General features: G+C 44.8%; 1 protein-coding gene across 3 annotated transcripts; it reads left to right on the top strand.

Annotated features, from left to right (window-relative positions):
- The first annotated feature begins 59,456 nt into the window (after positions 1 to 59,456).
- On the top strand, positions 59,457 to 211,495 carry npm1b (nucleophosmin 1b). 3 transcript variants are annotated; one of them, XM_069923487.1, is made up of 10 exons: positions 59,457 to 59,559; positions 67,157 to 67,236; positions 84,052 to 84,171; positions 89,307 to 89,400; positions 95,477 to 95,580; positions 102,448 to 102,524; positions 108,570 to 108,744; positions 200,966 to 201,076; positions 203,128 to 203,202; positions 203,793 to 211,495. In XM_069923487.1, exons 1-10 carry the CDS (start codon positions 59,502 to 59,504, stop codon positions 203,841 to 203,843), a joined length of 945 nt encoding a protein of 314 aa, XP_069779588.1. In that variant the 5' UTR covers positions 59,457 to 59,501; the 3' UTR covers positions 203,844 to 211,495. The 3 variants fall into 3 exon arrangements, with proteins under 3 accessions (XP_069779588.1, XP_069779590.1, XP_069779589.1); XM_069923489.1 differs by lacking the exons at positions 200,966 to 201,076; positions 203,128 to 203,202; positions 203,793 to 211,495 and adding an exon at positions 152,855 to 153,237; XM_069923488.1 differs by lacking the exons at positions 200,966 to 201,076; positions 203,128 to 203,202; positions 203,793 to 211,495 and adding an exon at positions 133,887 to 139,903.
- Positions 211,496 to 240,033: the final 28,538 nt, after the last annotated feature.

Here is a 240,033-nt window from a genome sequence, read left to right as displayed (position 1 = left end):
AGCGAAAGAGAGAATCAGGGGTTCAACAGAAATGAGAGAAGTTGATATTAATGCCATCTGTAAAACATGAGAATCTGCAAACACCGTGAGTGAAGTAAAAACACAAAGCTGGAGAAATTCAGCAAGTCAAACAGGGCACTTTATGTAGGAAAGATAAAGGTGCAAAACAAATGTTTTGGGCCTGAGCCCTTCATCAAGGTGTGGGTCTATCCCATTAATGCCGTCTGGTTGGAGAGTGCCCAGATAGATTATTAGATGTTGTTCCTTCAATTTGCTTGAGGCCTTGGTTTGGCAGTGTATGAGAACATGGACAAACATGTTGGTCTAGGAATGGTGTGTGGAATTAAAATGGTTGGCCACTGGGAGGTTATGGGTATAAAGTGAGAGGATAGGATGCTTATTTTACTCAGAGAATGGTGGACGCCTAGGGAACCATTGACTACAGGAGTTGGGATGTTATGGTGAGACAAGACATTGGTGAGGTCAGATTTGGCATATTGTGTGCAGTTCTGGCTGCCAAACTACAAGAAGGATATCAGTAAGATTGAAAGAGTGCAGGGAAGATTTACTAGGATGTTGTCAGCTCTTCAGGAGTTGAGTTATAGGGAAAGATTAAATAGGTTAGGACTTTATTCCTTGGAGTTTAGAAGAATGAGGGGAGATTTGATAAAGATTCACAAAATTCTGAGGGGTATAGACAGAGTATAAGTGAGTAACATAACATAACATAACAATTACAGCACGGAAACAGGCCATTAGGCCCCTCTAGTCCGCACCGAACCAAACACCCCTTTCTCGTCCCACCTCCCTGCACAATGCCCATAACCCTCCATCTTCTTCTCATCCATATACCTGTCCAACCTTTTCTTAAATAATACAATTGACTCCGCCGCCACTATTTCTCCCGGAAGATCATTCCACACGGCTACCACTCTCTGAGTAAAGAAGTTCCCCCTCATGTTACCTCTAAACCTCTGCCCCTAATTCTTAACTCATGTCCTCTTGTTTTAATCTTTCCTCCTCTTAACGGAAATAGTCTATCCACATCCACTCTGTCTATCCCTTTCATAATCTTAAATACTTCTATCAAATCCCCTCTCAACCTTCTACGCTCCAAAGAATAAAGACCTAATCTGTCCAATCTCTCCCTATACTCTAGATGCTTAACCCCAGGTAACATTCTGGTAAACCTTCTCTGCACTCTCTCCACTCTGTTTATATCCTTCCTATAATTAGGCGACCAGAACTGCACACAGACCTCCAAATTAGGCCGCACCAACGTCTTATACAGTCTCAACATCACCTCCCAACTCCTATATTCCATGCAATGATTGATAAAGGCCAGCATACTAAAAGCCTTCTTCACCAACCTATTCACGTGAGTTTCTACCTTCAGGGAACGATGTACCGTTACTCCTAAATCTTTCTGCTCTTTTGTATTCCTCAATGCTCTCCCATTTACCACGTATGTCCTATTCTGATTCTTCTTACCAAAATGAAGCACCTCACACTTATCAGCATTAAATTCCATCTGCCATTTTTCAGCCCACTTTTCTAAGCAGCCCAAATCCCTCTGCAATCCTTGAAAACCTTCTTCATTATCCACTATTCCACCTATCTTAGAATCGTCTGCATATTTACTAATCCAATTTACCACCCCATCATCTAGATCATTAATGTATATAACGAACAACAATGGGCCCAATACAGATCCTTGAGGCACACCACTGGTCACCGGCCTCCAACCTTACAGACAATTATCCACTATCACTCTCTGGCCTCTCCCTTTCAGCCAATGTTCAATCCATTTGACTATCTTAAAATTTATACCTAAAGACTGCACCTTCCTAACTAACCTTCCATGTGGTACCTTATTGAAGGCCTTACTGAAGTCCATATAGACAACATCCACTGCGCTACCCTCATCCACATTCCTAGTCACCTCTTCAAAAAATTCAATCAGATTGGTCAAACATGACCTTCCTCCCACAAATCCATGTTGAGTGCTCCTGATCAGACCCTGTCTATCCAGATGTTTATAAGTACTATCTCTAAGAATTTTCTCCATTAATTTACCTACCACAGACGTCAAACTTACAGGCCGATAGTTTCCAGGCTTCCTCCTTGAACCCTTTTTAAATAACGGAACCACATGCGCAATGCGCCAATCCTCCAGCACTATGCCCATATCTAATGACATTTGGAAAATTACCGCCAGAGCCTCTGCTATTTCCTCCCTCACTTCTTTCAATGTCCTGGGGAAGATCCCGTCTGGTCCCGGAGATTTATCCACCTTTATATTCTTCAAAAGCCTTAAAACTACACCTTTTGTAATCTCTATATTCCCCATATTTACCCAATTTGCTTTTTTTATCTCACATCTCCCAATATCCTTCTCCTTAGTGAACACCGAAGAAAATAAACTGTTCAATATCTCCCCCATTTCTCTAGGCTCCACACACAGTTTTCCGCTCTGATTTTCTAAGGGACCAATTTTGTCTCTAGCTTTCCTCTTACCATTAACATATTTGTAGAACTCTTTTGGATTAGTTTTCACCCTGCTTGCCATAGTTTTCTCGTACCTTCTTTTAGCTTTCCTAATTCCTCTCTTAAGATTCCTCTTACATTCAATGTATCTTTCAAACATCTCCTTAACTCCATGCTTCTTATATCTTCGAACCAAGTTTCCAATATTCCTTGAAAACCACGGCTCTCTCAAACCTTTTGCCCCTCCTTTTAACCTAACAGGAACATAAAGCTTTTGCACTCTCAAAATCTGATCTTTAAAAGACTTCCATCTCTCTACTACATCCTGCCCATAAAACAAATTGTCCCAATGCACACCCTGCAAGTCCTTTCGCATCTCCTCAAATCTAGCTTTTCCCCAATCAAAAACCTCAATCCTTGGCCCTGATTTCTCTCTTTCCATAATGACATTGAAGCTGATGGCATTATGATCACTGGACCCGAAGTGCTCGCCAACACTAACCTCCGTCACTTGACCCATCCCATTTGCCAACAGTAGATCTAACACTGCTCATTCTGTGGTCGGCACCTCTACATATTGTTGTAAAAAATTATCTTGCACACATTTCACAAACTCTAACCCATCCAGTCCTTTAACAGAATGTGTTTCCCAATCTATATGTGGAAAATTAAAATCTCCCATAATTACAACCCTGTGCTTATCACAAATATCTACTATCTCCCTACAGATTTGCTCCTCTAGGTCTCGGTCCCCTCCGGGTGGTCTATAATACACCCCTACAAGTGTAACCTCTCCTTTCCTACTCCTCAGTTCCACCCAAATAGCCTCCGTGGATGTGTCCTCTAATCTATCCTTCCTAGGCACCGCTGTAATATTTTCCCTGACAAGCAATGCAACACCACCTCCTCTTGCCCCTCCGACTCTATCACACCTAAAACAACGAAACCCAGGGATATTCAGTTGCCAATCACATCCCTCCTGCAACCATGTCTCACTAATCGCTACCACATCATACTTCCAAGTATCAATCCACACCTTCAGCTCATCCACCTTTTTTACAATACTCCTGGCATTAAAATATATGAATTTCAGGGATTTCCCAATTTTTAATCCCTGTTTTCCCTCATCTTTAAGAACAACATTATTTACTTTTCCTGCCAATTGCCCTTCATCTTCTTCCAGAGCATTTCCATTCTCTATCACCTGCCCATCCATATTCAAATACTTACTACAAACTTTCTTTGTTTGCATTCTAACCTTCTCCTTACTGCTCTGTACTATTTTGTTCCCTCCCCCCAACCATTCTAGTCTAAAGGATCGTGAGTAGCCCTAGCAAATACCTCTGCCAGGATTCTGGTCCCCCTGGGATTTAAGTGTAACCCGTCCTTACTGTACAGGTCACATCTCCCCCAAAAAAGGTCCCAGTTATCCAGAAACTTAAAACCCTGCCCCTGACTCCACCCCTTCAGCCACGTGTTAATCCTCCACCTCATTCTATTTCTATTCACACTGTCACGTGGCACAGGGAGTAATCCAGAGATTACCCCCTTTGCGGTCCTTCTTTTTAAATCCCTACCTAACTGCCTGTACTCACTTTTTAGGACCTCTTCTCTATTTCTCCTTATGTCATTGGTACCTACATGTACCACGACCTCTGGCTCCTGTCCCTCCCACTTTAGGATATCCGGGACACGAGCAGCAACATCCCGGACCCTGGCACCAGGGAGGCAAACCACCATCCGGTTCTCCTTGCTGCGTCCGCAGAATCCCCTATCTGTCCTCTTAACTATGGAGTCTCCTACCACAATTGCCCTCCTCTTCCTTTCCCTCCCTTTCTGAGCTACATGGGCCGACCTCGTGCCGGAGGCACAGCCACTGTCGCTCCCCCCAACCTTGATGTCCCCCTCAACAGTGCTCAAAGAGGCGTACTTATTGCTGAGGGTTACATTCACAGGGCTCCTCTCTGGCACCTTACGTTCTTTTGTCCCTCTCCTAACAGTTACCCACCTTCCATCCTCCCGTGGCCCTGGCGTGACCACCTGGCTGTAACTCCTGTCTATGACTACCTCTGTTTCCCTAACCAGCCTGAGGTCATCGAGCTGCAGCTCTAGTTCCCTAACACGGTCCCTGACAATCTGCAGCTCGACACACCTAGTGCAGATATGGACATCCGGGAGTCTGGAAGACTCCAGGACCTCCCACATCCGGCACTCCCAACAACACACAGCCTTAACACTCATCCCTTACCCCAATGAAGTAGTAATGAAGACTATCTTAGCTTTCTCTCTGCCTGCTTTCGCCGAAGCCTGATGAGCCAAAGCCTGGAAGTCCCACTCCTTCACTGGGCCACTCACTCGCTGGGCCGCTCGCTGTCCCTCTTATTTATTGGCCTTTTACCAATTAACCCCTACACACTCTCCTGTACGCTCGCTCGACCAATGGCCGCCTCCGACGCTGACTCCTCCCCGCAGATCCTGGTAAGAGACTTTTAAAAAAGTTTTCTTACCTGCCCCGGACTCTTTTCTTTTCTGTCCTTCTCCTCTCTCCTTTTCTCTCCTTTTCTCTCCTCTCCTCTCCTCTCCTCTCCTCTCCTCTCCTCTCCTCTCCTCTCCTCTCCCCTCCTCTCCCTACTGCTAGGCTCTGTCCCCAGTAAGAGTCTTTAAAAAGACCTTACCTTCCCGTCACACTCTCCTGTACGCTCGCTCGACCAATGGCCGCCTCCGACGCCGACTCCTCCCCGCAGACCCTGGTAAGAGACTTTTAAAAAAGTTTTCTTACCTGCCCCGGACTCTTTTCACTTAGATTAGGAGAGATTACGAGGACATGGCTTTAGAGTGAAAGGGGAAAGGTTTAGGGGGAACTTTTTCACTCAGAGAATGGTGGCAGTGTGGAACAAGTTGCCACCTGACTTGATAAACGTGGACTCACTGTTACATTTTAAAAATAAACCGGATAGATACATGGATAGTAGAGATTTGGAGGGTTATGGAATGAGTGCAGGAACTAGAGGAATGATGTTTTTGGCAGAAACTAGAAGGGCCAAATGGCCTGTTTTCTGTGCCATAGTGTTTGAAGGTTCTATGGGTGCCTCGAGCAGGCTCCAGGAGTAGGGGTGACAGCTGATACAATGGTCTAGTGGGAGGCTTTTAGAATGTGTGGGGATTAGAGGAATAAAGGCCCAATGGGAGGAGGGAGGTGTCCGGGGTGTGATGGGTCCTTCTGTTTGTTCCTACAGTGTTAAATGACCTCCCCCAGCCTTATTTGACATTCTCCCACCAGTGCATTTTGACATCTGTCCTCACAGTCCACTCGATGGTCTGGGCCCGAACCCTTCATCAGGAATCACTTGATGCCTCTCCTTCCATGTTTCTGTTTGGTCACTGCCAGCGGGAACTGCAGCCACTGCCAAACAAGGCACTGTTGTCCTGCATAGATCTGACCATATAGACCAATGGTGTTCAAACTGCTCCCCCTAAACTTACATTCCACCTTAAGCGATGCGATTAGTAAGGGATTGCTTAAGATGGTATCTGGGTGGAAAGAAAAAGTTTGAAAGCCACTGTTTTAATTGTACCTAATTGACTCGTTATGTGCACGGTTTCAGAACTCCAATGGACCAATGACAATTTTTCTCAAGCAAAATATTTCAGTAACAATAGGGTCTAGAGCAGTGATTCTCAACCTTCCCTTCCCACTCACATCCCACCTTAAGCAATCCCTTACTAATCACAGAGCACCTATCGCATAGGGAATACTTAAGGTGGGATGTGAGTTCAGGGGAGCAGTTTGAAAACCACTGGTTTAGACCATAACATATATGAGCAGGAAAAGGCTATTCAGCTCATCAAGTCTCCCCCCACCATTCAATCATGAGCTAATCCATTTTCCCACTTAAACCCAATGCCCGACCTTCTCCCCATAACCATTGATGCCCTGGCTAATCTAGTACCTATCAATCTCTTCCTTAAGTGGCCCCAATGACCTGGCCTTCCCAACTGCCTGTGGCAACAAATTCCACCACCCTCTAGCTAAATATATTCCTCCCCATCTCTTTTCTAAGTGGACACCCTTTGATCCTGAACTTCTGCACTCTTCTCCTGGATTCTCCCACCATTGGAAACAATCTTTCTACATCTACTTTGTCCATGCTTTTCAACATTAAAAATGTTTCATTGAGATCCCCGCTCACCTCTCAGTCTCAAAAATTCCAACAAGTGCAGGCCAAGCGTCATCAAATGTTCCTCATATAACCTTTCCAATTCTGGAATCATCTTTGTGAACCACCTCTGAACCCTCTCCTCAAATGAGGAACCCAAAACTGTTCGCTCAACCTGTTAGCTTACCTTCAGCACATCCTGCACGAGGACTCCCAAGTGCCATTGCATATGGGACTCACTATACTGCTCTACTCACTGTATATCCATGACTGTGTGGCCAGGCATAAAACCAATTCTATCTAAACATTTGCTGATGCCATCGTGGTTGACCACAGAATCACAAACGGCAATGAGGAAATGTACAGGAGGGAGATAGATCAGCTCATTGAGTGGTGTCACACCTACAACCTTGCACTGAACGTTAGCAAAACCAAGGAGATGATTGTGGACTTCAGGAGGAAGTCAGGTGAACATGCACCAGTCCTCATTGAGGGCTCAGTAGTGGAGAGGGTCAAGAACTTCAAAATTGCTGTGTGTCTACATCTCTGACGATATGTCCTGGAGCCTCCATGTCAATGCAACAATGAAGAAGGCTCGTCAGCGGCTAAACTTTGTAAGGAGTTTGTGGAGATTCGGTATGTAACGAAAGATGCTTGAAAACCTCTACAGGTGTACCATGGAGAGCCTTCTGTCTGTTTGCATCACTGTCTGGTGCAGAGGTGTTAATGCCCTCTACAAAAAAAAGTTCCAGATGGTTGTTAACTTGGCCTGTGCCATCTTGAGCACCAGACTTCACTCCATCGAGGACATCTACAAGAGGTGATGTCTTAGGAAAGCAGCCTCTATCCTCAAGGACCCCCACCACTCTGACCATGCCCTCTTCACTCTGTTACCATCGGGAAAAAGGTACAGGAGTCTAAAGATGAGCACAAGGACGGCTTCTTCCCCTCTGCCATCAGATTCCTGAATAATCAGTGAACCAAATACACTGCCTGACTTTAATTTTTCGTGCACTTTTTAAATTTGTTTTTTTTGTAAGGAAGTTTATGTGAATGTTTGGACTGTGACGCTGCCGCAAAACAACAAAAATTTGTGACCCGATTCTGATAATAAATTCTGATTCTCTGAATTTTCAATTTTCGCCCCATTCTGAAAATACAGGCAGACTATTCGACCAGAGTGCACTTTGTACACTTTCCGACACTGTATTTCATTTGCTCTTGCTCATGGGTGGAGGTGCCATGAATCAGCCAAGTGAGCCCTGCACCATTTGGGTGTGACGGCTAACGCAACATTATTACAGGACAAGTGACCCAGGGTCAAATCCGGCACTCTCTGTATGGAGTTTGCACGCCCTCCCTGCGTGGGTTTCCTTCGGGAGCTGCAGTTCCCTCCCACCCTTCAAAACAGACGGAAGCACACCTGCTGGATGCATCGCAGCGCAGGGCGGGAGCGGCTCTGCACAAACTGCAGAAGGTGGCGAGTGGAGCTCAGGACATTATGCAAACTCCCCTCCCCACCACTCCCTCCATGGACTCCATTCTTCTACTGGTTGAGCTTTTCTTTAATTACGAAGGCATGGAACAGCACAGGAACGGGGCCTTCTGCTCACAATATCTGTGCTGAACTCAAACTAAAACAAAACTCTGCCACTTGCCCGTGAAACGTCTCTCTGTAAGTAAAACATAGAAATCTGTAGATGTCGTGGTTGAAGCAAAAACACAATGCTATAGAAACTCAGCAGGTCAAACAGTGTCCAAGATAAAAATACATAACCGATGTTTCAGGCCTGAGCCATTCATCAAGATGTGGAAAAATATCAGCAGGCATTCAAACAAAAGAGTGGGGAGGAGGGGTGGTTGCAAAGGCTGGAGGTGATAGGTGGAGAATGGAGGGAGGGGGACAGTGACGATCAAGGGGTGGAGGGATTGTATCAAAAGAAGTTTGTTTAAATTACTTTAGCAAAAGCAAGAAAATGTATTGCTATAGTTTGGAAGTCTGACACGGATCTGGGTATGGAAAGATAGCATGCTGAAGTTCAGAGATGTATAAACCACTTGAGAGATTTACTTACAATTTAAGAAATAAATATATATTTTGGAAGATATGGTGTTGTAGACAGATTATCAAAGCTTACAGGGTGATATAGGACAGTTAGAAGAGTGGGCTGAAAGTTGGCAGATGGAGTTTGCAGTGAACTGGGATTTACTGGTACCTCCACCTCCCAGCTCCACCCCTATCTGCTCACATATAACCTTGGTTTTCCGCCTAAACCCAGTACCCTTCTGAAGACTACTGTTGAACCCTACCCTTAGTTATAAGCTAATAAAAGTGTTTCTTATCCCTCCAGTCGTGAGAGCTTTTATTCGCGCTACAGTTTTATTACCTCATTCCCTAAATGATGGAAGTGCTACTCAAGCCAGGGACCCTCTGTCCCCTGATGCAGCTGAGGAATTCACATACTGGCTAGACTGCTTCCAGGCCTATCTGAATGTGACCAGAGACATCTTCCACGCTGATGAACTTAGGAGGTCCGCACTTGTTTTGAGGTTAGGAACGAAAGGGTATGCAGTCATCAGGGACTGCTCTGCATATGACACTGCTATTGAGGCATTGAGGAGTCGGTACCTGAAGTCCCAGAACGAGGTCCTAGTGAGGCAACGACGCGCTCTACGTCGTCAATGGCCAGGAGAGACCATCGACGATGATCTGCTGGATCTGCGGACACTTGCTAAGAAGTACAGGTACAAAGTACGTGAGGGAGAACAAATCCAGATACTCTAGTCGCAGGGGTCCGCTTGAGATACTTGAGGCAGCGACTACTCGAGTCGGGTAAGAAGGACTTGGCTAGTCACGCTGATCTGGCCAAATAGCTGGAACAGATCAACCTCGAGAACGACGACCTCGAAGCCAGTGAAGCCCTCGAAGCCCCTCCAAAGACTGGCTGCTCCAGTTACTCCTGCCCTAACGGCTGCTCCTTCCCGTGCTAGGGAGTGCTTTTCCTCCGGCAAGAGCTGGGTGAGGGTTTGCCACACGAGGGGAAGCCCGGGGAAGTCCATGGCCTGCACCGCTCCCGGATCCGATTGCAGCCCCAAGCCATCTGCCCCAAATTCACCCGAACCCACTTGCTGCGCAACATGCCAATGGAGAATGGCGGTGAGGAAACGGCGCAAAATGGCTCAGCAGCCATCTTGCCGTAACTTGACTTCAAATTCACCACCCTCATTCATCAGAAGAAGAGTTGAGGGGTCTTGCCTGAGTCAGCTTGCAGCATGGATTGCTCCACAAAGCCCACAAACAGACAGGTGTAACTGGGACTCGTGCAGGTACCATGGCTACACCTTTGATTTGGAGGAAGTGAGATGATTTGAAAGAGAATTTGTTTAAAGTGAGGACACATTCTGCCAGGTGGAGGAAGGTGGTGGTAGGGTGGCTGGTTGGGTCTCTGGTCCAGGAAGAACTATGTCCTATCCCACCAAGACCACCCACAAATTGGAGGAACAACACCTGATTTTCTGTCTAGGGCCTCTCCAGTCAGATGATATTAACATTGACTTTTCAGGTTTCTGCTAACTTGCTCTCCTCTTTCCCCTTTCGCCTTCCAGTTCTCCTCCCGCCTTCCCCCCTCCCTTCACCCAGCCATCCCTCCTCCCCTTGATCACTGCTGTTCCCTCTCTCCCTTCAACACCTATCACCTCCTGCCTTTGCGACCACACCTTCCCCCCTACTCTTTTGTTCGGATGTCTACCGACATTTTACCATGCCTTGATGAAGGGCTCTAACTCAAAATGTCAGTTATGCATTTTTATCTTTGCTGTACAAAAGAGACCTGCTTGACCTGCTGAGTTTCTCCAACATTGTGTTTTTACATGTCCATCCATCCCAAGGCTGTCTAAACTTGCTTAATGCAAGAGCCATATATGATAAACTTCAGATGTTTGAGAGCTGCAAGTAATTGAAAAAATATTACATACACTGTTTTACATACATATTTTGTTTCCAATGTTTTATGCAAATATTAGGAAATACATGTATGTAATAAAATTGTACAAGGCATTGGAGAGGTCAAACCTGGGATTTTGTGTACAGTTTTGGTCTCGAAAGTATTGGAAAGATATCAACAAATTGGAGAGAGAGCAGAGAAGATATACTAGAATGTTGCTGGGTTACAGGGTCAAAGTTATAGGGAAAGGTTAAATAAGTTAGGTCTTTATTCTTTGGAGCATAGAAGATTGAGAGGGGATTTGATTGAGGTATTTAAAATTATTAGGGGTATAGATAGAGTTAATGCAGAAAGGCTTTATCTTTAAGGAAGGGGGAGATATAAACAAGAGGACATGAGTTGAGAGTTATGTGGCAGAAGGAAACATTAGGGGGGACTTCTTTACTCAGTGAGTGGTGGGTGTGTGGAACGAGCTTCCAGACCAAGTGGCGGAGGCAGGCTCTATATTAGCATTTAAGGAGAAATATGGATGGGAAAGGAATGGAGGGTTATGCGTTGAGTGTAGGTCAGTGGGGTTAGGTGGAAGAAAGTGCTTGGCATGAACTAGAAGGGCAAAGTTGGCCTGTTTCTGTGTTGTAATTGTTATATGGTTATATGGCTTTAAACTGATAATTTGTATGTTTTAATAATGAAAAAATTACACATACACATACTAACTATTTTCAAAATCCTGACTGATATTCTGTGGAAATCTCTGCCCAAGGAAGTAGGAGAGGCTGCCTTATTAAATAGATTCAAGGTACAATAAAATATTTTTTTTATTGCATGGAAATTAACAGTTATGGGGGAAAGGCAGAGCTGTGTCCATGGCCACATCACTGAATGTAGGAGCAGGCTCGACGGGCCAGATGGACGACTCCTGCCCCTGTTCCTGATGTGTTCTCTTTGGGAATACTGCTGCCACTGGTCTCGGCAGATACCTGCCCCATTACAGCATCCACAGCTGAGCGCATGATGCGGGAAGTGACCCGATGCAAAGCTGCCTCCTGCAGCAGGGTGAGCACAGGGACCCCACAGCTCTGATCCTCCCCATCCCACCCTCTTCCCAGTTGCTGAAGGGATGAGGGGAGCAACTGCTGGGAACGGAGGCTGGGGTATGGAGCCGTCTAAACTCTGCGCTACCTGGTCCTGACTCTTCATCTGGAATAGTCTTTCCCGGACCTGCCAGTTCCAACTATATCCTGGCTTGGCCCCTGGATGATGTCTTCATTAGGGACCCCCTGCAGACTCTCCACCCCATCTCCATCATTTTTCTTCCCCCTGCCAGTGTGCCTCTGGGGCAGGCCTCACCGGAGATTTCCTGGCCCAACCCCAGCTTCCTGACTCTGTGGCCGCTCCCTTCAGATGACCCTCAGCTTTTCCCTACCCTCCTACTGCACACCCCACGTTGGCGGTGCTCCGCTGTGGTGTGGCCCGGCCTGAGCGAGGAGAATCCGATCCTGGCGTGCGCTACTCATTACGTTGACCGCTACGCTATCCATGCTGCATTGATGTGCAGATGTTGAAGTGAATGCAATTCCACATAATGGGAAAACGTGGGAATTTTTATTGGAGTGGATCTCGATGCTTTAGATCACGTGAGTATACCTGGATTCATTCAAATGAAGTCTGACAAGACTGAAACATTACTTCACCCTACTTGCGAAAGCACCAGCAGGTCGAACATCAAAACATGAACTCAGAGGAATTCAGTGAGCAGGAATCGCTAGTGGGGTGTGGAGGAGATCAAAGAGTGGTGTGAAACAGGAGGAAATGCAGGCTGGAGGCTTCAAACTGGCAAGAGGTGGATCAGTGAGAGGATGTCACTAGACCATGACTATCAGCAACAGGAGGAACTAAACCAAGTAGCCAAACTTTGAGGAAATGTAGGCAAGATTCTTTAAGCATGAAATAATCACTGAGGTGACTGCAGAAACCAGCAGAGCGTGACCAAGGAATGGCAAAGACACTGATGAAAGGTCCTCCTGTCAACATAGCACAAGCCAAACATCTGAATGTTTTGTGAGTGCATTAGAGGGACTCAGCAGTCCAGGCAAAATCCATTTAGAGAAGGGGTGGCCAAAGCTGCTTTATGTAAGATCCTCATAAGATAAACTTCAGATGTTTGAAAGCCGCATCATTATTAAATAATATTAAATTTTTACTCTTACATGCACATTTTGTTACTAACGTTTTATGTAAATATTAAGAACTACATGTACGTAATAATATTTATTCATGAATGTAGTTTTTAAAAACAGCTAATCTGTGTTTCAACAATCAAAAACTGCACATATTGTATATAATAGTTAAAAAAAATAAATTATTTTATTTATGAATTTTAAACCACACTAATAATTGCATTACAATCAAAAGTTATTTCAAAAATTTATAGACGTGGATAATAACCCCACCCCCATCCCACCCTCCTACCTCCTGTCCCCTCATCCCACCCTCTCACCACCCCTTCCCCAGCCCCTAAAGGAGAAAAAAAGAAAGAAAAGAAAAAGAAAAAAAACCAGAAGATGCCAAGAGAATAAAACATTTATACCATGAAGTCTATACTGGAGGTTACCAAGAAGTGAGGTCTTCAGAGAGTCTATTAAACATGCAAAGCCACATTTTGTAAACATAGGCTCAATATTTTCCAAAACACATGATATTTATCTTGCAGATTATAAGTAATTTTCTCTAACGGTATACAACTCCGAAGTTCTGCGTGCCATCTTTCCATACCTAAATCTATTTCTGACCTCCGTGATATTGCTGTACATTTCCTAGCAACTATTAAAGCAATTAACACACATTCAGTTTAGTACATATTTAATTTTAGTTTTAGTCTTATTACCTTAATATTACTCAATAAAAATAACAGCTGATCCTGTGCGAATTTAACCCCTGTAATTTGTTCCAAAAAAATAACTTACCCCTAACCAAAATTGTCTAACTTTAGGACATTGCCAAGTTGAATGCAAAAAAAAGTTCCAATCTCAGATTTACACCCTAAAGATAAATCTGAAACGGCAGGATTAAATCTATTTAATTCTTATGGAGTCAAATATAATTGATTTAAAAAAATTATATTGAACTGGCCTGTACTTATATTGATAGTTTTGGTCATATTGCTCCAACATAACTCTGTCCAATCATTTTCATTTATTTGTGTCCGTAAATCTATTTCCCATCTTAGTCTTGATTTATAAACCCTGATTTTGGAGACTATTGATTGAAGTAAATTATACATTACAAAAATAAATTTATCTACAGTAGTATTACAAATCAGTAATTCCAATTCACTTTGATTAGGTAACATCAAACAGGGACCTATTTTACCGGATAAAAAAGCTTTGACCTGATAATAAAATATTATTTGGTGCATTGAATTTTCCCTTCATTTGTTCAAATGTTATAAATTTCCCATTCTCAAAGCAATCCTTAATACCGACCCATCTCCATTGGTTCAACATTGAAAATAGAATAAGCTTATTTTGACATGGGGGCATTTTCTGAGATATTAAACCTTTCATACCAATTTCATTATCGATATTATTCCACAACTCAATCAAATGTTTCAAAATAAATGATTCCCATCTTCCAACTAACAATTTAGAATTCCATTTGTAAATAAATAATAGTTGAATTTTGTGGACCAATTTTTAAGATAAAATTTAGGAGGTTGACTAATTACACACATGCTACTTTAGACCTGTGTCGTTCTGGGTGACGTGAGCCTAGACGGGTGAATGGGCGGCTGGAACACTGGGAGCTTGGATGGGTGGGTGGCCAGGGCCAAAATTAGGTGGGGGGAGGGCGACTATCACACGCATGCAGTATGTATGGAATACATACCAAATCATTTCAATCCAAAGCCACACCCACGAACCCTACCATTGTAAGTACCAGTTTGTACAGTTCCCGTCCAACATATTTCCGTGAGCTACACATTATTGGTCAAAGAGCTGCACGTGGCTTGGGCGCCATGGTTTCACCACCCCTGTCTTAAAGGAATGAGCAGTCCATGTTTACGGGTCAGGGCCCTTCATCGAGAAAGAAAAGTAGTGCAGGCTTGATAGGCAGCCTGGCGGTTCATAATGAGGTGTGTGAATCATTTGCAACCTGTCTGTGGGAGATGGAGTTAAACAAGAAAGTCCACAGACTATGGAGTCAAGTGCAACAAACAAACGTACTGGAGAAACTCAGCAAGTTATGCAGCATCAATAGGAAGTAAAGGATAACCAGCGTTTCAGCCCTTAGCCCTTGTCAGGAAGAGGAAAAAGAAAGCAGGCACGATTAAAAATGCAGAAGATGGAGGTATTTTTAGTGCAATAATAATATTCCAGGGGTGGAAAATAGAGCTAAAATTCTCCAGGAATTGGTTAAACAGTGAAGGTCGAAAAGAAAACAATATTACGGACAAGAGCTCTCCACCAAATTATATGTCATACTTACTGTAGTGATAGAGTGCTAGTGATACTTCTGAACAGTAGAGGGAGTCAGAGACTAGTTTGTTGCAGCTCAGTTGGATTCAAGATGGATGCATCCACTCGGTCAGGAGTTCTTTAGCTTATAAAGCATATTGTTTTAAAAGAACCCATGTTTTTTTTTATTACATTAAAAAAAATAACATGACATGGTACCAGGGGTGTGCAGTGTGAGAATCAGTAGAGAGTAGCAGAGAAATGGAAAGTGTGAAGGTCCTGATGCTGTAAATTGGACTGGAAATGTTGACCATGAGTGGAGGTTGTTTAAACAAAGATTCATGCTGCCCCTGCATGGACTCAATAGCAAACCTGATGCACAGAGGATTAAACTGGTACTTATCATGGTGGGAACTCAGGCACTAGAAGTTTTCTTTCTAAATATTTTTATTAATTTTTAGATGAGTAAACAGATATATATATATATATCCTCCTTTGAAGAAGACCGCAGAGCCCACCTCACTGACAAAAGGCAAAGGAGGAAAAACCCAACACCCAACCCCAACCAACCAATTTTCCCCTGCAACCGCTGCAACCGTGTCTGCCTGTCCCGCATCGGACTTGTCAGCCACAAACGAGCCTGCAGCTGACGTGGACATTTACCCCCTCCATAAATCTTCGTCCGCGAAGCCAAGCAAAGAGAAGATATATATATATATATATATATATATATAGAGAGAGAGAGAGAGAGAGAGAGAGAGAGAGAGAGAGAGAGAGAAATTTGTAAAATACACAGCTGAGATGTCAAATATAAAGAAGTTGTCTAATTTATAGAGCACATTTATAAGGTAACAGAACATCTTACAATTTTACCCTGTGTTATATTTTCAATTTCTCCCCTCATCTCTTGAGCCCTGTTACCAAGCCGAAGTTCTATAATTAAAGTATACCTTTGTAGCCACTGATGGTGGCTGATGGACGCGAAATAACGACACACACAGTTGCAGGTAAATCACAACTTGCTTACTCAAGTCACGCGCTTATACTTTTAAAACACTGAAACATGCGCGCCACTTCATGATCTTATGACGTCCCATACCAGTTCACTAGACTTCTGGGAATTGTAGTTTATCTGTAGCGCCAATACACAGCCCACCTCCCCCAGAATTGGCACTATCACCTGGTAGTTCTTTGGGAGGTTGATCCCTGGAGCGGACTGCTGGCTGCTGAATAGGGGCAGTTTTGTCAACTTGAGCAGGTTTGAGCCTATCAATTGTGAATGACAGAAGCTGCCCGGCAATGTCCAAGATGCAGGTTGACCTCGTTTGTCCTATCACCCTGTAAGATCCTTCATATGCCACCTGCAAGGGCTGCCCATGTTCCTCTATGTACGAACATGTACTTACAGTCCTTCAGTTCGTGTAGTACAAAAGAAACCTGTTTACCATGTTGTGATGGTGGTACAGGGGATAATTTGCCATCGGTATCCCTTAGTCTGCTCAGCACCTCCTTCGGATCTTCATCTTTACTGGATCTGTGTGGAAGGAATTCCCCTGGGACCACCAAAGACACGCCATATACAAGCTTGGCAGACGAAGACCAACCTCTTTTGGAGTTGTCCTAATGCTGAGAAACATGCACGGTAATTCGTCTGCCCAGTTGGGACTGTCCAAATGGGCCATTAATGCTGATTTAAGGGGACAATCGAATTGTTCAGCCATCCCATTGAACTGTGCGTGTTAGGCATTAACGATGGTCAGCCAGGCCTTTTCCCGAGAATGCACAGTGTGGCAGGCACTGACTCCCCAACGCCGGTGATAAAATCACCAGGTGGAAATTTCGGCAGGCTGTCCACCTGACTTGAGACGTTGCCTCGTTATAGTGCGGACTGCCGTCCAAAGATCTTTCGGTGTGATTTTTTTGCCAGGCACAGGATGTCTGCTTCTGCAGCTACTGCCCTGGGGTCTTTGAAAGAACTCTGCGATAATAAGTGTCTAATGTCTTCGGGTATCCTCTCCAGGAAAAGCTGTTTGCATAACATATCTGGCCGTTGGCCGAATGCCAGGCACAGCATGTTGTCCATTAGTTTGGAAAGGGTGCATTCACCCAACTCCTCCATGTGTAACAGTCTGATGGCCCTCTCTCTGAGGGACATGCTGTAATTTTGCAACAGGAGCACTTTTAGAATGTCATACTTGCACTCTCCAGGCTCTGATGGATCGTGCAGGATGTCACCAGCTTGCTTGGGAGTGGCTTGGTCCAAGGCACTGATGAGGTGATAATTGCGAGTTGCGTCCAACTCGACCTTCCTGAGTTGAAATTGTACCTCAGCCAGTCGAAACCACAGCTCTGGTTCCCCCGTCCAGAAGGGCGGTAGCTTAACAGCAACATTGCAGAATCCATACGGTCCAAATGGTCGTTTTGGACTCGTCGGGTTCACCAATTGTAGCCACTGAAAACGCAGTGGTGGCCGATGAACACACACAGTTGCAGGGAAATCATAACTTGTTTCCTCGAGTCACGCGTGTATTCTTTTAAATCACTGAACCATGCGAGCCACGTCATGACCTTATGATGTCGTCTCGTGCTGGTTCGCTAGACTTCTGGGAGTTGTAGTCTATCTATAGCGCCTCAACACCTTGTACCTGAAGTAATATCATAAAGTGTTGGAAGACAGGTTTTATAGTAGAACTAGAGGTTCTGAAAGTAGTTCAGGAAAGGTCCCCATAAGTTTTGAAAGTTACTAACAGAAGAAATAGCAAACCTTTTCTAGATTTAAACAGGATTTAGCGCCGCCAGTTGCAGATCTAAGGAAAGATAACTGACACTCATTCAAGTAACTGCCAAAAACTGTTTGATCTCGAATTACACAGGGTTTTAAAGTCATTTCTGGTTCGGGCGACCCGAAACCAGAAGTGATGCCATCATGCCACCTGACCTTCCCTGCAGTTAGTAGTCTTTCTCTTAGAGAAGAAGGTGGCCCAGGGGCATCTTTGAGTTGGTCTAAAATGTCCCCAGAGACAAGTGGCAATTCTGTCTTAAACCCCGCCCCCTTCTGCCACTGAACAGGACATAATATTCCTCAGGCATTGAGCATGGGTGGGTGGGGCAGCATCCCTCCATCTTAATAATATCACACATATGGCCAAAAGAGAGGCAAAAGACAGAACCTGAGATTTAACTGGAATCAAACGAACGTCATTGTCTCCAGTGATACCAAAGAGGGCAACCAGAGGGTTAGGTTCAAGATTTAATTACGGATTAAGGATAAGGTTTGGAAAACATTCCTTCAGTATTTTTCAAGGCTAGAACACACCAAAACATATGCATAGGAGAGGCCTCATCTCTCTAATTTATCACACGAGGATTTATATCTGGATAAATATGAGATAATTTAGCTTTGGATGTATGAGCCCTATGCACAACTTTAAATTGTAACAAACAATAATGGGCACAGAGGGATGTGGAGTTAACCAACTTAAAGATTAAATCCAAAACTCATCTGCAAATGGAAGTCTTAAATCCTGTTCCCATTCAGATTTAATTTTATCAAAAGAGGAAGATCTTAAGCCTGTTGTCTTATCATGAATAACAGATATTGAACCTTTAAGAGTGGGTTGTAAATTTAAAAACAAATCAACATTGTTTGTGTCAGGTACATCAGGAAAGTTAGGTATCTGAGAGTGGAGCAAATGTCTGATTTGCAAATATCTGATAAAAATGGGTATTCAGTGGGTTGAATTTTTTAGAAAGTTGTTCAAGTGATGCAAAGCAGTTATCAACAAAAAAAATCTAAGACATTTAATACCCAGAGTCACGTAGGGAAGGTTGGAAGAAATGATTGGATAGAATAGGATTTGAAAGAGAGAAACCATAAAATCCAAAATATTTTCTGAAATAGGCCCACATCTTTACCGTGTACCTAACAAATGGATTATCAATAGATTTATCAAAGGAAAAAGGAAATGAGGAAATGAAGAGATTTCTAACTGTACAAACTCCATTGCAACCCACAACGGGTAGTCAAGTCGTTGATGAAAGTGTATTGTAATGGATAAATATTGGGAGAATTTGGTAAGATTAGAATAGGTTACATACATACACACATTTTAAAACAGATCTTATTTGAAATATTGAAGAATTCATATTCAGTGAACTTTATAGAAACAAGTAGGTGTTAATTGAAATGAATAGACACTGTATGAATTGGAGACAGCCTGGCTTGTTGAGTAACTACAAGGCTTCTGACCTTTTTACAAAGTGCTCGCAGAAAGGTCACTCCTGGATTTTGTTTGATAACAGCTTGACCAAGAAGGAGAACTCCTGTGGTTTGCAGAAGAAGGTGGGGGGTTTTGCAAGTGAGAGAGTCACATGGGCTTTCTAGCAGTTAGCAGTTAAAGAGAGAGAGAGATAGAAAGAGGAGACAAGCTCAACAAGCTCAACAAGCTCTCAGCCAGACTGTGTGTGACACTGAAAGCTGCTGAACAGTACAAGCCAGGAGAAGCTTGTTGGAAACAGAAAGCTCCAGAGTGGCGGATGGCTGGAAGTGCTCTCTGTATGATGTTTCTCTTGGAATAAGGGGAACAGAAAGGAACTCTGTAGTAGCCTGAAAGAAAGAGGTTATCATCTGGAGAACCCTGATGGGGTAAGTTTTATCAGCAAGACATTGAGGTGATTAATGGTGGTACCTCAGTTGTGGAAATTCTGGAACAACAAATCTCTCTCTGCAAACCCTACAAGAACTTTCCTGAATGGTAAACATTTACCTTTTGAGCACCAAACCCTGGTGAACTTTATACATGTTAAATCTGTGCACAGTATAAGAATTGCCTACAACTTGGAAGAATGAGAAGTGAGATTGAATTTGAACCAAATAACTTTTCTTAAATTTACACACACATTATACACGTGCACTTAGAATTAGAAGGGGGTTAATTTGAGTTAGTTAAGTTAATAGAGATATATTAGTTTGATTCTGTTTTCATGTTTAAAGATAATTAAAACCAACTTTTTTTTAAGTAAATACTTGTTTTGGTGAATGTCTATTGCTGCTGGGTTTTGGGGTCCTTTGGGCTCATAACAGTATCCAAAATGTAAAGTTGTGTATATTGGCAAACCAGTTATAAAATTGGAAATTGGGCAGCGCCATACCTCCATTTCTTTTAGATTTCTGAAGGTGAACTTTACTTAATCGCGGTCACTTACTCTTCCATATTCTTTCTTCTTTCTTTGGCTTGGCTTCGGGGATGAAGATTTATGGAGGGGCATGTCCACGTCTGCTGCAGGCTCGTTGGTGACTGACAAGTCCAATGCGGGACAGGCAGGCACGGTTGCAGTGGTTGCAAGGGAAAATTGGTTGGTTGGGGTTGGGTGTTGGGTTTTTCCTCCTTTGTCTTTTGTCAGTGAGGTGGGCTCTGCGGTCTTCTTCAAAGGAGGTTGCTGCCTGCCGAACTGTGAGGCACCAAGATGCACGGTTGGAGGCGAGATCAGCCCACTGGCGGTGGTCAATGTGGCAGGCAACAAGAGATTTCTTTAAGCAGTCCTTGTACCTTTTCTTTGGTGCACCTCTGTCTCAGTGGCCAGTGGAGAGCTCACCATATAACACGATCTTGGGAAGGCGATGGTCCTCCATTCTGGAGACGTGACCCACCCAGCGCAGTTGGGTCTTCAGCAGCGTGGATTAGATGCTTGTGGACTCTGCCAGCTCGAGTACTTCGATGTTGGTGATGAAGTCACTCCAATGAATGTTGAGGATGGAGCGGAGACAGCACTGCTGGAAGCGTTCTAGGAGCCGTAGGTGATGCTGGTAGAGGACCCATGATTTGGAGCTGATCAGGAGCGTGGGTATGACAACGGCTCTGTATACGCTTATCTTTGTGTACTTCTTCAGGTGGTTGTTTTTCCAGACTCTTTTGTGTAGTCTTCCAAAGGCGCTATTTGCCTTGGCGAGTCTGTTGTCTATCTTGTTGTCGATCCTTGCATCAGATGAAATGGTGCAGCCAAGGTAGGTAAACTGGTTGACTGTTTTGAGTTCTGTGTGCCTGATAGAGATGTAGGGGGGCTGGTAGTCATGGTGGGGAGCTGGCTGATGGAGGACCTCAGCTTTCTTTAGGATGACTTCCAGGCCAAACATTTTGGCAGTTTCCGCAAAACAAGACATCATGCGTTGGAGAGCAGAATGGGAAACTAAAGCAGCATCGTCTGCAAAGAGTCTATATATAGGACAATATAATAGAGTCTAATGAGTCAAAAAAAAGTTGGTATTATCTGAAAAAGATATAAGAATTCGGGCAAAATATTCATTTTGATAGAGTTAATTCGGCCCATCAAAGATGTGGACAAGGTGACCACTGAGTTGAACAGTGTTTCACATGTTATAACAGAGTAAGGAAATTTCCTGACAAAAGACAAAGGAGGAAAAACCTAACACCCAACCCCAACCAACCAATTTTCCCTTGCAACCGCTGCAACCGTGTCTGCCTGTCCCGCATCGGACTTGTCAGCCACAAACGAGCCTGCAGCTGACGTGGACATTACCCCTCCATAAATCTTCATCCGCGAAGCCAAGCCAAAGAAGAAAGAAAAAATACCTAAATAAGTAAATTGATCTTTCACAACCTTAAAAGGAATGTTAGTTTACACTGATGCGAGTCTATTCACAGGGAAATGTTCAGTTTTATGCAAATTTATTTTGCGCCTTGAAAACTGACTAAATTAAGTAAGTAACAACAACTTGTTGTAGGAAGGAATTAGGACTTGATATGAAAAGCAAAAGATCATCTGCATAAAGGGAAACTTTATGTTGCACTCCCTTCCTCCAAATCCTTACGATGTCCTCGCAGCTTCAAAATGCAATTTCTAATGGCTCTTCCCTATTTTAATCTTTTTCAATGGTTTTTATAATAAATCCAATACAATGAAGAAAAGGGAACAAAACTGAAAATACCATATCACACATGTATATATAAAAAGATAAAACTTCAAACAGTATGAATTCTGTCCCCCCTTCCCCCTCCAATGCACTGGACATAAAAAATATTATATAAAAAAAAAACACCTAACCTACTCTAATAATAAAAAAACAACTAACCAAAACAAAACCAGATGAGCTGCTTATCTTGAGGGTTACATATATTTTGTAGTTTTAGTTTCCTATCGTAAACCAAAACAAAATGGTAAAACTATATGCAAATGGCTCCATGGCCAAGTCAAAAGATAATGGACTAAGAAGACACCCTTGACAGGTTCCCCGTTGAAGTTTAAAAAGTTGAGATTGTTGAAAGTTTGACAGGCTCAGAGGACACCAAACCCCAGCAGCAATAGAAATTCACCAAGACAAATGGTTACTTAAACAAAAGTCACTTTTAATTTTCTTGAAACATAAAACCAGATGAAACTTTAACTTATAACTATTAACTTAACCCCTTCCAATTCTAAGCACACGTGTGTGTAATGTGTGTATAAGTTCAGAAAAGTTCTTTGATTCACAGTCCAATCTCACTTCTCACTCCTCCAAGTTCACTGGTATCAGGGAATTCTTATAATATGCACAGAATTCAACATTTATGAATCTTCACCAGGCTTTGGTGCTTGAAATGCAAATGGTTACCGCTTAGGAAGGTTCTTGTCGGTTTTCAGAAAGAGATTTGTTGCTCGTTGGACACCCACAACTGATCCCTTCTGATCAGCCATTTCAGTGTCTTGCCGAAGAAACTTGCCCCATCAGGGTTTTCCAGATGATAACCTCATTCCTTCAAGTCACCACAGAGTTCCTTTTTGTTTCCCTTATCTCAGGCAAACTCTCTAACACTCACACAGAGAAAATCACATGACCTTCCTAGAACAGCAAACTGCATGCAGACAGACTGCGGCACTGGGCCCAATTTTCTGAGTCTGTTCATCTGTTCCTTTCCAAAAGAATAATCCATTACTCCACAGCATGTCCAATTAACACCTGTTTGTGAAGTCCTTCAGCAAAGCAGTTTCCATTGTCTTTACAAAGTCACTCAGAGCCTGGACTATCTGTCTTGAACAGAGCTCTGGCATTTTAAATGAGATCTGTTTTGAAGTGTTTGTATTTGTTTGTGACCTACACTAAAAAAAACCCCCACAATTTATCTCCTTTAAAACCTATCTATATACAATATAAAATATAAAATATAAAATAATCTGTCACAGAACTGAAGCAGTACAATAATCTTATTCGGGTAATAAAACTTGGACCAAAATTAAATTTTTCTAAAATCGTACTCCACTCCACACCGTCAAACACTTTCTCCACATCTAAAGAAAGGACCCATTCAGCAACCATAACTGAGGGTGAAAAAAGCAGGTGATCCTGAGGTTCAGAGGTCAATATCCAGAGCACTGGCACAGATCCCCCGAGAGAGGGCATCAGAGGGCTCGTTGACCTCTCTGGGCCGGTACAGTGTGTCATAATTGCAGGTGTTTTTTTTTTCCCGCACTGCTGATTATTAAACATGAAGGTGACCTGCCTGTTGGTCCGTCAGCAGGGTAAAATGCACTCTGGCAAGATAATGTCTCCAGTGCTGTACCACTTGAATGATAGCCTGGTATAATTACAGTGCAATATGATATTCAGAGCGATGTGTCCTGACCAAACAGAGAAACAAGGTGAAATCCTATGGTGTTTTCCAAAAATATAAACAAAACTATTTCACTTGGGATAATGGGAATATCATTCAAAATTGTTTCTGTAAACCTGTGGAAAAGTGGCCACCCATTTCAAATACCCATCCCAGTCCCTTGCGGACACATCTGTCCATGGTGTTGTGCACTGCCAGATTGAGACCAGCCATAAAATGGAGGAACAACACCTCGTCTTCCATCTGGGCATCCTCCAACCGGATGGCATTAACATCAATTTCTCTGGTTTCTGTTGACCCCACCCCACCCCCTTCCTCTTCCTCCTGTCTCCTTTCCCCTACCTTTGACTCTCCCTCTCTTTCCATGTTCCATTGGCTCCCTTCACAGAGCCAAAATCAATTCTCACCTTCCTTCTTATCATATCTAATTAAAACCTTTTGTTGATCTGGACTCCTCATATTGCCAGTCTTCAGTGACACCTTCCTGTTTATTGTTTATACCTTGAGGAAGGCCTCAGGCCTGAAATGTCGGTAATAGAGCTTTCCCTCCTCTGGATGCGGTGAGACCGGCTGAGTTCCTCCAGCATCTCTGTGCTTTTATTCTCTTCTTTGGCTTGGCTTCGCGGACGAAGATTTATGGAGGGGGTAAAAAGTCCACGTCAGCTGCAGGCTCGTTTGTGGCTGACAAGTCCAATGCGGGACAGGCAGACACGATTGCAGCGGTTGCAAGGGAAAATTGGTGGGTTGGGGTTGGGTGTTGGGTTTTTCCTCCTTTGCCTTTTGTCAGTGAGGTGGGCTCTGCGGTCTTCTTCAAAGGAGGTTGCTGCCCGCCAAACTGTGAGGCGCCAAGATGCACGGTTTGAGGCGTTATCAGCCCACTGGCGGTGGTCAATGTGGCAGGCACCAAGAGATTTCTTTAGGCAGTCCTTGTACCTTTTCTTTGGTGCACCTCTGTCACGGTGGCCAGTGGAGAGCTCGCCATATAACACAATCTTGGGAAGGCGATGGTCCTCCATTCTGGAGACGTGACCCATCCAGCGCAGCTGGATCTTCAGCAGCGTGGACTCAATGCTGTCGACCTCTGCCATCTCGAGTACTTCGACGTTAGGGGTGTAAGCGCTCCAATGGATGTTGAGGATGGAGCGGAGACAACGCTGGTGGAAGCGTTCTAGGAGCCGTAGGTGGTGCCGGTAGAGGACCCATGATTCGGAGCCGAACAGGAGTGTGGGTATGACAACGGCTCTGTATACGCTTATCTTTGTGAGGTTTTTCAGTTGGTTGTTTTTCCAGACTCTTTTGTGTAGTCTTCCAAAGGCGCTATTTGCCTTGGCGAGTCTGTTGTCTATCTCATTGTCGATCCTTGCATCTGATGAAATGGTGCAGCCGAGATAGGTAAACTGGTTGACCGTTTTGAGTTTTGTGTGCCCGATGGAGATGTGGGGGGGCTGGTAGTCATGGTGGGGAGCTGGCTGATGGAGGACCTCAGTTTTCTTCAGGCTGACTTCCAGGCTAAACATTTTGGCAGTTTCCGCAAAGCAGGACGTCAAGCGCTGAAGAGCTGGCTCTGAATGGGCAATGTGCTTTTATTACAATCACAGGATCTGCAGATGTTGGTGTTTCACTTTGTGGAAAAGACTGCCATCCCGTGGGAGATAAAAGAAATGGCTGGATTAATATTCAATGGTTCCTTTTTCTGTCACGTAATAATGCATCACAGCCTCAACCCTCCATCACATACACCCTCCCTTCCATCACACACACCCTCCCCTCCATCACACATCCCCTCCTCTCCATCACACACCCCCTCCTCTCCATCACATACCCTCCCTTCCATCACACACCCCCTCCTCTCCATCATAAATGTCCTCCCCTCCATCACACACACACACCCCCACCCTTCCATTACATACACCCCTTCCTTCCATCACACAGCCCCCCTTCCAATACACACACTCCATCCCCTCCATCACACACCCCCTCCCCTCCATCACACACTCCATCCCCTCCATCACATACCCCCTCCCCTCCATTGCACCCTCCCCTTCATCACACACACACCCTCCCCTCCATCACAACCCCCCTTCCATCCATCAACTTCATCAACCATCCCCTCCCATCAATCAGAAACATTTGCTCCCTCAACTTATTAATGTGTTAATAAAATTGATATGCCATAAGCAAGAACCAGATATCATACTATAGGCTTTTATTAACAGAAGAAACCACCTCTACTGACCCGTGGGATAAGTTGCACCATCTGTTCTACCAGTAAGGTGGAGCCAATCTACAGTCATAACCCATAGCAAGCAGTCAGCATAATACATTACATCACTACAACCCTCCACTCCAGCAATTCCCTCACACACCCTCTCCACCTTAATGGACGATCACACAATGTCCTTCACTCTCTAGACTCCATCACAGATGCCACTCCACTCCATCGACTCCATCGACCACCCCATCCTCTCCAATGACTCCATTATGCATGACCTCCCATTCAGTGACTCAATCACAGAACCTCCTCCCCTCCATCAAATATATTACTCATCTGCCTCCCCTCGTTCAACTCAATAGATCATTTGCATCACCTCCCTCAACACCATCATTACCCCATTCTGCCCATCTCATCCATCACCCACCCTCACCCCTCCATCAATTCCATCAAACCTCTCCTCCAATCCATCGACCCCATGATACTCACTCCCTTCCTTCCTTTCCATACTCCCCATTGACTCCATCTCAGAAACCCTCTACTCCATCAAACCTTGCCTGCATCACCCCATGACACATGCCACCCCTCCCTCTACTCCACTACATGGTGTCTCTGCTACATTACACACTGCTCCCTCCCCATTCCTTTGGTTCAATCATACACATGCCTCCCATCCACCCACCTACCCCATCACACACCCCTCTCCCCTCCACCCACCCCATCACACGCTCCTCCCCTAAATCACATACCATTCTCCTCCATGGAGGAACTGACTTTCACTCTCATCCATTCTAACCCATGTTTAACCTTCTCCTGCTCTCTTCCAGCCCAGGGAAGGTGAGGCAGAGGTGCGCAAAGGAACAAAAGCATTTCACAGTTGTAAGTACGATGGAGGCGAGTGGGTGTGTGATGGAGTCAATGGAGGGGAGGGTGTGTGTGATGCAGTCGATGAAGGTGAGGGGGTGCGATCGAGTCGATGGAGGGAGGGGGTGTGTGATGGAGTTGATGGAAGCGAAGGGGTGTGCGATGGAGTCGATGGAGGGCTGGGGTGTGTGATCAAGTCGATGGAGGGGTGGGTGGGTGTGATGGAGTCAATGAAGGGGTGGATGTGTGTGATGGAGTCGATGTGGGGGTGGGTGATGGAGTTGATGGAGGGGAGGGGGTGTGTGATGGAGTCGATGGAGGGGTGGGGGTATGTGATGGAGTGAATGGAGGGGTTGGTGTGTGTGATGGAGTCAATGGAGGGGAGGGGGTTGTGTGATGGAGTCAATGGAGTGTGAGGATATTTGTGATGGAATCGATAGAGGCGTTGGTGCATGTGATGGAGTCGATGGAGGGGAGGGTGCTTGTGATGGAATTGATTGAAGGGACATTGTGTGTGAAAGTGTCGATGGAGGGGAGGTGTGTGTGATGAAATCGATGGAGGGGTGGGAGAGTGTGATGGAGTCAATGGAGCAGTGAATGTGTGTGATGGAGTCAATGGAGGGGAGGGGGTGTGTGATGGAGTCAATGGGGTGTTAGGATATTTGTGATGGAGTCAATGGAGGCGTTGGTGCATGTGATGGAGTCGATGGAGGGGAGAGTGTTTGTGATGGAATCAATGGAGGGGACGTTGTGTGTGAAGGAGTTGATGGAGGGGAGGTGTGTGTGATGAAATCGATGGGGGGGTGGGAGTGTGTGATGGAGTCAATGGAGCGGTGGATGTGTGCGATGGAGTCAATGGAGGGGTAGCAGTGGATGATGGAGTTGATGGAGCGGAGGGGTGTGTGATGGAGTCGATGGAGGGCTGGTGGTGGCATGGTGTTGATGGAGGGGAGGGAGTGTGTGATGGAGTCAATGGGGGGGTAAGGGTATGAGATGGAGTTGATAGAGGAGAGGTGGTGTATGGAGTTGATTGAGTCGTTGGGATATGTGATGGAGTCAAATGAATGGTGGGGGTATGTGATGGAGAGGAAGGTGTGTACGATGGAGAAAATGGAGGGGTGGGGGTGCGTGATGGAGCTGATTGACGGGACGGGGAGTGGGATGGAGTCGATGTAAGGGTTGGTGTATGTGATGGAGTCGATGGAGGGGAGGGGGTGTGTGATGGAGCCGATGGAGTGGTGGGGATGTGTGATGGAGTTGATGGAGGGGTGGGGGTGGGATGGAATCGATGGAAGAGAGGGAGTGTGTCATGGAGTCGATGGAGTGGTAGGATATTTTTGATGGAGTCGATGGAAGGGAGGGTGTGTATGATGGAGTCGGTGAAGGGGTGGGGATGTGTGATGGATGTTGATGGAGGGGTGGGGGTGGGATGGAGTTGATGGAGGGGTTGGGGTATGTGATGGAGTCGATGGAGGGGTTGGTGTGTGTGATGGAGTCGATGGAGGAGAGGGTGTTTGTGATGGAATCAATTGAGGGGTCATTGTGTGTGAAGGAGTTGATGGAGGGGAGATGTGTGTGATGAAATCGATAGAAGGGTGGGAGTGTGTGATGGAGTCAATGGAGCGGTTGATGTGTGTGATTGAGTCAATGGAGGGGTAGCAGTGGATGATGGAGTTGATGGAGGGGAGGGGGTGTGTGATGGAGTCAATGGAGGGGTAAGGGTATGTGATAGAGTTGATAGAGGGGAGGTGGTGTGTGATGGAGTTGATTGAGTCATTTGGATATGTGATGGAGTCGAATGAATGGTGGGGGTGTGCGATGGAGAGGAATGTGTATACGATGGAGAAAATGGAGGGGTGGGGGTGCGTGATGGAGTCGATGGACGGGACCGGGAGTGGGATGGAGTCGATGAAAGGGTTGGTGTATGTGATGCAGTTGATGGAGGGGAGGGTGTGTATGATGGATTTGATGAAGGGGTGGGGATGTGTGATGGAGTTGATGGAGGGGTGGGGGTATGTGATGGAGTCAATGGAGGGGTTGGTGTGTGTGATGGAGTCAATAGAGGGGAGGGGGTTGTGTGATGGAGTCAATGGAGTGTTAGGATATTTGTGATGGAGTTGATAGAGGCGTTGGTGCGTGTGATGGAGTCGATGGAGGGGAGGGTGTTTGTGATGGAATTGATTGAAGGGACGTTGTGTGTGAAGGAGTCGATGGAGGGGAGGTGTGTGTGATGAAATCGATGGAGGGGTGGGAGAGTGTGATGGAGTCAATGGAGCGGTGAATGTGTGTGATGGAGTCAATGGAGGGGTGGCGGTGGGTGATGGAGTTGATGGAGGGGAGGGGTATGTGATGGAGTCGATGGAGGGGTGGGGGTATGGGATGGAGTCAATGGAGGGGTTGGTGTGTGTGATGGAGTCAATAGAGGGGAGGGGGTTGTGTGATGGAGTCAATGGAGTGTTAGGATATTTGTGATGGAGTCGATAGAGGCGTTGGTGCGTGTGATGGAGTCGATGGAGGGGAGGGTGTTTGTGATGGAATTGATTGAAGGGACGTTGTGTGTGAAGGAGTCCATGGAGGGGAGGTGTGTGTGATGAAATCGATGGAGGGGTGGGAGAGTGTGGTGGAGTCAATGGAGCGGTGAATGTGTGTGATGGAGTCAATGGAGGGGTGGCGGTGGGTGATGGAGTTGATGGAGGGGAGGGGTATGTGATGGAGTCGATGGAGGGGTGGGGGTATGGGATGGAGTCAATGGAGGGGTTGGTGTGTGTGATGGAGTCAATAGAGGGGAGGGGGTTGTGTGATGGAGTCAATGGAGGGTTAGGATATTTGTGATGGAGTCGATAGAGGCGTTGGTGCGTGTGATGGAGTCGATGGAGGGGAGGGTGTTTGTGATGGAATTGATTGAAGGGACGTTGTGTGTGAAGGTGTCGATGGAGGGAAGGTGTGTGTGATGAAATCGATGGAGGGGTGGAGAGTGTGATGGAGTCAATGGAGCGGTGAATGTGTGTGATGGAGTCAATGGAGGGGTGGCGGTGGGTGATGGAGTCGATGGAGGGGTGGGGGTATGGGATGGAGTCAATGGAGGGGTTGGTGTGTGTGATGGAGTCAATAAAGGGGAGGGGTTTGTGTGATGGAGTCAATGGAGTGTTAGGATATTTGTGATGGAGTCGATAGAGGCATTGGTGCGTGTGATGGAGTCGATGGAGGGGAGGGTGTTTGTGATGGAATTGATTGAAGGGACGTTGTGTGTGAAGGAGTCGATGGAGGGAAGGTGTGTGTGATGAAATCGATGGAGGGGTGGAGAGTGTGATGGAGTCAATGGAGCGGTGAATGTGTGTGATGGAGTCAATGGAGGGGTGGCGGTGGGTGATGGAGTTGATGGAGGGGAAGGGTATGTGATGGAGTCAATGGAGTGGTGGGGGTATGGGATGGAGTCGATGGAGGGGTTGGTGTGTGTGATAGAGTCAATGGAGGGGAGGGGGTGTGTAATGGAGTCAATGGAGTGTTAGGATATTTGTGATGGAGTCGATGGAGGCGTTGGTGCATGTGATGGAGTCAATGGAGGGGAGAGTGTCTGTGATGGAATCGATTGAGGGGATGTTGTGTGTGAAGGAGTTGATGGAGGGGAGGTGTGTGTGATGAAATCGATGGAGGGGTGGGAGTGTGTGATGGAGTCAATGGAGCGGTGGATGTGTGTGATGGAGTCAATGGAGGGGTAGCAGTGGATGATGGAGTTGATGGAGGGGAGGGGTGTGTGATGGAGTCGATGGAGGGCTGGGAGTGGCATGGAGTTGATGGAGGGGAGGGGTTGTGTGATGGAGTCAATGGAGGGGTAAGGGTATGTGATGGAGTTGATAGAGGGGTGGTGGTATGTGATGGAGTTGATTGAGTCGTTGGGATATGTGATGGAGTCGAATGAATGGTGGAGGTGTGTTATGGAGAGGAAGGTGTGTACGATGGAGAAATTGGAGGGGTGGGGGTGCGTGATGGAGTTGATGGACGGGACGGGGAGTGGGATGGAGTCAATGTAAGGGTTGGTGTATGTGATGGAGTCGATGGAGTGGTGGAGATTTGTGATGGAGTTGATGGAGGGGTGGGGGTAGGATGGAGTTGATGGAGGGGTGGGGGTGGGATGGAGTTGATGGAGGGGTGGGGGTATGTGATGGAGTTGATGGAGGGGTTGGTGTTTGTGATGGAGTCAATGGTGGGGAGAGGGTGTGTGATGGAGTCAATGGAGTGTTAGGATATTTGTAATGGAGTTGATGGAGGTGTTGGTGCATGTGATGGAGTCGATGGAGGGGAGGGTGTTTGTGATGGAATCGATTGAGGGGACATTGTGTATGAAGGAGTTGATGGAGGGGAGGTGTGTGTGATGAAATCGATGGAGGGGTGGGAGTGTGTGATGGAGTCAATGGAGCGGTTGATGTGTGTGATGGAGTCAATGGAGAGGTAACGGTGGATGATGGAGTTGATGGAGGGGAGGGGGTGTGTGATGGAGTCAATGGAGGGGTAAGGGTATGTGATGGAGTTGATAGAGGGGAGGTGGTGTGTGATGGAGTTGATTGATTCGTTGGGATATGTGATGGAGTCGAATGAATGGTGGGGGTGTGTGATGGAGTGGAAGGTGTGTACGATGGAGAAAATGGAGGGGTAGGGATGCGTGATGGAGTCAATGGACGGGACGGGGAGTGGGATGGAGTCGATGTAAGGGTTGGTGTATGTGATGGAGTCGATGGAGGGGAGGGGGTGTATAATGGAGTTGATGAAGGGATGGGGATGTGTGATGGAGTTGATGGAGGGGTGGGGGTGGGATGGAGTTGATGGAGGGGTGGGGGTATGTGATGGAGTCAATGGAGCGGTGGATGTGTGTGATGGAGTTGATGGAGGGGAGGAGGTGTGTGATGGAGTCAATGTAGTGGTAAGGGTATGTGATGGGGTTGATGGAGGGGAGGTGGTGTGTGATTGTGTTGATTGAGTGGTTGAGATATGTGATGGAGTCGAATGAATGGTGGGGGTGTGTGATTGTGGGGAGGGTGTGTGTGATGGAGTCAATGGAGGGGTGGGGTTGTGTGATGGAGTCGATGGGCAGGACAGGGAATGGGATGTAGTTGATGTAGGGGTTGATGTGTGTGTTGGAGTCGATGGAGGGGAGGGGGTGTGTGATGGAGTCGATGGTGTGGGGGTGTGTAATGGAGTTGATGGTGGGGTGGGGGTGGGATGGATTTGATGGAGGGGTAGGAGTGTGTGATGGAGTTAATGAACTGGTTGGGTTGGGATGGAGTTGATGGCGGGGTGGGGTTGTGTGATGGAGTTGATGGAGTGGTAGGATATTTGTGATGGAGTTGATGGAAGGGAGGGTGTGTGTGATGGAGTTGATGGAGGGATGGGTGTGTGTGATGGAGTCAATGGAAGGGTGGGGGTGTGTGATGGAGTCGATGGAGTGGTAGGATATTTGTGATGGAGTTGATGGAAGGGAAGGTGTGTGTGATGGAGTTGATGGAGGGATGGGTGTGTGTGATGGAGTCAATGGAGGGGTGAGGGTGTGTGATGAAATCGATGGAGGGGAGGGGGTGTGTGATGGAGTCGATGGAGTGGTAGGATATTTGTGATGGAGTTGATGGAAGGGAGGGGGTGTGTGATGGAGTCAATGGAGGGGAGGGTGTTTGTTATGGAATCGATTGAGGGGACATTGTGTGTGAAGGAGTTGATGTAGGGGAGGTGTGTGTGATGAAATCGATGGAGGGGTGGGAGTGTGCGATGGAGTCGATGGAGGGGTGGGGATGTCTAATGGAGTTGATGGAAGGGTTGGGGTGGGATGGATTTGATGGAGGGGTAGGAGTGTGTGATGGATTTAATGGACTGGTCAAGGTGGGATGGAATTGATGAAGGGGAGGGGGTGTGTGATGGAGTTGATGGATGAGTGGGGGTGTGGGGTAATGTATGTACTCTGACAATAAATTTGAACTCCCAGCACCATTTGGATTCTTCCTGCAGAGCCAGTTCACTGCGAAGTGGGAATGGGAAGCACGATTAGCAGTGAGAGGGGCATAGCTCCTCCCCCTCCCCCCTCCACTATCTTTCACACACCCCCTACCCCCAAATCCACACCCTCAGTTTGAATGATCAAGAAACAGGACAAGTAGGCATTCCATGCTCTAGAATTTTATTTCAATAGTTGAGCCACAGCATTGCGATTGTGTGCCCTTCATCCAGGGCATGAGCGGGCAGGCTTGAAGCACAACAGCCATCCACTTTGCCTCTGACTTCGAAGCTGCTGTTCTCCAATGGGTGCAGGGAGGACAACCTCTAATTCCAAGCGTGCTGATCATCTTTGAAGGCCATTCCCAACCAGATTGATGTCTTCATAAAGGAGCCACACGTCCTGCTTCTCATTATAGGGGATGGTAATTCTTGGAACCTAGCCATCAGATTTCTCACCACAGCATCGACATTGACCGGTCTGGCCTCACAGTTGGCGTGCTCACAGATACCGATCAGTGGGATTTTTAAATGCTCTGTCACCTGCCTCAGGGAGCAAATCTGCTGATCCATCGTGCCCAGGCTCCCGTGTTTGCTTTCTCCATACACCATGAAATCTCCCTCGAAATTTTCCTTGGCGTAGGCATCCCATTGCTAACCCTGCACCTTCAACGATCGGGCCATAGCACTGAAGGAGGCATCACCGAGGTGCATCATATCATTGGTGAAGTGTGGCGCCTTTATACAGAGTGATTTTCCTCATCTTCATCCAGGGCCATCACTGTCCATAAGACATTCCTCAGCTCTGAGATGCTTAACAAATTGACAGGATAGGTGGGCGCCTTTTATCTATCTTTCAATGCCACAGGCAGGTCAATCATACTGACATATACAATCCACATCATGAAACTGTATCTCAAACCAGAAACCTGGCAGCAGAAAGTGTTGACAAGCATGCCCGACACGCTGCCGCTCCAAGTATTTACTGGCACAGTCACAAATATTCCCCCTGATAAATGACAGCTCGTCACATCTATCAGATCACACACACACATATATATACAAACACATGCACTGACACATATCCGCGTGCACACACGCACACACACACACACACACACACACACACACACACACACACACACACACACACACACACACACACACACACACACACACACACACACACACAGACCCAAACACACATAACAAATAAGCATGCACATGCACATGAACCCACACATGCACACATATATTCCCAAAATCGTACATGCACACATCTAATTTCACACATACCCACAGCAAGCACAGATGCACAAACACACACTCACACACACATGCACATCTGTATACATGCACTCACATGCATCAACTTACTCATAGATTCACACATATGCCTGCTAATGCGCATTCATGTCCACAGACATGTATACTTTCGCACAGACATGCACACATCTATATGCACACATAGTCACTCACCCATGCAAACACAAACACATGTAATCGCATGCACACAAATATATACAAGTAGGCAAAAGTATTGCACAAAAGTCTGCAGACACCGTGTTTGAAGTAAAAACACATTGCTGGAAAACTCAGCAGGTCCAACGTTATCCTTTATATAAAGGCACCTTGATGAAGGGCTCAAGCCCGAAACGCCGATTATGTATCTTTATCTCTGCTCCAAAAAGGACACTGTTGGACCCGCTGAGTTTCTCCAGCATTGTGTTTTTCCTATACACGTATGCACGTAATAACAACGAAAGCAACACATACACACAAACACAAGCATAAACCCTGCTACGTACTAGACCAGCAGCAAGGGAAATTCACCAAAACAATAGCTTCTTTCAAAGCAATAATTTTATTAATAATTATTAATAACATAACAGTACACACTTAACTCTAAACTTAATTCTTACTTAACCCCACTATGCGTGAATACATATATATATGTGTGTGTGTGTGTGTGTGTGTGTGTGTGGCAAAACCAAACCATTACAGTTCAGGCATAATTCTGCAGAGATGTAAAGTTCAGACTGTTTTGTGTTGAAACTCAGATTCTTTAAATTCTTGCTCAACAGCATTTATGGAGTAAGTGTGAGGAATCAGACTTCTCAAAACTCACAAATTTCTTGTAGGGTAGTTTTCAGAGAAATGTTTCTTCATACGAATGATTTCCCTCTCGTGCATGGAGGTTCCACCCCTTGAGTTTTCTTCCACGATGATTTCACCAACTTAGGTATGAGTCTGACAAAGTAAACATTCCAATCGTCACGATTCCGAAACAAGAATGATCTTGCTTTCTTTTGCCCAGAATTGGGTCAGTCACAAGTAGCTATTTAAAATGTCACCACAACACTGGTCTCTCTCTTGGCCAAGAGAAGCAGCAAAGTCGTCATCCCTTCTGGAGCCACTGTCAGTCTGTGCTCCTCACAGAATGTTAAATCGTTTCCATCCTGTGTGGCCTACAGGATGGTTAGGAGTCTCTTGAGTCCGTTTGAAATAAAATCAGAAAGCAGTTTTGAATATTAGGGAATTAAAGTGTCTTTACCACATGACATGGCTTTGTCTTTGATGTTTATCTCTTCCAGAAATGTAAGAGTTTGTTTGCTGGCCAACCAGAAAATGACTTCCTTGTAGACACAGCTGTTTCCCTGAGAACTTCAGTTTTTAATCAACCATTTTTCTGATTCCAAGTCCGGTTTACAGAGTTTTTACTGAACAATACATCAACTTCCAAAATGGTCTGCATCCGTGAGTGTTTCCTGTTGACTCATAAAGCCTTTACTAAGAAATATATATAATAACTAATGATAGCACAATTCCGTCGCCACCTTCATGCACAAACACAAACCACACATGCTCCAACATGCACACATATGCCACATATGATAAACTTCTGATGCTGGAGAGGCACAAGACAGGAACCAATATTACATACATTTTTTTTATCTTTACATGCACATTTTACTGCATAAATTTATGCATTAAGAAATACATGTACATAATAATATTTATTCATGAATGTAGTTTTTTAACTGTTGATTTGTATTAGTTTCAATAATCAAAAAGTACACCTATACATACCAAAAATTTTCAAAATCCTTACTGATGATTGTGAGTCTCCACCTTGGCTGTGAGCCATTAAAAATCGGCTGACGCGTTGTCCAGGCTGTACGAATTAGCTCCGTCGAGTGTTGATTGGGAAGAATTACATGATGCTTCAACATCTTGCCGTGCCACGAGGTCGACACCATCTTACCTATGCAGGGCAACCAAGGACGGTGGGGGCCACTTGAGTGAAGAACATGGAGTCTCCGGGAAACAAGCCACAATGGTCCTAGATCAGGACAGACCTCACCAACTCAACAACTCTATAGTGATTGTAAAGGAAAATGGACATTCCACTAAATGCCTAATTGACACGGGCTCTACTGTTATGTCTCATTCGCATTCTACAACATTGTACAGTATACCTGTCATTTGAAGGGGTGAAATTTTGTTAATTTCACTTGTATATTCTTGATGAATTGTGTGCTACAGTGTTGTTGGGTCTGGACTTCCTGTGTCAACTTAAAAGCATGATCTTGGAGTTTTCTGGTCGCCTCTCCCCTGTAATGGTTTGGAACAGAGGGCCCCTAAAATCAGAACCCACATGCAGCCTCTCCACACTGAATATTGACCCCCCTCCTCTCTTCCCAAATCAGTCCTCAGACTGCAGGCCCATTGCTACTAAGAGTAGAAGGTACAGCTCATCAGACTGAGAGTTTATAAAGTGGAAGACTCAACGTCTGCTCGACGAAGGTATTATCGAACCTAGCACCAGCCCGTGGGGAGTGCAAGTGGTAGTGGTAAAAGGGGAAAACAAGTCCAGGCTAGTAATTGACTATAGCCAAACTATTAATCGGTACACACTCCAGGACGCATACCCCCTCCCTCGAATTTCGGACATGGTGAATTATATCGCACAGTTTTAGATTTATTTGACTATCAATCTGAAAGCTGCTTACCACCAATTGCCAAACCGTTCCAAGGATCGTCCATATATGGCATTTAAGGCTAACGGTCATCTCTATCAATTCCAGAGGGTCCCTTTTGGTAATACTAATGTGGTTTCTATCTTCCAGAGGCAGATGGACGGAATGGTAGACAAATATGGGTTGAAGGCTACCTTCCCCTACCTTGATTACATCACCATCTGTGGCCACACCTTGAAAGACCATGACGCCAACCTCCAGAGCTTTCTCCAAGTGGCAAAAGCCCTGAACCTCACTTATAACTCTGACAAGTGTGTGTTCAGGTCTAAAAGTCTGGCTAACCTTGGCGACCTGGTGGAGAATGGCAACATTGGCCCTGATCCTGATAGGATGCACCCCTGTTGGGGCTCCCCATCCCCAGGACCACAAAGGCTTTGAGGGGATGCCTACGGTTTTACTCATATTACGCCAAGTGAATCCTTCAATATGCTGATAAGGTTCACCCTCTCTTAAAAGCCACTAATTTCCCCCTCTCGATTGAAGCCCAAATGGCTTTTAACTTTCTCCGGAACTGCACTGTGAAAGCCTCCATGGACGTGGTGGACAAGAATGTACCTTTCCAAGTGGAAAGCGATGCTTTGACTGTAGCCCTGGCCGCTACCCTCAACCAGGAATGCAGACCGGTTATATTTTTTTCATGGACATTACTAGGCCATGAGTTCCAGAACCCATCTGAGGAAAAGAAGGCTCAAGCCATTGTAGAAGCCATAAGGCACTGGAGACACTACTTGGCTGGTAGAAGATTTACACTCCTCACTGACCAGCATTCGGTCACATTCATGTTCAATAATGTCAAGAGGGGGAAAATCAAGAATGACAAAATTGCTAGGTGGAGGATCGAACTTTCCACCTAAAATTATGACATCACCTATCAGCCAGGAGCCCTTAATGACCCCCCAGATACCTTATCCAGAGGAAGCTGTGCCTCTGCACACACCGGCCAACTGCGGTCTCTGCATAATGAGCTCTGCCATCCAGGGATTACCCGCATGGCTCATTTTGTCAAAGCGTGCAATCTGTCCTACTCTATAGAAGACATCAGGGAAATGACCAGGTCTACTAGGTTGGCACAGCGTGCAAGCCACATCTATCGCCCCGCAAAAGCACACCTGATCAAGACGGGAACACCTTCTTCCTCTCTGTCATTAACGAGAACTCCTGCTTCCCGTTCGCTATCCCAATTCCAGACACGTCTACTTCATCAGTCATCAAGGCCCTAGATTCCATTTTCACCCTGTTTGGGTATCCCAGCTATATTCATAGCAACCGGGGCTCATCCTTTATGAGTGATGAGCTGCGTCAGTACTTGCTGGTGAGGGGCATCGCGTCCAGCAGGTCTACTAGCTACAACCCCTGGGGGAATGGGCAGGTTTAAAAGGAGAATGCCATGGTCTGGAAGGCTTTCAATCTGGCCCTGAAGACAGAAGGCCTTCCAGACTCACGCTGGCAGGAATTCCTCCCCATGGTTCTCCACTCTATCCGGTCACTACTATGTACTATGACCAATGCTACTCCTCACGAGCTCCTATTCACTTTCGAAAGAAAGTCGGCATCAGGAACTCCCAGTCTGGCTCACCACTCCTGGTCCAGTCCTTCTCAGGAAGCATGTGAGGAGAAGCAAGTCCGACACCCTGGTGAAAAGGGTGAAACTGCTCCATGCCAATGCCATGTATGCCTACGTGGAGTAACTGGATGGCAGGGAGGACACCATCTCCATCAGGGACCTGGCACTCACTGGAACAGAGGGTCCATTGTCTTAAGTGCCCTGTGAGCCATGGAGCTCATTCTCGCCGCCTCCAGTTAGGGCCTCAGGTGGATCTGGTACAGGAGGAAAATGCAGTCCTCTCCATCGTTGAGCTAGAGACGCAGCCCACCTCTCCTCCCTCACAAGGGGACCAGGAAACCCAAGGAGTCCAAGCCCCCCCCCCCAGTGCTAAGACACTCCACCAGGATCTCCAGACCCCTAGTCCACTTAAGTTTGTAAATAACAGTATATATTTTTTAATCACTTGTTTCTGAACCCATGTCCTCTTTTTTTTCAAACTTTATTTAAAATTTTTCAAATTACTTATCAGAAAGTACATAGAATAAAAATCAAAAAAGAACTACAAATATTCGGAACCCACCCACCCCCACCCTCAACAAACCCTACAAGGGGAGCATAAAAAAAATTAAGATATTACTAAACAATCCTCCAACACTTTCATACCTTTAATATGCCATTCCTTTAAAAATATATGATCCAATGTAAAAGGAATCAATTTATTTTGATATAAAGGAGTTTGAATTGATATTTTGCCTTTTGTACCTATAATAAGATTCCTTTTATACCAAATCTCGAACAAATGTTTTAAAATTGGTACATTATATGTCTGTAATAAAATAGGATTCCACTTAAATATAAAATGATGCAAACAAGGCTCTGAAATATTGGCCAATTCAACCCTAGCCCAACTAGGAGGATGCAAAACATCCAGCATACGATTAATAAATTTTAATTGTGCAGCTTCATAATAAGTTTGAAAATGAGGTCATTGTAAACCTCCCAAAGCATATTTCCAAGTCAAGTTATGCAATACTATTCTAGCTAATTTTCCTTTCCATAGAAATTGTCTACTGCTTTATTTAAATCCTGAAAAAAAAAGATTTCGAAAGTAAACAAGGAATCGACTGAAAAATGTATTTGGTACACGGAAAAACATTCATCTTAATACAATTTACTCGACCTATTAAATGACAAAGGAAGATCTTTCCATTTGATCAAGTCAGCCTTCATCTTTCTCATTAACTGTACATAATTTAATTTATACAATGATTGACTTTTTACATCAATCATTATACCCAAATACTTAATTTTGTCAGTCCAATGCAACCTAGTAATTTGCCTAAACTGATTGTAATTTCCATCTGAAATTGGGAATATTTCACTTTTATCCCAATTCATCTTATATCCAGACAGTGCTCCATAATGTTCTAAACAATTTTGCAAATGAATTAAAGATTGTTCCAGATGTGTTAAATATATCAAGACATCTTCTGCAAACAAATTGATCTTATGTTCATCATCTAATATCGTTTATCCTCTAATATTCTCATTCTGCCTTATCACTTGAGCTAAAGGTTCGATGACCAATGAAAATAGAGCTGGCGACAAATGATAACCTTGACGAGTTGAACGCATTAATTTAAATAATAAAGAGGTTTGACCATTTGTCGCCTCCCTAGCAACTGGATTATTATATAATGCCTTAACCCAACCAATAAAGAAAGGTCCAAACTTAAATTCTCCAATAAAGTATTCTCCGATACTTTAAATAAAAATTCCACTCCACCCTATCAAATGCTTTTTCCTCATTGAGTGTGTCTACCCTTGGTAGGTTGGGTGTTGCTGACGAGATACATTGATCAACTAAATCATTCTAAGAATATTATCAGAAGCATATCTATTCTTAATAAAACCCACTTGATCCAAATGTACTAATTGAGGCAAATATTTAGCAAGTCTATTTGCCAATAATTTTGCTATTATTTTATAGTCCACATTCAATAAAGAAATTGGCTGATATGAAGCTACATTCAGAGGATCTCTGTCTTTTTTAATATTACAGTTATTATTGCACTTGAACACAACTCTGGTAAAGCTTGTTCCTGTGTCACTTGTTGAAGAACATCCATAAATATAGGGGACAAATCATCATAAAAAGCTTTATAAAATTCAATAGAAAACCCATCATCACCTGGAGACTTTCCATTCAGCATTTGTTGTATGATATCTTTTATCTCAAAATCAGTGAAAAGAGAATCCAATTTTCTCACATCATCTTTCCCTAATATTGGCAGATTTAAACCAGGTAAAAAAGATTCAATAGAACCATCATCTCGAACCCCCTCAGAAGTATATAATTTCTGATAAAAATTGGTCATTTATTTCATGAGCTTTATAAGTAAAACTGAAGTACTTTTTCTCACGGCATTTTCTCGAAGCTTGTTCTGTTTTCAATTGCCAGGCTAAAACTTTATGAGCTCTATCACCTAACTCATAATAACGTTGTTTGGATCTTTGAGTCAAATGCTCATATTGATATGTTTGAAATGTATTATATCATAATTTTAATTTAGCTAAAGCTGCTTTATTATCTTCCGTACAATTCTTCTGAAATTCTTTTTCCAAATCTGCTATCTGTTTCTCCAACATCCGACTCTCAGCCAAAAATTTCTTTTTTCCTTTCAATCCGTAACTAATAATTTGACCTTGTAAAAAAGTCTTTAAAGCATCCCATAAAATAAATTATTCTGCACTGAGTTCTTATTCAAACTAAAAAAAAAACCAATTTGATCTTTAATAAAACTAACAGCTGGTCGAATTCTAATAATTAATTGTAAATTGTTTGCGGAACCATGGTCTTTGTTAAAAGTGTACGCGCCAAATGTTGAAGATGAACAATTCATGTCTGAAGCTTTTTTAACATTGAGTCAGGCCAAGGAAAACATTTTGGTTGGGGGAGATTTTAATTGTGTATTAAATCCATTATTGGATAATTCTCCGAAGATTTTGAAAAAAATCGAAGGCTTCTGTTCAAATGGCTTCGTTGATGAACGATTTGAACTTGATAGAGGTTTGGAGGAGGTTAAATCCCACCGAGAAAGATTTTTCATTTTATTCTTCGCATCATGATTCATTTTCAAGGATAGATTTTTTTTTTGCTTCAGCACACTTGCAAGCTCGTATTACTCAGGCTGAATATAAGAGTAGAATAGTATCTGATCACTCATTGTTACTTATTTCTTGCGTTGGGCCGAAAGTTATTCAATCAACCTTTCGTTGGAGATTTAATGCAATGTTATTGAAAAAGCTGGAATTTGTTAATTTTATTAAAGATCAATTTGTTTTTTTTTGAACCCATGTTCTCTGTCTTCATTCACAGACCCTAAATTCTACAGTAAGGGATGAATGCAGTGAACTGGGATTTACTGGTAGTGTGTTGTGCTGTGGCTGCCTCCGCCTCCTGGCTCCGCCCCCATCAGCCCACATATAACTATGGTTTCCCGCCTAAACCCAGAACCTTCTGAAAACTATTGTTGAACCCTACCCTCAGTTATCAGCTAATAAAAGTGTTTGTTCTCCCTCCAGTCGTGAGAGCTTTTATTCACACTACAGACATCAGGAACTCATTTATAAAGAAAGGTGAAACAGGTTTGCACTTCATTCCCTGGAGCGAATAAGAAATTTGATAGAGGTATTTAAAATTATGAAGGGTATAGACAGAGTAAATATAGGTAGGCTTTTTGCAGTGATGGTGGGTGAGATATAAACCAGAGGACATGGGTTAAGGGTGAAAGGGAAGTTTCGGGGGAAACTCTTTACACAGAGAGTGGTGAGAGTGTGGAACAAGCTATCAGCGGAAGTGGTGAATGCAGCTTAATGTTAATCTTTAAGAAGAATTTAGACAGGTACATGGATGGGAGGGGTCTGGAGAGCTATGGGTTATGGACTGGATGCAGGTCAGTGAGGCTAGACAGGACATAGTTTGGCACAGACGAGAAGAGCTGAAGGGCCAGGTTTCTGTGCTGCAATGTTCTAGGTCCTGTGGGGCTGAGACAGAGCAGATAAGGGAATAGGGAGAGGGGAGAGAGAGTGGGAGAAAAGGGGGGGGAGAGGGGATAGAGAGAGGGGGAAGAAAGGGAAGGGGAGAAAGAAATGGAAGAGAGAAGGGACAGAAAGAGTGGTGGTGAGAGAGGGGGGAATGTCATTCCCCCATACCCTGATGTCTCTGTTGCACAACACTCTCCACTGCTTACTGTTTCGGTCCCTGTACTCCAGGTCTCTCTGTTCGACGACACACCCCATCATTCACTGTATCATGTCTCCTGAGGTCTCTCTGTTCTAAGATACTCCCCACCGTTCAATGCGTCCGTTCTCCCAAATTGAACAAAAAATCCCCTAGAAACCCTTCCCAGAGATGTCCTAACTCTTCGTAGTGTTGTATGACTTCACAAACCTGTTGTTGTTTGGGATATTTTACAAACCAGGGGTGGTAACTGCCAGCAGAAATTGAACAAAAACAAGAGGGGAGAGAGGAAGGGGTGGAGGGGAGATGAGGTGAGTGGGGGGAGAGAGGGGTGAGAGAGGGCGGGGGAGATTTAAATGTTTAATTTAGACATCTAGCACGGTAATTGGCCATACCAGCCCAAGAGCCCGTGCCATCCAATTTACACCTTATTAACCTACACCGCCAGTACACTTTGAATGGGGAGAAAAAGTGGGGAGAGAGGGGGTAGAGTGTAGTGAGATGGTTGTGTGTGTACAGGCTGGCCCGCCCTCCTGATGACATCCTCTCCTTGACTCCTCCCTGGTCTCCTCCCTTGTGACCCAGGCCATAAAGGTCGAGTCCCCTCTTCCTCTCCTCATTTTCCCTAGCCTTGACCTGGGCCAGCAGTCTCTTGAATAATAAAGCCTATCGTTCCCCTCAGTCTTTGTCCTTGTGTTTATTAGGGCAACTGGTAGCGCCCAACACAGAGTGAGAGTGAATGCAGTGAACTGGAATTCACTGTCTATGTATTGTTCAGGTGGCTGGCTCCTCCCCTGGCTCCACCCTCACCTACCCCAATATAAATCTTGGTTTTCCTGCCTTACCTCAGATTTACCTCAGGACTATTGTATCTACCGGCCATTGATTGTAAGCTATTAAAAGCGCGTTTGTACTTCTCAATTGTCTCTGAGTGCATTCAATTGCATTACAGTGAGAGGGGGAAAGAGAGGTGTGAGAGAGAGGAGAGAAGGGGAGGAGAGTAGAGAGGGGGAGAAAGAGGGTAGGGGGAGAGAGCAGGACAGAGAATGGGGAGAGAGTGGTGAAAGAGAGAAGGGGAGAGAGGTGGGAGAGGGGCAGAGAGGGAGAGAGCAGGTTAGAGAGAGGTGGATGGAGAGAGAGTAGGGGAGGGAGGTGGGTTATGGAAGTATGCAGAGAGGGGATAGAATGAAGGGGACAGGGGGCATGAAGAGGAGGCTAGAGAAAGAGGGGAGATAGGAAGGAGGGGAGAAGATTTGAAGAGGGACAAAGAGATTCGAGGGTGAGAGAGATGGCAAGAGAGAGGGACTAGAGAAGGGTAAGAGAGGGTGTATGTTTGCTTCTTTAAGACTCGGTGTTAGTTATCTGCTTTCATAATTGATGCAGACAAAGTTAAATTTTGTTTTATGTTAATTGTTATAACACATTGAGATGTTTTAGAACATTAACCACTCAAACATGAATTTTATATGATGAAGGTTCAATTTTGACATCTAAGAGACGAATGGATAGGTAGATCACAGGTTCACAAGATTTAAGAGCAGAAGTAGGCCCATCGGTCCATCGAGTCTGCTTTGCGATTTTGTGGTGCGTTGTTAGCCAGAATCATACACACACAAGGTAAAGACTGTACAACAGGCTTGAATCCACAAAGACTTCCACAGGGCCAGGCTGGCTGTAGCTGCAGTAACTCGGAGTGAGGCTTCAGGAGGCTGGCGCAGGCTTATATCCCGGAGGGTGATTGACACCCGACCGGGTGGGGCTTGATCCATTCAGACCGACTGATTGACAGCCAGCCAGGTGTTGTCCTATCCCCTTACACTCCTGCAGGTACAGAGGTTTCCCCCTACCATGTGGACCACCACATTCACCCCCTTCTTTAAAATTGTCCCGAGGGGGGGCAGTAACAAGGAATTGTACCCACTATACACATACAATATTTACAGATTTAGATGATCCGGCGGCCACCGTGCAATTGTATCCTGTAAGAGAGTCGTAGGACTAGCTCCTGGTCACAGGTCGGAGGGGAAGTGGGGTACTGGCGGCAGGGGTCTGTGTGACTGCGCGGAGGGGTGGCCAAGGGGGCCAGGGTCGATTCGTATTGGATGGGTGGGGGGGGCAGGTTTGTCCCCCAGGGCTGAAGTGGGCCTCTGGTGGTCAAGGAGGTCCTGCGTGCCCCATAGCTGCCTGGGGACGGGAATGTATGCCCGGTCGGTGGTGTCCTGGGCTGAAGGATGCCATGGAATGGTGGGTTTGCCTGCTGGTGCTAGGTCCCTGGTTGAGACTGTGTCCTCCCTGCCACTGCCGAACCTAACATAGGCATAGTTGTGGTTCGCGTGTAGGAGGAAGACCTGCTTGACCAGGGGTTTGGTCTTATGTGTCCACATGCGTTTGCACAGAAGCACCAGTCCCGGGGACGTGAGCTATGCTGGGAGGGAAATTCCAGTCGCCGACTTCCTGGGGAATGTGAACAGACATTCATGAGGGGTTTCGTTGGTAGTCATACATAGCAGTGACTAAATGGCATGGAGCACCTCAGGCAGGGCATCCTGCCAGTACTCAATGGCCCACCCTTTCGACTTGAAAGCCAGGAGGTCTGCTTTTCAGACCATCCTGTTTTCGTGTTCCACTTGCCCATTGCCTCTCGGGTTATAACTCGTCGTGTGGCTAGTCGTGATGCCCCTTGCCATCAGGTACTGGTGCAGCTCGTCACTCATGAAACTAGACACCAGGTCGCTGTGGATGAAAGCGGGGTAGCCAAACATGGTGAAGATCTGCCCCAGGGCCCTGATGACGGTGGCCATGGAGGTGTCTGGGCAAGGGACAGCGAAAGGGAAGCATGAGTACTCGTCCACTACCGTGAGGAAGTAGACATTTCGGTTCGTGGAAGGCAGGGGCCCTTTGAAGTCCATGCCGAGATGCTCGAAGGGCCGAGTGGCCTTTACGACATGGGCCTGGGGCGGGCGGAAGAAAAGGTGTTTACACTCCGTGCAGACCCGTCAGGCCTCGGTCATGTCCCTGACGTCCCTGATGGTATACGGCAGGTTCCGGGACTTAATGAAGTGGTACAACCTGGTGACACCCAGATGGTAGAGGGACTCATGCAATGCCTGCAGCCTGTCATCATGCATAGACGCGCAGGTCCAAGAGAGGACATTGGGGGAGTTGTTACTTCCTGGGGTGGTACTGGATGTCGTAGCTGTAGGTTGCCAGCTCGACTCTCCAGTGCAGGATCTTGTCATTCTTGATCTTGCTCTTGTGGGTAGTGTTAAACATGAATATCATGGCCCACTGGTCCATGAGGAGGGTGAATCTCCTGCCGGCCAGGTAGTGGCGCCAATGGCGGACTGCTTCCACAATCGCCTGGGCCTCCTTTTCAATGGTAGAATGCCCTAACTCAGAGTCGAGGAGGGTCCTAGAGAAGAAAGCGATGGCACACCCCCCTTGGTTGAGGGTAGCGGTGAGGGCTACCTCGGATGCATCGCTCTCCACCTGGAAGGGGGAGTCCTCATCCACGGCCTGCATCGTGGCATCCGCGATGTCCTGCCTAATGTGGATGAAGGCTGCCTGAACCTCGGGTGGGAGGGAAAAGTTGTAGCTTGGGCCAGTGGATGGGCCTTGTTCGAGAAGCGAGGGACCCACTGAGAGTAATAGGAGAATAGGCCAAGGCACATGTGGACGGCCTATAGCGTGGGTGGGGGGGTGGGGGAGAGGTAGCTCCATTAATGGGCGCATCCTTTCTGGATGACCCCATGGGACACGATGTACCCCACGATGGCGAGGCGGGTGGTGCTAAACACGCACTTCTCCTTGTTGTAAGTGAGGTTCAGCTCCCCGGCCGCTGGAGCAATTTTTCCAGGTTAGCTTCATGGTCCTGCTGGTCACGGCCACAGATAGTGACGTTATCCAGATACGGGAACGTTGCCTTTAGCTTGTGCCAGACTACCATGCGACCCATTTCCCGCTGGAAGACGGAAACCCCGTTCATGACCCCAAAAGGAACTCGGCGGAACTGGTACAAGTGCCCATCTGCCTCGAAGATGGTGTAGGGCTTGTCTTTCCGGTGGATGGGGATTTGGTGATGCGCCGACTTCAGGTCAATCGTGGAGAAAACCCGGTAGCGGGCTAACTCGTTGACCATGTCGGCGATCCTAGGCAGGGGGTAGGCATCCAGTTGGGTGTACCAGTTAATGGTCTGGCTGTAATCCACAACCATCCTCAGCTTACTTCCCCCTTTGACCACCAGGACTTGGGTTCTCCAAGGGCTGTTACTGGGCTCTATGACACCTTCCGCTAGGAGTCACCGCACCTCTGCCTTGATGAAGTCTCTGTCTGCCCTGCAATAGCACCTACTTCTGGTGGTGATTGGCTTGCAGCCTAGCATAAGATGTGGGAAGAGCGCCAGTGGGGTGATGCGTAGTGTAGAGAGGCTGCAGGTTGGCTGGGGCTGGTAGGTTGGCATGCTGTGTAACGTGAAGGCAAAGGTGACAGTCTGCAGGTGGCACTGGAAATCTAGGCCCAGGAGGACTGGGGCACAGAGTTTGGTCATGACCAGGAGCCTGAACCCCGTGTAAGTCTCCCCTCCCACAGTTATATCGATCGAGCAGCGCCCGAGGATACCAACAGTCTTATCCTTGGTGGCAATGACGATCGAGCAGGTGGTGGGGTGGACTTTTAATCTCAGGGAGTGGGCCACGCTCAGGTGAATGAAGCTCTCGGTGCTGCCACTGTCAAACATGCATTTTGTTACCTGTCTGTTGACTTGCACGTCTATCATAGAGTGTCTGAGGTCGTGAGGGATGTCCCTGGTCAGCATGGTGGCAGCCAGGACCGTTTCGGGGTTGGAGTTATTGCTCTGCAGTTGTGCGTGGTGATTTATGGCATCTGGAGGTGTGGGAAGCATCGGTAGGGCGGCCTGGTTATCGCCTGTGTTGTCCACGTCATCGTCGCTCGTGGTGTGTGGGGTGCGGCAGCCGATGATGTCCGGAGGTGTGGGGAGCGTCGGTAGGGTGGCTTGGTCATCGCCCGTGTTGACCACATTTTTCTCCTCACCGTTGGGGGCCCTCCGTGTAGGCCACTGCCTGGCCCAAGATGGCGGCGGTACGTGAGGGCCCGCTGCATGCTGGCCTCCTTCCCCAGTCGTGTTCATTGCACCGGGGGAAGTGGCATCATCCCAGCCGGCGGCAGTGACGTCATTACGTCTGCCGGAAGGTGACGTCACTGTAGTTCTCGGCGAGCGGCGCTGGCGAGGGCGGGGTCTAGTCTGGGTGCTCAGGGCACATGCTGCGATCGTTGCTGGTGGAGCCGGATGCTGCACTATTGGAGTCGGGTTAGGTGGAAGTTGTAACGGGGACAATGGCGCTGCCCGGAACACTCAAGTGGAGGGTCCACAGGGGAGGTGGGGAGGTCATAGAGGGCCACTGAGCTGTCGGTGGTTTCGATAGGCACACTTTAGCAAAGTGGCCTTTCTTGCCACATCAGGAACAGTACTGGTTTCTAGCCAGGCAGTTTCGGCTCGATCGTCGGTCTGACCCACACCAGGACCCACAGTACTTACAGGGGCGTCGGGCGCCTGCCGCAGCGACGTTCTCCTCCCCAGCTCGGTCTGGGGCTGCAGCTGCAATGTGAGAGGGCCATGAAGGCGCCTGGGGGATCTTGGAATCAAAGGCTTTGATGTGCATGGCTGCAGCTTCCAGGGTTCGGACCACTTGGTCAGGGCGTAGATACTATCTTCCAGCAGCTTCTGCTGGATGGCCCTCGAGCGTAGCCTTCGGACAAAGGTGTCCCGGATCAGCCTCTCAACCTCCTCTGCGCCTACCCCAGGTTCAGCCAGACACGGTCGGGCCAACTCTCGCAGGTGTCCCAGGTAAGACTTAGCCGTCTCCCTGGGTTGCTGGGCTCGGGTGTTGAGGAGGAACCTTGCACAGACCGGATTCTCGAGAGTGTCCATTGTGCTCATGTACTTGGAGCACCCTTTGGTTGCCTGGAAGGCGTGGGGACCCAGCTTTGACCGGAGTAGAGCCAGCCTCTTTCAATCTGAGTCTAGGATGCCGCCTGAGTGCGCCTGGATGATTGCCTCGACCGCGTACTGCCAGATTTTGAAGCGTGATCTGGGCTTCCAAGTGCCGTGGGTCAACTCCGAGGCTCCCTGAGCTCAGAAGATTTTCCATGGCAGCCGTGGGAAAATTTTGTGGATTAAATTGTGGTGCACTGTTAGCCAGAATCAGACACACACAAGGTAAAGACTGTACAACGGGCTTTAATCCACAAAGACTTCCAGAGAGCTAGGATGGCTGGAACTGCAGCAACTTTGAGTGAGGCCTGGGAGGCCAGCACAGGCTTATAACCTGGTGGGCGATTGACACCCGACCGGGTGGGGCTTGATCCATTCAGGCCAACTGATTGACAGCCGGCCAGGTGTTGTCCTGTCCCCTTACACTCCTGCAAGTACAGAGGTTGCCCCCTGCAGTAGGCTGCCACACATTGCATCATGAAGTGATCCATCCTCCCACTCAGCCCCAATCCCTGGCTTTCTCCCCTGACTAATCAAAAACCTGTTAACCTCTGCCTTAAATACACTCAACGACCTCGCTTCCATATCCGCCTGTGGTAATGTTCCATAAACTGATGACTTCTAAAGAAATTTTTACACATTTCTTTTTAAATTGATGCCCTTTTATCCTGAAGTTATTCCCTCTTGTCCTAGAATCCTCTCCCATGGGAAACAACCTTGACATATCTGCTCTGTCTTGGCCTTTCAGCATTCAAAATGTCTCTATGAGGCCTCCCTCATCCTTCTGCACTGCAAACAGATATAGTCCAAGGATCAACAAATGTTCCTGGTGTCATTCTAGTAAATCTTCTTTGAACTCTCTCCGACAGCTACATGGATGGGAAAGGTATGGAAGGCTATTGGCTGGGTTCAGGCCAGGACTAGGCAAAAAAATGGTTCGGCCCAGACGAGAAGCACCTAAGGGGCCTCTTTCTGTGCTGTAGTGTTCTATGGTTCTATCAATCTAAGTACAGTACAAAAACAGTACAGTAGATTGATGGGAGGGTTATGATCAAGGTGCTGGGGATGAGGCAGAGCAAATAGTTCAACATGGGCAAGATGGACTGAAGGGCTTGTTTCTGTCCTATGGTTCTATGTGAAGATTGATCTTGTACTGAGGTTAGCACATCATTGTGGGTTAAAGGGCCTGTTCTGTGCTGTAATGTTCTATATTCTAGGGGCAGGAATAAGCCACAACCTCACCAGCCCACTTAGCTGTTCATTTATATCATGGCTGATTCCTCTCCTTGTCTCTTTCCTGCTCTCAATGTCAGCAAGTCCAACAAGCTGCCTATGGACTTCTGGAGGAGGAGTGAGCTCACTCCTTTCCCTGCATCAATGATGCTGAGGTGGAGATCGGTGTCGGCATTAGGCTCCTCAGTATATGCATCTCCAGTGAGATAGACAACAGACTCGCCAAGGCAAATAGCGCCTTTGGAAGACTACACAAAAGAGTCTGGAGAAACAACCAACTGAAAAACCTCACAAAGATAAGCGTATACAGAGCCGTTGTCATACCCACACTCCTGTTCGGCTCCGAATCATGGGTCCTCTACCGGCACCACCTACGGCTCCTAGAACGCTTCCACCAGCGTTGTCTCCGCTCGATCCTCAACATCCATTGGAGCGCTTTCATCCCTAACGTCGAAGTACTCGAGATGGCAGAGGTCGACAGCATCGAGTCCACGCTGCTGAAGATCCAGCTGCGCTGGATGGGTCATGTCTCCAGAATGGAGGACCATCGCCTTCCCAAGATAATGTTATATGGCGAGCTCTCCACTGGCCACCGTGACAGAGGTGCACCAAAGAAAAGGTACAAGGACTGCCTAAAGAAATCTCTTGTTGCCTGCCACATTGACCACCGCCAGTGGGCTGATATCACCTCAAAGCGTGCATCTTGGCGCCTCACATTTTGGCGAGCAGCAACCTCCTTTGAAGAAGACCGCAGAGCCCACCTCACTGACAAAAGGCAAAGGAGGAAAAACCCAACACCCAACCCCAACCCACCAATTTTCCCCTGCAACCGCTGCAACCGTGTCTGCCTGTCCCGCATCGGACTTGTCAGCCACAAACGAGCCTGCAGCTGACGTGGACTTTTTACCCCCTCCATTAATCTTCGTCCACGAAGCCAAGCCAAAAGAAGAAGTGACCTGTCCTGCTCTTCCATGCCAAAATGATGATGATGAATATAGGCTTGAAACCTGAGGCATGTCACCGGCACCCCTTAACAACTTCTTCAGGTACACCATTGCAAGCACCCGCTCAGGGGTGGACGGGAGCTGCTCCAGCCAATCAAGATTGCAGGGAACTGCAGAGCGTAGTGAATGAGGCTTGGGCCATAACACAACTCACGACCCTCAATCTACTTCATCTATACCTCCTGGTGTCTTGGAAACGATTCATCTCACCCTGCCCATATTCACTTTAGCCCTCCTCCAATCAGGATGAAGATTCCTGCAATGGCAACATTAAGGGTGGTGTCACTCCCTCCACCATGTACCTCCTCCTGTTTCACAAGATCACAAGATAAAGGAACAGAAGCAGGCCACTAGGCCCAGCGAATCTGACTCTACACTTAGTGACTCTACACTAAGCTGAACTACGCTCGAACCTAGTTCCAATTTCCAGCCTTCTGCCCGTATCCCTTGATAGCCGTACTAATTAGATAGTTTGTTTAAATTCTCCCAATGATCTGGCCTCCACTGCTTTGTGCAGCAGCGAGTTCCACAGATCCATGACCGTCTGACTAAAGAAGTTCTTCGTCATCTCTGTTTTAAGTGGATAACTTCTAATTTTCAGACTGTGACCCCTTGTCCTTGATTCACCCACTAAGGGAAACATCTTATCTCCATCCACTCAGACCACACAGAACCCTTAATAATGTTTTTTGATCTAATGTTAACTCATAAATAAAGCAGTGAATGTAATGGCAATAGCAGTGTTATAAACAACTGTAATGGAGGATTTAGACCATGCTTTTACTTATGCAGGCTATCGGAAACCGACTTTGAGAATAATGTGTGAATCAGCAGACATAAGCTAAATTCCACCATGGGACCCAGAGATACAGTTATCTGACAAAAAGACATCTGGTACCAAGAACGTTTAATCTTCCTGCTTGTTAGCTGGTTGCTGAACTTTAAGATTGATGGGATGGTTGGTCGCAGACTGACAGGTGACACCTTGAAGCTAAGTAAATCATTGTTTAAGCTAGAAAGTTGTGGTATTTAATAGAAGCCTAAGCGTGCTCGGTTATCTTTTTTTTTTGCGCAGGGAATAGGTGCTTAAGTAAGCAATTTTTGGGTAATATAAGCCGTGGTCCCGCTGCTGAAGTTTCAGACTCTCCGAGGGGTGGAAACGTCTCTCAGCAAGAAGAAGAACTTCTAGAGTCCAACCAACGTCCCGGTCGGGGGAGGTGGAGAAGCAGCTCCCGGCGCCCCGACAACCTACTGCAAGTGTGTGGTCGTTGCCTCGCTTCGGCAGTTGGGACCAGTCCAGGCGTTGGTAAGTAGAATTGTAGTTTGAAATCAGCTTTAGATTTAGTAATAAAGATTTGTATAAACTGAACTGCTCTCGGCGTGTGTCTCTGTTTTCTTTCGGTAGCTCAAACACTGTGACCAATCTAAAACGAACAAAGTGAGAGGTACAAGTTTACCCAGGACAACAACTAGCAAAATTAAAATTACACCTTTAATTACAATATGATACAACTTCATTCTCAAAAAAGTTATTGATATAGGTTCACAAATACGAATTATCACAATGTGTGTTCAGGTGCCTTGCCCTTGGCATGGGTGATCATATCTCTCCATCCATCACTGTCTCTGACTCTCTGAATTGTAGTTGTTGCCACAATATTGTTGCTAAAACACCAGTAGCAACGAAAATAACAGCACGTGATTCAAAGTGTCCTTGTCATTGGGTAATAATGACAGCTCTGACCACAGCACATTAGAAGATTCAAAAGGTAAATTTGCACAGTTTTAGCCTTGTAGGTATATGGATGTACGTAGGCTGTGTGGTAGTATGACGAGTACTCACAGTTCCCCTTTGCTATCCCGTGTCCCGATGTCACCGCAGCCACAGTAATAAAGTGCCTGCAATCTATATTCAGTTTGTGTGGGTACCCTAGCTATATACACACACGGATAGGGGTGCTGCCTTCATGAGCACCGAGGTCCAACAGGGATAGAGGCATTGCAACCAGTTGCACTACGAGTTATAACCCTAGGGGGGAAAGGGCAGGAAGAAAGGGAGAATGCTACCATCTTCCAGATGGTTCTGCTAACATTCAAAGCAAAGGACCTACCCGTAGTAAGGTGGCAAGATGTGTTACTGGAGGCTCTGCACTCCAAATGCTCTCTATTGTGTACTGTCACTAATGTGACTCCACATGACCGTATCTTTTCTTTCCCGAGGAAAGCCACGACAGGCACCGTGCTGCCTAGATGGATGATGTCGCCGGGACCGGGCCTCCTCCGCAAGCATCGCAGACGCCACAGGACGGACCCGTTGGTGGATCCCGAGGAAGTGAGGCTCGCGAGCCGTCACTACGCTTACTTCGCATTCGAGGATGGACGGGAAGACTCGGTGGCCACCAGGGACCTTGCACTGGCAGGAGATGTGGGCGGCGCAGAAGATCTACAGACCCCTACAGATCGTCAGGATGGGATGGCAGGCGAGGCAGGAGTACCACAGGCTCTGGAGGATCAGCAGGAAGGAACCACGGTTGATGTGGGAGGGTTGCGGACCCCCATGGAGCAGCATGAAGAGCAGCGGATGAACACATACCCATGGGCAGAAAGCCCTGCACCCATACACCATACCCTCACCCAGGGCCAAGACCCCCAGGCCCTGGCACCACCCACCTCCCCCACCCCGGCCCTCCGAAAGTCCAGAAGGAAGAGGAAACCACGTCAAATACTGGACTTATGAAAGGGTGCAAAGAGTCAGAGGGGGTGGGGGGAGGGTCAGTCACAATTTTTTAAGGGGGGGTGAATTTGGTGGTATGTCATGCATTATGGTGACCTTGTATATAAGCCCAGGGTGATCCCTTCCGCCTCATTCTGGCCTAGGCTTGTACAGAGGCAAGACCAAGGCCTCAAAGCCTAGTTGTATCTTTGACTTGGCTTCGCGGATGAAGATTTATGGAGGGGGTAAATGTCCACGTCAGCTGCAGGCTCGTTTGTGGCTGACAAGTCCGATGCGGAACAGGCAGACACGGTTGCAGCGGCTGCAGGGGAAAATTGGTTGGTTGGGGTTGGGTGTTGGGTTTTTCCTCCTTTGTCTTTTGTCAGTGAGGTGGGCTCTGCGGTCTTCTTCAAAGGAGGTTGCTGCCTGCCAAACTGTGAGGCGCCAAGATGCATGGTTTGAGGCGTTATCAGCCCACTGGCGGTGGTCAATGTGGCAGGCACCAAGAGATTTCTTTTGGCAGTCCTTGTACCTTTTCTTTGGTGCACCTCTGTCATGGTGGCCAGTGGAGAGCTCGCCATATAACACGATCTTGGGAAGGCGATGGTCCTCCATTCTGGAGACGTGACCCACCCAGCGCAGCTGGATCTTCAGCAGTGTGGACTCGATGCTGTCGGCCTCTGCCATCTCGAGTACTTCGACGTTAGGGATGAAGGCGCTCCAATGAATGTTGAGGATGGAGCGGAGACAACGCTGGTGGAAGCATTCTAGGAGCCGTAGATGATGCCGGTAGAGGACCCATGATTCGGAGCCGAACAAGAGTGTGGGTATGACAACGGCTCTGTATACGCTTATCTTTGTGAGGTTTTTCAGTTGGTTGTTTTTCCAGACTCTTTTGTGTAGTCTTCCAAAGGCGCTATTTGCCTTGGCAGTCTGTTGTCTATCTCGTTGTCGATCCTTGCATCTGATGAAATGGTGCAGCCGAGATAGGTAAACTGGTTGACCGTTTTGAGTTTTGTGTGCCCGATGGAGATGTGGGGGGGCTGGTAGTCATGGTGGGGAGCTGGCTGATGGAGGACCTCAGTTTTCTTCAGGCTGACTTCCAGGCCAAACATTTTGGCAGTTTCCGCAAAGCAGGACGTCAAGCGCTGAAGAGCTGGCTCTGAATGGGCAACTAAAGCGGCATCGTCTGCAAAGAGTAGTTCACGGACAAGTTTCTCTTGTGTCTTGGTGTGAGCTTGCAGGCGCCTCAGATTGAAGAGACTGCCAGCCGTGCGGTACCGGATGTAAACAGCGTCTTCATTGTTTAGGTCTTTCATGGCTTGGTTCAGCATCATGGTGAAGAAAATTGAAAAGAGGGTTGGTGCGAGAACACAGCCTTGCTTCACGCCATTGTTAATGGAGAAGGGTTCAGAGAACTCATTGCTGTATCTGACCCGACCTTGTTGGTTTTCGTGCAGTTGGATAACCATGTTGAGGAACTTTGGGGGGCATCCGATGCGCTCTAGTATTTGCCAAAGTCCTTTCCTGCTCACGGTGTCGAAGGCTTTGGTGAGGTCAACAAAGGTGATGTAGAGTCCTTTGTTTTGTTCTCTGCACTTTTCTTGGAGTTGTCTGAGGGCAAAGACCATGTCAGTAGTTCCTCTGTTTGCGCGAAAGCCGCACTGTGATTCTGGGAGAACATTCTCGGCGACACTAGGTATTATTCTATTTAGGAGAATCCTAACGAAGATTTTGCCTGCAATGGAGAGCAGCGTGATTCCCCTGTAGTTTGAGCAGTCTGATTTCTCGCATTTGTTTTTGTACATGGTGATGATGATGGCATCACGAAGGTCCTGAGGCAGTTTTCCTTGGTCCCAACAAAGCTTGAAAAACTCATGCAGTTTGACATGCAGAGTTTTGCCGCCAGCCTTCCAGACCTCTGGGGGGATTCCATCCATACCTGCTGCTTTGCCACTTTTCAGTTGTTCAATTGCCTTAAATGTCACATCCTGGATGAGGACCTCATCCAGCTCTAGCCTTAGGGGCTGTTGAGGGAGCTGGAGCAGGGCGGAATCTTGGACTGAGTGGTTGGCACTGAAAAGAGATTGGAAGTGTTCTGACCATCGGTTGAGGATGGAGATCTTGTTGCTGAGGAGGACTTTGCCGTCTGAGCTGCGCAGCGGGCTTTGGACTTGGGGTGAGGGGCCGTACACAGCCTTTAGAGCCTCGTAGAAACCCCTGAAGTCGCCAATGTCTGCGCTGAGCTGGGTTCGCTTTGCGAGGCTCGTCCACCACTCATTTTGGATCTCCCGGAGTTTGCGCTGAAGATGGCTGCATGCGCAATGGAAGGCTTGTTTATTCTCTGGACAGGATGGCTTTGTAAGGTGAGCCTGGTGGGCAGCTCGCTTCTTTGCCAGCAGCTCCTGGATTTCCTGGCTGTTATCATCGAACCAGTTTTTCCTGGAGGAGAAGCCCAGTACCTCTTCGGTGGATTGCAGTATGGTAGTCTTCAGCTGATCCCAGAGGGTTTCAGGGGATGAGTCCGTGAGGCGGATTGCATCGTCGAGCTTTGCTTTGAGGTTTGCCTGGAAGTTTCCTCTCACTTCGTCTGACTGCAGGTTTCCAACATTGAACCTCTTTCTGGGGGCTTTACTGTTCCTGGCCTTTGGCTTGAAGTGAAGGTTGAGCTTGCAGCGAACCAGCCGGTGGTCAGTGTGGCATTCCGCGCTAGGCATGACCCTGGTGTGGAGCACATCTCGTTTGTCTCTTTCTCGCACCAGGACGTAGTCCAGGAGGTGCCAGTGTTTGGATCGGGGATGCATCCAGGTGGTCTTAAGGCTGTCCCTCTGCTGAAAAAGGGTGTTTGTAATGACAAGCCGCTGTTCTGCGCAGAGCTCCAACAGGAGGCGCCCATTGTCGTTGCACTTGCCGACACCATGCTTGCCCAGGGTTCCTGGCCAAGTTTCTGAGTCTTTGCCGACGCGAGCGTTGAAGTCGCCAAGGATGACAACCTTGTCGACTGTAGGGGTGCGTTGAATGAGATTGCGCAGGTCAGTGTAGAACTTGTCCTTTTCTGCTGGTTCCGCCTGGAGGGTTGGAGCATAGACACTGATGAGGGTGATGCGACACTTGTTTTGAAGGGGGAGTCGCATGGACATGATTCGGTCCGAGTGGCCTGTCGGGAGGTTTTCGAGTTTGGAGGCAATGGAGTTCTTGACCATGAAGCCTACACCAGAGAGGCATCGTTCATCCAAAGGCTTGCCAGACCAGTAGAGTGTGTAGCCCGCGCCGCATTCTTGGAGGCTGCCTACATCTGCCAGGCAGACTTCACTGAGAGCGGCTATGTCGATGTCAAGTCTGAGGAGTTCATGTGCAATGAGGGCAGACCGACGTTCAGGTCGGTGGCTGTCAGCCTTGTCTAGCATGGTTCTGATGTTCCAGAATGCTAGCTTGAGTTTGTGAGCATCTTTTGAGGGGGAGGACGTGGAGGGGGAGGACGTGGAGGGGGAGGACGTGGACCTGTCCTTGGGCCTGTGCAAAGGAGCTTTTAGGTGGAGTGCAGTGCGCGCAGTACTGGCCCCACCCTTTACACCCATGGTTCGTGTGCCGTGGCCAAGCAAGCTGGGACGTGGCAGCGAGGTCCTTGGGTCGTAGGTTTTATATCAGAGTGGCCTTCTCCTATGCAGGTTTCTTACCCGGGCTGGAGGGGTCTGCCTCCCCTCCTAGGTCGGTCCATACTGCCCGGACTGGGGCCGGGGCCGCCGCTGCTCTTCCTATGCCCGGACTGGGGCCGCCGCCTCCAACTTTCTGCCTGGACCGGAGCCTCTGCCTGCCTCACTTGACTGAGGCCGGGGCCGCCGCCTCCCCCTTGCTCCTGCCCGGATCGGTGCCGCCGCCGCCTACCCTCTGCCCGGACTGGGGCCGGGGCCACCGCTGCTTTCCCTGTGCCCGGACTGGGGCCGCCGCCTCCTAATTTCTGCCCGGACCGTGGCCTCCGCCCGCCTTACTCGACCGAGGCTGGGGCCGCCGCCTCCTCCTTGCTCCTGCCCGGACCGTGGCCGGGGCCGCCGCTGCTATCCCTGTGTCCGGACTGGGGCCGCCGCCTCCACCTCCCTGCCCAGACCGGGGCCTCCGCCTGCCTCACTTGACCGAGGCCGGGGCCGCCGCCTCCCCCTTGCTCCTGCCCGGATCGGGGCCGCCGCCGCCTACCCTCTGCCCGGACTGGGGCCGGGGCCACCGCTGCTTTCCCTGTGCCCGGACTGGGGCCGCCGCCTCCTAATTTCTGCCCGGACCGTGGCCTCCGCCCGCCTTACTCGACCGAGGCTGGGGCCGCCGCCGCCCCCTTGCTCCTGCCCGGATCGGGGCCGCCGCCGCCTACCCTCTGCCCGGACTGGGGCCGGGGCCGCCGCTGCTCTCCCTGTGCCCGGACTGGGGCCGCCGCCTCCACCTTTTAAAACTAGTGTTTTACCTGCACTCTGCCTCGTGTGGTTTGATGCTAGTAGCCTTCAGGCTGGGCTAACAAAAAAAATGTTTTTGTTGTTATAACTAACTGCAGGGATATTTTTACAAAAATTAATAAATTTCTATGGAGAAAACACTGCACAAAAAATTTATAGGCAGTCATTTTGGTGTCACCCCCTCTGATAGTGTCACCCAGTGTGGTCCGCACCTCAGCAGCCCCCTAGTGACGCCAGTGAATTCACGAGTCTGAGATCATGCCTTTACCAGACTTCTTAATGAACCTCGTAGCATTTCACTAATTTGCCTTTGCTCTGACTCTGCAATTCTGTGCTTTGTCTTTAACTGTTGTACTATGTGGGGCTTGACTAGCGGAGCTGTCACAAAAGGAGGTTTATCGCTGTGCATGTGACAATGAACTTTCAAGGAGAGAATCACATTGGTCATGGTGTAATGAAAGCTGGAGCAGGTGAGGAGGGGAGAATGTTTTAGCTTCGAGACCATCATAGTTTCTGAGTCATGGAGTCCCACCATGCTGACCATTCCCCAGCGCTTGAACCAAATTTTTCCTGAAGGTTGAGATACTTTATAAATACTGTGAGTATCCTTAAGAACCCCAACTACTCTGGTATCATCAGGGAAAAAAGGTACAGGAGCCTGAAGAGGAGCACTCAGTGGCTTCTTCCCCGCTGCCATCAGTTTCCTGAATGATCAATGAACAAATGTGTGGTGCGCTGTTAGCCAGAATCAGTCACACACAAGGTCAAGACTGTACAGCAGGCTTTCATCCACAAAGACTTCCACAGAGCCAGGCTGGCTGTGGCTGTAGCAACTCTGAGTGAGACTTTGGAGGCCGGCGCAGGCTTATATCCCGGAGGGTGATTGACACCCGACCAGGTGGGGCTTGATCCATTCAGGCCGACTGATTGACAACAGGCCAGATGTTGTCCTGTCCCCCTGACTCTCCTGCAGGTACAGAGAATGCCCGCTGCAGTAGGCCGGTGGTGGACCATCACATTAAGACACTTCTTTTCTTTGACTTTTTGTGAACTCTTTTTATATATTTTTGGATGGTGATTTATCTAAATGTTTGGACCGTGATGCTGCGTAAAATAGCGAATTTTGTGATGTGTTCATGGCAATAAATTCTGATTCTGAACCTGAACCCATCCAGATTACGCTGGAGCCAAAGCTGAGATTGGGTGCATTGCATTTGCAGCATTTGGGGATTTTAAAAAAACTTTAAAGAATAAGTGTGTTGCTCCATGAGGCTGGGTACACGCTTTGGAAGCAACACCTGTCAATCAACGTCCGGACTGGCATTTGATTGATAGGGAGGCTTGCACGTTGATTGGACTATAAGCTGGACGGTACGCGCAAACATCTGGGCACAGTCTCTTGTTCCGATTGGTCTATAGGAACGTCCATCAGATCATTACGCCCCTCCCCCCTGCCAGGATTGGAAGGGAGAACTCCTCCTGCGTCAATGATTGGTTAAAAGGATGCGGCCGGAGGGAAGCTGTGATTGGCTGGAGAGTGCGGTGGCGTCGTGAGCGAGGGGGTGTCATGGACGAACGGAGAGAGCGGCCTGTGGCCTCGTTTAACCCGAGCGTGCGGCTCTTCGGTGAGAGGGCAGCGGCGCCCGGTCCCGAGTTGGAGGGAGGGAGGGGTCTCGGGCCCGCGCGGGGGGGGGGGAGGGCTTGGCCTCGAGAGGGGGCGGGGCAGGGGACCTGTGGGGCGGAGGGGGCTGCCCGAGAGGCGGGCGGGTTGGGGGGGTGGCCCTGAGTGGGGGGGGGGTGGAAGGCCCTGAGAGGTGGGGGGGGGGAGGAAGGCCCTGAGAGGTGGGGGGGTGGAAGGCCCTGAGAGGTGGGGGGGTGGAAGGTCCTGAGAGGTGGGGGGGGGAGGGCGGCCCTGAGAGGTGGGGGTGTGGAAGGCCCTGAGAGGTGGGGGGGTGGAAGGCCCTGAGAGGTGGGGGGGGGAGGAAGGCCCTGAGAGGTGGGGGTGTGGAAGGCCCTGAGAGGTGGGGGGGTGGAAGGCCCTGAGAGGTGGGGGGGTGGAAGGCCCTGAGAGGTGGGGGGGTGGAAGGCCCTGAGAGGTGGGGGGGTGGAAGGCCCTGAGAGGTGGGGGGGTGGAAGGCCCTGAGAGGTGGGGGGGTGGAAGGCCCTGAGAGGTGGGGGGGGGGAGGGCGGCCCTGAGAGGTGGGGGTGGGAGGAAGGCCCTGAGAGGTGGGGGGGGGGAGGAAGGCCCTGAGAGGTGGGGGGGGGGGGGAGGAAGGCCCTGAGAGGTGGGGGGGGGAGGAAGGCCCTGAGAGGTGGGGGGGTGGAAGGCCCTGAGAGGTGGGGGGGGGAGGAAGGCCCTGAGAGGTGGGGGTGTGGAAGGCCCTGAGAGGTGGGGGTGTGGAAGGCCCTGAGAGGCGGGGGGGTGGAAGGCCCTGAGAGGTGGGGGGGTGGAAGGCCCTGAGAGGTGGGGGGGTGGAAGGCCCTGAGAGGTGGGGGGGTGGAAGGCCCTGAGAGGTGGGGGGGTGGAAGGCCCTGAGAGGTGGGGGGGTGGAAGGCCCTGAGAGGTGGGGGGGTGGAAGGCCCTGAGAGGTGGGGGGGTGGAAGGCCCTGAGAGGTGGGGGGGGGGAGGGCGGCCCTGAGAGGTGGGGGTGGGAGGAAGGCCCTGAGAGGTGGGGGGGGGGAGGAAGGCCCTGAGAGGTGGGGGGGGGGGAGGAAGGCCCTGAGAGGTGGGGGGGGGGGGGAGGAAGGCCCTGAGAGGTGGGGGGGGGGAGGAAGGCCCTGAGAGGTGGGGGGGGGGGGGAGGAAGGCCCTGAGAGGTGGGGGGGGGGGAGGAAGGCCCTGAGAGGTGGGGGGGGGAGGAAGGCCCTGAGAGGTGGGGGGGGAGGAAGGCCCTGAGAGGTGGGGGGGGGAGGAAGGCCCTGAGAGGTGGGGGGGGGAGGAAGGCCCTGAGAGGTGGGGGGGGGGAGGAAGGCCCTGAGAGGTGGGGGGGGGAGGAAGGCCCTGAGAGGTGGGGGGGTGGGAGGAAGGCCCTGAGAGGTGGGGGGGTGGGAGGAAGGCCCTGAGAGGTGGGGGGGTGGGAGGAAGGCCCTGAGAGGTGGGGGGGGGGAGGAAGGCCCTGAGAGGTGGGGGGGGGAGGAAGGCCCTGAGAGGTGGGGGGGTGGAAGGCCCTGAGAGGTGGGGGGGTGGAAGGCCCTGAGAGGTGGGGGGGTGGAAGGCCCTGAGAGGTGGGGGGGGGGGAGGGCGGCCCTGAGAGGTGGGGGGGGGGGAGGAAGGCCCTGAGAGGTGGGGGGGGGGGGAGGAAGGCCCTGAGAGGTGGGGGGGGGGGAGGAAGGCCCTGAGAGGTGGGGGGGGGGAGGAAGGCCCTGAGAGGTGGGGGGGGGGGGGAGGAAGGCCCTGAGAGGTGGGGGGGGGGGAGGAAGGCCCTGAGAGGTGGGGGGGGGGGAGGAAGGCCCTGAGAGGTGGGGGGGGGAGGAAGGCCCTGAGAGGTGGGGGGGGGAGGAAGGCCCTGAGAGGTGGGGGGGGGAGGAAGGCCCTGAGAGGTGGGGGGGGGAGGAAGGCCCTGAGAGGTGGGGGGGCGGAGGAAGGCCCTGAGAGGTGGGGGGGGGGGGAGGAAGGCCCTGAGAGGTGGGGGGGGGGGAGGAAGGCCCTGAGAGGTGGGGGGGGGAGGAAGGCCCTGAGAGGTGGGGGGGGGGAGGGCGGCCCTGAGAGGTGGGGGGGGGGAGGGCGGCCCTGAGAGGTGGGGGGGGGGAGGAAGGCCCTGAGAGGTGGGGGGGGGGAGGAAGGCCCTGAGAGGTGGGGGGGGGGGGAGGAAGGCCCTGAGAGGTGGGGGGGGGGGAGGAAGGCCCTGAGAGGTGGGGGGGGGAGGAAGGCCCTGAGAGGTGGGGGGGGGGAGGGCGGCCCTGAGAGGTGGGGGGGGGGAGGAAGGCCCTGAGAGGTGGGGGGGGGGGGCGGAAGGCCCTGAGAGGTGGGGGGGTTTGGGGGAGGTTGGCCCTGAGTGGCGGGTGTGTGGGTTTGGGCAGGGGGGGGCTGGCCCCGATGGGCGCTTGGATTTGGGGGCCTGGCCCTGAGGGGCGGGTGGTTGCCATGGCCCTGATCAGCTGGGGGGGGGGGGTGGGTTCAGAGCAGGTGGTTTAGGGATGCTACAAAATCTGCTTCCTGCCGCCCACCTTGATTTATCACGAAGCCCTGACGCCACACACTGCCTGACTCCAACTTAACCCCACTGCCTGGTGAACCCTGCTGCCCTGAGTACCCCCGCCCCCCCCTGCCTACCTCTTCCTGTTGCCCAAGCGACCCCACTTTCCATTTCTCCCTCCTCCCCTGTTTTTGCTTCTACTTGATGAAGGGCTCAGACTTGAAATATTGCTTGCCATAGAACCAACGAATATTACAACAGAGAAACAGGCTCTTTGGCCCTTCTAATCTGTTCTGAACAGTTCCACTGACCTGCACCCAGTCCATCACCCTCCATACCTCTCCAATATACCTGCCCAAATTCTTCCATGTCAAAAACTGAGCCTTCATTCACCACTTCAGCTGGAAGCTTGTTCCATGCCCCCACCACCCTGTGAAGTAGTTTCCCCCTCAACTTTTCCCCTTTCACCCTTAACCCAGGTCCTCTGGTTTGTATCTTACCTAATGTCTGGAATAAAGCCTGCTTTATTTTGAATACCTTTATCAAATCTCCCCTCATCTTCTACGTTCTGGGAATAAAGTCCTAACCTGTTTAACCTTTCTCTATAACTCAGTTCCTGAAGTACAAGCAACATCCCAGTAAATTTTCTCTGTACTCTTCCAAACTTGATATCTTTCCTGTAGTTAGGTGACCAAAATGCACAATGCTCCAAATTTGACCTCCTCTTTCTACCCCCCAATGTCATCCCAACTCCTACACTTAATACTTTGATTTATCAAGGTCAATATGCCAATAGCACTCTTTACAACCCTAGTCACCTATGACACCACTTTCAGTATTCCCAGATCCCTCTGGTCTACTGGGCATCTCAATGGCCGACCATTTACCGTGTTTGTCCTTTCTTGGTTAGTCCTTCCAAAATGCAGCACCTCCTACTTGTCTGCATTAAATTCCATCTGCCATTTTTCAGCTAATTTTTCCAGCTGGTCCACATCCTTCTGCAAGCTTTGAAAGCCCTCCTCACTGTCCACAACACCTCCAATCTTTTGCTTTCTATGGATGCTATGTGACCACCTGATTTTTCTCAGGCACATTTATGTATTTCACTGAACTCTGGCCTACACACATTTTTGCATTGGAACTCCCTTCCTGTCATTCTCCTTCACTCCATGCCTCCCCTCCCCTCCTCCTCGCCGCCCCTCACCTCCCCTCCTCCTCTTCCCCATCCCCCTTCCCCAACAGTCTGGTGCAAGTTGAGGCTATGTTTCACAGTGTAACTTGGTTGTGGGAGACTGATGCATACCACTGCAGAAGCTGTCTTTTAAAACTGCTAACAAATGGGTGACAATAAAGTCTAGTTTAGGGGATTGCTAAATTATAGAGAATTTTGGCAAAAGAAAACAAATTGTTTTGTCAACTTCTCATGTGCTTCTCAACATTTATCCAGGTAAGGCACTTTTCCTGAATACTGGTTCTTTCTATAGATTGAGGTTCCTGGAGGTCTAAAATCAATTATGTGGACAAGTGTGATATCTGGTTAATGTTACAAGAATCTTAGAAAATGAAAAAGGGTGTGTGTGTCACAACACTGCCAGAGATCAGAATTTAAATTTGGCCCTGTCTGTATGGAGTATTCTCCCCGTGTCTGCAAACATTTCATCTGGCTGCTCCAATTTCCTCCCACATGGCAGCATTAGAAGATTAATTGGTGTCATGGGTATATTTGGACAGCATGGGCTTGTCGGTTGGAAGGGCCTGTTACTGTGCTGTGTCTCAAAATTAAATAGAAGCAGGAATAGACTTTGTCTTGACATCAATTCAGTGCAATTCAGTCAAATCACTTATAATTCCTGTGCTCTGACATAAGGCCAAAGCTTGAACTCTCATTTACCATCATTTTGAATACCCTCATTTCCGCATGGACATGTCCTCTGTCTTCTGTTTGCACGGTGCCAAATGTAAACTATTGTGGCCAAAAAATTCCTAAATTGTGTCTATATTGTCAACCCATTTCTCAGATTGTGTTAATTTAGAAGAGGAGAGGGGTAAAGAGGATCCTAAAATATTTAAAATGGATGAATTTTTCGAGTAATTCAATTCCATTTCTACCCAAGAGGGACGGTTCAGTAGTTTATCAAAATGTATCAATAAAAGTAGATTCCATATGTTAACTCCCAAAGAGTAAAATCTAAGATTTGGAAATGATAGTCCCCCGTTCCATTTAGTCTTTTGAAGATGAACTTTATTTATGCACGGTTGTTTTCCTTGCTATATGTATGAGGAAATAAACAATTCCACTAAATCAAAAAAGATTTAGGAATGAAAGTTGGTGAAGCTTGAAAAAGATTTAAAATGAATATTTTTTCTAAATTTTTATTCGATTCGATATATCCAATCATTGTAATAGATAAAGGTGACCATCCCGATAATAATTCTTTAGTCTGATTAAATAATATCAAAATGTTTTCTTTTAATAGATTTTGACCTCTTGTTTTAGATAATTCCCAATTATCTAAATTGGTCTTTCACTATTTTAAATGGGAAATTGAAATATTGTAGCTCATGCTATAGCAGCACTACAGAATAAAGAAGTGCACAGTGTGTGAGGGTGAACCAGTAACTGACTTTATTATTTGAATTCCTCTCCCTATGCGCAGGGGAACACCCACTTCTGGTGACGTATGCACTGGCTTCTGGAAGTCACATCGCGGTGTCATTCCCTGGCCGATGGTGCGCCACCCGGAAGCGAGGAGTTTCCCTGGGCAACACGTGACATCAACCGCGGGCTTCTCGGGAATGAAGGGCGACCTGCGCCATTTTGAGTTGGACAACTGGAGCGGTGATTCTGCCTGTCTAACTGCAGTCGCTCGATCCGCGACAAGATCTTGAAAAAGATCTTTTTTGTGGAATTGGTTCAATCTTGTGTAAATTTAATTTGTAATCCAAAAACTTATTAACTTGGGTAAGCAAAATTAATACATTTAGTATAGAAACCTCAGGATTTGAGATAAAAATCATGTTAGGATACTTTATGTTCAACTCTATTTCTAGTTATTCCTGCAAAATCTCTGGTCTCAACAGCTAAAAGTTCTAGTACCAAATCAAAAAGCAAAGGACTTGGTGGGAAACCTTGCTGAGTTCCCCTATACAGCCTAAAAAGCTTTGATTGTTGTAAATTAGAGCTAATTAAAACTGTAGGATATGAATATAATTTAATCCATTTCATAAAATCTGGTCCAAAATTAAATTTGCAAAAGTGGCAAACAAATATTTCCATTCCACCCTATCAAATGCTTTCTCAACATCTAATGAAAGAACACATTCTATTGCTGTGGTGGAAGGTAAATACAAGATGTTCAATAATCGATATGTTATAATAATGATATTTAATAAAACGAGTTTGGTTGGAATCAATAATTAATGATAGAATATTTTCTAATCTGAACTAGAACTTTAGATAAAATCTTCATATCTACATAAGTAACGGAATAGATATATAAGATGTACATTCTGTTGGCTCTTTCCCTTTTTCAGAATAAGAGATATTCTAGCCTCATTAAAAGATGAAGGAAGCTTCTCATCCTTAAATAAGTCATCATACATGGAGCTTAATTGAGGTACAAGCCATTTGGAGAAAGATTTATAAAATTCAACAGGATATCTGCCTGGCCCTGGAGATTTACCAGACTGTAATGAGGAAATTGTGAAAGATATTTCCTCCTGAGAAATGGGTGCCTCCATTCTTGTATGCTTTTCCTGATAAAACATAGATAAGTTAAGTCGATCTTAAAATAAATCCAGCATTGAAGTGAAATTATTATTCAATTCACATCTATAAAGGTTAGAATAAAATTCTCTAAAAGTCTCATTTATCTTAAAATGATCTGCTGTCATTTTACCATTTCTCATCCAAATCTTGTTGATTTATTTTTTAGCTGTAATTCCCTTCAATTGTCCAGTTAGTAATTTACTAGATTTTTCACAGAGAGCGAGGGTCAAATTTAGTTTTGAGTTCTAGTACAATTCTGGAGTTTTGTCTTGAGCAAATTGTAAATTGATCAATTAATTCCAATCTTTGTTGGTTTTAATATTTGCTGTATAATCGTGATTTGTCCTGTATCCCAAACAATCAAATCAGGTATCAATAGGGAGGAGTTGGTAAACAAAAAACTGTATTTGCTTCTCCAAAAAAAAAGGAATTCTTTGTCTGCAAGTAGAGTGGTATTGAATCTCCGTCGTCTTTTGCAAAAGCAACATCCGAAAAATTCAAAGTCAAAATAACAGGAGTATGATCAGATATTCCTTGATGTTCATGATTTAATTAGAAAATCAATTCTAGAGTAAGAATGTTGTAGATTTTTTTGGGGGGGGGGATTATTCACTGTTATAAAAGTTAACAAATGACAATACTCATAGGCTGGATCTCGACACCGGCTCCTGTACAAAAAGCTGACCTGCCCATCTGGGATGCCAATGGTGTAATGCTGCAGGCCCCGTCTCCTTTTGCAAAGGGATGCTGGGTCCTTGTTGCAGTGACCCAGCTTTTCTTGGTTGAGTGTGAATGACCTGAGCTGGCCAATTAAATCGGATCGCTGTGTAGAAGGGGTACCTGATTCAAGGACAAAAAAGTAAAATTAAGTTGCCTTCACTGCATACCAACTGTTACTGCATTTTGGACCCTGTTTTTATAACTGCACTGTGTATATGTTGTAAGCAAAATAAACTTTATCACTCTTCCTTGGCAACACATGACAATAAATTTGAACTTGCGCTGAAATTTCAGGCAGATGACTTTCAGGGCTGATCTTGATGCTGAGTTGTAGTGGAATTGCTATTGTGCTTGTTACCTTGTGGCTGTGATGGTGCTTTGAAAATACTTAATCTATTCTAATGAACATTAAGGCATGCTAAGGTTTTGAAAGACGTTTGTATAAATATGATACTTGGCTCCCATAATCCACCAATGCAATTCTCAATATGACCATGGAGTTAAAAATGTGCTTTGATTTTCAAATCTGTTGTACATTTTTGCATACATTGCTGGGAGCATTAAGTCTTATTTAGAGTTTTTATTTTTTATTGTTCAGGGTGTGTGTTGGAGGGATCAAAAAAAGAATACAAGCTCAAGGTGGAAGATGATCTGACGCACCAACTTGTTCTAAGGACGGTGAGTGCCCCAAGTTCTGTGCACAGTTGGAAAATCTACCTGTATTTTTGTCTGCTGAATCTGTGGAGTCAATGTGTGCATGTCAAATGGGTCACTGAATTCTGTGCTGCGGACTTTTGTGTTTGACTTGCCTGAAATGTGGTTATGTATCTTCATCTTTGCTATGTTTGATCTACTGAGTTACTTCAATCATGGTGTCTGCAGACTTTTGTATTTTACCCCTGAATTCACTTGCCATGCGTGAGGAGTAAGCTTGTGTTGTTCTTTTGTTTAAGAAGGGCAGCAGGGATAATTTATAAAATTATAAGGTGATGAACCTTGCTTCAGTTTAGGGAAAGCTATATGGAATGGATTCTTTGGGACAGGATTTGCTTACATATGGAAAAAGCATGGTCTTATTCAATATAGTCTGCATAGGCTTGTGCAAGTTGGTCATTTAAAAAAAAAATGTTTTTGGGGATGTCTTGTGAACAGTTGCATTTTTAAAGGGGTGATGAAGATTGGGCAGTGGATGGACTTCATTAATTGATTTGATAAGGTCCCTCTTAGATAGGCTAATCCAGAAGATTGTATGGCATCTGGGATCTGAGGTGACTATTGATTGGATTAAAAATGAGCTTGGCCATAGATAGCAGGGTAATGGAAGGAGAGAATCTATCACTGACTTTGCAGATTAGCATTGGAACCTCGCTTTGTGATATACAAATTATTTGGCAAAAATGTAAACAGGATGGTCAATAAGCTTACTGTCGCTGCACAGGTGGATTTGTGAATCATGAGTTTTTCAAAGGATGCAAAAGAACATAAATCAGAGATGTGGATGGAGAAAAGGCAGTTAAATGTGAGGTGTTGTACTTTTTGAAGTCAAACGCAAGGGTGATGATTATGGTAAATGACAGGACCATTACAAGCAATGATGTGCAGAGACATCTTGGGGTACGTCCATAGATCCCTGAAAATGGTAACAAAGGGTAGTAAAGAAGGCCTGCCTTCGTCACTCATGGCATTTAGTATAAAAGTCGGGAAGTCATGTTATAGCTGTATTAATCCTTGGGCCATATTTGGAATGTTGTGTGCATTTCTGGTTGCTGGATTATAGGAAGGTCATGGAGGCTTTGGAGAGGTTGGGGGAAGTGATTTTCCCCAAGATGTTGCTAGGATTAGAGAGTATCAGAAATAAGGAGAGGTTGGACAGCCTTTTAGATTGTTTTCTCTGTAATTTCAGGGTGTAATAGAATATTTGTAGATGTATTTGGGAGAAATTGGTAAAATTAGAGTAGGCTACATACATGCACACACTTTAAAACAGATCTTATTTGAAATATTGAAGAATTCATATTCAGTGAATTTACAGAAACTATGGAGAATGCTGTGCACAATTCACAAGTAGATGCTAATTTAAATGATGTAATTAAAGCAGAAGCAGGAGACGCTCTGGCTGCTAAAAGCTCTTTTCAAAGGTTTTGACAGAGTGCGCAGAAAGGTCACTCTTGGGATTTGTTTACCTAAAGACAACAGCTTGACCAAGAAGACTAACTCCTATTGTTTGCTGGAGAAGGTCAGGTTAGATGACATTTGCTCATCAAAGATGGAGTTTGGCACCAAATATGTCCCGACACAACCCACGCTCAACTCCTGTCTATCCTGTCGTGTTCCTCTTTATTTCTTTTCTTTGGCTTGGCTTTGCGGACGAAGATTTATGGAGGGGGTAAATGTCCACGTCAGCTGCAGGCTCGTTTGTGGCTGACAAGTCCGATGCCTATACTGGCGCTCATCCAGCATCACGGTGCTTTCATTGGGCCTGGTGGCAGCGGCTCAATGGTCATTGTTGCTACTAGTGCTGGGGAACCGAGAAGGGGGCCGCTCTCCTGGTGCTTGTACAGTGGGGGGTGGGGGGGGGGGGAGGGAGGGGTGGGGTGGGAGAGATGGCAGCGTGATTCAGGTGGGAGGGAGAGAGAGAGACGGCAGCGCCACTCGGGCAGGCGAGGGGAGGAGGAAATGGCAGCGCCACTCGGGCAGGAGGGGGAGAAGGCAGCGCCACTTGAGCAGGCGGGAGGGGTGGAGATGGCAGCGCCACTCAGGCAGGCTGGGGGGGAGGGTGGGTGGAGGAGGCAGTGGGCTGAAAGGGACAGAAATCAAAATGATTCTGAAAGATCCCAAACAATGGCAGGCGTCCGGTCCTGATGATCCTGGATAAAAGGTTAGGCACCTGTGCCATCATTATGTCTGAATTTTGTTTCTATGGTCCAATTGTTGAGATTGCCCTGATGTTCATGCTTTGCTTAGTGCTCTTCAGGCCAACAGGTTTGTATATCCTTCACCTGAAACACTGCACAAGTGATAGTTAATTAGAGGCTTCTGGTCTATTTTCATTCTTTTTGCTGCTTCTTATTCTTTTCACATTTTACCCAGAGGCCTAATGTCATTCTTCTGGCTAAATGTTGATTCTCTTAACTTGTTCCTCTCATTCCAAGACCTTGCATTCGAGGGGCACAGTTTTTGATTTTTCGACAACTTTAAGATCGAGCGAGGTAATATTAGCAAAAGGGAGAGGATAGATTACATAGTGTGATCATTTTCACTTTAAAGGTGATTAAAAAGGGTTTGCTTTGCAGAAGTTCTTTGTGAAACACTGGTGTGCTTTCCTTGGTTCCAAACTAATTTCTGACTCTGCATTTAAGAGCATGCTAAATTGTCAATAAAGCATCCTGAGACTTGGATTATTTTTCTCCATGAGTGACTGTGTCCATCAATCTTCTCTTTGTTCGCTGATAAATAGTGCAGTTTGGTCACAGTGGTAATGAGATTTTTATTATCTGCTACAAGATCTGATTGTCATCAGACTGCATCCAGGAGAGGCATATGCAATAACTTTTTTCTTTGTCAATTTTGTCATCTGATTGTACAAGTACCAACGAAACAACGTTCTCCTATCCGTGGTGCAAAACATGCAACTGGAATTAACATGCATGTAATATGTATGCAGGACATGTATTCATACATACAAACAAATATAGTTTTGAGAATAGGAGAGTCTCAGAGGGTGAGTGTGAGCAGCTCCTTTGACCGTTCAGCCTTCTCACGGCCCATGGGAAGAAGGGCTGAAAAATGGCAGATGGGGGCAGGAGTCACGTGATGGAGTAGTGGCCGGTAGGAGAATACCAGCCCTCTCCAGAAAAGGAAAAAAGTGAGGAAAAAACAAAAACACACAAATCACAACAAATAAAAATAAAGGTGTGGAGGAAATGGCACCAAAGAAAGAAAAGCCAAAAACAACGGGAAGAAAAGAAGAAAGAAAGATACCGGAAGAGAAAAGTGAAAGCCTTACCTGTACGAAAAAGCAGGGACCCGCCATGGAAAGAGGAGCCCACTCCCGGAGGTCAGTGGAAACCCCGCAGGGTCACGACCCATCGAACGCAGGACTGCAAAGATGGCTCATGGAGCCAAACAGAGGTGCACAGCTGCGCATGCACGAGAAATCGCGCATGCACGACAAAGACAACACCGACGGTTGGGGGGGGAGACCAGCTGTGGAGTGGAACTCTACAGCACGAACAGCTGAAAGAGACCCGACAGCAGGGCACCCGGCAGGAAGATACAGAAAATAACGGGAGCGGGAGGGGTGAGAATGAAAAAAGGAAACCAGAGACACAACTGATAACCAGCCCAGAAGAATAGGACCAAAATCAAGACACCATTAAAAAAAAATACCCAACAAACAGACAAACAGCCCAACAAGAAAGTCAGAAGAGATACAGATACAAGGAAGAGAAGTAGAAGAGACAAACCCTCGAGCAGACACAGAAGAAGAAGAAGGAGAACATCAAGCTCTGCACAGAGAAATAGAAGATAAAGTGAATACATAGATTTAAAAAAAAACAAGAATATATGGAAGCATTAAAAGAATGGCTGACACGAGAATTTAGTGAAATAAAAAAGAATGAAAAGTACAGAAGAAAAAGTAAGTAGATTAGAGCTGGTCATAACAGAAATAGAGAAAAGATTAGACAAGGTGGAAGAATGAGAAACAGCCGTAGAAATAGAAGTGGACGACTTAAAAAGAAAATTGAAAAAAACTGATAAAGTTAAAGAAACACAGGAGTTGTTAGCTCAGCAGATAGATATAATGGAAAACTATAGTAGGAGAAACAATATAAAGATAGTGGGTCTTATGGAAGATAAAGAAGGCAAAGGTATGAAAGAATTTAAAAAAAAAATGGATCCCCCAAGGTCCTGAGAATGCTAGAAATGCAGGAAGGAATGGAAATAGAAAGGGCACACAGAACATTAGCCCCGAAACCACAGCCACAATAAAAACCAAGATCCATTTTAGTAAAATTCCTGAGATATACGACAAGAGAAAATATATTGGAGAAGGCAATGAAAAAAATGAGGAAAGACAAAAAAACCACTGGAATACAAAAAATTTTTTCTACCCAGACATAAGTTTTGAGCTCCTGAAGAAGAGGAAGGAGTTTAACGCAGCAAAATCGATCCTATGGAAGAAAGGCTATAAATTTATGTTAAGATATCTAGCGGTGCTTAAAATAGTTATCTCGCGGCAGCAAAGCAGACTGTTCTCGGATCCGGAGAAAGCATGAGAATTTGCAGAACGCCTGCAAAACAGAAAGAGATATGAAGAGATGTAACAAGAATGATGACAAACTTCATATAAAGAAGAAAAATAATGTATAAGTAAGAACTAAGGAGGGGAAGAAAAGGGAAGAAAGGAATTGAGGGGAAATAAAGAGGGTGAGCTTTGTTCTATGTGAAGATAAAAGTCTTCGGTGGGAGAGAATAACAGTCACTGCGAAATCAATTTACGTTTGCGAGCGGGTTCACAATCCAAATGGAGAGCGGAGTTGTGGTTGCCTGGCAAGGGACAAGGGGCAACTCTGCGAGGGGGGGCCATTTGTGGTTAAGGGAATTTTAGATGTGGGAATAGTGGAAAAATTTTGTTTTAGAAGTGTCTTACAGTGTGTTCAGAAAAAGAAAACAGAAATGGATATGGGGGAAAGGTGGTGATGAGGAAGCAGAAATGAGAGGTAAACAAAGTATGAAATGGCCATGTTGAACTATATGACTATAAATATTAACAGAATACATAACCAAATCAAAAGGAAGAGGCTGTTAAATTTACTGAAGAAAGAAAAAATTGATATACCATTCGTGCAGGAAACACATCTAACTGAAGTGGAACATAAGAAATTAAGGGGAGACTGGGTAGGGCACGTAATGGCAGCATCATATAACTCAAAAACCAGAGGAGTAGCTATATTAATCAATGAAAATGTACCAATCAAAATAGAGGAGGAAATAATAGATCCAGCAGGGAGGTATGTATTGATAAAGTGTCAGATATATTCAGAATTTTGGAATTTGCTCAATGTATATGCACCTAATGAAGAGGATCAGAAATTTATGCAAGATATCTTTTTGAAGATTGCGGATATGCAGGGGAATATACTGATAGGAGGGGACTTTAACCTTTGGACTCAAAGATGGATAAAACTGTGGGGGAAAAAAAGACTAGCTGAAAGAACAAAGTAACCAAATTTATGGTTAAATCGATGCAGGAAATGCAACTTTTGGTTATATGGAGGAGACAACACCCAAAGGAGAAGGAATACTCATTATTCGGGTAGACATAAAGCATACTCAAGGATAGACCTGTTCCTGTTGTCAGCCCACATCCAAGGAAGAGTAACGAAAAGTGAATATAAAGCTGGATTGTTATCGGATCACTCACCCATGTTATTAGCAATAGAGCTGGAGGACATCCCACCAAGAATGTACAGATGGAGATTAAACTCCATGCTACTTAAAAGACAGGATTTTAGAGAATTCATTGAGCACCAAATTAAAATGTACTTTGAAATAAATATGGAATCAGTGAAAGATAAATTTATATTATGTGATGCAATGAAAGCCTTCATCAGAGGGTAATAAGTTATGTAACTAAGATGAAGAAGGACTACAATCGGGAAATAAAACAGCTGGAAAGGGAAATAGTAAGTACAGAAAAAGAACTAGCAACAAGGGATGATATAACAAAAAGAAGAGAATTGGCAGACAAAAAAATAAAATACGAAACACTACAAACGTATAAGGTGGAGAAGAATGTAATGAAGACAAAGCAGAAGTATTATGAGCTAGGAGGAAAAAATGCACAAAATACTAGCTTGGCAGCTTAACACAGAACAAACTAAAAGAATGATATTGACATCAAGGAAAAAGGACAAACAAATTACATATAACCCAACAGAGATCAATGAAAACTTCTAAGAATTCTACAAGCAATTATATCGAACTGAGAACGAAGGGAAAGAAGACAAAAGAGATGAATTTCTAGCTAAAATTGAACTACCGAAATTGCAAGGAGTAAAACAAATTAATAAAATAATTTGAAATAGAGTAAATGCAGGATATATTAAAAAAAAACTACCGAACAATAAAATGCTGGGAGAGGGCCGACTCCCAATAGAATTCTATAAAACATTTAAAGACATTAATTCTCCTCTCCTGGAAGTAATGAACCAGATTGAAGAAACACAAAACATGACAGATTCATGCAAAACAGCAATAATTACAGTAATACCAAAAATGGGGAAAGATCCACTAACACCAGCATCGTATAGACCAATATCTCTACTCAACTCAGATTATTAGATAATAGTTAAACTATTAGCAAACAGATTGGCCGACTGTGTACCAAAAATAGTAAAACTAGATCAAACTGGATTTATTAAGAAAAGACCAACAACGGAAAATATCTGTAAGTTCATTAACTTAATCCATGCAGTACAAGGAAACAAGACGCCAACAGTGGCGGTTGGCTTAGACGCAGAGAAAGCCTTTGACAGAGAAGAATGGAATTATTTATTTAAAGTACTACAGAGGTTCAACCTACCAGAGAAATCTTTGGCTTGGCTTCGCGGACGAAGATTTATGGAGGGGGTAAATGTCCACGTCAGCTGCAGGCTCGTTTGTGACTGACAAGTCCGATGAGGGACAGGCAGACACGGTTGCAGGGGAAAATTGGTTGGTTGGGGTTGGGTGTTGGGTTTTTCCTCCTTTGTCTTTTGTCAGTGAGGTGGGCTCTGCGGTCTTCTTCAAAGGAGGTTGCTGCCCGCCAAACTGTGAGGCGCCAAGATGTACGGTTTGAGGTGATATCAGCCCACTGGCGGTGGTCAATGTGGCAAGCACCAAGAGATTTCTTTAGGCAGTCCTTGTACCTCTTCTTTGGTGCACCTCTGTCACAGTGGCCAGTGGAGAGCTCGCCATATAACACGATCTTGGGAAGGTGATGGTCCTCCATTTTGGAGACGTGACCCACCCAGCGCAGCTGGATCTTCAGCAGCGTGGACTCGATGCTGTTGGCCTCTGCCATCTCGAGTACTTCGATGTTAGGGATGAAATCGCTCCAATGAATGTTGAGGATGGAGCGGAGACAACGCTGGTGGAAGCGTTCTAGGAGCCGTAGATGATGCCGGTAGAGGACCCATGATTCGGAGCCGAACAAGAGTGTGGGTATGACAACGGCTCTGTATACGCTTATCTTTGTGAGGTTTTTCAGTTGGTTGTTTTTCCAGACTCTTTTGTGTAGTCTTCCAAAGGCGCTATTTGCCTTGGCAAGTCTGTTGTCTATCTCGTTGTCGATCCTTGTATCTGATGAAATGGTGCAGCCGAGATAGGTAAACTGGTTGACCGTTCTGAGTTTTGTGTGCCCGATGGAGATGTGGGGGGGCTGGTAGTCATGGTGGGGAGCTGGCTGATGGAGGACCTCCGTTTTCTTCAGGCTGACTTCCAGGCCAAACAATTTGGCAGTTTCCGTAAAACAGGACGTCAAGCGCTGAAGAGCTGGCTCTGAATGGGGAACTAAAGCAGCATCGTCTGCAAAGAGTAGTTCACGGACAAGTTTCTCTTGTGTCTTGGTGTGAGCTTGCAGGCGCCTCAGATTGAAGAGACTGCCATCCGTGCGGTACCGGATGTAAACAGCGTCTTCATTGTTGAGGTTTTTCATGGCTTGGTTCAGCATCATGCTGAAGAAGATTGAAAAGAGGGTTGGTGTGAGAACACAGCCTTGCTTCACGCCATTGTTAATGAAGAAGGGTTCAGAGAGCTCATTGCTGTATCTGACCCGACCTTGTTGGTTTTCGTGCAGTTGGATAACCATGTTGAGGAACTTTGGGGGGCATCCGATACGCTCTAGTATTTGCCAAAGCCCTTTCCTGCTCACGGTGTCGAAGGCTTTGGTGAGGTCAACAAAGGTGATGTAGAGTCCTTTGTTTTGTTCTCTGCACTTTTCTTGGAGCTGTCTGAGGGCAAAGACCATGTCAGTAGTTCCTCTGTTTGCGCGAAAGCCGCACTGTGATTCTGGGAGAATATTCTCGGCGACACTAGGTATTAATTGGATTAAAGCATTATGTAAGGGACCATTGGCGAAGGTGACAGTGAATGGATATATATCAAACCAATTTAAATTAAGCAGGTCAACTAGGCAGGGATGTCCACTATCTCCCTTACTGTTCGCGTTAGCAGAACTGATAAGAACATAAAATAAGGGGGATAAAAATAAAAGAGGGAATATAAAATCAGTCTATTTGCAGATGACATCATACTTAACAGAACCAGAATTATCAATAAAAGAATTACATAAGAAATTGAAGGAATATGGAGAAGTATCGGGGTACAAGATCAATGCAAATAAAAGTGAAGTGATGCCAATGAATAATGCGGATTTCACAAAGTTTAAGAAAGAATCACCATTTAAATGGCAAACACAAGCAATCCGATACCTAGATATTCAACCAGATAATAATCTAGGCCATCTATACAAATTAAATTATCAGCCATTAATGAAGAACATAGGAATTCACCAGTACTGCACCATTTGCTCAACATTTGGAAGAAGATTTACGTAGAAAGGAAAAAACAAATTATCAACTACCAAAATTAATATTGACATAAAATCAACTAATCCCTTTCACAATAGATAACCTTTCCTTTAGAGCAGGTGCAGGACCATTTTTAACCAGGAATATATTTATCACTGTGACATGAAACTATTGGAAGATCGTTTTATCCTGAGATTAAAGTTCATAATACTTACTCAGGCCTGTGTGCGGGAGGGCGGGGTTTGCGGGCGATCAGGTTGGACAACAACAGTGCGGGGGCATCGGCTCTCGCTGCAGGGCAGCATCTCGGCAGATCAGCGGCCCCGTCACCGTGAGTCGTGGATCGGCCTGCGGCAGGGAGGGGGAGTGGGCAACTGTCTTGGCGAGGTCAGGCCCGAGGCCTCCGGTTCCGGGCGCTGGGAAGCGGCCTTGGCTTCCCCTGACACCGGCCAGGCCCCAAAACCAGAGTCCACGGTGAGACCCTGCAATGTAAACAGAGGAGGTGGGGGCGATTAGCGGGCTGACGCCAATGCATTCTGGGATTTGTTGTATTACTGTGCATGTGCTATACTGGCGCGGCGGCCAGCGGGCCACCTCCAATACATTTTTGAAATGATCTTGCGGGCCAAATATAATTATATCGCGGGCCAAATTTGGCCCACGGGCCAGAGTTTGACATGTGTGCCCTATGCCATCGGAACTCTGTAATTAGTAAGGGATTGCTTAAGGTGGGATGTGAGTGGGAAGGAAAGGGTGAGAATCACTGCTCTAGACCCAATTGTTACTGAAATATTTTGCTTGAGAAAAATTGTCATTGGCCCATTTCCTTTAGCGTTCTGAAACCTTGCACATGACGAGTCAATGAGGGATGATTAAAGCAGTGGTCTTCAAACTTTTTCTTCCCACCCACAGACCACCTTAAGCAATCCCTTACTAATCACAGAGCACCAATGGCACAGGGATGCGAGTGGAAAGAAAAAGGTTGAGAACTGTTGTATTGTGGTAACTCCACATCTGATTAGGTAAATTGTTAGGCAAGTGGTCAGAGAAGGACCCACCCCCCCCCACCCCAAGAAAGGCTTAAATCACAGGAACAAAATAAGCTTCCGTCTCACTGCTCCCAATCTTACACACAGTCCTGATGTGGAATGTGGGGTCACAGCTCCACGTTCACCCGAGTTCAGGTGCTATCTGTGTGGAGTTTTTACGCTCTCCCCTTGTCTTGGACCAACAGGTCGGTCGCCTGACGAAGGCACCCGAACCCCCCGTTGAAACGCCGGCGTCCGGGGCGGTGGAGGAATTGGCTGAGAAGAGCGCGTTGCTCCCACCCCCTCCCATGGTTGGAGAGGGATTAAACTGCGATCTCATGGCGCCGGGCTCGTTTCCAACAAAAGGAGCTGGAGGCAGGGTCCGCCGCGCACGGAGTGAGGGGGAAGGCATCGCCAACGAGACGTTCGGTGCGGTGTCGCTGCTGAAGCACAGACCCAGTGAGGATGGTCCCCAACTCCAGCCGCGTGTGTGTGTCCTGGAGCCGGGCGGGCTGAGTACGGCGCTCCGATCCCCGGGATTCGGGACTCTGAGATCCCTCCACACCTCCGGCGTCTTCATTTTCACCTTCAGTGTGCATGCGCTATACTGGCGCGGCGGCCAGCGGGCCAACTCTAATATATATTTAATATGATCTTGCGGGCCAAATATAATTATATCGCGGGCCAAATTTGACCCGCGGGCCAGAGTTTGACATGTGTGCCTTAGAGAATGGGAGAGAAAAGGGATCAAAAGAATTGGAAATTGTTTTTCGGGAAATAAATTATCTTTTGAACAAATGAAGGACAAATGTGGTGTAACTCATGGTACAATGTTTGCATCCCACCAACTAAAAACCTACTTGAAGGACAAATTGGGAAGCATACTGAGGTTACCAGAAGGAGGAGTTTTGAAAATGTGATTACGGACACAATGATAATTAAAAGATTTATAACAAGCATGTACATCAAACTGAAAGAGAAAGAGAATGAGGAAATAAGCTGTAAACCCAAACAAAAGTGGGAACAAGATCTAAACATAAAGATAAAGAATGAAACATGGAAAAGCTATGCTCCGGAACGATGAGAATTACAATATACAATATAACTGGATACACAGGCTATACATCACACCCCAAAAGTTAAATAAATGGGACCCAACAGTATCAGACAGATGTTTTCGCTGTAAGAAGGAAACGGGACCAACATACATGCAATTTGGACATGTGAGAAAGTGGAAAAGTTTTGGGAAGATCTAAATCAGGTATTAAATAAAATCACAAAAAGCAACATCCCAAAAAATCCAGAGATCTTTCTTCTAAGTAATATAAGAAGTAAAGAACTTGGACTCGATTTGGATGAAGCCCAAAAAATATTTATTATGATAGCCTTAGCTGTAGCCAAAAAAATGTATTATGTCAACCTGGAAATCAGAAGAGAGCCTGAGAATACAGCAATGGTACATGGAAATGAATAAATGCCCTCCATTGGAAAAAATAACATATAATTTAAGAAATAACATCACAGTATTCGAACAAATTTGGGAACTGTACATGGTACACAACAGAGAAGTCCTACCGCAGACCTCCACCGCCTAATCTGACAGAAGGAGAAGAAGACGAAATGAACTGACCCAGTGGGTAAAAGTAAATGACACAATTTTCTTGTTTATTTTCATTGTGTGATGACCTTGTTTAATGGGTTTAATGTATTGTATATGTTGAACGTTTAGTGGGAGGGAAGGGAGGGGGGGAAATGACACTGTATTCAAGAGGGAAATGTTTATGTGTATTTTGGTCAATATGGTTCATAGTGTGAAAAGTAAAAAAAAATACTTCAATTAATTGTTGCATGCTTTTTGATTTGTACTTTGCAATGGTGTGTATTTCTCATAAATGCAGTTTCATTGCACACTGCAACAGTACCACTGTATATCCCATTGTATAGGACGATCCAAAACTTAAGTTTCACCTTACAAAGGGTCTAAAAATTCTTTCTTTGACACTGAAGTCTTAACACAGTCACCATATTTCTGCTGCTTCTATGCAAATAATGAGGCATGCACGAGATTGCGAAGCCTCAGCGCTCCTTCGAGGAGTCCATCCGTCTGATCTGACTACTACCAACTCTGTACAGGCTTTAAAAAACTTATTTTAAAATATCCACATAAAATTTAAACTGTTAAATGATTATTTTGTTGTTAAAATATTGTGATTTGCTTTTAACCCCAGTGCCAGATTTGGGGGACATCTTAAAACCAACATTTGAGGTGGAAATTCCAAGTTGTGCTATACAATGGCTGGTAATTAGCTGGTAACAATAATTGGAGCTATCCTGTCATTTCCATGGCTGAAACATATATTAATATTCCCCGAAATATTGAGGGGCCAGAGAATGAAGGCAAGTCTTAAATTCCTGTTCTGCAGTACAGAAATAGGACCTTCAGTCCAAATTGTTCATGCTGACCATTTGTATTTCAAGGTGGTAAAAGATGTTTGGAAAATTGGAGAAGGGGAAAGTGGTGAAATTCTTGAGCAAGTTATCAGTAAAAGTGAAATGTTAAAATATTTGTGAGATTAAAGGTCAATACATCCTCTAGGGACTGATGACTTGTATCTCAAGCTGTATAGAAGTTAAGGAAGAAAAGTGTTTCTGCCCTGACAGGTTTTAAATTCTTGTTGGCAGATGAAGATCAGGTTTGCAGTTTAGTATCAGAATATAGATATGTTTTTGGGAGATAAATTGCGGAAGGTTTTATAATATAGATCACATGCAAACACTTTAAAACAGATCTTATTTAAAATACTGGAGCTCTGCTCATGCGAGACATGTCGGGGTCAACAGCCTTTGCAAAAGCTTTGGAGAGTGCCCAAGAGACTTCACTAATAGATTGTTTACAAAAAGGCAACAGTTGACAGAATTTGTCAGAGCTGCAGATTGTCTGGAGGAGAACTTGCTGTTCTAAGAGGGTCATGTGGTTTTGCAAGCAGAGAGAGAAAAACTGACTTTCTCTGTGAGAGACACAAAGAGAGATCAGTTCTACAGTGATGCAGCAGCTGGGACTGGAACAGGATAAGCTGGCAAGCTTGTGGAAAACCCCATTTGGAAGACGGGTTGTGAATGCTTAGTTCAGCATGGTCAAAGCCCTTGTGGTTCATGCAAGAGGAGAGGACTGGCTGTCTAATGTTTTATTTGAAACAAGAGAAACAAAAAGGAACTCTGTGGTGACCTGAAAGAAAGAGTTTATTGTCTGGAAAACCCTGAGGGGGCAGGTTTCGTCAGCAAGACACAGAGGTGACTGATTTAAAAAAGGAATCAGTTGTGGGTATCCAGCAAACAACAAATCTCTCTGGAAACTGACAAAAACCTTCCTGAGCGGTAACCATTTACCTTTCAAGCACAAAAGCCTGGTGAACTTTATAAATGTTAAATTCTGTGCACAGTTTAAGAATTGACTGCAACCAATGAAGTTGGAGGAGTGAGAAGTGAGATTGGACTGTGAACCAAAGAACTTTTTTGAACTTCGACACACATGTGGTTAGAATTAGAAGGGGGTTAAGTCGATAGTGATAAGTTAGTGTGATTCTGTTTTCATATTTAAAGATGATTAAAAGCATCTTTTGTTTAAGTAACCATTTGTCTTGGTGAATATCTATTGTTGCTGGGTTTTGGGGTCCTCTGGGCTCGTAACAGTAAGTCAAACCATGGTAAAAGTTGCACAGTGAATGGCAAGGTCCTGGAGAGTGGCTTAGAATAGAGACCTGGAACCCAGTATAGGTCCTTCAGCCCATGATGTTGTACTGACTTGTATCTACCTTAAAGAAACAAAACTCTCCCTACCTCATAACTCTCTTTCTTTCACATCTGTCTGAGCCTCTTAAATGGCCCCTATTGTTCCAGTCTCCACCACCACCCAGCAATTCATTTCAGGCACCCACAACTAATTTGCTTCTGACATCTTCCCTACACCTTCCTCCCTTCACTTTGTACTGACCTGGGAAGACAGTTGCTTAGTTCCTTGAAAGTGGCAACTCTAGTAGACAAGGTATTGAGTACAAATCTGTAACGTGTGGGCAAAATTGTGAACAGGAAGCATTTGGAAGGATATGGACCAAATGCAGGCAAATGGGACTAGCCAAGCATGCCAGCTAGTCAGCATAAAAATCCTGTACGACTCTTGACAGGTGAACAGCAAATATGGTGCATTTAGTCAAGAAAGGAAGCAGGATAGGACTGAGGTTGAGACCGTGTGATTCAGTTGTACATAGTGCTGGTGAGGCCACACTTAGTACTGGGTAGTTTTGGTAGTCTCCTCTGTTGCTCCTTCTCAGATGGGGGCGAGGAGGCACGATCTCCCTGTTTTTTTAGTGCCTTGCACCTGGAGTCTGCAACCTCTCGTGGCTGCTGTCGATCCTAGGCGCCACCATCTTGGGCACAGACTCCCACGGTTGCGGGATTTTAAAACGACAGTTTGCTCCTTTAACATGCCATTTAAAGCCTGTGCAGAGCTGACGGCAGATGACTGGGTGGTTGGACCCTGCAGGAGTGCTATATCTCCGTTCCTCACTCTCCATGGGTCTGCACCAGTGGCAGGGCTGCCATTTTGAATTTGAACTGTGACAGGTGACTAGCAAATGTGGAACATTTCATTAAAGGCAAGTAATTACAGGCCAGTGACTCAAACATTAGTGATAGGGAAATTATTAGAAACAATTTTGAGGGACAGGATTATTCTATAGTTAGAAAATCAGGGATTAATGGATTTGATGCTAGTAGATCTTGTCTGACCATTTCGATAAAATATTTGAAGCGGTAACAGTGCTACTTTGCAGTAGTTGCTACTTTCTACAACAAGATCTTTGACAATGACTGTCCCCTATGAGAGATGGTTAGAAATCAAATGTAGGAAAGCAGGTAGGCTTGGTAACAGGAAGATGGGAGTTTGTTTGATTAGATGCATCATTTAAGTGCCACCACTGTCCTGTACCTTTTTTCAAGCACACAGTTGATGGTTCAGAACAATAAAGTACAGCTCTGATTCTCAGAAATCCTCATTTATCTGAAATGTTTTACAAATTTCGGATAAATGAGGATATTGGAAACCAATCAGAAATCCTCATTCATCTGAATTTTTTTGGAGCTGAAACTGACTTCACAGGTTGGGAATATTTTTTTCTCACTCGACATGAAATTAGAGTGACAGTTGTCCTTGTTTCCGGTAAATCCCTCCCCCCCCCCCTTTCATTTCTTCTTTACCTACCCCTATTAAATTTCCTCTCCAAACTCTCAAACTGCGTGTCACTGTCTTCCGGTCCATAAGCAGTCAGAAGAATCCCTTGCCCCGGCGTCTAAGGAGTGTGGCCTCCTGGGCAGGAGCATGACCTCAGGCTCCCTCCCTGCTTCTCTTCCTTCCCTCTGTGTGCAGTAGGCCTAGGAGAAGATTTAGAGTCTGGACTCCAGCATCGTAAGCTCCAGTGACCGGGGAGAGAGGAGCCCACCGATTCAACAGTGAGCATTGGGTTTGTCTCGGTGATTGGCAGTGGCTAGCTTTTTTTGGTGATAATTAAACATTAATGCTTAAAAAGCCTTGTTGTTTGTAGTTTAACCATTGATACGAGTGATTTGCTGTTGCTACTGGTCTGTTGTTTAAAAAAAAAAGTTCTCTGAATAAATGTTTATCTAACATAGGCCTGGTCCTGACCATTTTGGATAATAGGAGTTGTACTATATGTGGGAAGGGAGCTTGAATGTACAAGTTCAGATAGGATTGTAGAAAATGCCCTTTTCCAAAAATCTTTATCTCTGTATTCTAACCAGCTAGATCACTACTGTTCAGGCCCTTCAGCCCACAATTTTGTGCCGTCTGCTTATAAATCTACTCAAAAAAGAAAACATTCTTTGTCTCACAACCGTAACCCTCTATTTTATTTTCTTGCGTCCATATGCCTGTCTCTTTTAAATTCCCCTATTGTTCCAGCCTCCAACACCACCCCTGGCAATACATTCCCGGCCAGCCTCACTTGGCACTGATGACTCTCCTGTACTTTCCTCCCCTTGCCTTGAATAGATGTTTTCTGGTGTTTGCCTTAAGGAGAAGGTGCTGGCTGACCACGCTATCTATGCCTCTCATAATCTTGTGGGCCACTATTAAGCATCCTACTTCGATCCAAAGCTCTGTTAACCTTGCCTCATAAGGCACGTTCTCCAATCTGCAACTTTCCGGTAAATCTTTTCTGCGCCCTCTCCATAGCTTTCACATCCTTCCTGTCCTCAGGTGACCAGAACTGAATACAATATTCCAAATGTGGTCTAACCAGACTTTTATAGAGATGCAACATTACCTCATGGTTCTTGAACTTGGTCCCCCGACTAATGAAGGCTGGCATGCCATAAGCCTTCTTAACTACCTTATGAATCTGCGCAGCGATGTTGAGACATGTATGAGTTTGAACCCCAAGGTCCCTCTGTTCTTCCACACTATTGAGGATCCAGCCATCACCCCATGTACTCTGCCTTCAATTAGTCTGACCAGTCAGGATGAACTTCCCAGTTACTATCTTTCTGTAAGTTTACTCGCCACTAGGCAACTGTTGTGAGCTATAATTCAAACTTGAGCTGACTTAATCTTGCAACTGGCTGCATTAATTACTGACATGGTGGAGCAAGTGACGACTTCTCAAGATGATCATTGGTTGCAGGTGGGTGAATTGTTTCTCTTGTGGATGTGGTAACTTGCTGATGCCACCAGATGGCGCCTCAGACAGCAGGTAAGTTTACAAATGTTAATGTAGAGGTTGCCTCATCTTGTCACTGGAGAATTTCACATTTCTTTGGCTCAGTGAAGCCTGAGGAAGGAATTTAATTTTGCATTTGTTTTTTCCTCATTTCTACAGGTATGTGTGGGGCCTGAAACAAAGAATGAATTGCATCTCATTGAGCTGGAGGCCATGAGTGCAAACGGGAATATGATCAAAATGCCCTTGACTTCTCTGAAGCCGTCAGTCCTTACTACTGTAAGTATCCTATGATGTACATGTATAATGATTTGTTTGTGTTTGGAGTTGGTGGAAATTCAGAACATTATTGAGTATGAAAGGGAACATAATTAAACAGAGTTAAACTTGCTCCTTGCTTTAGTTTGGAGGTTAAATTTAGACCTGCAGCACAGTAACAGGCCCTTTCAGTCCACTGGTCTATGCTGTCCACTTGCACCCATTTGATCTCCAGCCCTGGTACAGTTTGAATGGTTGGAGGGAAAACCCATGCAGATACAGGGAGAACAGAGAGCATGGGATTCGAACCCCAGTCCCGATTGCTGGTGCTTTATTAATGTTGTGCCTTCTGCTATGCTAACTGTGCCATCCAAGCACCGGCAATTATGTAACCTGACAATTCTGTATGTTGAAATACTTCACCCAGCCCGAGTAACGATTCGAGAACTAGAAACCGTAGGTTTGTGATGAAAGTGAGAAATTTAGAGGAACCGAGGGTCAGCTTTTGTACTCTGAGGACAGACTATTTCTGGAATGAGTGCCAGAAGGTACAGTTGTGACATTCAAAAGATATTTTGGCAGATGTATGGATAGGAGGCGATTGGAAGGATGAATATGAAATGCAGGCAAATGGGATTAACCCAGAATGCTAACTTGGTCAGCATAGGCAAGTTGGGCTGAAGGGAAGGTCTCTGGCTCTAAAATGGGAGTAAGCTTGAATGAAGCTTAAACATTGACCCCTTTGGGCTAAATGGGCTGAAGGGAAAGTCTCTGGGTCTAAAATGGGAGTAAGCTTGAATGAAGCTTAAACATTGACCCCTTTGGGCTAAATGGTTTGTTTCTTTGCTGTACGTTGTATGTCCAGTTTCCTAATGATTGCTGCTTTGAGAACACAGCCAATAAAACTGGCAGAGTTCAGAGCTCTCTCATCTATTCATTATTAGGTATTGTATACCTGATTCTGTCTGCATTTTCCTTCAAATTTATTTATTCAGTAAGTTCTTGTGATATTAGCTACTTTCACTAAGTCCTAACAAGTTTTTTATCCAGATTATCATCTTCCCTACAAGTTCTCACTGTCCACAAATTTTAATGCAAACAGCAGATGTGCTCATTTCCATAAAGTTCCTTTTGCTAATGTTGCAGAATTGTACACCAATAGCTAAGAGTTGTTCCAGGGAGGCAGCCATTTACAATGGTCACGTAAACAGGAGTACGTGAGCTCAATGACTGGCTACATCAGGAAGTGCATTGAGGACGTCACCGAGATCAAATGCTTCACAACTAGGGCTAACCAGAGGATTCAGAGGTCTGGGCCTTTTCCAGATCTTGTGATGCCACCTTCAGGACAGGGTGTCAGATGGTACCAAGATCAGCCAGGGCTGAACTCTCCCGTGCAATCCGGAAGGCAAAGCGAGGTTACACACAAGATCTTTGTCGCTGTGTGACACTGGCAAAGTGAGGTGCATGTGGCAAGGACTCAAGACTATTATGGATCATAAGTCAACCTTGTGAATTAACGAAAGTGATGCCTCCCTTCTGGACAGACTGAATACCTATTTGATGAGAAGAACAGGATGATGCCAAAGAGAGCTCAGGGTCCCTGATAAACAGGCCCTCTGCATAGCTGCACCTGAGGTGAGGAGAACCCTAGCCAAGGTGACCCCACACAAGGTGGCGGGACCAGACAACATACCTGGTCGGGTACTGAAGGACCGCGCAGGCCAATTGATGGAGGTTATCATAAATATCTTCAACGCCTCACTGCAGCATTCCATAGTTCCTGCAGGGTTCAAGACAGCCACCATTATCCTGGTACCCAAGAGGGTGATGATAACAGGCCTCAATGACACCTGTGGCACTGACTTCCAGTATTATGAAATGTCAAGCTTCTGGTGATGGAACGTGTCAAACCGCACCTTCCAGAGAGGTTGGATCTATTTCGATTTACCTATAGATGGAACAGACGATGCTACGCCTTCTCGCTTCTCCTGTAGAACGACACTTCATTACGTCAGGCTGCTGTTTATTGACTTCTGCTTGGCATTGAATGCGATCATTCCCCTGAGCCTGGTGGAGAAGCTGTCCTCACTGGGACTCAACACCTCTCCCTCTATTTGGATCCTGGACTTCCCAACATTCTGTTCGGGTAAGTAGTAGAATGTTGAGCACTATCATGCTCGGCCCGCTCCTGTTCACGCTACTGTCCCACGACTGCGTCGCCAGATCCAACTCCAACAGTGTCATCAAATTTGGATGACACGAGTAGTTGGCTTTATCAGCAGGTAACGATGAGTCACACTACAGAGAAGAGATGGAAAATCTCATGAAATGCTGGGAGAGTAACTATCTGAGTCTCATCGTGGACAAGACGAAGATGGTTGTGGACTTCAGGAGGATCAGGAATGACCACCCTCCACTGAACATCAACAACTCTGAATGTGGAGAGCACTTGACCTAATGTGGACCCTCAACATCTCCCCATTTGTTAGGAAGGTGCAACAGCGACTGGGCTTCCTGAGAAGATTGAAGCGGGCAAGGCGATCGGCCACATCAACAACTCTGAATGTGGAGAGCACAAAGTGCCTTGGAGATCACTTGACCTATTGTGGACCCTCAACATCTCCCCGCTTGTTAGGAAGGTGCAACAGCGACTGGGCTTCCTGAGAAGATTGAAGCGGGCAAGGCGATCGGCCACATCAACAACTCTGAATGTGGAGAGTACAAAGTTCCTTGGAGATCACTTGACCTATTGTGGACCCTCAACATCTCCCCATTTGTTAGGAAGGTGCAACAGCGACTGGGCTTCCTGAGAAGATTGAAGCGGGCAAGGCGATCGGCCACATCAACAACTCTGAATGTGGAGAGTACAAAGTTCCTTGGAGATCACTTGACCTATTGTGGACCCTCAACATCTCCCCGCTTGTTAGGAAGGTGCAACAGCGACTGGGCTTCCTGAGAAGATTGAAGCGGGCAAGGCGATCGGCCACATCAACAACTCTGAATGTGGAGAGCACAAAGTTCCTTGGAGATCACTTGACCTATTGTGGACCCTCAACATCTCCCCATTTGTTAGGAAGGTGCAACAGCGACTGGGCTTCCTGAGAAGATTGAAGCGGGCAAGGCGATCGGCCACATCAACAACTCTGAATGTGGAGAGTACAAAGTTCCTTGGAGATCACTTGACCTATTGTGGACCCTCAACATCTCCCCGCTTGTTAGGAAGGTGCAACAGCGACTGGACTTCCTGAGAAGACTGAAGCGGGCAAGGCAATCGGCCACCATTGTCAACCTTCTACAGGAGCTCTATCAAAAGCATCCTGGCTGGTTGTGTCACAGTGCGGTGCGGTTGTTGCAGAGAAATGGATCTGAGGTTAATCCATGGACCATGAGAGTGGAAGAGATGAACACTGGTGTCTCCCTCTACCCCACCCACCCACATCATTGTGATCTAATGAGATAATTGACTGAAAAGGGTGCACAAGATCATTGAGGACCCCTTCCACCCTGCACACATCTTTCAGCTGCTCCCATCGGGTAAGAGATACAGGAGGATCAGCCTGTACCACTGGGATGAGGAACAGTTTCTTCCCACAGGCAGTGAGAATGCTGAACGACCAAAGGAACTGATCACGCTAACCATCCGAGACTCATTTGTACAAAACAATATTTATTTTAATAGATAATTAAAATGTCCTGCATATGTATTTGTTTGTATGTGTCTGCATGCTTTATCACCGAGAACAGGAAAACTGTTTCATTGGGTTGTACTTGTACAATCAGATGACCATAATCTTCACAAAGGTCCAGTATCTGTCAGCGTGATTCTCCAATATAGTTTGCAGAAGGTAAATGTATTAAATATTTTGTCACTAAAAAGCACTGCACTGGAGCCATGTTCTCCTTCAATTCTCATTTATGTACCATTTCATTCAGAGCCAGTTTTCCTGGGGAGCCTTGGGTTCCTGTCACTATCTTCAGGCACAATTTAATTGCACTAGCCAACAATTTTTTTCAAAAGGTTTTCTTACTGAAAAAATTGGGGATTACGATAGACAACTTCAAGCTGAACATTTCAGATTTGCTGTATCACGTAGGAAGTTGGAGAAACATTAAGTTAACTTTGATTGTATTTAGCATGTTTAATTGCATAATTACGCTCACACATTGAGTTAGTTCAACTGACCTAAAAATGTTTTTGCTACAGATTTAAATGCATCTTGTGTCAGTGTCAAATAGTCGACCAGCATTGATGGATTTCAGTTGCCCTGATACTGCTTTTGCATGGTCACAATGTCCTGGTGAAACCTTTCACCATGTTAGTCAGCAGGGAAGAAGCCCAAGTGTGAATGCAGAAAATGAATTTTCAACGACATATTGCATTTTATGGTTTTGTCTGCTTGAAGTGGACTTAAAATATGACAGGAAATCACAAAAGATAAAATTTAAAAAGTACATGATAGGAAAATCTTATGCTGATTTTCGTGATCCGCAGCCCAGAATCCCTAAAATACTCCCCAAAGTATTCAGGAAGCAAAATCTTCATTGACCAGTGTTGTGAACAGTTATTAAATACACAAAACAGATGCACCAAGACAGTGGAACACATTGTAACAATGTGCCAAGGATAGATAATTCACAGTTCCCATTTGTGAAAGAAAAATAATGTGTCAATTGTGGACCCAAAGGATCATGGTGAGAAGGGGAGGTTCAAGAGCCTGATGGATGTAAGATAAAATGGTGGAACAGATTTGATTGGCCAAATAGCTTATTTCTGTTCCTATATCTTGTGGTCTGAAAACCGTTGTTGAACATCGAGATGCTGGACTTCGGGCATCTGAACCTTTCGTCTTTCATAACTTTGCACCTATTCTAATTGTGTGTTAGACAGAGTGGTTCTTGTGCAGAACTATTAGCTTGAGAACCTGCTTTTCTTTGCAGAGGAAAACCTCTATGACAAACATGGATTTAAAATACTTCTTACAGAACAATACATTTCAAGGTTTGTATGTATTCATAATGGCAAGCATTTTCAATGGCCCAGGTACCACATTTTTAATGTTTTTAGCACAGAGGATCAACTTTAACTATACTGATGAGGTTTTGCATTCTGTGCTTTATAATGGATATCTTATTAGAATTCGGGTCTTTTCTAGGTCGGTCTAAGTGGATTTCAGGTGTCTCCTCCAGTCTGTTTCCACCTGAAGAATGGTTCAGGTCCTGTCTACATCAGTGGAGAGCACATCGTTGGTAAGTGTTTATAATAGGCCTCCTTTTATTGACTATAACCATTTGACTTTTTTATCCATGTAAAGTTTCTCTCGAGTTAAGTAATTGCATGTCAGATGACCTTGCTCTGGATGAAACTGGTGTAGGAAATGCAGGAAATTATTTCACTTTTTTTTTCTCTGACCATCTCAAATGCCATTTCCATTTCTTGGTTGGGTGGACTGGTGTATGCAGTGAATTTGCACATTGGCCTTTTACCCCTGGAACATGTTTAAGATTCCAGCTCAGACTGATTTGGGATGAAAGTCTTCTCGTTCGACCTCCAGGCTTGAAAAAACGATGTAGGACCAAGATCCCTTGACCCACAACATCTGTGTTCAAAGAGGACGTCATATTGCAGAGGCGCTGGAGGGAAATGGTTCCTGGGATATTGATCCTATCGGGGATAATCTTGGTGAGTGCAATCGTGTGTATTTGTGTAGCTATGACATTGATATTACATGAAGTAAGCGTACAATGTTAAACCCGTGTATTTTCCTGAGTGTGACTGTCAGTGTTGTACCAGATTCTTCCTATTTATGACTCTTGTTTTCTGGTTACAGGTTGGCCTGGAAGTGATGCAACCACAACTTAAGGAACCGTTGGTCCCAATGTATTCACCACTTCTCGCCTCTTTGTTGTAGAACTTTGAACCTGTCTGATCCACTTTGTAAATGTGGGTGTGTCATGCCCAATAGAAAGACTATTCAGAGCAGCATCTTTTTTAGGGGATTGGAAGGATATTTGCACTGATGAGTGATGAGGAAGCTTCAATGAAGTATTGATTGGAACTAGATGCAAGCTTGAGAGAGAGTAATGGACTTGGCACCAAAGTACAGGAAGAGGAGATTTTAAATATCATATCATCTTTGTAGAACTTTTCTGCTTCCATAATTGTTTGGCTCATTTCTGGGAATAGCTTGGACTCTCTAGTGTGGAGTTATTGCTCAGGTTTATTTCAGACAGCTGGGTTCTCACTTCAAGGAAGGGATTGAGCTATCTCTATACCACATGATGTCTTGTGTTAATAGGAGGGAGAGTGTCCCAGCATCTGGAATATTAGCTGTTGATGGATGTCCTTTTTCTCTCGTGTCACCTTCCAATGTTACTGGGACGGTTATTGAAATATTATGACTGAAGGATATGATACCTTTAAAATGGAAGTATTGAACATGTCACAAATAAATGCAATTACATTTGTATATTCTGGTGGTCTCATTATTTTGTGGAACTGTTTCAATATATAATGGTTTTTTTTGTGCTCGAGGTTGACTGCTTTTAATCTGGGCTCTCCTTGGATGCAAGGTTCAGTGTGTTAAAATTGACTAAAGCCAAAGTTTCTGCCAAAGTCCCTGCAATCACAGTTGCATGGCGTATCACTGTGGTGACTTTCTTCTGAGGTGAAATTAGTTGTCAGAACCTTTTTCTCCCCCCCAGGATTTAGAGACTGAATTACTCTACATTGAAAAGTGTTGTTTTGTGAGCCTTGCAGGCAGCTTGCAAAATGTTATCATGCCTGTTCCATTTTGGATTTACAAAAAGTTCACAGCCCTGAGGTGTGCACATCAAGGCGAAGAACAGGCAGTACATTGGCGTTTGCGGCATTCTCTGGGTAAAATAGAAAGGGCCTCCAGAGGAGGGGGTTTAATGAAAATAAAAATCACTACAGATGCTGGAAACCTAAAATGAAAACAAAATGTTGGCAAATCTCAGCAGATTAGGCAGCTTTTGTGGGAAGAGAAATGGAGCTAAGGTTTTGGGTAGGAGGCAGGAGCTTTGGTCTGGCTTTGACTCTTGCAATTAGGATTCATGGTTGAGGTGGTGGAGGTCAGATTATTGGTTGGGGGCAGATGGGATGGTGCAGTAAAGTATTTCTTCAATGGTTATGGGCGAGATACAAGCATAAGATGAAATCTTGGCTAAACTGAATCTAATAATTTGGACCATGTGAGAGACTGCAGAAGGCTGGAATTTTGACGAAGATGAAGTCTTGAATAGCTTCAGCTTGAAACTTCAACCATTGTTTTACTCCCACAGATGCTGCTTGACTCAGTTAATTCCTGGTACTATTTCTCACCATTTAAAAGATATTAGTATTTCAAAGATTTCATTCTCGTGTTACTAAAAGGGTAATTGGCCTATTTGCCTTTAAATGTTGAAAGACTAAGTGGTATGTATATGAACACTTTTGGTTTTGCTTTCTGTTTTTAATGCAGAAAATGGAATGTAAAAATATCTCGGTCAGATCCCAATGTTAAGTTGCTAGCCAATGAAGATACAGTATGTATCTTGATTATAAAGTGATCCTGTACTTTACACATCATCACTGCTGTGTATTCTCTGGATTCTACTTGTCATTCATGTTATCATTTACTTCTCTCTTGTGTAATTAGTTGGACTGAATGCTGTGAGGCTTTAAAATGAATTTACAAAACCCAATGCTTGCATTTAACTTCTGCATTGCTGAATTGGATATTATTATGTGCAGTTTCCGTTTCAAAGATTGTATTTGTTTTGTGTCATTCTTGAATTAGATTTTCCTATTGAGGAGCTGTTTTACTGATAGACTTACAAATAGAGTTTTGGCACACTTTTCATAGCTAGATTTTGAACACCTTTCACGGTCATTGGAAAACGATACAAAAAAATGTTATACTGTACTTGGAATGAACAAACTTCACTTGCATCCATGGATAAATCTTAAAGCATTTTACTTTATTTTCAGTCACATTCTTTGAAAGCATTAAACTGTCGCTGCATCTGTAGGTTCCTCCCCATCCACGCAGTCACCTGATACACAAACAATAACATTATAGACAATTAACCCCCACCCACAGGTTTACAGATAAAGCCTCTGACCAGGCAACTTACTAAGCAGGGATAAGGAGACTGTTTTAGAGAGACACCCCAAATGGTGAGCAGCATCAACTGACTCTTCATCCTGGGCGACGCCACTTTTGTTTCACACTACTCAAACAGCTGCTATGAACAAAGCATGACCAAGGCACTCCACTGGTTGAATATTTGCTCCCATCTTCACTAAATGTTTGTGTGTTACTTCAGAGAACACTTACTTTTACAATTTTAAGCTTGTATTTTTACCTGTTATTCTCATTTATTTTAATTTAATTTATTTTCCTTTTGCTAGTTGCTTGAATTCAGGATACCTGAGGTTTTACTGTACATTCTTTTTGTTTTGGTTCTGTCTGCCCCTGCAATCAAATCAAGGGTTGTGTTAATTTTGCAGGAGAAGATGGGCAAGACTTTTGGTGGGGGGGAGGTGGGGGTGCGGAAGAGAATAGAGAGAGCTCAGGGGAGGAGTGCAAGACAAAATGATGCATGTCTTAAGATTGTACAGTATGAAGTCCCATAACTGGAATTTTGTGGAAATTCTGCAGTCTCTTTGGCTAGTGAATCTTCTCAGATGTTCACCCTGACTCATCCCACCCCTTTCCCTACATCTGAGGAAGGAGTTATTTGAACATTGGGGCAAGCCAGTTAAACAAAGTGAGCAAACTATGGGGGGGGGGGGGGGGGGGGGGGGAAGGACAATATCATTTGACAGATAGAAAGGTTAAAGTAGTCATATATGAAATCCTGAGAGACCACAAGACAGGAGCCAAAATAGGCTATTCCGCCCATCAATTCTAACTTGTCAGACCTAGGAATACAGGTACAGTTCTCTAAAAATGGCATCACAGAGTGCTGTAAAGAGCTTTTTGACAAATTGGCCTTAACTCAAAGTATTGAGCATAGGAGTTGGGATTTTTATTGTAAAGTTGTAGGTCAAATTTGCAGTTTTAGTCACATAACTACAGAAAAGACATCCATAAGATTAAGAGTGCAGAGAAGATTTATTCGGATGCAGCTTCAACTTCAGGAATTGGATTACAGGGAGAGGTTAAATCGGTTAGGTACACCCCCCACGCCCCCCCCCCCCCCACAACCCCAGCCCGGGAATGTAGAAGAATGAGGGGAGATTTGATTGAGGCATTTAAATTTGAGGGGTTTTGACAAAGGTTAGGTGAGATACAGACCAGAGGACATAGGTTAAGCGAGAAAGGGACAATTTTTAGGGGGAGCATTAAGATAGACTTCACACAGAGTGGTGGGTGTGTGGAACGAGGTGCCAACTGAAGTGAATGTGGGCTCAATTTTAACATTTAAGAATTTAGATGGGTTCATGGATGGGAGTGGTATGGAGGGCTATGAATTGGGTGCAGATCAGTGGGACAATGCAGAAAAATAGTTTGGCACAGACTAGAAGGGCCAGGGCCTGTTGCTTTGCTGTCATCTATTTAATCGTGAGCTGATCTGTTCTCCCACTCAGCCCCACTACCTGGCATTGCCTCACCTTTGAGCCCTGGATAATCAAGAACCTATCAATCTCTCCCTTTAAATACACCCAATGATTGGGCCTCCACAACCGCCTATAGCAACAAATTACACAGATTTAAACCCCCCTTCTCACAACCCCCCCCCGACCCTGGTTGAAGAAATTCCTTCACATCTCTGTTCTAAGAAGACATCCTTTAATCCTGAAGTTGTGCCCTCTTTTCGTAGACTCTCCCACAAGAAACAACCATGGAGCATGCTCTACAAGTATGACATTAAAACTTGCAAGTCAGGAAAGGCAGCTCGGTCCAGTTTGTGGCTGTCATGGTCCATCGAACACTCTTCCCACCCTTCTCTCTTCAGCATCGCATTCTTGTGTCTTTCAGACTTTTTTCTTCAATACAATGATTCTCTTGCTGACCATTCCTTGCATAAGTAATGGCAGAGTCAAAAACTAGCTGCTGGAGAGGCTCTGGGTCACACAACATTAGTGGGAGGAAAAGAACAATTGTTTGTTTGACCCAGATTTCACCATCTGTAGTCTCCTGGGTGCCTTATGAGAGGATAGATATAAAGAGGGTTTCTTCTAGCTTGAGAGTTTAGATCCAAGCAAGACAGAATCAGGATAAAGGATCAGCCATTTTGAACTGGTGAGAATTTTGATTTCTTCCAGGATGGAGCATATTTGGTTTTTAACCCAACATTTTTTTTTAAATGTTGGAAGGACTCAGCAGGTCAGATTTGGTGGAAAGAAAAAAAAGGTTTTTTTTAAAAGTAGACCTGCTTTACGAAAACTCAAATTACAAAAATTTGCTTTTTACGAAAGATTTTCGCTTTTACAAAAATAGCCTCCCTATAGTAGTGCTATACGCCATTTTGGATTACGAAAGGTTTTCTAGGAACTCTCTAGTTTCGTAAAGTGGGTATATCTGTGTCCCTTCAGCTTCCCAGCAAGTGCACTATTTAATTTTTATTTACCTTGAATACTTGGTCATTAAGGCTAAGCTACATTTTGAAAACTATGGAAATTGAGGATTAGATCAGGAAGGAGATTTGAGGTTGACAAGCAGCCTTGATCTCGTTTAGAAGAAATAGTAAAGGCAGGTTTAATTGTAATACTTAAAAGACATTTAGATGGCTCCGTTGGATAGGAAAGGCTTTGAGGGATGTCGTGCAAATGATGCCAGCTTAGCTAAATATTAGTACAGTCGTTGTGGACGAGTTGGGCCAAAGGGCATGCTTCCGTGCTGTAGAACTCTATGGCAGAGCAGCTTGAAGTAGCTCAAAGTTCAGATGTGTTTTCAGAATGCATGATGTCACATACAACCCTGAGATTTTTTTTCCTGCGGGTCAGGCAAAATTTCTTCTCGTAGAGTAAAGTGTACTGAGAAAGATGTTATACCAAATAGAAATGTAAGCAAACGACAATGCAGAGAATAAATATTCACTAAATAATGTCTAGTATTTTGTCTTTTTAAAAATTCTTTATTGGACTTTTTAGTATTACACATGTGACTCAAGTTCAGGAAATCAGTGGAAATGGTTTCTTTAAAGCTGCAAGTGTTTAAGTTTTCAAGTCATTCCTCAACTGTCCCTTCCTGCTCCAGATATGCACCTGCTACTCAATCTTTGATGGTTGTAACCCATCATTTCTTGTATTATCCTTGTGCCTTAATTTCAAATGTATTTGAGAATTAAATAGCTTTCTTTTTGAAATCTGCAGGTGTTCCCAACTCAGATTCTGAATCCGAAGATCATGCAGAAGCATCTGTCAAGAAGGAGCCAGTTAAGCGCGGGTCATCTTCCACCGTAGGGCATCCTCCATCGGTACGGAAGGATAAAACAATTGCTCTGCAGCCTCGCTCTGTTAGCTCATAATAAGTTGCACTTTTATCCGTTTACCAGTTCTGTGAAGTCCGGAGTGAAAATCGGCTCGCCAACTTCAAGTTGTAAATTAAATTTTTTTAAAAATTTACAACATGGGTATAAAACCAATTCTGTCCATTTAAATCCATGCTGCCCAATTAACCAACAACCCCATACGATCTGGAGGGTGATAGGAAATCTGCGAGAACTCATGCAGACATGGGGAGACGATACAAGTTCCTTGCAGACAGAACTGGATTCAAACCTGGGTCGCTGGTGCTGTAATGGTGTTGCACTAACCTTGCCAAAAAGTTCTCTTTCATTCCTTATTTTCAAGGGAATTGCCTGAACCCAGCTGTCTGACTTGCCTAACCTTGAATATCCCTCCCGATCCTGGGTTCTGGAACCCTGAGATTCCTGCCCTTCTCTTGAACAGGATCATTCCATCCTTGAATCTTCCTTATCACTTTCAAAAGCTTTCCACTTGCCAGCTATCCATTTAAATGAAAGCTTCCTCTTTCAGAGTTCATATTTGATACTATCAAATTAGTTTGCTTCCCCCTCCTTTTTAAAATTTAGGAGAATTAAATCGAAGAACTGTCCTGTCATTTTTCATTACTAATTTAAAACTAATAGCATTATGGTCACTTGCGCTCCCCCCCCCCCCAAAAAAAATTGCTCCCCTGCTGACATCTCAGTCAGTTGCCCTGGTCCATTTCCCATTAAGATGTCCAGTGTGGCCCCTCTCTGATAGAGCCCTCCAGAAATTGTTCAAGTAAACTTTCCTGGAGATACATTCTTCCTCATCCAAACCCTTTTCACCATGTCCAGAAACAGACTGGATTAGTCCCACTTAAAGTTTAGATTTGTGATGCTTCCAATGTACGTTGAATTGGTTCTGATGAGTTTTTAGAATTTGGGAGTTCTTCAGATTAGCTGTCCATGTTTAATGATGCATTTCTGATCATTTTCACTAATTGCTCGTCCTTTTTCTCCGTGTTGCTGAGCTTTGTCCAAAAGTGTTTGATTAGGTTAGCTAGTTGTCTTGAGTGGTGGAAAACTGCCCCTTGTTGGGGGATGCCCTGAAGTACCTGCTTTGAGACTCGTGGGGAAAGGGTGGAAGGTCTGTTGTAACATCACTGGTGTGTGGTCCATTCACAATACTGGGAAGTGGATGCAGTGATTCCTCCTGCAAGAACGTAAATTAGAGCCAGAGTGGAGCTATCCTGGCCCCTCTACCTCATTTCCACATTCCTATGACTTCTCATTTCCTTAAGAAGCTGCCTCCTGTTGCTGGAAGATGTTCAACAATTGATTTTGCTGCCCTTTCAAAAGAATACCAAAAGCTCCTACTTCTAAGATAAAAGTGATTATTTAACCTCTCAAATGGATGAGCCTTCATTATGAAATAGTGATTGATCCTGAGTCCTGGTTTCTCCCACAAGAAGAAACAGCGTATCGACATCACTCTGACCCCCTGAAGTGCTTGTGTTTCAATTAAGGTCTTGCTTCAATTCCAAACCGCTCCGGCTCAAGTTGAAAGGCTTGTATAGTGGTACAAGGACATCAAGCTGAGTTTTTGTCAATGTGGACAAGACAAAGGAGATTATTGTGGACTTCAGGAGGATGAAGGACGGCTCCCCACTACATATCAATGGTTTATAGAGCGAGAGGGGAGCACAAAGTTCCTTGGCATCCATTTAAAGGATGACCTATCCTGCACCCACACAATAGAATGGCCTGTATTTCCTAAGGAGGTTGAGAAGGGCAAGGCTACTGACCACCATCCTAATAGCGTTTTTCAGGACCACAGTAGCGAGTGCCCTGGCTGGCTGCATCTTAATGTGATATGGTAGCTGCAAAGCATCATATCAGAGGTCAGTGATTTTAAAACTGCTGAGAAGATCACTGGGTCTCCCCTCTGTTGGCGATATCTACAGGGAGCAATGCTGAAGGAGGGCCTGCAGTATCTTTGAGACACTACCTTCAAGGAAGAGGTACAGGAGTATAAAAGCCAGAACTGCCAGGCTGGGAAACTGCTTCTTCCCTCAGGTAGTGAGACTGTTGAATAATCGTAAAAGCTCTGAAATTTTTAGTGTGTGTGATTTATTTAGGGCCACAATGTCTATATATATCATTTGTACGTACAGTGCGCTATAGTCTAGAGATGAACTGTTTCGTCATATATGCATAATTAGATGACAATAACTTGAACTTTGTCTCTCCAACCATTCATCACCTGGATGTTCCAGTTCCATAGAGTAGTAGGTGCCTGGAGTCATTTTGAGTGGTGGAAGCAGATACAAAAGTATTGATTAAGAGGGTTCAGGGTAGATGCATGAATGTGCAGGAAATAAAGGTATCTGTATCACATGCAAATAGAAAAATTGTTTAATTTGGCATGTGTTAGAAGCAGACATTTTGGTCTGAATGGCCTGCTGTACTGTACGGTTCTGTGTTTTAGAGCATATAATATTGGAGACACATGGCCATAGCTCATAGATATTACTGCAGAAGATTATTAGGGAATGAAGAGTGGTGCAAGGCTTGGATTATTGTCAAGAGTACATGCATACAACCCTGAGATTCTTTTTCTGTGGACCAGGCAGAAGTTCTAATGGCCAGTAGCTGTGAATCAGACTTGAGAAGAAAGAAATGTAAACAAACTGTGTAAACATCTCACTCCAGTAAGGGATGGTGCCCACCTGTTTCAAACGGGCGTCAATTGTAGTGATGCCCAAGGAGAGTGGTACCTGCCAAAATGACTTATCGACCAGTGGCACTCACATCAACAGTGAAGTGTTTTGAAAGGCTGGGGTTGAAGCAGATTAGCTCCTCTTTGAGCGGCAACATGGATCTGTTCCAATTTGCCTATTGTAGCAACAGCTTGTTTTAAAATATTTATTGGTAGAGAAATATTGCATGTATATATTTAGATATTATATAGCTTTTATATAATACAATACAGAATGAGTCATATAAATAATATATTATATAATTCTCAAAGTGAAAAATCTTTGAGAATTTCACCTCTTCTAATACTGAGATATACATTGTGATGATTTTTTTTAGATAATCTCTTCTAGTTGTAGGAAAAAAGAAAAATATGAACTAGAGAAAAAAAGAAAAAAACCCATACTTGTCTAACCCCTCCCACTAATCGTGATCAACACCAAATAAAATTGTAAAGAATAGAGTTTTGGCCCTAGCAACAGCTCTATGGTGGATGCCATCTCATTGGCTCTAAACAAAGCCCTAGAACACCTGGACACCAAAGATGCTTTTTATCAACTGCATCATGTCCTGGCTTCGTAAATGAAGATTTAGGAAAGGAGCTGTCTACCTTTGCTGTAGGCTCGCTGGTGGCTGACGAGGCCAATGCAGGACAGATGCGCCCAGCTGCAAGGAAAATTCTGCTCTGGGTTTTGTGCTGCTCTTTCATGATTCTTCCTCCCATCTCCTATTATCCTCAAAGCCAGCCATCCGTGCATTCTAGAAGGAGGAGACAGGTGAAGGGTGTCACCAGGCCATGCGATCAGAGGCTGTAGCAAACCATTGGTGATGGTCAATGTGGCAGGCACCAAGAGATTTCTTCTGAGTCCTTGTACTTTTTTGGTGCCCCTCTGTCATGGTGGCCAGTGGAGAGTTTGCTTTACAACACAATCTTGCATATATCGACTACAGTTTGGCATTTAATACCATCACCCTCTCAAAATCGATTAGCAAATTGCAAGACCTGAAACTCAACACCTAACTGCAACTGGATCCTGGATTTCCCCCTTCTCCAGACCACTAAGGATTGGTAAGAACATCTCACCCACAGTCCCACAAGGTTGTGTTCTTAGCCTCCTGCTCTAATTCTATGTCTGTGTGGCTCGATATGACAACTCAGTCTACAAATCCGCTAACGATACCACATAGTGGGCTGTATAAAAAGGGACGATGACTCCGCATGCAGGAGGGAGATTGAGTGTAAGGTTGTTGTGCCATTCAGCCAAGCTTTCAATGTCACCAAAACCAAGGAGCTGATTGGTGACTTTTGGAAGGGAAAACCAGAGGTGTACTACTCTTTGCAGATGATGCCGCTTTAGTTGCCCATTCAGAGCCAGCTCTTCAGCGCTTGACGTACTGCTTTGCGGAAACTGCCAAAATGTTTGGCCTGGAAGTCAGCCTGAAGAAAACTGAGGTCCTCCATCAGCCAGCTCCCCACCATGACTACCAGCCCCCCCACATCTCCATCGGGCACACAAAACTCAAAACGGTCAACCAGTTTACCTATCTCGGCTGCACCATTTCATCAGATGCAAGGATCGACAATGAGATAGACAACAGACTCGCCAAGGCAAATAGCGCCTTTGGAAGACTACACAAAAGAGTCTGGAAAAACAACCAACTGAAAAACCTCATAAAGATAAGCGTATACAGAGCCGTTGTCATACCCACACTCCTGTTCGGCTCCGAATCATGGGTCCTCTACCGGCACCACCTACGGCTCCTAGAACGCTTCCACCAGCGTTGTCTCCGCTCCATCCTCAACATCCATTGGAGCGCTCACACCCCTAACGTCGAGGTACTCGAGATGGCAGAGGTCGACAGCATCGAGTCCACGCTGCTGAAGATCCAGCTGCGCTGGATGGGTCACGTCTCCAGAATGGAGGACCATCGCCTTCCCAAGATCGTATTATATGGCGAGCTCTCCACTGGCCACCGTGACAGAGGTGCACCAAAGAAAAGGTACAAGGACTGCCTAAAGAAATCTCTTGGTGCCTGCCACATTGACCACCGCCAGTGGGCTGATAACGCCTCAAACCGTGCATCTTGGCGCCTCACAGTTTGGCGGGCAGCAGCCTCCTTTGAAGAAGACCGCAGAGCCCACCTCACTGACAAAAGGCAAAGGAGGAAAAACCCAACACCCAACCCCAACCAACCAATTTTCCCTTGCAACCGCTGCAATCGTGTCTGCCTGTCCCGCATCGGACTGGTCAGCCACAAACGAGCCTGCAGCTGACGTGGACTTTTTACCCCCTCCATAAATCTTCGTCCGCGAAGCCAAGCCAAAGAGAAACAATCCAGTTATTTATTGGGGGATCAGAGGTGGAGAGAGTGAGCAAATTTAAGTTCTTGGGAGTCACTAGCTTGGAGGATCTTTCTTGGACCCAATACAATAATGACATTGTGAATAAAGCACATAGGCACCTCTACTTTCTCAGGACTTTGCAGATGTTTGGTATGTCTTTGGAAACCCTGGCAAATTTCTACAGCTGATAGGTGGAAAGTGTGCTGACCAGCTGCATCATGCTCTGGTATGAGAACACCAATACCCCATGAAAAAGGAAGTGAAATCACCCCAGGACATCACGGACAAAGCCCTCTCCGCCATTGAGAACATCTACAGGGAACGCTGCCGTCGGAGAGCAGCAGCAATCATCAATGATCCACATCACCCAGCACACACTCTGATCTCGCTGCTGGCATCAGGAAAGAGGTATAGGTGCCATAAGACTCGCACCACTAGATTCAGGAACTGGCTATCCCTCCATCAGACTCCTCGGCAACAAACTTATTTAAGAACTTTTTGCAATCTTGATTTTATTTTTTCTCTCTGTATTGCACAGTTTGGTCACATTTGTTTCCATTCAGTACAGTATTTTTGCACTGCCAATTCTGCCTCACCTGCAGGAGAAAGAATCTCAGTGATATATGTGATGCCATGTACAGGCAATAAATCTGAATCGAAATATAGAAACTAAACATCCAGTAATAATAATGAGTAAAGTAAGAGACCTTCAATAAGTCTCAGTCTATTGTTAAGTGAGCTGATTGTTGAAGGGTGGCAACAGTTCCTGAATCTGAAGGTACGAGTCTTGTCACACCTGTACCTCTCTGACAGCAGCAAGAAGAGAGCACGACCTGGGTGGTGTGGATCCTTGACGATTGCTGCTGCTTTCTGATGGCAATGTTACTTGTAGATGTTCTGAACAATGGAGAGAGTTTTGCCTGTGATGTACTGGACTGTGTCCACTATCATCTGCAGGGGATTCTGCTCAGACATATTGGTGCCACCAAGCAAGGCTGTGATGCAGTCACTCAGCACATTTTCCACTACACATCTGTTGAAGGTTTCCGATGTCATTCCAGACCTCTGCAAACTCTTGAGGAAATAGAGGCACTGATATGCTTTCTTTGTGATGAAGTTAGTACAATGGGTCCAGCAAAGATCCTCCAAGATGGTGACTCCTAGGAATTTAAACTTGCTCAACCTCTTTACCTCTGATTCTCCAATGAGCACTCGATCATACAGTTCTGCTTTTCCTTTCAAGTCTGCAATCAGTTCCTTGGTCTTGGTGATATTAAGTGGGAGTACACCATTAGTTTTCAATTTCCCTCCTGTTCGCTGACTCATTGCTTCTTTTTACACAGTCTGCTATGGTGTTTATCCTTAGGAATTTTGTATATGGTGGTGTTGATGTGCCAAGCCGCAGTTATGGCTGTATAGAGAGCAGAGCAGGGAGCTGTGATTCTCCATTGCGGATGAAGATTGTGGAGGAGATTTCCTTGCCAATCCATATTGGATCTGGGTGTGAGGAAATCCAGGATCCAATTGCATGGTGGGGTATTGAGGCCCAGGTCTTGGGTGATTTGTTTTGAGGCAATGATGGTGTTGAATACCGACCTGTGAATGCCATCTGCGAAGTATTGCCCGCTTTAAGGACATTTGTATTGATGTAATGTTCTTAGGCTGCGAGCCCAAATGAACCTGTTTTCAATACAGATGTTCTCCGTTGAATAGTTCAGGAATTTGCTGACCTGATCATCTTTTTTTCATAGAAAAATGCAAAGTTAGAGAAGTCGATGAAAGCTAAAAGCGAAGAAGGTGATGAAGCTGATGATGAAGAGGATGAAGAGTGAGTTGTTCTCCCCTCCCCTAGCCTAAGAGTGAGTTGTTCTTCCCCCCTTCCCTAAGAGTGAGTTGTTCTTCCCCCTTCCCTAAGAGTGAGTTGTTCTTCCCCCCTTCCCTAAGAGTGAGTTGTTCTTCCCCCCTTCCCTAAGAGTGAGTTGTTCTTCCCCCCTTCCCTAAGAGTGAGTTGTTCTTCCCCCCTTCCCTAAGAGTGAGTTGTTCTTCCCCCCTTCCCTAAGAGTGAGTTGTTCTTCCCCCCTTCCCTAAGAGTGAGTTGTTCTTCCCCCCTTCCCTAAGAGTGAGTTGTTCTTCCCCCCTTCCCTAAGAGTGAGTTGTTCTTCCCCCCTTCCCTAAGAGTGAGTTGTTCTTCCCCCCTTCCCTAAGAGTGAGTTGTTCTTCCCCCCTTCCCTAAGAGTGAGTTGTTCTTCCCCCCTTCCCTAAGAGTGAGTTGTTCTTCCCCCCCTTCCCTAAGAGTGAGTTGTTCTTCCCCCCGCCCCCTTCCCTAAGAGTGAAAGTTGTTCTTTCCCCCCCACCCCTTCCCTTTTCACCAGTCGGACTGAAGTGTAAATACCTTCAGGATAGCACTATTTCAAACACTCGATTTAAAAAATATTGCAATCCAAGGCTAGGAGAAACATGAATGTGTCAAACTTGTTTCATCCTGTGGATATCATGTATTGTCCACCCATAATTGTTCCTTGAATGCTAAAAGGACGGAACGGTTAATGTAATAGTTAATGCAATGCTGTTTTTGCACCAGTGACTGGATGGTATCTATAAGGAGTTTGCATGTTTTGTGGGTTTCCTCTGGGTGCTCAGGTTTCCTCCTGCTGTTCAAAACATACTGGGGTTTAGGTTAATTGGGCGGCATGGGCTTGCGGGCTGAAAGGGCCTGTTACTCTGTCTAAATTTTTTTTAAAATTTAAACATTCCTTAAAATGGACAACAAATGTCCAGCCACGTGGCATGGACTAGATTGAACACCTTGATTAGTGAAAATTATTTAATTTAATTGAGACATTAAGCATCGAAACAAGCTATTCTGACCCATGAGCCCATGCTTCCCCAAATACACCAATTAACCAACAACCCTTCAACATTTTGAAAGGTGGGAGGAAACCTGCACAGACACAGAAAGAGTGTGCAAGCTCCTTTCTACCGGTGCCGGATTTGAACTTGGGTCACTGGTGTTGTAATAGCATTGTGCTATTGCTATGCTAACCATGCCGCCTTGGTAACAGCATATAGTTTCTTGGTCATCTTTACTGGTGCCAGTTTTATAATCCAGATTTCATGAATTGACTACACTGTGATATTAAAATTCATGTCCAGAGCTCTGGATTCCAGTACAATGACTGAGTGCATTTATTGCTAAATTATTAAAAGATGGCAGCTGGACAAACAAGTGGTTCCTTTCATTCAGTAACAGTTCCTTGTTTCCCCAAAATTTGCTGGGCTGCAGGGCATTCAGTAACAGTTCCTTGTTTCCCCAAAATTTGCTGGGCTGCAGGGGTCTTTGATTACCCTCTCCAGGATGGATGAGGCATCATAGCTCGACATTCTACAGTCCTGAAATCTCAAAGGCAAAAAAAATGCAGTAATTAAAAAAAAAATAATACCTCCGACTAGTGAGAAAAAGAAATGACAAATTCCCTAGTGATCCCTTGAGGAAATCAAAGGTAGACCTGGACATCAAATGAGCCAAGAGTTAACCACTAAAGACATTGTCCTTCTATGGAACGGATTGCACTTTATCTGCCTTGCCCCTCGTACTGCCTTCAGGGTTTTGGCAGCCCCACTAACTAGACGGTCTCATTCCTTGAAAGCATCTATGAGATCAGCCATTCTCAACAGTTTTCAGCTCTGCCTCCCTCTCCCCAGGACTCTGATCAAGGTATATGGATCCCCCCTTTCCTGTGAAACAGGAAAATGTACATCTCTACATTAAAAAAAAATCAAAAGAAAATATTTGTTTAACAAGGTGGAAAAAAACACGTCTTTTCAATGTGCTGTGAAACCCCCCCCCCCCTCCCCTCTACTAAAGGGGGCCACCATTGAGAATGGCTGCTCTAGATTTCACTGATTATATTCATCCTGTGCTCTGCAGTGGGTCCCACTCAAGAAGCAGCAAGTCCTGAGGACCACTATTGAACTGCCCTCATGGCCTATTGACAGTTCACTGTCGTCAAAACCTTTTCTTTCTTTCTTTGGCTTGGCTTCGCGGACGAAGATTTATGGAGGGGGTAAAAAGTCCACGATCCTCAGAAGCGTTGAAAAACAATGCAATGGGAATTTAAAATTATAAGGGATAAAATATCAAAATATATATTTAAAAAATATAATTTAATTAAATGCAAAGATTGAGCAAAATTAAGGACCTATTTTTACTCTAGGTTGCAATTTACCTGTGGAGCAGGGTGGTTACTGTTGTACCTCCTGTGGAGGGAGGGAAAATAAATGGAAATATTTCAAGTATTTTATCAGGGCATATTATCAAGGTAAGTCTTAAATGGGGAAAAGCAAAACATGAAGGCTTCTCGAAGCCTGAAATAAAGGATTAAAAAGCAAGAAACATTTGGGGAAAGTGCAGCATTTATTTTTTTGAAAATTTTATTCAACAGATTTATAAAATATACAAAAAAAATAGAATATACAGATAGAAAAAAAAGTATAATACCCCACTACCCCCCTCCCCTCTACTAAACTATATTACCCCACCCCCAACCCTCGGAGCCTTAAAAAAAATATTTGAGCATTTAAAGTTAATTGATCCACGTGCCAACTCTGTACCTATCATTTACTTAGGATCTATACCCATACATTCCAAATATAAACTCCACATTTTAACAAAAAAGAATAATTATTTCATAAGTTATAGGTTATTTTTTCCAAGTATAAACACGATTGTAATTCACTGTGCCATCTTTGTATATTCAAGTCTACATCATTTTTCCAAGAAACAGCTATAGATTTTCTTGCTACTGCTAACCCTAACCGCACAAATGCCAGTTGTGATTTGTCAGCCAACCCCGGAATAATTGCATTCCTATAACCCAATAAACACATCATTGGATCCAATTGCAAATCAATTTTGAATAAATCTCTCAAAAATTTGATAACTTTTTCCCAAAAAGATTTAACTTCCTTACATATCCAAACAGAATGCATAAAAGTACCTATCTTTTCCCCACATCTAAAACACAAATCTGATGAACTAAATCCATATTTCTTCAACTTCTCAGGAGTCGAATACAATTGATGAATGAAATTATAATTAACCTCCCTCCACAGGAGGTACAACAGTAACCACCCTGCTCCTCAGGTAAATTGCAACCTAGAGTAAAAATAGGTCCTTAATTTTGCTCAATCTTTGCTTTTAATTAAATTACATTTTTTAATATATATTTTGATATTTTACCCTTATAATTTTACCCTTATAATTAACCATATTATATCTCACATTAATTAGTTTTGTAACACTATCAGTACACCTATTTGACCATTCAATATCAAAATCTTTCTCCCATTTCTCTTTTATCCTATATACACCAACTTTGTCCTTTTTTTCTTGCAGCAACCTATACATATCTGATATAAACCCTTTCGTTTCCTTATCAACCATTAGAAGCTCAAACTTTGTTTGACTTGGTAAAATTAAATCCCTACCAAATTGCGTTTGCAGAAAATCTCGGACTTGATGATGAGCCAAAATAGAATTTGCAGAAATACCATATTTCTCTTGCAATCTATTGAATGTAGAAAATTTACCTGCCTCTAAACAGTCTTGTATAATACTTATTCCTTTCATTTCCCAATTTTTCAAATAGGGATTATTTAAAGAAAACAGAATTAATTTATTCTGATACAGAGATGATCTTATTTGAGATTTTTTCTTTAGATCCTATAAGTTGATCTCGCTTATACCAAATGTATATGTCTTAATACTGGTAATTTATATTTTTGTAGCAATAAAGGATTCCATTTATAAATAAAATGACTAGTTTCTTTTTCAAAAATTTGACCCAGTTCAACTTTTGCCCACACAGGTGGTTGTTGAATATCGAACAACCTATTAATAAATTTCAGTTGCGCCGCTTCATAATCATTTTGAAAGTGCGGTAATTGAAGTCCACCCCATTCATATCGCCGTTAATTTTTGCATAGAAACCCTCGATATTTTATCTTTCCACGAAAATAATTGAATTACTTCAATTAATTCCTTAAAAAAATTTCTTATTTATCAAAATAGCTACTCCTCTGGCTTTAGAATTAAAGGATGAAGCAATCACATGTGCGACCCAGTTTCTTTTCAATTTCAAATGTTCCTTCTCTGTCAGATTAGTTTCTTGCAAAAATGCAATGTCCACCCTCAGCTTTTTAATATAATCCAGTATATGTTTCTGTTTTATCGGATGATTTAACTCCTTAACATTAAAAGTCGCAAAATTCAAATTATTCATTATCTCCTATAGAGTGGCAATTAACAGTCGGCTCTTATACTAAAAGTCGGCTCTCCCTCTAAATCTACTAAAACAAAAAACTCCCCTCACACAAAAAAAGCAAAGGAAAAGCCCCCCCTTCCTTTCATAGCAGCAATTTCTCCACACACATCAGATATTTTGCCTTTCAACAAGTTGTTCATCAATATTATGAAAGCCAGTAGTTATATAGGTCATAATATTTTCATTCTGCTTTGTTAACTCTTCAAACATCAGGTCCAGGTGAAAGATTTGTTGAAGTAGGTGAAATAGCAGATTTAAAAGGAGAAGCCATTTTTGTAGTTCTGGGGCTACCTTCCATTGCTTCAGCTGCCATCAGTAACAATTCCTGGTCATCTTCGTCCAAATATTCAACTTGCTCATCCTCTTCATTTTCTGGTATTAAAACCTCCTCTCTGGCCACCATGCTGCGGATCTGGACCCCAGTCCATGTTGGGCTGACCCCCCTCAGCCCGATGTGGAACAGGTTCCCCCTGCAGCACAGAAACGGTCCAACACTGCGGAAACGCGACGTTGCGCACATGCCCCTAGAGCCTGTTGTGGTAATGTGCACTTGCTGGCACATCGGTGCGCGTCAGGACACTGCCGGCAGTGCTGTTCTGCCTGTACCCCTGCACTGCCCCGCTCAACTCGCCACCCCTGGCCACTCCAAACACGTCGCACCCGTGGACGTCCTGACCGTCGGTGCCATCTTTCGTCGACTGGATCCTCGGAGAGGTCGATCTTCTTCCAAGTTCCTCCGGAGATGTCCTCTGAGGTTTAGGTTCCATACTTAATTGATCCTGGTGCTCCTTCTGTTCAGTAGGCCCAGATTTTTCACATTTTCCCACAACTTTAATAACTAATTTTTTTTGCTTCTGACCTCTTCCTTTCTTCATTTCTTGCAATCCCTACACTTAATACTTCATCTAACAGACATTTTAACTTTTAAACTGTCTTTACAATTTGGACATTAATAAGTCTTGCCAGGGAGAAATAGATCCAACATCTTTGTTCTATGCCATCTTGCCATGCCCCTCAAAGTGCAGCATTTCTAAACGAGGCAAGATCTGTTTGGAACATCTATTGAAGTGGTTCTCAACCTTTTTTTCCCACTCGCATGCATGCTAAGTAATCCCTTACTAACCACAGAGCATTGTCAATAGGTGCTGGAGTAGGCCAATTGGCCCTTTGAGCCAGCACTGCCATTTATCTGATCATGGCTGATCTTTCCCTTTCAATCACCAATCCCAGCCTTATCCCCATAACCTTTAACTCCTCTGCCCACAAGAGCCTTATCCAACTCTCTTAAATCTATCCAACGAATCCGCCTCCACTACACTTTGTGGCAATAAGATGCCATAGGTGCTCTAGGTTTAGTAAAGGATTAATGAAGGTGGTATGTGCGTGGGGGGGCAAAAAGTTGAGGATTACTGATTTGTGTCTGGTTGTATAGATGCTACCAAGTGCAAGTTGCAAAGTCATTTTAGTTTTTAAGCTCTATTAAAAATGAAAATCACTAGCAATGTTATATATTGATTTGTTTTCCCTGAATTTCCCATGTTGCATTGCAGTGAAGATGAGGAGGACGATGAGGAAGAGGGGGACGATGAGGAAGAGGGGGACGATGAGGAAGAGGGGGACGATGAGGAAGAGGGGGACGATGAGGAAGAGGAGGACGATGAGGAAGAGGAGGACGACGAAGAAGAGGATGAGGCGGAGAAGACTCCTCCAATAAAACCAATCAGTGTGAGTTACTATAACTCTAAATAACTTTCCATACTCTCGTTGTTATTGAATAGGTTTTCCAAATCTTGGTACAGTAAAACCCCCAGTATCCGGCACCTATGGGGATTGCTTGATGCCAGATCAGTGAATTTTCCATATGCTTGCTATTACGTGTTGCATGATTGGCGAATAAAGGGGAGGCCTGCCAACATTAAACTTCCGTATTTTTATATCTATTTATTTTCTATGATTTCTTTTAGCTGGTTGCTTGAGGTTGCCGGATGCTTGAATTCCGGATAACGGGAGTTTTACTGTAATTAGATCTTACAATGAAGTAAGTGATCAAAGGAGATGATTAAAGCTTTATGTCCCAGCTGGGTGTCAGAGATAGTTAACACCAACCTTTTCAGATTGGTCCAAGGCATGGCTCCAGAAAATTGAATTCTGTGCCATTACTTGATTAATTCTGGGAAGAAGAGAAGGGGACATTGGATTTCTCCAGATTCTGAAGGGGAATTTAATAGTTAGTTCAGACATTTTGTGTCACAGTGGCTAACAAGCTTTGAGTTTATAAAAGAAAGGGAAGTGGGCACTTGTGTTAAGAGAATTGTGCCCATCAAGGTGAAAGGATGGAGATGGAATCCCATCTAAAAAGACATGTGAGTGGGTGACGATGCCTTGAGTTTTTTGCGCTGATTATTTTTTTACTGTGAATTATGTTGAAATTCTCTTGAAAGATTTTGATATGTCCATAATAAACTTTGTATGTTTATTGTAGATTCCCATTTAGATGCATTGTTTGTGGTTTCACTTTTGACAAATGAAGTACTTCTTTTAACTCTTGGGTTATGAAAGGTTGTGTAAATGGTCATCAGTGAGACATTTGGTGTTGTATTATCCCCTGCTGGAGTGTATGCATGGCAGATATTTTTGGTGCTTCATCAAGGAAAGTGTCTTGTGTTTCATTGTATATTTCCTATTTCCTATTGATGACATGAGTAAAGGAACAAAAATCATACTGCAGAAATCGTTAATATTGTGCCTTTAATATATCTTTGACATGTACTTTTGTGGTGTCATCAAACAAAAATAGAAACCAATCAAGAAGAGGTTGATCAAGCAGGGAAGTATAAAGGGAATTTGAGAGCATTGAAGAGGTGGCTACCAATGGTGAACTTGAAGCTGGCAAGAGGAGTGAACATGTCTTGCTGTGAATAGATAGCAGACATTGTCAGATGAGAGACCATGGAAGGAATAGAGGCATTACTTCACTGAGAAGCTTTTAAACTAGAAAGTCTGCAATGCTGGGTCAAGTGCAATACACAAATGTGCTGGAAAAATTCAACAGATCACAGCATTCAAAGGGAAACCAATGTGGTGAACCTCTGGAATTTTCTCCCAGGTTGTTGGGTGTATACGAGGCTGAGATTGATGGGTATCTGAATAGTCAGTGCATCAAAGGTTATGGGGAGAAGGCAGGGGAGTGGGGCCGAGTGGGAGAATGAATCAGCTCATGATGGAATAGTGGAGAAGGCTCAATGGGCCAAATGGCCTACTATTCTAATATCTTGTAGTCTTGTGGTTTCAGGACTGAGCCCTTCAACAATGTTAAGGAAGGTCTCAGACCTGAAACATTGGATATCCTTTGCTTCCTTTAGCTGCTGGGTGAATTTCTGAATACTATATCTCCAGCACATTTGTGTACTGAGAACTGCCAGCAGGGAGATTATTTTAAATTTAAATTTAAATTAGACATACACAGTGTAACAAGCAAATTTGGCTGTGCTGCCCCAATTACACCCCATTAACCTATACCCTGGTATGTTTTTGAAGGGTGAGAGGAAACTGGAACCCTCGGGGAAAACCCACACTGACATGGAGAACATACAAACTCCTTACAGATAGATTAGAACCCAGGTCCAGTCCTAATCACTGGCGTTAAGGATGTGACGCTAAGTGTTGCGCCAACTGTGCTGCTTGTTTATGTGGGAACAAGATTTGGTGCAAGCAGGTAACAAAGGCATGGTTGAGGATTTCAGTAGCAGGGTGAGATACAAAGTCAGGCAGTAATAAGGAGGTAGATATAGTATACCTTAGCAATAGCACCAGTGTGAGACCTGACATTCAGCATGTTGGACTTCCACAGAAGCAACAGTAGGGATTACTTTATCCAAGTGAAACATGATAAGATGCAAATGCTGTGATTGTATTATATGGCGAGCTCTCCACTGGCCACCGTGACAGAGGTGCACCAAAGAAAAGGTACAAGGACTGCCTAAAGAAATCTCTTGGTGCCTGCCACATTGACCACCGCCAGTGGGCTGATAACGCCTCAAACCGTGCATCTTGGCGCCTCACAGTTTGGCGGGCAGCAGCCTCCTTTGAAGAAGACCGCAGAGCCCACCTCACTGACAAAAGGCAAAGGAGGAAAAACCCAACACCCAACCCCAACCAACCAATTTTCCCTTGCAACCGCTGCAACCGTGTCTGCCTGTCCCGCATCGGACTGGTCAGCCACAAACGAGCCTGCAGCTGACGTGGACTTTTTACCCCCTCCATAAATCTTCGTCCGCGAAGCCAAGCCAAAGAAAAGTAAACACAGAAATACTGCAGGAACTTGGCCGGTCTTTTCATCATCAAAAGGAGACTGATATATTGCTGATGTTTCTGGCCTGAACCCTTCTTCAAGGAGAATTTATCATGCCTGTGCAAAAGGAGATGGAATGGAGAGAAGACAGAGGAAGAAAACATGATAAATTCTCACTTAGTCCCTTCTCGTATTCAATTAACACCTTTTGTTGGTCTTGATTCCTCCCCCATTGATTGAATTTTGAGACTTGCTGATATATCCTGCTTCTCCCTTTTCAGATTTTTTTTTTTCCTTCTCCCCACCCCCACCACCGCTTGAAGAAGGGCTCAGGCCCGAAATTTCGGCAATATATCTTTGTATCCTTGAGTTGCTGAAAAGACCAGCTGAGTTCCTCCAGCGTTCCAGTGTGTTTACTACAATCCCAGCTCCTGCAGCCAATTGTGTTTCACTCCGTTCAGTTGATCCACTGTGAAGTCTCTTCAAGGGCTGCCTGCCCTGAAGATGTTCTCTTCCTCTCTTCAAAGAGAGTTCTGTGAGAGTTTCTCTCACTGCTCCCCATCTGCACTGCCTGCTGTTCTCAAGCTCTACAACCATGTTCTCACCCAGACTTGCTTCCACAGCCATGTCTTTCCTGGCTACTTGCCTCCACTTCCATCTGGTGCCGCGTGGATTCCAACTCCGGTTCCAAGCCTTCCAGTTTGGCCCACACAGGTATCTCGGGTACCTGCGCTGCATTGACTCCTACTCTCTTCACTTCTCCTTCTGTATCCTACAGACTATCTTCAGTTCGACGCACAGGGGCCAGCAGATCCTTGCTCTCTTGCCACTAAATCTCCACATCTCACTCGCCATGATCTGCCATGAACCTCTCCTACACTTCATCCTCTGCCAGATCCATGCATTCAACCACTGATTCTATGTACTGTGACAGAGTATATAGAGGTATTTGGGAGATAAATTGGGAAAGGTTTGTTAGAGCAGGTTACATACAAACACTTTAAAACACAGAATTTTTGCAGGAATGCTCAGAGACTCATGATGGACTGTTATTTGCAAAGGCAACAAATGTAACATGCAGTGGCAGCTTTGTCTGGGAAAACAGAATTTACTGTCTGGAAGGTCAAGTGATCTTTGCCGACAGAGGAGAAAAAAAACACTTTGCTCTGAGTTGGAGAGAGTGAGAGAGAGAAAGGACATTGGTTCCAGAGGTACAAGCTGGCAAGCTTTGGAAGATGGCCTGGTCAAAGGAGAGGACTGGCTGTCCGGTGTTTCCCTTGGAATAGGAGAAACAGAAAGGGGCTCTGTGGTGACCTGAAAGAAAGAGGTTATCATCTGGAGAACCCTGAAGGGGGAAGTTTCGTCAGCGAGACACTGGAATGGCTGATTAAAAAGGAATCAGTTGTGGATGTCCTGGAACAAGAAAAACTCTCTCTGAGAATCAACAATAACCCTTCAGAGTGGTAACCATCTACCTGTTAAGCACCAAAGCCTGGTGAACTTTATTAATGTTAACTTCTGTGCACAGTATAAGCATTGCCTGCAACCAGTGAGGTTGGACTGTGAACCAAAGAACTTTGCTGAACTTGCACACACATTACACACAAGTGCGCTTCGAATTAGAAGGGGGTTAAGTGAGTCAATAGAGATAAGTTAAAGTTTGATTCTATTTTCATGTTCAAAGATGATTAAAAACAACTTTTGTTTAAGTTATCCTTTGTTGTGGTGCACATCTATTGCTGCTGGGTTTTGGGGTCCTCTGGACTTGTAACAGTACACCTGGTGTCCATCAAGGAGTGGAAATGCGTCCCTGGAGACTGCCATCTCGGGGACCCCCCACATGGGTCTCCACTTTGGCCCTGCTGGTTTACAGGACTGAGGTTCTGACAAGGGACTCTAACTTAGTCCAGTGACCTATAGGATCAAGTTTCTGTCATGTACTTCCACCCTGAACTTGATGACCTACAGAACGAAGCTTCAGATGTGGGTTCCACCTTGCCCCTTGTGACCTACAGGACTGAGCTTCTATCACGAACTCACACCCTGGCTCTCTGAACTTCCCAGTCCTCCTCATCCTCCTTTGGACTCTTCGAGGCCTCTGCCCCATTGAGGCCTCCGACCCCCCCCCCCCCCCAGCCCCCCACCAACCTCGGACTGGTCTTCACCATCCCCTTCATCCCCCTTTACCCATACCTTAACGAGTTCTGCCCACATCATGATTTTTAAAAAATTCATAATTTAAAACCACAAAAAATTCACGTTACAATAATACGCCCATTTCAAATACATGTGGTGGATATATGCACAAAAAAGAAAAGAATGAGAGGGAAAGAATCCACCTATAAACCTCCCATCCCCCTCCCCCCTCTAAACTCCTACAAAGCAAAAGAAAGACAGATCTTCAACAGGAGCGCTCCTTACTATAAGGATTTTTCTAATATACAGAGATCTTGAGGAGAAAGGGAACGTCTGAGATTAATTTAAATATTCATACCCACGGTTTGTAAATATGGGTACCATATTTTCCAAAATATGATATTTCTCTTAAATTATAAGTAATTTTCTCAAGTGGTATTCAATTCTGAACTTTCACATGCCATCTCTCCATAGCAATACATTTTATAGCTATTGGTAAAGCAATTTGAACAAACTTCACTTGATACGTATTCAATTTTAATTTAGGTGTAACCCATCTAATATCACCCAGTAAAAATAACTTTGGATCCTATGGGAATTTAACCCCCATTATTTGTTCTGGCCATAATTTTGAACTCTTCTGTCAGTTCTCTCTCCATGCTTACTTCAACAACTACGATTCTCCACCCCCCACTACAGATCTCTTCTCCCACTTTAAAATATTTTCCTCCTCCTGGACAACTTTGCTGGTCTTCTCTCTGCTCTGGACCTTTATTTCCAACTGCCACCGTGACATCAACCGTATCGACTTCACTACTCCCCTCACTCATTCCAATCTCACCCCCTTGAAATGCCTGACTTTTCACTCGCTCCACACCAATCAGAACCTCACTATCAAACCCGCAGACAAGGGTGGCACTGTTGTCGTCTGCCACACTGACATGTATCTGGCTGAAGCTAAATGAGAATGCTCAGACACCTCCTCTTACATACCCCTCCAACAGGACCCCACCAGAACTCATCAAACCACTGTATCACGCACCATCTCTGAACTCATCACTTATGGTCACCTCCCTGGCATGGCCTTCCACCTCATTGTTTCCCAACCCCACAGCACCCTGTTCTACATCCTACCCAAGATCCACAAACTCAATTGTCCTGGCAGACTCATTGTATCCCTGTGCTGCCCCACTGAATTTGTCTCTGCTTAACTCTGTCCCCTGTCCAGTCCCTCCCTACCTACATTAAGGACACTTCACACACCCTCCATTACTTCAACAGCTTCCAGTTCTCTGAACTCGAACACCTCACCTCATATTTACCATGGATACACCTCCATTCCCCATACTGAAGGTCTCAAAGCTCATTGTTTCTTTATGGACAATAGAACAACCAGTTCCCCTCCACCACCATCCTCCTTTGGCTGGCAGAACTTGTCCTCACCCTCAATTTCTCTTTTGGCTCATCCCACTTTCTCCAGGTGAAAGGGGTAGCCATAGGTACCTGGATGGGCCCCAGGTATGCTTGCCTTTTTTGTTGGCTACGTGGAGCAATCTCTGCCACAAGCCTATGTAGGAAAGGCCCCTCATCTTTTCCTCTGCTACATCGATGACTACTTTGGAGCTGCCTCATGTACCCATGATGATCTCGTTGAACTTCATCCACTTTCCTGCCAATTTCCACCCTGACCTCAAATTCACTTGGTCATCCCTAGCAAGACTCTCCCTTTCCTCGATCTGATTCCATCTCAGGAGACAAAATCTCGACAGACAACTTCTATAAATCCACCAACTCCCACAGCTACCTCAACTAAACCTCTTCCCACCCTGTCCCCTGGAAGGATTCCATTCCATTCTCTCATTTCCTCAGTCTCTAGTGCATCTGCACCCAAGATGAGGACTTTCATGCTAGATCATTAGAGAGATGTCCTCCTCCAAACAACATGGCTTTCCCTCTACAACCATCAACTCGGCATTCACCTGCATATTCTCCATTGCCCACATATTTGCCTTGTGTGTAACAAGGACAGGATTTCCCTTGTCCTCATTACACCTAATACATGATCCCACCACTAGACACATTCCCCTCTCTGCCTTCTGCAGGGGTCCTCTACTGCATCCAGTGCCCTTCTAGACGCGGACTGTTAGATCGGTTTGTTGAGCACCTCAGCTCTGTTTGCTGCAATAACATGGATCTCCCATTGGCCACCCATTTCAATTCTCCATCCCCTTCCCTTGCTGACATGTCTGTCAATAGTCTCATGCATTGCCAGACTGAGACCACCTGTCTGTATATTGGAGGAACAACACCTCATTCTCCAACTGGACATCCTCCAGCTGGATGCCATTAATATTGACTTATCTGGCTTTTGTTAAACATCCCCCCCCCCCCCCACCCCACTTCTTCCCCTGGTGTCTTTCCATTCCCTGTCTCCTTTTGCACAGACATGATAAATTCTCATGTAGTCCCTTGTATTCAATTTACACTTTTGTTGGTCTGGATTCCTCCCCCATTGTTTGATTCTGAATCTTTCTGATATATCATGTTTCTGCCTTTTCTAATTTTTCCTTGAAGGGCTCAGGCCTGAAATGTTGGTGATATATCCTTGTCTCCTATAGATGCTTTATCAAAGTCTTGTGATCTGCCCTGTCGAGTGAAACTTCATTGTCAGGTCAGCTGAGTGACTGCACAGACACACAAATGCATGTTGGCATCGAGGCCATTAGATGTTGATGAAAAGCAGTTCCAGTGTCTTTGATGCAGCCTCAATATTTACCTCCCCTTTTCCCAATGAGCAGCTGTCCACTCAGTTCAGACAAGCAAGTTCTTGGCTCTAATAAGTGATGAAAAGGCAGAACCTCATTTGATCTTTCAGTATGAAACAATTTCAGAAGACACTGGTCTTCCGATTGATTATTAAACTGAAGGTTCATGTACTTGGAGAATGAATATTTATTTCAGAAAGCATTATTTGTACCTTGACAAATGCATGAAAAACAGGATAATTAACAGTTCTTGACATCAAAATGTTACAGAAATACAATGTTAAGTGTATGCATCATAAATAGGCATTTTTACATTACGGCACAGTACAAGCCCTTCAGCCCACAATGTTGTGTCAACTGATATAAACCTCCTCAATAAATTAAACCTTCCCGACCTACCTCATCACCCTCTATTTTTCTTTCATCCTTGCGCTGACTGAGTCTTTTGTATGTTTCTATTGTACTGGCCTCATTTAAAAAAAAACATTGGGGCACTGCTTCACAGCCCATATGTGCTTTTGTTTTGCTCAGCTTTAAATTAGCATGTGGGAAGTCCATTCCATTTCAGACTCGTCTCCCAAAGTTGGCATGAATTCCCAAGCATCATTACAAAGAACCTTAATATTTCAGAGGTCTGGCATCTGAGAGCGATCAGGTTACAAATAAGAGGAAGGGGAATGTGACTTACTGGATTGCACTGCTTGGAATACAGTTACCTTATGGGCCGAGTCGGCTCTTTCTTTGTAATAAGTATTTCATAGGGCAGAAAGATATTGAGAACACTTGCTGGAAAGTGAGAAACAGGTTCTCCTGTGAGAATGGGAAGCACTTCAAAGCCATTAAGAAAAGGTGAAGGTTGGTTATGGGAATAATTATTTTGTTCTTTCAGTGACAACGTGAGGAATGGAGTGATTGTGCTTTATAATTCCAACGAGAAAATAGCAAAATACTCATCCCACTCTGGAATCTCACCTCTCCGGATTTGGGCCGAAGGCACATGATTTTAAATTGCGTATCTTCACATTCACGGAGTTTCTTGCTGTTATCAGGCTCTTGAACAGGCCTTCCATTTATAAAAGATGATGCCTTGTACATAATACCGTTCACTTTTTAAAATTGCAATGCTTGCACAAGTACATCAAACTACATTTTGACTTTATCAAGATGCAAAAAGGACACAGCAAAATAAACACTTTTTATCAGAACAGCCAAAAGTTTGTTAGACAACGATTATCTCAGGTGTCTTAAGTAACATAAACAATCTAAACATATCGAAAAGATGGTGAAAAACTGTTTTGTGTGATATCCAAGTGCTGAACAGTAATTATATATCAGCTTCATGAATGATGTGCTATCAAGTTACCCCTGTGTTCAGCAAAGTGGAGAAATGGGTTTCTTCCTTCACTGACCTTAATTTGAAGGTTTTTGAACTGTACATCTTTATTTATGATAAAGATACTGTATAAAAACAAATTGATTCCCACGTTTGGAAAAAAAGCTGTTTCTACATATTTCTGCAGAGATGTCAATTGTTGCCATGTTCACAAAGAATCTGAGATGCTAAAATACAACAAAAGGTGCAAAAATATTGACAGGTAATTTCATTCTAAGTCAGATTATTCTTGTACGTAGAAGCTATTTTTCTTTCCAGTTGAGAAACTCATACATAGAGCAGCAGTAAAAAACCACACTGCGCAAGAGAGCAAAGGAAATATTTTACAAGTCTGAGATTCATTCCGGGGTCAGACTAAGTTGTGTTAGAGATCAAAATTGGGATGGTGACAGATATGCACCGAATTACATCTTCATTGGTCCTGCACTCATACCCTCCAATGTAAAGTTCTACAGCTCAGAATCAGGCCCTTCAGTCCAATATATCCATGCAGACCAAGTCTACCCAAGCCTGCATTTTCCCCACATCCCAAAACCTTTTCTGTCCAGTTGTCTTCCAAATATTGTAATTATACCTGCCTCTACCAACATGTCTGGCAATTTGTACTTACCGCTCTCTGTGGGGGGAGGGTGGGGAACCTGCTTCTTCCCCTATCACTGGATGCAGCTGGGAGATCGCTTCGCTGAGCATCTTCGCTCTATCTGCTTCAATGACAGGATCTCCCAGTCGCCAACCATTTCAATTCTGCATCCCACTCCAATGCTAATATGTCTGTCTGTCCATGGCCTTGTACACTGTCAAACTAAGGCCTTCTGTAAATTGGAGGAGCCAATTCCGTCTCGGCACTCTCCAGCTGGATGGTATTAACATCGACTTCTCCGATTTTTGCTAGCTTGCTCTGCTTTCTCCCTTCACCATCCATCAGTCTTTTTTTTCTCCGGCTCTCCCTCTCCTTTTATAAAGCCGACCTCCTCTCCATGTCTGCTGGTGTGCCTTCCCTCCCTTATCCATCTTCTGCCTATGGGACTGTGCTCCTCCCCTTGCCCCTCTCCACACCATATTGTGTGGGCACCTGCCTACATTGTGCTCGTATCTTGATGAAGGGGTCAATCCTGAAATGTTGGTTATTTATCTTTTCTACATCAAGGACATTGTTTGATCTGCTCAGCTTCTCCAGCATTGTTTTTACTTCAGTCACGGTGTTCGTGTTTTGCACCTTGAATCTTTGCCTGCTTTAGACAACTACAGTATATGCTGTGAAAAAGATTACTCTATCCCCCTCAAAATTAGTAAACCTACAAAGTCACCCCTCTGCCCCCTATATTAAGGGGGAAACCACTCCTTAGCCTTTGGTACATGAGAGACTGCAGATGCTACATTCCGGAGTCATAAAGCAAAACACTGGAGATATTTAGTGGGCCAAGAAACATCAATTGGAGAAAAAGAGTTTTTTTTTTCCACTGAGTTCCTTCAGAAGGTTGCCTTTTGGTCTAGATTCCAGGATTTGCCATCTGTGGATGAAGGGTATTCACACAAAATGTCGATCCTTTTACTGCCCCCCTGATGGTACTTGACCCGCTGAATGCCACCAGCAGATTTTTTTTGCCACTTAGCTTTCTTCTTGATTCAGGGGCAATTGAGGATAAATGGTGTATTGCCAAGATGTCCACATCCCATAAATGAACAATTCAGATTTGGTCTTAAGTGAAGGAAAAGGTTGCTTTGGGATACCTGGGTGCAATGAGGATGAATGCGGTGTCCTGCACCACACAGCCACTAGGTTGTGCAGTTGACTCTATAAACCACATTTGCATCTCTGGTCTGGAAATCAGTGCTTAAATGAAAGAACTTTCAGTGAAAAGACTTTCATTAAAAATCAGATCGAGGGATGCATTTTCTTTTAAGGTCCACGCCATCCTATTGGAGTCATGTTAACGATTGCAAGATTGGGCAGGGCAATGCAGGTTAAGTCACATAGGAGACCACAGACACTGGAATCCAGAGCGAAAGAAAACAAATCTGCCGGAGGAACTGGGCAACATCAGTGGGAGATAAAGAATGGTCGACGTTTCAGGTCACAGCTGAAGAGCTTCTGCTTGAAATGTTGACTGTAATTTTTCTCCCTCAGATGCTGATCAACTGCTGAGTTCCACCAGCAGATTGGTTCTTTTAATTCCCGATGATATCTGCTTCATTGTGTCCAATATTTTGCCAGCATTGGACTTGCAGCAAAGTGAAACAAGTGCACATTTCATTTCCTTTCAATGGAACCTAAAATGTTATTGAACAATGGTATAAAGCACCAAAGAACACAATGCATTACTTTGTCTCGGAGCAGTTTTAAGGGGAACTTTGCTAACATCAGAACACTTTTAGGAGGCATTTCAAACCTTACTTGAGACTGTTCACACATATTTCAAAGTTCTGTACCTATATACATGTATACAGTCAGTCAAAACAGGGTTTCTATGGACCGTGGTGCATCTGCACACAAACTGCACAGCACATAAAAATCATGTATATACGTGTATATATTTTAAAATTGTATTTCCATATTTACTCAGCTCATCAATCTCACAGCCTACAGGGTAACAAAACAAAAGAAGCTGCAGTGACATTAGGCCTTTTCACACTGCAGTGTAAAATAAAGATTCCTTGGAAATTTTCCCAGGAATCCTCCCATGAACTTACAGTGTGAAAATGGAACAGTATTTTCCCAGGAATTTAAAATCGGTCCACAGACCTACTGTGGCCCCAGGAAATCTTCCTGGACTGCCCTCTCCCTGCAATGTGAAAAGGCAACTGGCTAAGCAGGGGAAACCTCGTGATGTCAGCACTTGCATGCTGTGTCACATAGGCAATTAAAGTTAAAAGATACATACCTCCTGAAAACAGCAGGGTGCATCGGTACATCACGACAGCAGCACAATGTGGGATGAATGGCCGTCCTTGTTTACCACAATCCCTCACAAAACTGGATTTCCCAGATCGGTTCCAGCTGCATGAGGGATTATGGGAAACTAAGTTGGCCTTTCATCCCGCGTTGTGTTGCCATCGTGACAAGCCAAAGCGCACGGGGGGGTGGGGGTGAGAGGGAGTGGGTCAGCGACCGACGGACGGGGTGGGGGGGGGGGTGAATTTACTCTTACTTAAAGGAGTGCGTAACATGTCATCGGTTGGGGACAGGGCCCCCTAAATTGCCAGGGAGGGCATTTGGACCACAATGTAAAAGTAGGGTCACTGTGAAAACTGCTATTGTCTTTCTCCCACTGTGACCCATTCTCAGCATGCCTTTTGAATGGAAACCAATTTAGGGCTGTTGCATGCTTCCCGTTAACCAATTTTGTAAACTTGTCGTGACACCTGATTAAGTGCCTGCACTTCAGGCTACAGAGTTTAGCACACAAAGAAATATGCAATCTGATTACAAGGCAAGTGAAGATGTGGTCAGTTGTGCAGTCGGTCTTAAATACAACTTGATTAAACTGGAGCATGGAGTGTAATATGAGCAGGATGGTACTTTCTAGGCATTTGGCATGAAGATATTGAGGATATCCACAGAGGAGAGAAGAAATTGGAATGTCTCGTAAAGAGGCAACTTAAAATTAATCAGTTGCAGATAGGGGCAGACAAATGGCAAATGGAGTTTAATCCAGGCAAGTGTGAGGTGTGGAACATTGGGGTGGAGGTTTGGGGGGGGGGGGCGGGGTTCAAATGCATTTAAAGACCGGATTCTCAAAACAAAATTGTGTGCAGAGGGATCTGGGAATTAAGATTGAAAGTTTTTAAAGTGACACAAGAAGTCAAGACCCAGAAAACTGGAGTGCATAAATTTTTAAGTACGTACAGGTTGAACTTTCTAGGACTCCGGAGACGCCATCGTTCCCCTCGCTGGAGTCGCTCCCCCAATTTGGATCCTCTGTGGCTGCGCCCTCCTCCTTCTACTGTTGCAGATGGCATGGAATTCGAACGCCGACAAGATGGTGGAGACTACGTACTTCAACAAGATGGCCGTGCTCCTTCCTCGTCGGATGAAGATGGTGCCAGTTTTGAAATGTGGTAGAATTGCTGCATGGTTTTCCTGCATCACTGCTCTTGCTGTGCAGTCCCGCAGGAAGGCCATGGTCTGACACCGGGAGGCCGGGGATTTGGGTTTCGGGCTCGCCTCAGTCGGCCTGTCAGCGCTCCCCCTTGCCCTGCAGACTTTCACCCAGTGCCCCTTCTTACCACAACGGGAGCAGATGGAGTCTTTAGCTGGACGTTGAGCTCTTCGGTGCTGTGGAAGACCGCAGAAGAAGCATCCCTTAGTGCCCGAGGCCACCACCGTCAGAGTCGATGCAGAGTGTGGCGTTGCTCCGGGACCCTGGTACTCATGAAGGGTGCTGCCACCTTCCAAATTGTCAGTCCCCAGTTGGGCCATCTCTAGCGACCTGGCCAGTTGTATGTTGTCAGGCAGCGCCGTGCTGCCGAATGTATTTGGACCGCATCCCAGCGTCCAGGATCTGATCATCCTCCCATTCAGAGGGTCTGTTCCTGTGCTGGACTGTTCTATGTAATTAGTTGCTCATTTTAACCAGTTGGGAGGCAAGAATGACTTTTGGTGAAAGTCACTGGACCACAAAGATTTTTTTTCATGAACTCTTTTGGGTGTATTTTATGGAAATCACCTTAAATTTTTCCTATCACATACCGTTTTTTAGATATAACCTACTTTTGTGATTTCCTGTCATATTTTAAGTCGACCTCAAGCATCTAAAACCATGAAGTGCAACATGTCATTGAAAATTCATTTTCTGCATTTGAACTTGGTCTCCTTCCTGCTGATCTTGGTGCAGTGACAAATATTGTGAAAGGTTTCACCAGGAGGTTGCGACCATGGAAAAGCAGTATCAAGGCAACTGGAATGCATCAATGCTGGCCGACTATTGTTGGACACTGACATGAGAGGCATCAGATGTAGAGTACAAAACAAAAATCAGTGGCAATCAGTGAACCGGTGCGGACTCGAAAGGCCAACATGGCCTGTTTCCGCTCCGTTAATGGTTATATGGTTAAAGCATTTTTAGGTCAGTTGAACTATAACTATGTGTCAGCATCATTTTATGTTTTTAAATGTGTTAAATTCAATAAAAGATGATGTTTCTCCAACTTCCTACGTGATACAGCAAATCTGAAATTACGGTTGTATTCATCTTAAAGTTATCTATCCTAATCCTCATTTTTATTTCAGGAAGCAAACCCTTTGGGGGGGGGGGGGGGGGGGGGGAAATAAAATCTGTTGTCTTGTGTTATTACTGATATTTTATTCTAATAATTGAAATGATTTATAAACCATCTCAGTGGAATCAGAGCTTTTGATAACATGAAAATATGCATTTTGTCTAAAAAAAGTCCCAAAATCAATTACAGTAATACGTTTATTTGCCAAGGATCTATCTCCTATAATTTTAATCCTGACCCTTTGGACTGGGGGTCTCAATCCCATGCATATGAGACAGATATTTCATCCATGAAGTTGATCAAAGATGATGTTGTTTCAATCTCCCTGCTGTGGCTAAGGCTGTGTGGGTGGACCTGTAGACAACGGAAGCAGGAGAACTCAGGTGAGCGGAGGTAGCTATTGTATTGGTCAGGGAGGTGAGAAAAGCTTTATCTCTCATCTCCACTAACCCTGCTGTTCCTCTGAGGGATACATCAAGAGCTCAGTTCTCAGGCTGAAACACGATTCCTGAAATTTCCAGGTTGATCACATAATGAATAAGCGTCATGCTTGTGTTTGCAGCTTCTGTTTCCCTCCCTTTCTCTCCCCCCCCCCTCCACCCCCCCCCCCCCACCCCCACCTTCTCATCCACAGAATCCCACACGGAAAACAAGCAGGGTGGTGGAGAGGGCTTTGATCTAAGATTGGCTCTGTTGCAATAGAGATTGCCTCTCCTCCTCCTCCCCCGTCCTTCCCCCTCTACGACATTCGTGCGTTAATCTCTTGAGTTGAAAATAAAAAGCCCAGGTGCACAGTGAGACCAACAAAAGCACAGGTTGGAAGTGAATGTAGCCATATCATCAGCTGGGGAAAAAGAAAAGAAAACATCCTTTGTTCACTTGGCCTTTTTTTTCTTGGCATCGAGAACTACTGAGGAATTGCTGACTGAAAGCGAAGGAGAGATTACAAAGCTGGGCCCATATGATTAAATTCAAAACCATATATTTCAACAGGTTGGGAGCTTGTCTCAAGTTAAATGATTGAAACATACAATTTTAGACTGCAGGACATGGCTATTACCTTAAAAAACACTCTAATAGTCATTTTGGCGCTGTTTATCATTTTCTTCAGACAACTTTTATTGAATTCCATTGATAATGTTTTGAATTTGTATTTGATTGTGTGGAAAAAAAAAGTAAGTGAGTTTGCTTTTGTATTGTGAGTTCAGTGTATCCTAATGAAGCAGTTGGTGTAAGTCATTTAATGTGGGATAAGTGGTAGTATTTGTGGAGATGCAAGTTCCCAAGATTTAAGATTCCCTTTATGGTTTGCCCTGTGAAACCACACACAAGGGCACCATTAGTTAACACTTTCAAATGAGAAAGTGCAGAAAAAGAGTCCCTTCAGGGTCGCAGTGTCTGTGGATCCCAACACATCCGATGCCGTCCCCTCCTATGCCCCAACAACCTTAGTAGCCGCAAGGCCTCCAGCGGTGACCCTGAGCTCCAGACATCCAAGTTACCACTGGTTCTGAAACCCTGAAGCAGTTAAGAAGTTATCAGCTCCTGAGGTCCTTCAGGCTGCTCGCCATCAGCACCCTCTTGGATCTCCGTCCCGATATCTGATTCCCACAATCCAGTCGCCTGTGACTTTGTCCACCGAGCCTCAGGCTGATCTGCTGTTGTGGCTCCCTATTTGAGGGATACTCCCCTAGGCTTCTCAATCTTGGCAGAAGGGCAGTATTCTCTCCCTCTGTTGCCACTGCTGCCCCAGAGCCCATAGCCACGTTCTACAGTTTAAACCTGCGAAGGAGCACTGATGGACTCTACTCCTCCAGGGTCTGTGGCAGTACAGCTATGGCTGCAGTTGTATCACCGTCTTTTTTTTAACATTTTAGTCAGTAACAACATATTCAGTAATAATATATGCACAGTGACATTTTCCCCCTTTCCTCCACCCTCCCCACCCCTTATAAGTAGGAAATAAAAAGAAAAGAAGAAGAATAAATAAATGATATGCTCTAATGTTCTGGAGGTAGTTTGCACCCATCTGAGAAGCAGAGGGAGGCTTAATCCAAAACTCAAAGGTAGCCCCCATAACGCTGCAATTGAAATATATTTTGAGCTCAGGAATCTATCTTGAACTCAGTTTGCCAACTGATGTATGTTTGTTCCCTTGCTACATCAGCGATTGAGAATCTGGTTTATTGTCGTGAATGTATCACACAATATTTGTGGTTTTTGTGGCTGCATTATTGGGTAAAAATTGCTATAAAGTACATTCCCTTAAATATACTATAAAATAAAAATGAATTAGTGCAAAAGTAAAAGAAAGTGAGGTGGTGTGTGTGGTTCATTTTCCATTCAAAATCTGAGGGCGGAGGGGAAGAAGCTATCTTTGTAATGTTGTATGTTTGTCTTTGGGCTCCTGCACCTTCTCCCTGATAGTAGCAGAGAGGATCCTTGATAGAGGTTGCTTTCTTGAGACAGCCTCTTATAAATATCTTTAACAGAGCGAAGACCGATGCCCATAATGGTGCTGGCAGAGTTCATAACTCTGTGGTCTTTTTCTCTCCTGTGCATTGGCACCTCCATACCAGACAGTGATGCAACCATACAACAATTACAGCACAGAAATACACCATTTTGTCCCTTCTAGTCAGCACCAAACTAAGTACTCTCCTCTAGTCCCACCTACCTACACTCTGCCCATAGCCCTCCATTCCCCTCCCATCCATATACCTATTCAATTTTTCCGTCAATGACAAAATTGACCCTGCCGCCAGAAAGCTCTCCACAGTACATCTGTTAGAAATTTGCAAGTCTTTGTGAGACATTGCAATGTCCAAATTGGCTGCAGTATTTCCTGCATATCAGTGGCACTAAATGGCTGAACTTCATGCTGAGACTAATTCTTCCCAGTAACGAATCACAGAGCAGTTGCAGCATAGATGAAGATCATTCAACTCCATTGCATGCAAATAGACCTTGTGCAAAAGTAAACTCTGCCTTCTCTACATCTTTGTAAAAATTCTTGATGAAAATTTCCGACCCAAAATGTTGGCTAATTTCCTCTGATGCTGCTTGACACTGAGCTCCACTGGCAGATTTTTTGTTTTGCTCCAGATTCCAACATTTGAACTCTCTCTTGATTCTTACAAATATTTATCCAGCTCTTTTCTGTGCTATAATTGAATCTGCCTTCATTACCAACTCCATATTATAATCATTCATTGTGTGGAGGAAAAATTGTTCAATTCATTTTGAATCTTTGTTCCCTAGTTATAAAGATTTGGCATCACTTTTATCTGGACACTGACACGAGAGGCATCAGATGTAGAGTAGGTGATTTGTACTTTGTACTTTGTGTTATAGCCAAGGTTTGAAATATAGCTGTAACCACTTTCTCAACCTCTTCTCCCACTTTCAACAGACTGTACATGTGTATCTCAACTCTCGTAGATCTTGTACCTCATTCCCGCTAACTTTTTATTTTCCTGTTAGCATGGAGCACATCAAGTTTCTCAGTATTCATTTGCATCCTCCACCTTTACAGTTTGCGGAGGTTTGATGTGACACCAGAAATCCTGGCAAATTTCTGCGGATGTATGGTGGAGAGTGTGCTGTCCATTGTGGTCTGGTATGGGGACACCAATACCCCTGATCTCCCTCCAAAAGGTAATGGGCACAGCTCAGTACATCAAAGGCAAAACCCTCCCCACTATCCAGAACATCTACAGGGAATGCTGCTGTCAGAGAGCAACAGTAATCATCAAGGATCCACACCATCCAGCACACGCTCTGTTCTCACTGCTGCCATCAGGAAAGAGGTGTAGGGGCCACAAGGCTCGCACAACCAGGTTCAGGAACAGCTGCTCCCCCTCCACCATTAGACTCCTCAGGCACAAACTCAATCAGGGGCTCATTTAAGGGCTCTGACTTTTGCAATTTGTTTTTGTTCTCTCTCTCTGGATTGCACAGTCAATTTGTTAACATTCATTATTTGTCAAGTGTATATGCTGTATAAGAGAATCTCAGGGTTGTATGCAATGTCATCCATGCATTCCCAATTTCAAAGTTTTGCCTCACCTATAGATTTGGAAACTTCACTTGTCAAGGACAAGAGGGCACAGCTTCAGGATTGAAAGGTGCCCATTTAAACGAAGCAAAGGAATTTCTTCATCCAGAGAGTGGTGAACCTCTGGTTTTTGCCACCATGGGTGGCTGTGTAGACCAGTTGTTGGGTATATTTAAGGCAGAGATTGGTAGGTCAGAATCAGAATTCATTGTCACGAGAGATTTGTATGTAAACATTCATGTATACATATAAATTATCTTACAACAATAAAAAATATACTGCACGGAAAGTAAGGCAATGTCATTGGTTCATTGATTATTCAGGAATCTGATGGGAGCGGGGAAGAAGCTGACCTTGTGCCTCTGAGTGCTTGTCTGTAGGCTCCTGTACTTTTTTTCCTGATGGCAGCAGAATGAAGAAGGCATGACCTGGGTGGTGCGGGGCTTCAAGGATAGAGGCTGTTTTTTTAAAGACACTGCCTCTTGTAGATGTCCTCGATGGTACCTGTGATGTCACAGGCCGAGTTAACAACCCTCTGGAGTTTTTTCTTGTCCTGAGAGTTGGCACCTCCATACCAGAGATCCGAATAGTCGGGCTATCAAAGATTATAGGGAGAAGGCAGGGGAGTGGGGCCAATGGGTGAATGCATCAACTTATCCTGGAATAGTGGAGTGGACGTTACAGACCGAATTGTCTACTTCTGCCCCTATATCTTACGGTGATCTAATACAAACTTATTAATATATTGAGAAAAGCACTAGTCCTCGTCCGAACCCTTGCTAAACTCCTTTGTGCAGATCCTTCCAGTTTAGAAAATTATCTTTTCTGTATTCAGCTTTCTGATACTTTGCCAATTTTTCAACAAACGTATTTATGGAAATCCATATACACCACATCAAGTACAGTTCCCTTAATAACACTTTCAATTACTTTGAAGATGATGGGCTAATGGTTTATTCTTGCACCTTTAACGAGGTGATATTTGCATTTTTCTAGTCTACAGGTACCATGTCTAAACCATTGGTGTTTAGAAGATTATAGCGAGGAACTCTATAATTTCAAGTTAAGTCAAGTTTATTTATCATCTGATTGCACAAGTAGAACCCGACAAAACAGCATTCTCCTGTCCTCTGTGCAAAGCATGCAGACACACACATACATACGCAGAACAAGTCTTCACATATACAAATAAATAAATATTGTGCGTCACGGCAGAGCAGTTAGTGCAACGTCTTTACAGTGCCAGTTATCTGGATGGGGATTCGAACCCCTGCTGTTTGTAAGAAGTTTGTACGTTCTCCCCGTGCCTGCGGAGGTTTTCCCCGGGGGCTCCGGATTCCTCTCACCATTCAAAACGTACCGGGGTATAGGTTAATTGGGTGTAAATTGGGCAGAATGGACTGTGGGCTGAAATGGCCTGTTACCGTGCTGTACGCCAATATGTCTTGGATGATTAGTGTGAGCAGTCGTCGGTCAGTCTTTAGCTGTTCAGCAAACTATGATGCAACAATCCAGAGGAATCATGGAAGAGGTCCTGTAGAAGGTTGATATAATGGTGGCTGGTTGTGTTGCCGCTTCAGTCTTTTCAGGAAACGCACCTTCCTGACAAGTGAGGAGATGTTGAGTGTCCATGATACGTCACCAGTTAAGGAACTTGGTGCTCTCCACTCTCTACCTCAGGGTTGTTGATGTGTAGTGGAGGGTGGTCATTCCTGGTCCTCCTGAAGTCCACGATCATCTCTTTCATCTTGTCCACTTGAGACTCTGGTTGTTCCTCTCGCACCATCTCACGAGACTTTCCACCTCTTCTTTGTAGAGTGACTCATCGTTGTTGCTGATGAGACCGACTGCAGTTGTCACTGGTGTACATGATGACCCTGTTGGAGCTGGATCTGGTGATGCAGTCATCAGTCAATAGTGTGAACTGGATCAGGCTGAGCACATTATGCTCTACTAATGATCCAGACAGACTGTTCTTTCCATTGGGAAGTCCAGTTCCACTTACAGAATGGGGTATTGAGTCCCAGTGAGGACAGGTTCTCCGCCAGCCTCTGGAGAATGATCGTATTAAACTGCACTGAGCTGAAGTTGGTGAACCGCAGCCTGGCGTCATTCTCCAGGTAGGTCAGGATGGAGTGAAAGAACAAGGTTGTAGCATCATCAGTGGAATTTCCTCCCTTATTGAAACCTAGCTTATATTCCATATGGACCACATGATTTATCCATATTGTATTGGTCTAGACTCTACAGGACAGTGACCATGGCGACGAACCAGTGTGGGGCTCAGCGGTTGAGGCACCCACCCAGACTGTTGGGGGGTGGGGGGGGGGGGACCTGCACGTGCTGCGGGCTACCAGAAACTGGCTCAGGGGACTAGGTTTCGGAGCTTGGATGTTGAGGACAAGAAGGGCTCCCATTGGGCCTCTGGTGCTAAAGGCTTCCTGATGGTGTTAAAGGTTTGGGTTCCTGATGGAGAGAACATGAGTGTGCATCCGCAGAGGCAGCAGGAGCGCTGGACACGAGCCCGTGGACACATAGTGTCTCTGAAGGGACTCTCTTGCTTCTTTCTCTCTTACTCTAAGGGGCGCTAGATGACACCAATAGTGACTCTTTGCCTTATAGCAGGCAGAAGGCAATTTTGTGTAATATTACACGTTCTATACTATTACATGACAATGGAATTGAATCTCGAACATGGAATTCAATGGCTGAGTCATCAGTTCCCATAATGATATGGGTGCACTCTGATTGGCATAGATGTTGTGGGCTTTTCCTTGCTATATAACTGCAGTCTCTTCAATCTGAGGCGCCTGCAAGCTCACACCAAGACACAAGAGAAACTTGTCCGTGACCTACTCTTTGCAGACGATGCCGCTTTAGTTGCCCATTCAGAGCCAGCTCTTCAGCGCTTGACGTCCTGTTTTGCGGAAACTGCCAAAATGTTTGGCCTGGAAGTCAGCCTGTAGAAAATGGAGGTCCTCCATCAGCCAGCTCCCCACCATGACTACCAGCCCCACCACATCTCCATCGGGCACACAAAACTCAAAACGGTCAACCAGTTTACCTATCTCGGCTGCACCATTTCATCAGATGCAAGGATCGACAACGAGATAGACAACAGACTCGCCAAGGCAAATAGCGCCTTTGGAAGACTACACAAAAGAGTCTGGAAAAACAACCAACTGAAAAACCTCACAAAGATAAGAGTATACAGAGCCGTTGTCATACCCACACTCCTGTTCGACTCCGAATCATGGGTCCTCTACCGGCATCACCTACGGCTCCTAGGACGCTTCCACCAGCGTTGTCTCCGCTCCATCCTCAACATTCATTGGAGCGACTTCATCCCTAACATCGAAGTACTCGAGATGGCAGAGGCCGACAGCATCGAGTCCACGCTGCTGAAGATCCAGCTGCGATGGGTGGGTCACGTCTCCAGAATGGAGGACCATCGCCTTCCCAAGATTGTGTTATATGGCGAGCTCTGCACTGGCCACCGTGATAGAGGTGCACCAAAGAAGAGGTACAAGGACTGCCTAAAGAAAGCTCTTGGTGCCTGCCACATTGACCACCGCCAGTGGGCTGATATCGCCTCAAACCGTACATCTTGGCGCCTCAAAGTTCGGCGGGCAGCAACCTCCTTTGAAGAAGACCGCAGAGCCCATCTCACTGACAAAAGACAAAGGAGGAAAAACCCAACACCCAACCCCAACCCACCAATTTTCCACTGCAACCGCTGCAACCGTGCCTGCCTGTCCCGCATCGGACTTGTCAGCCACAAACGAGCTTGCAGCTGACGTGGACATTTACCCCCTCCATAAATCTTCGTCCGCGAAGCCAAGCCAAAGAGAAAGAAGAACTGCATGGTTATGCAACGCTTGACTGCACACTGGTTTGCAGGGGCATTGTAGGCTAAATGGCTTATTTCCTTGTATATATGATTGTACAGCACACTGTGTGGTTGCACACTGGATGTAGCATGCCTATGTCCTTACCGTATGACTGAGTACAGAAAAGCACTGTACACAATAGAAGGAGCACCTGCCCTCTTGAGTTAACCCCACTCATACCTCAGTGGACAACTTTTTTGTTGTCCATGAAAGAGAAATTAGGGTGGAAGCAAATCATTCTAGATCCACAGGGATTGCTGACAACAGAGAAAAATTCCCACGAGGGAGGATTATCTATTTTGACCACCTAAGGATGCTGCGAGACCGGCTGAGTTCCTCCAGCATTTTTGTGTTTTTTAATTTAATTAACTTTTATTTTTATCTTGGACTGATCCATATCCTTTTTCACAGCTAATTTGAACATATTAAGATTGCTTCCCATTCATATAGTCTCCACTTTGTCTGCATGATCCTTTTTGTCCGGTGCAAGGGTCTGAACATTAATCACACTCCTCAGTTTCACCAATACCAGTAGCAGATGACTCAGCAGCTTCTTGCTTTGTCTGCCTAAGTCATTCAGGTCCAGAATCCCTCAGATAGTGAGTAGAATCATTGCCCTTGGATGAGACAAGGAAAGAATGGTTCCTTGGTTTGATCATTCCTCAATGATGCCAAAAGTTTGTGGACTTGAGAGTTGACAGACATAGCTCAAATGTTCAAGTTAAAGTTCAGATTCTTGTCAGAGTCCGTACTTGACAACACATGCAATCCTGAGCTTTTTCCTGTTGCCGAGGCAGAATTTACCACTTATTGGTAGTGTAAAAACCTATACTCAACATACATGTAAACAAATAAAAGAAATGTAACCCAACAGTGCAATACAGAGAGGAAAAAAAATCAATAAAGTGCAAAAGTAAAAGTCCTTAAATGATTGAGTTTGTTGTTGAGGATCCTGATGGTGGAGGGGTAGCAGCTGTTCCTGAACCTGGTGGTACAAGTCTTGTGCTCCCTCTTTCCTGATGGTAGCTGGGAGAATAGAGCGTGGGCTGGCTGGTGTGGATCCTTGCTAATTGCTGCTGCTCTGATGACAGCGTTGTCTGTTGATGTTTTTGATGGTGAGGAGGGTTATCCCTGTGATGTCCTGGGCTGTGTCCATTACCTTTTGGAGGGAGCTCAGGGCTATTGGTGTCCCCTCACCAGACCCTAATGCAACCGGTCAGAACACTTCCCACCACACATCTGTAAAAATTTGCCAGGGTTTCTGATGTCATTCCAAACCTCCACAAACTCTTGAAGTAGAGGTGCTGGTGTGCTTTCTTCATGATGCCTTTATATGTTGGGTTTGGTGTGGTACTGCAAGCTTGTTCTGCTAATGTCAACGTGTTGAGGTGAGGCAGAAGTGGGGGACGTCACTATTATCCTCCGTGCGATTGCCTCACCCTTTGTAGCCCCCTCCAGTGATAAACCTTCAATGACCTCTGTCTTCCAACTGGAATCAATTGTGAATCTGTGATTTCCTTTGCTCTTGTATCAGTGGCCATATCCATCAGCTGCAGAGGGTTGTCATTCTCTCCCTCCTCAACACCCCCTCCCGCACAACTCTTCTTCCTCTTTGAAAGAAAAATGCATCTCCCACAAGGCACTCCTTTATTTTAGTGTTACAGCTAAAGATGTTGATCTAATTATGAAATGTCATTGTATTATAAAAAGAGGCTTGCATTTTTAATTTTTAAATTTTATTTACAGCATGGTAGAACTGATTCTGGCTATTTAAACCCGTTCCACCCAAATTAATCTGCAACTCTGTACGTTTTGAAGGGTGGGTGGAAACTGGAGCATTCAGGGAAAACCTCTGCAGACATGGGGATAACTCCTTACAGACAACACCAGATTCGAATTCAGGTCTCTGGCACTGTAACTTTTACATTCTCACTAATGCATCTATTGAGGCCACAGGCTCATGCTGGTTCGCAACACATACATCTCACCAGCCCCATTCCCCTCTATCTCTTGAAATATACTCCCTCTCAAATGTCTATCAGTTTCTACCCCCGCCACCCTGCCCCCCAAATTTTTTAACCAACCTCCTCAGGGTGAATTTACAGTGGTTCAATTTACCTACTCTCACTCAGGAGGAAGCGGGTGACTGGCAGAAACCCACACAGCCACGGGTGATTGTGGAAACTCCTCACAGCTCACCTCCAGGGAGAATTGGATCACTGGAGGTGTAAGGCAGCAGACTAGCTGCTAACCTGCTATGCCACCCTGAGGATAATCCAGTCTGCTATATTATCAATAAAGCCCTTCTGAAGTGTTAACCCTCCTGTAATGTGATTTGTCACATTTCTAGATGTGGTTCCTTAGGACAGATACAACTAGCAAGGATCCTTGGATCTTTATCTTTGTTTATTCACAGGGTAAATAAACATTACAATTGACAATACATTTGAACTTTGAACAAGGCCTTGAGGAGACCCAAGTATTGCATATAATTATGATGCCCTTATTTAAAAGAAGATAGAGAGGGAATACAGCTAGGATTCATTAGTCTAGGGACACACAAAAGAACTACAGATACTGGAATCCAGGCGATAAAGCAATCTGCTGGAGGAACTCGGTGTTTCGTGTGGCGTAAGTAGAAGAAAAAGACTGATTGATGCTTTGGGTCCAGATGAAGGGTTCTTACCCAAAACATTGTACATTCTTTTTCTCCCACTAATACTGCTTGACCTGCTGAGTTTCTCCAGTCTGGGCACCTTCCAAGCGGACGGCATTAACATCGACTTTTACAGTTTCTATTTAAATAAACCCAACATCCCCACCCCACCCCCATCTGCTTCCCCATCTTCTTTTCCCTAGCTCTGTCTCTCTCCCTCTCTTCCCTTTCCCCTCTGAATCCTTTCACAGAGACAAAATCAATTCTCACTTCTCATATCCCATTAACACATTTTGTCTGTTGGTCTGGGCTCGCCCCCCCCCCACCCACCCCCCTCCTGTTCTTCCCCCCTTTCCTTTCTTCCCCCAACCTTTAATTCAGACACCTGTCTTTTTTCCTTCATATCTCGAGGAAGGATTTGAGTCCGAAATGTTTGTAAAATATCTTTTCCTTCTACAGATGCTGCATGACCGACTGAGTTTCCCCAGCATTTCGACTACAGTCACAACAACTGCAGACTTTCTCCAGCAGATTGTTTTATGCAATAAGGCGTGGAAATTTGTTTGTCGTTGAAGATTGACCATGTTGAATGGCAGACTGACTTAAAGAGCTAAATGCCTTGCTGTACCTATTAGCTTGTGTTATCTGATTGCTGCCCAATGGTAACATTTATCACCAACTTATCCTGAATTGCCGCTCGACTGTGGCAGGTAGGGGAGATTTGATTGGTCAGATAGGTATGGGTATTGAGGTGCATTGAAGCCAGAGTGCGAAAATTCCTTCCTGGAAAAGCATTTGGCCATAAATGGCGATCATACGCACGTTTGCTGTTACAGTAAAATCCCTCATATCTGGAACCTATAGGGATTGGTAGACGCCAGATGTGAATTTTCCGGTTGCTTGAGATTGCGTGTTGAGTGACTGGTGAACTCACGATGAGGCACGCCAATTTAAAATGCCGTTTTTTTAAAAATCTATTTATTTTCCACGATTTTTCTGCCAGTTGCTTGAATTCTGGATAACAAGGGTTTTACTGTATTTTTATTCCCAAATTCTTTAATCAAATTTAAATGCCTGCATGCCTTATTGGGATTTTGAACCCTTGTTTCTGGCTCACTGCCCTGGGTGCCTCCATTTCACTTCAAGAGGTGTGAAAGATGTGCACATAATTCAGAGGAGATTGGGGAAGGCAGGCTTCTGTTCTGAAAGTTTTAAATGTTAACGCTTACCTCGAAGCTCTGCTGAATGTTTTAAAAAAATCCTTTGAGCCTCATGAAATGTACAGTCTGGTACTAGATATCGGATCCCTTTCGTGTGGCTACTCTGACAAACCCATTCTATTCATTTCAGATTACGGCACAGGTAAATGAGAAAGGAGGATTTATGGACACATTTGTGTGCTTCATTAAAGTATTTAAAAAATATCGAGTTATAAAGTTAATCCTCACACAAGTGTTGGTGGTAATCCACCTTTCTCTCCATCACCCCTTCCCCCTCCATACATAACAAAATAGGTGTTTTTGATCTTTTATTTTATTTTAATCTTTCTTTTCAAATCAAATCTTTCTAAGTGGAGATACCAGCAAAGGTCAAATCCAAGCTTAAGCTTGACGTGAAACTGAATAGTACACCTGGGAAGCAGACACGCCCTGTGCCAAAGGACAGCGCTAGGTAAATGCAGTAGGATTCTTTCCGTCTCATCCTTTCTCTTTGACATTTTTTTGTGCTTTCATCCAGATAAGTGTGAGGTGATGCATTTTGGAAGGTCAAACCTGAAGACTGAGTACATGGTTAATGGTTGGGTACTTAATAGTGCAGAGGAACAGAGGGTTCTTGGGGTCCAAATCCATACGTCTCTCATGGCTGCCGTGCAGGTTGATAGGATAGTTAAGAAGGCCTATGGGATGCTGGGATTCATTAATAAGATGATTGAGTTCAAGAGTTGAGAGGTCAAGTTGCAACTCCTCAAATCTCTGGTGAGTCTAGAATTGGAGTATTGTGTTCAGTTCTGGTCTCCTCATTACAGGAAGGATGTGGAAGCTATGGAGAGGGTGCAGAGGAGATTTACCAGCTGCAACCGTGTCTGCCTGTCCCGCATCGGACTTGTCAGCCACAAATGAGCCTGCAGCTGACGTGGACTTTTACCCCCTCCATAAATCTTCGTCCGCGAAGCCAAGCCAAAGAAAGAAAGAAGACCTGGATTGCAAAACAAGTCTTATGAGGCAAGGCTAACAGAGCTGGGACTTTTCTCTTTGGAATGTAGAAGGATACGAGAAGACTTGATCGAGGTCTATCAGATTCTGAGAGGCATAGATAAGGTGGGCGGCCAATGCCTTTTTCCCAGGGCAGAAGTAGCAAACACCAGAGGAGATCTGTACAAACTGAAGGGAGGAAAGTTTCGGGGAGACATTCCTGGTAATTATTTTGCAGAGTTGTGGGTGCCTGGACCGCCTTGCCAGTGTTGGTGGTGGAGGCGGAAACATTAGGGGCTGTTAAGAGATTTTTAGACAGGCACATGGATGAAAGAAAAATTGATGGTTATGGGGTAGGAAGGGTTTAGTTTTTTTTTTGTAGGATTATATAGATCAGCACAACATCGAGGACTGAAAGGCCTGTACTCTGCTCTAATGTTCTTAGTTCTATCCCTCTCTCTGTATCACAACCAGTTTCTTGATCCATTTTCCATGGAAACAAAGCAATTTTTTTATAGTTTTGCTCAGTTTATAGAAGCTGGAGCCTAGATTAGATGGTCAGCACGTTGCCCAAGAGGGAAGCTGGTAGATATTTTTTAGACGTGGTGAGGCCGAGAAGGAGACACTGGTAGGTGATAGTTTCCTATGGACCATGAATGCATTTCCTTCTTTTACAGACGTGAGCATTGCTGCCAAGGTCATTGCTTCTTCGATCTCTTCAATGTCCCTGAATTGAATGATCATAGGGCCCTTCAGCCACTGTGCCATCCACCAAAAACTCATTAGCCGAGAAGCATCAGAGGTCAATTAAGAAGCTAGTATGTTTATAGACATACAGCATGGTAACAAGCCTACAAACCCGCATCGCCCAATTATATCCAACTGTATGTTTTGAACGGTGGGAGGAAGCCGAGTCCCCTAGGGAAAATTCATGCAGTCAAGGGAGAATGTGAGCACTCCTTACAGACAGCGCTGGATTCAAACTTTGGTCGCAGTCGCTGTAACAGCTTTGTGTTGACCCTATGTTAATCTGGAATTGTGCAGGGCAGACCAGATCTTTAGCAAAACAGGTGAATCTTTGTGACAATGAATCTTTATCACAATTATCATTATTGATAATATACTCATATTCCAGAATAATTTAAAATCAGACCAAGGTATGGGAGCAGGATTTGGCCATTTGCCCCATTGAGTCCACTCCACTATTCTACCTGGAGCTGACCCATTCTTCCACTCCCCTGCCTTCTCTCCATAATCTTTGATACCCTGTTAGAATCAGGATTTATTCTAATGAAATTTGGTGTTTGCAGCAGCAAAACATTTGGATTATAATCATCTTACAACATTACTATAAATAAAACAATGATATCAATAATTGTGCATGAAAAGTCAGGCCATGTCTTTGGTTCATTGATCATTCAGGAATCTGACGGCAGCGGGGAAGAAGCTGTCCTTGTGCTGCGGATGGCTCGTCTTCAGGCTCCTGTACCTTTTCCCCGATGGTAGCAGGGTGAAGAGGGCATGGCCTGGGTGGTGGGGGTCTTTGAGGACAGAGGTTGCTGTTTTAAGACATGTAGATGTCCTCAATGGAGTGAAGTCTGGAGCCTGTGATGTCGCAGGCTAAGTTAACAATCCTTGTCCTGAGACTTTGAGCCTCCGTACCAGGCAGTGATGCAACCAGCCAGAATGCTCTCCACAGTACACCTGTAGAAGTTGACGAGAGTCTTTGGTGACACGTCACAAAATATAGCTGCTGACAAACCTTCTTTGTGATTGAATCAACACTGAGGCTGCAGGACAACGCCTCGGGAGACGTTGACACCCAGGAATTTGAAGTTCTTGACCCTCTCCGCTACTGAGCCTTGGATGAGGACTGGGTCGTGTTTCCCTGGCTTCGTCTTGAATTCCACAATCATCTTGGTTTTGCTGACGTTGAGCGTAAGGTTGTTGTCCTTACACCATTTAATGAGCTGATCTGTCTCCCTCCTGGACGCTTCCTCATTGCCATTTGTGATTCTGTCAACAATTGCGGAGTCATTGGCAAACTTGTAGATGGCATTGGAATTGTGCCTGGCCACACAGTCGTGCGTGTAGAACAAATGAGCAGTGGGCTAAGCACGCATCCTTGGGGTGTGCCTGTGTTGATGGATCAGTGAGGAAGAGACATTGTTTCCAATCCGTACTGACTGATCTTCCAATGAGAAAGTTAAGGATCCAGTTGAGAGTGGGGTACGGAGGCCTAGAGTTTGTAGCTTCTTGACCAACACTGAGGGAATAATTATGTTGAAGACCAAGCTATTGTCTATGAAGAGCAGCCATATGTATGAATTGTTGTTTTCAAGGTGATCTCGAGCTGATAGGTGTGTATTCAGATACCTATCGATCTCTGACATATCTGACTTAAATGATCTGGCCTTCTCAGTTGATCTTATTCTATTGAACCATCCCTTCACTCATCCCTTATTGCCATGTTGGAGACTTAGGGTGGGCCTGGTCTAGAATCACCTGTAGAACAGCCAAGGTATGGGTAATTAGTTTTCCTTTTCTTATTTTTGCAACACAGTCATCATTACAAGAAAAAGTCTTTTTCTAAATTTATCTACCTACTTGAATGCAATTCCCCAGTTTCTTTGGTAGGATATTAATTTCTGAGTTTGGATCAGTCGTTCAGGTCTCAGGATATTAAAGCAGAAATCTGACCTCCATGCCACCATATCCATTGTTTTTATGCAGGAAATGGAACAGCAATTTTCACAGTGATTCGCCAGATAATCCATTTTGGCACTCTTGCATAGAATGTAGAAGCACATAACAGCACAGGAGCAGGCTCTTTGGCCCATCATGTCAACTTTGACCCATCATGTCTGCATTGACCCATCATGTCTGAATTGACCCATCATGTCTGCATTGACCCATCATGTCTGCATTGACCCATCATGTCTGCATTGACCCATCATGTCTGCATTGATCATGATGAACATCTAAACGATCTGACCAACCTTTGCATGATCTTTATCCCTTCATTTCAAATTTATGGATGACACCACGGCTGTAGGCAGGATCTCCAACAACAAGCTCAAGTACAGAAGAGAGACAGAGGGACTAGTGGCCAGGACATCACCTCTCCCTCAGTGTTAGCAAGCTGGTTACAGACTTCTGAAAGAGGGGCAAAGTTCAATCACCAGTCTGCATCACATAAGAAATAGGAGCAGGAGTCGGCCATCTGGGCTGTCAAGCCTGCTCTGCTATTCAATGAGATCATGGCTGATCTGATGATGGGCTCATCTCCACCTACTTGCCTTTTTTCCAGATCCCTTAATTCGCCTACTATCTAACCTTGTCTTAAACATATTTACTTAGGTAGCTTCCACGGCTTCAGTGGGATGTGAATTCCATTGATTCATGAGCGGTTCCACCTCATCTGCATCCTAAATCTACCACCCTAAATTTTGATGCCATGTCCTTAAATTTAGACATAGACAGACATACAGCATGGTAACAGGCCGATTCAGCCCTCGAGCTTGTGCTGTCCAATTTACATCTAATTGACGCACAACCCTGGTACGTTTTGAATGGTGGGAGGAAACCGGAGCACCTGGGTAAAACTCGCGCAGACACAGGGAAAATACATGGTTGGCAATGGTGGTTAGCACCACACCTTTATGCAATGGTGGCACTGTTGGTGTAGCAGTTAGCACAGAGCCTTTACAATGCCAGCAATCGAGACTGGGGTTTGAATCCCGCGATGTCTGCAAGGAGTTTTTGCCCACCCTCCCTAGAGTTGGTGCTCTTTAATACATGCAATGCTCTGGTGAATATCCTCTGCATCCTCTCCAAAGCCTGCACATTATCTATTGTAGCATGGTGACCAGAACTTGACACAGTACTCCAATTGTGACCGAACCAAAGTTTTATGCAACCGTAATGTAACTTTGCAATTTTTATGCTCAATGCCTCATTTGATGGATGCGAGCATGTTGTACATCTTCATTACCATCTTAAGCACTTCAGGAAAATGTGGATGCTTACAAGATCCCTCTATATATCAATTCCCACAAGGGTCCAGCCATATGAAAATAACATGCACTGTTAGAAGTCAACAGGTTGTATGTGATGGAAGTTTTCTAAAGTTCATCTATTTCAATGCAAGGGGTATCGTCAGAAAGGCTGATGGGCTTAGAGTGTGGATTGGCCCATGGAACTATGACATTGTGGTCATTAGTGAAACTTGGTTGCAGGAGGGGCAGGACTGGCAGCTCAGTGTTCTGGGCTTCCGTTGATTTAGATGCGATAGAATGGGGGGGGGGGGGGGGACGGAGATGAAAGGGGGAGGAGTGGCATTGCTTGTCAGTGAAAATATCACAGCTGTGGTCAGGCAGGACAGACCAGAGGACTCCTCTACTGAGGCCGAAGAATTGGAAAGGTATGACCATACTCATAGGATTGTATTATAGACCGCCCAATAGTCAACGAGAATTGGAGGAACAAATCTGTAGAGAGATAGCAGACAGCTGCAGAAAATAGGGTTGTGATAGTAGATTTATATTGACTGGGACTCCCATACTGTAAAAGGGCTGGTTGGCTTGCAGTTTGTCAAATGTGTTCAGGAAAGTTTTGTAAATCAATGTATAGAGGTACCAACTAGAGAGAGTCCAATACTGGATCTCCTATTAGGGAATGAGATAGGACAGATGACAGAAATACATGTAGGGGAACATTTTGGGTTATAATGCCATTAGTTTCAAGTTAATTATGGAGAATGATAGGTCTGGCTCTTGGGTTGAGATTCTAAATTGGAGAAAGCAAATTTTGAGGAAATGAGAAAGGATCTAGAATGCGTGGATTGGGATAAGTTGTTTTCGGGCAAGGATGTGTGAGGTTAGTGGATGACCTTCAAAGGTGAAAATTTGAGATGTTCCTGTCAGGATTAAAGGCAAGGTTAGCAGGCATAGGAACCTTGGTTTTTGAGAGATATTGGGAATATGGTTTGGAAGAAGAGAGAAGTATGTAACAGGTTATAGGTAACATGGAGCAAATGAGGGACTTGATGAGTATTTAAAAAAATGCAAAAAAAACCTTAAGAAAGAAATCAGGAAGGGCTGCTTTGGCAGACAATGTGAAGAAAAATTGTCAGGGTTTTTATAGGTATATTAAGAGCAAAAAGGATATTAAGGCACAAAATTGGTCCCCTTAAAGATCAAATTGGTCGGCTTTGTATGGAGCCAAAAGAGATGGGGAAGTTCTTAAATGATTTTTTTTCCCATCAGTATTCACTCAGGAAAAAGGTACAAAGTCAGGGGAAAACAAGCATTGAGGTCATGGAACCTATACAGATTAAAGAGGAGGAAGTGCTTGCTGTCTTAAAGTATATAAGGGTGGATGAATCCCCAGGGCCTGACAAGATATTCCCTCTGACCTTGAGGAGGCTAGTGTAGAAAGTGCAGAGGCTCTGGCAGAAATATTTAAAATGTTCTTAGTTGCAGGTGTGGTGCCTGATGATTGGAGCACAGCTTATATTGTTCCATTGTTTAAAAAGAACTCCAAAAGCAACCCTGGAAATTATAGGAGGTGAGCCTGATGTCATCAGTAAGTAAATTATTGAAAGGTGTTCTAAGAGATCGGATATACAATTATTTGAATAGGCAGGAACTGATTAGGGTGGCACAGATGACATAGCATTGCATTTTGAAAGGACAAACCAAGAAAGGACATACATGGTGAATGGTAGGGCATTGAGGAGTGCGGTAGAACAGAGGGACCTGGGAATACAGATACGTAATTCCCTGAAAGTTGTGTCACAGGTGGATAGGCTTGCAAAGAGATCTTTTGGCACATTGGCCTTCATAAATCAAAGTGTTGAGTATAGGAGTTGGGAAGTTATTGTAAAGTTGTATAAGACATTGATGAGGTCACATTTGTAGGATTGTGTGCAGTTTTGTTCACCAAACAGCAGGAAAGATATCAATAAAATTGAAAGAGTGTAGAGAATATTTAATAGGATGTTCCCTGATCTTCAGGAACTGAGTTACAGGGTAAGCTTAAAAATACAAAATGCTCGTGCACTCATCCCTCCCCAACTATCCCCGCACTGGAACCTTCCCCTGTGGCTGCAGAAGGTGCAAGTGCCCCTCACCTCCCTCACTACGTTCTGGAACCCCAAACAGGCATTTCAAGTGAAGCAGCACTCTGACAGGACTCATTTACTGCACCTGGTGCTTCCTTTGTGGCTTTCTCTACATCGAGAGACTGGTCACGGGTTGGAAGATCATTTCACTGAGCACCTCCTCTCAGTCGTAACCAGTAGCCAACCATTTCAATTCTGAGTCACACTCCCAGACTCATGTCTGTCCATGGCCTTTTGCATTATCCTACCATGACCACCCGCAGATTAGAGAAACAACCCCTTATCTTCTGGCTGGGCACTCTCAAGCCAAATGGCATGAACATTGCTTTCTCTGTTCTGTTAAACTTGCTCACCTTTTCTTTCCCCACCCCCTTTCCAGTTCTTCCAGTTCTCCCGTCCCTTTCCCCTTCCCCACCCAGCCATCCCTCCTCCCCCTCATTGCTGCTCTCCCCTCATCCACCTATCATCTCCTGCCTTTGCCACTCCCCTCCCCTCCCACCCTTTTGTTCGGATGCCTGCCGGCATTTTCTCATACCTTGATGAAGGGCTCAAGCCCGAAACGTTGGTTATCTATTTCTACATTTGCTACATAAAAGACACTGTTTGATCTGCTGGGCTTCTCCAGCATCTTAGTGTTTTTTACTTCAACCACGGTGTCTACAGTTTTTCATGATTTACTACAGGGAAAGGTTAAACGGGTTAGAACTTTATTCTGGAGCATAGAAGAAGGAGGGGAGTTTTGAGAGGGGTATACAAAATTCTGATGAGTATGGATAGAGTAAATGCAAGTAGTCTTTTTCCACTGAGGTTTGGTGTGATACAAAGCAGAGGAAGAAAACTGCTGATCTTGGTGCAGTGACAAATATTGTGAAAGGTTTCACCAGGAGGTTGCGACCATGGAAAAGCAGTATCAAGGCAACTGGAATGCCTCAATGCTGACCGACTATTGTTGGACACTGACACGAGAGGCATCAGATGTAGAGTACAAAACAAAAATCAGTGGCAATCGGTGAACCGGTGCGGACTCGAAAGGCCAACATGGCCTGTTTCCGTTCTGTTAATGGTTATATGGTTAAAAGGGAGAGGTTGGAGTATGAAACAAACTGCCAGCTGAAGAGGTGAATGTAGGCTAATTTTTTTGAAATATTCGGACAGGTACATGGAAGGAAGGATACTCAATAGGTGCTGGTCAGTGGGACGAGCCAGAATAATAGTTCAGCACAGACTAGAAGGGCCTGTTTTCTGCACTGGTATGTCCTATGATAACATCATTAATATTTAACTTCTCATTTTGTGATAGCCTGTAAATGTCAGTAATGTGCATGGCCCATTGACAAAATAGTAAATAATAACGGTGGTGAAACTTGAAGCAAGCGCCTAATTGGGTAAGAAATCTAAAGTTGTGGATGCATTGCCTAAATGCAGCCAGTCTTTAATTTATTTTCATTCGGCATTAATGTCTGCAGTGGCCATGCAGTGCACCAGTGAGTACCAACAAAAGGTTTTGCAAGTTTGTGAATATCATCCAATGCTTAATCCAGGTAGAGAGGTGTTTTTCATTGTGTGTGTGAGAAGTTGTGGGGAACTGGCTGGAGGCTAAACCACGTGTTGACTGTTCTAAAATCCCTTTAAGCCACATGAAAGCCACGGAGGAAACAACCAATTACCTTGGAAGATCAGTATGAAACCCAAAATCTACTTTTCCAAAGAAAATAAATTGGTGGCCTGTTTATTCTGAGGTATTCCCTTATTGCCCTTTTTTGAAGTGGATAGATGTACAGGCTAAAGAAAAGGGCATCAAAATTGCTCCCATTCGTTTGCACATATATTAAATCATTGATTCTGAATGGGGGAGAAAACTTCAGCAATGCCCTCAGCTGCGTAAATGAGAACTCCGTATAAATGAGCTGAGAGCAGTTTGGGTCACCACAACCGGAACACCTTTAATGGAAAATACACACAGAAATGCTGGAGGAACTCAGCCGGTCTTGCGGCGTCAATAGGAGGTAAAGATATATTGCTGATGTTTCGGGCCGGAGCCCTTCAAGGTATAAGCAAAGAAAAACAGGAAGGCATCTGAATAAAGAAAAGAGTAAAAAATGGAAGGAGTCCAGACCAATAGACAAAAGATGTTAATTGGATACGATAAGAAGAAAGGTGAGAATTGAGTTTTGGCTCTGTGAAAGGAGACAGGGAAAAGGGGTGAGAGAGAGAGAGACAGAGCTGGGGGGAAAGGTGGCAGGATAAAGAAGTAGTTGAGGCGGGGTTAACAGAAATCAGAGAAATCGATGTTAATGCCATCCGGTTGGAGGGTACCCAGATGGAAGATGAGGTGTTGTTCCTCCGATTTGTAGGTGGTCTGAGCCTGGCCGTGCACGAGACCATGGACGGATATGTCAGCAAGGGAAGTGGGCTGAGGAATTGAAATGGGATGCTACTGGGAGATCCACATTATTGTGGCAGATAGAGCCAATGGACACGTCTCTAATGGAGATCAGGGACTGCAGATGCTGGAATTTTGGAGCAATAAATAAACACATAATGTGGGGTCTTGACCTTCCTTTGGCTCTACAGGTGCTGCTTGACCTGCCAGAGTTTTTTTTTTGCTGCCCAGTGCAGCTCATTCTTCATTCGGTCACAGAGGTCCAGTCACATTTATCAACTTAACATAAAAGTCCTGTATTTCACCTTATCCAACCTTAGGATATTGCAAAATATTTACATTTTAAATTCCAGCATAGAGCGTAGAAACAGGTCCTTCCAACCCTCGTGCCCATGCTACCTAAAAGGACCAATTAACCAACAACCCGAATTCACTTTGAAGGGTGGGAGAAAACCAAAGCGGCTGGAGAAACCCATACAGACCGGGGGTGAACCTACAAATTCCTTGCAGGCAGCGCTGGATATGACCCCAGGTTTCTGGCATTGTAATAGCATTGAGCTAACCAGTATGCTAATTCTGCTGTCTTAGGACCAATTAAATATTTCTGTTTTGAAGTTTAGTCACTACTTTAATTTAGGAAGTACGTTATTTTTCACAAAAGGGATCACCTAAGAACTTTTCACTGAGTGTTGTTTAGGATTATGGTAACTCAGCCACTGACTCATAGCTGGATCTTGATGTAATTGTCAAAATCTGTTCTGTTTGCAACCTCTTCGATAATGTAACAAGACCTGACCATAGAACATCACAGCTTAATACAGTCTCTTCAAGCCTACAATGTTGTGCTGACCTATGTAAATCGACTCCAAAACAATCCAACTCTTCTCTACCTCACACCCTTGAAGTGTCGGTTGGTTGGTCATTCATCACAGTTCCGCTACCTCTGACCTGCCCTTGTAGCCATGAGATTTATCAGGTTGACCGCAGGATGCTGATGCTGGGGCCTTGACCTGGTAATTCATCGTTGAACAGTGGCAATGCTCTGAGTGAGCAGGATTCCTGAAGGAAGTGCTTCCGCTTTCTGCATTGCGTCATGCACTCAGCGTGCAGTAGGTTAACCTTGAGATGTGCTTCCCTGACCCCCATTAACCTTTTGATTAAAAAATTGCTGGGTATTTATGACTTCTGCAGAGCTTGATGTCATGGCTGAGGTTGTGGTGACCTGCAATCACTCACCGCTCACTGGTACGCAGCTCTCATTGACAAAGATGGGGGTGATCAGCTCAGTTGGGATCTGCCCTATTGAATGCCTCCCATTCCTCAAGTGCACCCAGTCATGGTTATTCCTGCCCAGTCACAAGCAGTAAAGTGTTGCTACTGATGGATACCTTAATAAGACCGATTCTGCACAGTTGCCTCTCTGTTGTGCTGTCATAGATATCACTACACAGAAGGAATCCACTTATGCCAACTGTATGACAATTTCTATAGATCTGTGGTGGGAAGTGTGGTGACTGGCTTCATCACGGTCTGGCATGGGTACACCAATACTCCTAAGCAGAAAGCCCTGCAAAAGATCGTGGGCACAGCTCAGGACATCACAGACAAAACCCTCCCCACCTTTGAGAACATCTACAGGGAACGCTGCTATCATGGAGCAGCAGGAATCATCAAGGATACACATCACCCAGCACACGCTCTGTTCTCACTGCTACCACCAGGAAAGAGGTCTTCGTGCCACAAGACTTGTATCGCGCGGTTCAGAAACAGCTGGTCCCCCTCCACCATCAGACTCCTCAACAACACTCAATCAGGGACTCATTTAAGGACTTAATTTTGCACTTTATTGATTTTTGTTATCTCTCTATGTATTGTATAGTCAGGTTGTTTACATTTCTTTATTTGTTTGCATGATATATATATTTTTGAGTACAGTTTTTTTGCATTATCAATAAGTGGCAATTCTGCCTGGCCTGCAGGCAAAAGAATCTCAGGTTTGTATGTGATATCAAGTATGTACGCACGCTGACAATAAATCTGAACTTTGAACCTGTGCAAGTTCATTGAACAAGCAGCCTGGTCTTATAACCTTTGTCGAGTGCCTGCGCTCTGTCCTCATGCATCAGCTGGAGGTCCCGGTTATAAATCATTTTAATTTCACAGTCCATTCGCATGCAGATCTTTCTGTCCTCGTCTGTTGCCATGGTGAGACCAGACACAAACTTGAAGAACAGCATGTCATATTCAGCTTAGGTGGTCTTCAATGTAGTGGTGCAGCACTGAACCTTCCAGTTTCAGATAGCCCCCATCCTGATCCAGTTCTTCTGTTTCCATCTGTACTTCACCTGTATCCATTCTCCTAGGCCATTCCAGTACTTGCTTTTCATTCACAACCAGCCCATCTCCCTGACCTTCCTTTAAGTAGTCTTTAACCCTACTCCCCACTATACTTTTCCACCTTCATCTTACTTTGGCCCTTTACCCAGCTTGAATAAAAGGGTGGGGAGAGGGGGAGAAGCACAAGTTGCAAATTGATGGGTGAAAAATGGATGGGGGGGGGGTGGAGAAGGTAGATAGTGAAAGAAATAGAAATGATGCAAAAGGCTGGAAGGGGATAGGAGAGAGTATAAAGAAGTTATGAAGAGAGGACTTGTAGATGAGGTAAAGGAGCTGGGGAGTTAGAGGAATAAAGGAGTGTGTGATGGATTGTTATATTTTATATTGTATATAGATTTGTTTTAAAGGACATAAATTGTGGGTTTTTTTAGTGTAGGTCACAAACACAAATACTTCACAACACAGATCTCATTTAAAATGCCAGAGCTTTGCTCAAGCCAGACAGTCCAGGCTCCAAGTGCCTTTGTAAAGACAATGGAAACTGCTTTGCTGAAGGACTTCACAAGTAGGTGTTAATTGAGCTTGCTGTGGAGTAATGGATTATTGCTTTGAAAAGCATCAGATGAACGGACTAAGAAGATTGAGCAGTTCCGCAGTCTGTCTGAATGCAGTTTGCTTGAGTTCTTAGTTCAGCCTGTTCAAAACCCTTGTGGTCCATCTAAGAGGAGATGGCTGGCTGTATAATATTTTGCCTGAGATAAGGGAAACAGAAAAGGAACTCTGCAGTGACCTGAAAGAAAGAGGTCATCATCTGAAAAACCCTGATGGGGCAAGTTTCTTTGGCAAGACCCTGATGTGGCTGATCAGAAGAAATCAGTTTGTGTCCAACGAACAACACATCTCTCTCTGAAAACTGACAAGAACTTGCCTGAGCAGTAACTATTTACCTTTCAAGCACAAAGCCTGGTGAAGATTCATAAATGTTAAATTCTGGCCACAATATAAGAATTGCCGGATACTGGTGAACTTGGGGGTGTGAGAAGTGAGACTGGACTGTGAATCAAAGAACTTTTCTGAACTTGTAAACACATTACATACATGTGTGTTTCGAATTAGAAGGGGGTTGTTAGGTTAAGTAAGTCAATAATGATAAGTTAAAGTGTGATCCTGTTTTCATGTTTAAAGATAATTAAAAGCAACTTTTGTTTAAGTAACCATTTGTCTTAGTGAATTTCTATTGCTGCTGGGTTTTGGGGTCCTCTGGGTCTGTCACATGGGTGACAGGCAAGTCAAGAGGGTAGGGGAGGTTAAAGAGTAGGAGGAGGAAATGGGCCACAGGGATCGGGAAAAACGAGGGTGGGAAGGTTATGGGATATTTAATTTAAACATACGGTTCAGTAACAGGCTCTTCCGGCCCATCAGATGGTGCTGTTGAAATGCACTGATTGACCTGCAAAGTACATTTTTGGAGGATGGGAGGAAAATAGAGCACCCGGAGGAATCCCATGCAAGTTAAGGAGAGAACATGCAAAGTCCTTGCGCACAGCGCTGGATTCAAACCTGGGTCTCGAGTTTTGTAATAGGGTTGCGCTAACCACTATACTAAGCGTGCCACCCTTTGGAGAAATCTGCACTGATGCTGTCTGTTTGGGGTCTGCCAATAAGGAAAACAATACTTTGTATTCTATCTTTGCAATCTCCGATATCTGGTAGCCTCTTGCTGAATGTGAGTGATTGCATTACAGCAGGATGCCTAATTTTACTTGTATTCGAATGTGATTCCTTCTTCAGAAAGGTCATCTTGTCTTACTGAGTTTCCATAGTACACTGTCGTCTTCTTGGAAGTTCATATCCTTCTCGAGAGTATGTGGCTGACATTTCTGTGCTGCAGTGAAGGAACGTTCATTCCTGTAGTGACATCCTTTGTGCTGAAACCCTCTTGATGTGAAACCTGCGATAGCACTTTTAGTAGATTGGTTGCTGGTCTTTGGAAGGTTCTTAACTTGACTCCTTGCACAACAGGTTAATACCTCCGCTGTGTGAACAATCTTGTGAGAGGTAATCTACCCTAAGTGGACCTGCGGATACTTGACAAATAAACGCAAATACAGCTGCAAAGTGCTCCATTGTTGTTTTGCAAAGCGAGATACCTCCGTTACAGCTAGAGGCACTGCCTCCTGCAGCTAATCTCACCACAAAGGAGTTGCATATTTATACTAATAAACTTCCAGTTTTACAGAACATTTGAAGAGATGTTTCCATAAAAGTACATTTCTTAGGATTCATTATTCTGGGTGGTGCCCTATAGTCTTTCACTGTCTTTGCCAAATATGGAGTTGTTGTTGTTCACCGTTCACTTCAGCCTTGCTGAGTCATCAACATATGGAATGGAATGTGCTCTGCTATTTTCATTGTTTCCTCTTCTTTAAGACTCACATTCTCACTGGAATAACAATTTTTTATGTGACAATATTTTTGTAAAAAGTAACATGTCATGTAAAAGAAATCCAGCTATGAAAAGGCAAAGCAAGGTGTATTATACTCCTCACCATAGACATCAATGTGCGGAAGAGAGCAAGTGGTTGAAGCTCTCAACCTGATATAACCATTTACGGAGCGGAAACAGGCCATGTCGGCCTTTCGAGTCCGCACCGGTTCACTAGAACAACTCCACTAGCTCCAACCTCCCGCTCTCCGCCCACAACCCTCCAACCCCCTCACCTCCAACCTTCTCTTAAATGACAGAAGGGACACTGCCGCAACTATCTCATTCGGAAGATCATTCCATTCTGCCACCACTCGCTGAGTGAAAAAGCCACCTCTAATATTTCTCCTAAAGTTTTGCCCCCCTTACCCTTAACTCGTGGCCTCATGTTCCAACCTCCCCTGCCCTCAGGGGAAAGAGTGTTTATGTCTATCTATTACTTTCATAATTTTAAATACTTCTATCAAATCCCCTCTCAATCATCTACGTTCCAATGAATAAAGTCCCAGTCTCCTTAATCTCTCCCTGTAATCCAGATGCTGTAAGCCAGGCAACATCCTTGTTCTCTGCACCCTCTCCACCTTATCTATATCCTTTCTATAATTTGGAGATGGCTTCCTGTTTCTGGTTTAGAGCAGGGGAATGGGCTCTTTGACACAACGTCCTCACTGAGATTGATGCCAACACTTTCCTCTCCTATCCATGTGCCTGTCTAAACTTCTTTAAAATGTACTTGTATCTGCTTCTACCTCTTCCTCTAACGGCTCGTTCCACATCGACCGTGCTCTCTGTGGAAAAGCATGCCTCTCAGATTGCCTTTAAATTTCACCTCTCTCATCCTAAACCTCTGCCCTCTACTTTTAGTCTCTCTCCCCCCCCCCCCGCCCCCATCCTGGGGGTAAAAAGAACCATCCTCCCTAGCTGTGCCCCTTACAATTTTGTGAAGCTCAATGAGAACTAAAGCCCTCTTTTCCTGGCAGCATTCTAGAGAATCTCTTCTGCACTCATTCTAATGCTAGCATACCATTGTCATAGTGTGGTGTCCAGTACTTCCAAGTTCTCCATTCATTCACATCTAACTAGGGGCTAAGTCACCTGTTTTGAGATGTGATTATACTTGAATTCAGAGAAGATCTCTGCCCCTAAACGACAAGAGAAGTAATGGCAGATTAGCCAACTGTGTTTAAAAATGGGCTTGGTCAAAGGCTTGATAAGCATGTTTATTTTGCTGGAAGTTCACAGGCATCTTCTTCTTGGAGATCTCCTGCACAATATAGAAATGAGACCTCTAGCATATAGTCAGTCTGCTTCCACAAGCCTAAGATCTTTATTGTCATGTAATATTGCACAAAATTCTCTTCAGACAACATTGCCCTGCATAACTCCTTTAAATATTCCCTTTTCACTTATGTGACATTTTATTTGACCTGGAGAAAAAAAATCTGTTTGCCCTCATAATTTTACAAACCCTTGGCCTCCAACGCCCCTGTGTCCTTGGAATTTTTGGAATCAGGAAGATAACAGCCAAAGTTCCTACTGCTGATACCCACCATTGAATTTAGAATACATTTGAATGCAGAGCAAAAGGCATGTCGAACACTTGTCAGCTCTTGGTCTGTACTCATTGGAGCACAGAAGTATGATGGGGCCTTCATAGGGACATTTCAAATGCTGGAAGACCGAGAGAGAGAGAGAGAGAGTAGATTTAACAAGGTTGTTCCCATAGTAGGGAGTCTAGGACATGAGTGCATAACATTAGGGTAAAATTCTTTAGCCAGAGAGTTGTGAGTCTGTGGAACTTGTTACCACAGGCGGTTGTGGTAGCAAAATCATTGGGTGTATTTAAGGCCGAGATTGATAGATATTTGTTTAGTCAGGGCATCAATGGTTACGGGGAGAAAGCCAAGGAGTGGGACTGAGTGGGAGGTTGGAATAGCTCATGATAGGACGGTGGAGCAGACTTGATGGGCCGATTCTGCTCCTATATCTTGTAATCTTGTGAAGTGGGCACTGTCGAGCCTGAACCTGTTGATTATTGCCTGTCTTTACATTTCAAGCATGTCCCCTTAATCAAGGTACCAGAAGTCTCCCTTAAGACCAGCCGCAAAATGTGCAGGAGTCAGTGCCCACCTAAATACCTTCTTCCTTTCTAGCTTTGCCTGAACTGAAATGCAAAGCCAATCTATAGTTTCCTCTCTTTTCATCTTGCAGTCTTCACGATTATTTTGTCTGGTTTCCCCTAATCCCATGTGCTTCCTTGCACTTCTTCTGAATCCGCTGATTAGTGCCTGATCCATCCAAAGTTAGCATGGACTCGAGGATTTAAGTAAAGAATTTTGATGGGCATGGGAACGTTTTGTGCCTTGTCCATTGCATATGTGGAAAAAGGAAAACAAGGCTTTTTCTTAAATGTGTTGCGGCTGCCAGGATATAGAGGTGGGGGGGGGGGGGGGGTGGGGGGAGGGTGTAGGGCCTCCACTCTGATCGGCTGCTGTAGAGAGGAGAGACTTTGCTATGCATCAGGCTGTGAATAATATTATACTGATTGCAAGGGTGAGCCTTGTGGAACTGAAGCATAATGTACTTGTAAGACATACTATAACATAATATAATACTATGTTAGAAGGTTGACTAAAGGCAGCACGGTTAACAAAGTGCTAGTATGGCCGCAGCGACCTGGGTTCAAATCCAGTGCTCTCTGTAGGGAGTTTGTATGTTCTCCCCGTGACTGTGTGGGTTTCCTCTGGGGGCTCCGGTTTCCTTCCTCCCTTCAAAACGTACAGGGGGGGTTTGTAGGTTAATTGGGGTGTGTAGGTGGCATGAGCTCGTAGGCCAGAAGGGCCTGTTCCTGTGCTGTATATTTTTAAAAAAATTAATATGCAATCAGTGCTGCATAAATAAAAGCAGAAGATGCTCAGCAACTCGTTCAACATTTGCTGAATATTTAAAACTTTTTTTTCCTTTCCTATTCCCGCTCTCCTCAATCTTAATATTGCTCAGTTGGAATTTAAGCAATGTTGTTAGGAACTTGCAGCTTACGAAAGGTCACTCATGTTTTCTGTATTGCAATCTCGATTACACCTCAGCAAATGCCTCATTAGCTGGGCAGATGTTTGGTATATACAGTCCTGTGCTGTGAAAGTGATCCAGGTTGGTTTTCCCCTTTAAGGAAGCAATCTTTACAGTGAGTTTTTGATACAGGTCGGCTGCTTTTTGTTTTCACGACTGCAGAAGAAGTTGACTGTGAGAAATCTTTGAGATGCAACAACATCTGATGATGGTTTAAATGCGAGTACCTTTAATTTACCTGGACCAATTCTTCCCGAACAAAGATCCCATCTTGCCCAGCAATCAGCAGCTTTCAAATAAAAGGAGTGAAGGTTAATTTTCAAAGCCCCAGGAATAGAAACCTGCTGTCCCCCAGAGAAGCAGAATGCCTCACTGTACGCACACTGTCCTGTCATTATCTTAAAGCATACACCCATAATCAGTAAACATCTGCTTCCGACTGCAAATCACAAGCGCTCTCTGTGTCTCCGTGAGCGGCTGTTCTTTGAGGGTTCACGCTCCTTCACCACCCCCTCCCGTGCCACATTCAGGATTCAAAACTTGATCAGATAACCACTCAGAGCACTTGAATTGGTAGGTAGTTCAATGCGTGCAGTAGTGTGTCACTAAAAACACAGAAATGTTGGTGGAACTGAGCAGGTCTCGCATCGTCCATAGGAGGTAAATATATATTGCTGACATTTTGGGCCTGAGCCTTTTCTCAAGGTATGATTAAAAAGCAGGCGCACACTTGTATTAAAATGTGCGTCAATACCCGCAGTTGATTAATGGGCAAGAAAGGTGGAAAGCCTGATTTTATCACCTTTGAGTATTTTTGCCTTTTTATGCTTAACTCAGCCAGCAACATCACCGCCACCAGAATTCACTCATCGAGGACATCTACAAGAGGCGGAGTCTTAAGAAAGCAGCCTCTATCCTCAAAGACCCCCACCACCCAGGCCATGCCCTCTTCACACTGCTACCATCGGGAAAAAGGTCCAGGAGCTTAAAGATGAGCACCCAGTGGCACAAGGACAGCTTCTTCCCCGCTGCCATCAGATTTCTGAATGGACAATGAACCACAGACACTGCCTCACTTTCTTCTATTTTCTTGCACAGTTTATTTATGTTTGAAATGTAATTTATTGCACAGTAATGGTCCTGCTAAATAAAGATGTTGTGACATGTTTGTGACAATAAATTCTGATTCTGATAGTTTCTGCAGAATAAATGTTCACTCATATGTGCCCCTTTCCATTGTTGATATATTGATTGGAAATCATAGAAAACTTGAGCTCATTGGGCATGTTTTACTTTTGTTGGCTGTTCAGTTATAAATTGTGAATGGTTCCTGCTTTTGTCCATTATCCTGGAACGCTGCCGTCGGAGAGCCATAGCGTTCATCAGCTATCCATACCATCCAGGACATGCTCTGTTTTCGCTGCTGCCATAAGAATCATACCTCCAGGTTCAGGAAGAGTTGCTACCCCTCCACCATCAGACATCTAAATGACAGACTCAATAAGAAACTCGTTTAAGGACTCTTACTTTGCATGTTATTTATTACTAAATATTATGTTTTTCTGCATTGCACAGTCAGTTTACATTTCTCTCTTTTGTGAACGCATCTTTGCTTGAGTATGCTTTTTTTTTGCACTAGAAGTAATTAATGCCTAGCCTGAAGGAAGAAGAATCTCAGCGCTGCATGTGATGTCATGTATATAGTCTATCACTAAATCTAAACTTTGAACCTTAATTTTGGAAAGGGTGCAGAAAACATTTACCAGGATATTTTGTGGGTGAGAGGGACAAACTTGGGTTGCTTTATTCAAGAGCATCAGAGGGGAGATCTGACAGAAGTTTGTAAAATTATGAGAGGCAAAATATAAGAGTCTTTTTCCGGGGGATGGGGGTGGGGGGGGGAAATTGCTACTTACATGAAAGGAGAGGAGCAGGGCAATTTTTTTCCCCTAGAATTGTAGGTACCTGGTAGAAGTAGTGGTGAAAGAAGATGCAATAATAACATTTAAAAGGCTAGACACATGAAAATTCTCAGGAATAGAGGGATATGTATCATGTGCAAGCAGCAGAGTCTCTATTTAATTTGGGCATCATGTTCAACACAGACTCCTGGGCTTCCTTCTGTCATAGAGCCATGATGTTCCCATGTTTTACGTACTAGTTTATCCATTTCTCCTTCCTTCATTTTGTCACAGATTTCCAGATCACAACAATGAAGTGTCAAAGAAAATCTCTTCCTCTGGGTCGTTGGACTATGATTTTAAAACTCCAATCTCTGGTTTGCAGAACAAATATTGTTTTTCTTATGTAAACCTGTATCTGCAACGAGCTGCCAGAAGCCAAAACACAGAAATGCTGGAGGAACTCAGCCGGTCTCTCAGCATCCATCCAAACTAGATATATTACAGGTCGAGTACCCCTTATCTGAAGTTCTGAATTCCAAAATGCTCCAAAGACTGAAACTTTTTGAGCACCAACACGACACCACAATTGGGTGCCAGTTGGTTGCCAACCATTGTCCTCACTAGAACTATATGCATTACTGTGTTTTTTGCCATCCAGCAGAATTTCTAGTATTTGGTGCTGCATTTATCTTCTTTTGCAAGCAGAGATCAAGTTTTTTTTGACAAGTACAAGACATGGCCATATTATTAAACACGTTATTCCAAAATCTGAAACACTTCTGGGCCCATGCGTTTCAGATAATGGGTACTCGACCTGTACCTATTTTCTGGGTCTGAGTTCATCCAACATTTATGTGTTTTAACTTTTTCTTCTTCCTTTGGCTTGGCTTCACGGACGAAGATTTATGGAGGGGTAATGTCCACGTCAGCTGCAGGCTCGTTTGTGGCTGACAAGTCCGATGCGGGACAGGCAGACACGGTTGCAGCGGTTGCAAGGGAAAATTGGTTGGTTGGGGTTGGGTGTTGGGTTTTTCCTCCTTTGTCTTGTCAGTGAGGTGGGCTCTGCGGTCTTCTTCAAAGGAGGTTGCTGCCTGCCGAACTGTGAGGCGCCAAGATGCACGGTTTGAGGCGATATCAGCCCACTGGCGGTGGTCAATGGGGCAGGCACCAAGAGATTTCTTTAGGCAGTCCTTGTACCTCTTCTTTGGTGCACCTCTGTCTCGGTGGCCAGTGGAGAGCTCGCCATAGAACACGATCTTGGGAAGGCGATGGTCCTCAATTCTGGAGATGTGACCTACCCAGCGCAGTTGGATCTTCAGCAGTGTGGATTCGATGCTGTCGGCCTTTGCCATCTCGAGTACTTCGATTGTTTTAACTACAATCACAGCGCATTTCACTGCCAGAAGCTGCTGCCGAGGCAGGTGTAATTAACAGTGTTCAAAAGATGTTTGGACAGATGAACGGATGGGAATGGTCCAGAAGGATGTGGACCAATTACAGACTAGCTCACAATGCCAACTTGATCAGCAGGCACCAGATGGGCCACTCCTTAACTCTAAAATCTCTTGTCTTGGGGTGCTCTGCCAGGTGATCCTCAGTCTTTCCTTCCAAGAAGAGCAGTTGAAACTGTCATCAATGAAGTCCACCACCCATAGCAACATCCCAATCAGCCTTTTCTTTATTCGTTGCATTACCCTGCTTCCCTCCTGAAAGATGATGCCCATAATCAGCCACTGAAGTTCTAATATAGGCTGTTAGATGGTTTTTAAAGATCTGCTGTGACTTTTTGTTAATATATTCCATTCTATTTAGAAAACAAGTTATCCATATGCGATTTTTTTAAACCATCTAGTCAATTTGGCACACAATATTTAATGATTTCCATGCACAGACACCAAGATGTCTTCTATATCAGTCTACAGCAGTGGTTTGCAAGCTTTTTCTTTCCACTCACATTCACTTTAAGTAATCCCTATGCCATCGATGCTCTGTGATTAGTAAGGGATTATTTAAGGTGGGATGTGAGTGGGAAGGGAAGGTTTAGAACCTCTGCTCTAGACCCAATTGTCACTGAAATATTTTGCTGGAGAAAAATTGTCATTGGCCCATTTCCTTTGGAGTTCTGAAACCGTGCACATAACGAGTCAATGAGGGACGATTAAAACTTGTTCTTTCCATTCACATACCTTACTAATCTCAGAGCTTCTATGGCATAGCAATTATGAGTGGAAAGAACAAGTTTGAAAATGACTGGTCTACAGTTTTCAAAATCATGTATTTTATAACCAAATTAGTCCTCATGAAGAGTGGAACAATGTGAAGTGATACTGTTAGCTCTATTTGCAATGCATCTTCTTGTCATCCTGAGTCCGATAATGGTTTGGTGGTAGGAGGCGTAGGATAGTGGTGGAAGGATACTTTTTTGATGGGAAGTCTGTGACCAGTGAAAAACCATATGGTTTGGTCGTGAGACCTTTGTTGTTTGCGATAATTATTAACAACTTGGATATGAACATAGGAATAAGAAGTGTGGGAAGGATTGAAAATTGGTGTTGCTGTGGACAGCAAGAAAGGTTGTGGAAGATCACAGCGTGAGATTGTACTTGATTCTACCACCATGTCTGGCAGGGTGTTCGAGATATAAAGCACTCTCGGTGTAAAAATGAAACTTTCCCCTCAAATTTCCTTTCAATTCTGTTTTCCTCTCAATTTAAGCCTAAGCTCTCTTTTCGTTCAAGTTTATTAGCCTCCGTACATGTACAATCAGACGAACATCAGATTATGGTGCACACACATAATACATACCATATAATAATCATATACATATATATATATATATACGCAAAAATATAATGCAAAATAAATTGCATGATATTTCAGAATAATTTACTAATTTTATTTATGAGACCCAAGATTACAGGATGCCGCTCATCAATCTCAGAGCCTGCAAGAAGAACCTATTTCCCAGCCTGGCAGACCTGATTTTGATGCTCCTGTACCTCCTTCTTGATGCTAATGGGTCAAAGATCCTGTGTGATGATAGTATATAACCATATAACCATTAACGGAGCGGAAACAGGCCAAGTTGGCCTTTCGAGTCCGCACCGGTTCACCGATTGCCACTGATATTTGTTTTGTACTCTACATCTGATGCCTCTCATGTCAGTGTCCAACAATAGTCGGCCAGCATTGATGCATTCCAGTTGCCTTGATACTGCTTTTCCATGGTCGCAACCTCCTGGTGAAACCTTTCACAATATTTGTCACTGCACCAAGATCAGCAGGAAGGAGACCAAGTTCAAATGCAGAAAATGAATTTTCAATGACATGTTGCACTTCATGGTTTTAGATGCTTGAGGTCGACTTAAAATATGACAGGAAATCACAAAAGTAGGTTATATCTAAAAAACGGTATGTGATAGGAAAAATTTAAGGTGATTTCCATAAAATACACCCAAAAGAGTTCATGAAAAAGAATCTTTGTGGTCCAGTGACTTTTACCAAAAGTCATTCTTGCCTCCCAACTGGTTAAAATGAGCAACTAATTACATAGAACAGTCCAGCACAGGAACAGACCCTCTGAATGGGAGGATGATCAGATCCTGGACGCTGGGATGCGGTCCAAATACATTCGGCAGCACGGCGCTGCCTGACAACATACAACTGGCCAGGTCGCTAGAGATGGCCCAACTGGGGACTGACAATTTGGAAGGTGGCAGCACCCTTCATGAGTACCAGGGTCCCGGAGCAACGCCACACTCTGCATCGGCTCTGACGGTGGCGGCCTCAGGCACTAAGGGATGCTTCTTCTGTGGTCTTCCACAGCACCGAAGAGCTCAACGTCCAGCTAAAGACTCCATCTGCTCCCGTTGTGGTAAGAAGGGGCACTGGGTGAAAGTCTGCAGGGCAAGGGGGAGCGCTGACAGGCCGACTGAGGCGAGCCCGAAACCCAAATCCCCGGCCTCCCGGTGTCAGACCATGGCCTTCCTGCGGGACTGCAATAATCTGTTGAGCCTATTTAATCAACACTTCGGGTGAATGTCACCAACAGAGGGAAAGGAGACCCCAGTGATCTTTTCAGCTGTTTTGATTCCCAATCTGATGCTTTGCAGTTATCATACCACACAATTATGCAGCCAGATAGGACACACTTAATTGTGCTCGAGTAATATCTTGTTCAGCTGTTGCACGTTCCTAACTAAAAAGGTCGAGGATAGGTCGTCGGTTAATCCAGTGAACTTGATGCTTGATGTGTATTGGAGAGTGGTCGACCTTCATCCTCCTGAAGTCCACTCCCATCTCCTTTGTCTTGTCCACGTTGAGACTCAGGTTGTTGTTTTGACACCATTTGATGATCCTCCAAACCTCCTCTCTATAACCTGACTCATATCTACCCTATTTCCTTACTATCTAATTTACTTGTGTGAGGTCACCTCTCAGTCTCCTTTGCTCCGGGGAATGCAAACCCTGCCAATCCCATAACTAAAGTCTTTCAATCCTGGCCACACCCTGGTGAATCATCTGTGCAGATATCTATGTAAGGCACTACCTCAAGAAGGCAGCCAACACTTTAAGGATCCTGCACCAACCTGGTCACACCTTCTTCTCACTGCCAACTATGGACAGAAGGTACAGAAGCCTGAAAACTAGCAGCTCTAGATTCAAAAACTGTTTCAGACCAACATAGAAACATATAGGATTATGAAGGGTATGGATAGGATAGATGTAGGAAGGTTTTTTGAGCTGGCCGGGGAAACTAAAACGAGAGGACACAGTCTCAAGATTCGGGGGAGTAGATTTAGGACAGAGATGAGGAAAAATAGTTTTTCCCAGAAAATAGTGAATGTTTGGAATTCTCTAACCAGGGAAGTGGTTGAGGCTGCCTCATTAAACATATTTAAAATTCGGTTAGATAAATTTTTACATGATAGAGGAATTAGGGGATATGGGGAGAAGGCAGGTAGGTGGAGTTAGGTCATAAATTAGATCATCCATGATCGTATTGAATGGCGGAGCAGACTCGATGGGCCATTTTTGGCCTCCTCCTCTTCCTACTTCCTATGTTCCTATGTTCTATGTAACAGCTTTCAGACTCTTGAACCTCCTCTTGGTTCACTATTCAGGGACTGTTCCGACATCACAAAAGAATTGTTGACACTATTGCAAATCACTTTTATAACTGGATACTGTGAATATCTGTTACCTGCCTTTCTGTTATATTTTTAAATTAAGTTTAGTATTGCAGTTTTTAATAAAGTAGATGTTTGGATTTAGAAAGTCAATAAACTCATGATTACCTTATAGATGGGAGTTTCGGTGGAGCATTGGCAAATAGAATTTATTCCATGGGTTGCACGCAGGCATGGATCATCTTGCTGGACTTCACACAGAACAAACATTCTCTCTGTACCTCAGTACACATGATAACAAACTTGACTTAATCCCAAAAAGTGCAAGGTAATGCATTTTGGGAAGTGAATAGCTGTAGGACAAATACCATAGTTGCCATGGTGCTATAGAATGTTGACGAATAGATAGATCCTGGGGTTCAAGTCTACTATTTCCATAAAAGATAAATAATGAAGAAGATTAAAAACATATTCCAGTTAAAAGCAAGGACAGTAAGGGCGGGGACAGCCAGCCTTGGATAGCTGAGGAAAGAAAGGAAGGCATCAAACAAAAAGCTTGTGCATACTAAGTGACCAAGAGCAGTGGGAAAGGGGGTGTGGCATGATGGCGTAGGGAGAAGACGTGGAAAACGCCTCTCCTGGCAGAATTAATCAGTACCCGACTTTAAAAAAAAACACAAACTGCAAAAAAATCAGCTGTAACTGAAGTTACTTTGATGGAAGAAACTGGGGCGACCTGGAAGACTCAGCCTCCGATTCTGGTTCCTCTCCAGTCCCGACCATCGAAGGCTCCGCGGGTAAGGATTCAGGCTCCAACGCCACCTTCTCGGGGAGCTGGGGAAGATGGCGCTGGAGTATGGAAAAAACTACGGAGGTGATTGTAGAAACATCGAGCATGCACGAAGTTCCAAGCTTACGCGCTACGGAAGTGATTGAGTCAGAGTCTGTGGAATTGACTCCATCAGTGATTGCAGAATAAAACAAGGGCTAAGCAAAAAGCCCACCTTCAGTTTCAGCACCTGGCAACTTCAACAGAGGAGGAAGAAGAAGAAGAACCAGGAGTAGAAGAAGAAACCCTCCTGCCATAATCACAGGGAAAGGAAGAGGGAGGAATATTCAAGGTAAAATGGGTGCATATTATGTTACCCCAAAACCTCTTGACCCACAGATTTTTGATGAATTTTGAAAAAAATGGATTCAATTAGTCAAAAAATGGATGCAAATTTTGCTGAAGTGAAAGCTAATTTTACTAATCAATTGGGAGCCATTAGAGAAGAAAGAACTGTAATGAACACAGATATGGCAAAGTGTAATAAAACTGTTGATCAAATTAAAATTATAGTTCAAAAATTTGTAGAAGATTTCCAGGAATGTTATATGGAGGTAGAAGAATGTAAAGGTACAGTTAATAAGGTAGAAGAATGTAAAGTACAGTTAATAAGGTAGAAGATTCTTGTATGGGATGGGAAATTCAGAAGAAAGATTTATTGCAAAAAGTTGATATGTTGGAAAATCAGAGTCGAAGAAATAATGTGAAAAGTGTTGGTTGCCTGAGGACTTTGAAGGCAATAACCCAGTAAAAAAAAAATAATTCAAAATTGGCTGCCTAAAATTTTGGGACCAGAGAATTTTCCAAATGGTTTGGAACTTGATAGAGCAGATAGAGCTCGAAGGAAAAAACTATCCAGGACAACCGCCATGCTCTATTTTGATTAAATTTCTACATTATCAAGATAGGGAAATAATTTTAAAAATGGCAGTTCAAAAAGCCAAGGAACAACAAAGCCCTTTAATAATTCAAAATAATAGAGTATTTTTAATGCGGATTTGAGTAATGAAATTGACAAAAGAAAATAATTTAATCCAGCAAAATCAGTTTTGTGGAAAAAGGGATATAAATTTGCTTTTCGATACCCAGCAGTCCTTAAAACTTTTTAAGGACAATATCAAGCTTATTTTTTTGCTAATGGGTCTGAAGCTTTGGAATTTCTCTGTTCATTACCTAATATTAAGCAGAATGGAAGGCAGTCTTGTGTATCTCAACAAATTGAAGGTGATCAAGAAAAATTGAAGGAGGGATTTTACCTGGAAGACAACCGACTGAGGCTCAAGTTGAAATCGATGATGATCAAGTTAATAGAGACCTTGAAAAAGCTTATTGTACTTGACCGATTGAAATTAAATTTTGATATTCTGTCTGGGAGAGGCGGATTCTTTCCCCCCACCACCCCCCCCCCCCGCCACTTACTTCTTCCGAGGCCTCATGCCACTAATGGCGAGGGCCATTTCTCGTTATTAAGGGAGTTAGGGCTGACCTAATCAGTGCTTTTGGGGGTTTTTAATTTTATTTTACTTTTGGGGTTTCTTACTTTCTATCTTAGGAGATAGTTGAAAGTTGGCTGTGAAGCTGGGGTGACCAAGGGTGGAGAGGAGAGTTGAATATTTTTAAAATTAAAATATGGTAATACAAAGATTGAATTATGTAACACTGAATGTGAAGGGCTCAATAATCCAATTAAAAGGAAGAGAGTTTTAGCTCATATTTAGGAAGTTGAAAGTAGATATTGCTTTTTTTTTACAGGAAACTCATTTAACAGAGAAAGAACATCAAAAGTTAAAGAGGGAATGGGTTGGTCAAGTTATAGCTTCGTCTTTAATTCTAAAGCACGAGGAGTTAAAAAAAAAAGAGCAGTGGGAAACTATGAGATTGGGAAAACTTCAAAAAGCAACAAAGAACCATAAAATGAGCAATAAAGGAAGGTAGATTATGAAAAAGGATTAGCACAAAATATGAAAACGGACACTAAAGCTTTTCATAATTACATTATGCAGAAAAAGGTAGCTAAAGTCCCTTGGAGGATGAGAAGGGAGAATTGATATTGGATAATAAAGAAATAGCTGAGGCTTTGAATGACTATTTTGTGTTGGTCTTCACGGTGGAATATGCATCTACTACGCCAAAGACAGAGGTTACCGATGCATTGGGAGGTGAGGACCTGGATACTATAGGTATTATTAAAAAGGTAGTACTCAGCAAACTTGTGGGCCGAAAGTTAGACAAGTCCCTTGGTCCTGATTAAATTAATCCCAGGTACTAAAATAAATGGCAGAAGTTATAGCAGAGACTTTGTCAGGGGTGCAGTGCTACAGGACCTCAGTGGAACATCGCTCCAGCACCTCATGGGGCCACTCCAGGCGCCTCATGGGGCAGCTCCAGTACCTCCTTGTCGCTGTGTTTGGTGGGCACCCCTGGATTTTGGTGATAATTTACCAAAATTCTCAGGTCCTTGGGCAGGTCCCAGTGGATGGGAAGACAGTGAATGTCACTCCACTGTTCAGGACAAAATTGTAGGCAGAAGGCAGGGAACTCTAGGCCAGTTAGTTTAACATCTGTAGTTGGGAAAAGGCTTGAAGCTATGATGAAAGGAGAAATAGCGAGGCATTTGGAACAAATTGGATTCATCAGGCAGACACAACATGGATTCAGCAAAGACCAGGTCCTGTTTGACAAACTTACTGGAGTTCTTTGAGGCTATAACGAGTGCGGTAGATAGAGGGGAGCAGATTTTCTTTACTAGGATTTCCAGAAGGGGTTTGACAAGGTGCCGCATAAAAGACTAATCCAAAAAATAAGGATGCGTAGCATGGATAGAGGTTGTTTATCGAATAGATAATCAGGGGTGAACGATGTGCCACAGGGGTCAGTGCTGGGCCTGCAATTGTTCGTGATAGACATTAACTATCTGGAAGAGGGACAGAGTGAAGGGCTGATGACACTAAATTGAGTGGAAAAGCAAATTGTGCAGAGGATATGGAGAGTCTGCAGAGAGATATAGATGTGAGTGACCAAGGGCGTGAAAGATATAGTAGAATGTGGATGGAAGATCAGATTATGATCTTAAAATAGCAAATGACTGCAGGATGTTGATATGCAGATTGACTTGGGAGGGCTTATGCATGAATCGCAAAAGGTTGGTTTGCAGGTGCAGCAGGCTATCAAGAAGGCAAATGGAATGAGGGATCAAATTTAGGAGCAGGGAAGTTATGCTGTAACTGTACAAGGTGCTGGTAAGGCCGCATGTGGAGAACTGCATGCAGTTCTGGTCTCCTTACTTGAGGAAGGATATACTGGCTTTCAAAGCAGTGCAGAGGATGTTCACCAGGTTAATTCCAGTGGGGCTTTGCCTATAAGATGAGATTGAGTCATCTGGAACTGTACTCGCTGGAATTCAGAAGAATGAGAGGATCTTACAGAAATGTATAAAATTATGAAAGCTATAGATAAGATAAAGGTAAGTTTGTTTCCAATTCAGGTGCTCTGAGTGGTTATGTGATCAAGTTTTGAATTAGAATGTGGCACAGGAGGGGGTGGTGTACTAGGGGTCATAGCCTCATGATTCAGGGTAGTAGACTCAGGACGGAGATGAGGAGGAACCTCTTTTCCCAGTGTTCTCTGAACATTGAAGCTACTTCTGTAATCATATTAAAGACTAGGATGGATAGATTTTTACGTAATGGGGGAATGAGTGATATTGGAGAAAGTCAGGTAGCTGTAGGTGGAGATGAGCCTATCATCAATTAGCCATGATCTTATTGAAAGGTGGAGCAAGCTTGATGGGCTGGTTGACCTACTCCTGCTCTTATTTCTTATTCTTGAGGCATATTGCAAAGGAAGTACCCTGATCAAGGTCCTTTTCTCTTGTGAATACTGAAGCAAAGTATTAATTTAGGACCTCCCCAACCTCCTCTGCCTCCAGGCAGATGTTGCCTGCTTTATCCTTTAACGGTTCCACCTTCATTCTTGTCATCCTGTTCATCACATATGCATAGAATGCCTTGGAATTCTCCTTAATCCTACGTCAAGGCCTTCTCATGCCCCCTTCGAGCTCTCCTAAGTCCTTTCTTAAGCTCATTCCAGGCTACCATATATTTCTCATGAGCCCTTCCTTTTTCCTGTTTCCTATATCTAATGTATGTTTCCTTCTTCCTCCTAACAAGTTGCCTCACCCTTCTTCTCTTATCCTTCTACACTCCAAAGTGAAAAGTCCCAGCACTGCTAACCTTGTCTCATAAGACTTGTTTCCCAATCTAGGCAACATCCTGGTAAATCTCTGCACCCTCTCCATAGCTTCCCCATCCTTCCTATAATGAGGTGACCAGAATTGAACACAATACTCTGAGTGTGGTCTTACCAGAGATTTGAAGAGTTGCAACGTGACCTCTCTACTCCTGAATTTAATCCCCCATTAATGAATCGCAGCATCCCATTGGCCTTCTTAACTATCCTATCAACCTGCGCGGCGACCTTGGGGGATGTATGGATTTGGACCCCAAGGTCCCTCCACAAAGTTCATTCACACTCTTAAGAAACTGACCATTAACCCTGTATTCAGCCTTCTGGTTTGTCCTTCCAAAATGCATCACCTCACACTTATCTGGATTGAAATCCATCTGCCACTTTTCCGCCTGTTCATCCTGTCTGTATCCTTTTGTTACCTTCAACAATCTTCAGCTCCATCCGCAACTCCTCCAACCTTCATATCATACGCAAACTTACTGACCCATCCTTCTGCCTCTATCCAGGTCATTTATAAAAATCACAAGGAGCAGGGGTCCCAGAACAGATCTCTGCACTAGTCACCGAGCTCCAGGCAGAATACTTTCCTTCGACTACTATTTTCTGCGTACAAGCCAGTTTTTTAATCTATACAGCTAATTTTCACTGATCCCATTACTCACGGCTTTCTGAATGAGTCTCTCGAGGGCACCTTGTTGAATGCCTTGCTAAAATGCATACAGACCACATCTACTGTTCTACCCTTATCAATTTATTTTGTTACCTCCTCAAAAAACTCAATTAGACTCGTGAGGCACGACCTTCCCTTCAAAAAGCCGTGCTGACTATCTTTGGAGGTCACACATTGTATTTGCATAGCAAAGTTAAAGAGAAGATGTTAGGCTTGAGTCAATCATCAAGGTGTGAAAAAATGTAGGCAGGAGCCCTAACAGAACGGTGCGGGGGGGGGGGGGGGCAGGGGGAGGAGTACGGTCCCAAAGACAGGAGGTAATAGGTGGATAAGGGATGTAGAGCACAACAGCCCAGCAGGGGGAGGAGGGATGCCTCTGTGAATGGTTAGGAAGGGGGTGGAGAGCTGGAGGTGTTTCCTTTAAACCACAAGTAGCAAGGAAGGCATCATGTTTGAGGATGCAAGTCTGAGTGAGGACATGGTAGTAGAGCTTGAGATGGGCAGGAATTGCAGCTGGGGAGCAGCGAGGGAGAACCCTACTGAACTCCCTTGGGAGGGTAAAGGAGAGCTTCTTCGGAGTGATCATCCCTCAAAGAGATTTCGCAGAGTTTTGCTGTGGACAAGAAGTAAAGCACGCAAGCCTGTATGGAAAATGTTTACAGGAGATTTACCAGGGTGCTTCATGGATTGGAAGACTTCATTTAAGGGGTGAAATTGGTTTGGCTGAGTTGATTTCCTTGGAGCTGAGAAGTGACTGAATAGAAGTAAATAGAATTATAGCAGACATGGGGAAGATAGTCAGTGTCTGTTTCCCATAGAAGGGATAGCGAAAATAAGAGAGCATAGGTTTAAGGAAAATAATTTTTAAGTGGAATTTTAGGGAAATTTCTGTTTCAATGCAGAGAGTTGTTGAAATCTGGAATTGGCTGCCAGAGAAGGTGGTGAAATGCGAAACAATCATTGAATTTAAGAGACATTTAGACCGGCACTTGAATAGGCAAAGGGATGGTAGTTTGCGGACCTAAAGGAAGCATATCGGATTAGTGTGAATGGTCATAAAAGTAGGCATGAACACAGAGGGCCCAATTCTGTGCTGTACACTTTAATGCGGGGGGCTGTTGATGCGCTGGAGGTGAATCTATGGACCTCGGTGACTCTGGGGGGGGACTCTCTTTTGCTTCTCTCTCTCTCACACTAAGTCTGACTTTAAGAGACAGTTAGGCAAATTCCTGGCGGTGACGAATCTGTCTGCCTTGCAGCCGGCAAAAAGAAACTATGATAATAAATTGAATCTTGAATGGCCTTCAAATACCACATTTAATTCTCATAATGACTGCATCCTAGGTCACTCAGTGACGTCTTCCTATTCGACTCACTGTCCTGTTCCCCTTTGTCAGTACATCACTTCCTATTCTACATGAAGCTTGAAGGCATTTGCCCTGCAGTAGAAATGCGTGAGGTCAAGGGCATTTCAGCATGTGTGAACAAGAATAAGTCACAACTCCTTGAACCTAACCTACCGTTCATGAATAGCAAAAAAAAATCTGTAGTTACTGCAAATCCAAAGAACACTAAAACCCTTGGTATCCAGCACTTATGGGGATTGGTAGATGTTGTATAAGTGTATTTTCCGGTTGCTTGAGTCTTTTACAATACCTAACTAATACACTTGGATTAAGAATGAACAGTTTTAAAAAAAAAACAAAAAAATATAAATAACACACTGTACTGGCACTGAGCAAACTTCACTTGCATTAATGTAGAAAGCTTAAAGTATTTCATTATATTTTCAGTCATATTCTTTGAAAACATTTAACCATTGCTGCATCTCCCTCCACAGACCCCACCTGAAAGACAAACAATAAAACATTATCCCCCTCCCCCAAGTTTACAGATAAAACCTTTGACCGAGTGACTTACTAAGCAGGGATAAGGAGACACTTTAACCTGCCTTAATGACTATCAACCAGTAGCACTTACATCAACAGTGATGAAATGTTTAGAAAGGCCGGGGATGAAGCAGATCAGCTCCTGCCTGAGCGGTGACATGGATCCATTCCAGTTCGACTATCATAGCACAAGGTCCATCACACTGCCTCCACACAAAGCCCTGGCTCAGGGGTATTGGTGTTCCCATACCAGATCACGATGCAGCCAATCTGCACACTTTCCCCCATACGTTTGTACGGCTGCATCACAATGTAGTATGGCAACACCAATACCCCTGAGGGTAGAGCCCTCCAAATGGTAGTGGACACAGCCCAGGATATCACAGGCAAAACCCTCCCCACTATTGAGTACACCTACAGAAAATGTCATCGGAGAGCAGCCGCAATCATCATAGACCCTCGCCACCCAGCACATGGTCTGTTCTCACGGCTGCCATCAGATTGTACCACCAGGTTCAGGAACAGCTGCTACCCCTCTACCATCAGACTCCTCAACGATAAATTCAATCAAGACTCATTTAAGGACTTTTACTTGTGCACTTTATTGATTTTCTTTTTATACTCTCTATTGCACAGTCAATTTATTTACATTTGTTATCTGTTTACATGTATCCACAGTATACAGTTTATTTTTTGTACTACGAATTAGTGGTAATTCAGCCGCGCCCACAGAAAAAAAAAATCTCCATTCACGTGGTATTTGATGTCATGTATGTACTCTGGAATAAATCTGAAAGGGAGTCATCCCAATAGCGAGTTGTATCAACCAACTCTTCATCCTGGGCGATGTCATTGCTGTTTCACGCAATTTTATTCAAACAGCTGCTACGAGCAAAACACGACCAAGGCTTTCCCGCTGGCCGAATACTTGTTTCCATCTTCACCAAAGGTTCATGTGTTACTTCAGAGAACATTAACTTTTACAATTTTAAATTTAGGTATATTTTACATATTTTTTAAAAACCTATTTTCCTCGTTTTTTTGCCGGTTGTTTGAGGCTGCCAGTTGCTTGAATTTTGGATAACTGTAAAAGCAGAAAATTCTTGAAATAGTCAGCAGGTCAGACAGCATTGTGCGATGAAGAAAGAACTATCACGATAGGTTGATGCCTTTTTTTCCTGAATGGAAACATCTAGAAAGCTCGCATATTTCAAGTTGCAGGAAAGAGGGAAGGGTGAATAATTTCCTTTTTAGTTTCCAGCCTATACCTCATGTTTCTTCTCCCCCATCTCTCCCCTTCCTCTCAATTTAAAACTGGCGTATTTTGTGAATTTATCCTGAACTGTTGACCTGTTTTGCACTTCGCAAATGTTGCCTGACATGCTCTGTATTTGGTTTATATTCTGAACAGGGCTGTTGAAGATGATGAATATGTCAGATATGTTGGAAATTGTTTTACTGTACGTTGAATGGATCTAAAATGAAAGGTTCCAAGAAGATTGTTAATGAACAAATAAGAAATAAAGAGACATTCTCCAGAATGGTTAGCCTGAAAAAAAGATTCTAATTGTTGTGAATTTTGTACACTCTCAGGTCACACCCAAGCGTCTTATGCTCCAGAGAAAACAACCCAAGTTTGTCTGACCACTCCCACTAACTCACCCTCTAAACCAGGCAACATTTGGTAAACCTCCTCCGTGCTCTTTCCAAATCCCTGACATTCTTCCTGAAGTGGAACAACCAGAATTGCATTGGTATTCCAAATGCAACTATACGGTGCTTGTGCATTGCACTCGACCCCTGCATCTGCAGACACTCTTGTTGGAATACTGTGCGGCCTTCGTTGATTACAGCTCAGCCTTCAACACCATATTCCCTCAGTGTTGCTAACAAGCTCCAAACCCTGGGCCTCTGCACCCCCCCTCTGCAACTGGATCCATGACTTCCTCATTGGAAGACCACAGTCAGTGCAAATTGAAATCAACGCCTCCTCCTCACTCTATTTGCTCCACACTCATGACTGAGTGGCCAGGCACAACATAAATTCTGCCTACAAATTTGATGATGACATCACTGTCATCGGCAGAATCAAGATGGCAATGAGGAAGCATACAGGAGGGAGACAGTTCAGCTAGTCGCGTGGTATTACAACAACTTTGCAATTAGCATTAGCAAAACCTAGGGGCTGATTGTGGACTTCACAAGGAAATCAGGAAAACATGAATCAGTCCTCATTGAGGGGTCAGCAGTGGAGAGGGTCAAGAACTTCAAATTCCTCAATGTCAACATCTTCGAGGATCTGTCCTGGAGGTTCTATGTTGATAAAGAAGACTTTCCAACAGCTATACTTTGTAAGGAGTTTGAGGAAATTTGGTATGAAACCGAAGACAGTTTGGTAGGAAACCTCTACAGTTGTACTGTAAAGAGCATTCTGGCTGGTTGCATCACCGACTGGTACAGAGGTACTAACACTCAGGACAAGAAAAAGCACCAGAAGATTATTAACTCGGCCTGAAACATCTCATGCACCAGTCTTCACTCCACTGAGGATGTCTACAGAGGCAGTGTCTTAAGAAATCCACCACAATCCTCAAGGACCTCCACCACCTAGGTAGTCATGCCCTCTTCACTCTGCTACCATTGGGGTGAAGCTGAGCTCTCAGTGGCACATGGACACCTTCTTTCCCTCTGTCATCAGATTCCTGATTGAACAATGAGCCATAGACACTGCCTCACTTTATCTTTTTCTTTTTCTTGCACTATTTTAATTTATTTTGTAAGGTGGTTTCTTTAAATGTTTGCCACAAAACAACAAATTTCATGACATGTTCATGACAATAAATTCTGATTGTGGACTTCTGGTCACTCAGTGATAGGAAAGGTGTCATTAAGTTGCAAATGATGCATTAAAGGCTCATGAGGATGTTACCGGGAGTGTGGGCTTGTGTTGCAAGGAGAGACTCGATAAGGTGCGATATTTCTCTATGATCTTATAAAGGCCAATAAAATCACGGGTGGCGTGGGTAAGGTAAATAGCCATGTTTATAGGAGAGTCTAAAACTCAAGGGCATAGATTTAAGGTGTGAGAAGAAATATTTAAAATGAACCTGAGGTGCACTGGATTTAATTCTGGGATGAATGGATTTTCTTATGAGAAAGAGTGACTGGATTAGGGTTTCTACTATTTGGCATTCAGTAGGTGATATTGAAATGTGAAAGAATTGACAAGGTAGATGCTTTGAGAATATTTCACCAAATGGAGGCACCCAGATTTGGGGTGCAGTTTCAGGATTGGGGCTGACTACCTGAGACTCGAGGTAATTCTTCTCTGGACTTTATGAGGGTGGTTGGTATGTGGAACAAGCTGCCAGAGGAAGTGGTGGAAGCAGATACATCTGGAATGTTGAAGAGACATCCAGACGGGTCCAAGGATAGGAAAGGCTTATGAGCTAAACACAGACAAATGGGACTCTTGGTCGAGTGAGGCTGAAGGATCTATTCCTGTGCTGTGAAATTCTACACCTCTAATTTGATTGGCTTCATCAACCAAGAATAATGAAATAAACTGAGCAGAAGGAACACAGACTTGTAGAAATAGTGAAATAGTCAGAAGTACAGAATATATCCACTTTAGCAAAATGTATGGAAAAGTGCAAGTGATGTTTTTTGCCTATAATTTGGTGATTGATGAGAGTTTATTGGCATACATATGCACAAAATTCTTACTTCCTGAAGCCAGCAGGAATGTGAGATACACCATCAACAAACATATACATTAGTAAAAACACAACGCTGGAGAAACTCTGTAGGTCAAATAGGGTACTTTATATAATAAAGATAAAGGTTCATAACCAACGATTTGGGCTTGAGGCCTTCATCAAGGTAAGGTAAAATGTCTGTAGGTGCCCGAACACAATGATGAGGGGGGAGAGGTGGGGAGAAGAGCACAGACTCAAAGGCAGAAATTAATAGGTGGATAAGGGAGGGAGGGAACACCAGCAAACAAGGGGAGGGGGGATGGCTTTGTGAATGAAGCGGGAAGGGGATGGAGAGCTGGAGGAAAGGAGTCAAATGAAAGGGTAGGAGGGAGAACAGAGAGTTGGCTAGCAGAAACTGGGGAAGTTGACATTAATGCTATCCAGTTGGAGAGTGCCCAGACAGAAAATCAAGTTCGCTTCCTCCAATTTACGAGTTGTTGTGGTGGGATAGTACAAGACCATGGATAGACATGTGAGTATGGGAATAGAACACAAAATTGAAATGGTTAGTTACTGGAAGGTCCCTGTCACTGATGCAGACACCTGGTCCAAAACAACACTCTGCCCTTTCTTGATCTTTCTGTCTCCATCTCATGAGATAAGCTTCCCACAGACTTATTTTACAAACCCACAACTACTTCATCTCCACTTCCTCACACCCTGCAAGGATTCTCTTTTTTTCAATTTCTCTGTGTCCACCGCATATGTTCCCAAGATATGGTCTTCCAGTCGTGGTCATCTGAAATGTCCGCCTTCTTCCACAAACATGGCTTCTCCTCTGCCACCATCCACTTAGCATTCAACCACAACACTTCCATTTCCCAGTTGTCTGGCCTGCCCCCTCTGCCCTCAAAAGTAACAAACACAGGATTCGTCTTGTCCTTAGCTCCACCCCACCAGCATCTACATCCAAAACATAATCCTCCACAATTTTCACCACCGACAACATGATCTCACTACCAGAAACATCTTCCCCTCTCCTTCCCTCTCTGCCTTCTGTAGGGATCGCTTCCTCTGTGACTCTCTCATCCACCCACCCGGCACTTTCCCCTGTGGCCACAGAAAGTGCCACACTTGCTCCCCCACCTCCTCTCTCACCACAGGACCCCAAATAGGCCTTTCAAGTGAAGCAACTCCATTTGTATATCTGCAGGAGTGATCTACTGCATCTGGTACTCCTTTTGTGGCCTTCTTTACATCAGAGAGACTGGACGCAGACTGGGTGATTGCTTCACTATGCACCTTTGCTCTGTTCCCATCAATGACTGGGATCTTCCAGTTCTAGGTCCCACTCCCACTGTCCATGGCCTCATTTGCTATCCCAGCAAGACCTCCAGTAAATTGGAGGAATAACACTTGAATTTCCATCTGGGAACTCTCCAACCAGATTGCAACAACATCAACTTCTGGTTTCTGCTAGCCTACTCTCAGTTCTTCCTCCCTTCCCCTTTCCCTTTGTCTTCTTTCCCTTGGCTCTCCACCCCCTTCCCTCTCTATTCACAGAGACATCCCTCCTCCCCCTGCTTGTTGGTGTGTCCTCCCTCCCTTCTCCACCTATTACCTCCTACCTTTGGGACTGTGCTCCTCCCCCGACATCTACTCCCCATCCCATTTAGTTCAGCGCCTACCAACATTTTTCCATTCCTTGATGAAGTGCTCAAGCCTGAAATATTGGTTATATATCTTTATTTTTGCTACATAAAGTGCAGCATTTTACCTGCTGAGTTTCTCCATTGTGTTTTTACTTCAACTATGGTGTCTGCAGACTTGCGTGTTTTACAGTCATAAATCAAGTTACCACAATATGCTCTGGCAGAAGAAGAATTAATAAATATTAAAGTGTAGTAGCAGCTCCACTGCTACTGCAACCAGACGGGTTGAGCCCAGTGAGCAGAAAACTGGTTTACTGCTGGCTGCTGGGCTGGACTTATACTCCCAGCCCGGACCTGCCTGAGAACTGCGCTGGGGGGCGCCGACATCACTCTGGCGTCACATGGTCCCCCAGCACGGGCTTCTGAGCCCGGTGCTGAGAAGAAGGGGAAACCCCCAACGGCGCCATTTTGGCTGGCTGCCCCGCCACGTCGATCACAAATGGGGCCGGTTCGCCTATCTAGTGGCATGCCGCCACACAGCACCCCCCAGGACCGGCGCAAATGTCCTTTATAGCTGGGTGGCCTCGCTTCTTGGGCTGGGCCACAATCACTGGTTCGATGGGGTCGAGGTGAACTGGCTTCAGCGTGTCCACAGTAAACAGCTCCCGCCTGCCGCCGATATCCAGCGTGAACGTAGACCCTGAACGCTGGACAACCCTGCATAGCCCCTCGTAAGGTCTCTGCAGAGGTGCCGCAGGCGGGCCCCGGCGAATAAAAACGTACTCTGTGGAATGCAGCTCGCTGGGGACATAAGAGGGCTGAGTGCCGTGTCTGGGCGGCAGTGGGGGTGCGAAGGAATCCAAGTGGGCCCAAAGGTGGGGAAGTAGCTCATGCGGTGACCGCTGGGGCTTGTGAGGCACGTTGATGAACTCACCAGGCAGTGCCAGCGATGCGCTGTAGACCAGCTCAGCTGATGACGCCTGCAGATCCTCCTTGGGCATGGAGCGGATGCCCAGGAGCACCCAAGGCAGTTCGTCCGCCCAGTCGGGACCGGTGAGTCGGGCCATAAGTGCCGACTTAAGGTGACGGTGCAGACGTGCTCGACCAGCCCATTGGCCTGCGGGTGATAGGCCGTGTTGCGGTGTAGCTCTATTCCCAACCTGTTGGCAAGCTGTGCCCAGTGCGCAGAGGTGAACTGGGCGCCCCGATCGCTGGTGAGGTGATTTGGAACGCCGAAGGTCATGGATATGATGGAAGACCTGCCTGCACCACTGCTGGGGAACCATCGCACAGGACAGTGCCTTCGCCACTAGGAGTCGGGAGGTCTCGGAACCGCAGGCCCGTGATGGCAGTCCTGAAGGCTTGCATCTCCTCGTCGGATTTCTGGTCCCGGGCAAGCTGGTCAAAGTCGAGGCTGGGTGTCATCGCGCAGATAGCCAGTCGTGAGAGTGCATCGTTGTCCTTCCCCGCCTTGTGCCGAATGTCAGTGGTAAACTCCGACACGATGAAGTGGTGACGCTGCTGGCAGGCGGACCAGGGATTCTTTGCCATTGCAAGTGCCTGAGTGAGGGGGTTTATGATCAGTGAAGATGGTAAAAGTCCTCCCCTCCAAGAAATAGCGGAAATTCCGCACCACCAGGTACATTCCCAGTAACTCACAGTTGAAGGCGCTATACTTGCGCTCTGGTGGGCAGAGAAGCCGGGTGAAGGATGCCAGCGGCTTCCATTGTCCATTCACCTGCTGATCCAGGACAGCTGTGGCAGAGGCATCGACGGAGAGTGCCATATGCAGGTCGGTGTGCGGGTGGATGGTAGCCTTCGCGAGGGCGTCCTTGGTGGCCTCAAATGCACTGCAGGCCTCTGAGGTCCAGGTGAGCGTTTTGTGCTTGGCTGTGATGAGGGCGAATAGGGGCTGCATGATGCGCACGGCTCCTGGGGTGAATCGGTTATAGAGGTTGACCATACCTGCGAACTCCTGCAGCCCCTTGAGGCTGTCCGGGGGTGGGAACTCATTGATAGCGGCGACCTTCATAGCAGCGGGCGTGGCTCCTTCGGCCGTGATGGTATGGCCCAGGAACTGCATGGACTCTTTCCTGAACTGGCATTTGGCTGGGTTGATGGTGAGGCCGAAGTCGGTCAGCTGGGAGAAGAGGGCGCACAGGTGGGCTGGCAACGAGGATGTCGTCCAAGTAATTGAAGACGAAATCCCGGTCCCTGCCCACTGAGTCCATGAGGCGCTGGAAGGTCTGAGCGGTGTTCTTTAGCCTGAACAGCATGCGAAGGAATTCTAACAAGCCGAACGGGGGTGATGATGGCCGTCTTGGGTATGTCCTCAGGGTGCACCGGGATTTGGTGATACCCACGCACCAGGTCAACTTTGAAGAAAACCCTCGCTCCATGCAGGTTGGCCGTAAAGTCCTGGATGTGAGGGATGGGGTAATGGTCAGAAACTGTCGTCTCGTTGAGCCTTCGATAGACTCCGCAGGGGCACCAGCACCGGACGCTTTCGGGACCAGGTGGAGCAACGAGGCCCACGGGCTGTCGGACCGCTGAATGATCCCCAGCTCCAGCAGATGCAAAAACTCTTCCTTCGCCACCTGGAGTTTGTCAGGCAGGAGCTGGCGTGCCTTGGCATGAACCAGTGGACCCTGGGTGGAGATGTGGTGGAACATCCCGTGGTGTGGTGAGGCAGTGGAGAACTGTGGCCTGAGGAGGGTTCTGGGCGTGCTGATCGTGGCCATTTGCGGCTGCTCTGTGCAGGAGGCGTCGAGGCAAATGGCCTGGAAAGTCCGGGCATCTACCAGGCGCCTACCTCGAATGCCCTGGGCGAAGAGGAAGTTGGCACCCAGGATGGTGTTTGGAAGGGACGAGATGGTGAACCTCCACAAGAACTTTCACCGGCCAATCTAGAAGTGGACTGTTTTGTTCCCATACATACAGATTTCTGTTGCATTGGCCGCACGGAGGGGAGGTTCTTGAGGTCGGTTCCTGAACTCGATGGCTGTGGCTGGGAATGACACTGATCTGGGCCCCAGTGTTGACGAGGAAGCGCCGGCCACTGACTGAGTCCCACAGGTAGAGGAGACTGTGCCCTTGGCCAGCCACCGCAGCCATTAACTGCGGCCGGCCTGCCTGTTTCCCTGGAACGAGCAGGGCTGATGACACTTCCAAGCCTTGGCTCCTCAGCGCTGGTGGTAGAAGTAGAGGCCTGGAGCGGATGACATGCCCCTGGTTATGCTCCTGGTGGCCCCTGCAGGGGCCGGGTGTTCTACCGCAGTGCTAGGGGCAGGGTTGGCGTGGTCATGCCCCTTGCCTCATGACCTGCTGGACTGCCGAGCCCTTCGGGAATCGCTCGAGCCATAGCACTTGGGCCTTCTGAGCAACCTTCCTCAGGTCGGTAAAGCTCTCTTGGGCCAGTAATGGCAGGATGTCGTAGGGCAGATGGTCAAGAAAAATTCGCTCAAAGAATAGGCAGTTGGTGTGATCACCCATGAGCGCAAGCATCTCGTCCATCGGGGACCTGTCCCCCAAGGTGTCGAGATGCAGCATCCGAGCGGCACACAGACGCCTGGATAGTCCGAGGGATCTGGTGAGCACTCGCTTGATAGTCCCGTATTTGTCTTTGGTGGGCGGGTGCTGAACGAGATGCAGCACACGTTTGGTGGTGGCCTGGTCCAGGGCGGCGACCACATGGTAGAATTTGGTCGGACGAAATCTGGCGGAGGTGAAACTGAGCCTCCACGTGGCCGAACCAGGTCTCCAGCTCCTGAACCCAGAAGTCAGGCAGCTTGATGGCTATAGCACTGATCTCAGGTTCGCTCATGTTGGGTTCAAAGACGTTTGAACCAGTCGGGGTCACCAATTGTAGCGGCAGCTACACTGCTACTGAAAGAACACACAACCAGACTGGTTGAGCTCAGTGAGCAGAAAACTGGTTTATTGCAGGCTGCCGGGCTGGACTCATACTCCCAGCCCGGACCTGGCTGAGAAATGCACTGGGGGGGGGGGGGGGGGGGGGCGCCAACGTCACTCGGGCGTCACGTGGTTCCCCAGCGTGGGCTTCTGAGCCCGGTGCTGAGAAGAAGGGGAAACCCCCGATGGCGCCATTTTGGCCTACTGCCCCGCTGCGTGGATTACAAGCGGGGCCAGTTCGCCTGCCTAGTGGCAAGCTGCCACAAAAGGATGAATAAATATTCACAGTTACAATTAGTGATGTTTCATTGCCACAGGCAGATCTTTTGGTGGTCAAGTTTATGGTACAGGTCAGGGTAGTACAGGAGGGTTCAAGACCCTGATCGCTGTTGGAAAAAAAATTCTTCAGCCTAGAGATGTTGCACTTCAGGCTTCTGTACCTTCTGCCTGTAGCAGCAAGAAGAGGTTGTGACCATGGAGACAGGGAGGCAGGATCTGAGTTCAAATTTATTGTCAGACATCACATGCAACCCTGAGATTCTTTTTCCTGTGGGCCAGACAGAATTTCTACTTATTGAAAATGTAAACTGTACTCAAGCAGAAAGGTGCATAGACAAAAGAGATAAATGTAAATAATGTCTATGTGATACATAAAAAAATTTCAGAAATAAATAATGCACAAAGTAAGAGTCCTTAAATGAGTCGCTAATTGAGTTTGTTGTTGACGAGTCTGATGGTGGAGGGGTGGCAACTGTTTCTAAACCTAGACCTCTTTCCTGATGGCAGCAGTGAGAGTAATGTGTGCTGGGTTGTATGGATTCTTGATGATTACTGTTGCTCTCCAACAGCAGCGTTCACGTAGATGTTCTCAGTGGTGGGGAGAGTTTTGCCTGTGACGTACAGGGCTGTGTTCACTATCTTTTTACTTTCCACTCAGAGCTATTGGTGCCCCCATACGGGTCTCACGTAGATGTCTTCAGTGGAGATGTTAATGCCTGTGATGGACTTGATGTATCTATTAACCTGGGTACATTGACATGCCAATGATCCATTTACTCTGTCTGTTGCATTAGCGTGGATCTTCCAGTTTAATTTCCCCATCCTTTTCTCTTGCTGACACGTCTCTCTATGGCCTTAAACACTGCCCAACTGAGACCACCTGCAAATTTGGGAACATTTTCTGCCTGGGCACCCTCCAGCTGGATGGCATTAATATCGACCTCTGGTTTTTGTTAAAATCAACCCCCCTTCTTTTCCCTGTTGCCTTTCTCCCAGCTTGCTTGCTTGTGCGCTCGCTCGCTCTCTGTCTCTCTATCTCTCTTTCTCCCCTACCCACCCCCCCCATCGCTCTGTCTCCTTTCCTCCATGCTTTGGTTGGGATCCCAGCCTCACTCTCCTCGAGGGCACAGCGCCACCAGCTCAGAGTAGTGTGGCAGCTTACAGGGCACATTCAGCTTCTGAGCAAGTTAATGTGTGCCAGAATTCAAGCGTGTTACAGTCATGCACAACCTGGACCAACACCTCATCTTCCATCTGGGCACCCTTCAACCAGATGGCATGAACATCGACTTCTCCAGTTTCTGTTAACCCCCCTCCACACCTTTGTCTTCGTTCTTCTGTCTACTTTTCTCTAGTTCTCTCCCCTTTTTTCCTCTCTCTCCTTTCACAGGGCCAAAATTAATTCTCACCTTTGGTCTTATCATATCCAATTAACACCTTTTGGCTGTTGGACTGGACTTCTCCCCTGGCCAGTCTTCAGTCTTTATACAGATGCTCTCCTGTTTTTGCTTAAACCTTGAAGAAGGGCTTAGGCCCGAAATGTCCTTAATATATTTTCTTTGGATGCTACAAGACTGGGTGAATTCCTCCATTTCTAGATGCAGCCCCTACCCTTGGGAGCGTGAATGGGCGGTTAAGCCACCAATGGGAGAGCAGAACTGCCAATGCATCGTCCCAACAGCTGGACCCACAGGGTATTTTGTCACATTGGCCAACAGTTGCCAAATTCAGATCGACTAGTTCAATGAAATAAGGTTTAAAATCCATATAGCTGTTCACTCACACATTTCACCTTCCACTGAAATGCAATCTACTTATTTGCTTCTCATGCCGTGCTTCCAATAGTTTTTATTTCCCCTTTTCCGTTGCCCCCAAAGCAGATTAGCAGAGAAATAATCAATTATTTTGCCACACATGCACGTTTGTGTTATAGTTTAAAATCCCTTCTTTAGTCATGTATTTTGTTCCTTGATAAAGAACTGGGGTTATTGGCTGACCAAGAATCAACTATATTGAATTACAACTTATATGGGTTTACATCACAGTATTTAGCCTTTTACCACATGAAATGAATTCCAGCCTTTAGCATCATGTAATTAAGTTTGCCATGATTATGCGAGACAAATTGTGGAATAAGGCTTCTTTTAGTTCTTTAACCACCATGTTCAGATGTCTCTTACCTTAATCGGTATGCGATAATCAGAGCATGACTGCCTTGTTCGTCTTGCGATGGGGTGGGGGTGGGGGGTGGCGATGGTGGAAGGCTGTCTTTCAGAACCATTGAGATAGTATGTGGTGTTTCAGAGACTGGCCAAAGACAGCACACAAAGTGCAATCCATTGTAGGAAAGATGTCATTAAGCTGAAAATGGCTCAGAGAAGATTCCTGACAATGTTACTGGGACTGGAGGATTTGAGTTATAACCTGAAGGTGGATAGTCTGGGACTTTTTTTCCCCCTGAAGTGTAAGAGGCTGAAGGGTGACCTTGAAGCAGTTTATAAAATTATTAATGTTTATTATTATCATCCCTCCGAGATGCTACTATTTATTTATCAAAATTTATTTTTTTTACATATGTACTGCATATAAGTGGGCAGCATGGTTAGTGAAGTTGTTAGCCCAACACTATTACAACACCAGCGATCGGGACCGTGGTTCGAATCCCGTGCTGTTTATAAGGAATATGTACGTTTACACTGTGTCTGCATGGGTGTCATCTGGCGGCTCATTTCCTTCTACCCATCAAAACGTACCGGGGGTGTAGGTTAATTGGGTGCAATTGGGCAGCAGGGTGTCATGGGCCGAAATGGCCTGCTACCGAGCCGTATGGACAGGTGCTCCTCAACTTACATTGGGGTTGCAACGTCAAATCCGTCGTAAGTCAAAAAAATTATAAGTCAATAAAAATACCTCACCTACCATTTTTTATAATTGAATTTTGAATATCTTTATTCCACATGGAAAAGAAACAGAGACTGCGAGCATGATTGAGTCAGCATTGCGAGACAGTATGCTGTATGATACTCTCGCACGATGTTGCCATCGCCCAGTTTCGTGAGAGAGTAGTGTACCGCATAGCACTGGAACGGATCGGAATTCAAAATTGAAAGGACGGATTCAAACTTCAAAACATCGTAAGTAGGCAAGCCCCTGTATATCTAAATTTACATCGCTGGTTAATTTTGTGTGTGTGTGTGTGTGTGTGTGTGTGTGTGTGTGTGTGTGTGTGTGTGTGTGTGTGTGTGTGTGTGTGTGTGTGTTTGTGTGTGTGTGTGTGTGTGTGTGTGTGTGTGTGTGTGTGTGTGTGTGTGTGTGCGTGTGTGTGCTTCGGCATCTTTTTACACCAAGGCTGAAGAATGCTCTTTCGTCTACTTGTAGATATACAACTGGATGATAATAATAAACATTAATATTTTATAAACTGCTTCAAGGTCACCCCTCTGCCTCTTACACTTCAGGGGGAAAAAAGTCACAGGCCATCCACCTTCAGGTTATAACTCACATCCTCCAGTCCCAGTAACATTAAACCTCTCTTATCTATGTACTTGCCTAAATGTCTTTTAAATATTCTAAATGTGTCGCTCTACATTTTAATCTAGCAGTATGCTCCATATATCCTTTGTCCTCTGCGTGAATATGTTGTCTGTCGGGTCCCTAATTAATCTTTTGTTATATGCCCCCTAGTCAAATCAAGCCAAGTTTATTGTCATCCGATTGCACAGGTACCACCTGACAAAGCAGTGTTCTTCGGGCAATGCAAAACACGCAGACACACAAGCAGACCTAACACACAAACAAACAAATAATATATGCAGGACCAGTATTCAGCTATACTAATAAATAAATAAATCATTTCATGAATCTGAGAGTCTTGGCCAAATGAGGTTAAATACGACTAGCTCGGGTTGACATCTTGGTTAGATTGGATGATGAACCATTTTCTGAACCATTTTCAGCTTAATGACATCTTTCCTACAATGGATTGCACTTTGTGTGCTGTCTTTGGCCAGTCTCTGAAACACCACATACTATCTCAATGGTTCTGAAAGACAACCTTCCAACATCGCCACCCCCCCCCCCCCACCCCGCCATCGCAAGACGAACAAGGCAGTCATGCTCTGATTATCGCATACCGATTAAGGTAAGAGACATCTGAACATGGTGGTTAAAGAACAGCAATCTCACTACCAGTGGGGAGAAGCTGTATCTCAACTTGGCTCTGATACTTCTATATCTCTTTCCCGACAGGAATAGCTGGAAAATGCTATGTGCAGAATGGTAGGGGTCCTTAACAATTTTGCATGCCTTCTTCAGACAACATTCCCAGTAGATCACATTGACAGGGGTGGATCCTTAACATCGTAAGGGGCTTGGATATACTCATGGTGTTTTAGGTTTGGAGAGTCTAAAGCAGTGAGAATCCTGAATGACCAAAGGGACTGCTCACACTAACCAGCCAAGACTCTCAGATTCATGAAACGATTTATTTATTTATTAGTATAGTTGAATACTGGTCCTGCATATATTATTTGTCTGTTTGTGTGTTAGGTCTGCGTGTTTTGCGCTGCCCGAAGAACACTGCTTTGTCAAGTGGTACCTGTGCAATCAGATGACAATAAACTTGGCTTGATTTGACTAGAGGGGATATAACAAAAGATTAATTAGGGACCCGACAGACAACATATTCACGCAGAGGACAAAGGATATATGGAGCATACTGCTAGATTAAAATGTAGAGCGCCACATTTAGAATATTTAAAAGACCTTTAGGCAAGTACATATATAGGAGAGGTTTAAAAGAACGTAGACCAAATGAGGTTAAATACGACTCGCTCGGGTTGACATCTTGGTTAGATTGGATGATGATGACCGAAGAGCATGTTTTCCATGTAAATCTCCATGAATCCATTTTGCGGAATAAAATCTTTTGCTTTGTTCCAAAATGCAGTAAAGCCCCGGAATCCACCACCTATGAGGATTGGTAGATGCCGGATAAGTGAACTTTCGGGTTGCTTCAGACTGCGTGTTGCGTGATTGCCGAACTAACATTTTTAAAGAACCATAATTTTTACCTGTTTATTTTCCATGATTTTTTTTGCTGGTTGCTTGAATTCTGAATAACAGGGGTTTTACTATAAAATCAGAAATTACACCAAATGTGTACTGATGATCAATTTTTGAGGCACCTTTCGCTGTGAATGTTCAATGTGCTTTTGAAGTATTTCCAGTCTTGTAGCAGAAGTAACAGTGGACAGTTTACACCCAACCAGCTTTGACAATGTGCAATGGGTCAGACTGTTCAATAAGACAGGAGCAAAAGGTACAAGGGAAAGGCACTGGATTGCATAGAAGGTTGCCTTATGAAAGAATAAAGGTATTTTTGTTTATTATTACATTTCTATTGCATGACAATAAATAGTTTCTGATCCATGAGTAAGAATGGTCAGTCAACATATTGCTTCGGGGCTAAGATAGGGCAGCACAGTTAGTGTAACGGTTACAGCGCCAGCTTTCGCGACCGGGGTTTGACTCCCACACTATCTGTAAGGTGTTCGTACGTTCTTCCCATGTCTGCGTGGGTTTTCCATGAGGGCTCCAGTTTCCTCCCACCGTTCAAAACCTACCGAGTTGTTAATTTGGTGGCAGGAACTTGTGGGCTAAAATGGCCTATAACGGTGCTGTATGTCTAAATATAAAATAAAAATTTTAAATGTTAAAAATATAAGATATAGTACAGAAGGTGTGAGAAGTGAAGAGACAGGTTTGGGGAGAAACCTCTAGGAAGGAAGGCGTAGAACCAGAGAACACTACAGCAGAGAAAAAAAGGCCACTTTGCCCTTCTACTCTGTGCCAAAGCATCATTCTGCTAGTCCCACTGACCTGCCCTCATTCTATAACCCTCCAAACCTTTCCCATCCATGTATCTATCCAATTTATTCTTAAAACTTAAGACTGAGTAGTTCATTCCATACTCCCACCACTCTCTGAGTGAAGAAGTTCCTCCTAAACCTTTCCCCTTTCACCCTAAAGCCATGTCCTCTTGTATTTATCTCTCCTAATCTAAGTGGAAAGAAAACATCCTCGGATTTACTCTGTCTATACCCCTCATAATTTTGTAAACCTCTATCAAGTCTCCCCTCATTCTATGTTCCAAGGAATAAAGTCTCAACCTGTTTAATCTTTCCCAATAACTCAACTCCCGAAGACCAGGCAATATCCAAGCAAATCTTCTCTGCACTCTTTTAGTCTTACTGATATCCTCTCTGTAGTTTGGCGACCAGAACTGCTCACAGTACTCCAAATTTGGCTTCACCAGTGTCTTAAACAACCTCACCATAACATCCCTACTTATTACTACTTATGATCCATGAGCAAGAATGTACTTATTACTTTGACTTATGAAGGTTAAGATGTCAAAAGCTTTCTTGACAATCCTGTCTATCTGTGATGCCACTTACAAGGAATTATGTATCTATTCCCAGATCCCTTTGTTCCTTTGCACTCCTCAGTGCCCTACCATTTACTGTCCTACCTTGGTTTGTCTTCCAAAATACACCTCAAACTTGTCTGCATTAATTTCCATTCTGGCATTTTCTGGCCCATTTTTGCAGTTGGTCCAAATCCTTCGGCAAGCACAACGCCTCCAATCTTAATATCTTCAGCAGACATGCTGATCCAATTTCCCACATTATCATCCAGATCATTGATATAGACAATAACTAACAATGGTCCCAGCTCCGACTCCTGAGGCACACCACTAGTCACAGACCTCCAGTCTGAGAACCAATCATCATCTCTCACTCTCGGACTTCTCCCATTCAGTCAATTTAAAATCTATTTTACAACCTCTCCATGGATACCTAGTATTTGAACCTTCTGAACTAACCTCCCATGTGGGTCCTTGTCAAAGGCCTGACTAAAGTCCTTGTAGACAACATCCACAACCTTTCCTTCGCCTAATTTTTTTGGTAATTTCCTCTAAAAACTACAAGATTTGTTAAACATGACCTACCATGACAGTCCAAATGCTTGCATATCCAATCTCTCAGTACACCCTCCAATAATTTACCTACTACTGACGTCAGGTACACTGGCCTATAATTTCCTGGTTTCCTTTTGTAGCCTTTTTTAAACAACGGAACAACATAAGCTACCCTCCAATCCTCAAGCACCTCACCTGTGGCCAAGGACATTTTAAATATTTCTGCCAGAGTGCCTACAATTTCTACACTAGTCTCCCTCAAGGTCCGAGGGAATATCATATCAGGCCCAGGAGAAATCTATCTTTCTTTGCTGTAAGGCAGCAAACACCTCCTCCTCTTTAATCTCTATATGTTCTATGCCACTACTGCTTGTTTCCCTCCTTCCTTATACATTATTTCAGTTTCCTGAGTAAATACTGATGCAAAAGATCACCCCCATCTCATTAGGCCCCACACATGGACAGCAACTCTCATCTTCTAGGGGACAAATTTTGTTCCTTATTATCCTTTTACTCTTAACATACTTGTAGAAACCTTTTGGTTTTATCTTCACATTATCTGCCAAAGTAACCTCTTGTCTTCTTTTTGCCTTCCTGATTTCCTGCTTAAGTATTTTCTTACATTTTCTATACTCTTCTGGTGCTTCATTTTCTCCCTGTGGCCAATACCTGCTCTACACCTCTCTCTTCTTCTCAACCAGGTTACTCATATTCCTTGAAAACCAAGGTTCCCATTACAGGTACACGATCCTTTATCCGGACATCTAAAATCCTGAAAGCTCCAAAATCCGGCAAGTGGGGATCGCGGTCGGGGGCAGCGGCCGGAGGGAGATTGCCGGGTGGCTGAGGGACCGGCGGTCGGGGGAGACACCCAGGCGACTGGAAGGGGGTGGGGGTGGATACGGCAGCACAATTTAGGTGGGCTTTCCGAAATCCGGAAAAATCCAAAATTTGGTACACACTGTCCCCCAGGGGTTCTGGATAAAGGATCGTGTACCTGTACCTTTGTTCCTGAAAGGAACATGCAAACTCTCCACTCTCAAAATTTCGCCTTTGAAAGCTTCCCACTTACTGAACACAGCCTTGCCAGAAAACAACTTATCCCAATCCACTTTTCCCAGATCCTTTCTCATTTCCACAAAATTGGCCTTTCTCCAATTTAGAATCTCAACTCGAGGACTAGACTTATCCTTATCCATAATTAACTTGAAACTAATGACATTATGGTCACTGGACCCAAAATGTTTGCCTACACAGACTTCTGTCACCTGACCTGAGTGGTTCCCTAATAGAAGATCAAGTATTCCATCCTCTTGTTGGTAACTCTACATATTGATTTAGAAAACTTTCCTGAACACATTTGACAAACTAAGCCATCCTGCTCTTTTACAGTGTGGGAGTCCCACTCAATATGTGGAAAGTTAAAATCTCCTGCTATCACAACTTTCTGTTTCTTACATCAGTCTGCTATCTCTCTCTACAATTTGCTCCTCCAATTCTCTCTGACTATTGTGTGGTCAATAATGCAATCCTATCAGTGTGGCTACCCATATGGCCTATGTACACAAGCCCTCTGGGCTGTCCAACCTAAGCACAGCTGTGATATTTTGCCTGACTAGCAATGCCACTCCTCCCCCTTTCATCTCTCCCCTTTTATAATGTCTGAAAAATTAGAACCTCAGAACATTGAGCTACCAGTCCTGCCCCTCATGCAATGAAGTCTCACTAATTGCAATAATGTCCTCATCCCATGTGCCAATCCATGCCCTAAGCTCGTCTGCTTTTCCGACAATACTCCTTTAGTTGAAATAAATACACCTGAGAACATTTCTATCACATACAAAGCTTTGTCTATACATGCGGTCCTTGCATGACCTTTATCCTCCTCCACTTCATTATCAACTCTAACACTCTTGTTCCCATCCTCCTGCCAATCTAGTTTAAACTACCCCCCCCCCCCCCCCCCCCCGGAGCAGCATTAGGAAGCCTACCCTCAAGGATGTTAGTTCCCCTCTAGTTCAGATGCCAACCGTCCCATCAGAACAGGTCCCACCTTCCCTGGAACAGAGCCCAATTGTCCAGAAACATGAAGCCCTCCCTCCTGCACCAACCGTTTAGCCACATATAAAGATAAAGGTTCCATGATTGTCACATAATATTACATTTAGAATGTAACAGGTATGAAATTCTTTCATTTCGTCTACCGTAAGGAAGACAGAGAATTGCCACTTTGTCCAGCGCCCCCTCACGGAAATGTGACCCTAGTGAGGAACGAATTCACGACCCCTGGTTTACAAACCAGTCCTCTTTACCACAGAGCTATTGGAGCCTCAACCGATTTAGCTGCATTAACTTCCTATTTCTAGTCTCGGTGGCACGGGTAGCACTCCTGAGATCGCAACCCTGGAGGTCCTGTCCTTCAACTTTGCACTTAACTTCCTAAACTCTATTTGCAGGACCTCTTCACCCTTCCTGCCCACATCATTGGTCCCTACATGCATCACAACATTGGGCTGCTCACCCTCCCTCCTGAGAATACAGAGAACTCAATCTGAAATAATCACAGGCCCTGGCATCAGCAAGGCAACAGGCCATCTGGGATTCTCGATCTCTCCAACAGAACCTCTTATCTGATCCCCTGACTATCGAATCCCCAATCACTGCTGCTCTCCTCTTTTCCCTTCTTTCTTTCTGAGCTGAGGGTCTGGGCTTGGTGCTAGAGACTTGACCTCTACAACTTGTACCTGGTAGGTCGTCCCCACTAACAGTATCCAAAATGGAATACTTATTGTTGATGGGAACACCCACAGGGGTGCTTGGCTCTCTCTGTCTATTGTGTAGAGAGAGGGGAAAAAAATAAGTATAGGAGAAGGTAATAAAGAAATGGAAACACTGGAATCTGATGGGGGTAGGTGGTTGGAAAAAATTATTTTCATGGCATCTGGTTTAAGAATGTCTATGAGGAATATGACACATTGTTCCTCAGGTTTACTTTTGGTCTTGTGACGTAAATCTGTTGGAATGGTTGAAAGAGTTGAAATTGTTAGCTGCAGGAAGCTCAAGTTTAGACCCATAAACAGAACACAGGCATTCAGCAAACCAGGCACCTAATCTGCGTATGGTCTCACCAATGTGGAGCAGGCCACACCGAGTACAGCGAAGGTTGGGGAATGTATAGGTAAAGCTCTGCCTCACATGGAAAGTCGAATTGTAGCCCTGGATGGAGCTAAAGGGGGGATCTGTAATGACAAGATACTCACGGGTGCAAGAGGCAGCACCATTGCAGTCATTGATGTAGCAAAAGAGTTGGGGAGTGGTACCAGAGTCAGATTGGAATAGGGACTGTCCTGCACATCTGACTGAAAGGCAGGTGAATCTGGGGCTTATATGAGTGCCCATGGCTACACCCTGGATCTGGAAGAAATAAGACGGACACTTACCACTGTAATCGCAAGGAGTATGAACCTTGTCCAAACATCTCCCCCTTCGTGCCAGGTGAAATTTAACTCAGAAAAGTGAGGAGCATTGCACTTTTGGAAGTTAAATCAAGCCCTGCCACAATAAATGGAGCGTGACGCAGGAGAGAGGCGGTCCGAAAGTGGTGTCAGAGGTGGAATGAATGGTGAAGAAGGAGTATGGCACATGCCTTCACTTCGCAGGGCCTGGATCATTGAGATACAGATAATTGGTGAGACCGCACAGAGTGTTCTGTGCATTTCTGGCTACCCAGCCTTTAAACTGTAAAGAGTGGAGTGTGGCCAGGCACAGTTCAAATGCTATCTACAAATTTGCCGATGGCACAACGGTTATTGGCAGAATCACAGGCGGCAGTGAGGAAGCGTGCAGGAGTGTGATAGATCAGCTCGTTGAGTGGTGTCACACAACAGCCTTGCGCTCAACGTTAGCAAAACTATGGAACTGATTGTGGACTTCAGAAGGAAGTCAATAGAACACGAACCCGTCCTCATCGAGGAAGCAGCAGAGGAAATGGTTAAAAATTTCAAATTCCTGCATGTCAACAACTCTGAAGATCTGTCCTGGGGCCTCCATGTTGATGCAATCATGAAGAAGGCTCGCCAGCGGTTATAGTTCTTGAGGAGTTTAAGGAGATTTGGTATGTCACCAAAGACTCTTGCAAATTTCTAGAGGTGAACTGTGGAGAGCATTCTGACTGGTTGAACCATTGTCTGGTATGGTGGTGCCAATGCAGAGGACAGGAAAAGCCTATGGAGAGTAATGAACTCAGTCAGCTAGTGAACTCAAGGGCATCATTCCACACCATTAAGGACATCTACAAGAAGTGCTGTCTGAAGAAAGTAGCCTCCATCATCAAGGAGCCTCACCACCCAGGTCATGCTCTCTTTTCACTTCTATCATTTGGAAGAAGGTACAGGAGCCAGAAGACGAGCACCAAATGCCATAGAAACAACTTATTCCCTTCCGCCATCTGATTTCTGAATGGACAATGAACCACAGGCACCTTCTCACATTTTTCTCTTCTTTCACACTAATTTATCGTACATTTCAGTGGATAAGATGACCCTTGAAGCATCCAAGACACAACCCCCCAAAATAAGGGTTGCCTTATAGCCAGATACCAAATCAGGTGACCTTCAAATTCTGGCTGGAAAAGTGGACTAGTAAGGTTCACCTCCCTACTGCCGCAGCCGCCAGTCCCCGACCACCTTCCCACTGCCATTGACGCCGGTCCCAAACACCTTCCTACCACCATCGCTGGTCCTGACACCTCCTCCCCCGCCGCCGCTATTTCCGACACCTCCCCGCCGCCGATCCCTGACACCTCAGCACCACTGCCACTGGTCCCTGATTACCTCCTCACCATCACCGCCGGAGGGTTTTACACTCAGGGGTGTTGATGTTCCCATTACCAGACTGTGATGCAATTGGTCAGTACTCTTTCCACCACACCTCTGGAGAAAATTGCTAGGGTTTTTGATTTGATACCAAGCCTTCGCAAACTCCTGAGAAAGTAGAGGCGCTGATGTGCTTTCTTCCCAATGCCATTAGTGTGTTGGGTCCAGGAAAGATCCTCTGAAGTAGTAGGTGTTTTCATGGAGCAATACTGCATTGAGGCAGCTGCATAGGGGGATAAAAAAGACAGACTTACCTTTTTATGAAGAAGGCCTAAAAGGCTGCTCCAGCATTGCTTTTATAGAGAGCAGCATCGGGAACTGACTTCGAGAGCTGAGGGAAGCGGGGTGAGCAGTGCAGTAGCACGCCTGTTGCTGTGACATCAAACATATGCACTGAGCAATGGCCAACTTTGTTAACCATAATCCCCCATGCAGCTGGAACCACTCTGGGAAATGCAGAGCAGTTCTAGCTGTTTTGGGAATTATGGGTAACAAAGATGGCCATTGATCCTTTTTCCAGCTCTTCTGCCTGGTGTTGCCCCTCCAGCATGCCGAGTCCAGCTCTTCGCTCCCTTCTTTCATCCATCAGACCCCCCAGTTCTACTTCTCCATGTCTATTCCTCAGCATCTGTCCTCCTTCCACCTAGGCCATGGAGCTCAGCACCCGAGTCCTTTTCCCTCTAGCTCCGGCGGCTCTGACCCTCCTTGCACCCATAGGGCCTCAACACTCTTCGGGCTGGACTCCCTCCACTCCCCCTCATCTTGTACATCTATTCCCGCTCTCTCCGGCTCCTCGCTGTCCTCCTGCTCCTTGGTCTCCTTGGTGAAGGAGCGAGGGGCAGAGGGGGAACTGGAAGAGGACATTTCTGGGTGGCAGGAGGGAGCCCTAACCCCAGCACCAAATCACCGTGGGAGGCCTGGTGGTGACTCCTGGATCGCAGGCTGACGGTGTCATCACGACGTCATCAGTCTCCCCCTAAGCAGCCGCCTTCAGTGGCATTGTCTTTCAGGAGTGAGGAGGAGCGACTCGCTTTACCTGTGAGACTACCCCCGGAAGAATCAGAGCCTCATCCAACAGTGCTGTCGGTGTTCTTAGAATATCCGCATTTTCATTCACTTTTTTTTCCACTGTAAAAAGGCCTAGTGACTCCCAAGAACTTAAATTTGCTCACCCTCTCCACCTCTGCTTCCACAATGATCACTGGATTGTAAACCTCTGGCTTTCCCTTCCTGAAGTCAACAATCAACTCCTTAGTTTTGGTGACATTGAATGCAAGGTTGTTGTTGGTGCACCATTCAGCCAAGTTTTGAATCTCCCTCCTATATGCTAGCTCGTCCCCTTCCTTTATACAATCCACTACCGTTGGCAAATTTGTAAATGGTGTTATTGTCGAACAGAGGCACACAGTCGTAAGTGTAAAGTGAGTAGAGCAGGGAGGCTGTGGTGCTTGGGTACTGATGGAGAATGTGGAGGAAGTGTTCTTACCAATCCTCATTGATTGTGTTCTAGAGGTGAGGAAATCCAGAATCCATTTACACAGTGGGGTGTTGAGTCTCAGGTATTGGAGTTTGCTGATCAGTTTTGAGGGGATGATGGTGTTAAAAGCTGAACTGTAGTTGCTAAAGAACTTCCTTTTTTTTTTAAACTTTATTTAAGATTTTATAACTTGAATAACATATAAGATTATATTAAAAAAAATAAAAATAAAATAACAAAATTACAATACAGTATCAGTAATCTAAATAAACTATACCCTCCCCAATAATTATTACACAATAATAACCCAACTCAAATTAGTCCAACCCCCCTTTTCCCCCCCAAAAATAAAGAGTGAAGAATTAATAAAGTTAATAATATATGTAAGAAAAAAAAAACCCACTTACAAAAAAAAAACAAAAACATAACCGATTAAAATACTAACAAAAGGAAAAGTAATTAATACTAAGATATCAGAATTAAAAAACATATTTAAATCAAACTTAAATGCATATATTTAACAAACGGAGTTAAGATGAAACATATATTTATCTCAAACTTAATATAAAAAATTAGTAAAGTTAGTAACATTATCTTAAACAATAATCAATTCTTAAAAAAAAATTGTAGCATGAAAAAAAAGATGAAAAAAAACTTTCTCTATAGAGATAAACCTTCACCAAATATCAACTAACTTCACATCTATCATCATATTAGTCACATAAACCACCATCTTAAAACAAAATTCAAACCTCATTAAGCATTGTACAATTCAATTTTAGTACTCTTCCACCATTTTTCCTTTTTACTCTTGAATAGTTATCCAATAAAAGCTCCAATACCACATTTAAATATCCCCAATCATTATGTTAAAATTCAGATATCCAAATAATAAAAACACATCTGCAACGAAATCTATATCTTCAACAAATGGAGCATAAACCACAAACAAAATTCAAGCCTCATTAAGAATTGTACAATTCAATTTATAACTTTCACCATTATTCCCTTCGTTCTATAACTAAATTAGCAAAATAATATACACCAGAATTACCACTCCTTTCACCTTAAAGTTAAAGAAAAAATAAAAAAAAACTTATCCATCCCATTTACATTTAAATTTCAGATATTCCTTATCTACTGAATAAACTTTACAAAAAAAACCACATCAATTTTTAGTTTTTTAAACAATCAAATACTTTCTTATACTTTTTTTTATATTTAAACAAAAAAAAACCCCTTCACTCTTTAATCTAATAATACAAAAAAAAGGAAAAAAAAATGGGTAGGAGGTTAAAAATACCCCCTCCCGTCTAAACCGCGCAATGTGGTAACTCCCCAAAAAAAATGGGTGTGAGATAACTCACACGTAGCAGATGACTTTCAGGAAATAGTGCCTATCCAGTTCTCTCCCCCAACTCTCACTTCATCTTAAACTAAAATCATCATTATTTAATATCCCTTTTTTTTAAAAAAAACATTAGAAAAAAAAGGACAACTCTTTTAATCAGCTCCAACTGCTGAGTCACCATTACAACCATTCCTTCTTGGAGCACGGCTCTTTTCTTCCATCTCTTGTCTCCCTAGAGATCGCGGCGGACTATGTCGCTAAAGAGCTTCCTGATGAATGAATCTTTACTGTACAGGTGTTGCAGGGCTTTGTGTTGAACCGGTGAGATGGCATCTGCTGTTGACTTGTTGCTACGATAGGTGAACTGGAACATATCCATGTCACCATTCAGACAGGCACTGATATGTCTTTCAAAACACTTCATGATAGTCATTGAGGAAGGTTACTGCACCTTGAAACAGGTGGGTGCCACACCCTGCCAGAGTGTGGTACCCTCAAAAACTTCTACAGGTGTACAGTGGAGAGCATTTTGGCTGGTTACATCACTGTCTGGAATGGAGGTGCCAACTCTCAGGACAAAAAAAAACTCCTGAGATTGTTAATTCAGCCTGAGACACACAGGCACCAGACTTCACTCCATCATGGACATCTACAAGAGGTGGTGTCTTAATAAAGCCACTCTATCCTCATAGACCCCCACCACCCAGACCATGCCCTCTTCACTCTGCTACCATCAAGAAAATGATACAGGAGCCTGAAGACGAGCACTCAGTGGCACAAGGACAGCTTCTTCCCCTCTGCCATCAGATTCCTGAATAATCAATAAACCATGGGCACTGCCTGACTTTTCATGCATTTAAAAAAAAAATTATTGTTGTAAAAGTGGTTTATATGAATATTTGCACCACGAGGCTGCCGCAAAGCACTGAATTTTGTGACTTGTTCATGACGATAAATCCTGATTCTGATCCTGATATCGGTGAGTTGGTCAGCACAGATTTTTAATACTCGGTCAGGTACAGATTCCTCAGATTCACTCTCAGATACAGACAGGGATGGGATCATTGGGGACGTAATTTGTAGCAAGATGTAATTTATAGCAATCTTTGCATCTCCAATGGTACCACAAAACAACGAATTTCGTGACGTACGCTGATGACAATAAATTCAGATTCTGATTCTGAAAAGATTCATGAGGATGTTGCCAAGATTGGAGGGCTTGAATTGTAAGGAAAGGCAAGAAAGGTTGGGGCTTTTCTCCCTGGAGCTTAGGAAGCTGAGGGGTGGTGTTTAGAGGTAGATAAAATTTGGCAAACATAAGACGAATGGTCACAGACATTTCCCACCCCCCCCCCCCCCACCCCCCCAAGAGAACGGAGTGTAAGGCTAGAGGCTTCATACACAGAAATACTGGAGAAACTCAGCAGGTCACACAGGATTCTTTATGCCACAAAGATATATGACTAACATTTCGCTGTAGTTTAATACAGAAAAGTGCTGGAATTGCAAAATGGAGTTTAACACAAAAACTGGAGGGCATAAATTTAAGGTGAGAGAGGAAGGATATAAAGTGGGGCTGAGCAGCAACTTTTTCCACACAGAGGGTGATGGTATATGGAATGTGGTAGAATCGGGTCCAATTAGACAGCCCTCCATAACGTTTGGGACAAAGATACGTTTCTTTCCTTTATTTGCCCCAGTTTTTAATTTGCAATCGAACAATTCACATACAATTAAAGTGCACGATCCAGATTTTATTCAAGGATATTTGTGTACATTTTGATTTGACCGTGTAGAAATTACAGCAGTTTTTAATCAAGTCTGCCCATTTCAGGGCACCGTAATGATTGGAACATTGGGCTTCTGGAATGTGCACCTTAATTACATGTGAATTGTTTGATTACAAATTTAAAATTGTGGAGCACAGGGGCAAATAAAGGAGGGCACTACATTTAGAATATATTTCGGCAGCTACATGAACAGGAAAGGTTGTGGGTTATGGGCCAAATGCAAGCAAAGGGGTCTCGGTCAGCTGGGCAAGTTGGTCAGCAAGGATAAATTGAGCTGAAGGGCTTGTGTCATTCTGTGACTCCCTATTTCTGTTATAAAGACCCCTCAGTGACTTTTCTGATTCCTTTTCCATCTTGAAGAGACAAGTGGTTTCCCAAAATAAAGTCTGCAACATTAACTGGCTTTCCGATTGTTTTCCTTCACACCCTCTCTCCCCAAAGTGGCTGTGCAACTAACCCCGCACAATCGGAGTAGTCTAGGACATCAATAAACGTAATCCCCACCCCATCGCAGCTGGGATTGATTCCTGCAGATTTGAGCAGCAAATGCCCTTGGCCTTCCACGTGTCTTCTACACGATGGAATGCTGAATAAACAAAGACAGGGAAACTTCGCAAAGAGCTTAAACCTGGTGAAAAAAAGGCATAAAAACAATCTCCGTTGTTCGTGTAGCTGACCACATCACAATTCTTTGAAGGCTCAAAACCTGCTATTCTGGCAATAAGCCACCTTCCAAGAGATTTGAATGTGGTTTCTGTATCCTATAATAACATTGTCTTTGATCTGATCCATGTAAGACTGATGTGATGCATTCATTTGCTACTGGAATTTTTTTTTGTAGTTGTTAATTCTCAAGGCTCTCCATTACTTTTCTCTTTTAGTAAAAGGAAAAGTGTCGTGAATTTACTCATTCAGGTGAGTGATGGCCATATTAGGGAATGGAATGTCTTTTGTCTCTTGGCTTTCAATGAAGAGAGTTTTTGTTGGGTCAGGTATAACACAAGCCACAATGAATTGCTGGCCAGCTTCTATTAAGAAAAGTTTTTTTTAATGAATTGTAATTAAAGGGCTGGCATTAAGTACAAAGGGCAGTGTTGCAGGCATTATTGAAGGTGGAAAAAAAGCAGTTAAGCTCATGGAGCTGCTGTCCCACAGCTCCAGAGACCCAGGTACCTGCTTGGCATCCAGTGCTGTTGATGTGGAGTTTGCATGTTCTCCCTGTAACCTTGAAGCATTTCCAGATTATCATCTCAGCATCATCTGGCTTTCTCAAGATCACAAGAAAAAGGAACAGAAGCAGGCCATTTGGCTCATCGAGTCTGCTCTGTGAAACCTCCCTGAGCTAAACTGTTCTCACATCTAGTTCCAAGTTCTGGCCTTGTCCCCAGATCCCTTGATACCCTGACTAATTAGATACCTATCAATTTCCTCTTTAAATTCCCCCGAAGATCCTGCCCCCAGAGCTCCATGTGGCACACAAATCCACGACCCTCTGGCTAAAGAAATTTCTCCTCATCTCTCTTGTAAATTGGTGCTTTTTAATTCTAAGACTGATCCCTCTTGTCCAGGAATCACCCAACAGAGGAAACATTGTATTTGCATCCACTCTGTCCAATCCATTCATTATTCGAAATGTTTCGATGAGATTCCGTCACGTTCTTCTTCCAGCATCCCAAAGGCATGGGTTGATAGGGGAATTGCCCACTTCAAATTGCCTCATGTGTCGAAGGGACATTGGGAAGGTGGAGGGAATAAAATGAGTCAGACTATAATTAATGGAAATGGGGCTTTGATGATTGCCAATTATGCAGGATTCAAGATTCCTTTTATTATCTTGTAATAATATAGAAAATGTAGTATAATCCAAAATTTTCTTTCATCGACCATAAGGCAATGAGTTTCCATGAGTATTGCCCGACGCCTCTGACAGTAAGAGAAAGAGAAGCAAAAGAGAGTTCTTTCAGAGACACTGAGAGTCAGTAGATTCGCCTCCAGCGTTCCCGCTGCCTCTGCAGTCGCACGGACCCCTCTTCAATCCATCAGCAACCTGAGCTCCAGATTGAAACCTCCAATATGATCAGGAAGCCTTCAGCGGCCTTTTGGGAGCCTTTCTTGCTCTCAGTACCCTCTCGAATCCCGCTTCCCATGAGCAGATCTCCAGCAGCCCGCAGCCTGTCTGGGTTCTTCAACTGCTGAACCCCTTGATGGGCCAAATGGCCATTTTTTGTGCCTTACCTCCATGTCGAGGGCGAAACACGAAAGTCTGCAAATGCTGTAATTGTAGTAAAAACCACAGAAATGCTGGAGGAACTCAGCAGGTCTTGCAGCATTCATTGGTTGGTATAACCAACGTTTCGGGCCTGACCCCTACTTCAAGGTTGAGGCTGTTAGGTCATTGAGGCCGGGCTTGTTTCAGTGATGGTAAACGGCACGATCTGTGACTGATCAAGACCATCATTTGAGCAGCTGTTAATGAATTAACTGCAGTCACGTGAGTGGGCTTCAGGAAGCAAGGTGGAGTGCACGGTCCTGTCTGCATCAATAATGCTAAAGTGGTGATGGTCAGAGCCGTAGGATTTGAAGTGGAGATATCACTAGTGACCTGTTGTGGTCCAATATGGCCAAGAAAATGCAACATCTTTTTTGCACAACTGCCACTGTGGATATGTATCTCTCCTTTGATATTTAATATAGTTTTTCTCTCATGGCACATTGTGTTAGTTTAATTTATACTTATTGCTTGTTGGTGTGGTTTATATACCTGTGTGGCTACAACAGGCAAGAATTTTACTGTATTTATACTTTGTTCTTCTGCACAATGTCTCTTCTTTGGCTTGGCTTCGCGGACGAAGATTTATGGAGGGGGTAAAAAGTCCACGTCAGCTGCAGGCTCGTTTGTGGCTGACCAGTCCGATGCGGGACAGGCAGACACGATTGCAGCGGTTGCAAGGGAAAATTGGTTGGTTGGGGTTGGGTGTTGGGTTTTTCCTCCTTTGCCTTTTGTCAGTGAGGTGGGCTCTGCGGTCTTCTTCAAAGGAGGCTGCTGCCCGCCAAACTGTGAGGCGCCAAGATGCACGGTTTGAGGCGTTATCAGCCCACTGGCGGTGGTCAATGTGGCAGGCACCAAGAGATTTCTTTAGGCAGTCCTTGTACCTTTTCTTTGGTGCACCTCTGTCACGGTGGCCAGTGGAGAGCTCGCCATATAATACGATCTTGGGAAGGCGATGGTCCTCCATTCTGGAGACGTGACCCATCCAGCGCAGCTGGATCTTCAGCAGCGTGGACTCGATGCTGTCGACCTCTGCCATCTCGAGTACCTCGACGTTAGGGGTGTGAGCGCTCCAATGGATGTTGAGGATGGAGCGGAGACAACGCTGGTGGAAGCGTTCTAGGAGCCGTAGGTGGTGCCGGTAGAGGACCCATGATTCGGAGCCGAACAGGAGTGTGGGTATGACAACGGCTCTGTATACGCTTATCTTTGTGAGGTTTTTCAGTTGGTTGTTTTTCCAGACTCTTTTGTGTAGTCTTCCAAAGGCGCTATTTGCCTTGGCGAGTCTGTTGTCTATCTCATTGTCGATCCTTGCATCTGATGAAATGGTGCAGCCGAGATAGGTAAACTGGTTGACCGTTTTGAGTTTTGTGTGCCCGATGGAGATGTGGGGGGGCTGGTAGTCATGGTGGGGAGCTGGCTGATGGAGGACCTCAGTTTTCTTCAGGCTGACTTCCAGGCCAAACATTTTGGCAGTTTCCGCAAAGCAGGACGTCAAGCCGTGAAGAGCTGGCTCTGAATGGGCAACTAAAGCGGCATCATCTGCAAAGAGTAGTTCACGGACAAGTTTCTCTTGTGTCTTGGTGTGAGCTTGCAGGCGCCTCAGATTGAAGAGACTGCCATCCGTGCGGTACCGGATGTAAACAGCGTCTTCATTGTTGGGGTCTTTCATGGCTTGGTTCAGCATCATGCTGAAGAAGATTGAAAAGAGGGTTGGTGCGAGAACACAGCCTTGCTTCACGCCATTGTTAATGGAGAAGGGTTCAGAGAGCTCATTGCTGTATCTGACCCGACCTTGTTGGTTTTCGTGCAGTTGGATAATCATGTTGAGGAACTTTGGGGGACATCCGATGCGCTCTAGTATTTGCCAAAGCCCTTTCCTGCTCACGGTGTCGAAGGCTTTGGTGAGGTCAACAAAGGTGATGTAGAGTCCTTTGTTTTGTTCTCTGCACTTTTCTTGGAGCTGTCTGAGGGCAAAGACCATGTCAGTAGTTCCTCTGTTTGCGCGAAAGCCGCACTGTGATTCTGGGAGAATATTCTCAGCGACACTAGGTATTATTCTATCTAGTAGAATCCTAGCGAAGATTTTGCCTGCAATGGAGAGCAACGTGATTCCCCTGTAGTTTGAGCAGTCTGATTTCTCGCCTTTGTTTTTGTACAGGGTGTACAGGGTGATGATGGTGGCATCTCGATATAGATGCAATAAAGGTTAGAGGAGGAGCAAGGAGTGTTAAGGAAACAAGGAAGCTATAGAAGGACTTAGATTAGGAAAAAGGGCAGAAAAGTGGCAAATCAATCAGAATTTACTGTCATGAACATGTCACGAAATTCGTTGTTTTGCAGTAGCATTACAGGTGTAAATATTGCTTATAAATTGCATTTTTTAAAGTCAATAAATGCATGTAAAAGAAGAGAAAGTGAGGTGCTGTCTATGGTTCATTGTCCAGTCAGATATCTGATTGCAGAGGGGAAGAAGCTTTCTTTGTAACATTAGGTCTTTGCCTTCAGGCTCATGATGGTAGCAGCGAGAAGAGGACATGGCCTAGGTGGGGAGGGTCCTTGAGGGTAGAGGCCGCTTTCTTGAGACTCTGCCTCTTGTAGCCGTCCTCGATGGAGTGAAGACTGATGCCCTTGATGGTGCTGGTCGAGTTCACAACTCTCTGGTCTTTTCCTGTCCTGTGCATTGGCCCTTCCACACTGGACAGTGATGCAACCGGTCAGAATGCACTTGCAGAAATTTGCAAGAATCTTTGGTGATATATCAAATTTCCTCAAACTCCTCATGAACTACATGAGCCTTCTTTTTTGACTGAATCTTTTTTTAAATGAAATATGAAATTAAATGAAATAGAATGTTTGAAAGTGCACTGTCTTGGATTTTGACATAGACATTCAGTATGTTAACAAGCCATTTTGGCCCACAAGCCTCAGCTGCCCAATTACCCCCAATTGGCCTACAACCCCAGGTACATTTTAAACGGTGGGAGGAAACTGGAGCCCCTGGACGAAACCCACACAGATATGCGCGGGATTCAAACGTCAGTCCCAGTTGACCCCAATGCTAACATTTGTGCCTAAATAATAATAATTGGTAGAAATAATAAATGGGCAGTTTATTTTCTGAATGGGGAGAAAATTGAAAATACCCAGATGCAAAGGGACCTGGGAGTTCTTGTGCAGGATCTCCTGAAGGTGAACTTGCAGATTGAGTCATTAGTGATGAAGGCAAATGCAGTGCATTTCAAGAGAAATAGAATATAAGAGCAGGGACGTGAGGCTGAAGTTTCATAAGGCTGTGGTGAGACCTCACATGGAGTGTTGTGAGCAGTTTGGCTCCTCATGGAAGAAAAGGTGTGCTGACGTTGGAGAGCGATCAGAGGAGGTTCACAAGGAAGATTCTGGGAATGAAAGAGTAATCACATGAGGAGCGTTTAGCAGCTCTTGGCCTGTACTCGTTGGAATTTGGGAGAATAAGGAGGGATCTCATTGAAACATTTTGAATGTTGAAAGGCATGGGCAGAGTAAATGTAGAAATCTCCCTCTTGTATGCTGATTCCTCGCCCCTCGTTTTGCAGCTCATTACTTCAGTAAATTGGTAAATGGTGTTGTACTGAGCCACACAGAAAAAGGTGTAGAGCAAATATGCAACGCTGGTGCTCCGATGCTGATGGAGATTGTGGAGGAGACGTTCTTGCTAATCTGCCCTGATTGGGGTCTGGAGGTGAGGAAATCTAGGATCCAAATTTATAGTGGGGTGTTGAGGCCCAGGGCTTGAAGCTTGGTGATGAATTTTGAAGGGATGATAGTGTTGAATGCTGAACTCTAGTGATAACGTAGGTGTCATTGCTGTCCAGGCGGGATGGCTGAGACTAGATGCAAGTTGGCTTTTTCCACTGAGAGTAGGTGAGATGCAAACCAGAGGACATGGGTTAAGGGTGAAAGGGGAAAAGTTTAAGTGGAACATTGGCGGGAACTTCTTCAAAAATAAAGTGGAACCTGTTGCTGCGGTAGGCATTTTTTTCTCAAAATTGATGTGTTTCCATAGAACATATAAGAACAGGAACAGACCCTTCTTCCCAAGGTGAACATGATGCCCAAATTAAACTAAGCCTCTTCTAGCTCTATATATCCCTCCTTCCCCTGCATCTTCATGTGTCATTTTGGAAATCACTCAAACAATACTGTCGTATCTGTTTTCCCCCTTTCCAAAGGGCTCTATCCTGAAAACGGTCATTGCCTTTCCCTTCCAATGGATGCTGTGTGACCTACTGAGTTTCTTCAGCACTCGGTGTATTGCAGCAAAAGACTGAACTGTGGAACACAATGAATTCCCTTCAACCTGTTCTGTATGTGCTTCTGACATTTGCTTTGTTCGTTAAATTATTCAGTTAAACAATGCATGGGATTGTTCCTGGAGCAGGGAGGTGAAGTAGAAATTTAATAGAGCTATTCAAACTTGAGGCAATTCAGGAGTGGACAGGAAGAAAGTTTCTATTGGTTGGTGGATCTGTAATCAAAGACAGAAATTATAATTTCTTACATTTTTAAATTTAATTTTTTAAAAATTATACTCTATGGTAAAAGTGATTCTGGTCATTTACTCCCATGCTGCCCAATTACACCCAAATTAACCAATAACTCCATACATTTTGGAGGGTGCAAGGAAACCCACACAGACACGTACAAACTCCTTACAGACAGCGCTAAATTTGAACCCGGGTCGCTACTGCTGTAATCACTGCACTGACTGTGCCACCCAAGGTTAGCAGAAACTGATTCAACAGATATTGTTTCATCAATCTGGAGGAACTCAGCAGGTCAAACAGCATCAGTGGGAGAGAACGGACGATCATCGTTTCAGGCCAGAACCCTTCATCAAGACTGTTTTTGGCAATCAATTTTTCCACTGAAGATGGGTGAGGCAAGAACTAGAAGTCATGGGTTAAAGGTGAAAGATGAAATGTTTAAAGGTAACCTGAGGGGGACCCTCTTCCCTCAGAGGGTGGTGAGAGTGGAATGAGCTGCCAGTGTGAGTGATGGATATCTGTTCAATTTCAACATTTATGAGAAATTTTGATAGGTAAATAGGATGGGAGAGGTCTGGGTGGAGGTCGATGGGACTTGGTGGAAAATAGTTTGGTACAGTCTGGAAGGTTCGAAGGCCTGTTTCTGTGCTCAAGCTTTCTATGGCTCTGTGGTTTGCTTGGTTGGGGGGAGGGAGTGGTGGAGTTGATACCTGAGGTAGAACCCCCATCAGGGCACCTTCTTACACCTGAGACTACTTCCTGCTGCTGTTGTTGCTCTCCCCTCCCCTCCTGCTTTCTGCATATTGTAAGTATTTACAATTAAGTATTGTAAGTCGATTTTACAGATGTGTGCAATATTCTGTGGCATTATGACGAAGGGGTGGGAGAGGAAAGAGTTTCTACGCTTGATAGATGTGTGGGTGACGACGATGCCAAGTACAAAGAAGGCTCACCAGTGGCTAGACTTTGTGAGGTGTCTGAGGCGATTCGATACGCCACTGAAGACTCTCATAAACCTCCTCAGATGTATGTATGGTGGAGAGCATTCTGGCTGGTTGCATCACTGCCTGGTTTGGAGGTGCCAACTCTCAGGACAAGAATAAACTCCAGAGGGTTGTTAACACAGCCACTAGACTTCACTCCACTGACGACATCTACATGAGGCACTGTCTTAAAAAAGCAGCCTCTATCCTCAAGGACTCCCACCACCCAGGCCATGCCCTCTTCACTCTGTTACCATCAGGAAAAAGGTACAGGAGACTGAAGACAAGTACTCAATGGCACAAGGACGGCTTCTTCCCCACTGAGCCAAAGACACTGCCTTACTTTTTGTGCACTGGTAATTTTATTTTTTATAGTAATGTTGAAAGATGGTTATAATATGAATGTTTGCTCTATGATGCTACCACAAGACACCGAATTTCATGACTTGTTCACAATAAATTCTGATTCGGACTTTTTTTTTGCAGACTCCAGGAAAGAACAGAAAACTGGAGGACAAATCAAAACCAGTGAAACCTTCCAAGACTGCAACCACTGCAGATGACATTAAAACCAAAATGAAAAGCATGGTGGAAAAGGTAGGCAGCTGCATAATTCATGAGCGTCGTTAGTTTCTGGTCTTTTGATGAAATAGGATAGGCTTCAGACCCTGTGATTGTAGTAAAAACTCCAAAATGCTGGTCTTTGCAGTGTGGATAGGAGACAGATATGTTGCCAACATTTCGGGCCTGAGCCCTTCTTCACGGAAACATCAGAAAAGGCAGGAGCAGGATATATCAGAAAGTCTCAGAATTCCAACAATGAGGGAGGAATCCAGACCGACAAAAGGTGTGTTAATTGGATGTGATATGGGGCGAGGTAGAATTTATCATGTCTGTGCAAAAAGAGACAGGAAATGCAGAGACGATGGGGGAAGCAGGGAATGGTGGGGGGGAGGGGGGTTTAACAAAAGCCAGAGAAGTCGATATTAATGTCATCCGGTTAGAGGGTGCCCAGTCGGAAGATGAGGTGTTCCTCCTCCAATTAACTGGTGGTCTCACTGTGGCAGTACATGAGACCATGGACAAACGTGTTGGCAAGGGAATGGGATGGAGAATTGAAATGGGTGGCCACTGGGAGATCACGCTATTCCGGCATACAGAGCTGAATTGCTCATCAAAGCGATCTCCCAGTCTGCGTCCAGTCCTCAACAAAGCAATCTCCTAGTCTCTGTCCACCCTTTTGATGAACACCATTGCTTCATGTTGGTGAGCAGAATTTATATTTGCTCCAATTTACCCAAGTTTAGATGTACGGTAGAGTAAAGGAAAATTAGTTTAATATCACATTTTCTGTTTTATTACATGACAATAAAATAATCTTGAAGGTTGCATTTAAATGCTTTTCTCCTGTTCATTTATCCTCTCCCTATCTTACATCCAGAATACTATGGACCAATGTGGCTCTATTAATCCCACAGAAAATTAATCAACACCTAAGTGCATGTGATAATATTACCTTCTATCTTTTTCATTCCATTCCAATCCATAATGATCTCACTGCCCAAACTCTACCTAGGCATAGTGGCGGGGGTAGTGAAGCCACTACTCCATTCCCTCTCTTGAAGCTGCCAAGATAGAGTTTACACTGGCAATTAAAAATGAAGTATTGTGTGCAGTTTTGATCACCTATATCAGTAAGATTGAAAGAGTACAGAGAGGATTTGCCAAGGACATTGCCAGGACTTGAGGAACTACGTTACAGAGAAAGATTAAACAGGTTAGGACTTTATCCCCTGGAATGTAGAAGAATTAGGGATTTGATTGATTTTAAATAAAATTATATTTTGTATAGATAGAATAAATGCAAGCAGGGTTTTTCCACTGAAGATGGGTGAGGCAAGAGCTAGAGCTCATGGGTTAACCCTGTAACCCTGTGGGTTTCTTCAGGTTACTCCAGTTTCTTCCCAGATCCCAAAGGTGTACAGGTTGATAAGTTGAAAGCAATCTGCTGGAGGACTCAGCGAGTTGAGCAGCATCAGTGGGAGAGGAATGTTTTGTGCTAGAACACTCCCTCTGCTTCCTATTACCCTCTTCTCTCCCCATCACACCCCTTCCTTTCCCAGTCATCCCCTCCTCCCAGTCACCCTCTCTTCTCCCCGTCACCTTCTCCTCGACTCGTCACACCCCCTCCTCTCCCTGACACACCCTCCTCTCCCCGTCACCCTCTCCTCTCCCTGTCAACTTCTCCTCTCCCCAACACCACTTTGTCTCCCTGTCACCCCCCTCCTCTCCATCACCCCCTCCTCTCCCTGTCACCCTCCTCCTCTCCCTGTCAACCCCTCCTCTTCCCGTCACTTTTCAACCCATGGATGCAATTTGACCTGCGGAATTCCCTCAGCAAATCTTTGTCTGCTCTTCATTCCCTGTCTTTCACTTCCCTTCTTCTAAATCACCCTCTCTCTTCATTCCACCAGCTGACGTTTTTCTGTCTTTTGCCCTCCATCATTCATAATTTCTCCTGTCCTCCATTCCCCCATTTTCTCCATGGCCATATGTGGCTGGTGATATGTACATTGTATTGCTGTTGTAAAGACTATTGTGGTACTGTTGCCTGTGTGTCTATGAGCTCCATCATTTTTCTATTCCAGGGGCAGCACTTACCGAAGACCATACAGAAATTTCAAAACTTTGTAAGAAGCTCATTCCGATTTGAAAAGCAAAATGTGAGTAACTTCAACCTTTAAATGAAAACCTGAAGATACCGGGTGGGGTTCTGGAGAAAAGGAGATAGAGGGGCAGGGAAAGAGAGAGATCAGTGAAGGGAGTTGGAGAAATTGGAGGCCAATATTGATGCCTCTGGTTGGAAAATGCTGAGATGAAATATAAGGTGATGGATGGCCTCAATTTGGCAGTACATAGGCCATGGATAAATGTAGCAGTGTGCCAATAGGCTATTCACCCAGCAAAAAACAAACTGAACCCCATCCCAGCCTACAGTCCTGTGGTTATATTTCTCCTCAAGACCATCAGACGGAGAGTTCCAGAATATCACTGCTTATCTGGTGATATCATGTTGAAAGAACCATGGAGCACTACAGCACAAAAACAGACTTTTTGACTCATCTAGTCTGTGCGGTGGTGTTCTATGGAAATTATTCCCATCAATACCCTTCCAACCCAAAGTTAGCAACCCCGCCACCAAGGGAAAATAGGTCCTTGTCATTCATCTTTCCTTTGCTGCTCTTGATTCTATGCGCCACGTATATTGATCTGAGCTATGTTTCTGATCAAATGTGACTGTCTTCGCTGGCAGGTAATTGAAGAGCTGTGGGCCTGGGGCCAGACCCTGAAGCAGGCCAAGTGAGGGACGCCCGCAGTGTCCCGCTCGATGCTCTGGAAAATCGCCTCTCACGTTACAGTGCTCGACAGAGGTTGTTCTTCGCCGCCACAGAGGATCTCTGCTAACCACGTTTTATTTTGAGGTGTGTCCATTGCTAGTTATTTAGATGACACAGACAAATCATTAAAAGATTGCCTGAGAGGTGGTAAAGAGAATTCCAGGTATGCTGGAAATACAGCAACTATATCGGCATCTTAAATGTTCGGTTCATGTTTCTGACCTACCCCCCCCCCCCCCCCCCCGCAATCATTTAAACTAGTAGTTTTCAAACTTTTTCTTTTCATTCACATACCACCTATGCCATCGGTGCTCTGTGATTAGTAAGGGATTACTAATGTGGGTAGGAAAAGAAGTTTGAGAACCACTGCTCTCGACCCAATTGTTACTGAAATATTTTGCTTGAGAATAATTGCAATAGGCCCATTTCCCTTGGAGTTCTGAATCCGTGCACATAACGAGTCAATTAGGGACGATTAAAACAATGGTTTTCCAACTTTTTCTTTCCACTCACATACTACCTTAAGCAATCCCTTACTAATCACAGAGCACATATTGCATAGGGATTACTTAAAGTGGGATGTGTGTGGAAAGAAAAAGGTTGAGAAGCACTGTTTTAATTCCTCTGTTTAGATGCTGGTCGACCTATTATGTATTTTCAGCATTGTTTGTTTCTTTATTTTATGTAAGTTCAATGCCCAGTAAACTCCATGACACAGAAATTCTGCAGATACTGTAGCTCAATGCACACAAGTCCTGGAGAAACCCAGGAAGTCAAGCAGCATTCCTTATGTAGCAAAGAAACAGATCTAATGTTTCGGGCCTGAGCCCTTCGTCAGAATATGAGCAAAAAGCAGGCAGGTGTCTGAATAAATTGGTGGAGGGTGGAGGGCTAGTAGGAGGAACACAGGGTGGGAGGGCAGAAGAGGAAAAAGCTGATGTGATAGGGGAAGGGGCTAGCTCTCAATGGAGAGGAAATGGGTGGGGAGCAGGAGGAAAGGAGACAGGGATAGGGAAAGAGAGGGAATCAAGGAAGGGGCCTAACAAAAACTGCAAGTCGATGTCAATGCCACCTGGTCGAGGGAAGATGAGGTGTTGTTCCACCAATATGTGGGTGATCTCAGTTTGGCAGCGCATGTGGCCATGGGCATACACATCAGAGTGGGAATGGGGTGTGGAATTGAAATGGGTTGCCACTGGGAGACCCCCCCCTCACCCCCATGACAGCAGGGAGAAGGTACTCAATGAAGTGATCTCGCAGTATGTGTCCTGTCTCTCTGATGGGAGCACAAGATGCAGTAGACGACCCCTGCAGATTGACCAGTGAAGTACTGCTTCACTCGGAAGGACTTTTTGGGGGCCCAAATGATGGTGAGGGAGGAGGTGTGGGTGCAAATGGAGCATCTCCTGTGGTCACAGGGGTAGGTGCCAAGGGGACGATTGGTGGAAAGGGATGAGTGGATGAGGGAGTCCTGGAGGGAGCTGTCCATGCAGTGAGAGAAAAATAGAAGATGGCGGTAGGATCACGTAGTAGGTGGCGGAAATTGCGAGGGATAATATGTTGAATGCATAGGCTGGTGGGGTGGTAGGTGAAGACAAGGGGAAATCCTATCCCTCTTTTGTGGGGTGGAGGGGGGCCATGGGAGATGTGTGGGAACTAGAGGACATGTGGATAATGGCTGTGTTGATGACATTAGAGGGCAGCCGCATTTTTTGGAAAATCTGGAATAGAAGACCTCATCCTGATGGAGATGGAGGAATTTCAAGAAAGGAATAGAATCCTTCCATGGTACTGCGTGTAAAGAGATGTGGTTGAGGTAGATGAGAGAGTTGGTGAATTTCTAAAAAAATGTCTGTCTGTCGAGACTTCATCTCCTGGGATGGAGGCAGAAAGATTGAGAAAGTGGAGTGTGTTACAAGCAATGGACCAAGTGAATGTCCTCCCCCTGCCTGCTTTTTGTTCATACCTTGACGAAGGGCTCAGGCCCGAAACATTGGTTATAGATCTTTGCCTCCTTTGGACCTGCTGAGATTCTCCAGCACTTTTGTGTGTTACCTACAATCACAGTGTCTGAAGACTTTTTTGTTTTACTTGGCCTTTTAAATCATTGTTTTTGACCAATTTTTTTACCAAAAACTGATCCTTCTGGTGGTGATAACTTGTTCTACCTGAAATCATCTTTTTCTTTAAATTATTTTATGGAACTGTGATGGTAGCAGGAAGTAGGTGAAGTAAAAATCACTTGGTCACACCAGGGAGAGAGCCAGTGGTCTGAGGTGCTGGCAGTGAAATGGAAAAGCTGACTCTGTTCCCAATCAAAAAGCATTCAAGGTTCCTTTTATTATCACTTAATAATATATTAAAAATGAAGCATACATGATATACTTTAACTTTTGCCATTATTATTATTGCCCGGGACCCCTTACAGTAGGATAAAAAGAGAGGCCCTTCGGAGTCATTGAGTGTCCATGGATTCACCTTCTAATGCTCCAGCAGCCTCTCCAGCCTCATGTTCATTCCTGCCCTGTGGAAATTTGATTCCACGATTGTATTTTGCCAATTTAAGTCACTTTCATTTCTCATTCTGCTGACGTGGGTAGAAGACTTGTGACTATCTCCTCATTACTGGAACCCTCTGCTGTTCCAAGTAAATATCCTTAGTGCTTTTGTCCAGAGTGCATCAAATTTAAATTTTGAAGTCCAGCATGGTAACAGGCCAGTTCAGCCCACGAGCCCGTGCTGCCCCAATTACACCCAATTAACCTACAACCCCTGATACGTTTCAAACAGTGGGAGGAAACAGGAGCCCTTGGGGAAGCCCACATAGACACAGGGAGAACGTACAAATTCCTTACAGGCAGTGCGGGATTCGAGCCCCAGTCCTGATTGTTGGCGCTATAACAGCGTTGCGCTAACTGTGCCACCTTCAGAACCTGTCCGTTTGCTGAGATTTCATCATAAGAAAGTGGGAATAGACCACCTGCACTAACATTCAGTATGATCTTGGGTGACCTGTCCACAGAATGATAATTTACTTCAATGTACTCCAGGCCTTCTCTCTGTGTGCCAGTACTCCATAACCCTCAATTTCTTTGATCTGTCTCTTCAATAATCTGGCCTGCACATTTCTGCAGGGCAGAGAAGACCAGACATTGACAACCCTCTCCCAAGATATTCCTACACAAATGAAACTGCCCTTCCCTCCCGTGCTGAGCCAAGAAACGTTGGTGGTGGATGGTGGTCGGAAGCAGGAACCCACTCCCTTTCTCAGGGGCCAGAGGGTAAAGTAACAACTGTAGCTATCACCCAGCTGAGATCATCTAACTAAGGAGCTAATCCCTACTGCACAATGCATTAACAAATTAAACCAGCAAAATATATTTTGGATTCCCTCAGAAGAGTGTATATTTTCCCAATTTAATCAGGGAATGTTGAGGATACATTTAATATTTCAGAGACAGCTTATGTGGCTCCTTAATACCAGCACAAAGGCCAACTAAGCTTGACTGATTACTGTGCTATTACCAAGCAAATCCTCTAAGTTGATAATAACTGCTTGAAATTAGTGTTAAACTAGAAAATCTGCAGATACTGGGGTCAAGTGCAGGACACAAATGTACGAGAGAAACCCAGCAGGTTACGCAGCATTCAGAGGAAGAGAAGGGCAGTCGACATTTCGGGCCTGGCCCTTCGTCAGGAATCTGGAAAGACAGGCAGGCTTCTGAGTAAAAAAAGATAGGGGTAGAGAGGAGGAGGAGGAGGGGTGGGAGGAGAAGGGGGAAGAGCACAAGTAAGAGGTAACAGGTGGATCCAGGTGGAAGAGAGAGCTACCCTTTGCTCCCTATCACTTTGAGCTGCTTTGAATTCTACCCTCCTATCCTGTATCCATCTCTTACCTGTTAGCCTGTGCTCCCCCTCTTTCCCTTCCTCCCTCTTTTTCTCTTTCTTCCTTTTTAATCAAGCATCGACCTGTTTCTTTCCAGATTCCTGTCAAAGGGCACAAGCCTGAAATGTTAATTAGCTCCTCACTTCCTATGCACCAGACCTATTATTTTCCATAATTATCCTTCAACTAATGGCATTATGATCACTTGATCCAAAGTGTTCCCCTGCACGCATTTCCAACACCTGTCCTGGCTTGTTCCCTATCAGGAGATCCAGTTGAGTTCTCTGTATATTGATTTAGGAAACTTTCCTAACACATTTGACAAATTCTAACTCATCCAGCCTTTTTATTGTATGGAAAGTTGAAATCACCTACTATCACAACTTTATGTTTCTTGCAACTCTGTGCACTCTCTCTCTCTCTCGCTCTCTCTCTCTCTCGCTCTCTCTCTCTCTCTCTCTCTCTCTCTCTCTCTCTCTCTCTTTCTCTCTATAACTTGCTCTCCAATTTCTACTGACAATTGACATTAATATGGCCATCTGTTTTCATTCCTATTCCACTCATATAGCCTCAGTTAACGAGCCTGCAGGTCTGTCCTGCCTGAGCGCTGCTGTGATACTTTCCTTGACTAGCAATGTCACCCCTCCCCCTTTCGTCTCTCCTTCTCTATCACGTCTAAAACATTGGAACCGCAGAACATTGAGCTGCCAGTCCTGCCCATCCTGAAATCAAGTCTCAATTGTAGCCACAATACCCGTCCACCTTTCTCACAATGCTCCTCGCTTTGAAATAGATGCAACTCAGAGCATTATTCCCATCATGTTCAACCTTACTATTTCTGACTTTGTCTGCAACTGAACAACATCTTTCTCCACAACACTCCACTATCAGTGCTGGGCTCTCTGGAACCCAAAGCCCTTGAACTCGAGTTTAAACCCCCTCCCACCCACGGAGCAGCATGAACAATCCTTCATTAACCTATTGAATGGAGGTGAGGCTCAAAGGGCTCTTGCTATTCCTATTCCTTCTGGATGTCTCAGCCACAATCCATGTTTCCTACACAGGATACTGATAATTGGGCACTTGGTTGTCACATTGTCAGTAAAGAGACCACTGGTATCTGTTGTGGAGATGGTTTTCGCCCTCACCATTGTGTCCCCTACTGTAATCACCATAAGCCACTTCTCATGCACATACCTAGGCAGTCGACATCAACTTCCCTCCTGGGGTTTGATTGCACAGATGCCCAACAACGCAAACCTCGACACGGAGTGCACAGTTCAATTCCACTGGCATGAGTCCGTGCCTGCATCCCAGTTCCCCATTCATGTAATACTTGAATAGGAACATAGGAAGTAGGAACAGGAGGAGGCCAAAAATGGCCCATCGAGCCTGCTCCGCCATTCAATACGATCATGGCTGATCTAATTTATGACCTAACTCCACCTACCTGCCTTCTCCCTATATCCCCTAATTCCTCTATCATGTAAAATCTGACCACAAAGAAGCAGAGAATGGGAACGATCACTGTGTCCGCTACTTCCTTGAAAACCATTCAGTTGGAAAAGATAGAAAGTGTTTAAAATAGGATTGATCCCACTCAAGCACTGAAATGAAAAGCAACAGGTGCTGAGCATATCGCTGTGTGAAGGTCTGGAGAATAGTTGAGCTGCATGTTAACAGTCCGGCACTGGACGAGTGGGCAAGTTCGCATTGTGAAAAGTTTATCCCGATGATATCGACTGGTTTGTTTTTACTTTCTTTGGATGCTGCATGAGCTGTTAATTTTGTCCAGCACTATTGTGGGAACTGCACCCAAATAACTGCTGCCCTTTGCTTGCTCTTTCCTTGAAGCCCGCATGAGAAAGACTGATTGAAAGGAAAAGGACCTCTCATGGGTAAAAGGTACCACCATTGCACCATTTTAAGGGTACTTTTCTCTATATCCTGCACTTTGCCTTTAGAGCAATGCACCCTACTTTCTTTAATTTAATGCACTTTTGTTGTTTTATTGAACTATCTGTTGCACTTAAGTACGGGTTGCTTTTCCTGGATAACGCACATACTAAAACATCCCACTGCATTTTGGTTGACAACAGACATTTTAATTCATTTCTCACTGTTGCTCCTGTTCCCCCCCCCCCCCCTTCAAAGTGCAGTGCACACCTTTATTTTTAAAGTGAGGTCTGTTTTTCTGTACCGACATTATGTTGGCTGCCCTCTTGCATGCTGGTGCCTTCCATTCCATTGGCTAACCCTTGTCAATTGTTCTGCGTGGAGCAGATTTCCAGATCCTCTAAATTCAAAATTCAAGATCATATGAGTGGGTTAAGTAATTTGCAGCCCCCAATGGGAATTCAGATCTTGCCATAATTTTGCTGTCTGTACGTGTACCTCCTTCCTTGGAATGATCAAGTTAGGAATGTTTCCCAGAAATAGGAGGGGAAGAGGCCATGCAGCCCCTCTACACTGTGCCATTCAAGCCCATGTGGCCACTCTGAATGGTCCCTAGCCCACATTGCTGTTTCCCAATTAGATCCATCTCAGCCTTGAATATATTCAGTGCCTTAGAGAAATGTAAAGTTTTGCCTTCTGTAATTTGTACTTTGTTTAAAGTGGGCTTCATTTTATTCAGAAGAAGTGACCCCTGCATTCTGTCTCCCATGAGACAAAACATTATAAAGCAACATAGTACAGGCCCTTCAGCCCACGATGTTGTGCCAACTTGTATAAACCTACTCAACAAACTAAACCTTCCCTACCTCACACCCATAACCCTCTATTTTTCTTGCATCCATCTGCCTGCCTAAGACTCCCTTAAATATCCCTATTGTTCCAGCCTCCACCACCACCCTTGGCAATGCATTCCAGGCACCCACTACCCTCTGTGTAAAAAAACTTACCCCTGATGTCTCCCCTGAACTTTCCTCCCCTCACCTTGTATCAAGATCCTCTGGTGTTTGCTACTGTCACCCTGGGAAAAAGGTGCTGGCTGTCTACCCTATCTATGCCTCTCATATGTTTATCTGTCCTTCGTTGTGGGCTGCGCAGTTAGTGTAGCGGTTAGCACAATGTCATTACAGCACCAGTGACCTGGAGTAGAATCCATTTCTGTCTGTAAGGAGTTTGTGCATTCTCCCCGTGACCTGTGTGAGTTCCCTCTGGGTGTGCCAGTCTTTCCTACCCTCCAAAATGTATGGGGTTTGTAGATTAGTTGGGTGGTGCAAGTTTCATGGGCAGGAAGGACTTGTTACTGTGCTGTGTTATTAAAATTAAAAATATAAGCAATGCTCCAGACGTGATCTCACTGTGTGGTTGTAGCGAGTTTTGTTCTATTCCTCTTGCATTAAAGTTTTTTCCACTTACAGAATACAACAGCAATGGTGTTAAAATGTTCCTATTTTTAGCATTGTATCCACGACGTCTTGAAGAACCACCTGTTAAATAGAGGTGATTTTTGTATCTGATAAATGCTTGTCGAGGGAAGCCAGCTCGTTATTCAATGCTCCACAGAACTTTTGTACTGAAACAAGTCTTACTTTTCAGTGAATGGATACCCAGCAATGGATAGTGGGTCAGAACAGAATGTGGTTTTCAGATATTAGTCCGTATTCGCTGCGTAAATGTTTTACCCTTTTGCACTGTTCCATATTTGATTGTAAAGTCATTGAATGGGCATGATGTCTCATTCTTGTATGGTTTTCTGAATAAAGAATGACTGGTTGACATTAATCTATTGAAGTTTCTCTTTATAGGTAGACTCCTATCTCATCATCTGTTGCACTAAACTTCCAATTTTGCAGGTCAATTATTTGGAGACTGGCCTGCAATTAAATTGTACCTTAAGGATCTCAAGAGTTCCAAAGCCAATAACTTGCTTCATTTTGGTTTGGTCAGAATCAAGCGTGGTTGATTCAATTTTGCTCAAGCGTGGTTCAAACCTGAAAGAAACATAAGAACTCCTGCAGACGCTGAAATCTTGAGTGAACAAAGAGAAGCTGGAGGGATTCAACAGAGACAGACAGCGTCCATGGAGAGAAATGCTCAGTCTCTGTTTCGTGTCGGGACCCTTCATTGAGTCTCTACCGTAAAGTAGTCTCAATGAAGGGTCCTGACCCGAATCATGGAATGATTCTCTCCATGGAATCTCAAAGTTCAGATTTATTGTCAGAGTATATACTTGGCATCACATACAACCATGAGATTCTTTTTTCCTGCGGTCAGGCAGAATTTATGCTTATCAGTAAACGGTACACAAGAAGAAAGAAATGCTGCCTATCCCGGGTAAGTGTGAGGTGATGCATTTTGGAAGGTCAAACTTGAAGGGAAAGTACATGATTAATGGTATGGTACTGAACAGAATGAAAGAACAGAGAAACCTTAGGGCCAAATCCATAGATCTCTCAAGGTCACCGCACAGGTTGATAGGATAGTTTAGAAGGCCTATGGGATGCCGGGCTTCATTAGTTAGAGGATTTAGTTCAGGAGTTGTGAGGTAATGTTGCAGCTCTAGAAATCTATGATGAGACCAGTTCTTGTCACCTCATTACAGGAAAAATATGAAAGCTATGAACAGAGTGCAGAAGAGATTTACCAGGATGTTGCCTGGATTGGAAAATATGTCTTATGAGACAAGAGCTGGGACTTTTCTATTTGGAGCAAAGATTCAAGATTCAATTTATTGTAATATCATAAAGACAGTGCAATATTAAATGAAATTTGTTTATGGCAGACAGATTTGCCATCGGCAGAAATTTGATAGAGGTATTTAAAATTATGAGGGAGATAGAGTAAATGTAGGTAGGTTTTTTCCACTGAGTGTAGATGAGATACAAACCAGAGGACATGAGTTAAGGGTGAAAGGGGAAAAGTTTAGGGGGAAATCGGAGGGGAAAATTCTTCACACAGAGAGTGGTGGGAGTGTAGAACGAGCTGCCAGCCGAAGTGGTGAATGCGGGTTCAATTTTAACATATGAGGAGTGCAGTAGAACAAAGGCATTAAGGAATTTTGGTACATAATTCCCTGAAAATGGAGTGACATGTAGATAGGGAGGTGAAGAAAGTTTTTGGTACGTTGGCCTTCATAAATCAGAGTATTGAGTACAGGAATTGGGATGTCATGTTAAAGTTGTATAAGGCATTGGCGAGTCCAAATTTGGAATATTGTGTGCAGATAGAGTAAGCTTTTTTCCATTGTGTGAGGGAGATTCAAATAAGAGGACATGGATTGAGATTGAAGGGGGAGGTTTAGATAAACATGAGGGGGAATTTCTTCAGTCAGAGGGTGGTGGGAGTGTGGAATGAGCTTCCGGCCAAAGTGGTAGATGCAGGCTCGATTTTAATATTTAAGGAAAAGTTGGATAGTTATATGGACGACAGAAGTAAGGAAGGTTATGGGCTGGGTGTGGGTCAATGGGACTAGGTGGGAGTAGGTGTTTGGCATGGACTAGAAGGGGAAAACTGGCCTGTAATTGTTATATCTCATTAGAGATAGACCTTTGCTCTTCTGGCTGAGTAGGATGAACCAGTGTGTGCTGGAGATCAGTCCTTGTCTCTTCACATGACCCATTAGTAGCAGTGAGCTCACTCTTTTAGTTCTGACAGGATCAAATTGGTTCAAGGAGTAGAGCCAACAGTAGTTTAGTCATCACTTTTTCCCACTAATCCTATCTTAACCCATTCTCCTTGCATTCCCCTCAGCTACCATCACGGTAACGTTCCACAGGAGCTCATTCAAGAGCATGCTGGCCAGCTGCATCACAGTGTGGTACAGTTGTTGCAGAGAAATGGATCGGAGATAATTCACAGGACCACAAGAGTAGCAGAATCACTGAAGTCTCCCTCCCTCCCATCGACATGATCTACCAGGATTGTTGTCATTGAGGACCCCTAGCACACAGCATATGTCAGCTGCTACCATCGGGTAAGAGATACAGGAGATTCAGAGCCAGCATGACCAGGCTGAGGACAGCTTCTTCCCATGAGCAATGAGAATGCTGAAAGACCAAAGGAACTGCTCACACTAACCATCTGAGACTCTCATATTCATAAAACTATTTATTTATTTGATTATATGAATACTTGTCCCGCATATGTATCGTTTGTCTGTATGTGTGTTACATCTGGTTGTGTGTCTGCGTGTTTTGCACTGAGGACCGGAGAATGCTGTTTTGTTAGGTTGTACTTATACAATCAGATGACAATAAACTTGACTGGACTTGACCTGAACTTCCTAGAGATACTCCCATACACTTACACATAAAGTGCTCAATTAACCCTCCAACCCGCACATTTATTAAGAGGAAACCAGAGCAACCCAGAGAAGACCCATGTGAGAATTGAACCTGGGTCTCTGGAGCCCTGAGATCGCAGTTCTACTAGCTGTTCCACCGGGACATTGTTTTCAAGTTCCAATTTATTATCTTCTGATTGTATATCAGATTCTGATATCTTTTCTTCTTTGGCTTGGCTTCGCGGACGAAGATTTATGGAGGGGTAATGTCCACATCAGCTGCAGGCTCGTTTGTGGCTGACAAGTCCGATGCGGGACAGGCAGACACGGTTGCAGCGGTTGCAAGGGAAAATTGGTTTGTTGGGGTTGGGTGTTGGGTTTTTCCTCCTTTGCCTTTTGACAGTGAGGTGGGCTCTGCGGTCTTCTTCAAAGGTGGTTGCTGCCCGCCAAACTGTGAGACGCCAAGATGCACGGTTTGAGGCGATATCAGCCCACTGGCGGTGGTCAATGTGGCAGGCACCAAGAGATTTCTTTAGGCAGTCCTTGTACCTCTTTGTTGGTGCACCTCTGTCACGGTGGCCAGTGGAGAGCTCGCCATATAACACGATCTTTGGGAAGGCGATGGTCCTCCATTCTGAAGACGTGACCTACCCAGCGCAGTTGGATCTGCAGCAGCGTGGATTCGATGCTGTCGGCCTCTGCCATCTCGATTACTTCGATGTTGGTGATGAAGTCGCTCCAATGAATGTTGAGGATGGAGCGGAGACAGCACTGGTGGAAGCGTTCTAGGAGCCGTAAGTGATGCCGGTAGAGGACCCATGATTCGGAGCCGAACAGGAGTGTGGGTATGACAACGGCTCTGTACACGCTGATCTTTGTGAGGTTTTTCAATTGGTTGTTTTTCCAGACTCTTTTGTGTACAACCTGACTAAACAGCCTCTGTCCAGACTAATGCTGCACAAAAGCACATAAAGATCACAGAAATTAACACTGGAAAATGAAGACTTCGACCTGAGCACTTTTTGGTGTATTTTATGGATTTTGGGGTGTTGGTCACAAAAATCACCTTCAAGTGTTCCTATTCCATACTATTTTTTAGATCTAACTAATTTTTGAGATTTCCTGTCATTTTTAACATGCTTCAAGCATGTCATTGAAAATTCATTTCCTGCATTCGCACTTGGGCTTCTTCCCTGCTGATCGTGGTGCAGTCAGCGACGAATGTGGTGAAAGGTTTCACCAGGACATTGCGACCGTGAAAAAGCAGTATCAGGGCAACTGGAATCCATCAATGCTGGCCGACTATTGTTGGACACTGACACGAACTGTTGAACAACACCAAATTTTATGTCTTGTTCCTGACAATAAATTCTGATTCTGAAAGGCATCAGATGCTGAGTACAAATGAAAATTATCGGCAAAATATTTTAGGTCAGTTGAATTAATGCAATATGCCAGCATTATGATGTGATTAAACATGCTTACTTCAATAAAAGTTAATTTAATGTTTCTCCAACATCCTACATGATAACAGTAAATCTGAAATTATCTTTGTATTCAGCTTGAAGTTGCCTTTCATAATCCCCAATTTCTTTTTAGGAAGCAAACCTTTTGAAAAAAATCATGTCATCAAATAAATTTAAATATATAAATATTTTGGATGATATACATGGTTACAGGATTCTGTTCATCAGCCTGTGGGAGGAAGCTATTTGCCAGCCTGGGAGTTCTGATTTTGATGCTCCTGTGCCTACTTCATGATGGTATTGGACCAAAGATAACTGTGTGGTGATTGGAAATAGTCCTTGAGCCCTATGTAGTCAATGCTCTCAGTGAAGTCATCAACAGAGAAAAGGGAAATACCCTCTTGGCTGTTTTAATGATCCTCTGTATAGACCTCCAGTCCGATACTTTGCAGCTACCACACCGCACAATGATGCAGCCAGACAGGACACTCTCAATGGTGATCCTGTAAAATGTTGTCAAAATGGGGTCCGATAGCCTTGCCCTCCTCAGTGAGGTCACTGCTGCACCTTCTTGACTAACGAGGAGGTGTGTTGTGGTTCCAGGGTAGGTCGCCCTTTATCTGTACAACTTGGTGCTCTCCACTCTTTCCACGACAGAACCATTGATGTGTTGTGGAGAGTGGTCAACCTTCGTTCTCCTGGTCCACAATCATCTCCTTTGTCTTGTTCACGTTTATAACACGCTCCACCAGAACTCATAGCACTGAAGGGTTGCAGCAGTGCATCTTGGTCCAAAAGCAGCAGTGCAGGCTGCTGTAGGCAACTTGGAAAGTGAGTTTCTGCTGCTGGCTGCCATTAAACACTAGGGGGCAGTGATAGCCCAGACAACATCGTTTTGCCAATTGACTTATGAATGCATGTGCTCAGAACAGATGAGACCACTAAGGTCACAGACAAGGAAACCACAGGTCTAGCTTTAGCTATGATGAGCTTATTGTCACCAAAACTAGGCTGTCAGGCTGCAGTTATACCCCAGAATGTTTATTGTCAACTGTCAGGGATATTCTTCCCCCCCCACCAACCACCCCCTATTCTTTTTAGATGAAGGCAACTTGTTTCAACTCATCACAGATTCATCCACAGATGGGACAGGAGGTGCTCAACAGGCCAGGGGAGAGCTTGAGAGGATGGAATGCCCCACCTGCTCCTGGCAAAGGCACTCGAGGCACTCCCTTCTCCACAGGGCCTGAGATTCCCACAACAGAATTGTATTTCATAACTAGGAAGCTCTGCGTTCTTGCCCAAAGCACTTTTCTTTGTCCATAATCTTAGGGTAGAGAGCCTTTGTTCACAAGGCTGCTGACAGACACGGTGGTCATTTGCTGGGTCTTAGAGGAACACAAAAAGTGCAGATCTTGAGCATGCAGCGAGCTGCTGGAGGAACTCAGTGGGCCAGGCAGCATCCATGGAGAGAAATGGTCCATCAATGTTTCAGGTGGGGGCCCTTTCTCAAGACTAATGTAGGAAGGGGATGTATCGACATCTGCCCTTCGATTGTGGGTATACGCATAAACCTCCAGTCGCCAACCATTTTAATTCCTCTCACCACTGCCACACCGACATGTGGGTCCTTGGCCTCATTCATTGCCAAGGTGAGGCTGAGACTGAGTCTGCCCGCACATTGGAGGAACAATACCTCATCTTCCATCTGGGCGTCCTCCAACTGGATGGCATCAATATTGAGTCCTCCAGTTTCCATTGGAAAACCTGCCCCCCAATCTTCTTCCCCATGTCTCTATTCCTCTAACACCCTCTACTTCTCTCTCTCTCTCTCTCTCTCTCTCTCTCTCTCTCTCTCTCTCTCTCTCTCTTCTGCCTCCTTTCACAGAGTCAAGCTCAATTCTCACCTTTCCTCCTATCATATCCAATTAACATCTTTTGCCTGTTGGTCTGGACTCCTCCCCCTCCCATTTTCCCCCATTGGCTCCCCAGTGCCTGTATTTTTTCACTCATACCTTGAAGAAGTGCTCAGGCCCGAAACATCAGTAATATATCTTTACCTCCTATGGATGCTGCGCGACCCTTTGAGTTCCTCCAGCATCTCTATGTTTTGAAGTTAAATGGAAACCTGAGAAATAACAGATCATATTCCTCCTGGACGCCTTAACCTCTCCCCCCCCCCCCCCGACTTCTCTCTGTTTCCATCTCTTCTTTACTATCTCCCATTCTTACTTTTCTCTGTAACCTTTCCCCACAGCCCAGTTTGCCTGCCTCTCCACCTCTCCCAGCTTCTGCCCAAAACCCTTTCACCTCTCTCACCCCTCCCAACTCTTTCCACTCATTCTTTGGCTTGGCTTCGCGGACGAAGATTTATGGAGGGGGTAAAAAGTCCACGTCAGCTGCAGGCTCGTTTGTGGCTGACAAGTCCGATGCGGGACAGGCAGACACGATTGCAGCGGTTGCAAGGGAAAATTTGTTGGTTGGGGTTGGGTGTTGGGTTTTTCCTCCTTTGCCTTTTGTCAGTGAGGTGGGCTCTGCGGTTTTCTTCAAAGGAGGTTGTTGCCCGCCAAACTGTGAGGCGCCAAGATGCACGGTTTGAGGCGTTATCAGCCCACTGGCGGTGGTCAATGTGACAGGCACCAAGAGATTTCTTTAGGCAGTCCTTGTACCTTTTCTTTGGTGCACCTCTGTCACGGTGGCCAGTGGAGAGCTCGCCATATAACACGATCTTGGGAAGGCGATGGTCCTCCATTCTGGAGACGTGACCCATCCAGCGCAGCTGGATCTTCAGCAGCGTGGACTCGATGCTGTCGACCTCTGCCATCTCGAGTACTTCGACGTTAGGGGTGTAAGCGCTCCAATGGATGTTGAGGATGGAGCGGAGACAACGCTGGTGGAAGCGTTCTAGGAACCGTAGGTGGTGCCGGTAGAGGACCCATGATTCGGAGCCGAACAGGAGTGTGGGTATGACAACGGCTCTGTATACGCTTATCTTTGTGAGGTTTTTCAGTTGGTTGTTTCTCCAGACTCTTTTGTGTAGTCTTCCAAAGGCGCTATTTGCCTTGGCGAGTCTGTTGTCTATCTCATTGTCGATCCTTGCATCTGATGAAATGGTGCAGCCGAGATAGGTAAACTGGTTGACCGTTTTGAGTTTTGTGTGCCCGATGGAGATGTGGGGGGGCTGGTAGTCATGGTGGGGAGCTGGCTGATTAATATGGTTGATATCACCTCTTCACACTTTAATGTTGATGAAGGACCCCGGCCCAAATGTTGATGGGCTAGTTCTCTCCACAGATGAGCTGCCTGGCTCGCTGAGATCTTCTAGCAGCTCTATGCTTTGCTTTTCAAGTTCAAGACAAGTTTATTGTCATCTGATTGCACAAATGCAGCCCGATGAAACAGTGTTCTCTGGTCCTCGGTGCAAAACATGCAGACGCACAACCAGACACAACACACATACATAGAAACAAAGCATATGCAGGACAAGTTTTCATATAAATAAATAAATAGATGTTGTTTCATGAATATAGAGTCTCGAAGGGTTGGTGTGAGCAGTTCGTTTGGTTATTCCGCATTCTTACTTCCAGTGGGAAGAAGTTGTTCCTCATCCTGACGGTACTGGCTCTGATACTCCTGCACAGTATTTCTTTCCCGACAGGAGCAGCTGAAAGATGTTGTGTGCAAGGTGGAAGGGGTCCTCAACTCTTTTGCATGCCCTCTTCAGACAATGATCCCAGTAGATCTCATCGATGATGGAGGTGGGGGGGGGGGGGGGGGGAAGGTGAGTGATCCTCTCTCCGCCTCTTGTAGTCAGTGGATTGAACTCCAATCCAATTCTCTACAGCATCTGCACCATACTGTGATGTTTCCACCAGGACACTCTTGCGAGAGCTCCTGTAGAAGATTGACATGATGGCGGCCAGTAGCCTTGCACACGTCAGTCTTCTCAGGAAGTGCCAGGTATGTTAATTAGAGAGCAGATGCTGATCTTGGTTTGCCTTTCCTGCCATGAGATTTGGCAGAGACACCACAGGTGGTGTTCTGTAGTACAACAGGTAGAACCTTCCAGCCACCAATCCCGATGCATCTCTCATGTTAACTATGGGCAGTATGAGTAGGGCAATGTTATCACAGTGCCAGTGACATGGGTTTGAATCTAGCGTCTCTGTAAGGACTTGGTACATTTTCCCCGTGTCTGTGTGCGTTTTGCAGATTGCTCCGGTTTCCTTCCACCCTCCAAAATAGTGTGGAGTTGGTAGTTTAATTGGGTGTAATTGAGTGGCACGAGTTTCATGGCTGGAAGAGTCTTCTACTGTGATGTATTATTAATTTTTTTTAAAACTAAGTTTAACTTCTACAGGTGCATTGTCAAAAGTACATTGACCGGTTGCATCACAGCCTGGTTTGGTAACTCCAGGAACACAGGGGCAAATGTAGCCACGTCTATCGCGAGATCCGAGCACCAGTTTGTGAAAGACATCTACACGAGGCGCTGCCTCAGGAAAGCAGTGGACATCATAAAGGACCTCCATCTCCCTGGTCACAACCTATTCTTACTAATACCTCCAAGCAAAGGGTGCAGAAGCCTGAATTTAGGCACCTTTAAGTTCAAGAAAAAAAATATTTCTAACAGCTGTCAGGCTCTTGAACCTCCCCATCCTAGCCTACCCATGAACGATTCCAGGACCACTAAAGATCTTTATATTCAGTATCGGCAGTCTACAACCAGAGAACGTTGATATTGTCTTCCTCCAATTTCCTTCCCACAATCTCTCTGTCCCTCTCCTCCCTCTGCCTCCCTTCCTCCAGCTCCATGCCCCCGTACCTTCGTACTCCTATCAGAGAGCGATCTCAGCCCTTTGCCCTCTTCCCCTATTACTTCTACCCTCCTACCTGGATCCACATACGTCCTCTTACCAGTTATTCCTCCTTCCCCAATTCTCCCCACCTTGTTTAAATTATTATTTTTTAATTTAAGCATATGGCACAGTAACAGGCCATTTCGGCCCATGAGTCCGTGCCTCCCAATTTACATCCAATTAACCTACACCCCCGGTACATTTCGAACGGTGGGAGGAAATCGAAGCCCCCGGGAAAAACCCATGCAGAAACGGAAGAACCTGCAAACTCCTTACCGACAATGTGGGATTTGAGTCCCCATCGCTGGTGCTGTAAAGGCATTGCGTGAACCACCTCGCCAACCGTGCCGACCCATTTTTTTTAATATTTATTCAGGCATCTGCCTAATTTTTGACCTTTGAAGAAGGGCTCAGGCCCGAAACGTCGACTGCCAACTCGCCAGCGGCTATACTTTGTGAGGAGTTCGAAGAGATTCGGTACGTCACCAAAGACTCGGAAACCTCCACAGGTGTAACGTGGAGAGCATCCTGGCTGGCCGCATCAGGGTCTGATATCGAGGTGCCAACACTTAGGACAAGAAAAAACTCCAGAGGGTTGTTAACTCGGCCTGCGACATCAAGGGCACCAGACTTCACTCCATCGAGTGCACCAACGAGAGGTGGAGACTTAAGAAAGTAGCCTCTATCCTCACCCAGGCCATGCCCTCTTCACTCTACTACCATCAGGAAAAAAAGGAACAGGAGCCCGAAGACGAGTACTCAGCGGCACAAGGACAGCTTCTTCCCCGCTGCCATCAGATTCCTGAATGAACAATGAACCACAGATACTACTTTTGGCTTTTAATTCTTGCACTATTTTATTTAATTTTGATTGTGGTTTATAGAAATGTTGGCACAATGTTTGCTGCCGCAAAACAATGAATTTCACGATGTTCATGATAATAAGTTCTTATTCTGATTCTGCCTTTAACTTCTTCTGGATGCTGCATGAGTTTCTCCAGCACTTTTATGTATGTACTACACTGGACCCCTGCATCTGTAGATTTTCTGATTTACTTCTGAGATCCCTTGGGATATTGGAACAGAACATGGTTGTACAAACTTCAAATGTGAATATGCTTTCATATTAATTATGTTTTTCTTCTCTCTTGTACTAGTTTATAGTTATTGTTTGTCTAACACGTGTACCTGAAGCCATTAGAAATTTTGAAGCACTTCTACATTGTACCTAATTGTTAGACAAAAAAAAACTCCATCATCCATCAGTTAATTAATTCCAGATTTATTTAATTTCTTGAATTTAAATTTCCCAACTGCTGAGGTGGGATTTGACGCCTTATCCCTGGAACTCTAGTTAGAGGCATCAGGCCAATGGCTTAACCAAGCAGATTCAGAAACAGCTACTATCCCTCCTCCATCGGACTCCTGAACATTCAAAGTAAAAACACACTGTAAATGCTGGATGAACTCAGCCAGTCTCGCAGCGACCGTAGGAGGTAGAGATTTGGCGGCACGGTTGGTGTAGCGGTTAGCTCACTGCCTTTACCACACCAGCAATCAGGACAGGGGTTCGCATCCCACGCAGTCTGTAAGGAGGTTGCACGTTCTCCCTGTGTCTGCGTGGGTTTTCCCTGAGGTTTCCTCCCACCGTTCGAAACGTACTGGGGTTGTAGGTTAATTGGGTGTAATTGGGCAGCTCGGACTTGTGGGCCGAAATGGCCTGTTGCTGTGCTGTATGTCTAAATTTAAATTTTTTAAAAAGTATATATATAAAAAACAGGAGGAGGCCGCTGGAGATGTGCATCTGCTCCTGTTGTCTCCTCGTGTACTGCTGAACAGCAAGTAAGCTTGAAGAGTATTGCCTAGGGAACACAGTGAATGCGGTGATACATTTATGAACCAATGTTCATGTCCTGTCATCCCTCAGGCCATCATGTTGCATAATGCCGACAGATTATCCTTTTTTTTAATAGATTGTTTACTCGTTTCAGGCCTGAACCCTTCTTCGAGGTACGAAGACTCAAAAAAGACTCAATCAGAGTCTCATTTAAGGACACTTACTTTGCCCGTTATTTACTATTGAATATTTATTTTCTTTCTTTCTTTACATTTGTATTGTTTCTTGAGGAAAGTTTTTTTTAAACTACCGATAAGTAGAAATTCTGCCTGGCCCGCAGGGAAAGGGATCTCAGGGTTGCATGTGATGTCATGTGTGACAACAGATCTGAACTTTGAGCTCTATCTTCTTCTCTCTGCAGTCACATTAAACCCATGAGATTTCTGCCCATGCACAGCCACCACTCGCGGTTCTGTAAGCGCTCACCGCACATCGAGTGCAATCCTCCAAACCAGCTGGCTCCTTACCCCTTTCATTACGCTTGTGCACTTGAATCCAGGTGGCCAGTCCTGGTGTGTGAAAGCGGACAGTCCGTCCCCAATTATTCACACCTGAGGGAGCCACTCAAATTTGGCTCAAGTAACATAGCTGTTGCCTTGGAGTTGGGATGCTGTGTGTTCGTACACCGACCTTCAGGTTTTGATCTCTCAGCTGGATCATTGCCTTGGTGTAACTCTCAAGTGAGTGATGCTTGAGAATGTTGATCTCATCCTATTTCTCTGCATTTGGACCATATCTTTCTAAACCCTTTCTACCTGTCCAAATATTTTTTCATTTGCTATTATACATGCCTCTTACTACCTTAACAGATACAGACCACCCTCTGAGTGAAAAACATTTCCCCGCAAATCCCTCTTAAAACTTTCCCCTCACACCTTTAACCTATGTCCTCTAGTTCTAGAATCATCCATCCTGGAGGAGAAAGCTATGGAGCATAGAACAGCACAGTACAGGCCCTACAGCCCTCAACGTTGTGCCAGCCTATATATTCCTACCAAAAAAATCTAAACCCTCCCTGCCTCATTTTATTTTATTTTTTGCACGGCACGGTTGGCGTAGCAGTTAGTGCAATGCCTTTGCAACACCTTTACGATGTCAGCAATCGGGATTGGGGTTCGAATTCTTTAAAGAGTTTGTATGTTTTCCCTGTAGGTGTTCCCTGGGGGACTCTGGTTTCCTCTCACCATTCAAAACATACCAGTGGTGTAGGTTAATTGGGTGTAAGTTGGGCGGCACGGACACGTGGTCCGAAATAGCCTGTTACACTGCGGAATGTAATTAAAAAATAAATTAATTTCATAACCCTCTATTTTGCTTTCATCCATGTGCCTGTGTAAGAGTCTCCTTAATGCCTCTATTGTTCCAACCTCCATCACCACCCCTGGCAATACTTTCCAGGCACCCACAACTCTCTGTGTAAACAAAAAAAACCCTACCCCCCCCCCATAACAACCCTGTTATTTCTGTTCCATTCCAAAATCTGCCTCATAATCTGTCCCTCGGTGCCCCGAGTACTATTTGGGGGCCCTATAGACTACTCCTGATACATTGCTCCCTTCCTATTTCTGACTCAGAAGGCACTCCCACCACTTGCTTGCTTCCTTTCTACAGCTGTGATACTATCCCTGACCAGTAATGCTGCTCCCCTCTTCTTTTACCTCACCATCCTATCCCTTTTAAAAAAAATACCTACCTGCATCCGCCAATTCTGTCTTTGCGTCAGCCAAGTCTCTGTAACGACCACAACATCACTTCAATTTATCCATGCCCATCTAGATTTTATAGACCTCGATAAAGTCATCCCTCACCCTCTGACACTGCAGGGAATAAAGTCCCAACCTAAACATTAATAACACCATACGCAAAACTACTGATGGTACCACAGGAGCGGGTTGTATAAAAGGGGGCACTGAGTCAGTATAATGAGGGAGATTGAACACTTGGCCGAATGGTGCACCAACAATAACCTCGCACTCAATGTCGCCAAACACAAGGAGTTGATTGTGGACTTTAGGAGGGGAAAACCAGGTGTGTGCAATCCAGTGATCAGAGATGGAGAGGGTGAAGAAATTTAAATTTGTGGGAGCACTATCTTGGAGGGTCTTTCCTGAACCCAAGACACAAATGTCATTGTGAAGAGTGCACCTTCTCAGGAATTTGCAGAGGTTTAGTGGGACATCGGAAAACTTGGCAAACTTCTACAGAGGTGCGGTAGAAAGTACGCTGACCGGCTGCATCACGGCCTGGTAAAGGGGTAATACCTCCGAGTGAAAATCCCTGAAAAAAGGTAGTGGACACAGCCCACAACATTACAGGCAAAACCCTCCCCACCATCGAGAAAATCTACAGGGAACGCTGCCATTGGAGAGCAGTAACAACTATCAAGGATCCACACCACCCTGCACACCCTCTGTTCTCGCTGCTACCATCAGGAAAGAGGTACAGGTTTCACAAGACCCGCAGCTGCCACCCCTCCACCTTCAGATTCCTCAACAACAAACTCAATCAGCAAACTCAACATTTTGCTCATACCTTGTTGAAGGGCTCAAGTCCAAAATGTCGGTTATGTAACTTATCCTTCCTCTAGAAAGTGCACTGCTTGACCTGCTGGGTTTCTACTAAACCCAATCAGAGACTCTTTTAAGGACTCTTAAATTGCACGTTATTTGATATTGAATATTTATTTCCGGTGTTGCAGTCTGTTTTCCACTTCTTTGTTTACATTTTTTATTTTATATATGTATCTTTTTTTAAGTACACTTTTCTTTGGTATTTCTGATAAACATAGAAACATAGAAGATAGGAGCAGGAGTAGGTCATTCGACCCTTCAAGCCTGCTCCGCAATTCAATGAGATCATGGCTAATCTTAAAGTTCAGTACCCCGTCCCCGCCTTCTCTCCGTAACCCCTAATTCCCTTATACTGAAGAAATAGATCTAATTCCCTCTTAAATATATTCAATGAACCTGCCTCCACTGCCCTCTGTGGCAATGAATTCCACAGATTCACCATCCTCTGGGTAAAGAAATTCCTCCTCATCTCAGTCCTAAATGGTTTGCCTATTATCCTCGAACCATGGCCCCGGGTTCTGGACTCCCCCACCATTGAAAACATCCCTTCCGCATCCATTCTGTCCAGTCCTGCCAGAATTTTATATGTCTCTATGAGATCCCCTCTCAATCTTCTAAACTCCAGCAAGTACAATCCCAATTTGCACAATCTTTCTTCATAAGTCATTCCTGCCATTCCAGGTATCAGCCTGGTGAATCGCCTCTGCACTCCCTCCATTGCAAGAACATCCTTCCTCTGCACACAATACTCCAGGTGGGGTCTCACCAAGGCTCTGTACAGCTGCAGTAAGGTATCCTTATTCCTATACTCAAACCCTCTTGATATGAAGGCCAACATACCATTTGCCTTTTTAACCGCCTGCTGTACCTGCATGCTCGCCTTCAGTGACTGGTGCACATGAACCCGTAGGTCTCTCTGCACTTCCCCATCTCCCAATCTATTGCCATTCAAATAGTAATCTGCCCTCTGGTTTGTATTACCCAAGTGGATAACCTCACATTTATCCACATTGTAGTGCATTTGCCATGTATCTGCCTAGTCCCCCAATTTATACAAATCACACTGGAGCTTCCTGACCCCCTCTTCAGTGCACACAACCCCTCCTAGCTTAGCGTCGTCTGCAAATTTGGAGATATTACATCCAATCCCCTCATCTAGATCATTAATGTAAATTGTGAACAGCTGGGGTCCCAGTACAGATCCCTGTGGCACCCCACTGGTCACCGCCTGCCACTCAGAAAATGAGCCGTTTATCCCAACTCTCTGTCTTCTATCTGCCAGCCAGTTCTCAATCCACATCAATACCTTGCCCCCAATCCAATGAGCCTTGATTTTGCATGCCAGTCGTTTATGTGGGACCTTATCGAAGGCCTTTTGGAAATCCAGGTACACCACATCCACTGGCTCTCCCCCATCTATTTTACCTGTCACCATCTCAAAGAATTCCAATAGATTTGTCAAGCACGCTTTACCTTTTGTAAATCTATGTTGACTCCGTCCAATCCCTTCTCTGCTAGTCATATGCTCCGCTATTACATCCTTAATAATGGATTCCATCATTTTGCCCACTACTGATGTAAGGCTCACCGGCCTATAATTTCCTGCTTTTTCTCTACCCCCCTTTTTAAAAAGTGGGGTAACATTAGCTACCCTCCAATCCATGGGTACTGATCCTGAGTCTATCGAGTTCTGGAAAATAATTCTTAAAGCATCTGCTATCTGAATGTCCACTTCCTTAAGTACCCTAGGATGTAGATTATCAGGCCCTTGGGATTTATCGGCCTTCAATCCCTTCAATTTCCCCAAGATACTGATTTCTTTCAGTTCCTCCCTTGCATTAGTCTCTATGTTCTGCCTCGCCCATGGGAAAAATAATCTCAAGGTTGTATGTGATGTCATCTCTGTACTTTGACTATAAATCTGAACTTTGAACTCTCTCTATAACTCAAGCCCTCCAGTCAACATACCCTTTCAACTTACGGATGTTTTTCCTATGGCCGGGCAACCAGAACTGTACATAGCACTCCAGGTGTGGTCTCCCCACTACCTTGTGCAGCTAAATCATGAGGTCTCAACCTTTGTATTCTATACCCTGCCCAGTGAAGGCAACTGTGAAAACACCTTCTTCACCACCCTGCTTACCTATGTCCACTTTCGGGGAATGAGAGGCCAGTTAACCTCGGTCACTTGATTCTGCAGCTCTCTCCAGGGTCCTTCCGTTGACAGTTCAGCCCCTACTTATCAAAGTACCACACCTCACATGTCAGAATTGAATTCCCTTTTTCCCACCGCTGGTTCTTCAACCCCACCTCTGTCGAGCTTCTGGGAATCTTCCTGGGCGTATTGAAGCACTGGCAGAGCAGAGCGACGCGGTTAGCACAATGCTATCACAGTGCCAGCAACCAGGTTTCTAATCCGCCACTGTCTGCAAGGAGCTTGTACATTCTCCCTGTACCTGCGTGGGTTTCCCCAGATGTTCCGGTTTCCACCCACCCTTCAAAATGTACCGGGTTGTAGGTCAATCAAGCAGCACAGGCTCGTGAGCTGGAAGGCTCTGTCACCATGTTACACGTCCAACTTAAATGTATCTCTGTCAAATTATATTTGATGGCTTGCTTAGATGTTCAACATTAAAGGTGTTATATAAATATAAGGAGGTGAGTCCTTAGTATAATCCTACAAAGTTCATTTGATTCAGGAACCATTCTCTTAGAATGGAAAATTGCACATGTGTCTCTGGTCTCTGATATTTAAGAAAGGTGAGAGGGAGAAACCAGGCAATTATAGAGCAGTTAGTCTAACAGCTGCTGTGATGAAATTACAAGAGTCTATAATTAAGGATGGAGTGACTGAATGCCTTGAACATTTTCAACTGATCAGAGAGAGCCGGAATGGATCTGTAAAGGGTCGATTAGGCGTGACAAACCTCTCAGAACGTTCTGGTGTCCAAGATATTGGGCAGCAAAAGGTTGGCGGGTGTGTGGTTCCTGTGGGCATCCTTAAGTTGGAGAAAAATCTCTCATGAGGGTCAGTTAGTTGACTGGGTGCACGTTAAAGGGAGTAGGCCAAAAAGAAATGTTTCGGCACAGGCTAGAAGGGCCTGTTCCTGTGCTGTAGTGTTCTCTGGTTCTAGTTGGAAGCTTGTGGAAGTGGCAGAGAGCAGTGTCAATGGGATGATGCCTGCAAGGCACAGCCAGCAGTGATCTGCAAGGATCTGTTCTTTAACCCTGATTATTATTAATCATTTCAATGATAGGGGAAGTGGCACTTATCTATGTTTGCCAACGACACAGAGAATCACAATTTTTTTGTGATAAATTTTGTCAACGAAATTTGTTGTTTTGTGGCAGGATTACAGGTGCTATAAATTACATTTAAAAATAAATAAATTAGTGCCAAGGAAGAGAAAGTAAGGTTCATTCTCCATTCAGAAATATGATGGCAGAGGGGAAGATGTATTTTGTACTGTTGACTGCTCGTCTTCAGGTTTCTTTGCCTCTTTCCTGATGATAGCAGCATGAAGAAGGGTATGGCCTGAGTGGTGGGGGGGGAGGGGGGGTCCTTGAGGTCCTTCAGACAACGCCTCGATGGAGTGAAGACTGGTGCCCGTGATGGCGCTGGCCAGATTCACAACTCTCTGTGGTCTCTTCTTGTCCTGTGCATTGGCCCCTCCATTAGCAGACAGCAATGCAGCCGGTCAGAATGCTCTCCACGGTGCACCTGTAGATACACCAAATCTCGTCAAACCCCTCATGAAGTAGAGCATCTGGGTGAGCCTTCTTTGTGATTTCATCGATAGATCTTCAGAGATGCTGACACGCAGGAATCTGAAGTTCCCAACCCTTCCCACCGCCGACCCCCTCGATGAGGACTGGGTCCTGTTCTCCTGATTTCCCCCTCCTGAAGTTCACAATCAGCTCCTTGGTTTTGCTGACAGCAGGATTGAAGGCATACTGGGTAGAAGCATTAAACAGCACAGATATTGGTGAATGCCGTTAGAACAGGAATAACATTTTTGGACACCATGGGCTCGTGGGCTGTATCTCTAAAAATTAAACTATGGCATATGCATTTAATGAGGTCATCCTTTTTTGACTAAAGAAAGGTGAAGCAAAACAATTGTTGGGGAAGTAAATTAGGCGCAAGCAGCAAGAAATCGATCCAGGTTAATCAAGTTCAAGTTATCATCGGACTCTGTGCATGCACCCCAACAAAACAGTGTTTCTCCAGACCACAGACACATACACAATACACCAGTGAACCTTTTCTCTTTCCACTCCCTCACCACTTTAAGTAATCCCCAAGCCACTGGTGCTCTGTGATTAGTAAGGAATTACTTAAGATTAATTACTCCATCGGGCACACAAAACTCAAAACGGTCAACCAGTTTACCTATCTCGGCTGCACCATTTCATCAGATGCAAGGATCGACAATGAGATAGACAACAGACTCGCCAAGGCAAATAGCGCCTTTGGAAGACTACACAAAAGAGTCTGGAAAAACAACCAACTGAAAAACCTCACAAAGATAAGCGTATACAGAGCCGTTGTCATACCCACACTCCTGTTCGGCTCCGAACCATGGGTCATCTACCGGCACCACCTACGGCTCCTAGAACGCTTCCACCAGCGTTGTCTCCGCTCCATCCTCAACATCCATTGGAGCGCTTACACCCCTAACGTCGAAGTACTCGAGATGGCAGAGGTCGACAGCATCGAGTCCACGCTGCTGAAGATCCAGCTGCGCTGGATGGGTCACGTCTCCAGAATGGAGGACCATCGCCTTCCCAAGATCCTGTTATATGGCGAGCTCTCCACTGGCCACCGTGACAGAGGTGCACCAAAGAAAAGGTACAAGGACTGCCTAAAGAAATCTCTTGGTGCCTGCCACATTGACCACCGCCAGTGGGCTGATAACGCCTCAAACCGTGCATCTTGGCGCCTCACAGTTTGGCGGGCAGCAACCTCCTTTGAAGAAGACCGCAGAGCCCACCTCACGAACAAAAGGCAAAGGAGGAAAAACCCAACACCCAACCCCAACCAACCAATTTTCCCTTGCAACCGCTGCAATCGTGTCTGCCTGTCCCGCATCGGACTTGTCAGCCACAAACGAGCCTGCAGCTGACGTGGACTTTTTACCCCCTCCATAAATCTTCGTCCGCGAAGCCAAGCCAAAGAAAGAGACTTAAGGTGGGATGTGAGTGGGAAGGGAAGGTTGAGAATCACTCCTCTAGACACAATTGTTACTGAAATATTTTGCTTGAGCAAAATTGTCATTGGGCCATTTCCTTTGGAGTTCTGAAACCCTGCACATAATGAGTCAATTAGGGACAATAAAAACAGTGGTTTTCAAACTTTTTCTTTCCACTTTAAGCAATCCCTTACTAATCACAGAGTACCAATGGCATAGGGAATACTTAAAGTGGTGTGTGAGTGGAAAGAAAAAGGTTGAGAACCATTTCAATACACAGTACAAAATAATCACATGTATAACCATAACATATAACCATATAACAGTTTACAGCGCGGAAACAGGCTATATCGGCCCTTCGAGTCCGCGCCGGTTCACTTGAACAACTCCACTAGTTCCCCCCACCCTCCCACTCTGCCCATAACCCTCCAACCCCCTCATATCCATGTACACATCTTAAATGATAGAAAGGACTCTGCCTCAACTATCTCCTCTGGAAAATCATTCCATTCTACCACCACTCTCTGAGTGAAGAGGCCTCATCTAACATTTCTCTTAAAAGATTTTCCCCCTTACCCTTATACATAAAGATATCATTTGAAACAAATATATAAATATTTTGGGATGATTTACTTGGTTACAGGATACTGTTCGTCAATCTCACAGTCTGCATGAGGGAGCTGTTTCCCAGCCTGGCAGTCCTGATTTTGATGCACCTGTACCTCCTTCATGATGGTTGTGGATTAAAGACACTGTGTACTGGATGGAAAGGGTCCTCACTAATTCATTGAGTCCTATTTAAGAACACTCCCATTGAATGTTGACAACCCAGTGATCTTCTTGGCTGTTTTGGGACAGCGGTCAGCACAATACCTTTACAGCGCTAGTGATCGGGACTTGGGTTCGAATCCCGAGCTGTCTGTAAAGTGTTTGTACGTTCTCCCTGTGTCTGCCTGGGTTTTCTCAGGGGACTCCGGTTTCCTCCCACCGTTTGAAATGTACCGGGGGTGTAGGTTAATTGGGTGTAAATTGGCCAGCACGGACTCATGGGCCGAAATGGCCTGTTACCATGCTGTATGTCTAAATTTAAATTGATCTTCTGTATTGACCTGCTCCAATGCTTTACAGCTACCGTCCCACACAATGATTTAGTAGTAACAGGTCTCAAACCAATCAATAAGCAGTGTTGGATTACAAACACAAGGAGATTGTACCAATAGCTGTGCTGGGTCTTGGTCTAACTTCATCTTGAGTAAAAAGAGAATAATGATAAAAAAGTTTATTTTCATACATATTGTACAGTGTACAGATGCACCGAAAATATTACTTGCTGCAGCCAAGCAGGTACTGCAAAAGAACTACAATAATATACATTAAATTAAGGTGCAAAGAGATAAAAGATAACTGCGCCAAATCATTGAGGACCCCTTCCCCCCCCCCACACACAGCATCTTTCAGCTGCTCCCGTCGGAGAAGAGATCCAGGAGGATCAGAGCCGGCACCACCAGGCTGAGGAACAGCTTCTTCCCACGGGCAGAGAGACTGCTGAACGACCAAAGGAACTGCTCACACTAACCATTAGAGACTCACATACTCACAAAACAATATTCATTTATTTATTTGTATAGATGAATACTTGTCCTGTATATGTATTGTTTGTCCGTGTGTGTGTGTGTGTGTGTGTGTGTGTGTGTGTGTGTGTGTGTGTTCTGTCTGGTTGCGTGTCTATAGGTTTTGCACCGAGGACTGGAGAATGCTGTCTTGTTGTGAAATCAGATGACAATAAACTTGAATTGATAACAAGTGCAAAAGATTGCTGGATAATAAATATTCACAATTACCATAGTGCCAGAAATCAGTGACCTTACAATAGTCATACAGAAAATTTATAATTAATCTTTTTGAATGGCCATTTTCTTGATGCTGCAAGCACTTCAATGTTTCTTCCATGCAGCCATCAGGCTCCTGAATGAACCCTTACCCTTTGTTACCTTTACTGACTCATCTCTGTAACACTGCAAACTGGAATGTGCTCTGCTCTGTGTGCATTTTCCAGTTGGACTGGCCTGACTGTTGGCAAAAATGAACCCTTCTCTCTGGTAGAGAACAATAGAATATTATAGCACAGGAAAAGAGGCCATTTGGCCCTTCTCGTCAGTGTCGAACTATTATTCTATCTAGTCCCTCTGACCTGCAACCAGTCCATATCTTTCCCATCCATGTAACTGTCCAAATTCCTCTTAAATTTTAAAATTGAGCCTGCATTCACTGTTGGATATAAGTCCACCCTCTGCTGGACATCACGACGCCCACGTCATGATGTCACCCTTCCATATATCTAACCCTGTGTGTCAGTAACCAGGTTAGTCCAATGGAAGTAAAGGATGAGAAAGCATCACTTCTCAGAGTCTCAATTATGTGAGTGCCTACACAACAGTGGCGACGAGGAACGAAACGAACCCTACTCATACTCCACGCGCCAACCGTGAGAAGGAAAACAACCGAAGAAAGGTAGAAAACACCACCTAACAACCCCAACAAATTTCTGTCAAAAGATCAAGGGGAAAGTGCGCCAAGATGGTGGAGGGAGAGTTTGTGGAATTCAACGAAGTAGAAGAAAGTTGGGATTACTACGTAGAATGGTTTAACCACAACTGCATAGCCCACAATATTGTGGAAGGTCCTGTACACCGCAAATATGCCCTCTTCCTCAGTATAATGGGCAACAAAACATTCAACCTCCTTAAGGCCTTGCTGTCCCCTGAGGATCCAGGGATGAAGACATTCAACGAATTATGCACAGCTCTAAGGAACCATTTAAGCCCCAAACCACCAGTTATGGCAGAAAGGCAAGGATTCTATGAAAGGAGACAAGGACCAGGAGAAACAGTAAGTGAATACCTGGCATCATTGTGCAAACTGGCAGAGCACTGTCATTTTGAGCAGTTTCTAAATCAAGCACTGAGAGACAGATTAGTGATGGGGCTGGAAAATCGCCAAGCAAGGAAACAAATTTTTCGAATGGATCAAGACATTGCATTACAGATTGCATACAGAACTGCCTGCAGCTTGGCAATGGCAGATAAAAACTTGGATTTGGGTCAACCAGACCTAGTTGTCAGGAGGTCTTCCCACCAACAATGCATCCGTTGTTGGAAATACAACCACCGACCAGAAAACTGTTTCTTCAAAAATTTTTAATGCAACCATTGCAAAACAGAAGGACATATCAAAGCTATATGTCCACTTCTAAAGCGCAGGTGGCCTGTAAATAAACAGCCAGCTAAAGTCAAAACAACTGCAGAGAGAGAGAGAGAGAGAGAGAGAGAGGGGCAACCTAGCAATGAAGATGATAACAGCCCAACGGCTGACCTTCAAGCTCCTGAAATTTCAACTCCTGAGATATTACACATCTGAGGAATAAACGGAGGAAACACAGAAATCTTTATACAGCTAAAATAAATGGACACCCCCTGAAGATGGAGTTAGACACAGGGGCAGAGGTGTCCCTAATGCCGTTACATGAAAAGGAACGCTTCCTACCACGCCTCCCGGTAAAAGCAACTGAAATAACTCTAAGATCTGTTACCAGAGACAGAATCAAGTGTTTGGAAAAAGTACAGTCCAAGTACAATACAAACAACAGCGACTGAAAACACTCTCTCTATATCGTAGATACCCAGGGACCAGCATTCTTCAGAGAAATGGCTACAACACATTCCCCTAGACTGGCTGGAAATCGGTTCAATACTAAATGTAAACCACACGGACGCCTCCCAGCCAGAACTCAACCAAATCCTCAACAACCACGCAGGGGTTTTCCAACAAGAATTGGGGAAAATCAAATGTGTTCAGGCCGAACTGCAATTAAAAAATAATGCAGAACCAAAATTCTTCAAAGCCAGTAAGGTCCCATTTGCTATGAAAGGAAAAATCCCTAATATGTCTATACTATGCAGCCCGCTGAACCAATTACTCAAGAAAGATCAAACATGGTATTGGAACACAGTCGATCAACTAAAGGAAATACTAACGTCAACAAATAAGGTGCTCAACGCGGCAGGGATGCCCACTATCACCTTTATTGTTTGCGTTAGCTATAGAACCACTAGCAGAATTGATAAGAATAGATAATAATATAAAAGGAATAAAAATAAAAGACAAGGAATATAAAATCAGTCTATTTGCGGATGATGTTATAGTATACTTAACAGAACCAGAACTATCAATAAAAGAATTATGTAAGAAATTGAAGGAATATGGAGAAGTCTCGGGTTACAAGATAAACGTAAATAAAAGTGAAGCAATGCCTATGAATAATGCGGATTTCTCAAAATTTAAGAAGGAATCTCCATTTAGATGGCAAATGCAGGCAATAAGATACCTAGGTGTACAAATAAACAAAAATCTAGGCCAATTATATAAACTCAATTATTATCCACTAATGAAAAAATTACAGGACGATTTAGAGCATTGGAAAGATCTACCACTAACACTAATAGGAAGGATAAACTGTATTAAAATGAACATTTTTCCAAGGATATTATACTTATTTCAGGCATTGCCAATACAACTGACAGAAAAATTCTTCAAAGAGTTAAAGAAAATAATAAGGAAATTTTTATGGAGAGGGGGGAAACCGAGGATAGCACTAGATAAATTAACAGAATGGTATAAACAAGGAGGCTTACAATTGCCAAACTTTAAAAATTATTATAGAGCCGCACAATTAAGATACCTATCAGATTTTTATCAAACAAGGGAAAAACCAGACTGGACGAGATTAGAATTAGACAAAATAGGGGAAAAGATACCTGAACATATATTATATAAATGGGATGAAAAATTGGTACAACATAGAACTTCTCCAGTATTACATCATCTCAATATTTGGAAGAAGATTCATGTAGAAAGAAATAAAACAAATTATCAATTACCAAAACTAATATTGACGCAAAATAAGTTACTCCCTTTTACAATAGATAACCTTTCCTTTAGAGAATGGGAAAAAAAAGGGATTAAAAGAATAGAAAATTGTTTTTCAGGAAATAGATTCTTATCCTTTGAACAAATGAGAGATAAGTACAATATAACTGGAGATACAGCGCTGGCATATTACCAACTGAGATCCTACTTGAAGGATAAATTAGGAAGCAATTTGAGTTTGCCAGAGGGAAGTAACCTTGAATATGTGATTACAGATACAATGTTAATCAAAAGATTTATAACAAATATGTATATCAAACTGCAAGAAAAGGAGAATGAGGAAACAAATGGTAAAACTAAACAAAAATTGGAACAAGATTTAAATATAAAGATAAAAAATGAAACATGGGAGAAATTATGTTCTGGAATGATGAGAAATACAATAAATACGAGGCTACGTATGATACAATATAATTGGTTACACAGACTATACATTACACCTCAAAAGTTAAATAAATGGGACCCAACAGTATCTGATAGATGTTTTTGATGTAAAAAAGAAATGGGAACAACAATTCATGCAATCTGGACATGTGAGAGAGTAGAAAAATTTTGGGAAGATCTCAATCAGATATTAAATAAAATAACAGAAAACAATATACCAAAGAATCCAGAGATCTTTCTCCTAAGTAACATAAAAAACAAAGAATTTGGAATTGATTTGGAGGATGCACAAAAAAGATTTGTTAAGATAGCTCTAGCCGTAGCAAAAAAATGTATTATGTCAACCTGGAAATTGGAAGATAATTTGAAAATACAACAATGGTATATAGAAATGAATAAATGTATTCCATTAGAAAAAATAACATATAGTTTAAGAAATAATATTGAAATATTCGAACAAATATGGGAGCCTTACATTAAATACAATAGCGAAAACCTACCGGGGACAAACATTACCTAAGTTGATGGAAGGAGAAGGAAAGAAAAGAATGGACTCAGTAGAATTTCTGGTGTATTTTTGTTGAATGACAACATTGTCTGACTGGTTTAATGTAACCTAGATTGTATACCTAAAATGGATGGGAGGGGGGGGGGGGTGGTGGGGTGGCTTGGGAGGAGGGGGGGGGGGGAGAAAAAGTCACTGTAGATGTGTGAAAAAGAAAAAGTGTATATCATGGCTAACGTGATTTATGGTGTGAAAAATAAAAAAAATAAATAAAAAAAATAAGGTGCTGATCCACTACGACCCTAGTAAAGAAGTTAAACTAGCCGTGGATGCTTCACCAGTGGGACTAGGAGTGGTACTATCCCAAATCACAGAAAAAGGTGAGCAACCAATAGCGTATGCTTTGCGAACATTAACCACAAGCGAACGCAATTACGCCAAACCAGAAAAAGAAGGATTGGCAATAATTTTTACTGTTAAAAAAATATTCACCCTGATCACTTAGTTTAATCCTGGGACAACACAAAGGTATAGCAGAATTAGCTGCGGCCAGAATTCAAAGATGGGCCATGCTACTAGTGGCAAATAACTATGATATAAAACATAAGCCAGGAACACTCAACAGCCATGAAGATGCCTTATCACGCATACCGCACCCCGAGACAAAACAACAAGAAGAAATTGTTGAATGGAGAGCAGAGGCAGCTGCCATCAACCAAGAACAACTTCAACAACTGCCCATTACAGCCCAGGTGATCGGAAAGGAAACCCAAAAAGAGGCAACATTAAGCAAGATCCTATACTTCACCTTTAATTGGTGGCCCAAATTTGAAGTCATCCCAGAAGATCTAAAACCTTACCACACATGCTGCCATGAACTATCAGTTTACTATGGAGTACCCGTACAATTATTCCAGCCAAATGGCAAACTACCATGTTATCAGAACTACACCACAACCATTCAGGAATGGTACGAATGGAAGCACTGGCCCGGACGCATGTTTGATGGCCCTGCATAGACAGAGACATCGAAACAACAGTAAGAGAATGCAAAGTATATCAGTCAATGCAGCCAAAACTGCCGCAAGCCAAAGCTAACCCATGGAAATGGCCATCCAAACCCTGGCATTGGATTCATGTAGACTTCGCTGCTCCATTTGTGGGTGAGATTTTCCTAATAGTTGTGGATGCACACTCCAAATGGCCAGTAGTTTCACAGCTGAAAAATACCAAAGCAGATCCCACGATTGAGTGCCTACGAGCTATCTTTACCACTTATGGATTGCCTCAGGAATTAGTTACAGACAATAGGCTTCAATTTACATCAGAACATTTTTAAAAATTTATGCAGGACAACAATATCAGACATATTTTGTCCGCACCCTATCACCCAAGAACTAATGGGGAGGCAGAACGTTTTGTACAAATATTCAAAAAAGCAATGAAAACCATGAAACTTTTAAATGCCTTCTGGACACACAAAATTGCAGATTTCCTATTGGGGTACAGAAACATGCCACATTCTTCCGCAAAATGCACCCTAGCGAACTAATGTTTGGCTGCAATCTGCGGACCCCGCTGTCCACAGTTCATCCAGATATGGATCTCCGATTGCAAAAAGCAGCGTCACCACAGACCTCACCTAGGACATTGGAAGTGGGCGAGAGAGTTCTGGGACAAAATTATAGACAATATAAAGACCCATAGGAGGTAGGAGTAATCTTACAAAAATTGAACCCCTGCTGTTCAAGTGGGGGACAGATGGTGGAAGCGACACATGGACCAATTACGAGCATTTACTGACACTAAGGTTCATGAACTGGAGGAGGTGGAACCAAACCTGACGTGCCCTGCCCCGACTACCCCACCCCTCAGAGCTGAGCAGTCCAGTGAGGCGTCCAGTAACTGAGACACGCAGCTAGGAGGGCAGCAAAGATGGGCAGTTGCCGCCGAAGGTCAGTGGAAGCGGGCAGTCGCCACCGACCCGACTATCTACAGGTCCTGAGCAAAGACCGGCACAGCAAACCACGCCGAGGCAGTCCAAAAGAGAAAGAAGGCCACCTGAACGCTTTAAGGACTATATGCCCTGATTGTTATTGCATGTGTTCCCTTTTTTAATTATTACTCATGAGATGTATTCTAATTCTCACTTGTAGTCCTGGGCCCAATATAATCTTATTAGTTCGAAGGGGCCCAGTCAGCATTTACTTCCGGGGGTGGAGTTGGAAGAGTGTTGGGTATAAGTCTTCCCTCTGCTGGACATCACGACACCCACATCATGATGTCACCCTTCCACATATATATAACCCGGTGTGTCAGTAGCCATGTTAGTCTAATAGAAGTAAAGGATGAGAAAGCATCACGTCTCCGAGTCGTAATTGTGTGAGTGCGTGCACAACACTCACCACTTCAGTTCGCAGCTCATTCCACTCTAATGTGTGAAAACATCTCCCAATAATGTTCTCCTCAACTTTTCCCCTTTCACCCTTTACCATTGGTTTGTATCTCACCTAACCTCAGTGTAAAAAGCCTATCTACATTGACTCTGTCTATGCCCCTCATAATTTTGTGTACCCTTACCAAATATCCTCTCATTCTTCAATGCTCCAGGGAATAAAGTCCTAATCTGTTTAACCTTTCCCTGTTACTCAATTCCTGAAGTCTGGGCAACATCCTAGTAAATTTTCTCTGCACTCTTTCTATCTTATTGATATCTTTCCCAAATGTGACAATGAGCTTCAACTTGAATTGGATGTAGACTCATTGGATCACCTGTGGAATTCTCTGCTCAAGGAAGCTGCAGAGGCTAATACGTTGAAAGTAATTGAACCGGAGATGGATAGATTATTGAAGAACATTGGAAATATAGGGAACAGGAGAATAAGTGGCCATGATTTATAGAATGGCAGAGTAGGTTCAACAGGCCAGATGGCCTCCTCCAGCACTCTATGCCTACAGTGTTGTGCCGACCTAATAACCTACTCTAACAAACTGCCAAGAATTTCCCTCCATCTTTTCTCAGTTCCATGTAATTGATAGTCTCTTAAAAGATTCTATTGTACCAGCCTCCACCACCGTTGCCAGCAACACTTTACATGCACCTACCTCTCTCTGTGTGGAAAATCTACTTCTAATATTCCCCCCCCCCCCCCCACCTGTACTCCCATGCACCTTAAAACAGTGCTCCCCTCACATTAGCCATTTCAGCCCTGGGAAAAAGCCTCTGGCCATCCACACGATCAATGCCTCTCATCATCTTATACACCCCTCATCCTTTGTCACTCCAAGGAGAAAAGACCAAGTTCTCTCTCCAATCCAGGCAAAATCCTTGTGAGTCGTCTCTGCACCCTCTCTATTAGCATTAAGGATCTGTTTCCATGATGTATCTCTCTATAAGCCCCTTTTACACAGCCAGGTGACTGAAGAGTGAATGAGATGGAGTTGAAGGGAATTGGAGTTCCGGGAGGCTGAACGGGGTAGGTTGTGGCAGGATTCTGCTGCAGATGGCAGATGGTGAGTTGTTGAAGGTGGAGATGTGCGGGGTTGGAGATGAGGATGAGGGGAGTGTGACCTGGTAGTAGAATGGAAGAAAGGAGATGAAAGCATTATCTACTAAGGCATAAGGAAAGGGTTTTGGAAAGGTGGCATCTTCAGAACAGACGCACTGAAGATGGAAAGTGAGAACAATGGGTAGAGATAGTGGAGCAACACCTTCACAGACCCAGGTTCAATGCTGACCTCAGATCTTGTCTGTGTGAAGTTTACACGTTCTCCCTGGGATGGCATGGGTTTCTTCCAGATGATCTGGTTTCTGCCCACGACCCAAAAACATGCAAGTTGGGGGATAGATTGGTGCTGAAAATTGCCTTGGAGCACAGGAGGATGAGATGTTTAAAATACACAAGGACAGCATGGTTAAGGTAGTGGTTAGTGCAACTCTGTTACAGTGCCAGCGACCGGGGTTCAAATCCAGCACTATTTGTAAGGAGGTTGTGCCTTCTCACCTGCATGGGTTTCCTCCGGGTCCTCTTGTTCGCTCCCATCCTCCAAAATGTCCTGGGGGTTGTAGGTCAATTGGGTGTAATTGAGTGACACGGCTTCTTGAGCCGAAAGGGCCTGCTGCCATGCTGTACGTCTAAATAAATATCAGGTGAATGCACAGTCTTTTGCCAAGAGTAG

This window comes from Narcine bancroftii, chromosome 3 (genome assembly GCF_036971445.1).
Source record: "Narcine bancroftii isolate sNarBan1 chromosome 3, sNarBan1.hap1, whole genome shotgun sequence".
Taxonomy (NCBI): domain Eukaryota; kingdom Metazoa; phylum Chordata; class Chondrichthyes; order Torpediniformes; family Narcinidae; genus Narcine; species Narcine bancroftii.
Note: the sequence above shows the minus strand (reverse complement) of the source record. Positions and strands in the feature narration are given on the sequence as shown.

Bases quoted from the DNA above. Each gene is read 5' to 3' on its own strand.
- npm1b (XM_069923487.1), top strand. From the start codon at position 59,502: ATGGACGAACGGAGAGAGCGGCCTGTGGCCTCGTTTAACCCGAGCGTG. The intron at 67,237-84,051 runs GTGAGTGCCCCA...TCATTTCTACAG, and splicing joins ACCAACTTGTTCTAAGGACG to GTATGTGTGGGGCCTGAAAC. The intron at 89,401-95,476 runs GTAAGTGTTTAT...TGAAATCTGCAG, and splicing joins CAGTGGAGAGCACATCGTTG to GTGTTCCCAACTCAGATTCT.